Source organism: Pseudonaja textilis, chromosome 1 (assembly GCF_049901715.1).
Source record: "Pseudonaja textilis isolate UNSWEBS1 chromosome 1, rPseTex1.2, whole genome shotgun sequence".
Taxonomy (NCBI): domain Eukaryota; kingdom Metazoa; phylum Chordata; class Lepidosauria; order Squamata; family Elapidae; genus Pseudonaja; species Pseudonaja textilis.
Window position 1 is genome coordinate 186,797,335 of NC_141990.1, and position 253,778 is coordinate 187,051,112.

The 253,778-nt window shown below is 39.6% G+C and overlaps 2 protein-coding genes across 8 annotated transcripts; both read right to left on the minus strand.

Annotated features, from left to right (window-relative positions):
* Positions 1 to 93,161: 93,161 nt before the first annotated feature.
* CDCA7 (cell division cycle associated 7) lies at positions 93,162 to 105,592 on the minus strand. 5 transcript variants are annotated; one of them, XM_087919931.1, is made up of 11 exons: positions 105,432 to 105,544; positions 104,638 to 104,771; positions 102,321 to 102,443; positions 101,787 to 101,897; positions 99,985 to 100,227; positions 99,421 to 99,498; positions 98,416 to 98,604; positions 97,748 to 97,888; positions 96,232 to 96,381; positions 95,229 to 95,365; positions 93,162 to 95,054 (listed from the first exon to the last, which is right to left on the minus strand). In XM_087919931.1, exons 3-11 carry the CDS (start codon positions 102,384 to 102,386, stop codon positions 95,024 to 95,026), a joined length of 1,146 nt encoding a protein of 381 aa, XP_087776057.1. In that variant the 5' UTR covers positions 102,387 to 102,443; positions 104,638 to 104,771; positions 105,432 to 105,544; the 3' UTR covers positions 93,162 to 95,023. The 5 variants fall into 5 exon arrangements, with proteins under 5 accessions (XP_087776057.1, XP_087776056.1, XP_026552828.1 ...); XM_087919930.1 differs by having other exon boundaries at positions 104,670 to 104,771; positions 105,432 to 105,542; XM_026697043.2 differs by lacking the exon at positions 104,638 to 104,771 and having other exon boundaries at positions 105,432 to 105,592.
* A 15,775-nt stretch (positions 105,593 to 121,367) lies between these two features.
* Positions 121,368 to 240,833, minus strand: MAP3K20 (mitogen-activated protein kinase kinase kinase 20). Of its 3 annotated transcripts, none has more exons than XM_026697045.2 (20): positions 240,528 to 240,833; positions 229,344 to 229,535; positions 194,809 to 194,896; positions 188,927 to 189,028; positions 185,887 to 185,952; positions 183,787 to 183,815; positions 183,549 to 183,686; positions 179,416 to 179,502; positions 174,921 to 174,995; positions 168,666 to 168,772; positions 161,859 to 161,994; positions 146,833 to 146,877; positions 144,573 to 144,603; positions 143,312 to 143,451; positions 142,213 to 142,275; positions 140,871 to 140,963; positions 129,782 to 129,898; positions 126,625 to 126,699; positions 125,117 to 125,267; positions 121,368 to 123,071 (listed from the first exon to the last, which is right to left on the minus strand). In XM_026697045.2, the coding sequence occupies exons 2-20, from the start codon at positions 229,500 to 229,502 to the stop codon at positions 122,380 to 122,382; spliced, it is 2,394 nt and encodes a 797-aa protein (XP_026552830.1). In that variant the 5' UTR covers positions 229,503 to 229,535; positions 240,528 to 240,833; the 3' UTR covers positions 121,368 to 122,379. The 3 variants fall into 3 exon arrangements, with proteins under 3 accessions (XP_026552830.1, XP_087776060.1, XP_087776061.1); XM_087919934.1 differs by lacking the exon at positions 240,528 to 240,833 and adding an exon at positions 229,662 to 229,827; XM_087919935.1 differs by lacking the exon at positions 240,528 to 240,833 and adding an exon at positions 229,653 to 229,778.
* Positions 240,834 to 253,778: the final 12,945 nt, after the last annotated feature.

Consider the following 253,778-nt stretch of genomic DNA (forward strand, 5'->3'; position numbering starts at 1 on the left):
TTTGCAATCTCTTGCCCAAGAATTTGTGTAATTTTTTTACAATGTCGTCTACAAACAAAAAGATGTTTTGTCCCTATCAGAAATTTCTATCACTAGCATATTTCTTATCCTTCTCAGGTATGCAGGAGGAAATAATATTTCAGTCCAAATCATATGCAAATTGGGATCCCCAGACCCAATGGAGCATAGCAGGGATTCATGGCCGTCCATCATTAGTTCAATGTGACAAATCAAAATACAAAACATGTGGAGCTACGGTCTGCTTTGTGAATCGAATGCTGTACCAAATGTTAGTTTATGAGTGGCTTAATGCAATGTCTTAGAATAACTTCTCCAACACGACAAGTTGCAAGTTGGTGGCATCAGTGGCGTATTAAACATGAAACAGATTAAGCCTGTGGCTTAGAGCACCATGCACAAAATGGGCACCACAAAATTGAGAAAGAAAGAAAAAAAACCAATGAAGATTTGTAAAAAATCTTATACGTACAAAGGAGGGGGTCACCCAGATTTGTCAGTACTTAGGGCACCCGTGAGCCTTAATCCACCACTGGGTGGCATGCCTGATAATCCTTGACAGGCACACAAAGGTTTGAAACTGGTTAGAGGGCAGGACTGCACACATGGCCCATCCTCTGTGATCATGCCACTTCCCCAGGAGGCCTGCAGAGAACTAGTATTCCTGATTGCTTGATTGGGAGTACAGCTCTCCATTAGACCTCCTGGCTGAATGTGTGGAGGTTGGAAAGAATAGGAGGCAATACTAGTGTGTACATTCCAGCCTCTCCCTGTCTTCAAGCCCTCATTTGAAAGTTCAGGTGAGCAGCTGAAGAAGGCTTATAATTACTATTAGATATACTTACATTCTGATAATGAGGAGACTATTTTTGGAAAGCTCTGGGTTTTTTTTTTTTAAAAAGAAAACCCGGGGGACTGAGCTAGCCATACATCACACAGCCGTTACTGCATCATTCATCATGTTCATTGCTGATTAACCATCAACATTGTACTAACCATTCTACATCAATGTTGTGCCATCTCTGTTTGGAATTTCTGTTCCCTTGCACTGGATGGATAAGAAAGAGATACTATAGAGAAGACAGATGTTGAAGATTGACAAATTGGAAGTGAGAAAGCTAGCAACGGAGAGCAATACAAATGTGATTCACATACCCATTACCCCAATTGCTTTTTGAAAATTTCTGTGGCACTACATTGCACCACCAACATATCCAAAGGAAATTTGTGAGTGCTCTTATTCATATGTACGTATTCTTGCCAATCAGCATGCTTAATCTTGCACCTCCTAAGTGTCCTAGCAGAAATGTTTTCAGTTGGGTTCCTATATTGTATCTTTCAATGAAAGATTTGTGTGAGACAAATTATCTTCACTGCAGCCGAAGGATAAGTAAGGAGAAGTTCCATTCACACAATTCGTAAATGCATAAATGCTTTTGGAAAATAAATCAACAGGTAAAATCTGGTTTATTTTGTATTAGGATCCTATCATGCAAGAGGAGGCTTTGGACCAGTGAAAGCTGATCTGTGGGTGGCATGTAACTCTGAGTTTCTCCAAGACAGCCTTGCTAAAATTGAGTAGCAAATCCCTGATTTCTTGGGGGGTGTATTGTTTTTCATTTTTTACTAACTCACAAAAATAAAAACAGGCATCCCAAAGACTTAGCAGACAAACATTCAGCTTCACCTCTGAAAAATCCACAATAGGAGCCTATCTGCTCTGTGACATCATTATGACACCATCATGCCCACTATTGCCTTTAGCAGTTGGGAACAAAAGATGAAAGAAAATAAAGTTACCTTACTCTTCTTTATGTATATCATGCACCTGCTGAAGTTTTCCTTCCAGCCTATGGCAACTTAGCCACCAGGCCAATACAAAGGACATTCCCAGTGATCCAAACTGTACAAATTGCTCTCTGGCAAACCAAGATAATTAAAACTGCAAAGTATATCTCAATAATGTCTTCCAGCGAGACACATACTATTTGCATAATGTGTGTGTACAATGAAAGGGGTTTGATTTTTTTTTCTTTCCTGAGCTTTGTTAGCAAATTGCTAGATTACCCCAAAGACTTGTTTGAGATCAAAGAACAGGTCTACTGAGAAAGGTCATGTCTAATACCCAGAGATGTTCCACAGGATGTATCAGGAAACAACATTATACATTTGCTAATATTTTTTTATAAACATTTTATTTGGGTTTTCACAAACATAATACAAGTAAAATTTCTTTTTTTGAGAATAGCATGGTCCCGGGTTATCACTTCTCCATACAGACACAAATTCAATTTCATATTCATCTTTGTGTTCTATTCCATATCATATTACTATTTTAACATTTTCTCAATAATTTTTCCCTTCCCTTAGTTTTCTCAATCTTACTTTTAATTATCTCATTCCTTCTTAAATTCAATTATATATATCTTTTTCTAAGTTTCAATATCTTTCTAGTCATTATATTTATACTTTTGTCTGTCCTGTTTCAATTTCATATATTCTTTTCTCATTAAACAAAATTTTTCCCTGTAGTTACTAATTGGAGTATGACACCTTTGTATCTTTTAATTTTTATCCATTCAACACTTACTTAGACTTCAATTTATGCCTTTAAAATTATAACATTCAATATAGCACATAACTTCCAGTCGAATTCTGCTTGATACATTCTTAAAATGCGCACTAAGTTCTTAAAGAGAATATATATATATATAACAATAATAAATAAAATACTTATTCTATTCCAATTCAGCTCTATCATTAATGTTAGTTATAATCTTTGACATCTTTAACATTTCTTTTCAATAGGGAATCATACTTCTAGGAACACTTATAATATTTCCATATTTTTTTCATGTTTCTTTCATATTCCTCTTCATTTAAATTTTTATAACACATTGATAATAATTAAAATGTTCCCCTCCTTTCCTAATTTCATTCTCTTATTCTCAAGTATTTTATCTATCATTTTAATCACTTGTTTCATATTTTCAAAGTTCATTTCTATTTCTAATATAAAAATCCTATTTTATGTACCTTTGCAGAATCCCCCTTTCAGTTAAGTTTTCACCCATTATCTCTGTGTCTTCTAAATAGGCGTATATCCTTAATCCTTGTACATTTTCCCTGTTTCTCTATGTCCTGTTTCTGTCCTTTATTATTTCTTTTCCTTTCCCTCTTCCCCCTCTTTTTCTTCCTTCCCTTTTGACCACTTCTCTTTCTAATTCTGATTCTCTCTTCTGTAATCCTTTCTTCTGTTTCTTCCTAATGTTGTAATTACTTTTCAAACTATTCCAAAAGGTTGTATATTCAAATCTTAAATTTTTCACTCTCTTTCCCTCCCTTTCCTTTCTTTTCCCCACATAGAAATACTTGATCATTGAAGATGGCTTCTTCTTTGTCCCACCCTTCTTGTTCTACAGGCATTTCTTGTTGTTTCTCATAGTTCAGGATCTCCATTTCTAAAAATTGAAATACAAAGCCAAAAGAACCTCTTCCTTCTTGTGCATCTTCTTTCTGTTTTTTAAGTTCCATTCTCAATTCTTCCAAGAGTGATACCATTTTAAAAACTTTTAAATAACCACCCGATTAATTTTAGTCCTTTAGATCCAATAGCCAAAAATCCAAAAATCACCAAGTAATCCAAATCCAAATCCAAATAATACAAAACCATTTCTTCTTGCTTCTTTTTTCCACTTTCTCTTCCTGGGGTTCTCTTATTTTGTTACAAAGTTTCAGTTAAAATGTATCTTTTAGGAATCTTGTTAAAGTTTCACTGTTAATTCCTTTCACTTCCAGGTGGTCTCCTCCATTTTTCCAGATCCCACGCTTTTGTTTTTTTTCCCTTCTTTTAAAAGTTTTTGAGAATCCAGAAATCTTTATTATCCCTTTGACATTTTATTTTCAGCTTAAATACCTGTTAATGTCAAAGTGGATTTTTGCTGGTTTCTTGCTTAAATCTCCTAGTTATCAATATAGGGAAGAAAAGAAAAAAACCCAAAATCCTTTCCTTTCCCTCTCTCATTCGCCGCTTCAAAGTCTTCTTTGGGAACAGTGTTGTTCTTTATAATTCAAATTCCAGGGTACCTTATATTGTTGCTTTTTCAGTTTGACCTGGTCAGCCAAAACTTTCTCTTCTTATCTTCCTCCTGCACATTCTTTTCTGGTCGAGTTCTTCTTTGAGATGACCATTTCTGACCACCACTGCAACCGCCTTTGGGAAAGGAAGTAATGGCCAGCTGGGGAGGAGAGATGCGACTCTCCTTGACCCTGCTGGCAGTCTCCTCCCTCTTCACTACCTCTACAGGGTGGCCTATCCCCAAAACCAGCTGGCTCAGGGCACTCCAGTGGCGACCACAGATTGAAACTGCGCACAACTGCAGATTTCAGCATGACACCGAAGAAGCTCAAACCAGAAGCCCATACATTTGCTAATATTAATGGGAACCTTGGGAAATTCTTTTTCGGATGACTGTCCGGCTGGCTGTGAGTATAAATCTTTGACCTGAAAGATTCTTCCATTCAGGCACAGCCTTGGGATTGCCAACTTCCTGCAGATTCCTTCAAATCCACTCCTCCCAACCTGGAGGATTAGACCATCAACTGGACAGAAAAGAGTGTTAAGGACATTAGTTAAGGGAATCCACTTGAACCCCCATACAAGCGTTTTTCTCTTGCACACTAGGAAGTTCAGGCCTAAATTTGGGGTCCGAAGGAAAATTGAATGACTGAAAAATGATAATGGATTTGTAAATGTAATTATTATAAACTTGGGTAAAGCTCCAAATAGGTTGGAATGACAAGACTTAAGGCCTGAGGTTTCTGGGGATTATAGTCCAACACTTCTTTTAGTAATAAAGAAATATATAAGATACTTTTTATATCCTGAATGGGTCATCCACAGGAAGAGTCCAAAAAGTCAAGATGGCAGACGCATCTGGGTGATCAAAGCCTCACTCTCATTTTTGCCTAGATGGGATGCACATAAAAAGAGGCAGGGCTTTCATAGGAAAGACGCAATCATTATCTTGACTTTTTTTTTTACCATCGTCTTGTGGATATGCTTGATCTTGAATTTAAGGAAGTCTTCAATAGGAGGTCCAGAAAAAGCATCTCAGACAAAGTATTAACTTTGTCACTGAGATTGCTTTGGTCACAGCAAATGTAGGGTTTGAAGGGAAGACTTTTGCAGAAACTGGGAGTTTCCTTTACAGAGGTTTCTTCAGCCAAAACTCCCAGCAACTATTTGGTGTACCATGTACACTGCCCCATTGGATTTTCAGGGGTAAATGGGTGCAAGAAAAACACTTACAAACCCACTTTCTAGAGTCGTGCATAGACTTTTTGTGGGGGGGACCATTGCACTACTTTGCACTGAGATGATGGTTATGTCAATGGAACTAAAACTCTAACCTTGTTTATGTGCATCCCATGTGTGCAAACATTGAGGAGGGGTGTTGATCTGCCAGCCATTTTAATTTTTTATTTCCTCTGCAGCCACCCCATTTAAGAGACAAAATTTGGATACCAATGCCTTAAAGAGCAAGAGAAAAACATTTCTTCTTTTGCATATAGGATCAGGGGAAGGCATACTGTTAAAAAAAAATATACCTCCAAATATTTGCAGTCTGGTTTGGTGACATTTTTAGCTTCTTATTACACCATTGTACTTATAATCCTATACCATCCAAGAGTTAAAAGCACCCTGGACTGTGCTCAAACCACATGCGGAAGAAAAAATATGTGTACTATAAATGAATGCTAATTTGATTCTTTACAGGTAGTCTTCAATATATGGCAATTTGTTCTACAACCATTGGAAGTTACAATGGTGCTGAAAAAAAAGTGACTTACAACTGGTCCTTGCCCTTACCACCATTGCAGCATCCCAACATTTATATGATTAAAGTTCGTGCACTTGGTAACTGGTATATATTTACAATTGCAGTATCCTGAGTCACATGTTCCCCATTTGAATAGCAGAATAACAGAGTCGGAAGGGACCTTGGAGGTCTTCTAGTCCAACCCCCTGCTTAGGCAGGAAACTCTATATCATTTCAGACAGATGGTTGTCCAGTTTCTTCTTAAAAGCCTCCAGTGATGAAGCACCCATGATTTCTGAAGGCCAGCTTTTCTATTGGTTAATTATCCTCACTGTTAGGAAGTTTCTCCTTAATTCTCCTTAATGCTTCTCTCCTTGATTAGTTTCCATCCTTTGCTTCTTGTCTTGCCTTCTGGTGCTTTGGATAATAGGTTGACTCCCTCTTCTTTAGGATTAGGGTTAGGGTTATTGGTGGAAGCTGGCTTCAGGTAACCACCATGTGACTTGCTTAACAACTGCAGCAAAAAGGTTTATAAAATTGTGTGCAGCTCACTTAAAGCATTGCTCAGTGTTCTAATCATAAGCTGAGGACTCCCTGGGTTTCATTTGTTCTGAATGTTTCCAGGAAAATTGCACAGATAATTCTGCCTACCGGGTCTCCTTAATATAAACAGAAATGTATTCCAATCTTTCTCTTCATCCACTGTCCCAAATGTTTTGTATGACTATTGTCAGACTCTACTAAAATGGCTAAATGTATTCTCAGTACTTCTTAACCATATGCCTAGTGTCACTTGGATAAATCAAGGTGTGCTTTGGACAAAGAAGCATCTTTTTTAAATTAAAAAAATAATGGTCACACTTCTTTCAGATCATAATTCCATAAACTATGCTTGCCTCCAGATGTGATTTTAAGTACAGCGTAGTTACAAGTAATGATATATTTTTATTTTGGCTTGTATTGACTAAATGAAAGCTGTGACATTAAAATGCGGTTCAACTCCTTGAACGGAGGAATTTCAGTTAGGTGTGGTGCCCTGTTTATGATTAAACATTTTTATCTGTACTCATATGTCAATCTATTAGTGAGCTGTTAATTCTGATGCTGCTGTGATATATTTTATCACCATTAGCACATTTATCACAGGTAGACGTGAAACTTAGACAAAAGGTGTATATTCTCATTAAAGATGAGCACCCTATTTATCTTACTGGAATGTAATTAATGGAAGTTACAATACTTAATTTTTCACTGTTTCTCATGATGCATATTTAGCATTCCTTCTGTACTTTATCAATCTGTTCTTCTATTGCACGGGCATCACCAAAGATGTATGTAAGGGTTGATTCTTTTTTTAAAAAATGCAATTTATTTTCCATTCATAATATCCTTTATCCTTTGTGCAAACATCAGGGTTGTTCTGACTGACAGATAATTGAAATGATTCTACCAGCCTATTACAACCAGAAGATGCCCTCTATATGTAACCTAAAGGAATAACAATTGCAGAATTCTCCATTGGAACATTACATGGGAGTTTTGAGAGCTACAACTCAAGCTCATCTAGATAATACTTTACTAAGAGTAGACTTGATTTTGTATGGTCTCAATCTTAAAGTTTTATTCTGTCTAATTTTTGATGAAATGATGCATATTTTTCCAAAGGGAGATGAGAATATGGACTTTCTGAGATAAATCCTACACACCTAGCATCTGAAAACTCTTCATGGAAGACTTCCATTGACTGAAAGGGTAGATGAAATTTTCAAGACATCCCCTTCCTCTCCAACCTCCAGTAATCTGCTCTGAAGTACTGTGGAAAATGACAACAAGGACTGCAAGAGAAAGAAGGTCTCAACAAAACATACCTTGTTATATAGTTTCATTTCAAGGTCCAAGCCAAAGTTTTGGAGCTAACCAATTACAGCCCTAAGAACAGCAAGGCTACACTGAGACCAAATGAACTACCTCATCCCTCATTCCTTATGCCACTCTTTATTGTTCTCTACAGTATTCTTCATAAGATTCCATCGTGTGAGTATAATTTTTCATAGTCAATAATTGCACTGGTTCTATACTCCTTGTTATTTTTTAAATTATGTTTTCCCTTTTACAGATGGATGGATGGAGATGATAGATAGATAGATAGATAGATAGATAGATAGATAGATAGATAGATAGATAGATAGGTTGGTTGATTGATTTTCTATATATACTAGCTCGATACCTGTGCTTCGCTACATAACTATGTGGTCAGATTTAGTTTTGGGGGAGGAAAATACGGAGGAAAAAATTCTGCCTCTGCCTACCAACATCCATCAGTATTCATCTGGCTAGCATCGTGTCAGTGTGTGAGCTGAAGGCTCTTTGGAACAGTATTTGCTGTGTGAGCAAGAAGGAGACAAGGAGCCTGGGCGTGGCTTGGCTCAACTGTTTTGTACTAAAGCTGCTTGGTGCTGTGAAACTAAAACTGAAACTGAAACTCCTCTGTTTGTATTTTGCATTTGGAACAGATTTATTTTCAGGTGGGGAGCGGGAATAGAACTCCTTAGCATCAGAGCCTGTTAATAATAATATAGGAAATACTGATGCTCCGATGCTCATTTCGAAAAATCCTTTCTTAGTGAGCGCCGAGAAGCCAAGAGAAACCATACATGCCAAATTTCAAGTTTGTAGGCTTTACGGTTGTGGAGATTTTAAGATAATGTGTGAGTGGTATTTTATATATTTCATGTATTTCAGAGGAGGGGAGGGAGGGAGAGAGAGAAGATATGCACATACTTGCAAACATTACTATATCAGTATAATCAACTTTAGGTTTTTTTTCAATTTCAGTTTCAGCTGCACTCAGCTCGAAGGTAGCAACTTCACCATTGATTTAAGCAGAGTTTGTTGAATAAGGCCCAGTGCTGGATTCCTGCAGGCATACCAAACTGTAAACCACAACTGAATTCACATAATATGCCATTCCTGCTGTCAAGCAAGATTCACGTGGACTTTCTTTGATGAGTTTTAATCCCCCAAATTAGGGGTTAGAGTACCGAATCTTAAAAACTAGTATAGGAACCCTCCGGCTCCCTTTATGAAATTTGTTAAATTGGGGTCTTTCTGAAATCTTTTGAGTTTTCCCAAGGTGTTTGTCTGAGCATCAGTGCCTTTGATAAGTCTGTAATGACCTCCCCCAGATTGTTTGCATCTAAAGACGCTTCTTCTTTCTGAGCTCCACCACAATGTCTCACACCAGCCATGAGCCTCCTCAGTTCCTCAGATCAGCAGGGGAGCCTTTCTGAAGATGCCCTGCTGCTAGCAACTGATTCATCTGGCTTGAGAGAGGGAGGGAGGGAGAGGGAGGGGGAGAGGGAAAGAGAGATAAGAGATAGATGATAGATAGATAGATAGATAGATAGATAGATAGATAGATAGATAGATAGATAGATAGATAGATAGATAGATAGATAGATAGATAGATAGATAGAAAGATAGGTAGATGAGAGATAGATAGATAGATAGATAGATAGATAGATAGATAGATAGATAGATAGATAGATAGATAGATAGATAGATAGATAGATAGATAGATAGATAGATAGATAGATAGATAGATAGACAGACAGACAGACAGACAGACAGACAGACAGACAGATATAGATATACAGACAGAGAGAAATGTGAGATAGAGATGGAGATTAGAGAGAGGGAGAGAGGGAGGGAGGGAAGGAGGGAGGGAGAGGGAGGGGGGGTTTCTCTCCCATCTCCCCATCCCTTAAACATATGCCCTCTCTTGCACCAAGTTTTAACTATACTTTCATTTTAATGATGTTTGATTTTTGTGTTCGAAATTGATCAGACTGACGTATTTTACATTTGACCACACCGCAAAATATTTTCTATTTTATTTTGTAAGATGCTTGGAATGTTTATATTAGCAGAAAATCAGGATGTCAATTCAATAACAAGTCACAGCATTGTCCATTATGTTATGTAAACCAGGTCAATGAATGTCGTATTTGACTTACAACAGCTCATATAGTGGCCGTTCGAAGTTACAACGGCACAGAAAAAAGTGACTTTTGACCGTTTTTCACAGTTATGACATTTGCAGCATCCCCGTGGTCACATGATCAACATTAAGTCATTTGGCAGCTGATTCATATTTACAACGGTCACAGTGTTCTGGGATCCCAGGATCCCCTTTTGCGACTTTCTGAGAAGCAAAGTCCATGGAGAAGTCAGATTCACATAACAACCAATTGCTAACTTAACAACTGAAGTGATTCACTCAACAATTGTGGCAAGCAAGGTCATAAAATGAGGCAAAACTCCCTTAACAAACACCTCACTTAGCAACAGAAATTTTGGACTCAATTGTGGTCATAAGTTGAGGATTACCTGTAAATACCTAGATTTTCAAAAAAAAGTTTTGAAATCATTGCTCATCAAAGCTCCAGAATAAACCCAACATCAAAATGAGAAGGGAGGAATAGCAGAGTGTAAGAATAAATGGAGGGATGTGTAAAGTGAATTCTCTATTTTTGGAACAATTATTTTTATCTTTCTAGGAGTGAGGGCGGTAGAGAGGCCAATTTCCTACTGACTTCTAATCATTTGGTAGGAGAGCAACAAAAAACAAACAAACACAGGAATTGTGGAAATCTCCAAAGAATCTTTTCAAACTGTAGAAATAGGCATTAAAAAAAAATACATAAACTTCAGTTAAAGTAAATGTCAAGTGATTCACACAGAGACCAAAAATCCTCACTTTACATAGATAGCTGAATGGGGATTTGGGTTGGGGGTTGTAAGTGAGCCGGAGAAATATATCTTTGGCTTATAAATATCTACTCAGTAACAGCCAACTGGGCAAAAGGCAAATCCCACATCAGGCATCATTAAGAAAGGGATCAAAAATAAACTTGCCTTTGTACAAACCTGTGATGAAGCCAAACTTGGAAGACTGGTTGCTGCAGTCTCAGAAAAGATATATTAGAACTGGAAAGGGTGTAGGAATGAGGCAATTAACATGACTGAGCTGTTCCACTGAGGAAAGATGGGAGGTTTGGGAACTTTTTGTTCAGAAAAGAAGTTGTAAACTCCTCAATATAGACAAGATAGATAGAGATAGATAGAAATTAGAGATATAGAGACACTTTGATGATTGATAGGTAGGTAGGTAAGTAGGTAGACAGACAGATAGATAGATACAGATACATAGACAGTTAGAGATAGATATATAGATAGAGAGAAATGTGAGAGAGATTCAGTATTTTTCAAACTTGGCAACTTTAAGATGTGTGGACTTCAACTTCCAGAATTCCCCAGTCAGCATTCTGGGTATTGAAACCCACACATCTTAAATTAACCAAATTTGAAAAATACTGATTTAAAGGATTTCAGTCTACTAACTTAAAACCAAGGAACTAGGGAGCTCCTAAGATTTGCAAAAACTATATTAAAGAACCGCTTTGGATTTTATTCGGTCTGTCTGGTAATGATACCACAATATTTCTCAGGCCTCTGTCAATCTATTTACTTCTAACTTAGAAGTGCAGTTGTCTTTGCCCTCTCTTCTAATTATTATTGTTTATAAAATGTATTGGTTGTCCATCTTACCATAAGACAACTCTGGGCCAGTGGTGGCATTCTACCGGTTCATGTGCAGTTAAACTCTGTTCATCTTTAGGCTCCAAATACAATGCATAATGCATTGTCTGTTTCAGATATCTTAACACACGTTTAGCAGCTTGCCAGTGCCTTCCAGTCGGCTCAGCATTAAATCTCACTAATCGATTAACACTGTATGCTATATCTGGCCTTGACCAATTACTGAGATAAGATAAACTACCAATCAAGGACTGATAAATGTTCTTATCAAAAATAGGACTTTGAACATCACTGTGACTAAACTCCTGGCTCATTGGTGTTTTAGCCAGCTTACAAAGTTCCATTTTAAAACATTTTAGTAATTGGTTAATTTTATCTGTCTGTGAGATCTTGTATCCTCCCCTAGTTCTATCTATCTTTAAACCAAGATATTGTTTGATTTCGCCTAACTGTTTTATCTTAAATTTCTTTTCTAACAGTGATATTATTTTAATAGCTTCTTGTTCAGTTTTGGTGATTAATGCTATGTCATCAGTAAACAATAGCAACAATAAAATTACACCATTACTTTCTCTTTTAAACAAACATGGATGCCTTCCTGGACTTCCGGTGGCAAGGCAAGAACGAACAGAGGTGCAGAAGCCCTGTGGTTTCAGTTAATCTCTTTTTGCGGTTGGCGCGATCCTTTGAGGGTGCACGAGTCCCGGAGAGATTCGTGCTGGCGTGGGGGAGACTCAGGTTGCAGTGTGGGGAAGGCAAACCCCCTGCAGCAAAGAGGAGCCCTCCAGAGCCCAACAAGCAAGAAACAGCCTCCTATCAATAGCGGCTCCAATCGTCAGGAATCTTCAGGTTCTCTTGCTCCCTCATGGCAGTTTCACACCGCACCCAAAATTACATGCTTTGCAGTTTAAAGTGACACACACTTAAACTTACTATCATAGTTTATATATATTATTTTTACCCAAACTACGTTAGGTAACCTTGTTATTCCTAACAACAACAACAGAAACAAATCTTAAAAGAAATGACTTCCACAACTACTACAGCTCTGAAAACTGGAAGAAAGGTCACCCTGATGTTAACAACTACGTCGGCAACAGCTTCGCCCATGGCACAAAAAACCATAGAAGAAACATTACCAGTGGAGAAACAAGCTAACATCTCGAATTCCAACATCCAATCAATTTTGCTGACTTTACAGGAATCGATGACGAAGCTGCAATAAACAATGATGAAAAACTATAACGAGATGAGAGCAGATATCAATGAACTAAAAAAGGAGATGGGGAAATTAAAAGCAGAAATGAAAGCGGATATCTCCAAAGTAGAGGACAAAGTTGGATTATTACTGCAGGCCTTGGAGAAAAATGAAGCAACAATAAAAGAGGTAGAGAAAAGGATTGAACGAACCAAAAGGAAATTAGAAAGGGTAGATGAAGAATTAAAGAATGTGAATAAAGAAATGGAGGACTCACTGGTCTACCTAAGAGATGGACAAGGCTGCTACATACTTGAGATTCCAAAATGTAGTGGAATCCAAAGAAGAAGACCTGGAACAACTAATGGCGGGAATACTGGCTGGACTATTGGAAAAGGATAAAGATCACATCTTAAGGGAGTTTGATGAAGTTTACAGGATTAGCACTAATTATGCGAGACGCCACAAATGCCCAAGTGAAGTCCATTTACGATTTGCAAGAAGGAGTGTCCGGGATATCATATATAGGATGTCAAGAGATGAAACAATCACGTATAAGGTAAAGAAGTCTTGATTCTCAAACAAATACCAAGAAGAGTAAGAGAACAAAGACAAGACTACAAGTTCTTAGCAGCTTACCTAAATCAGAAAAGAATCATATTTAAATGGCTAATCCCAGAGGGGATGTTAGTTTTTTTGAACGAAAAGAAAATTAAAATAGACTCCATGGAAAAGGCCCAGGAATTTTATGAGTGATTGGTAGGTCCAGAAGACCAGAGCAGTAAGGAGGAACTGGAAACAAACTCCCAGGAAGATCAAGGCTATCATAAGAACAGAGATGGAACTTTAGGAAATCAAGGAAATACTCATCTACATCAGGAGAGAGAAGAAAGTAGGACACGTCTTCAGGCACAAGGAGAGACCTGAGCCATTACAAGACAAAGAGCAAAACAGAATTAATTAAATGGAAGAAGAAAAGAAACTACTATCAATTAATATAAATGGTTTAAACTCGACGATAAAAAGGAAAAGGATAATAGCTAAACTAATCAAACAAAATGCTGATATAATATGCCTACAAGAAACTCATATAAAGAAAACAGATGAAAAATACCTAGAATGTCCAAAATTAGGGAAGCTATTTACCGCACCAGCAGACATGGGGAAAAAGAAAGGGATTGCAGTATATGTTAAAGAGGATTTGAAAGCAGATTTAATATGGTCGGATTCTGAGGGAAGAACTCTGGTTTTGCAGATCTGGATTAATGCCATCCCAATTCTCTTAGTGGTAATCTAGGCCCTGAATGGAGATTAAAAAGAGTCTTTTAAGCATCTTTATGGAAAAATAGTAGGATTGGAAAAAAGAAATATTTGTATGATAGGAGACTTGAATTCTATTGCTAATTATCAAAAAGACCACAGTAATGGGGGGAAGAACTAAGGGGGAAAAAGAGAGCTTCCCAAGATATGTATGAAAATGATGAAGGAGTTAAATTTGATTGATATATGGAGAAGATCACATCCCGAGAAAAAACAATTTACATTCTATTCAAATCCTCATCAAATATGGACACGAATTGATATGGCATGGATGAATGGGGAAATAGCAAATGAGATAAAAGGGATTGAAATTTTACCTAATGAATGGGCAAATCACAATCCAATTCAAATAATATGGAAAGGTAGGGGAAAACCCAAGAAAAGATGGATGTTAAATACTCGATAAGAGAAAAAGAATATACCAACAAACTCAAGGAGGAATTAAATTATTTCTTAAAGGAAAATGATAATGGAGCAACTATGAAACAAAACATTTGGGATAAAATGAAGGCAGTAATAAGAGGTATAACAATCAAGAGGAATAAGGAAAAATACGCCCAGCAAAACAAATTACAACAAAAAATTAAGGAATTAGAAACTCAATTAGAGAGTACCCCAAAGGATTCAAAATTGCAAAATCAGACAATAATAACTAAACATAAACTGAATTTAATTGAACAAGAGAGAATGATTATAAATTTGAATACAACTAGACAAACTTATTTTGAGCATGCTAATAAGCCAGGGATATGGCTATCATATAGATTAAAAAAAGGAAAGAAAAGAGATTGATATACCAGCTAATAGATGGAAAGGGGGATATACAACAGGAGATAGAACAGAAAAAAGAAATTGCCCATAAGTATTTTGAAGAGTTATATAAAAAGGAAGAAGTTAACGAAGATAGAATAAGAAACTATTTAGATGAAGTGAAGGATAAAGCAATTGGGGAAGAAATGGAAAAATTATTCAACAAAGACATTACTTGGTTTGAATTGAAATCAGCAATAGAGAACCAGAAAAACAATAAATCCCTGGGACCAGATGGGATTCCAGGGGAGCTGTACAAGGCAATAGCAGAACAAATAGGACCTCTTATGGTGGAAGTTTTTAATGATGTCTTATTGGCAGCCAGGATGCCGGACTCATGGAGGCGGGCATTGATTTCGCTGATCCCAAAGGAGGATTCGGATCCCCAATATATACATAATTATAGGCCGATTTCACTTTAAATACTGATTACAAAATATTCACTTCTATTATAACAAGTAGACTAAAAAGAATGTTAAATGAGCATATATATGAAGATCAAAATGGATTTCTCCCGACCAGACAAATCAGGAACAACTTAAGAATAGTACTAGATGTCTTAGAATTTTACGAAGCCCACCCCAAAAAACAAATTGCACTTATGTTTTTAGATGCAGAGAAGGCTTTCGATAATTTAAATTGGCAATTTTTAATCCAAAAAATTTATAATATGAATTTAGGCACCAAATTTGAAAATATTATACAACCATTTATGATACACAACAGGCTAATATTATAATAAATGGAGAATATACCCGCCCAATAAAAATAGAAAAAGGAGTCAGACAGGGCTGCCCACTCTCACCCCTGCTCTTCATATTATCATTAGAAGCATTACTAATGCGAATTAGACATAAAAGGATTAAAGGTTAAGAAAGAAGAATATAAGTTGCAAGCGTTTGCGGATGATATAATTTTTTTCATTGAGGAACCAACAGAAAGAGGACAAAAATTGATGAATGAATTAGAACAATTTGGAGCAGTAGCAGGACTTAAAATTAATAGGAAGAAAACAAAATTAATGACTAAAAATTTAATGGAAAAACAGAAAATAGAACTAGAAGAAGTTGTGGGACTACAAGTGATAAAGAAAGTTAAATACTTAGGAATATGGTTGACAGCACATTGTAAGACACTTAAGGAAAATAATTATGATAAATTGATGCAACAGGTAAAGAAGGATTTAGAAACATGGGGCAAGCTGCAACTTTCATTATTAGGCAGGATTGCTGCTATTAAAATGAATATTCTTCCAAAATTCCTATATATATTTCAGACAATCCCAATCAAAGTACACAATTTTTTTTGAAGAACTTAATAAAATAACTGTAAAATTTATCTGGCAAGGGAAAAAACCTAGAATAAATTTAAAGGCAATGCAGGATATGAAGAGCAGGAGAGGGCTGGCACTTCCAAACTGGGAGTTGTATTATAGTGCAGCCTCTTTAGTATGGCTGAAGGAATGGGTAAATTTAACCAATAAGAGAATATTATTCTTAGAAGGCCATGACTTGCAAAGGGGGTGGCATGCTTTTTTATGGGATGTAGGGAAAACTAGCCAGAAATATTTTCACAGTCACCTAATTAGAGACTCATTATTAACTAATTGGAAGAAAATATGGAAAAAACACTATTTAAAAATACCAATTTGGATTTCAACAATGGAGGCGATGATTCACCCAAATAATCTGGATATCACTAAAATGATTAAATATAAGGATCTACTGGATACACAAGGAAATTTGAAATAGGGGCAAGATCTTCAAGAGCGGGGACTAAAAGTTGATCAGTGGGCATATCTTCAAATTCAAAGTCGATATAAACAGGACAAGAAAGAATTTGGAATTAACAATAAACTCCAGCAATTAGATAAAATTTTATTAGGTTCAGGCAAAAAAATAAAAATAATAATTATTTATTAGAAGTAGAATTAAAAGAAGAAATTGTAAAAGGGAACATGATAGACTGGAGTAGGAATATAGGACGTAGCATCACCATAACAGAATGGGAAAAGGTCTGGGATAGAAATAATAAAATTACAAAATCGGTAGCATACAAAGAAAACGCCTATAAAAGGTTTTATAGATGGCACCTTCCTCCTTTGAGATTAGCGAAGATGCACCCCAATATGAGTCTGAACTGCTGGAAATGCAAAAAAAAAAAAAAGAGGGAACTTTTTTCCATATGTGGTGGTCCTGTACAGAAGCTCAAAAATATTGGCAGAAAATTAGAAATTGGCTGGAAGAAATGACAAGAGAACAGATCGAATTCAAACCAGAGTCCTTTCTGTTAGGGATCTTTGATAAACAAATATCAAAAAAAGTGAAATATATAATAATACACATTTTGACAGCGGCCAGATTGGCTTTTGCACAATGTTGGAAGCAGCCTCAGAGGAGATGATCATTCAAAAAATTTCAAATTGTGCAGAAATGGACAAATTAACTTCAGCATTAAAAAATAAAGACACTTCAATATACTACAACAGCTGGAACTGCTGGTACAAATGGATAGACCAAAGATAAACTTCACACTAAAAGGCAAAAGAGGATAGGATAAATCCATAGTAGTGATACACAGATATATGTAAGGATTAGGTGTGTGTATATGGTATAAAATAAGGATAAAAAAGAGGTCTTACAAACTGTTGAAGATGAAAATGTTTTTAATTGTTTTCTATTTTTTTCTTTCTATTTTCTTCTCCCTTTCTTCTTTTTCTCTTTCATTTATGTATGTGTTGTTGGTTTGTTTTAATTGTAAAATCAATAAAATTTATTTTAAAAAAACATGGATCAACCATGCCAGCTACAAAACCTATCTTAGTTAATTCCTTAACTATACACTGGTTCCACTCATATCCTGATTGCTTCAAGCCACAAAGACTCTTTTTCAATCTCCAGCAATCACTTGTATTATCATTTTTGAGACCTAAAGGTTTCTTTAAATATATAGTGTGTTGCAACAGTGCATGCAGATATGCCGTTTCTACATCCAAATGATTTACAATGTATTCCTCCTTAGCTGCCAACACTAAAGCTGCCCTTAATGTAGTAGCCTTCAGACGAGGTGCAAACACCTCATCATAGTCATTTGCTGTCTGATTGAACCCTTGTGCTACTAACCTGGCTTTATGGGTAACAGTCCCATCCACACCTATCTTCAGTTTATAAATCCATTTACATCCTATGGCATGTTTACCTGGTAGTAACTTAACGTTTTCATATACCTCCAACTTTTTTAATGATTCCAGTTCCTTATCCATTGCTTTCTGCCAAGCAGCCTGATCCTTAGTAGGATACATTTTTAGTTTGCTATAGTTACTTGGAACTGTATTCACTTGGCATACAACACTAAGCTGATATTTATCAGGTGGTCGTGTTACTCGGGTTGAACATCTTGGTAATACAGGGCTAATTGGTGGACTCACCTGTTCCACCTGCTCCTGTTCTTCTATCTCTTCCTGTGTCTGTTCTTCTACTTCCTTCTGTGACTGTTCTTCCTCTTTAATGGCTATTCGTGGTTTACTTATTTTATCTTTAGGGACTAATTTGGTGTCAATAATAATATCATTGCTGGATTCCTGTTCCAGTTTATCCCACCCAATGTGCTCAAGAAATTTTGCACTAGCACTACAATAAACATGAACTGTGCCTTGATCCCAAAATCTAAACGATCTATGGTTGGCTTTGTAACCTACAAAAAATAACTTCTTAGCTCTATGTTGCCCTTTCAGTTTTACTTGTGAGGTAATATGCACCCATGCTGGAGCTGTAAATGTGTGTAGGTAATGTAAATTTGGTTTTCTGCCATGCCAACAAGTGAATAGCAATTCTCCAGTTGTTGTGTTAACTACATTGTTTAAAACATGGTTACTACACATTATGGCTTCACCCCACAGTGTTTCAGGCAAACCTGAGTCAGATAGTACAAGCCATGGCTTATAATGTTTGTCCTCTTCATTCTACAAACGAGGTATGTTGTGGTCTGTAAGATGCAGAACGTTTATGCTCAACACCAGCCAATTTCAACATAGTTTGGAATCTTTTGTTAACAAACTCAGTCCTGTTATCAGTAACTAAAGTAATTACTTTACTCCTCATTTTTCTCTCTGCAAACCTTAGCCAGTTAAAGAAATGTTGGAATGTTTCTTTTTTGTTTTTCATAAGATAGCAGAAACCGTATTGTAATGGTCCATAATACTCAAAATATAGCAGGCACCTCCCAAACTAGGTTTCTTAGGACCAATTATGTCAGCAAACACAACCTCTAAAGGTTCTTTGGTCTTAAACCCATTTCGTCTGTTTGCTGGAGTAATCTTGGTCTTCTCTTTGCTACAGGCATTACAGTTTAAATACTTGCTACAGGGTTTCAATTTTACTCCCTCTGACAATTCAACAGTTTGTTTGAACATTTTGAAATTAATGTGCCCCAGATGTCTATGTAGTAAATGTATACATTCATCATGTGGCTTAACATTGTTATAAACTGAGTTAGCCATCTTCAACTGGTCATCATGTATCACATATAAATCATTCTCTAAAGTAGCAGTAACACTTACCCTCTTTCTCTATTATACATTTATATCCCCTAAATGTTACTACATAACCAGGATTAACTAAAGCCCTTACTGATAAAAAATTAAATTTCAGTTTAGGTACATATAACATAGTTAAATGTTCATTTATACAAGAACAATATGCAGTACCTTCACATGAAGCTTTGATCTTCCATCCATTTGCCAATGATACATGTTGCTTACTCGTAGACATCTTTACAAACCTTTTTCTAACTTTAGTAATGCATTGTGATGCTCCACAACCCACAAATCATGGTTTACAGTTGAATTGCTAGACATAGCTAAACTAACATTTTTCTTAGCCTTCTGGTGATTACCAGTATTCTGTTGTTTTCCCTTCTTACAGAATCTAGCTACATGTCCCCTAGCCCCACAAGAAAAACATTTCCTAATGGTATAGGCAGTTGAACACAAATCCTCTTCTTGTGGTTGTTCCTTCCTCAGTTGGTCCCTATCCAGTCATCTTCTTGCTTCTTCTAACAACCTTCCGGTTATGTCAGTCAATGTCAGTTCATCTCTGATCAGGACTTCCAGTGAAATTACATAATCATCATAACTTTCATCCAACGAGGAAAGAATGATGTAAACTTGATGCAGTTCTGAAAAGATCAGTTCCTTTTCATGTAGCTCTTGAAAAGTTCTTTTCATGAAGTTCAAATGAGCTAACATTTCTCCACCTTTCAGAAGACATGCTCTAAACAGTTTACGTGTAAGATGTATGTGTGCACCTACACTGTCACGAACATAAATCCTCTTCAAATTCTCCCAACACCTTGCAGCAGACTCTTCTCCATGAATATGGACTAACTGCTGGTCACTCAGTGTTAGTCCAATTATAGAAAGAGCTTGTTCGTTGTTCTGTTTAAGGTCAGCAAGCTTCTTGGCATCGTCCTCATTTTCTGGATCCCAAGCATTTACATCCAGTGAGTCATGAACTACAGTCCATAACCCTTCTCTATGCAGAAGTAGACTGCACTTCATAGACCAGGAAACATAGTTTGTTCCATCTAGACGGGTTATCAGTGATAGACTTGTTGAAGTGACTTGTGCCATCTTTACCAGGATAGTAACCCACAATCAAACAGTAAACAGCTGTCTGTATACAGTACTGTGTATTCACACTAACTCTCAGTTATCTGAGCCTGGTATGGCCTGGGCCCATAACCAGTGTTGAGGTAATTCCCCATTAGGAAAATGAGCGCATACAGGGATACGTAGTGAGAGTAGGGAAGAATAACACACACAGCACACAGATACACTGTACAGTAAATGTAGGTTTTTTACTTCCAATAAACATTTAAGCACAGTCCAAACAAGCAGTCCAATTCATTCACAGGTAAGGCAGTCAGTTTTCAGTTCAGGGATAATCCAAATATCAAAGTCCAGTATCAAAAACAGTTCAGTAACAGACTTACATCAACGATCAGTAACAATCATTAGGAGGAATGGCAAAACTCTCCAACAGAAGGAAACAGAGACTCACTGAGACTCTCTTCTGAGACCAAACAACCCAAGTTTCTGGCTCCATCTTATGGCCGTTTGAGAAACCACACTCAATTACAGTTTTTGCATTTTCTTAAAGATATAGTATTAAAATGTCTATCCTGGTTTATATATTTCCAACCCAAATTACTGTTAGGTGACTTACATTCCTAACAAATGGCACTGAGAAAAGTGACTTAGGACCATTTTTCACACTTACGACTGTTGCAGCATCCCCACAGTCTTGAGAGGCCAGGCAAGGCGATGTGTGCCTCGATGTGAGTGATATAGAGTTGACCACACCCAGCCAATAACATGACCACCAAGCCACACCCACAAATTAAGCCAGGCCCACAGAACTGGTTGTTTAAAAATTGGAATCCCACCCCTGCTCTTATCCTATCCTTCCCTTCCCTTCTCTTCTCATGTCAAAGTCTTGGATTACCTCTGAGCCTTCAGCTGTTGCTCCCATATTCTATCACCCTTCTTCTCATTTTCTCTCACTTATAGATTCCAGATGGATGATTCTTGGTACTTCTGGATAAAAACACTCTTTAGCTACATCAATGTCCTTCTTCCTCTAATAGAAAAGAGATGGCTGAATTGGTGGAACCATTAGAATGAGGTACAAATAAAAGATATTAACACCTGAATCGGTAAAATTCAGTAAGGAAGAGAGATGGTTTGAATTATAAAAATCTAATGTGGAAATCTCCCAATGGACACAGGGCTTATACAAATAAAAAGGATTCTTCACCTCCTCACTCTCAAAAATCTGACTGACTTTCCACCAACAAATAGCCTTCAGCATCATCTTCTCCAAGTCTCCCCTTCACGTGCACATTTCACCTGCAAGTGGATGAAATTCTGCCATATTAAAAAATTATGTGATGAAATCAGCTGTGTTCTATTTTTAAGAAAACTGCAAACAGAACCAAAATAGTAATTCCTTGCACAAGACAAAGGGGATGAGGTGGAAAAGCTAGAAACTACATGAAGAGGTTCAGGATAATTTATACAGTCTTCGAGCTCATTATTTTTAGCTCTTTTCTTATCACCGTTTTTAGCTCTTAAGTACAAAAAGGGGGCGAATGATGCTCACCCAACCACTTAAAATTTTCTATTTAAAAATTCTCCTTCCTTTCTTCCCGCACACCTGCATTCTTCCTCATCATTTGGAGGGTTCCCTGTAAGGTTTGCGTGGAGTGAGGTGACAAGGATTCTGCTGTGCTAAACAATTGCCATTGGGCTCGAATCTGGGCCTTTAATTAGAAATCAGGGAATGTTTAGTCTGATTTTTTTTTTTTTACCCAATGCTCTTTCGCTTGAAGGACTAGTCAAAATGTTATTGTTGCTTCATGTAGCCTAAATTGCCATTTTATACAGCGATTAGCAGCTAATTTCAGCAACATACTTCTCTGTGTAAGAACCAAACGCATTTTTAAAAAACAATGTTTTTCTATTACAAGACAATCCTATTATCATTTGACATAATGGGCAGCAAATGCAGTTACAGATAACAAATAGCAAATATGAGCTAGGACCTAATTTGGTTGGTAGGGAATAACAAAGTACAACTTGTCTGCTTTTTTTGAAGTTACAAAAATAAAGAATAAAATCACAGGTAAGTGAGTATTTCATTCTGGCTATGATTTCACAATTTAGCTTCACACAAGAGTGTGACTGTGAACTAGCATTATGGAACAATGAACATTCAAGAGTTTTCCTCTTTCTTCCCCCTCTCCTCCCCCTGTTCCAAGACATAGTTTCTTAATATAGATATTGATTTTCTAGAATGTTATCCAATAACTGATCACTCAGCTGTAATGCTAATGATATTTCAAAGAGTTTTACTCACATATGTTTTGGGGTTATTATTTTTCAGTATTACCATTTGTGAGGAACTATATGTGTAAAAAGAAAGAAAAAGTGACAATTTGGGATTATTGTTATTTTCTCAGCATTGGCAGTTTTCATTTAAGTTTGTTTGCTTAGAAATATGGATACAGTTAATATGTGAACACATCAATAAAAATGTAGTCATTCTAGAGATGCAGTCAGGATCATATGCATCTTTTACAGGCCACAACTGATCCCGGATTTAATAAACAATCCTAAAGATATGCAAAAAGTGAAGACAATTCCAGATCATATGAATTCATGTTTCAATGTCTGATTATTAAGAGCACTTTTAGCTCTTTTTCTCCCTTTCCTATTCTCCTCTTTTTTTCCCACCATATTCTTTTTTTGCCTGAGAATTTCAACCAAACTTACTCACTCATCAACTCCTATTGGAAAAGAAGTGAGTAATTAAATGGGCTTGTAGTTAAGCAAACTTAGCACCCGCACTCCCTCCCTACTTGCTGAATCTGCCAAGCCCCATTTTTAATGTATCTTTTTAAATAAATTACATCAAGAGAAAAATTATTTTGACGTTAGAGCTAATAGAAGCAAGACCACCAAAAATGTGGAAACTCTCCCCTTTTTTTTCATCTTTGTCACTAGATGAGTTGAGGTAATGGCCACCCCCCACGTGATTCTGATGCAATAGTCAAAATCAAAATTGCTCTTATGTTTTTTCTAAGCCTTCTACTTTTTGAATCTGTTTTCAATAGATAATCTAAACTGGACTCTTTAGATTACCTGTTCTGCTGACCTTAGGGCTGCAGGAATGTCCATTGTCAGTCCTTCGTTGACTTTGTGCATGGAATGTTAGAAACTCCATCTTGTTATTTGGGGCAGCAAAATACAATGGGAGAAATTCAGTTGTTCAATGTACTTGGAGGCTAGACTTATTCATGGAGGTATGTTTATAAGGACTTCTGCTTTGAGAAGAAGCAGAGGACAAACACAGAGTTTTCACTGTGCCTGCCTGCATGTTTCTTTGTTGCTGAGATTATTAACACAACATCTCAGTTGAATGCCAAGGCACTGAATTAGGCCTAACTTTAGAGGACAGAGGAAATGGCCAGACAGAGGAAACTACCCAGACAATGATTGGATAAGAGCAGCCTTAAGTGGGCTAAGAAAATAACATAAGACAACATCTCAGATAAGCCCCTTCCTAGTTCATATGAAGATAAAGGGAGGGAGGGAGAAGGAGTCTTACAAGTTTTTGTTATCCTACTTATTACAAAAATAAAGTAGCAATAGCAGTAGCCCTTAGGCTTATATACCGCTTCACGGTGCTTTACAGCCCTCTCTAAGCGGTTTACAGAGTCAGCATATTGCCCCCAACAATCCGGGTCCTCATTTTATCAACCTCAGAAGAATCAAAGGCTAAGTCAACCTTGAGCCAGTCAGGATCAAACTCTAGACTGTGGGCAGAGTCAACTTACAATACTGCATTATAACCATTGCGCCACCAGTAGTACATGACATAGATTTCTTAGTCTGCTCTACCCTGTAGGGTTGAAACTATCTTTTAAAATAATCATTCCGGATAATGTTCTTCTCATCATCAAATGCTTTGTCTGAAATTTGGATTTTAGTCCCATTTCTGTTAGTCCAAATGGGAAGTGATTCTGTCTTCCATTGGATACAGGCGGTTTTATAGAGCTAACTACCTATTCATGTATTTAATACATTGAAAACTATTAATGTATATTATATTGAGGATTATCATTTCTATTACTTTTTTAATCACTGATCCAAGAGCAATGCAAGAATACATCATTGCCAGAGCTTGAAATTCCAGAAATAATCCTATTTGAAAGGAAGATAACTTCCCCGCTGTTCCTCTAATGGTATTCTGATAAATAACGAACTGCCTTTTGGCCCAGAAAAAAAAAGACCTTTGAGGCAACATGCAATTTAAAATGTTAAAAGAAGTTAAATTTGACTGTGAAATCCCCAAAACAGTTCACACCAACAAACTGTTTTTGCAGATGGCACAGGAGGGGTTTTGTTCCTGTTTGAGCCTGACCCTTTTCCTTCCTTTGCCAAATTAAAAACTGTGCTTGTGTTTCATCTGTTCTGTTTGCAGACAGCGTGGGTAGAGAGCATTTTACCTATTGTTACCAATAGGCTTATTGTTGTATTATAGCACTGAATGTTACCACTTCAGTTATTGGCTGGTAAGTAAAAGCCCCAGGTAGGTTTAAAGAGAGCAGAAATGACCACCAAGGCAACATTAGCATAAGGGATTTCTATCATTGTGGCTCAGAATCCTATGTGCAACACAAATATATCTTTTGCATAATCACTGGGGGGTGGGGAGAATTCACACACTCTTAATGATGACATAGCAACAGCCAAATCTTTGAAAAGAAGAAGTTTTCATTTATATAACATTTCATTTAAACACTAAAATTTGGTCCAACATAGAATATAGAACAAGTTTTGAAATGAAGCTAATGATTAAGAAGAAATGCAGTGGACATTTAATAAGTGGAAGGAGCTACAAGATAATTAACTGGCATGCATAAAGATTCACGCTTTATACCAAAATTTTAATTTTGCACATAAATGTGCCTGATGTAGGCAGCATTTAATCACCTAGCTGACAGGAGTAACTACTTTCATTTAACCTTGACTGAAGATCATGAATTCTAACAGGTTTAATTGGATACATCATTTAACAGAATGAACAGAGCAAATTTTTCTCAATTCATAGGTTCTGATTGACATGCACCAGCAATAAGGCATTGCACAATTAAAGCTGATCTGTATTCTTGGCCTGGGCACCAATTGCCATAGTGATGTGACACTGTTTGATCATGGTGGCACAGAAACTATACAGAATTTCCCCTTGTTTTGAAAAGGGCAATGCTTTGAGAGAGGGGGGGAGAGAGGGAGAGGGAGGGGGGAGAGGGAGGGAGGCAGGGAGGGAGGGAGAGAGAGAAATTTTGGCATTTAAAAAATTAATCATATTGATATGCACAGGCTGCAAGGAAAGAGGCATGTCTTATTGGTTATTTAGGAAAGGAAGGGGAAAATGTTCTAGTAGGATAACTAATAGAAATCCTGCACTCTATAGTACATACCTGCTTAGAAATATATCCTGTTGTGCTCAATAGACTTTATACCCAATGAAGAGGATTACATTATTCTCTTATTAACGAGGTTTTTTTTTTAAAAAAAACTAAAATGTAGACAATCTGTGGGAGAGATATTGGGAGATAATGGGCCCAATATCTTTCCTACAGATTGCCTACCTTTTCGTGCTTTAGCAATATATATATATATATATATATATATATATATATATATAGGTCTAGGTGTGTTCGGGTCTTTTCCCATGTAAGATTAAGAGTATCTTGGCGATGTCTCGGCGAGGTCTCAAACGGCAGCTCTGATCACACACTTCTTGCACTGGCACAAAGCCAAAAGCCCCAGCCTGAGGATGGTGAGTGGGACCTCACCGAAACGTCGCCAAGATACTCTTAATCTTACACTGGAAAAGACCCGAACACACCTAGACTTACATACCTGTACCCATGAAAATCTACACATGCACACACACACACACACACACACACAAACACACACACATATATATGTTTTCTTAAGTTTTCGTGGGTACTTACATGTATGGCATTCAGCTTTGTTCGGGTATTTTCCCACGTCATTGTAGTTGTGCTTTTAAAGTTGTAGCAACATTTCGGCAGAATCTCAGAGATTCTGAGATTCTGCTGAAACGTTGCTACAACTATAAAAGCACAACTACAATGACGTGGGAAAATACCCGAACAATATATTTATATATATATGCCATGGTATATATAGCAATAGCACTTAGACTTATATACCGCCCCAAAGTGCTTTACATCACTCTCTGGATGAGTTACACAATGTCAGCATATTGCCTCCAACAAACTGGCTCTCCCAACCTCAGAAGGATGGAAGGCTGAGTCAATTTTGAGCCCTGTCAGGATCAAACTCCAGACTGTGGGCACGGTTTGCCTTCAATACTGCACTCTAACCACTGCACCACCAGGCTTCCTCCTATATTTCTGATTGTTTGATTCCACTGTTTGAGGAACTTAGGAGGTGGATGGAATGTTGAATGGTAATAATTGAAACCATATCCTACCCTTGCCTTCAGTGGAATGCCTTCTATTGAACACAGTGAAGCTTGACTTTAGGTTGTCTGGCATAGCATTTCTTCCTCAGTGACAGCATAGATGCCTGGAAAGGCAACTTAGAAGGGCAACTTAGCAAAAGGCTGACCTGACCCCCTGCTTGGGTTCCCCAGCAGTTTATGATTCAAAGGCAAACTTCCACATATAGAACAACCTGAAGTGGTTCATCACTGGAAATTAAGTGAAGTAAAACTTTCACTGAGCTGTCAAAAAGAATGAAGTTAAGCTGTCTTCAAGATGAAGCTCGATGCTCTTCTTTCTATCTCCTCTTTTTTGGGGTGATAATATTTCACTTTAGGAAATCACTTGCATATGTTATTTATCCCCCAGGTAAAGTTCCCAAAACAGCTCTCCCAAAAGCCCCACCTCCGAGGATTTTGTTATTTCTGGCAACCTTCCATGCATCTTTCTTAGTTTCTCTCTCCTTTTTTTACATTAGATTAATTCAGAACTCTTCCTCCCTGACAATATATTTTACATCCTTTTTTAAAATTTTGTTTTTAAAAAATTGTCCATCGACATCATAGCTTTGTGTCAATGTTCCAAAATAGAAAATGTAAAACTGCAACTCAGTCAAAAGATCTTCTAGAACATATCATTACTAGAGCAAAATTGCTGATTCTATTTGTGTGATGCTCTCTGACAGGGACTGACGATATTAACTATATCAAACATGTGTATCCTTGTGCTTATTTAAAAATTATAAAATCAATTACTGTATATTGTTTGTATATTGCTGAGTGCTTTTTCTATGGTTAAAGAAAAAAAATGTACTTTATAAAACTAAAGATCTTCTTTGAAGTACTGTATAGAAAAGTCCCGAAAATCTCAGAGGAGATTCCAAAATCTCCTCCCTGTTTTTTATTTCTGGTCTCAGACAATTCAGAATTGTCTACATGTCTACAAGGAGGAACTCAAAGTAATCTTCTCATGAGAAAAAAAGGACTTTCTCCATTACTGCATATAACTATTGGGTTTGAACCAGTGGAATCCGGTCTGCATTTCCTGTGTGTATTAGACATAATCTTCAAATGCATATTAATCTATGAATAATCAATACAGATAGTGCTTGACAGATGACCAGAGCTGAGACCTGAATTTCCAATTGCTAAGTAAAATGGTTAAGTGAGATGTGCCCAATTTTACAACCTTTGTTGCCATGATTATTAACCAAATCCATTGCCATTATATGTATTGAATCATGCAGTCATTAGCTGAATCTTGACTCTGCTTGTTGGAAGCCAACTGGGAAGATTGCAAATGGAGATCACGTGACCCTGGGATGCTGCAATCATCGTGAATACATGCCAGTTGCCAAGCACCCAAATTTTGATTCATGTGACATGGGAATGCTACAACGGTTGTAAGAGCAAGGAATGGTTTGTAACTCACTTTTGAGTTTCGGTGCCATGGTCACTAAGCAAACAGATGTAAGTTGAGAACTACTTGTGCTGGAAACCTTTGGGTTTGATTTGAATTCGGAAGGTGTTCAATATCAACAAATTTTAAATTAGTCAGCATGGAATTGTTCCTCGTAGTTCTTTATTTTGTGTCATCGGGGACTGCTGGAGTGCCATCGGCAGAGCTGATTTTCTTAGGGCTAGCTTTCTTCTGCTTCATTCAAACCAGGTACACAAGAGGCAGTTGAAAACAAGTATAAATTAGGATGTGAGCCTGTGCTACCCTTTCTGCTTTTAATGGCCCCAGAGTTAACAATATACTTTAGCAAAGCATGGAAGGATTTATTTGGGACTAAGCCAAGATTTCATGTCCCCATTGTGCAAATAAAATACTTGCACATTTGAGTTGGGGTTTTTTTAATAGTGATTTTATTAAAGAGTTTATTGTAAATATTTGCACACTTGTAAGAATAATCATATTTACAGCTTTGGTTTTTCTCCTGGGGGCTTGACTTACTTTCCAATATAATAAGAAAGCACTGACATTTTGTTCCGCATCCCTGGAATGTTTAGACTTGCTTCTTACTGTTTCTGTTTGAAGGAGCTAAGCACAAACCCAGCTGCCTTCCCCATTGCCTTTGAGATGGCTGGAGCTGAGAAAATCCACTACCGGGAAGAAGCAAATTCTACTAACAAGACTATTGAGTGGGCCAACAGATTAGTGAAAGGTCCAGAGGTGAGGTCCTACAGAGCAGGCTAATGAAGCAGTCTGCCTTTGTTAGACACAAGTGATCTGACAATAACAGAGGCACTTAGCAAAGAACCTGATGAGCTGAAAAAAATTGTATCATTATCATTCATTCAGGGTTTTTTTTTCCCCCATAAAGGAAACATGTTTTTGACCTTTACATTTTGCTTTGCTGCTGCTTATATTCAGTGCAAAATTACTTACTAACTAACATTGCCAAGAATATTTGAAAGAAGAACAATGGCAACCCTTTTTGGTGTTGGCATTAATCTTCTTCTTTTTTATGGATCTCGCGGCAACAGTTGAACATTTCATATGGTGATAACCGACTGCAGCTAGATTAGGGGAAGCACAATATGATTCGTGCAAGTAACTTAAGTTGCGTGAACATTCTCTAATTACTTTCTCAAGGATGTGCCATACATATGGTAAGACAAAGGATACATAATGATAGCTTCCAAAAATCCAATAATAAAATAAATTGCTAAAAGAAAGAGTCAGGTGCTGAAATCAAATGTCATCAAATACTCCAGTGTTAAAACCCTGCTCTGAATCCATTTTTAATCTTAAAGAAGAGGCGGGATTATTTAAATCGCTGATATTTGATTTGATCCACCACCACCTAAACCAGGGGTGTCAAACTCAAGGCCCGGCGTTGGATCCAGCCCATGGGATGCTTAGATCTGGCCTGCAAGGCTCCCCTGTAAATAGCAAAAGACGGACCCAAAATGCCTCTGCCATTGAAAATGGCGCTCGGGAAGGCCATGGCCGAGCTCTGTTTGCGCTGACAGAGGTTTGCAGGACGCTGTCGCAGCCAAACATGGAGCTCAGGAGCCTGTTTTTGCTGGCAAAGTACTTGGGCCCCCACAGGTGCTCCCAAGACGAGTGATGTCAAGCTGGCCATGCCCACCCTGGCCCTCCAAGGTCAAACACAACCCTGATGTGGTCCTCAATGAAATAGAGTTTGACACTCTTGACCTAAATGGTACTCTAACTGGCTCAACCCTTGTGCAAAACTCAAATATTGTATACAAAGTCATAGGTGGGCCCACAAAAAACTGTTTACTGCCAAAAGTGCTCTTATAATAAAACTAGCTTCTTATTAAGTAGTAGAAAGCTCGTGCATATGTTTAGGTGGTTTCTCAGCAGGTAGAGTTCGTCCACTTTACATATTTATTTAATTAATTAATTCAATTTGTTGGCCACCCATCTCACCACAAGATAACTCTCGGCAAAGAACAGACACCATCCCATTTTCCAGCATAGCAAAGTTCTGACAGCCCATACAAGAATATTAAACAAATATTCCAAACAAACATGACTCTAAATTGGGGGACTTCCCCCTCAGCCTTCCCATTTCCTTGGTGATTGTTGGATGTCAGGACAATGGAAGAGTTAATGTAAGGATGTAAACTAGATTAATTAGGTAATTAGATAAATTAGAAACTGAAGCAATACATCACTTCCTAATGACCCTCACCTGATGTAAATTTCCCATCACAAGACCCATCACAAGACTCTCACTGATGACTCACACCTGACCCATCATAAGACAACCCCCCCCACTTGATACACCCACACTTTATAAACAGAAGAACACTGACACCATCTGCTGAAGATGTTACCTAGCCTGGTAACAAAACATTCGGAAATCACAAGTTTGGAGAGCTGGCCTTCACTCTCTGTTAACATTTGTAAATTTGTAAGTATTGCTTAAGGATAGATGAGCCAGTCAGGGCACAACAGGCAGTATGATATGGTGGTTAAGAGCCATGGTGGCGCAGTGATTAGAATGCGGTACTGCAGGCTACTTCTGCTGACTGCCGTCTGCCAGCACTGTGTAAAAAGCACTGTGAAGTGGTATATAAGTCTAAATACTATTGCTATTAAGAAATCAGGAGATTGAGTGAGTCCCTCTCTGTCAGCCCTAGGAAGAAGGCAAGGATAAACCAATTCCAAAAAAGCTGACCAAGAAAACTCTAAGAAGTTGTGCAGGCAGTCACCAGGAGTTAAGACTGACTTGAAGCCATAAAAAACCCTCTAAGAATAGAAGCCATAAAGGTAGTCAGGGATGACAGAGAGTGGGTCAAAAAGGTTAAGAGAACTGCCATATAATTGAAGCCCATCTCTTTTGTGCACATCCAATACAAGTAAAAAGTGGGCAGAACTTCAATTACAAAGATTTCCTCCACCCAATGAACAGGTTAGGGAATACTATGTATATTATATGTCCATTATAGTGTTTATTTCTTTTTAAGAAATCAGACATTATATGTAACATTGAATCTTGGGACCCTGAATAATCCATAATTCCATTAGCATCTGATGATCTGAGCACTTCAGTAAAGCACAGATTTAGCAAAGATTCTTACGTTTAAAAAAACCTCCTTGTTTTTCCTTTCTGCCTCAAGAAAGAGAAGAAAAAGAAATCATCTATGTCAACGTTTTTGACTTTCAGTCTGACATGTGATGATGTCTTTCCAAATCCTGAAATGAGAATGATTTTGTTTTTATTAAATTTGCTAACTTCTCTGAGAAAATATTTTAAAAATGGCCCCTCAATCCAGCCTGAGAGAAAGAGGTTCCTGCTCAAGTGAGCCAGTTATTTTCTCCTGTCTCTTCTCGTGTTTTTTATTCAAAAGGAGCTCTGCCAGCTTCCCTCACAGAGAGAACAATTCCTGCTCGATGGAGCGCCTCTCCCATTTCTCTCTCTTTTGTTTTGATCCAGAGGAAAAACAAGAATTTATTTATTTCTATCCCCCACCCCCTTTCTTTTAATCAAAATAAGAAACCGAGCTTGCTCCCCTGCTCATGGACAAGGACAGGTAGCTCTCTTTCTTTCCCTTTTCTAACTGATTCAGAAGCTAAATAACTTCTTGTTAAATTGAAGTATCCCCTTGTCCAGGGGTGGGATTCTACAAGTTCACACCTATTCGCTAGAACCGGTTGTTAACATTCTAAGCAGTTCAGAAGAAATTGTTGTTAGAAGAAATTACTGGCCTAATCCTGTAAGGAAGGCAGGAAGGAAACATTCTGGTGTTGCTTACAGAAACTGCCTCTCAGTTAACCCTTATTACATTCTTGGCAGGACTAAACTTCCTGTCTCAGGTACTTCTCTGGAGTTTTTTTTCCTTCCTTTGCTGGTACTTTGCTTGTGTGGAGTGACCATTCAAAGTTAGAATGGCACTGAAAAAAGTGACTTATGACTCTTTTTCACACTTATGACTGTTGCAGCATCCCCAGAGTCATGAGAGGCCAGGCGAGGAGATGTGTGCCTCGATGTGAGTGATATTGAGTTGGCCATGCCCAGCCAATAACATGACCACCAAGCCATGTCCACCCAGTCAGATGACCACCAAGCCACACCCACCACCTAAGCCACGCCCACAGAACCAGTTGTTAAAATTTTTGAATCCCACCCCTGCCCTTGTCTTCATATTTCTCCAGGGCATTGGGTGCTGGAGTTCCAGATTTCTGTTTTAGTCTCAAGACTGTTCATTATTGAAGTGCTCTTTGTTAATTAGTCATTCATTAACTTCTTGACTTACTTGTTTGGTGTGATGCCCCTTCTTCTTTTTCTTTTTTGCATTAAATTCCTCATAGGTTTAAGATCATTGCTTATGATCTCTGTATTCACCTTCAAATAGTTAACTATTCATGAATACCAGTGATTATTTGATTGCCCTGTGTGCTGTTAACCTCTTCTATTGAACTGTTGCTACTAATTATAATTCCTTGGTTGGAATTGTGATACAGGTGGAACTTAAATAATCTGTACTGTTTGGGTCCAACAGAAGTCATGTTCTGAGTTGGCTGATGCATTAGATCATTCATATTCCCCTCCTCAATGTTTATTTCTAGATAAAAATAGACTCACAGATGAACACTATACAGAAGCCTAATGATGGCAGATGAGATTCTGCCGAAACGTTGCTACAACTTTAAAAGCACAACTACAATGACGTGGGAAAATACCCGAACACATACATACATACATACATGGCATTCAGCTTTGTTCATCTGCCATCATCAGTCTTCTGTATAGTGTTCGTCTGTGAGTCAGACTTTCACAGCCATTTCTGTTTTAAATTTGGTGCTAGCCTATGCTGTGCCAGAATGGTTTTTTCTTCATCCTGATTGGTTGGGAGTCTTGGTCTGTGTTTATTGGTCTTGGAGTTTGCTGTGTTCTGCTTGATTGGTGTTTCTAATATCTTCTGTCTGTTTTGTGGCTTTTTTTGTATCTTGATTGGCTGGCAACATTGTGTTTCCTGTATTGGAGGCTTTTAGTGCGGCTTGGCTCCGAGTAAATGGACGGCTATCATTTATTAGGAAGCTAGGTTTCATTTGGGTGCCTGGCTGGGGTGTGTTTGAGCTGGAGGTATCAGGGGGAGTCTGTTTGTGCCCAGGTGTTTGGCTGGCTTGTGTTGTAGAGATTTTTTTCTTTGAGAGTGCAGGCTTCCAGGTAATTGACAGTCTGGTGGAGTCATCTCTTAGAAGAGATGACTCCACCAGACTGTCAATTATCTCCACACCACAAGCCAGCCAAACACCTGGGCATATATATATAAACTTTTGGTCAAAATTATCAATTTGTATGTTTGTCTGTTCTTGGCTCCTTGGAATGAAATGGACAGGAATATGATTTTCAGCAATTCCTTCATCTCCTTGGTTCTGGAGGGTTGGGGAAATCTCTAGAATACCACTGCAAGATATAGAACAATGCAATAGATGAGTGGGTCACCCACCAGTGAGTTGTGGCCCACCGGTGGGCTGTGAGAAAATTTTGGTGGGTCACAGAGAAATCTCACCCACTAAGCAAGCCCCCAAAGCAATTAATCCAGGCTGCACAGAAACACAAGGCTGCACCACCCACATGGCCCGCTGGAACTATCCCCGCCCACTCACTCCTTACCCAGTAAACTTGCCTGCTAAATTACTATTTTTCCTTGACCAACCATCATCTGTTCTGCTGTTTCAGCAGAACAGCTAGCCGATGGCAGCTAGCCGATGGCAGATAGATAGATCACTGAATGATTCTGTGAGCAACTCAATCTTCCTGCTTTGCCTGATTTTGGGTAAAAGTTGCTCTTTTTTTAATTAAAAATTCAATATTTATATAAATATTTATAATATTTACATACAAGCCATGCCCAGCCAGTCACATGACCACCAAGCCATACCCACAAATTAGGCCATGCCCACAGAACCAGTTAGTGGTCCCTGGGATCTAAAATTATGAGTTTGGGGGTCCCTGAGGTCCAAAAGGTTGGTGAACCCTGCAATAGATGGTAGAAGGAGAGGAACAATTAATTAAAATTGCTTTTTATTTTCTATTTATATGAGCTTACATTGGATTGAAAGTCTTTCTGTTTCAATCATTTGTAATCTAATTGTAAGTAAGTCATCTTTTGTGTTCAATTCGTTGCAATAAAGGAAGTCCATGCTACACAACAACAACTTTAGAATGTAGGGCTGCTTCCAAAAGATATTTTTTTTTTACCACTCTAGTTTATTCACTGAAGTTTATATAGGACCAGGCAACTTTTTTCTTCTTTCATTGTTTTTTTTCCTCTTCAAAAAAAAATTATCTATTTAGAAATATCTGCAATCTTCATGAAACACAACTTAAGGACATCTTGGAACCTCCCACTAGTTCAGAAATATGTCACAAGGACTGTTGTCAGATATAAGCACACCATGTTCTATCTATTTTAAGCTCCATTCCATTAGAGCAGAGGTGTCAAACTGGCGGCCATTGGCCAGATGCATTACATGCAGGCTATGCCCACCCCAGCTCCGCGAATGGGGAAAATGTTGTGAAACATCACGTGACAGCAACATGATGGGGCAAGTTTGACATCTGTGCATTAGAGTCTTTTTAGGCTCAATTTGGAATGTTGGACAGCTGGGTTCTAAAATACTTTAAGGAAAGTTTTTGACATAAAAAATGTTATTTTAAGAGCCTCGGTGGTGCAGTGGTTAGAGTGCAGTACTGCAAGCTACTTTTGCTGCAGCCAGCTGCCTGCAATTTGGCAGTTCGAATCTCACCAGGCTCAAGGTTGACTCAGCCTTCCATCCTTCCCAGGTGGGTAAAATAAGGACCCAGATTGTTGGGGGCCAATAAGCTGACTCTGTAAACTGCTTAGAGAGGGCTGTAAAGCACTAGAAAGCGGTATATAAGTCTAAGTGCTATTGCTATTTTCAAGTTAAATTCATCAAAACAAGAAAAGAATAAAATTGCATCAATGAAGACTATCATTTTGGTACCAGATGTCAATGGAGTAATCTAGAGAGGAGAATCCATTGATTTTGAAAGTGACTATAGGGGACATGAAGGTAAAGGAGTATGGGGTGTTAGGAATAACAAGGTTACCTAACGTAGTTTGGGTAAAATAATATATATAAACTATGATAGTAAGTTTAAGTGTGTGTCACTTTAAACTGCAAAGCATGTAATTTGGGGTGCGGTGTGAAACCGCCATAAGAGGGAGCAAGAGAACCTGAGGATTGCTGGTTTGCTGGATTGATGATTTGCTAACTGCGTGTTCCCTGCCACTGAGTTGAAGGAAGAAAGGAGGTTTGACTTCTTCATATCTCTACTGAGAGGAGATATATTACTGGACTGATATTTGTAAGTTTACTGACCTCTTTTTTGACACTGGACTTTGCAACTGAATAATCCCCGAATGGACTGAACTAGTGAATGATTATATGGACTGTTTGACTATGCTAAAACTCTTACTGGAATAAACTATTTAACTAGCACAGTGTATCTGTTTTACTGAGTGTAAGCTACAAAAAGGTTTATCTCACATATTTTGCCTGACTGCCGTGCACATTCTGCTAGGGTGTATTCCTAACATGGGGTGTTCACAAGAATGTTCACATCCTTCACTTATAGTGAGAATTCACTTTCAGAATTCTCTCCTTGGGAAACTTAATTATTTATTAGAGCTTCTCCTTAATTTAAATTTTGGGTTTTTAAAATTTATTTCATTTATATGCCACCCTTTTCATGGTTCGAGCAGATCCTGGGCTCCAAATACCTTTCCATTTTCATTCCCATTTAAATTATTACTTTTATGTAATTTTTATTTTATTAGTATTTATTATAAATTAATAGACTGATACAGTTTTTTTTTAAAAAAAATCCACTGAATTCTTAAGCGAGGCTCAACAATTCAGAAGGAAAGAATCCAACAATCTGAGGCACCAGCCAAGCTACCTTCCAGCAAGTCTTGTTGTGGATTAACCCCTGTGATCTTTGTGTTTTAATCAATGAAGGTGTCCAGGGTTGAACCAATACTACAATACATTGAACAAAAGAAGGTTCTCTATGGAGAAGTCCTTCTAAGACCAGCTTGGATTTTCCTACTTGGAGCCATTTGAAAAATGACAATAGTATGGACTAGTTTAAGATCTCTGGCTGAGGGGGTCAAAAGTTATAAAATATTATCTTCCACTGAGATATTTTCAGAGATGGACGTTGAAAATTATACCTTAAATTACTGAAGATAAAATTTCCTGTGAATATTTTATTTTTTTAAAAATGCCACTCTAATTAAATAGGAAAGTGATAAGAAAGGGGGGGAAAACCCTGTATAGAAGAGAAATAATTTCTAAGCAGGTGGAAACTGAATTGTAGCAACACAAAAACATTTTATTCTTGCCAACTGTTTGGTATATTTTCAAGTACCAATGCATTTTTACATTTCAACATGGCGGCAGCCTTGTTGTGCTTGAGGGAATCTATTCTTTGATCTAAGCTAATATTCAAGAACACAGATGTGCCAATATCAGGCTTACAGGACAGATGTTGTTTTTTTTCCTGGAACAATGAGAGCTACCAACCAAAACTAGGAACAACAGGAAAAGGGGAAAAGAGACAATTATCTACTGTGCTGCATGAATCATATGCCAGGATATATACAAATCTACATGCAAATTAGCATAGATCAGGATTTCTAACATATTGCTTTAAAATTGCCCGGCAAAACTGAATAAAGATCTGATCAAAAGCATCCAATTAGTGCTCATGTTTTACAGATGAGGGACACTGAAGCTGAGATACAAGCAATTAAGACAAAATGAGCTACTGCAGATAAAGTTTCCTTGCAATTTTATTCACTCTCATTAAAGTATTATTAGTCAGAAATCCTGGGAAATCTACTGTAACTCACATAGAAACCTACCAGTTGATCTCAAATCGCCCCTTGTTCATTCCTGTGATAGAAAATTATCAATTTCACCAGGCTTATTTTTAACAAACAGGATGAAAAACTAGAAAATAAGAATGAATGATGATTTTATAAGCATAAATAGACAGAAGGCATCATGTCCAGACTGTGATTTCTTCAACATTACAACTTCCATATCAGAAGTTGACACTGTATGTTTGGTATTTAGTTTATGTAATCAAATCACAGATTGCTGTAGTTGTTTTACCTATTGGCATCACAGACTCAGAATAATAACCTTGATAAAGAGTAGTTTGCAACAGGGCAGCAATGGACCAGGTAGGACAAGTGATCCTTGGCTTACGATCACAATTGGACCAAATTTATGTTGTTAAACAATATGGTTGTTAATTGAATCACTCAGTCATGAATGAATCCAGCTGCCTTTATTGACTTTATTTGTCAGAAACCAGCTCAGAAGGTTGCAAATGGGGATCACACTGCAACTACTATAAATATATGCTGGTTGCCAAGCACCTGAATTTTAATCACATGCCTGTGGGGATGTTGCAACAATCGTAAATGGGAAGACCAATTAGAACCCACTTTTTTTCAGTATGACTCTAACTTTGAACAGCTGCTAAACAAATAGCTGTAAGTTTAGGACTAACTGTATTACTTAAAGCTTTTCACCAATTTAGCTGTAAACAGTCTAGAACAGTGCTTCCTAATCTTAGATTTAAGATGCATGCACTTTAACTTCTAGAGTTCCCCAGACATCATGGCCTAGAACAAAGGTGTCAAACTGGCAGTCCAAGGGCCGGATGCGTCACACATAGGCCACGCCTACCCTAGCCCCTCCAAGGGAAAAATGTCACGATATGTCACATGACAGCAATGTTACGCAGCAAGTTTGACACCCAAGGCCTAGAAGATCTTGTTTTCCTTTTGAATGTGAAAGAGATTGGGTCTGTAGGAAGGCTCCCCTCCCCAGAATAAAATATTCTTTATTTTTAATATTAAAGAGGCAGAATAGAATATTTCCCCAAAGAAAAGAAGGAGAGACTTCTTCTTAAAGGCAGAAAGCAGCCCCAATCTTCCTGTTATAGGAAAATAGCCTGGAACAGAAGCATGAAGAGGCTGGTCTTTAGGAATGGAGAGTTTGTATCTGTTCTGTATGTACATTTGCATTCTTGTAAACCTGCACTTCTGATTGGCTAAACACACAGCAACCGGATTGGACGAGTGCGCGGCATTGATTGGCCGTTATGAAGCAACCGCGATTGGCCAAGCCGATCACGGGTGATTCGAACGGCTGTCATTGGCTACGGCGCCCGGCTCCAGTTCAATATAAGCCACCGCACACCCAGCCGGCAGCAGATTCAACTCAAATAAAGAGCTTTAAACCAGTCACTGCCTCGCATCTCTTTTTGGGACCGATCGACCGACATAACAGTATCCATTCAGAAAGATTGGGCCACTCTATTCTTAGGCAAAGAACAACCAGAAACTCCACATAAACAACACAATTGTTCTGACCCAGCCTTAGCAGAAACAAGAAACAGACACCTTGTTCTGAAAAACCCCACTTTATTTATCTTCAGTGAATTAATGGCATCACACACCAAAAAGTCCAGGTAATAGTCCTTCAAAGAGTTAAATACAGAAACAGACCTTATCAGTTCTTTGGGATAATTGCCAGGGTGTGAACCCCCAGCAGTAAAGCTGCAAATTAAGTTCTGGCAAGCAGTCTCTGAGGCACGAAACACAATGAACCAAATCTTCAGAAATTCGAACTGTTGTCTCCTACAACCACCACACTCCTTTCCTTCTATTTATTCCCCAACCAGGGAAGGGCCATTCAGCACCACGTGTGCCTTGTTTCCCAAGTTGACTCCTTGTCCACAATTGTTCTCCTCCCCTAACAACTCTGCACATACACGTATCAAGAACAGGCCCCAGCTGTTCTTCCTCTCCACTTATCTCAGCTTCCAAAGGCAGCTGCCTCTCCAGTGGCTGGGAAATGTCAGACACCTCTGGCTCTTTTTCTGCCTCTGACACAGAGCATCCATCAGAGCCTTCCCCAGACTCCAGAACTGGCCCAAGTTCCTCCCAACCTCCTCCTCATCCAAGTCTGCCACCAGCCACAACAACAATAACCAAGAAGCCAAAATGGACAAGATTAGCTCAAACAAACAAAACACCTAGTGTTAAGTTTGGGCAATGAGAGGCTGAACCAGAGCATGGATGCAACAAGTACTTTATTATAACAATAAAGGGCTGACCGTGCTTGCCACGCCTGGAACTGGCTCGCAGCAATCAGCAACTGGTTGGACCCCGCAGCCCGCTTTTATAGCTGGCTGCTGGGAGAACCAACCAATGGGTGGAAGGGAAAGGTCGCCCACGCAAAGGGACTGGACCTGAGTGAGAACTCCTAGAGTCCTCAGGACATAACACCCCTTCCCCCCAGATGCGAACGTGCATAGTCCTTGAGGTAGACCGGGGGCTTGTGTTGGCGCCCAGAACGGCGCAGCTCGGGAACATTGTCTGTCCGTTCAGGATCAGCCTGTGACGGTAGGGCCGGCAGAGTGTCGCCAACGCGCTCTCCGGCTCGGGCATCCCCGGGACTCGCAGGGTTGGTTACTGGGGACGAGCTCCCGTGGACTGGATCGGGCTGGTCAACCCTCTGGGCGCTGTTGTCCGAGTTCGGGCTGTCGGGAACGACTGTAGGTGCGAACTGGTCGTTGGGCACGATGTGGCTGTGAGGCGGATGAGGAGGTTCCCTTTCGTCTGGTGACTCTGGATCCCTGCTGGCAAGGGTGCTGAGGCGCCTCCGCAGTTGGTCTATGTGCCTCCTCCAGACGCGGCCATCCTCCAGCCTGACCCTATACGACCTCGGCCCGGTGATGGCTATGACCTCGCCTGGAATCCATAGTGGGTCCCCAGCGAAGTTCCTCGCGAATACTGGCTCCTGTAACATAAAATGTCTAACCCCCGATGAGGAAGCAAGGGGAGAGTCAGGGCAGTATTGTGGGTGAAGTCTGTCCAATACAGTCCTCAGGCGCCGGCCCATCAGGAGCTCCGCTGGGGACTTATTGGTGACTGAACAGGGGGTTGAGTGCTGGCTCATCAGGAACCGCGAGAGTTTGTGGTGCCAGTCATCCCTGCTGAACCTGGCGAGGGCTTCTTTAGTGGTCCTGACGGCTCTTTCAGCCAACCCATTACTGGCAGGATGGAATGGGGCTGTGAAAATGTGGCGGATACCCAGGTTGGCAGCGAAACGGCTGAACTCGATCGATGCGAACTGTGGGCCATTGTCGGAGACAATGGAGTCGGGTAGTCCGTGCGTTATGAACAGGCGCGTTAACACGTTGGTGATTGCTAGTGTGGTGGTCGTGGATAGCTGTGCTACGTCAATCCATTTGGAATAGGCGTCCACGACCACTAGGAACATCTTCCCATGCAAGGGGCCGGCCAGATCGATATGGATTCTAGACCAAGGGGCACTGGCGCTCTCCCATCTGGTAGGGGTGGCAATGGGGGGAGCAGGACGGGATTCCTGACAGATGTTGCAGGAACTTACCCAATTGACAATGTCCTCGTCGAGACCCGGCCACCACACGTAGCTGCGTGCTAATGCCTTCATTCTCACGATGCCAGGGTGTCCCTCGTGCAACGCCTCCAGGACTCGGGTACGCAGCGAGGTCGGGATGACCACTCGAGTGCCCCATAGTAGACAACCCTGCAAACTGGACAGCTCCTGCATGCGAGTCTTAAAGGGTGTGAATTTGTTTTCAACGTTGCCACCCGCCACCCCTCCTCACCCAGTCGAGCACCTGGGCGAGCGTTTGGTCTGCCTTGGTTTTAGCAGCACTGTCAAGGGCAGTGATGGGCAGGTCCAACTGGGTGATCTCAAAAATAGCGTTGACAGGAGCGGGGTCTTCAGCCGGAGCGGGTAAGGGGGCAGCGACTGAGAGCGTCGGCGTGGGACAGTGTTTTGCCCGGGCAGTGTATAAGTTTGTAGGAGTAGGCTGCTAGGAAGAGTGTCCACCTTGTCATCCTAGGGGAAAGGACCTGAGGGGTCTGTTTGTCCCCAGCCAGTAGGCCCAGGAGGGGCTTGTGGTCCGTAACCAGTTCGAAAAAATGGCCAAAAAGAAATTCGTGAAATTTTTTCACGGCCGCAACAGCTGCTAGGGCTTCCTTGTCGATCTGGCTGTAATTGCGCTCCGTGGCAGAGAGCGTCCTTGAGAAAAAGGCGATGGGAGCCTCGGCGCCATTGGGAAGTCTGTGACTAAGGACCGCCCCAATTCCAAAAGGGGATGCGTCTGCTGCCAGTACTAAAGGAAGGTTAGGGTCGAGTTGGATAAGCACCACCTCCGACGTGAGTAGTGATTTGACAGCGTTAAAAGCCTGGTCTTCTTTGTGCCCCCAGTGCCAAGGTGACTTTTTATCTAGCAATCTGTGTAGGGGTTCGGCTACTGAGGCTTTATGGGGTAAGAAGGATGCGTAAAAGTTCAGCAGCCCCAAGAAAGCTTGTAGCTCAGTTTTGGAGGTTGGAGTGGGGGCCTCGTGGATTGCCCTAACCTTGGACTCCAGGGGGTGAATGCCAGAGGCGTCAATTTTATAACCCAGAAAGTCCACCTGTCTAGTGGCAATGGCACATTTTTCTTTTTTCAACTTGAGACCATGCTGTCTGAACCGCTCTAACACTGCTCGCACTCTCTGGAAGAGTTGGGGTCTGTCCCTGGCCGAGACTAAGATGTCGTCGAAGTAGGGTACTACACCAGGGAGGCCCTGTAAAATCCGCTCCATGAGGGATTGAAAAATACCTGGGGCAACACTAACGCCAAATTGGAGACGCTTGCATCGGAAGGCACCCCTGTGAGTGACGATGGTCTGGAGTTCCGCTGTTTGGTTATCAACAGGGAACTGCTGATATGCTTGAGACATGTCCAATTTAGCAAAAACACTGCCTGGCTCGAATGTGTGCAATAAATGCTGAATGACGGGCACAGGGTAAGCGCTAACTTGTAAATATTTATTGATTGTTGTCTTGTAGTCCGAGCAAATTCTCAGGCTACCGTCTTTTTTGAGGGGTGTGACAATGGGCGTCTCCCACTTGGCGAAATCTGTTGGCTCAATGACCCCTTGTTTTAATAGTTTATCCAATTCAGCGTCTAGTTTTGGCCGAATAGCGAATGGGACTCTACGCGGTTTTAGTCTGATTGGGACTGCCTGGGGGTCAACTGAGAATGAGATGGGGGTTCCATTATAACACCCCAGCTCCTCGCTGAACACATCTGCGTAATCAGCGAATAAGGAGTCAGTGTCTAAGGTTGAGACAGCATGGACTCCTGTTAGCCCTAGGCCGAGGTGGGGAAACCAATCGAGCCCCAATAAGGTGGGTAGATTGCCGTTAACTACCACTAGAGGTAGGTGACCTTTAAAAGTTCTAAAACTGACAAGGAACTTGCCTCTGCCGATCACAGGAATGGTCTTCCCCTGGTAGTCCTTCAGGCCTAACTGGCATCTTTGAAGCCGGGTAGTAGATAGGCTGGGGTGGAGTCTCTTGAGGGTGTTCCACGAAATTATTGAGAGCGCTGACCCTGTGTCAACCTCCATGTGGCACGGTTTACCTTCTAGGGAAACGGAGAGAGAAATTTTACTAACAGTGCGGCAAGTGCGCTTGGCAAGGCGGTGCGTGCGACAGTTTAATACTTGCCTCTGTGGTCCCGAGTGCAAGGGAGGGTGTCTTTGTGCTGCGCTTTGGGGGGCTTGGCAGACTCTCGCGATGTGCCCCCTTTTATGGCAGTTGTTGCAGGTGGCTCCTTTAAACTTGCAGGTGGCCCTCTGATGCGCTCCCCCACAGGCTAGGCACAGGGTGATGTGCTTGGGTGGACCGGTGTTTTCTTGTTTGGCCCCTACCTGCGGCCGTCTGTCGTTGGCGAGGCGGTGGACGTCGTTTTCATCGCTGAGGGTTTCCTCTGCTACCACCTCCTCAGAGTGGACTGGGAGTGATGTCAGCTTGGCACTTGGGCCCTGTATTTCGGTGGCTGAGTTCATTGCCAGCTTGGCTGCCAAGGCCTCCTCGACCGCTTGTGCGAGGTTGAGGTCTTTTTTTGCGAGAAGGCGCCTCTGTAGGTTGAGGTCCTTGACTCCGCAGACTAATTGATCGAGGAGCATGTCCTCCAGGTAGGTTCCAAACCCGCAATGCAGTGCTGCTGTTCTGAGAGCGGCCATATATTGATTGATGGTCTCTTTACTCGATTGCTTCCTCATACGGAAAGTGAACCTTCTGGCGATCTGTGAGGGCCTGGGAGCATAGTGGTTAGTGAGGATCTCAAGCAACTCGGACCACGGAACGTTTTTCAACTCCCTTGGAGCTACGAGCGCTGCGGCGGTATCGTAAACGGTGGTTCCGCAGTAGATTAGGAAATAGGATTTTTTCCGATGCTCTCCCGCATCCGCCAGGCCGACCGCATCGATGTAATGATTGAAGCGGTTCTTATACGATTCCCACTTCTCTTCGTCTGGTTTGAACGCCGGGAATACTGGATTGGAACTCATGGTGCTGGGACCGGCTGAGCTACCTGTGGAAAAAAATCTCTCTGGGACAACGGGCAAGGTTTTAGTGCTCGTGGTATGCAAGTGATTTCAGCTCTGGAGAGGCTTTTTGCTATCCTCTCTCTCTCTCTGGGTTAACCACGTTGGCTGTTAGCCGTTGGTGGTGTCTAGATTCGCGCCAGTGTGGGCGTTAGTGACTTCGCTACAGCGCTGTGCTGTGTCTCTCTTAGGTTTGAAATTCAAATGACAACCGTTTGAATTTCGCGCCTGATACAGAGCGGCTGCGGCTCGCAGCGCTTCACTTTCCCTGTAGCTGGGCTAACAAGCGGCTACAGACGCTTCTAACTTTCGAACCTGACCGCTTTCTCTGGCTGCGGATCAGCGTTCGCTTCTCTTCGCTTGCTGACCGCTTTCTCTGTCGGCGGATCAGCGTTGCTCTTTTGTGTGCTGACCGCTCTCTCTGGCTGCGGATCAGCGTTGCTCTTAATGCCGGCCGATCGCTCTCTCTGGCTGCGGATCGGCGGCTAGTGACTCAGCGGTTGCATGGTGCTACTGGTAGCCATCCCACCTTCGTCGCCAGTGTTAAGTTTGGGCAATGAGAGGCTGAACCAGAGCATGGATGCAACAAGTACTTTATTATAACAATAAAGGGCTGACCGTGCTTGCCACGCCTGGAACTGGCTCGCAGCAATCAGCAACTGGTTGGACCCCGCAGCCCGCTTTTATAGCTGGCTGCTGGGAGAACCAACCAATGGGTGGAAGGGAAAGGTCGCCCACGCAAAGGGACTGGACCTGAGTGAGAACTCCTAGAGTCCTCAGGACATAACACCTAGGATTTGTATTTTTCTTTTGCCTGTAGGGTCAGCCATGACCCCTACATGACTCCATAGGAATCTGGCAACAGTCATTAAAATGTTAAAGGACATATTCTTGCACAGGCACAGGCATCTCAATCACAAAGGCTCAAAGAATGTATAAAGCCCACCTACTCTCAACCCCATTTTGTCAACCACCCCAGAAAGATGTTGCTGTCACTGAAGTTTCTAATTATCAAATAAATGGAGATTTTGCTTTCCTGCAGTCTGCCTCCATTTTACTTTAGCATCTTTCTCCCGGCTTGGAACCAGACCTCATTATTCTTCCAACGACTCGCTGAAACATAAAAATATGATTTACCTTAGCCATAGGCTAAGTTACTGGCTTATTTTAACAAAATGGTTGGCATTAAGGAGATTTTAGGGAAGTGATGTAATTGTAATCCTAATCACCAATGAAATCATCCAAAGTAATAATGATAGGGAAATAAGGCATCTAAGGATATATTTTATGAGTAATTTATATTATTACATCATGCAGTCTGGACATAGCAAGTATTTACTAGCACATAGATTGATGGGATTGAAAATGGGATCTTCACATCTAAGGGCTTATTTAAAAAAAAAAACAGGACTACATGAATTTCAGGGATAAGAGCAATTTCTGTTTTCATTTGTACTAAATGGTATGGAAGCATCAGTGTAAACAAGCCCTTAAGCTTCTATCTGTAAACAATTTCTGTAAACTGTTGTTCTGTCCTACCCTTGAAAAATCCATGCAATCATTGCACAAATTGTCACTAAATTCCTGCTTCTCATATTACAGCTATGAGGGGTGATATATTGTCACAAGGATGAATGACTGAAACCAGTCATTTCTATGTTAACCTTTATTATTTTAAGATTCCTGTTCCAGTGATCAAAGGTCTTGATCCAATCTCTTTGCTGACGGATGATGCAACAATTGCTAAATGGGACAATGAAGGATCGCCTAGTGATAATCACGTCTACACAAAAGACCACTATTCTTGCAAACTGTGAATACTGGCTTCTATTGATTGATCCCTGAGGTTTGGGGTCAAATGGATAAAAAGCTAGCTCAGATTTGAAAAATCATACATTTGAGTCAGAAGAGATAAGCACTCATCAGCAGCTCTAGCTACGAAGAGGCGTAAAAACATATATGCCTAGAGCTAACAGAATAACAGAGTTGGAAATAACCTTGGAGGTCTTCTAACCCACCCCCCTGCTCCAGTAGGAAATCCTGGTCCATTCTGGACAACTGACTATCCAATCTCTTCTTTAAAACCTCCAGTGTTAGAGCACCCACAACTTCTGGGGAAAGCCATTCCATTGACTAATTGTTCTTCCTCTCAGGAAATTTCTCCTTAGTTCCAGGTTGGATCTTTCTCTGATAAAGCTTCCGTCCATTACATCTTTTCCTGCCCTCAGATGCCTTGGAGTTGATGAAGTCACACACACGAGTTTGACTTCTAGTAGTAGTTTGCTTTCTTTCTATTCTAGAAAACCAATTTGATCAAAATAGATACATGTTGGGGATTTCCTGTCCATCCTATATCATTTTCCTACTATGGCTACCTTTCTAAAACTACAATCCTGAATATACTTACTTGAGATAAGCTCATTAAGGTTAGTACTGCTTACTTTTGAGTAGGCATGTATAGAATTGCAATGTTAGGGTTCTGAAAGTATATTGATGTCATCAAGAAGGTGTTGGTGCTAGAGATTCCATTTTAATCCAAAACTTAAGAGCATGGCCGTCAAACTCAATTGTGTCACATGACATATCATGATGTATCACAACTTTTCTGCCTTTGCAAAGCTGGGGTGGATCTGCATGTGATACATCTGGCCCACGGGCCACCAGTTTGACAACCATGACTTAGAGGAATGATTCAAATGAATGCAGAGAAGACCGAGCAAGGTTGCCTGCTGGTTTTATTCCTTAAGTTCTGGTTTTGCAAAGATCAATCTTGTTCTTGGCCCTTTTTCAAACTACAGTAGTTGAAAAGAGGGGAAAAAAGTATTTTAGTTGTAAAAACTTAATCTCAACATTAATTCTGTTTTGAGAGAACTCTCTCATTTCTCCTAAATTGACAAAGATGTTTCCATTTGCCCAAATCTCTGATAGTAACCCAATATTAATGTTTGAAAGAAAAGCACCCTTCAGAATTCTAGGAAAGCTACTGAGGAAAACATAGAGTGAGTAAAGAAAGATTTTTCTTGAATGGGTTCACTAATGATCCACACATCTTAGTAGACCTTGGCACCAAGCCTACTGTGTTCATTACTAAAGAAACAAATTACTGATTCATTTTTTTTTTGATCCAGCTGAGAACAATAAATGGAAACTAATAAAAAGGTTTCTGCTTCTCTAAAAAGAAATATGTTTCCATGGTGTACTTAATTTTTTCTAGACAATGGTGGAATCTCTGTAATCTTCATTCTCAACTGAGAGAGTTCTAAACCTGCTTTATCAAGCTCCTTATAAAAACCTGTGTTTGCAGAGTTTGGGGCAGCGTTGGCTCTATATTCCTTCTTCTACATCATAATCAGGGATTTGGTAGAGGGAGGGTCAGAATGAGCTTCTGCAGCTGATTGTGCATAAATATTTGAAAGCCCTGGGCTGTCAATGTGTGATGTTGTCGTTGAATATAACTTTATTGATTAGGCAGTTGAACATATCAAGAAACAATGGGCAATGACCATAATAACATAGGATAAAATAAGGTAAAATGAAGTAAGATGAGATTAAAATAGAGTAGCAAAAGATAAAGAGTGAGATAAAGTTATGGAATGGAGAAATGTAAGATGAGTTCTAAAATACCAAACAGTATTTGTTTAGATGAATGAATGTGTTCTTTAAAATATATTCTCAGCTGAACAGGTTTTTAATAGTAATTTTATTAAAAATAAAAACTAATGCAAACTAAAATGTAAAAGAAAAAATAGAAAGTGCAGAAAAGAAAAAATAGAAAAAGTAGAGAAGAAATAAATAATATTAAAGCAAAAGAGAGAAATGTATAAAGAAATGACTTCTTTCTTCATCACAACTGATATAAATAATTTTAACTTATCACCATCTCTTAAATTAAAACAAAACTTTTTTCCTCAGATCACATCTCTTATCTATAAACAAATCCTTAAAGCCTTGTCATTTCAGTCCTGATATCAGCAAATGTTCATTGAGGGTTAATAAAAGAGATAAGCATGTCTTTTAATCTTAATCAAATCAATCAATTCAAATAATGTCTTAGAACTTTATTTCTTCTCAATTTTTGTTCCTTCTCACAAAAAGTCTTCAAACTTTAATGCATCCCTTTTGTAAATCCAACATAGAAAAATTATCCAAGTCGCTCTCTTGGTTTGTTATTTGTATATCCTTAATATCCTATAAAGGATATTAAGACCTCAGCTGGTTTATTTTGAATATTTGGGTGGCAACTCTTTTTATATTATTCTTGTTGCCTGTTATTTTTAAGTCCATTTTCAGGTCAGTGTCCATCTTGTCAGATATAATTTCTCCAGGTCTATCTATCAAGGTAGACCCTCTTAAAATTAACCTCTGACTCCATTGTTCAAAAGTATTCTTCAATATGTCCAATATTAAAATGTTTTGCTTCATTACGTAAATCAAACTTAAGTATTTTCTTCTCCTTAAATTGTAATCTTGTTCCTTCTGGTTCCATCTAGTGTCCAACTCTCAAAGTCTCATCCTATCAGTTAATTTTTTTAATGAAAATTCTGAACCAAAGTATTTTCCCACGGGAAGGATTCTTATAATTAATTCTAAAATCTTATTTCAAATCCATCTGGACCCTTAGTCTGTTTGTAACTTTCCAAAATCAAAGTTCGAATCATCCTATGGCTGTTTGTTTCAAGGAATTCTTGAAACTTGTTTTCCAAACTCCTTTTGCTAAGGATTGAACGAAACTCACATCATGGTGATTGCTTGTTAACTGAAAAGCAGTTAACAAGCAATACCCAACAGGAAGCATGTGAACCATTGTCCTTTTTGAAGCCACCAACCACAGTTGAAGCAAGATGGTTATTCCTTTGTCTCCCAGACCTCTAAACCCATTGGTATCTACTTGTGGCCTTTTGCAAGAAACAATGGTCTGGAACATTTGTGGGTGATCTCAAATACTCTTCTTGTTTGAAGAGAAATTTCAAAGAATCAGTTAATTCATCAGCTCTTCATTCCAACACAATTATCTGCTATGCCAACACAATTCTGCTATGCTTTCAGCAGAGTTGTCTTCAATTTGCCTGAAAGTTCCCTGAGCTGAATAGCCCTGATTATAAACTGAGCAATTCTAATGATTATATTTATATTTGTGTTCTAAAGGAAATACAGTCCCAACCTATGTATTCCCTGTTACCAGTAGCTATTGATAACTTTAGCTGAATTTGTTCAATCCCCTTTTAAAAGCTAGCTTATTTGCACTCTAAATCAGTAGTGGGATTCAAATTTGTTTACTACTGGTTCTGTGGGTGTGGCTTGGTGGGCCTGGCATGGGAAGGATACTGTAAAATCTTCAGTCAGAGGTGGTATTTTCTGGTTCAATGAACTACTCAAAATTTCTGCTACCCGCTCTCCAGAACTAGCCAGAACTTGCTGAATACCACCTCTGCTCTAAATCATTTTTATAAAGAGGCACTCAGCACTATACCCACACAATATTCCAGGTGATTTTCCAAACTTCCTGAAATTTTAGAGTATGTGGCAGGTGAGGGCTAACCTCTTCAGCACCGAGTGCCCAAAGAGCACATGTGCAAAATGCAATGCAATGCACGCATGTCCCCTGTGCACGCGCCCCCACCTGGTGCATGCCCTATGCCCCCTGTGCATACATGTGCTTTCCTGCATATGCATGCGTGTCCCCGTGCAAGTGCTCTGCCCACTGCGCATGCATGTGCATCCCCTGTACACAGACCCCTCCCCAAAAGCACCCTGCACTCCATGCATGCATGCCAGAGACCCGAAGACCAGCTGGCTGGCGGGAGGCACGCGTGCACATGTGCAGCAGAGCTGAGCTGGGGCAGTGGCTCGTGTGCCCACAGAGAGGAGAGGGCTCTGCGTGCCACCTCTGGCACATGTGCCATAGGTTCGCCATCATGGGATTAAGATGTACCAAACAACTGACTCTAAGCTTGAAGTATTTATTATCTGTGGAACAGCATTCCAAGCATCAGCCGTGATCAAGTACAATAAAGGGTGAACAGATACAAATAAATGTCTTCATGGGCATTTAAACTTTCTGACAGATCCCTCTATCTTCTTGTATTTAAATGTTTCTCTCTACCTCTTTAAAACTTCATAGATGGGAAATTGCTTGGATTTGGAAATAGGTAGGAAATTGCTTGGATTTGCATTTGGAAATAGTTTCAGTCTTGTTCCTTTTGTGCAGTCTGGGTGACCCCTGCTAAGAATGGATCCTTCTAATCTAAAGGGTTGCCAGATACAGGATTTAAAAACTGGGAGATCTCATTAGATGTGTAGAAAGTTAGCATCCACCCCTCTCCTAGAAGAAGGAAATATTGTAGGAAATATTAAAAAGGCAGGATATTGTATTTCCCTGGATGAGAAAAGGAGAAACGTGTTTTTAAAGACAAAGCAGCTTCCTGCAGCTCCCTGACCACCCCACCTTCAGCACCAGGGTAATGGGATCAGAGCATGCTAGGATTAGCCCTCTACCCATCTCACCACTTGGCACCTGGGAAGATTGCATCACCAAGCTACCCATGCATGGCCCCATGGGAGCCTGACAACCAATCCGCATACATGTCTTGCCACAGGAACAGGAAGCAAGTTCAAAGCCCAGAGAGGCCATAAAACCCAGGGACTCTCAGCATCTTTTCCCTTTTTGCTCAGGAGCTCCAAGGTAGGTGATCCTGTTCAGATAACAGATAGTCAGAGTTGGAAGGGACCTTGTAGGTCATCCAGTCCAACCCTCTGCCCAAGCGGGAGACCTACACCATTTCTGACAAATGGCAGTCCAATCTCTTCTTGAAAGTCTCAACTGATGGCGCTCCCACAACTTCCCAGGGCAAGCTGTTCCATTGGTTGATTGTTCTCACTGTCAGAAAGTTTCTCCTTATTTCCAAGTTAAATCTCTCCTTGTTCAGTTTCCATCCATTATTCCTTGTCTGGCCTACAGGTGCTATAGAAAATAGCTTGTCCCCTTCCTCCCTGTGGCAGCCCCTCAAATATTGGAACACTGCTATCATGTCTTCCTTGGTCCTTCTCTTCACTAAAACTAGCCATGCCCAGTTCCAGCAACCGTTCTTCATATATTTTAGTCTCCAGTCCCCTAATTCTCCTGGTTGCTCTTCTCTGCACTCTTTCTAGAATCTCAACATTTTTTTTTATAATGTGGTGACCAAAACTGGATGCAGTACTCTAGGTGTGGTCTTACTAGGCTTTATAGAGTGGTATTAGTACCTCACTTGATCTCGATTGTATCCCTCTGTTAATGCAACTTAGGATTTCATTAGCTTTTTTGGTGGCAGCTGCGCTCATATTAGCTGGTTGTTCACTAAGACTCCAAGATCCCTCTCACAGTTACTGCTATTGAGCCTGGTTTCACCCAGTCTATATGTGTACTTTTAATTTTTCTTGCCTAAGTGTAGGACTTTTCTCTACATTGAATTTGTATAACAATCGTGGGAACTTTGAAAGGATTGCTAGATACCCTTACCACAGAGACTAAAAAGCATTAAAATCAAATATTTAAAGGCATTCATTTTTCTTTTCATAACTATTGATTGAGAGAATCAAATTGGAAATGATAGTAATTCTGTCTTTCTTAACTCTAAATGCTGGCTATAATTACTGCCAGCGACTTTGAAGGCTTTGGACGTCTCAACCAAAAAGCATCATTTACTTAAATGGAGTTGCCCACAGTTCCAATCATCCTCTTTCCGAGTTGTTTTCACACTGTGTGGCCTTAATTTTCCCCAAAGTCCAAATCTTGTTTTTGAGTTTGCCTGCCTGCTGGGTCCATCTTGTCTCAATGACATCTTCCTATCAGCTGAACTCTTTGTGTTCTGCTTATCGATCTGCTGTTCACCGGAGACTTGGAATGAAAAATGCTGTCTTTAATGCCGTGCTTTCTTGAGACCATTTGATGTTTGGAGATAGGAGATAGGCATTCATGGCCAGTTACGATTTATTATACTTTGGTTGCAATTCTGTGTGTGAATAAATGCTTGACATCTTTACCAAATTCTTGAGGCTTTTCCATGTCTTAATGAAATGGACACCCTAGGTAGCTTTTTCGTCTTCTGTTTCCACACATTGTGCTTTTTGTGTTGTTACTTATTTTAAAATGCTTTTAACCATTTGTAAACCATCCAGAGTCAGTCTGAATAGAGTGTTCTATAAATTTAATAAGTTATCATTATGATTGGTCACACAGTCAGCCAGATGTTTAGACAGGATTCAGCATTTTAATCCATTTATTGTGTCCTTCCCAAGGAGCTGGGATAAGCAGATGTTTGATGGTGTTGGAGGTATCATTGCAAGATGTGAGCTTTTTGAAGTAAAGCTGCCTTTTGCAATTGACTGATGGGGATTTTGTCAATGCCAATAGTGTTCATATGGTGATCCAGATGTTTTAGGATTGCACCCATTCCTATTGGTAGTATCTTTATTTGCTTGATTAATTCCTGCCCATCAAAAGTGACTCCATCTTTGCTTTCTTTTGCCACAGACATTCTGCTTCTATTTCAAGGCAGGGGTGGGATTCAATTTTTTTAACAACCTGGTCTGTGGGTGTGGCTTAGTTGATGGGTGTGGCTTGATGGTCATGTGACTGGGTGGGCGTGGCCAACTCAACATCACTCATGTCAAGGGGCATTTTTCCTCGCCTGGCCTTTCATGACAGAGAGGAGGCTGCAACCATCATAAGTGTGAAAAATGGACATAAGTCACTTTTTCTCAGTGCCGTTGTAACTTTGAATGGTCACTAAATGAACTGTTGTAAGTCAAGGATTACCTGTACAAAAATACAAAAAGCTTCTTCTTTTCTGCAAAAACTTTTCTGCAAAAAGTTTCCCTAAATACCAATCATTAGATTAAAAATACTTGCAAGCCAGAGTTACAAATCAGGCAGGGTGCCAGAGCACCTTGAGGAATGAAAATAGTTAAAATGCAGTGATAACTATCAAGCAGCCAACTCTTGCTCATAAAGTGAAACCCTTTAGCAGAAAGGTCGTTTCAGCTCTCCAGAAAAAGCACACTGAGGAAAAGCAATCCTTAGATCCATTTGCACCACTTAAAGATACCAACTAGTTTCACTCACCTCACAAGATATCCGAAGGAAATCAACCAGATTTATGGAAAGGTCACATGCCCCCCCAGAAAGGCAGTTAAAAAAAAGTGCCAAGCTTGCATAGTACTAAAGCAGTGAGGAAGACCCCCCTCTCCAGATAGAAAAAGAAACCATGCGGCAAGAAAAAATTCAAACACAATACAAATAATTAAATCACAACAGTACTTGTTGCTTGTTGAAGCTGAACAGGGAAAATTATCCCATCAATAAACACAGGATTAAACTTCACCAAGCACAGAATTAACCTTCACCAAAAACCAGTTTTAGACCAAAACTCAGAAAGAGTATGTAAACTCACATTTGAATGTCAATCTTTCTAGCTAGCCAAGAAGCCTTGCTGAATGTCACTCATCTTGGTTCCCTGTCACTTTGCTTTGCTTCATTATTCAATTATTTCTTCAAAGTGCTGATTGTCCAGGGAAGTATTTCCTCCCAACAGCAGTGTAAAAATCTTAAAACAACCCTTCCCCTTTAAGAAAGCCAAGCCCCAAAGCTCTGGAGACAGTAAGTCTAGGCTGTCTGCCAAGAGTGTAATAAGGGTGGAAAAAAAACAAAAGGAGATTGCTTCTAACTACTAGTTCTCCAAACTGCTTAGAAAGTTAACAAGGGGTTCTATAGAACCAGATAGAACTGATAGAATCCCACCCCTGTTTCAAGGTCCTTGTATTTTTTAAAAAACTTTCTATAGTTCTTTCTCTTATGTTCTGCTGCATCCAGGTGCTGCAACATCCACTATCCAGACCCTTTCTGTCTTTCTTATCAACAATTGTTATTATTATATATACAAAAATGTGAAATCACAGTTGTTAGTTCTTCAGCTGATTGATCTTGGCCAGATCATTTGCATCAAGTTTGTCCCACAATGTAAAATGTCCTAACATACCAGCATAGTATATGCATAGATCCAAGCAGTGTGGCCTTTTGTAGATAGAATTCTTTATTGGCCAAGTGTGATTGGACACACAAGGAATTTGTCTTGGTGCAAATGCTCCTAGTGTGCATAAAAGAAAGATACATTTGTCAAGAGTCAAAAATTATGAGGTACAACACTTAATAATAGTCATAGGGTACAATAAGCAATGAAATCATACTAGGAAACAGTCAATAAAAACCACTAGGATACAAGCAACAAGGTTACAGTCATACTGTCATAAATGGGAGGAGATGGGTGAAAGGAAGAATGGGAGGATTAATAGCAATAGTAATACAGTCTTAGTAAATAGTTGGACAGTGTTGAGGGAATTATTTGTTTAGCAGAGTGATGGCATTTGGGAAAAAACTGTCCTTGTGTCTAGTTGTTCTGATGTGCAGTGCTCTATAGCTCTATAGCATTGTTTTGAGGGTAGGAGTTGAAACAGTTTATGTCCAGGATGTGAAGGGTCTGTAAATTGTAATTGTAATTGACAGGTGGAAATTTTGTCAATATTCAGATTTTCTAACTGCCCTCTAAAATTTTAGTGTGTGGCACTCAAACTGCCACTTGGATCACTATTGCTGGTTCATGCCATAATCCGTCAATTTCAATTTTCACATCTTGTCTGTGTGATCTTCTCCAATTCCTTGTCTTCTATACTGCTATCCCCTAATATAGCAGAATACTATAATTAATAATTATATATTAATCCACAATTTATAATTATATAATTATCCACAATTTCTTCTTTTCAACACAGATAAATCTGGTGTGTTATATGCCAAGATTTTATCAGTTTGTTTGTCTTCATAAATCCCACAATCTTTTAACCTACTCATTTTTTACTATTTGTTTTCAATGTATGTGCTCACACATTTTTCATTAATGGCACATGGAAATCTTTTTTTTAAATAAAGTTTATTAAATTTTCACCTTTAAAAAAACCAAATTCTATATACATTTTTGCAGTTATTTGTGACATCAGTTATACCATTCTCCTATACATACAGACATATACATTATTTACAATTACACTTTAAAGCTTCTACTTTTGCATTATATTTTCTTTCTATTTTCTAACCAGACATACCATTTTTCCCAGGCCATATAGAATTCTTTATCTTCCCTCTTCTGCAATTCCATTGTGAATTTGTTCATTTCTGTGCAATCCATTACTTTTTTTATAATCATGTCATCTGTGGGTATACTATCTTATTTCCAAGTTTGAGCATATAGTATCCTAGCCGCTGTTAAGATATGTATCATTAGACATTCATTCTCTTTCATATATTCTCCTTTGGAAATCTTGAAAGAAGTTCCAATGAATCACTTTAGCAATTCCTATGTCATGGTTTATAATTAGTTTGTGTGATCTTCTTGTATGAACTGAGTATATGATCTGCTGTTTCTTTTGCTTCTCTGCACATAGTTCTTATATGTTAAGGCTGCAATCTTTCACATAGTTATCTTGTGTGAAAAGCCCTCTCGTACATAAGGATTTATGAAACTGAGTAGCACAGGGGTGTCAAACTCATGGCCCATGGGCCGGAAGCATCACGTACTGGCCATGCCCACCCCTGGTTTAGCGAAGGGGGCAAAGTTGTGATACATCATGTGATAATGTGTCATCACGAGTTTGACCTTTCTGGAGTAGCATCTGATCTGCTCCAGGTTTATTAGGTTAGTATTTTTTTTTAATTTGGGATCTTAAAATAAGATCTCAAATTCCAGCTCAATGTCCAGATCAGATTTGTCAATCCCCATTGTAAAACTAGAGATCTAAGGCCTGGCCCTAGGTTACTATAATGGAAGTTGATTTAGCAGATCAGATTTTTTTGTGGTTGATATAGGAAGGCCACATCTGAAGCATTTTAACTGATATATTGTGATTGAGTGATATATTGTAGATATTTATGCATTTTTCTACATATATTCCAGTACAGAAGTATTGTCTTTTACTCAGTTTTTAAAAAACAAATAAAAATGCTACTACTTGTTTCATTTGTTTCCCTGAGTTTCAAATCCTCCTTTTCCATCCTAAATGGTGCTGCCACAGAGAACAGGGGGTCAATCTATTCTCCAAAATACCTGACTGTGGAAATAGAAAATCAAGGAGAGAACCAATCTAGAAATAAGGAGAAATTTCCTAACAGTTAGAAGAATTAATCTGTGGAGCAGCTTGCCTTCAGAAGTTGCGAATGCTCCAACACTGGAAGATTTTAAGAAGAGACTAAAGAGTCATTTGTCTGAAATGGTATAAGGCAGTGGTGGCTAACGTTTTTGGGCTCCTGTGCCAAAAATTGCATGCACGTTAGCGCATGCGCACTCACATACCAGCACCTAGAATGCAATGCATGCCCCCCATGCCTCCTGCACATGCGCGCACAATCCCGCCCCCATGCCACCCCCAGCCACCCCTTACCTGTACTGTGCCTCACAGCTGATTTTTCTGCTGGTTTGAGGCTTTTTCGGCCTCCCAGGGGCTTGGAAAAAGCCTCTGCAAGGCTTCTCAGACCAATTAATATGCCCATTTTGTCGTTTCCGGTATTACAGGAAGTGATGAAATCGGCCTATTTGGCCTGAAAAACCTTGCAGAGGCTTTTTCCAAGCCTCTGGGAGGCCGAAAAAGGCCTCAAACTAGCAGAAAAATCAGCTGTGAGGCACGCGCATGCGCAGTGAGGTAAGTTTGCTTGCGGCTCACATGCTGGCACAAATGGCTCTGTGTGCCACTTGTGGCATGCGTACCATAGTTCGCCATCATGGGTACGTCTCCTGCTTGAACAAGGGATTGGATTAGAAGATCTCCAAAGTCCCTTCCAGGGATGGGATCTGATAGGGTTAACTACCAGTTCGATCATTTATGAGGTTCAGTGATTTATGATGTGCTTCCCTGCACGCTGCTGGCACACACCTGTAAATCGTCATCAGCATGCTGCGTGCAGAGAAGCAGCCTTTCAAAAAGACTTTTTTTCCTGATTTTTTATCTGCAGCTGTGCCTCGCAAGGCAGCTGAAGTTGGAAAAATCAGGAAATAAAGGTCAGGTAGGTGCCCAGGTGGGCAGGTGGGCAAAACCATCAGCAGACATAGAACCGGTTCTATGTCTGCTGCTCTTCAGAGCTACCGGTTCTACAGAGGTGGCCAGAACCGGTAGAAACCCACCCCTGGTCCCTTCCAACTCATTTATTCTGTTATCGTGATTTATAGATTTATATAGGGAGACAAGGGTAGTCATTTACCTTCCTCTCAATCTGAATTTGCTCAGACCAAACCCCATCCAAAGATACATTATATAAAAGCGTAAGCTCAAAATCTAAATGTTTGGTTCACATTTAATGAGACAGATAGAAGATTGTGTCCCTAATATACCTGATATTTAACTAATTCTTATCTGGTGTTAAATAGTCAGTAAAAAGAACAAAGGTAGCACTTTAAACCTTTCTACATTCTTGCTACCTGTGTGTTGCTTAATTATTAAACCCTAAAACAAGGGCTATAATGAAGTCTTGGGAGAATTGCAAGTTTTAAAGTTCAGTGATGCATACTTCCTATATTAATGGCGCCTGAATTATAGGTTTGCAACCTTACCATTTTCACTTCAGTCTGAACTCACAAAGCAGCGAAATTATTTTAAAACTGAGTTGAAAATGCTTGAAGGTGAATTACTGAAACGCCTTTCAGCTGCCACGAATTACCTCCTTGGGAATATTCTTTAGGCTGAGTGGATAGAAACAAGAAAACACAGGCATAAAAAAAAGTTAAATTATCAATATGAAAAACATAGGCCTCCAGCAAAAGAAAAAAAAACATATTTTTTCTTTTTCATTAAATCTATTATTCATTGGTTGATTAATGAATATAAATGTTGGTGTTATCCATTAGGATTTAATAAAAATATATACTTTTGCCAAATTGTGCTGTTATGTAGAGGAAAATCATATTTGCCCTATATAATACACAAGTTGGTTTTGATCATGTCCAAATAAATATGCTTTAGTTAGATTTTTTTTTAATGTACATGCAGTTTTGATCTTGAACCACAGTTGAACTCAAAATGTCTATTTGCTAGGTGAGACAATTGTTGAATGAATGTTGCCCTATCTTATGGCCCTTTTTGTCACAGTTGTTAAATGAATCATTGTAATTTCTAAGTTAGTAGCACAGTTATTAAGTTAATCTAGCTTCCTCATTGAGTTTACTTGTCAGAAAGTCACAAAATGTGATCACATGACCTTAGGACAATGAAATTATCATAAATATGAACCAGTTGCCAGGCATCTGAATTTTGATCATGTGACCATGGGGATGCTTGTGACATTTGTAAGTGTGAAAAACGGTCATAAGTTACTTTTTTCAGTGCCATTCTAACTTCAGACAGTCACTCCATGAAGTGTTGTAAGTCAAGGACTACTTGTATTTAGAAAGTAACAGCTTTAAAATTAGGGTAATTCAAGATGAGCGGGCGAGTTGCTATTCTTTTCAGATGCCATCTTTGTATTTTTTAAAATATTTATCTTTTTCCCTTTTTTTTCAAACTACTTCCACAAAAATTGCATGTTTCCTATTCTAAGATCATAACTTTGGTGTCCAACCCAAAATGGGGGAAGAACTATATAGCTTAAGTTATCTTGATAATGTGGAGAGAAATAATATGGTGCAAACTGAAGCACTGCGAAAAAGCAACACTGCATTGCTATTTTTGCAAATCATTTATGGGATTCTTGTCCATTGGTGAAAATTCCTCTGAGTAGTTCTACAGTATTGCTCAGAAAAATTACTAGCATCTTGAAAAAAATTGATAATCCCTGTTAATTACGTTTCGTATTATATATCAACAGTACATCTCTTACCATATATGAACATGAAATATCAACAATGCTTATTTTTCAGTGAATATAAGCAACAGTGAGTTAGCTCTAGAAACAGAATGCCCTGCATATGTCATTTTCATTTATCAGGGTCAATACATTTTAGAATATAAATCAATTAACCTTCATTCTTACAATGTATTATCTTCCATTTGCAGCTTACAGGATCTGGCAAAAGTTAAATGATTTTGCTGAGGAACCCAACCGAATAATTATCCAAGCAAAGTAAATAGCACAGCTCTAATCGTGGACTTGCTTGGTCAAGAGATGTTGTTGTCCCTAAATGTTTGTCCCGTTTATTTGCAGAGCCTGCTTGTTTTGCACTGCGCTCACTGGGAGGGACGAAGAGCAGAGCTGTCAGTGCATGATACGATGAAGAGTTCTCTTTTCAAGCCAGTCTGTCACAGACCCAGATGCTGATTTGACCTGACAAGGAATGACAGGCCCAAGGTCAGCCAGATGGCTTCTGTGCCCAAAAGACATCTAGAATCTGGGTCTCGCCACTCCATTCTACTACTCTATACTGGCTCTTTATACATGAAGGAGACAAGTATAAGACCATCCTGGATATTGTTATGTATTTTGTTATGTAAACCAGTGTTTTGCATGAGTTTGGGATTGGCTGTAGACCTGGAAGACTGTGGTTTCCTCAGTTTCTTTCCAACTCTGTTCTGGATTATTGAAAACCACAACAAAATATGTCTTTTTTTTTCCTGTGTTGCTCTATTGCTGCAGCCCTTGTGTACAGCCCAGGTTCCCATTGCCAGGAATTTTTGCATCACCCTGAAGCCAGGTGTTTTCCTTTTTTTCTCCCCTTCTCCTTTCCACCCCAACCAGCACTCGGTTCATTGCTTAAAACTGATCTCCTTTCACTTCAGCTTGTTTTTTTCTTCTTCCAGATATTTCATTACCAAAATAGAATATAGATGGAGATAGAGAGATAGAGATAAGAGAGTCGGATGTGTGTATATATGAGGTGGGGAGACAGAGAGGAAGAGGAAGAGAGAGGAGGGAGACAGAGAGAGTCAAAGAAACAGAGAGAGACAGAGAGAATCAGACAGACAGAGACAGAGACAGAGAAAGGGAGAAAGAGAGGGAGACAGCGACACAGACAGAGAGAGGGAGACACAGAGAGCGGGAGACAGAGAGAAAGAGGGGGGGGAGACAGAGAGAGACAGAGAGTCAGACAGAGACAGAGAGAGAACAGAGAGAGAACATAATAGTATAGTTTTCCAGTTACAACCATTCATTTAGTGACTGTTCAAAATTACAATAGCACTGAAAAAAGTGACTTATGATCGATTTTACTAACTACCATTGCAACATCCCAATGATCATGTGTTCAATATTTGGACTCTTGGCAACTGGCATGTATGGTTGCATTGTCCCAGGGTTATGTGATCATCATTTATAACCCAGTTGGTTTCTGACAAACAAAGTAAATGGAGGGAAAGCCAGATTCACTTAATTATCTCATGATTCACCTAACAACTGAAATGATTCACTTAACAACTGGGGCAAAAAAAAGCTCATAAAATAGGGCACAACTCACTTAACCATCTTGCTTAGCCATGGAAATGTTGGGTTCAGTTGTGGTCATAAGTCGAGAACTACTATACTTATATTATTGGACACTTGCACTCAACATTTGCAATGTGATTATCATGTTTCTAGGTTCACCTTTAAGGGCGGAAGCTGATTGGGTGTTAGGACTTTCCAGGAATTCTCATCTATGATCATAAGAGACATAGGAAATATTAGTATTCCAATTGATTGATTGATTGATTGATTTGATGAGATGTGGGTCGATCTGGAAATGTATGTTGATGTTTAAAATGTGTTGTAAATTGTAGATGGAATGAATCTACAATCTACTGAGGTCTTCTCATCTACCAGACCTACTAATCCTATCAAGTCACAGTTGCTCTCTGTTCATTCGTCATCTTTTCAACCCCATCAAATCATCTGAGGAAACTGCACTTTAAAAAAATGAAATTAGAAATTACTAATGTGGGCACAGGGGGAGGTAAAATGACAATAAGATTAATAAAATTAAATATATAAATATCTCAGGAAAGAAGACAGCCTCATCAAGCTTTTTGATAGACACCTACCTTCATTGGTTTAGAGAAATGAAATGGAGAGGCACAAAATTCAGATCAAGCCAGAACCGGTATAGCTGTTGCAGTTGCACTAGAGCTTAATTCTAAAAGTAGATTTAGCTTGTTGTAAATACATTATTCTGATAGTCTCCCATGCTAAAGAGAGAGAGAGAGAGAGTTTGGAAGTATTTCCATTCCATTTTAGTTAACTATGTAGTACTGTTATCTGACTTGGGGATTCTGATTTAAAGCTAACTTGGTTTTGACTAACTTAATTTAAAAGTTAATTACGAGTATTTCCAAATTATAGCAAATTTCTATTTTTTATAGCATTTAAAGTATGTCACACTTTACATACAGTATACAGAAGAAATGTAAATTAGCTAATGCAATAACAGTTTGGGTCTCCGTTCAATGGACCTTGTATGCCACAGACATTTTATTTTGGATTTCACCCCAAACAATGGACAAAACCCATTGTTTCTAAAGCAGCCTGGACAATTGATGTAATTTACATCATTGCATAATTATGTAATTGGGTGAATAAGATAAATTGACACAAATGACATTAACATGTCAATTATGTAATTAGGCAAATGACACAAATTACATCACTTACGTACATTCAGATTTAACAGACACCCACCCCCGTTTCTCCCAAATGGCCCATTAAATCAAGGTTTTAGTGTATTATCATCATCGTTAGTATTACTTTATATTCCCCGACAATTGAGCTGGAGCGGTGGTAGCGTTCTGCAGTCACAATGGCCCATGAAAAGTAGTTCATTTTGGTAGATTGTGGCCACATATATCCAGCTACAGCTCACCATTCAAAGGCTTACCAAATCAGGTAAAAGCAGGATAACTACCGCTGATGAGTGCACGGTAAGTCCTCGACTTACCACAGTTCATTTAGTGGCCATTCAAAGTTGCAACAGCACTGAAAAAAGTGACTTATGACCATTTTTCAATGTTACGACCTTTGCAGCATCCCCATGGTCATGTGATCAAAATTCGGAGGGCTCAAATTTATGACCGTTGCTGTGTCCGGAGGTCATATGATCCCCTGTTGCAACCTCTTGACAAGCAAAGTCAATGAGGTAGCCAGATTCACTTAACAACCAGGTTGGTAACTTATCAATGGCAGTGATTCACTTAACAATTGTGGCAAGGAAGATCGCAAAACTCACTTAACAAATGTCTCGCTTAACAACCCAAAGTTTAGGCTCAATTGTAGTCGTGAGATGAGGACTATGTTGGAAGTTTGGCAAATGAAGTTAGACAGTTTTAAATCTCTCAAATCTCAAGTTCAGCACGCTGAAACAAATATGGGCAGGCTCTCAGAAAGAGAGAGAAAGATAATATTTATAATGTTATCTATCTTGCTAATATAAAGTATGTGGCTGTGCATGTTGTTAGAAGTGGGAAAGCACTACTTAAAAAAGGAAAAATGAAGCTGCAGGCTCGGGATGAGATCAATGTGACATGGTGAGGCTTTGTTCTAGAACAAGGGTATCAAACTCACGTCGTCATGGTGGCGTCACATGACTTATCGTGACTTTTTCCCCTTTGCTAAACTGGGCATGGGCATAGCCAGCACATGACGCATCTGGCCCATGGGCCAGAAATTTGACAGCCCTGTCCTAGAAGAACGTTTACTGGATGATATTTGGCTGCAGAAGGAGAGACATGAGAACAAGTCCATAAAGAGATGTAAGGCACTCAAGAGCACAACCTTCCAGGTGCTTGTGCACAACTCATCACAGCAAACTCCACGCAACTTGCCACAGTCAACTTGCCGTGGTCAACTTGCCGTGGTCAACTAGTCACAGAACAACTCACCATCGGATAAGAGTGACACTAATATCAAAGAAATGGTGGAACAGAACCGTTAAAGAAAGGATGCAAAGGGAGGGACAAAACGAAATGTGAATGACAGAAATTAAAATATTTTTTTAATTATTTTAAATAATGAAATTGAATTGTTGAATTGTCCTGTGGCAAATAGGCCATAGCAAGTTGGCTGCAGTGGGTTGTTCTATTCCATGCTTCACTCCCCTGCTCTGTGAGATGTCTTTAGTCCTCATTATGGTAATTAGATGGATATCTGGATGGATGGATGGACAGACGGATGGATGGATCATCTTGTTTGTCTCTTTAAGATGATTCTGGATCCAAAGAATCTTTTCATAGCAGATTAAAACTGGAAAAAGAATTATTTGAAAATTTTTACTCTGTTCAGATATTCAGTGTTTGCCAGGGGTGGATTCAAATTTCTTAACGACCAGTTCTGTGGGCATGGCCTAATTTGTGGGTGTGGCTTGGTGGTCATGTGACTGGCTGGGCATGGTTTGTATGTAAATATTGTGAATATTTATGTAAATATTGATTTTTTAAATAAAAAAGAGAAACTTTTACCCAAAATCAGGCAAAGCAGGCAGGCAGATTGAGTTGCTCACAGAATCACAGATTCACTTAGAGATCTATCTATCTGCAATCTGCTACCTGAGTCTGCACTGAAAAATAGAGGCTTCAGTCCTAAGGAAGGTTCAGCTCTGCTTTTAGATTAGCTAGAAAGCAAAAAAAATCAATGATTTCCTGCTTTCTAGCTAATCTAAATGTCCTGGCACAGCAGAACAACTGATGGGAGGGGGAGGAAAAATAGCAGACAAGTTTGATGGCGTGCATAACAGGTAAGGAGTGGGTGGGCGGGGAAGGGAGGGACCAGCCAGTGGCACAATTTGCTGGTTCTCCGAACTGGGTAGAATCATAACAACTAGTTCTATAGAACCGGTCCGACCAGGTAGAATCCCACCCCTGGTGTTTGCTGCTCATAAAAAATGTATACTTGGTACTTCTCGTTCTTTTTCAATCCTTCTCTCCCTCTGCCTTCAAATGTTCCTTCTAAGCACATGGAAGCACATGTTAAAAAATGGCATTTCCCATGCTCATGCTAAATGGAGATGAAACAAAAACATCAATGATGCTGAATTTCTAGAGAGAAAGGGGGAAAAAAATCATAAATCCTTGCAAAACATTCCTGTGATGTTTCTTTAAATGAGATCTAAATAGCTTGGTTCCAAACTTTTAAGGGCACCAGGTTAGAACCCAGCAGTCTATGAATTCTAGTCCCACTTTAGAAATAAAAGCTGGCTTGGTAACCTTGAGCCAGTCACTGTTGCTCAGTCCAGCAATCCCTCATAGGGTTGTTGTGAGGAAAATCGGAGGAGGAAATAGTATTATGGAAGTTCACCACCTTGAGTTATTTATAAAAAATAACAAAAGCAGAATAAAATAAATAAATTAAAAATTAAAGCACTCAATCAAAATTTGAAGCGTGGGCTTCCTCCCATATAGATAGCATAGATCCATCTATGATTTATATTGTTATCCTGATATAGTAGAATAGTGTAAACTTGGGTCTCTGTATAAAGATAGTCATTAACCAGATTTTTTTTTCATATATATATATTTGTAAAGCGTATATTTCTTATCAGCTACATTTGTTCCAACCGACACTGAGATCAGTGTCTATTGATACTTGTATGTTGCTTTCCCCTTTTCTTTTGCTGAAGGACTTCTGGGCCTGTGATTCTTGAAACTATAGAGATATATCTTCCCTTTGCTCACCCCGGAGAAAGGTCTGGGCACCAGTTTATCATCTCAAAGATCCGCTGCTTCTGCTTTTTACTCGCTTTCTCTTTGACTCTGGCAAATTCCACTCTCTGAATAAGATTTAGATACTGAGATTTCTATTTATACAAATATCTACGTTGCTAAATTAGGTCTAACCTGCAATCTCCTTCGTTTCAGTAGATCTATTTTAAGGACGACGGTATTCAGAGCTAATGATTGACCCTGTTTAGGTTGGCGATAGAGGAGAAAAAGCAAAATGTTTTCATCACTGCATTTTCTGTGTTTCCCAGCAAAGATGAAACTCTTGGGCTGCAATTTGGCTGTCTGAACAGCAATCCTGCTTTCCCTTTCTGAACAACTCTACCATGGAGCCAACTGATACTGTTTATTTAACAGTTGTCGCATGGCAAATAAACAAACAGGAAAATACAAATAAAGCTTTCGTTACAAATATTGGGTAGGTTCGCCGCTACCCACACTTTAGGCCCAGCCTGTATTTGATAGTTGTATTTGCTGCAGTGTAAAAACTTGTGTATCTGACAGGGGGATATAGAACAGCTTTTAGCTGCAAGAGTTTGGGGTGCGTTGCTGTAAGGCAGGGGTTTCAAATTGGATTTCTTCGAGAGCCAGATCAGCATTGTGGTTCTCCTCCATGGGCCAGCCAGGGGGAGGAGGATGGATGCCTCCTGCAGCACCCTGCTGCCAAAAAATGCACAGGCAGGCCTCACATGCCCCATTTTGGCTGCCAGAGGCACCATGGGCCAGCCCTTTGCTATTTCCAGGCCAGCCCCATGGGCCAGATTTAGGCACCCTGCAGGCCTTGAGTCTGACACCCCTGCTCTCAAAGGAGTCATCCAGCAGGAGGAGGACAGTTTGGGCAGCTTTGTCTTAGTTTTTGTGGTTTTTACATCATAGAGGTGGCCAGCCGGGTATAATTGTTTGGAATGTGATGTCTTTCACTGACTAGAGCAGTAAAACTATCTGCTGATTCTGATCCAGCAAAGAGCACATGATTGGCCAAGTGACAATTTGCAGCAAGGTAGCCAATCAATCAGATTGTGTTTTATTGCAAAGCCCTGGCTCCTTTTTGTCACAATTCCCTGGGTTTGGGTTTGTTTGTTTTTTTGACCCTTCACCGTGGGGTTTCCTTATAGTAGTCATGCAAATAGCTACCTACACTACAGAGCACATGAGGAATGCTCTCTCTTTAGCTTTACAGAGTTTTTTTTTTCTTCTCTAAATGGTTTAGAGCCTCTTCAGGTCCCATTTCAGGAAGAGATGGAATAGAGCTATTGATGGCTGGCTAGGATACCTTTGTGAGAAACTTTGAGGGCAAAATGGGTCAAATTTGTTTTGATTAAGATGCCACCATATTGGCAGTTCAATCTGTGACAATGTCTGAGCCTGTAGATTCAACTCCAGCAGTCATTTCATCAAGGAGTTGATATGAACGTTGAGCAAAACAGGACACGGATACTGTACCTCCTTGCCACACACAGCTGTCATTGGATTCCACACATGATTGACACAATTCCATCTAACTCTAAAACTGATTTACAAAATAAAAAGGCAAAGTTTCCTCTAAGAACAGCAAACATGTGTCACTGGTAAAGTTTTTAAGTGTATTCCCTAGCAGGGCTTAAGAAATTGAATCGAAGGCTGTTCTAAAATCAACCAAAGCTAAGCACGGTTGTGAGTTGGTGCTGTTGTGCATAGCCATCTGAAAAATGCTTTAGAGTCAAGTATCAATTTGTTGTGGATCATCCTTCCTTAAACCTCCTGTACACCATTTAAGATGTTTCCTGTCCCATCCCATTGTAATTGATTAAATACAGGCTATCAAGTCATTATTGGCCCCCAGGGGCTACACAGATTTCCTCCATGACAATCTGTCCCTTACTTGGCCCTTCAGCTCTTTCAACATTCCACTCACTGAATGTCTGTGGAGATTCTCAGTCATCCAGATCGTGGTTTTCCCAAGTACCTTCGGGATTCCACTCACTGCTACTATAACTGGGTAATGCACAGTTTGCACTGTTAAATTGCCATACGTCATTCTAGATGTGGTGTTCTATATGCAGAATATATAAATAAATGCTTTTTCCCCCAGTAGGGTCTATTTTTACACTTAGCCTAGGTTCATTTTTTAATATAATCTTTATTTATTTGACCTTTTAGTACACAGATGGAGTTCCTTTATATTTGTTTAGAGCTGTGGTGGCACAGTGGTTAGAATGCAGTATTGCAAGCAAACTCTGCCCTCAGCTAGCAGTTCGATTCTGAATGGCTCAAGGTTGACTCAGCCTTCCATCCTTCCAAGATCGGTACAATGAGGACCCAGATTTTGGGGGGCAATATGCTGATTTTGTAAATGCTTAGAGACAGTTGTGAAGCATTATGAAGTGGTATATAAGTCTAAATGCTATTGCTATTAGATTTATGTCTTACTTACTTAAGAACAAGGTAGTATATGCATGCCAATCTCTTTTCCTTTTTCCTCCAACAATCACCTCGTGAGGGAGGTTGGGTTGAGCCCCAAGTGAACTTCTGTGACTAAGAATCTGGGGCTCCCCAGTGCCATGTCACATCTTGATCATTTTCCCCCAGACAATATCACTTGAAATTGATTTGATAGTTTGTGGGTACTTCTTCCTGTCTCCAAGCCCTCAGAAAGAGTTTGAAACCGCTCTGTGTTTTTTTCACCAAAGCTGACTTTGAAATGCTAAGAAAAATGGTCTTTCTCGAGCTCTGCAGACCTACAGAGTTGTGCTCGTAAGCAGACTCCAGAGAAGTTTCCTTTATTCTATAAATCATTTACTATTTCTGCCAAACTGTCAGGTGGAAAAGACCAGGTCCACACACGAAGGTCCAATTAAACTGATTTATTGCTGTAGCTTAGGCACAAGAATCTTTTCAACTAACAGACAGCACCTGCTTAGAGTTAGTTAATGACCAGCAGCATTCAAAGGCAGTTGGGCTTACTTTGCTTGCGGTTATCTAGGGATTCTAGGCTGATCCCTCTTTTCACCCCACCCCCAGTTTCTGCCACACCTTTTCCCATATCAGCAGAGACAACAGCAAAAATTCAGAAGGCCACAGGGATCATCTGAAGGTGGCCCAAGTGCCCATCTGTGGGAGTACCCATAGTTTTACATAATTTGTCCCAATTCCTCAGCTTAGGCTTACCCTTGGATATTTGGACCTTCTGTTCCGTAAAAACAGATATTAAAAGATGCCACATGACATGTGAGATAACTAAATCAGGAGATTGTGGTCAGGAACTATAGTGGTCCAGTGGTTAGAATGGAGTGTTGCAGGAGTTCAATTCTCACTGGCTCAAGGTTGGCTCAGCCTTCCATCTTTCCAAGGTTGGTAAAATGAGGACCCAGATTGTTGGGGGCAGTGTACTAACTCCGTAAACCACTTAGAGGAGGCTGTAAAAGCACTGTGAAGTGCTGCTGCTATATAAGTCTAAGTGCTGTTGTTGCTATTACTAATAGCCAAAGGATTCCGTGGTGAGCAGAGCTGTTCTTTTCATAATATCCTTTGTTTCTCAGGAAATAATCCTGAGCTTTTCTGCATACGAAAAGCTACACTCACCGTATAAACTTTGCTCTTGTAAAAATGCTCGATAACAATTTAAAAAATGAAGTTAAGAAGATGGCTGTGTTGAAATTGGCACGTCAGTCTGCACTGCCTAGTGGTAAGCAAGGGGCTGAGCCCTCTGACATTAGGAGTTGAAGTTTTCTTTGGAAATGCTACATGACAAAAATACATACAATTTATTATCTATGGAACACAAGTGGGCAACTCCAGCCAATTTTAGTGTGTCTGTGTTGTGGCTAAAATGTATGCATTGTATCATGCTTCTGTAATGAAAAGATGTTTCAGAGTGGAAAGAAGTGTTGGTAAGAAATTGTGCGGTCTGAGGAATGAAAGGAAGAGTAGGGGTCAATACAGAAGAGTCTTACGCCTAAGGTTATTTAACCATGTAGTAGGACTGTATTATTACTGTTATGCTTCTCATCTTTCCTATTACTACTACTATTGGTATCTTGTAGCTATCACTTGTTGGTTCTATCTTATGATTTATGATTGTATCTTATGATTTATCATTTTGTTGCTTATATGTATACTGAGAGCTTATGCACTGGAATCAAATTCCTTGTGTCTCCAAGCACACTTGGCCAACAAAGAATATTCTATATTCTATTCTTTTTAAGCTGGAAAGGAAATCTATTGGCAACTGTTCAGAGGTGGTATTCAGCAGGTTCTGACCAGTTCTGGAGAGCCAGTAGTGGAAATTTTGAGTAGTTTGGAGAACCGGCAAATCCCACCTCTGGCTGGAGATTTTACAGCACCCTTCCCCTGCCACACCCACCGAGCCACGCCCACAGAACCGGTAGTAAAAAAAATTGAATCCCACCACTGCGAACTGTTCTCTTAAAGGGCAACTCAGCCAAACCTAGGTAAATACTATCAAGCCATCTATTTCAAGTTGACTTCACCTTCACGGACTTCCTCTATACACAGCTGGGAAATTCTTAGTTTTTAATATTGTCTACAGTATATGTTACATATGGTGCTCTTGCTTCCATGATCTTCCTCAGCAAATGAGAGGTGACACTGGGTTGGTTTCATTTCTACTCCATAGTCCCTACTTCTTTAGGTTTGGGTCATCTGCTTCGGAAAGCCTATTTGGCTTTTTTCACTCATTCAGGGAAACATCCCAACATATTTTTGGACAAAAGCTGTCGCTATGATGTGGTAGGGATAGCAGGATCCAAAGAAACCCAATAGGTTTTATAGCAAGTAAGCCTCAATCATTTTATTACAGCGATTTCATGCTGGTCATAACAGTTTAATGTGTGCCATGCACAGATGATGCCTTCTCTCGTGGGGACTTCCAAAAAAAAAGAGAGAGAGAGAGATGGAGGCACATTTCTTCAACTCCAGTTCTGTAGCCCTGTGTGCAATTTTACTTTACTACTACTGCTTTTCAGAGTTCACTGAAATCCTTGCTGAAACACTTGCACTCTGGTATATTAATTTATTATCTTTAAAAAAAAACCTCCTTCAGCAAACCGAAGAAAGTATTGTGACTCTTTATGATCAGATGAATAGATAGCCACAGCTATCATTATGTGATACATTGTGCTAAACAGATTTGTGTGTGTGTGTTTTCCTTCTCCCCTTCAAATACCATGCAACATCAAACAGCTTCCTTTGACCCATAGCAATAAAATATTTCAGATCAATAGCTCACTAGGATGCCTTATTTTTCTCTCCGGTCTAGAATCGGTATTCATTGTTTTGCCAAGGGGCTTATCATGTTAACGACATTACTGAAGAACCACATTGAGGGTAATACTAGGTTTTGTGAATGTTTCTACCCTGAACATGCTATTAAAATAGCCACTGAGTCACCAACAGGGATGCTGGCTAATATCTCTACCGCAATGGATAATTTTGCTGCAATGGGTAATTTTGACCAGGCAAGTAAACAATTGCTTGGAAAGATCAGCTATAAGATGATTACAAATGTTGTTCTAGCATTAAATAATATCATTTTATCTGAGCAACTATTATTAAATGGGCTGACAAGAACTGGAATGCTTCATTCATAATGTTGCCAACTGAGGTCAGACAAATAACCATTGCAAAATTCTTGTATGTTTAAATGTATGCATAGTTTCACTGTGGTGAAAATAGAGATGGGTTGTGATATACAATTAATTGTTCTCATTGGCCTGAGGTAAGTTCACTGTTTTTGGAAAACGAGGCTTTGTAAAGGGAATAGGGAGGGTCAGGATTGTTTGCAAAATACAGGAATACATATGACCAGACTTCTTTTCAATAAGGCAAAACCTGGCACTGCTTTGAATTAGAATAGAAGAATGCTTTGAATTAGCAGCAAAAAATCTTGTTCATAGTATCAAATCATAAAAACAGTGTGAAAATGAAAATCTTCACGTGATCGACATTCTAGGCTCCCGGTTTTTGAGAAAATCATTTAAAGAAACTTCCCTTTCCTCCAGCATTTAAAGATATATGAGGCAACAATGTTACACATAGTTATCACCGCTTCAACAGCTTTTAATTCAGAACGTTCACTTGGAAGAACCGACTAAACTTTTTGCTATGATTTTAGCAATTGCTGTTTTTATTGGCATTGCATTATTATTAATAATAATAGCAATGAAAGAGTTACTGGTGGAAAGCGAATGTTTGGATGTGCTTCGTCCTCTCTTGCTTAAAGCTCACTTTAAAAGCGTTGCTGTCTGTATGAAGAATGTGACAGAGAGAATGCCAGACAATAGATGATGTATAGATGACAAGTATACCATCCTTGTGTTCTACCTAAGTTCTCCCTTGACTTTTGATTGTAAAAATACGTTGACTAAATGTTAACCGAGGACTGGTCTCAGAAGATGAAATGTGGGTGGGTAGGATTTTCTTTCATTAGAATATCTAAGATCAGTATATTTAGGAATAGGAATTTCAGGCTGTTTTTCACTCAGCTTTTTCTGTGCCTGTGTGGCTGAATGATGGGGAAAACAGGACTTCTGGATCGGGAAGCATCTGTGCAGAATTGGGGGCTTTACCATGGCAATCTCTATTCTTTAGAGTTACCTGGGATCGAGGTCACAGGTAAGTTGGCATGCTGTAACTATTTCTATGCCTGTCTATGCCGCTTGTAGCAAATGTGCTTTCATTGTCTTTTTCCTATAATGGGACCAAGTTCTTCCTATGTCATAGGATCATTTTTAAAACCAGTTAGCACCGCGACTCAGAGGTGATTTTGTACAGCATAGGCAGAACCTACCCATGCTAGCAGTATTGTTCTGAATGCTATGGCAGAGGGAAACATATCTCACACTTCAGTAAAGAATGGGACCATTCTATTCAGTTTTGTTATATGCCCATAAATGTATGTAAAATATCCTAGGAATTGGGAGGGGACTTGTTTTTGTTTTAATACATTTGGGGATTTCCGATACCTGGGAAGATCTTTGGTCCCTTATCTGCTGAGATTAGGAACGGTAGTCCTTTTGCAGATGATTAGGACAGGAGATTTTGCAATGCTCCCTTGAAAATATTACTGTACAGTATATATCCAATCCAGTCAGCTATTAAATAAGCTTCACCAAGTTTATGGTGTGTTCCCTGAGTTAGAGCTCCCCCTACTGGAAGCCTTTGTTATTGGTGTCGAAGCATCCCTTAAATTTATGATGGATGGCGAACGTGCGAAGATGATTGTGTGTGCAAAGTGAAAATAGCTGGCATTTACATTAGCATAGAAATAAAATAATTCTGTAATACTGTTTGCTTTCATATTAATATGTGACAAATAGCATGACTTTCACACATGCTGCTTCCTTCTGGAGTAGCTTTGCATGTGGGACCATGTCTTTGATGGATTATCAATGGGTAAAAACTTTATATCCCCCTCCTGAGACAACCCCCACACACTGCTCCCAGGACAGTACAAGAAGCTGATACACCTATTCTATCCCTATTGTTTGAATACCTACCTGCAAACGATAGGCTAATAGTTTGGGAGTGAATGCAGAAACACATTATTTCATTATGCCGAAGCAGGATATATGAAGCGATACTATCATTATTAATTATCATCTCAACTGATCATATGAATTAGTTCTTAGCTTGAAACTCCAAATCAAAAGATCGGTGCTCTAAAGCTCAAAAAGAAAATCAATTAGTTCGCTAGAAGTTCTTAGAATCAAGTCTGCCTTCAAATTAGCAGCCTCATTTTTATCCACGGTGGCTTCAAATAACAGGAGGTTTGTAGAACGACCCTTGTTCCCTTACACTGAATTACCGAGAATTGGTAAAAATTGGAGTCCTGAGGAATCAGTGCCTTTCCTCCATTCCTTCCCTCCTGGACATGGAAAAGAGAAGGGATATTTTTATTTTATTATATAACATGTTTTACTTTTTGTAAACAAAATGTTCTGGGATCATTTTATTAATTTGATGAAATGTCACTAGGGTGGCCATCTTACTACAATAATATATCAAAAGACCCTCTGTATGTGGGAGGGAGGGAGAGAGGGGGAGGAAGAGAGAGATTCATGGACTTACTCCAGAATTCATGTACCTACTTCACTGTTAGCAATATTGTGCAGGACTGCTCAGTGTGGTATTCAATCAGTATGTGCCTTTTTTTTATTTGTCAATTGCTTACAAGATAATAGGTATAAGTAAAAACATAGTTATGAATACATGGAATACATATAAGAAAAATAAATATATATATATATAAAAGAAACAATAGGACAGGGATGGTAGGTATGTTGGTGTACTTATGCACGCCCCCTACAGACCTCTTAGGAACGGGGTGAGGTCAATAGTAGACAGTCTAAGGTTAAAGTTTTTGGGGGTTTGGGGAGAAAACCACAGAGTCAGGTAGAGTATTCCAGACATTGACCACTCTGTTGCTGAAGTCGTATTTCCTGCAATCAAGTTTGGTGCGATTAACCTTGAGTTTGTATCTATTGTTTGCTCTTGTGTTGTTATAGTTGAAGCTGAAGTATTCATTGACTGGTAGGACGTTACAGTGTATGATTTTATGTGCTATACTTAGATCGGACTGAAGGCAGCATAGTTCTAAGTTTTCTAGGTCTAGAATTTCGAGTCTGGTGGCATAAGGTATTCTGCAACGAGTAGAGGAATGGAGAACTCTTCTTGTGAAATATTTCTGGACTTTCTCAACTGTGTTAATATCAGACACGTAATGTGGGTTCCAGACTGATGAGCTGTATTCGAGTATTGGTCTAGCAAATGTTTTGTATGCTCTAGTTAGTAGTGTAATATTACCAGAGAAAAAGCTACGTAAGATTAGGTTAACAACTCTTAACGCCTTTTTGGCTATGTAGTTACAGTGGGCTCTAGCACTTAGGTCATTTGAGATGAGTACTCCAAGATCCTTGACAGAGTTTGGATCGTCAACAAGGTCTTGACTATTCAGCCTGTATTTCATTTTCTGATATATATTTTTTTGCCAATATGTAGGACAGAGCATTTATTTGTTGAGATTTGAAATTGCCATTTGTTTGACCATTCTGATACATAGTCAAGTGGGAGGGAGGGAGGAAGGGGGAGGGAGAGAGAGAGAGAGAGAGAGAGAAAGAGAGAGAGAGATTCATGGACTTACTCCAGAATTCATGTACCTACTTTACTTTTAGCAATATTGTGCAGGGCTGCTCAGTGTGGTATTCAAATGCCTTTTCTAACCTTCTTTAGTGGACCAAGCCCCATTAGATCAGCTGGCTCTTACTGCTTATTTCATGATGCTATAAAGTATTTATTGCTCATTCATAGCCTGCATCAGAGTCAATATATTATTCAGGCAAGGAATAACCTTACCATGCCAAAAATGTGAAATTGTTTCATAAAAACAATTACACTTCTAGAGCAATCCAGTGACCTATTTGCTTATATTTACCTAACAATTTGCCAGCCCATAGTCAGAAGTTATTTGAATCTTCACAACTGCCCACAACCTACAAAACCCCATAATCAAATATGGTCAAATTCTGGTTTGAGAATTTGAAAATTAGACCAGATTTGACCAGGTGGAAATACCTCTGGATTTCATGCTGCGGTTCATTTTTACAACGTTCATATCAGGTTGTGATTCTTTCTCATATACAATTAATATCCAGCATTTTCTTGAATGTACTTTTTGGCATGCCATTTTGCTCATCGTATGTGGCTTTTTTTTTATTTTTACAAGCACTTTGAATTCTTTTCTTGAGTTGCCAACTGCTTTGCAAATCTCAAGCAGACTTGCCTATCATCATATGTATATACATTCAGGAAAGTTCACATTAAAATGCAAAAGGATTGCATTTCTCCTTTAAGCCCAGATTTGACTTTAGTGATGCATGAATGTGGTTCTGACCTTGTGGTTGCTACTTGTTAAAAACGAGGGCATGGAGAGGAATGACTTGGCGGCAGGGGAGAGGTTCCCTCAGTATCTGCCTGCTCTAATTTTCTCTAGTGGACCAAACCCCACGAGGCTCACCTTGGTCTTTTGCTTATTAAGCCTCTCCCCTATCCAAATCAGTGCTCTTTGCAACTTTTGAGAGAACAATGAGGAAATAGAAGGGGGACACATAATATTGCATATATAGGAACCAGGATTCCTGGTTAGTGCTCTCTATAATATTTGCTTCCTAGCTTAACTGGTCCATGGATTGATAGGTAGGAGCCATTCTTCCTTCAGATCAATATTAATACTGATAATGTATGAATTGTTCTTTGTAAAGCTGTAACACACCAGTTGTATGCTTCTTTGTAGTCTCTGAGACAGCATCTTTGTCTTTCAGATATGCCCCAAACCTGCACAAGATGTTATATTAATAAGTTTTGTCTCTTCTTTTGTTATCTGTGGTCCATAATAATCCTTCAGTTCTAGCCAAAGGCTCTTCATTGTTGGTTTGCTGCCACAAGAGTGAGACCCAAGTTTACTTAAGAAAGGCAGCTGGTCTATTGTGGTAGACTTTGGTAAACGTTCAATTTAAACTGGCCTGACTTGAACATTATTAGTAGTGGCATATTCTAAAATGGAAGGAGACCTGATTCTTACTGATTTGTTTTTAGAGCATTACAAACCTGAGGATAAAAATCATGGAAATACCTCTGTATTAAGCCAGACTACTCACTGTAGTGCAAGCAAGTTTCTTTATCTTCCATTGTGTATCTAGTCATCGAATGGCTTCAGTTATGTGGTCAACGCTGGGACTGGGTCCCCTAACGGGACCTATAACCTACATTCCTTAAGGTTTTATGCAAATCACATTCCCAGGCAGTTGGTGGGATTCACAAAATTTTACTACCAGTTCTGTGGGCATGGCTTGGTGGGCATGGCAGAGGAAGGTTACTGCAAAATCCCCATTCCCTCCCCACCCCACTAACCTGCTTTCCAGCTCCGTTCTCCTGTGCAGGGCAACAAAGGAAGACCCAGCCAATCAGCTGGGAGTCAGGAGGCAGAGAGTAGATAGGGGCAGGGCCAGTCAGAGGTGGTATTTGCTGGTTCTCCAAACTACTCAAAATTTCTGCTACCGGTTCTCCAGAACTGGCCAGAACCTACTGAATATCACCTCTGCTCCGAGGGCTGCTTAAAAAAAAAGTGAGCTCTAAAGAGGCTTTCATTTCATGCCCTCTAGAAGTCCATGGGCCTGGATGAAGATATGGGCAGGGCCAGGACTAAAACTAAATCTGATTTAATTTAATGGAATCTAATGGATTTTAATGCAGCTCAGTTCTCCCAAAGCGGGTAACAGCTTTTGCCTCCTGGCCAATTAACAATTCCCATTCAGCGGCCTCTTTTAGAATAGCTCCAGGGGCCACATTCAAGGTTTGGAGGAAGACTATGGAGCCTCACACTTGTGCGTTCCTGATCTGGAGCTTGAGACGGGGCAGTCTGAATCCTTCTTCCAGTGTTACCGTGATTTTCATGGCAGTTGTGCCCTTCCCTGTCCCATGAATGCTGCTCCAACCAGCAACACAGCTCTGTTGTTTCCATCCTCAACAACTGGTACCGGGAACTGCTCCCTTCATGCATATACTATGTGGGTGACAGGCTTGTCTAATTAGTATGCCTGCGGTTAAGCAGCCAACATTAGTTTCATCCCACATAAAGCTGAAACTGCCTCATTTTCTGGCTTTTAGGTAGATTCCGTTTGAAACACTGAATCATAAAACAAAGGTTAGAGAAAATAGTATTTAGCTTTCAGCAGCGAGCCCCCCATTATTTTATGGTTCCAGCATTTAACCACGGCTATTATTATGATTACTGCTGTTGTTATTATTGTTATTATTAGCCTGATTGTTGTGTTGTTTTGGCAGGTTGATCGGTGTTTTAGAATTGTTGGAACTCAGCGGTAATTTAACATCATACTGCACCACTTCAAAATGATCAAAGAGCTTTGTGAACATCAATACTCTCTCGCATGCCTCCCTTTCAACCCGAATTGGGGCGAAATATTTGCTTAGCAGATTCTGAAATGCAGCTGAAGTACAACTCGCAAAGCTACAGCGGTGCATTTAATAAATGCCATGCCATTCTGGAAAACACCCTGTTTGGCTTTCAGCAAGCTGTTTCAAATGAGAATCATGATTATGAAACGGCAGCTGAGTTTTATTTTATCTGACCGTATTTGATTGTTAAAGAGGCAATGCCTGTATTTTGGTAATAGCGTAAAGGAAGACATCTTGCCTGTTTTATTTTAAAATCCCTACATCAATTGCTTCACTTTCATTTCAATAAAAGATGGCATTTTTCTGAGATGCTACTGTAAATGGCTTCATTTAACAAAATTGCCACATGGAATAATAACGTTATGCCAGAGAGCAGCACTTTGTAATTTGAGAGAAATAACATTTTCTTTCTTTTCTTTTTTTTAATCCATTTCTTTACCCATAAATGAAAATTACCTTTCTGTTATTTGCTAACAGAAGAATAATCTGTGCTTCAACACATTGGAATCAAGAAAAGGAATTGCAAAATATAAAAGAGCTAATTAAAATAATGAGCAAACGAGATCATTTATAGATATAAAATGTTTTTAAAAGTCTTGTCATTCCTTCAAAGGGTTCCATAAACAGGGCAATTTGATTTATATCTATGGCAACCCTGGATTCTTGATAGCTGAGAGTCATAATATTGGAGATTTCCAATTGGCAGATCTTTTTAAAAATTTTTGATGGGATACTTGTTCCTCTCCTTGGGGTTCTTTCAAACCTGGATTCTCAAAGGGATCAAGAATAAATTAAGGAAATATTCCCTTCCCAAAGCTGGTGCAATGGAAAAGCTGAATCCCTGATAGTGATTTCTATTTCTTCTGTACAGTATCTCAGCTGTAGTCCCAAGAATCTATTAATAGGGTTATGATAGGAAAAGGGTGAGTTTTAAAGAATGACTCATCAGACTCTCCTTTTAAGAAATATATCAGGACAAGTGTGGGGGGAATAGGTATGGTAAACATCATTATTCATAGCCTTGTCATAAAATTAGATTTTAATTAGGGTTTTGTTGACAGGGACACCTCCTCCTTAGAATAATAAGTCATCAGCCTAGAACATGCAAGTCTATGGAGTTGTGGGTGCTCCATCACTGGAGGTTTTTAAGAAGAGACTGGACAGCCATTTGTCTGGAATTGTATAGGGTCATGATGGCGAACCTCTGGCATGAGAGCCATTTGTACTGGCACACGAGCTGCAGGCAAACTTACCTCATTGGACATGCGCGTGCCTCACAGCTGATTTTCGGCCTGTTTGAGGCCTTTTCTGGCCTCCCATAGGCTTGAGGAAGGCGTCTGCAGGCTTTGCAGGCCGAAAACTAGCCCCGTTTCATCACTTCCTGTTTTTCCTAAAATACTGGAAGTGACGAAACAGGGCTAGTTTTCGGCCTCCAAAGCCTGCAGAAGCCTTCCTCAAGCCTTTGGGAGGCTGAAAAAGGCCTCAAACTGGACGAAAATCAGCTGTGAGGTGCAGTGCAGATAAGAGGGGTGCATGGGTAGGTGGGTGGGTATTACACACGCATGAGTAGGGGTCGTGGTAGTGTGTGCATTGCCTTCTGGTTGCTGGCACGCAAATGCGAGCATGCAAGTGCACGCACAATTTTTGTCACAGGAGCCCAAAAAGGTTAGCCACCACTGGTATAGGGTCTCCTGCTTGGGCAGAGGGTGGACTAGAAGACCTCCAAGGCCCCTTCCAACTATGTTATTCTGTTCAAACTCATTGCGAGCTCCTTCTCCCTTCTGTTTTGTGACTCTCATCTCCCCAGATTGCTATAAAGAGGAGCCTGACACTGAAGTGAGAATAACCCTGAATCATCCCCTGTTCTGCCTCTCTTTATGAAATGCCAGTTTCATCTTACAGCTTGCCTGCTCTATAATTATCTAAAATGGAGTTATCAATGTATTTTAGGAATTATTATTTATTGTTCTATATGATTGGGACATCATTTTTTAAAAAGATCTAGGAGAAAAAAAAAGAAGAAGGGTATTTTGCTCAAAATGAGGAGATGATCTTTCAACCCCGCAGATCACGTAACTAGGAAGCAATCTATCAGTGATATCAACATCCTTTTGAGTTATTTTTGGTTGGTACAAAAATAAGATAAATAGTTTCACAAGCTATTCATAGAGTTCCACAATTTGAAATCATAACTATTCACTGAATTGGAACTCCATGCTGAGGGCAGAGAGGAGACGTGAATAACAGGCCTATGTTTTCAGTGAAAGCTTTCCTTCCCAACCCTTGTAAACTTTGCCTCCATCATAAAAGGTTCTTAGGTTCATCTCCGATACATGGTTGAATATCTTTGTTGATTGATTGATTCAATAACATTTGTTTGCTCTCTCACATTTCAGTTCTATGATCAGCTTAGAATAAATGATATTCATTCAGAAAGTAATGACTGCAGAACTACCAGTGTTTTTGTACAGGAATGGTTCTTCTTCGGAGGCCCAGAAATCTAACCTAATGGCAAACTATAAACAATTCTTCTTTGAGTTTGAACTTAAGTCCCAGATACTTCATGGACATGACTAGAGTGTTTTCTTCAAAGTAGTACATTTGTCTTCACCTTCTTCTGGATTTGTTCTCCAGTTTTACTGGGCTAGCCTGCAGCTCTGGGATTTTCTTTGAATTGCCTGTTCAAGAATTAACCAAATGCAACACGAATTAGTAGCTTTTTGAGACCTGCCAAGGTTGGGTAGCTGCTGCCCTCAACTGGGCTTATTTATAGTGCTGTGTTTTGCAAAATGTGAAACTAAGCTTAATCTTGTTTGCTTTAACACTGATGTGGGTTACTATGGTTACTGCTTTACAGTTTCAGAATTGTAATATGGTCTGTCCTTGATGATCCCAGGGGTATGTATATATGGGAATGCCCCACAATGAAATGAACAGGTGCTCACTGAAGTACATGGAAGAAACTTGGCATGAAACTAAAGGGAGAGACACACATAGAATACCAGCTAAAAATACAACTCAGAAGATTGAAAATACCTCACATAAGTTTCAATCAACTCCTCTGGGAGATCTGGACATGTTCTCTCTCTAACAAAGATTATAGCAATAGCACTTCGACTTATATACCGCCTCACAGTGCCTTATAGCCCTCTCTAAGCAGTTTACAGTCAGTATATTTCCCTCAACAATCTGGGTCCTCATCTTACCAACCTTGGAAGGAGGGAAGGCTGAGTCAACTTTGAGCCAGTCAAGATCAAACTCCTGGCAGTGGAACGCAGAGTTAGCCTGCAATACTGCATTCTAACCACTGCACCACCATGGCTCTTCCATTACAGAATGAAATGCAATATTTCACTGAAGGATCTTCCTTCACACAGTGGGACTATCCTGCTCCTCTCCGCTTCCACAGTCCAACATTCCATAATTGGAATTAGAATTTAAGTCCAGACTTTTTTTTTTAAATTTAGTCCATTCTGTCATATATGGAACGTCTGCTCTTCCATGAATGCCTGAAGATGGAAAGTATGGAACAGGTCCTGGAGAATTGGCATTGATACAAATTGCTATATAGTTAGTCCTCGACTTATAGCAGTTCAGTTAACATTTAAAGACACAACACTGAAAAAAGTGACTTATGACCATTTTTCACACTTATGACCATTGCAGCATCCCCATGGTCACGTGATTTTACCTTTGGATGCTTGACGAGTGATTCACATGTATGATGGGGTCACGTGATCCCCTTTTGTGACCTTCTTACAAGCAAAGTCACTGGGGAAACCAGATTCACTTAACAACCTTGTTACTAATTTAACAACTGCAGTGATTCACTTAACAAATGTGGCAAGGAAGATCGTGAAATGGGACAAAAAGTACGTAACAAAAGTCTCTCTTAGCAACATAAATTTTGGGCTCCATTGTGGTTGTTAGTCGAGGACTACCTGTATTGTATCACTTCTATTTCTCTGAACTGAAGAGGAAATGGAATATTTTCTAGATAGTGTGCAGTGGTGGTATGCTACCGGTTCGAACCGGTTTGCCTGAACCAGTAATAAAATAAGCCTCCCGTGATCAGCTGAGATGAGGGGGGAAAAGCCTCTGACAATCAGCTGAGAGGAGAAAGAAGAGAAAAGCGCAGGATCGGCCCTCGCCACCCGCCCCTGCGCTGTTCTCTTCTTGGCACTGCAAGCCTCCGCTGGTGTGGGGAAAACTGCGCACGCGATCACCAAACCGGTAGTGGAACAGGTAGGGTCCCATTGCTGATAGTGTGGCTTGTTTCACCTGATCAAGCGGGATGTCTTCCACAAGATTTCTTTTTGAAACTTTGTTATCTGATACCTGTGTTTGAAAAACTGGAAACAGATGGGAAATGGTTCCTTATTTCTCTTCAGTCAGCTCAATATGTGAATACTTAAAATACCATCTTTTCTTTTAAACAAGAATACATGTTGGGAATGTAAGTGAATGAATGTACTAAAATGTGAGAAAAGAAATTTGATCTAAATCTTAAAGTCAGGATATATTGCATCTTTAATTGTGGAAAATCCTGAGAGAAATGGATATTTATGGGTGGAATTTAGGACAGAATCAAAGCTAAGAATAGGAAGAAAGCCACTAAGTTACTAACGACTAACTTAAATCACTGCTTCCTTAATTTCATTGCCTTCTTAAGTGGGGCTAAGTCTTGGTCTCTCCTACACAGTCAAAACCCATACTTCTTTCTATTTCTGGTAGCATCCTTTTCATCTTAATGTCTCTCTGCGGTGATAAATAGTTGTATTCTGCTACAATAGAGTTTAACATTATGAGTAAAAGAAACAACTGTCACTGCATTCCATTGAAAAGAAAACAATATGGTATTCATTCCGATGGGGATTTGAAACTCCCTTCCTCCAAGACTTTTCCAAGTTTGTACAGTTTTGCTGAGGAACTAACAGCAAATATTTGGTAACGTCTTGTGTTTCTCAACCCCAATTCCTTGACACCCACACAATTCACTACAATTTGCAATACCTTTCAATCCTTGCAAACTATCGGTTATTATTTCTATACATGCGTTGTCTCTTATTCTTTGAACTTTTCACACCTCTCTCTCTCTCCTTCTTTCTTTTTAGGATCTCATCACCTTTATCCTACAATTAACCTCAGCCCATTCACTATTCCTTTGTAGATTTGTTTTGCAACTTGATGGTTATTTATTCTCTCTGGAGGACCAAACCACTTCAACTGGCTTCTTTTGTGCTAGCTACTTGCCTTTGTATTCACTGAGGGCCCATTCATTCCTGACCCTCTCTCTCTTTTTGTTTCATGGGACACACTTCTCAAGTACTCCATGCCCATTGCTTTCAATTTATTTTATCTTTCTCTGGACATCCCCAGCTCTCAGATTATAAAGCAAAGTGAGCAGAAGCATGCTCTTGTACACAGCTATTTTCACTTAGCTTAACAAACACAAAGTCTTCACAATATACCACCTAGTAGCCACTATCTTTCTACCAGCACTTGCACCTCTTCTCTCTTTGTTTAGTCAACGAAGATGCACCTATTCGTCTACATGGTCTACATTATTCATTGTTTGCTATAGTTTCCATCTAAACATAGTACAGTTTATCTATTATTTGTCTTAAATTATTATAGCAGCCAACACCATAGCACTACCTGCATACAAAAGGACAAACCATGCCTTTTGTTATGCAATAAGACCCTAGTAAGTCATCTCTGGTATCGCCTCCACTTGGACACCCTTTCACAAGACCATGAAGACCTGGTTTTGCTAATGGGCTGGGGAACCCAGAGTGGGATGAAGCCCATCAAGTGGCTTGTCTGATTGCTTGCTGTTGCCAGGAAGGTATGGGGCTATTGCTTTTACTCTTTTATATGCTTTTTTTTTTTGGTAAGCCACTTAGAATCACTGAAAGTGAATGGGTGGCTATATAAATTATATATATGAATGAACAAGCAAATGAATGAACGAACGAACCAACAAACAAATGAACGAATGAATGAATCTGTCTCTGTTTTCTGGCCTCAAGAAATGCTTCTTCCCTTTTTGTAACACTTTCTGAATATTTCCCTCAAGGCCATCTCTATGACTTTCTACAGAGTTCTACCAGACATCTTCCCAAGCACACTTAATAAATCGATTCCCTGTTGCTTTTGCATTCGCACTTACTACTTTCCTAGCAAAATCAGCATTTTTCCAGTCACCAGGAATAGATGCGATCTTCATACAGTGCAAAAACAAAGGATGAATAGAAACAAGCCTTCACACTCAAATCTGGAAGCCAAGTAATCCTTTACCTAGGGCAGGGAGGAAATCAAAATGCAAGATGATTTGAACACTGTTTCAAGGGCTTGTTCTTGAACCATAGCAGTTTTCATTGTTGGATTATGACTTCTGGCTTCCTTCAATAAACATTATTTAACTACAATTCTTGCATTATCTAAATGGCTCATTCCTTTTCTCTGGAACGAAACCCAATGATTCTGCTACTCTGCTGGAAACTCCTTGTTTATCTAACTTCACTAGCTCCCTTTAAAAAAAAAAAAAAAAAGCAGCCATCGTATTCGACTTCTTCAATTTCTTCCCCTTTTAAAGTTAACCCTTCTGTCTGCTGTTTAATTCTTAATTCTTTCAACTATCTTTTTTCTCTTCTTGCACAGTAAGCAGTATCTCAAGGAAGATTCTCAGTCATCCAGGTGGACTTGTCTGAAAGTTGAGCCACAGCAACTGCACTTCTTTTCCTTTTTTGTTCAAAATGTTACACTGTTTATCCAAGCGGCTTCTTCAGTCTGAGCAAGTTGTTTAGGGGGACCCCATGTATGTCTAGGGTGGTTTCATGTCTTGCCTAATCCAAATAGGCTTGTTGGGTGAGTAGGCAGAGAAGAGTGGTAGCTCCTAATTCTTTTCTCCTAGGTGAGTCATTGGCCTCCCTGGTGAACCAGTGACGTGGTCTTGATTTTCCTGAGGACTGAGGCAAGAGCAGCATAAAAAAATGGGGGATAGAGGCCTCACCTCTATTGAGGGAAGGATTTTCCAGATAAATGGATTCCTTCACTCCTGTCTCAAACCGACTACCTCTCCTGTCCAAAATGTGAACAGCGTTGTCCTCAAAAGAGTGTCCTTTTTCTTTTAAATGATGGTTTACTGCTGATTTTGGTCCTGAGGTTTTGCTTCTCCTGTGCTGGGCCCTCCTCTTGTGTAAAGGTTGCTGGGTTTCTCCAGTGTAGAGCTCTGAACACTCCTCATTGCACTGGGCTGCGTATGCTTCATTACTCTTCTTGTCTTTTGGCTCTGATCTTAGGGTAGATAAGCCTCCATCTCAGTCATATTGGTGGGTTCGAAGAACACAGGTATGTGATATTTTCCAAATATCAGTTTTAGCTTCTCTGTTGCTCTGGCCATGTAAGGAATGACCAGATATTGGCTCTGAGTCTCATATCTATCTGCCATCCTTTGGGTTGGATCCAGATGCTGATTTAATAAGGCCTGTGGCAGAGGTGGTATTCAGCAGGTTCTGACCAGTTCTGGAGAACCAGTAGCGGAAATTTTGAGCAGCAAGTACCACCTCTGACTGGAGATTTTACAGTAACCTTCCCCTGCCACACCCACCAAGCCACGCCCACAGAACCAGTAGTAAAAAAAATTGAATCCCACTACTGGCCTGTGGGGTATCCAAATTGGTCCTTTATATCCAGTACAAAAGTGGTTTGCCATTGTCATCTTTTGGGATGATATTTTCAGCTTCTCCATCTAGCTTACAATGCTGAGATTTTTTGATAGTCTCTCATCCAAATACTAATCAGCTTTTGTTGATACCAATCAAGGTCAGCTCAATATGCATTATGAGTAACTTTAATAATTGACAAAGTCTACTGGGGATTTGCAAATGGCCAAAGCAGCTCAAGTTAATAGGCTTGTTTGCTCACTCAATTATTCACAGTTATACTTAGGAAATATTATGTTGATTATTTGGCCTTCTGAATATTTTATTACATAATTACAGAGTAGGACTCTCTTTAGATCTGACAGTAGTTTAAGAAATAGGGAGGAAATTTAAATTGGTGATCCTGCTTGCCTGATCATTTTACCCTTATTAATAATAGCATCACCATGTTTTTAAGAGCCAACATGTTCTTTATACAAATACCTTGTGCATTTTTACTATAGGAACAAAGGACATCCCATCATTTGTCAACACGACAATCTTTTAATGAGACATTAGCAGTGCATTAATATTTTGCATTGTTGCGATGAGTTGACAATCTCTGTTAGGATGGCACAACTGTAGACAGCTCTTCTTTAAAAAATATAAATTTCCTGACAGTTAGATGGAACTGACTTGTCCATAGCATAATCTTTTCTCAAAGATAAGTCCTATATCCAAAGATCAGTTCATCTTCTTCCTTCATCATCAAAAGCAAAAGATAGAGAGAAGAATTATAAACTCTTCAAAAACCAGCCTTTGTCCAGTAAATACAGTTCATTGAAATAAGGTAGAGTTTCATAATTCCTGACATTCATAACATGCTAAAAAAAAATTGAGTTCTACTTCACTGATACACCATAAATATATTCTAAGATCCTTATTAGAATTGGATCCATACTATAATTTGTGGAAGCCGAATTCTGTTCGTGAGACACTTTCCATGGAGGAAGAGAATTATTGTTAAGCCTTCTTCATCACTGTCCTAATTCCTCTAGTGGAACAGATTTGGTGGGAATAGGATCCAGTGAGGACTCATCACTGGGAATCAGTAGGAATCAGAGGATCTGACTGTTGGAGGATCAATTTTTCAGTTGCAGAGAAGAAAAAGAGAAAGTCTTTAATGGAACCCAGGGGTCCTTCCCCTGATTACCTCAAATTACATTTCTCCTTCCTTCCGAAATAGATAGCATGGAGGTTGGCAATGATTATGTATTCCCTATAACTGAAGCAACAGGCCAATTGTAACAGGGTGTCATTGAAAGGAATTATTGCACATTTCTCAGATGCATCTGTAAAGTGCTGTGGGAACAGAAGGCTGGCCTAGATGGACCAGTCTCTTAATCCTGTGGCTTCTTTCCTCTTGTCCCTGACTTTTAATGGTTACATAGTTCTCTGTCTGCACCTGCATAGCAAGTGGGAGGAAAGCTTTATTTTCATCAGGAATACTATAATGTAGCTATTGAGTAGCACGGTGGCTTAGAGGTGAAGATACTTGCCTCCTGCTTGGAAGGTTGAGAGTTCAATCCTAGGCAGTGGCAGATGTTTCTAGCAGGCGCAAATATCTGCTCCGAACTCCACATAAGCATCAGGAAGGGCTTCTGGCCAATCAATGCTCAGCTCAGTTTCCCCGATTCCACCTTGAAACACAGGATTAAAGGGGTCCTAAAAAGAAAGAAAAAATGTATCTATTGTACCTCATCTTCTCTTTCTCCTGAAATTCCATGCTAAAGCTCTGCCTTCAGACAGGTCTTCTATATATTCACTTGCTCAGTTAAAAAAACAACCAAGCATTATTCTTCCTTTAATTATTTAATATCATCTACCCTCCATTAGCACCTCAGTTTTTTCAAAGGGATCTAGACAATTTGGGTGGTGTCGCTAAGGAAAATCTTATTCTGAGCTTCGGAATAAGACTAGCAAATATATAAGGAAGAACAGACAGATTTTACTTTAACACAAGTCCCCCTTGGTTTAGTAATAAACGCTTGGTTGACTAAAGGCTTGGTTTAGTAATAAATGCACTTTCCAATGACCCAAGAAAGCTATATGTTTAGTTAAAATGTCACATCTGCACCAGGTTCTGCCCACAGTCACAGGACTAGCAGTGATAATGAAAGGAAGCCAAAGGTGCAATAGGCAATTGGTTAGCATTTGAGACCAGTGTTTATTAGAGAGTCTGGATTTCCATAAACAAGGCAGGAAATCGCAGGAACTTATTTTTGTATTTTATCTGCTTCCAATATTGCTTGTTATCACTCCAGGCACCTTAGGGACTGCTCAGGAGTGTCTGCTTTAACTAGATAGCTGTCTCCTGCTCTGAGATGAGGCTCTGTTGCCTCTGAATGCATCATGGGACAGGACAGTTCTCCCCTCAGGATTCCCACTAGGAAATCTCCTTTTCTGGAAAAAAAAAAAGGAGATTCACTTAGGCAGCATCTTTTACAAAAGGAAAACAAATCCATGGTGTTTTCCTTAACCACAATACACAAAGCTCTCACAGGCTGAATCTGCTGCAATCCTATTTTACTCTTTTGTGTATTATATATTCCTTAATTTGGTGCCTGTGTGATATATATATATCACACATATATATATTCGTAGATTTGCACGGGTACAGGTATGCAGGTCTTGGCGTGTTCGGGTCTTTTCCCGTGTAAGATTGAGAGTATCTTGGCAACGTTTCGACGAGGTCCCACTCGCCATTTTCAGGCTGGTGCTTTCGGCTTTGAAGATGGCGAATGAACACAATACAGACGAACACTATACAGAAGCCTGATGATGGCAGATGAGATTCTGCTGAAACGTTGCTACAACTTTTATGTGGTTGCCCCCATGAGTTTGTTTTCCTGAGATATTCTACCTAAATCAGCTAATAGCTCCTCCTATGTTGATAGGATACACTTTTGGGCTCTAATCAAGGCTGAAGCAAAATGCTTTGTTAAAATGGTTAAAAACATTTGAAAACAAGAAATACAAAAACACAAAAAAAACCCACAAAACAAAGGATCATAAATGGCAGAGGGAAAAAAATCTCAGATAGGAACAAGGGACAGGAAGGAAGGGCGTTGGCCATCCTACCGATGATCTAGGCCAGGGGTCTCCAATCATGGCAACTTTACGCCTGGAGGACTTCAACTCCCAGAGTTCCACAACCAGCTAGCTGAGGAATTCTGGGAGTTGAAGTCTGCCAGGGTTAAAGTTGCCAAGGTTGGAGAGCCCAGATCTAGGCAAAGAGCCAGGCATTCAGAGCCTTTTGAAATACCTACATGAGGGAACCTTTTGAAATCTGGGCTGGGATGTCCAAGTTAAACAGGAAATGTATAAACGAGGAAGAGAAAAAAATGTAATCAAATGTGTTTTAACCAAACTGTTTTTTTTTAAAGAAATTCCAGGGAGCAGATAACCTTAAATAGGTATGCTCAAGGCTTATTTTAGAAGCTAGCTAGCATTCGTTCACTGCAGCTCAACTAAATGCAGCTCAGCAACGGTCCCTGCTCCCAAAGCAGGAGAAAGGAGGGGACCCTTCCCTGATCAAAGCAGCTCTCCTCTGTCATTTAGTGGTACAGCTGCTTTTCCACCACCACCCCTTCTGCCTGCAAGGAACAGATTTTCAGAAATCCAATGCAGGTTTGCCAGAAGATTGGATCCTCTGCTGAAAGAGGATATTGTGCTTCAAAACAAAAGCAAAGCTGTCTTTCTTGGGCTTTCAACTACAGCTTTCTGCAATCCACTATTGTTCTGCCGAGCAGGATTTTTATATTAGGAGAGACCATATCAGGGGTGGGATTCTCACCGGTTCGGTGAGAGTGCGTTTTGCCGGACCGAACCAGTAGCATCCCCACCCCTGGACCAGATTATGGAGGAATGTTTTAGAAAAAGACCCATAGAAGGGTGCCATTTGTACAACATGCTAAAACAATCCCTGAGTATCAGTCTATGCTTACTTAGGCTCAAATTACTAAAAGGGTTTCTTGACAGGAAATGCTGATAAAGAAACTTACTATACCTGCAGGAATCTTACATAGCCTTTTTTTGTAATAAAACATGGTTGAACAAGAACCAGGCAGTTGAAGACTTTTGACTGTAGAATGCATCTTCCTTTGTTTAAAACGAAGATCTCTAATTGTAAACTAAACCCTTTGTGGCAGCACCATGTCAGAGCATCATGACAAAATTGAGCATAGTGATTTTTTAAAATTGCCATTAGCGTAGATAACCAGGTCCTCTAGCAAGCTGAACAGCACCTGTTTGTCTTTATGAAAGTCCTGCATGAAACAATTTAAATCAGGGGTCGCCAAACTCATAATTTTAAATCCCCCCAAATCCCCCCAAAAAGTCTGCAGGAAAATTCCCCACCCCATTTCCCTACCGATCGATCATTCTTTATTTGGGATCACAGGATACCGTCTCCAGCTCTGTTCTCAGCGGGAGAGAGAGAGAGAGAAAGAGACTTTTGGCTTCGTGCAAGGAAAGCAGAAGCAGCAGTTTTTCTTTCTCTCTCCCAAACTCTGCCAGAAATGAGTCTTTGTGAGACTTGTCATGCCAGCACAGTCTCTTGGAGCAGGATGCCTTGCGGGGTCCCAAAGATTCGTTTCTGACAGAGTTTGGGGGAGAGAAAGACTTTTGCTGTTTTCCTTGCATTCAGCCAAAAGCAGAAGCGAAAAGAAGCAGCCCAGTGGCCAGGCCAGGCGCGTGGGGCAAGTTCCCCGCTCCATCCTTTCCCCGCTCCCCTCACTACATGTTGTTTGCAATGCAAGAGACACAAGCCTTGTGTTCATGCAGGGCATGTGGGTGGCACAGCCTTGTATGTAGCCTGGATTAATTGCTTTGGGGGGTGCTTTGGGGGCGATATTTCTCTGCAAACCACCAACGTTTTCTTCTGGACCAGCAGTGGACCCAGCCCACTGGTTGGCGACCACTGACTTAAATGGTCCAAGTTTCAGCTATTACTTTTATGTTGTTATATTGGTTGTTCATGTTTGTGATGTACAGTTCTACACTACAGAGTACTTGAGGTGGTGATTTGGGGTAGAAAGGCAGTCAATAAGTACTGTATTGTATGGGATGGAGGGAAGGTATGTATACTCATTAACAGATTTTACTAATGACCTCTTGAGATAAGAGGCTAATTCATGGATAGATTGAGCCACTTAAAAATCACCACATTCCTCTCCCATTTCTCTTTTCTCCCACTTTGATCCTCTGCAGACTCCTAGGTAACATGCTAAATCATGGGTTGTCAAACTCACGGCGTCATGTTGCCGTCATGTGACATTTTACTTTTTTCCCCATTGTGGAGCTGGGGGTGGGCATGGCCTATGCGCGATGCATCCAGCCTGTGGGCCACCAGTTTGATACCCCTGTGCTAAATGCAAAGGCAGGATGTAGAGATGATGTCAGTCAAGCCATTCACAGATGCAAGAGTACTATTTCTTGGCACTCTGTAGACCACCACAACTAAGAGCCATGGTGGCACAGTGGTTAGAATGCAGTATTGCAGGCTAATTCTGGTGACTGCAGCAGTTTGATTCTCACCAGTTCAAGGTTGACTCAGCCTTTCATCCTTCAGAGGTTCGTCAAATGAAGACCCAGATTGTTGGGGGCAATATGCTGTAAACTGCTTAGAGGACTGTAAGGCAGTGTGAAGCGGTATATACGTCTAAGTGCTATGGCTATCAGCTATGAGCCCAAAAGCTGCTTCTTGGATGGAATTCTTTCCTGGGGGGGAAAACAGCTACTGAACTATTGATGGATGCATCTCGACTGATTTTAGAAAACCCTTCTCTTTTTAATCATGCCAAATGGCGATTTGATCATCCCTTGGCAATATTTTGATTTACAGACAGCAGCTAAGTGCACCCTCAAAAATGCCACCAAGGTCCACGCCCCTTGACTCCAAACAGCTTACTTTGGCCGTGCCCAAATGTTTTCCATGCAACTGTGCCCACTTGGCCAGAAAAGGTGAACAGGTATGAATGAGAAAGCATCCAGCAAGTTTGCATTTTGAGAAATTTGGGCTGCAGCACCAGTTGTATTCCCATGGCAGTCTTTTTGTGAATGAACAAACCGCCCATACCTTTAGCAAACACCTTGCAAGAATGAGGAAATCCAATCACGTTTAGCTTTTCAATGCATTCATCAGTCCCAAATGAACATGCATTTTATTCTTGTTTTAAGGGCTTCTCATATTTTATGTACATTTTACAAACATTAGAATTTGAAGTTTTTGTAATCCAAAATGCCAGCATTTTCACCCAGGTGGAGTTGGCTTCTTCCCTGGGTACAGCTCCACAGACTGGAGAAACAGAGTCACCAGCTCCACAGGTGCAACAGACTGGCAAAGGAGATTTTAAGTTCTGCCTCCATGTTAGTTTGTTCATTTCTGACAAGTCTTCTGGATGGAGTAGGGAAGTACTGAGCTGGCTACTACATGTGCTAGTCTCACACAGCATGCACTCATCACATCGATGCCCATCCGCCAGAAAAATAAAGCATGCAATTACAACCACAGCACACATTAAAAGAAATAAGTTGAAAAGCACTGTAAACGAATTGGCCGGCAGGCTTTCTAATCATAGGACTTCAACATTGTTTTGCAATGAATCATGTAGGGGTCTTTTCCATTGTAGGGGATCTTGAGACCATAGATAAAAGTGCTAGCACTTGAATTCTTTCTTTTCAACACAATCCTATTTCTCTGATCAATTTAAGAAGTATACAGTACAGTTAACCAGGGAAATAGGATTGTTAGAAGCAGGGCCACTGCAACGCAGTGCAGAAACAGGGCAGGGGTTATCAGTTTCAAATTCAAAAGCCGTGCAATGCAGTTATACAGAGACTACACGGAAAAGAAGAGATGCAGTATTCTGAATATTGAACAATTGTCTTGGGAGGGTGTTAAGTGGAATTCTGCACAAGGACACGCTGGATGCCAGCAAGCCGTCCTCCTTTTACGCCTGCCTTTCCTTGCCGGGGACATGCATACTCCGTTTGATTTTAAAATTACAATTTGCACAGCCTGATAACATAAAAGGCTGGTGCATAGCTATGACTTCAACAAGGAGTATCTTATCTTTTTTTTTTATTTTTTGCTTTATTGAGGCTTTCTCCCCAAAATCTATCCCAATCATTAACAGATATAAGCAATATTTACCTCCGGTATTTTCACCTAAGTTCTACCAATTCCAACCACCATCCCAATCCTTCTTTCAGCCTTCCCATTTTGCATCTACACTTCTGCGTCTTCTCCAGGACTGCCATGAAGTTGATTTCTACACTCAAGAGCAAATCCTCCCCAAGAGCTGTTTGGATATCAGGCTTTTTCAACAGCCAGTCCTTCCTCACAGGTAGGAAGCACATCACAACTCATTAGTAATTTACTGCTACAGTAATTTTTATAATTACTGCCAGGAGGCTTCATTAAATTTGATCTAATGAATAAATATTGTATTTTCAGTGTGATTACCAGCACAGCTTAAGCTGTGTGCCATAAACAATTATTTTCTTCCATACACAGTGCCAGCTACTACTGATTTTTTTTTAAATTTCAGGGTTTAATGTCGGGTGTCAAGGGTTACAGGGCCATCTATATCTCTTGATATAAAGATAAAAGATAGCAAATGGGGTGGGGGGAGATAAAACCATAGGTGCAATGTATATTTAATACAACACGGGGAAAATACAATAAATTTTGATGTTGCTTATATAGGCAGGGATCTAAAAAGCTACTTTAATTCAACCTGAGGATTTGAGCAGGCAGATCAGCAAATTTAATTCCCTTCTCCATTTCAGCAGTGCAGTATTATGCCCCCTCCCTGCCCCCCAAAATGCCGTTATTTTATAATAAAGGCAGTTTCCTATATACCATTGGTTTGGATTGAAAGCCGCTCATGAAAAATAAGGTACAAATGATTAATTACATATGCTCCTAGGAAATGGGGTAAAGTTGTGGATATAGATCTTTCTGGTTTAAAGCAAGACTCATTCACAACGGCTGGGCGTTTGCTTTGTGATGCAAAATAGTACAGCCTTCACACACACTGGCGGATTTCCTGGCATCTCTAATCAGTATCAGTTTTCAATTTAGGGATTATCCCAAGTGCAGGATATAAAACGTAGCTCATTCAACAGAACCTGCTTTCAAAAGTGAAGATCCAACTAGGTTCTTCAGTTCAGAATAGGAGAACTAAGGTTCACTTTAACTAAAAAAAATAAAAAATCTTGTCTATGAGAGACAAAGGTACCTAGCAAAACTTTCCATTCTAATCTGGATTTTCCTCCTCCCTGGTATAAAATCTTGTCCATGCCAGTTAGCTCCACTGCTAGGCATGACATACATGCTGTTGCTCGGAAAAACTTATATGACTTTTAATAATCTGTTTTAATCTGAAGACTGCTGAGTTTTGGCTACCACAGACTAACACCACCTTTGCCAATCTAATGCAGCTATCTGCATATGCCATCTAGATACATCAGATCAGGGGTGTCAAGCGTGCAGCCCACAGGCTGAATGCATCCCATGCTGGTCCCCGCCCGATTTAGTGAAGGGGTGGAATCCCGATAGGTCACGTGATGCTGCCCCCAACAACGCGAGTTTGACACCCCTGCATTAGATTAACTGTGGCCATACTCTGGATGGTGAAGATTGTCTGTAGAACAAGACAAAGATCAGAGCTTGGATTATTAAAGGCAACTTTGCTGCTTAAAAAAGGATGAGGAAAGGGAGGGAGAGAATATTTACTTTAAATTTATTTCTCTGCTACAATTGTGTTTTTTCCCCTTGCTGTTAATATCTTGATACGATCACAAATAAATATGGAAAATCCAAATATGCACTTCAAGCAGTTTTCATACAGGATCAGAGGCATGCATGTTTTATCCTATACCCAAAATGTCAGTGCTGACTGGGACTTTGGCACACACAGAAGCACAAGAAACATGGCCTTTTCAGCCCACTGCTAAGCAAACTTTAATATCAAAATTACATTTCATACATAAAAAGTATCAGGTTACAGTATTGTTCGAACTACTCTAGGGAAAATACTTGAGTAGAGTTACTGTCTTTTGCTGTATTTAAACGAATGTAGAAAATAATAGCCACATGTGTCCAACCATTAACACCTGTTCACAAAATACAGAAAAACAGAACCACGATTTTAGAGGCAAAGCAAAACAGCCAATGATTCCCCCCTTCCCCCCGAAGTATGCACTATGAAAATTAAATCTAAACTTTTTGTGAGAGAGATGATATTCTTAATTCCATTTAGATTTTATATTGTATTGAACTGCTTACAAATGGTAACGAGTATGAGTAAAAGTGATTCCTTCTTAAAGGGTCTCTGCAACTCAAGAGATCTGTTCACTTTCCCTCTTGCAGTTTATTCAACACTGATGAATTTTATAGCCAATGCATTTTGGATGCGTAGCCTTTTATCCAGTTAGCACAGCATTTAAGCAGATACACTACCAGTTAATAAATGAAAGCCACAACCCTCCACCTGTTTTTGATGGACAAGGTCCATGCCCTATTAACCAACACAGTTTGAGATATCACCAATTAGGATCCTATCTACATTACAACCCATGAAACTGTATTGTTCACAGTCACTTCTTTAGACAAGCACAGAGTTTATCAAATTACCGCCTGAAAACCTAGCATTTACAATCCAATATGCAGATCACGCAAGATTGGCTCCAGCATAAACTATAATGGAAGAGTTGTTAATCTCTATATACAACACACAATTTTTGAGAAAATATAAGGCATGATGCTTTTGTATTAGGCGAGTAATATTATTCGGTCAATAACACAATTTAGAATTACTTGAACCCATCTGCAAACATCTAGATTAACGGCAAAGAGACAATTTGCTTTAACAACTTACTTCCAGCTAATTATTTTTGGATTTTTGCAATCCTAATGAAACTGCCTTCCCAAACTCTAATGGTTCCTTTTAAATATCCCTTATCAAGATCTCAGGGACAATAAGCTTTAGGATCAAATGATTTATTAATTTTTCAAAAGTCTGAATTTTCTCAAATCCCTTTTAGTCAAGCTTTCATTGTAAGTACTATTTTAAACACAACAAAACATGGTCCTAAGCATGACTGATCAAGTACACTTCACACTTATTGATCGAAACCATTTCAATTACTATCAAAATTTTGAACCTAAGTATTGAGTTCTTTATCATTGCTTCTTTCAAAAAAAAAAGTTATCAAGAATTTAAGTTGCTTTGTAATTAGATAATTACGGCTGCTATTTACAGTAGCTTTAAAAGCTAGCATTTGATTCATTACTGAATCTACTATACACGATAACTGCAAATGTAGATACAATGAATGCCCCCCCAAAGACTTTCTTTCCAACAAAGGGAAAACAAAAATTGGACTCAGCTAACATTAACAATAGTGATGATGTGACAGCGGCAGTTCCAACATGAACATAAACTCAGAGTTGCATGGGGAAAGTACCTATGCAAACGGACACCAGAAAATCTCACGTGGTAAGATTCAGGAGAATTTATGGCAAGTACTGCTTTTGGTTGGTTATAGCTTTTGTATGAAGCCGCTGCTACCCAATGGGTTGAATGAGACCTCTGCTAATTAAGATCCAGTAGCATTCATCATGAAACAGGACTAAGAAAGCTTTGATTTAACGGCATGACAAACCACTATCCTGCAACTTTGAGCTTCAGTCAAAAGTCACAATTTTTGTTCCCCTTTTTAAAAGATGCCAACCATTAATAAAAATGAATTCTCAAATCAGGCAAATCTTAGCATATGCGCTGAAGATTGTTCTGGAATTGCTTCAGAAGTTCACTCTTGCATTTCAAGTTCTTGTTTCAGACTGTAAGGGGTGAAAAAAACAAAAACAAAGTGAAACTAAGGCAATCAACAAGTAACTTAATATTGTTCTAAACATGAAATGCCTCTTTGAACCTGGATCTTTATGAAGGCATGCATGCCTTCTTGCCAGTAATTTGTATCTACTTCCCGATTCATGAAAAAAAATGAAATTTACCTTTTCAAGTAAGCATGGACATTATCATATCCATGATATTTGGCTAAGTAAACCAAGACACCAGTAGCACATCTTCCTTCCCGCTGCCGGCAGAAGCTACAATTGCAGATCCCACGGCAAGGTGGGCAGTACCAGTTCTAAAGGAAAAAAAGGGAGAGTAAAAATGAACTATAGGTAGATTCAACTTAGTTCTTGTTGCCTATGATCCATCTAGAATACCCTGACAACATCATGGTTCAGCTAGAACAGGGATGTCAAACTCACAGTCCACGGGTCAAATGTTTAACGTGCTGGACACGCCCACCTCCAGTTTAGCAAAGGGTAAAAAGTCCCAATACCTCACGTGATGACTTGAGTTTGACAGCCCTGAACTAGAACATCATAAACATATTACACATTTTAAATAGGAAATTGAAAAAATACAGGTACACTTCATTTACCAAATGCCTCATGCAGTTAACCATTCAAAGTTATGACAGTGCTGAACAAAATTATCAAGATGTGCATTTATGATCTTTCTCATGTTTGCTTTTATAGTCAGTTGTACATGTTGTGCCCTATACCAGGGATGTAAAACTCACATGGTCAGGCGTGGGCAGCGCATGACGCATCCAGGCCATGAGTTTGACATCCCTGCCCTATACCATTCCTCCCCTTCATAAACCAGGGAGATTGGGAAAAGAATACAGAGTAAGCAGGCACACAAGGAAGAAAACCCACTGAAAGGAATCGGCTAGTGCCAGTGCCTAATGTGCCCACTTACTCTCTTGTAATCCCTTCCTCTCCAATTTAGTTCGATTCTTGCGGAATTATCCCAGTACCAGGATGAGGGAGAACGGGGAAAAAGAAAAACCTAATGGTCATTTGATTTTCCATTTAGCCTGCATCATTTATTAACAGAATTGTGAATCCCAATTATGATCACTAAATGAGGACTAGCTGTACATTTACTTTTTTATGACGTTAGCATGCATTCAAGCAAACATGAAAACAAAATAATTACTGGATCCAGCAAGGCAGCCCTGACTTCTTCTCCGTAACGATTACGAAGACAAGGCCCACAGAATTGGCCACGTACTCCAAGACACTCTGGGTTCCTGCAATTTGTCTTAGTATCTGTCGTTTTCTGACGACACTGGTGACAGGTAGAACCCTGTTAAAGAAAGCAGCAAAGGTAAAGGATACCAGGTTGATTGTTGCTTTGAAAAAAACATCGCACTCTTGTCTCATCTTAGTGTCATCACGTGGACCCAGTGGTTTCGTTTACACATGCTATAAATTATAGTGCATATGTTCACACATTTTTATTGTTTTTAACTTTTTTTTTACCCTACTTTTATTTTTACAAATAACTCAAGGCGGCGAACAATACTTTTAATACTCTTTCCTCTGATTTTCCTGACAACAATCCTGTAAAATGAGTTGGGCTGAGAGAAAAGGACAGACCCAGTCACCAGCTGGCTTTCATGCCTGAGGTGGGATCAAAACTCAGTCTGTTGATTTCTAGCCTGGTAACTTAACCACTAGACCAAACTGGTTCTCTATACATTGCACTAACCAGAGGTCTGCAAACCTGGCAACTTTTAAGACTTGTGACTTTCAGCTCCCAGAATTCTGGGAGTTGAAGTCCACAAGTCTTAAAGTTGCCAAGTTTGGGGACCCCTGCACTAAGCCAAAGCAAAGCAACGTTCTTATGGCTTAGAATTATGGCCACTGAATATCTGTCTGATTAATAAAAAAAAAAACAGATTTTATGTATTCAAAGCTTATCTAAATGCCAATTGCTTCAGTCCTTTATTTTGTAAATTAATCAAATGTAAATAGCAGCAAGCCAAAAGATCCCATTATATCTGAGCTTGGTAAACTGATATTATTTTTACAATTTATCAATGAAGCCCCAACATGTGAACCTCCATTTTAAGAGATGTGTTGCATTTACAGCTCTCACCAATATGTACAGGTAATGGTAGCAAATGAAAAGCATTAGACTTTACTACTTTACTCCCATCTTTTTTTCCTCTTGGAAAGTTACTTTACTGCTTAAACAGGACTTTTTTATTTTCATAACAACAATCTCGAGAAATAGGTTGAACTGAGATTGTTATTGACCTGAAGTTATCCAGTGAACTCCCTGATCAAATGGGAACTTGAAGTTGAATCTCCCCAATCCAGATCTTCAACTATATTTGTCATGTATCGAATATTTCAGTGAAGTCTACAGAAAGTGAGAAAGATCCTCCTCTTTGGCTAGGTATTCTACCTGCTCGGTTTGATTTCCTAACTGCAAAGAATCAACTTAAGAAACTTCCTGGTGTTGCAGTTTCTGCAATTATGCAGTAGGAGGTAGAACAAAGAATCAAAGATCCCCTTGGCTCTAACACAGGAAATACAAGCCTCAGAGTTTAGGATCAGGCTCTAATGAAGAGGAGACAATCAAAGCAACAATGATGCACTCACTACCTGTAACATAATTTGGACAAAGCAAACCAAAGGGCTGAATGCAGAACATGTGAACTTACCGTTGCACGGTTGTAGACTTTCTCTTTCACAGTTTCACAAATATTATCCAACTCTTCCTCGGTTATTTCTTCCACTGGACGGATGATATGGGGAAGGGTCATAGCACTAGTGCGCTTCCTTCTGGGGGTGTCCCTTTCATCCTGAAGAAAACAGTATTGTTGGGTTAAGTCAAGCCATTGAAGAGCTCCGTAAAGCACTGTAATATTTATGCAGAGATGTCCCTGAATTTCTTAACCAAAGTCTTGGATCACATTACTGCATGACAGTGGCTTGTTGGTCTTAGCTCAATAAATGTATAATTTCGCCTTCATTTCCAATTCTGAAGATGCTTTTTTCCCCCTGAAATACGATTTAAGGGTTTTCATTTCAATCAGGACAAAGCCAGATTTCTGGCCAAGGGCTGCGCTCAGCCGTATATTTTTGAAGGGATCTAAAAAGATATGGCCGGAAACAATGGCAAATCTTGCTACTGAACTGTCTTGGCAATCAAGCCAAGATGGGCCATATATCCACAGTTGTGCACCATATGAAAGATGAAAAGAACCCATTGGCCTAGCTTAATTTATGACTAGTTATGGTTGTTTTATATGAAAACCTTTATCTAAACCACCTAGGCTATTTAAGGATCAATTTACTTGGTTTTCCGAAATAAATATCACCAACATACCTCAGAAAAATCATCAGACATTTTCCTTCTCACTAACACGTAGGGATCCTCCTCCTCTTCCTCCATAGACATGGAATTTGGAGGGCCTTCAATTAGGGATCTGGACCTTGTGTGAGGTCTAGAACGTCTTTCTGGATTCCTCCTGGGAGCACTTCTGGGAACTGATTTCCTTGGACTACGCTGGGCTTTCTTGGATGAGGATAAAGATAACATGGCCATGTCAGACAAGGTATGTGACCTTAAATCATTTATAAGCTACAGCACCTTTTCTCAAATTTAGCGATTTACTCCTCTCCAAATTTAAACCATAGTAAACTTACTCTCAGATAAAGGTTCATAGAATGGTCACCTGCAGCTCTAATGAATCAAGCCGCTCAAATATAATCTAGCCAAATTAACAGAAAGGAAGTACAGTGTAAAACTGTTTTCATCTACTCAATACCCTTTTGATACATCTACTTCTAGAATTCTGCAATTGTATTTATTGGTCATTCATTTACACACTATAAAAGGTTAAAACTTCTTTTGGATGGCCCAGTGAGACAGACCATTGAAATACTAAATCATAGTACAACTTTGCAGGAAATGAAAAATGTGATAGAATTGTTGCTGCTCTGATTGTGCTGGCATGTTTTTCTCATAAAATGTAGGTTAGCTGTCAAGCATCCACCAGCACCTGGTTTAAGTATAGTTTGCTCATCGTGGACTTGATTAAGCAAGATCCAGATCAGAACTCTGAGCAGTACATGTGTTTATTTTAAAAAAACTTCTGGTGTGTTAGTTTTAGGTTTAAAAACCTGGAATGTCTAACTGAGCACTGAAATTTTATAGATGGGCAATTCAAAAAATAGTTACAAGTGGCAATTATTTTATGATATAATGAGGAAATGGACTTTAATTTATTTGCTCTAAGTTCATCAATAAACAGGCTTGAAAACTAGTAATAATACTTGTTGGATAATTATGAAGTAAACCGGTAAGTTAAATAAAGTACATGTGATTTACCAGAGTAGGAGTTGCGAGTGGGCCTCTTTTAGTAAAAATTCCAGACACACTTTTTAATTCTTCCATTAGCTTTGCTAGCTGTAATGAAGAACAGGAAATAAGTAGTGAAATCCCAGACAGAACCTTTATTAAAGAAACTGTATAGACATTTATTCAAAAACACAACACAAAGACTGATCAAATTACTTAAGAGGAATAAAAAAACCTATAGTGATCAAAACCTTTGAATATGGAGACAAGTACATAGTAATGAACAGGTCATTTATTCTTGATCTATTGGATCTACTTTTCCAGTTGTTTCAGAATTTTTCACAAAGTATTCTAGAATTCCTTATTCAAATGGCAAAGATGGACAATATTGAAGGAATGAGATTAAAAATGCCTGCATAATTATATTTTTGAATACTGTTTAAGCTGCCTGAGGTTGATAATCATTAAGTAGCATTAAAATGTTTAATGAAGCAGCATCACGAAGTTGAATGTTTTTACAATGAAACACAAGCCACCAAATTAATTCACCATTCAGAAAAAAAACAGATTTTGAGGACTTTCTTTTATGTTTACCATGGCTTTGTTCTCCTTTATATTTAAAGCTCTTCTCTCCAAGAATTTGGGTCCACTTTCTTCATCAGATTCTGCCTCGGAGTCCAATTTACAGGAAGGCTGTGAAGCTGGAACTGTATTACTCTTTCCCCTCTTAGACCTTCGTGGTGGGAACTTCAGAGCAACTTTAAGGGGAGCAGCACTTTTCTTAGGCCATTTACGTGAACATTTCTCTGCTTCTTCTTCAGAATCTGTCCCCAGTTTCTATTTTAAAGAAATCCAAATAATAAAAAAACGTAGTAAGCTGTTTGTATAGTTAGACTGACAATTTCAACATTTCATGGACCTATACCAGGATCAAAGAGTGGAAAACCAGTGGCTCACTCAACATTCTTAAACTACAACTCTTTATCACTGCTCTTGCTAACCAGAACTGCTGAAAGCTATAGCGTAACATCTAGGGCAACAGATTCTATATCAATCATTTAGAGCAGGGCTGTCAAGCTCGCGGCCCACGGGCCAGATGCTTCAAATGCTGGCCTTGCCCATGCCCGGTTTAGCGAAGGGGAAGAAAGTCACACATCACTTGACGCCACGAGTTTGACACGCAATTTAGAGCCACCATAGAGCACAGATATTATAGGTTATCTTAATTAAACCACTTCCTCTTCCTTTTATATTCAGTTGTTGACCTTTGCTCTTGACTTGGAAGAATTAAGAGAAAAATTACACTGAAAGATACTGCTATAATGTCGTATTATGTGCCGTTACCCTGGCCCTGTTGGAACACTTAACTACCTGCACATCAAACAGCACTATTTTTCTAAAACAATACTGAAAGAAGCTTCCCGCTTTATATGGGGGCTAAATACATCAAGCAGAAGCTTCTTACAAGGTCTCCACCAAGTTGCCAGGCCCCACTGTTCAAAGCTTTGACATGCCCAAGAAAATCATTAGGAAGTGTCCTCACAGTTCTACTAAATATACCGGTGTCTGTTAAGTTCTTATCTAAAAAAATGGAGAAGGAAAAGCCTATAAACAATGAAAAGAGGGGAAACAAGGAAAAAATGACACCTGAAGGATACCAGGTAGACCAAAGAATACTTATAGAAACCATTCACATCTGGCCCTAGTCACTGAAGGACATTTAAGTACTTGTCTGCCTTTCAGCTTTTCAAATCAGAAGTTATTATTCCAGGCATAGATCCTGGGAAGGGCAAAGTGAGGGTAAGTTAATCTTAGAAGAGCTTTTCTTTATGGGTATTTTTAGAAGACATTAGAAACTGGGCCTTCATCCTCCCATCTCACTTTTTCAGCTTTCTTCTGTTAAAAGTCAGCAAGTCACCTCTTTGCTCACATTTGGAGAGCTTATTAAAATATGTATTTTCCCTAAGGTAATAATTACTTCAGAAAATATATGCTACCCATCATGTTATTCTACCATTTTATTTTTAATGAGTTTTCTTTTGTAGCTTTGTTTTACAAAGCACTTTTTCAATGGAAAAGATATAGCGATAAGTTTATATTATTGGAACTTCATTTGCCAGCTTACACATGGGTAAAAGAGCTACTTCGTCACTGTCAAAAATATTATCCCTTTCTGGTCACATAATTTACCACAATATTGAAAAGAAGCTCTAATCTTACAAAGGAAGACCAAGATTCAGTCCTCATGTGCAAGATAGCTGATAATTTTGAGTTCCCTTGCTGGCTTCTCAATCAAAACAACTATTTTTCAGTCTATGGAAGTTGAAGGAACTTGGCTTATTTCGGTGTGCAAAATAAGGACAATAATAATTAGGAACTTTAAATGCCCAACTCACCAGCACATCTTGAATCTCACTTTCTGAAAAGCCACAGAAAGATTCTTCATCTGAATCCTCGTAAAATATTTTAGCCATTTCTTCTGCAACTTCTGGCTTGAAAGTTGCTTTCTTAAAGAGAATAAGTACACTATGTTTCTTTCTCTCTCTCTCTCTCTCTTTTTTTTAATGAGAAGCTATTTTCCATAAACTGTTCTGAGAGCAAATCACATTGTACAAGTGCACTACAAGAGAATAGCTTTTGTAACAAAGAAAAATGGTTCAGGAGGTTTACAAATGGTTTCAGAGCTTTTATAGCAAATCATCAGGCATGTTAGGTTAGGCGACATTTCAAAAGGATAGAGTAAGTGGCTAATCTACCTCCAACAATTACTACCTAGGAGCACAAGGGAAGAAGTGAAATGAAATTAGAGTTCATACTATATATTCATATAACTGCTGTACAGAAATGTAAGCAAAGCATTTTAATCACAAATGGGGTATTTCTGAACACCACACATTCAGTTTCTGTTTATTCTTGCACTTTTTACTTACCGTGTTTGCAAAATTATCAGAGCCAAAACTGTCACAGCTATCATCAGAGGATGAAGACGTTTCCATAGGGATTAGCCTAGTATTACGGAATGCTCTGGATTTTCTCTTCCCTGAAAGGTTGCCCTGTAAAATGGACAATTACAACTCAATTAATTACTATGTGTTATGTAGGCTGGCCTAATAAAGCTAATCTAATCTAGTTTGGCTACAGACTAGACTGAAGTACACATTTAAAAAAAAAGACTTCTATCATATTTTGTGCCACTATGGTAAAACAAGCACAATCTATTAAGCTGGAGAAATTTTTACTAATGACATTATACATATTTTGGAAGCAATACAACTCTTGAGACATTTACTGCACATTTATGGGACTTAAACTCATCTACAACATATAGTAAGGAAATATAGTTAAAATTTAAGATTCTTTTATCCCATACATTTACAATTAAGACAGCATAGCAAAATTGTTGGTCCTATTTTGGCTATGGCCAACTCATATGATCGTTTTAGCAAAAGGCAGCCAGGCATTCTTCATCAGCTCAATTCAACCATTCTTGTGGGTACATTACAACAAGCATAAATAATTCAGATTTAGCCATGATCTCCCAAAAGCAAGATCCAGATTGGGATTCCATAATCGTATATCGAACGTGTTGACTCTTGTTGTGTTTAGGTTGACAAACTAAAGGTTTATCTGTCAAGAAGTAAAATGCCATTAAGATGAACTAAAAGATGCCCTCATTATGTAGGTAGACTACAGATATGTCAAACTCTTTCTGCAAAATAATCATATAAATCTTCTGCCCCAAATCGGCAGAATCCACAAACACATACTTAACAAGTTAACAATAATGCCAAAAAAGTAATGTGGCAACCAAATTATGGTACAATCCTGTCACCATAGCACACCTCCCTGAAAGTCTGTCTCATTGTCTGAGGCCTGCGATTAAGTAAGCTGACAATTACTTACAGGGTAACCAGATTTTAAAAAGTGCCAATGTATCAGATTAAGCCAACCGAGTGCCACTAAATCATGTTTCATGGCTGTCTTTGAACCAGCGACTCAGGCTAGCCCACCTCACAAGGTTGATTTGAGAATAAAATCACTTGGGAGGTCACTATTTACACAGCCCTGAGAACATGGAAGGGAAAACAAAGCTGTTGTTTTTCAAGCTCAAATGGGCTAAGAAAAAAGCCAATCTAAAAAGGTTTAAAAGACATTTTTAATTCAAAACCAGCTAAGGAGCTCTATTAAGGGTTTATCCGAGTCAATATTCAACTGACCTATCTTTCATGTAAAAAAGGCAAGTGTCATTAAGAGGTGTAACCTCAATTTGTGATTACAGTACTGTACAGTAAATCGTACAGTAAATCGGCAGCCTTCACTGGAGACAGACTAAAAATTACTTATTTCTCCATACTGAACCTCAGGTCTAGGGCATTTCTGCTTCTTTCTTGTCTTTTTTTTTATTTTATCTACTTCTGTCAAAGTTATGTCCCCCCCAAACATAAACCTGGGATTAAAGAAGGACAAGAATCTTAAAAACAACTTTTTCAAGGCCTTCCTGAAAGGAGTATTCCACATTTGAACACCAGCCAACCATTGGTCTGATTATTTATCGGACCAATGATTTATTTCTATGCCAGCTTTCATCCAGGAGCTGGTAAACCCTCCAGGTCCCTTCTTACAGAGGAAACAGGAGTGTCTACCATGCGCGCCGCGATCCCTTCTGAAAAGGACGGACTTCCGTTTCCTCCACCCTCTTTTCGCGGCATGCTCAAAAAGGAAACGAGCAGAGAAGGTGGGGTTCTTCGGGTTTCTGACCCCCCCCCACTCCCACCCCAAAGTTGTATCCCCAAAAATGAAAACTTAGCTCGACCGCTAAGCCACAAGAGATAGGCGGGGATGCATGGGGGGGGGGGAAGGTAAATTGCAAATAAACTTTTGAAGAGATCGATATGTGCGGGAGAAGCAAGAATTTATTTCCCCCACCTCGCCGGCTTCTTTCTTCCCCTCCCCAGCCGAGAGAAATGCCCGAAGAGACAAAAGTTTATTTGCAATAAAGTTTATTTGACTTGGGGGTTGCTGTTATGTTTTTTTTTCTCCCGCCCCCCTCCCCCACCCCCACCCCCAATAGAGGAGCAAGTTTTGGGAGGGAAAATACTTTGGGGGTGGCCTGGCGGTGAAACAAAGGATTACTGCCTGGTGGTGGTGCACGCCGATCTCGGGAACAAAAAAGAAAGAGAGAGAGAGGCGGGAAAAAGGTGTGTAAATCACCCTGAGCTGAGCCTGCCCTGACTCTCTACCACCTACAGTATATAAAAAGTAAAAGCTCGCCGCTTTACTCCCGAGTTCCAGATTCTCAGAAAGGAATGGTGGAAAGTCATGGCTTGAACGAAGCGTTACTTTTGGCCAAGTTCCTCGTCGGCTTCAGCAGCACCCTCGCCCTTAAGAGAAAAAGAAGAAAAAAAACCCTACTTACAGGGTAAAAACCTGCCGCGTGGCTGGGCTGGGGGGTGGGGGAGGGAGCCCAAGTTTTTTTTTTTTTGTTTAACCGAGCAGCCGTTTCCAAAGCCGGCGGACTCTTCAGCCTTTAAACCCGAACAACTTCGTCTCGTAACTTAAGGCTTGGCGAGCCATGTGCCCGCTTTAAAACGGCTAGCTCGCTCGCTCGGAAGGGCGCTTGGGCCACGCTATGAAAACACGCGGAGTAAACAAAAAAATAAAAATAAAAGAGAGACTGCGGGGCGGCAATTCTTCAACCCATTTTGCCAATAGACTGGCGGAAGCCCGAGGAACGCTAAAAGCCAAACAAACGTATTGCAAAGCTTATTATTTTTACTTCCTCTTTCCTCCTCCCCTCTCCCCGTTCCAAATCCGTTCCCGTTCCAACATCTGCGAGGCTTTTTTTTTTTTTTCCCTCGCCAGCCCATAATAACTCTTCACCTCGGGTCTTTGTAAACTTTGTAAAAGTAGTTAGCTGCACCGCCCAACTTCCCCAGCAACCCAATCCCGAGAGCTGCCCAGCACTTACTCCAGGGTTTAAAAAAAAAAAAAAAGGTAAACGTCTACACAGGACAGTCCTACGCTGCGACCAAGGCGCTCACCTGCAAGCCGAAAGGGTCCATACTAACTGCAGATTTGCCACGCGTGGAGCTCCCGAAGCTTCTCCCGGGTCCAACCACAAGACTCAGACTCGCGCCAAAGCTACTTACAATTCGCCGGAGGCGGGGATTAGATACGGGCGCTTTTTTTTTTTCCCGCGAAAAGTGCTGTGTGGTCCTGGAAGGTACGAGCCTCGCTTTTCGCAGACGTTGCTTTTCGTTCACGCTGCTCGGTCGCCTGACACGCGGTTTTCGAATAGTCGTGAAGGTGGGTGTGTAGCAAAAAGTAGAAAAGATTGTGAAAGCTGGCCGGGTTTTCTTTTTCTTTTCAAGTTTAGCATAGGCGTCTATCGTTCTTCAAGGACCTATATATGTGGCGCGAAATAGTAATGAAGTATTTGCATAGGAGGAGGGAGACTTAGGAAAGAGAGTTGGGGGCACATCACGTCCTGACTTGCCTTGGAAGGAAGTGGTGTACTTAAGATACGTTGCTTTTGTACCGAGTGGAAACAAGTTAAAGTTCGCCCCAAAACACATGCCAAGTATCCTTTGCACGATTACAAAACGTGAAAGCAATTCTTGGACTATTATATGGGAATGTTTTCTTTTAATGAACTAACAGTCTTCATTCTCTTCCAGAAAGAGCTGATTACACTTCAATTAACTTTCCGCATCATAATGAAATGAGCAAATGCATGTGAATTTTTTTCTCTCTGCTAAAATGAGTTTGGGCTAAATATAATGTAGTTTTCCAAAGAAAAGCAACCAAGAGTGCCCCAAAAGCCTTTATGAGAGACTTTTGTGTGTGCCACCTTCAGTAATGTCAAACCAGATACTGTACTGCTCAGTTTAGAAAATACAGCATAAAGAGTACAGCGATGCTTTCAGTGATGTTTTTGTGCTGAAATATATTCAGAGTGATAAAACCGATTTAAATGTAGTTCAAAATTGCTGCGGAGCAGATTGATGTATGTGTTCCGTGTTCCCTATATATAATGTTTCCTAGGACCAAACTCCACGCGTGTGGCCCCCAGATAATTGGTAACATGAACCAAGAATAATCTGGAAAATAGAGTATTTACAGAGGCCAAAACACAGTATAAGGGGTGTGTAAACTGTAGGTTATTATTCCTTGTGAGCATGCAGCAGACTGGTGTAAAAGAATCTCAATTTTAAATAAGCCCTTAATTACATACTTACCTGCACCATTGGCTTCTCACAGTGCACACAAAAGCAAACAATCTGTTCTCTGGAGACTAGACCACACTTGAGTCTCTTAAATCAGCTTTAGTTCACCAATGCTTTTCAACCAGCAGAGAAAGGGATTCCCCCATTTGCGAACACATACAAGCAGCTATGCCTTTAGATTTTCCAGACAATTTCTCTTCCAGGAATCCCATCAAAATTGTTTGCAGAAGTATACAACCAAGTACAAATAATTGCTGGAACTGACAATGAACTTGGTTTATCTCTTATCAAAATGGAATTAAAATACATCAAGGGTATGTCCTACAGAGCCATAAAAAGAAAGACGGGGGCCAGACCAGATACGAACTGCATACAGGTTCCTTTCTACTAAACTGGTACCCAGAGGGACTTCACTGACCACCTGGGCCTGTGCAAAAGAGATGTCTGTGTGATCTGCTCTTTTTCTCCTGATGCTGATAATAATTTTAATCTGGGCTAAAGCAAAAGTAGCCATGGTAAATAACGTCTTGTTGATTTTTGTAATTATTAATTCTTAGTTGACCTTGTAGATTTTGTCCAAGATGATCGATCTCACCTTTTCAGGTTTTCTAACAGGGCACTCATTGCTGCTGTAATTTGTTCGTTCACACCTCGTTTTCAGTCAGGAAAAAAAAACAAGACTCAAAATACTTTATATCCTTTACTTGTATCCATTTGTTCTATCAATTTGTATTTTACCAATAGTCAGCTTAAAATATACCAAGTTGTCATCTTTTTTCACCTGTGTAGGAATGCATTAAAAAAAATCCTGCACTTAAACAAAACAAAAACCCACAGTTGTATAAATGAACAGTTTTCTTTGAGGAAAAAAGTTAACAGATTTCCTATCTATCCAATAGAGATCAAAGAAGAAGTTCATCTTTAAACAATTTCAATGCTACTAGATCACTCAAGTTAAGATAATCTGCTACTTCAAAACAGCAGCCATCATAAAAAGGTTTCAAGGGGAAAATGAATGCTTAATTTATTAACTATATACGTGACTATATATGTGACCATCAAAGATGTTGTTATATAAACAGAGTATATACTGAGAAATAGCAGTAGAGAAACAGGCTGTGGAATAGATCATGGACTACATGATTAGGTTGTGCACTACTGGGCTGAAAAATCTGATCACTCAACAGCAACAAAAAAGAAAGATGACTTTCATTCAGTTATTGTAGTTCTCGAATTCTAAGCATATTGGGTTGACCATAACCGTAACATGCCTGAAAGGCATATCATGGAAAAAAATATTAGCATATTATACCAAACATTTAGTTAAAGTTCATCAGCTCTGTTGACATTGGCATAAACCTTTAAATAAATACAGAAATAATATGAATCTCACAATTGCCCTACAAAAGGTTAATGATTTTCTTATGCAACCCACTGAACTATAAATATGTATGGTGATTTGGGCATTTTAGTGGAGTTAACAGAAGTAATCTCTCCCCCTGTCATTCTGTTTTCACAGTTACAGCTTTGATTTAAAAAAATAAAGTAAAATCCCACAAAATCCAATTATGTGGCTGAATTTGGGCAGCACAACCATGAGTGGCTGGGAGTTTCAAATATTGTCTCTTGCCCTAAATTCATGGCTAGATTTATACATCTTTCTAAGCTAAACAAGTCACATTATGGCTTAGTGGTAGAGAATGAATCAGGCAGTGACAATGAATAAAGGCGAACACAGATTCTCACCTCCTGGCTATTGTTAATATCTGTGGACAAAGTAATAACCTTCCATTAAATGGAGGAAATGGAAGGTACAGGCTTCATAAACCAAGAGCATATATACTAGCACACTGCTAGTGAAGACCACTAGGTTCCAGTAATGTTGCTGGGACTGGCCCAGGCTCTTTTCTTGGGTGGCATTTTGGGGGCATCCAGTTAAGCTAGAAGTGATAAGGCCTGTTGCAAGCCAGGAACTTATTTCACAAGCTGCTAATGTGCTGACATTTTAGCTCCACCTCCAGGGTTGACTAGTGAACAGAGAAACCAAAGCTTACAGCAACTAAACAAATAACAAAAACATGCTATGAAATCTTGGTGCAAATAATGTTCAATTTAGAATTAGTATTTAGAATTTCATGAAGCTTTATAGTTTCAGGTTTAATTTTAAAAATATACAGTAGGTGGTGCCTTGATTATACATACATTCAAGGAACTGAAAGCTCTACCCAGAACATTTTTACAAGTTGAAACATGATATAATTTTATTTCCAACTTTTTAAATTCAGTTTTTAGACAGTGACAATTTGATTAGTTTCTCCAAAAATCAGTGGCTTATCTTCAATTACCAGTTTAAAAATATTAACAGAGAAATACTGTACACAAAGGCATTCATTCCTAACAATGATACACAAGCATGATGTCATGCCCGTCGGAGTCAGAATCTGAGGAGGAAGATGAACAGCTGACAGGGAGTGGGAGTATGGCTCCATTGGCTGTGGAAGAAACTGGGGAAGGGCAACATCCGGTTGAGCAGAGCAGGCAAGTGGTAGAACAAGGGAGATGGAGTTCAGAGGAAGACCCAGACCCACTCCCTCTTCATCCTAGGACACACAGGGAGGAACGGAGAAGAGAGCAATGTGGGTTGTGTGGCTTACGGGGGAGGAAAGGGCCCTGATTCCCTTCATTAGCCACAGCTGGGAATGAGAGTTTAAAAGAAATGCATGCTGAGTATGGCAGCTGCTGTGAGCAAACGTGAGTTTATCTTGTGTTCACTTTGCTTATCTGTGTTCCTGGCGTCTTCCCAGGAAGTTATTGCTGTTCCTTCATGTCTGGAATTCTTGCTCCTGTCTCCTGTTGGACTAATTACCTCATTTTGCCTTGATTGAACTTATAGTTACAGTTTTTGTTGACCACGTTTTGGGCTTGATTCTCTGCAGCCAAAGGCTGTTCCTGGGAGAGTTTTTCTCCAGCCAGAAGGTAACCAAGACATTGGGGCAAAGTTGGAGCTAATAAAGGGACTTCTACTGATTATCTGACTGTGTTGCCTTTGTGCCATACCCCGAGTCATCACACATGACATCACAATGCATGCTTCACCTTCTTGTAACAGCATTTCAAAGCCTCAAGCACATACAGTAAGTGGGGGAGTTTGCATTATAACAATGTGACTTGCTCCTCCCAAATCCCAACTTCTATGGAAATATTTGAATATCTGCAAAGGTGCACTGGAAAGAGAAATGGCAAGGAAAGTCAATCTGAGTCTGATAGGATTAGACAAAGAAAGAAACTGGGTTTGACCCTGATCATGTCTAAAAGTTGAGAGAGGGATAGAAAAGGATGCAATTTTCATTTTGTTTGTAAGCTTTATTTTCTCGATTACGATGCTTCACTTGAGCCCAGAGGCTGGGAAGTGAGAAATGACAAGCTTTGTGTAGTGTATTCATGTACATACTTCTAATACCACATTTCTATTGGTTAGTCCACATAGCTTAACGATTGGTTAATAAGGACAGTTTTGGATTGGCCGCCTAAGCGGCGGGAAGTTTAAATAAATGCCATTGGTTGCGAGCTGCGAGCAGCCGCTATAAAAAGGGCTGCCACGGCTCGATTTCAGTTGAAATTACTGGTTGCTAATAAAGAGCTGAATTCAACTCCGGTCTTCGAGTCTGCTTTGTCCTGGCGATAGAACACTGGCGACGAAGGTGGGATCAGAGGAACAAAGACTGTAAGCACGTGGCAAGGACAGCCGAAAGACCAACGAGATGGCTGTTAGTGTTTGGGGATAAACCCCCAAGCAGAGTATGCAGCAGCAGTCAAGCCAGGCAGGCAAATGAGAGAGAGAGTGGGCCCAAGAGTATACACACACTGGAGACAAAAACACTGTTTGTGGTTTTAAAATAGTTATTTAATTCACACAGAGATTAAGAAGTGTCATTCAGTCCATTTATCATTATCCAGTATATCCATCCAGTTATCAAGTCCATTAACAGTAAATACAATGTCTTTAACTGCTTGTAAATCTTCTCCTCCCGATACCTTTCTCTCAAAGACAACGCTGAATCCACAGCTCACCAAGGTTATAGTCCTTGTGTTCAGTTGAAATGGTATCTGGCACAGTAGCCTCCAAAAGTAAGCAGATAGACGTTCCAGCAGGCAGCAGACCAGGAACAGAACCAGGTGCATCCAGAAGCCAGGTCTATTACGTTTCCCTTCCTACCTATATTACTGCCTGCAACCGCACCCACAATGACATTGCAGTTTCTTGTGCTTAAAGCTACAAAACACTTTAACCTAGGTTTACATATTTATTCAACCCAAACCTGGTTGGTGTATCCATATACCCAACAATGGCCGGCAACAATTCGCCACCCACACTGTTCAACCCAGCTGAAGAAGACTGGGAATCATAGTGACAGGTTCCTGATGTTTTTAGAAAGCAACGAACTGCAAGGAATCACTGACCAGAGGAAGAGAGCTGTATTCCTGATGCATTGCGGCCCAACAGTTTTTAAAATGGCAAAGGCATTAGCAAGACCTAATGATGTTAAACAGATGGCATGGCCAGACCTGAATCGAATGCTGAGAAACCATTATGCACCAGTAGTGTCCAATCTAATTAGAAGACATGAATTCTACAAGCGCGACCAACAAGAAGGCGAAAGTATTGGAGACTTCGTAGCAGTGCTGAGGGACATTGTGGGGGGGCATGCGAGTTCCTCAACATGGATGAAGCCATGAGGGATTGCATAGTCCTTGGATTGAGAGACGCTACCCTACAGAGCAAACTGCTAAACCGACCCAACATCACCGCAAATGAGGCCATCGCTGAAGCAACTGCAGCCGAAGCAGCAAAGAAGTCTGCGGCAAGAATGAAGCAAATGAATACAACCAACAGCCCCAGCCAGAATAGAGAAAAGAAAACAGGGAGCCCAGAAACATACTACCACAACCTCTCACCATGAAGATATTGAACCATCAACTGACTCCAAAGAAGACAAGGAGATAAACAGACTCCATGCAGAAAGGAACAGGAGAGAGAGAGACGAGGGAGAAAACCTGAATTTCAGTGTGCAGGATGTGGGGGAAATCACCCACGTTCTGAGTGTCATTTTTTGGATGCCATCTGCAGGCATTGTGAAAAACGGGGGCACATTGCAAGGGTCTGCCAAAACAAAAAGAGCTATAGTCCAAAAAGACGAGGCAGTACACCGCCCCCAGAACTAAGGAGAAGCCAACTGGAAGTCGCTGGAGCCGAGAACATAGGAGTCAACGGCTCAACGGAAAGGAAGAGACACATCAGACAATCACTATTGGGACGGCCAGAACAATAAACACTTAAGAAGGTTCGAATCAATGTCCTGATAGAAGGGGTGCCCTGTGAGATGGAAGTAGACTCCGGTTCGTACTTATCAATGGTATCATGGAATACGATAAAAAATTTGATACCAGACATACAACGAAAAGAACTCGATGTGCAAAGCCTGATCATCAAAGACTACCAGGGTAACAAGATAGCAGTGGTAGGATTGGGACATTTCAAGGTAAAGTTTAAAAAGCACACCGAAATTCTTCCATTGACCATCGTTGACCAAGATCGCCCCAGCCTGCTTGGTTTAGAATGGTTCGAACCTCTAGGAATCGAAGTGACAGGAATCAACAGCGTCGCCATGACGGACTGGGAAAAAGACCTGATGGAGGAGTTCCATGACATATTCGACGGGACTTTAGGCAAGTACCGTGGGACCCCTATATCATTTAGCCTAAACCTGAACGTAGCCCCTTTCAGGCTTAAAGCCAGACGCATACCGTTTGCATTAAGGCCAAAAATTGATGAGCAACTGAACAAGCTCATTGCACAAGGGGTGTTAGAGCCAACTGACCATGAGAGATGGGAAACCCCAATTGTGACCCCCATAAATCCAGATGGGTCTATGCGCATCTGTGGTGACTATAAGGCCACCCTGAACCATGCATTGCAACAGAGCACATATCCCGTCCCAGTAGTCCAACACCTGCTGCACTCATTAGGGAGAGGAAGGATCTTTGCCAAGCTCGATCTCGCACAGGCATATCAACAGTTACCAGTTGATTCCAAGATGGCAGAGGCATAAACTATCGTAACACATAGAGGAGCCTTTAAATGCAACAGATTACAATTCGGTGTCAGCATGGCCCCCCGCGTTTTCCAGAGCCTGATGGAACGCCTCCTCCAAGGATTAAAAGGGGTGGTTCCCTACTTCGATGATGTACTAATATCAGCCAAAAATAAAAAACAACTAAAAGACCGATTAAGGGCAGTCTTGTTAAAATTTAGAGAAGCAGGACTAAAAGTTAAAAAAGAAAAATGCCAATTTGCCACAAACCAGGTCGAGTTCCTAGGATACCTTATTGATGAAGCAGGAATCCACCCCACCCAAAAAAAAAAAAAAAATACGAGCAATAAAAGAAGCTCCCAGACCCCAAAACAAAACGGATTTGCAGGCATTTTGGGGACTCATTATTTTTTATCATGTCTTTCTGCCGCAGAAGGCAACAATAGCGGAACCACTGCATAGACTCCTCGATAAAAAAAGCTATCTGGAAATGGGGCCACCAAGAAGAAACTGCATTCCAAAGAATCAAGGACTTAATCACATCTAAATCTGTATTGAACCAATACAGTGACACACTTGCCCTGACTGTCACCTGTGATGCTTCACCTTTTGGCGTAGGCGCAATACTTAGCCACACACTACCAGACGGCAGAGAAGCACCGATCGCCTTTTATTCCAAAATGTCCAAGACCGAAAGGAACTACAACCAACTGGACAGGGAAGCCTTGGCCGCCATCTCAGGGGTAAAACGCTTCCACGAATACCTATACGGTAGGACATTTTCCTTAATTACTGACCACAAACCACTGCTAGGAATCCTGGCCGGAGACCAGGGCCACCCCCAACATCCTGTCTCCAAGAATGACAAGATGGTCGGAATTTCTTGCAGCCTACAATTACAAGCTCATTTATCGACCAGGAAAAGCCATACCCCACGCAGATGCATTAAGCTGTTCACCACTACCAGGTTATGACGACGACCCAGCTCCCACCACGCATACCCTGCAAATTGAAATGGTTCCGAATTGGCCCATCACCTCATCGGATATCACAAGAGAAACAGCAAAAGATACACTCATGGCCCGAATACTGAACTGGGTAGGATGGGGCTGGCCGGAAAACGAAAAAACTGAGACTTTTAAACCTTTTAAAAACTGACAAACTTGTCAATTGAGAAAGGATGCATATTGTGGGGAGATCAGGTGGTTGTTCCAAAAAAATTACAAGAAGACGTGCTAAGCATGTTACATGAAGGACACCCGGGGATGGTAAAGATGAAGTCCCTGGCCAGAAGCTATGTCTGGTGGCCAGGAATAGATAAAGACATTGAAACCTGGGTCAAAACATGTAACAAATGCCAGTCATCCAGACCCACTCTCCCTTTGGCACTGGTCCTTGACTGGGAGAGACCCAGAGGCCCCTGGTCAAGGATCCACATAGACTTTGCTGGACCCACAAGGAGATATACTTATCTAATCACTGTGGATGCCTACTCCAACTGGTTAGAAGTCAGCATCATGAGTTCAACAACAATGGAAGGCATCACCAAACAACTAAAGAAACTCTTCGCCACCCACGATCTACCAGATGTAGTAGTATCGGACAATGGGCCACCGTTTACAGCTTTGGCTTTTGAACAATTCCTCGCAGAACAAGGAATAAGACATGCTCTGACAGCGCCAGCTCATCCAGCGGTGAACGGAAGGGCGGAACACATGGTTCGTTACACAAAAGAAGCATTAGAAAAACTTGAAGGAAACGACATGCAAGAAAAAATCAACACCATGCTCACCATCCAACATATAACACCATGCACAGCAACAAACAAGAGCCCAGCTGAACTGTTAATGGGAAGAAAGTTGCGCTCCTATTTGGACAGACTACACCCCACTTACAACCCTGAAAAACCACCAGACTCTTCCAATAAGTACCGCTCCTTTTTGCCAGGTGACCTGATGTATGCAAAAAATCTTACCGGAGAACCATTGTGATTACCGGCAACAATCACACAAATCACAGGTCCCCGATCATACCAACTAGTAACAACTGATGGCAGATCGTGGAAAAGACACATCGATCAATTACGGTCACGACACTCAAACGCAACACCGACACTTCCCGAAATATGGAACAAACACTTCCACAAACACCACCAGAAAATAATAAAAAAACAAACAGAGGGTGAGGGGGGGGGGGGACCTTTAAATAATAAAGGAAATGAAAACCCTCCAGTTACAAACCACCAACCAGAAGCTGAAAACCCAGGAAAAAATAAAAACTACTTACAATTAGACGATTTTGAAAAAAGAGAGCTGAAGGAGAACCAGGAAAGAAGCAGCCAAGCTGACTCTACCTGCCCGCACACAATGCAGAGGAACAATGGAGATAGTCCAGTCAACCCAACAAGGCACGGCGGGAGCAGCATGGCTGAGGCACCCTTCCAGGAGGTTCCAAAGAGAAGAGCGGAAAGGACAGCAGGTCTGTCCAAACCGGTGGAGGCCAACACAGAGACTGAACTGCACAGGTCAACAAGAACTCACAAAAGCCCCGCCTACTTGCACGACTACATCACGTAATGTTGGAGCAAACCAAGAGGGGAGGGGTGTAGTGTATTCATGTACATACTTCTAATACTGCATTTCTATTGGTTAGTCCACATGGTTTAACGATTGGTTAATAATGACAGTTTCGGATTGGCCACCTAAGCGGCGGGAAGTTTAAATAAATGCCATAGGTTGCGAGCCGTGAGCAGCCGCTATAAAAAGGGCTGCCACGGCTCGACTTCAGTTGAAGTTACTGGTTGCTAATAAAGAGCTGAATTCAACTCTGGTCTTCGAGTCTGCTTTGTCCTGGCATTAGAACACTTTGTGTAAAAGAGATTTTTGGAAAATGAAAATAAAATAATATTGTAATTCAACCCCTTTCCGGCTTTCGGGGGGGGGGAGGATGGTTTCGTGCGAGCAGCAGACACGTGCTCTCTCGCACGCATAGAGCTCCATTTGCATTAGCAGTGGGCCCACTCGCCCACTGCTTGTGCAAATGAAGCCTTTGTGTGCACACTCGCACACTTGCCCACTGCTTCAGGCAGCCTGGTTCTGAATAGCTCACGACCCGGTAGTGGCCCACGGGTTGGGGACTTCTGGCCTAAAAGAGATGATTGTATGGCTCTGTGGTTATCAAACCACCTACAGTTAATTACTACTTGATTAGTTTACTTCTTTGGGCCTCTCTCTCCTTGCCTACATCATGTTCCTTGGAGAATTCAGCTGATTTTCTCTGGCTTAATTGGCATAGCTCAAGTCATAAAGTTTTGCCATTTCTCACTTCCCAGCCTCTGGGCTCAAGTGGACTACACTGCTCAAAAAAATAAAGGGAACACTTAAATAACACAATGTAACTCCAAGTCAATCACAATTCTGTGAAATCAAACTGTCCACTTAGGTAGCAACACTGATTGACAATCAATTTCACATGCTGCTGTGCAAATGGAATAGCATACAGGTGTAAAGCATAGGCAGTTAGCAAGACAACCCCAATAAAGGAGTGGTTCTGCAGGTGGTGACCACAGACCACTTCTCAGTTCCTATGCTTTCTGGCTGATGGTTTGGTCACTTTTGAATGCTGGCGGTGCTTTCACACTAGTGGTAGCATGAGATGGAGTCTGCAACCCACACAAGTGGCTTTGGTAGTGCAGCTCATCCAGGATGGCACATCAATGCAAGCTGTGGCAAGAAGGTTTGCTGTGTCTGTCAGTGTAGTGTCCAGAGCATGGAGGCACTACCAGGAGACAGGCCAGTACATCAGGAGATGTGGAGGAGGCCATAGGAGGGCAACAACCCAGCATCAAGACCGCTACCTCCGCCTTTGTGCAAGGAGGGACAAGAGGAGCACTGCCAGAGCCCTGCAAAATGACCTCCAGCGGGCCACAAATGTGCATGTGGCTGCTCAAATGGTCAAGAAACAAACTCCATGAGGGTGGTATGAGGGCCCGATGTCCACAGGTGGGGGTTGTGCTTACAGCCCAACACCGTGCAGGACATTTACCATTTGCCAGAGAACACCAAGATTGGCAAATTCACCACTGACGCCCTGTGCTCTTCACAGATAATGCAGGTTCACACTGAGCACATGTGACAGACGTAACAGGATCTGGAGATGCCATGGAGAACATTCTGCTGCCTGCAACATCCCCCAGCATGACCAGTTTGGCAGTGGGTCAGTAATGGTGCGGGGTGGCATTTCTTTAGGGGGCCGCACAGCCCTCCATGTGCTCGCCAGAGGTAGCCTGACTGCCATTAAGTATCGAGATGAGATCCTCAGACCCCTTGTGAGACCATATGCTGGTGCGGTTGGCCCTGGGTTCCTCCTAATGCAAGACAATGCTAGACCTCATGTGGCTGGAGTATGTCAGCAGTTCCTGCAAGACAAAGGCATTAATGCTATGGACTGGCCTGCCCATTCCCCAGACCTGGATCCAATTGAGCACATCTGGGACATCAAGTCTCGCTCCATCCACCAATGCCACGTTGCACCACAGACTGTCCAGGAGTTGGGGGATGCTTTAGTCCAGGTGTGGGAGATCCCTCAGGAGACCATCCGCCACCTCATCAGGAGCATGCCCAGGCATTGTAGGGAGGTCATACAGGCACGTGGAGGCCACACACACTACTGAGCCTCATTTTGATTTGTTTTAAGGACATTACATCAAAGTTGGATCAGCCTGTAGTGTTTTTTTCCACTTTAATTTTGAATTTAACTCCAAATCCAGACCTCCATGGGTTGCTAAATTTGATTTCCATTGATAATTTTTGTGTGATTTTGTTGTCAACACATTCAACTATGTAATGAACGAAGTATTTAATAAGAATATTTCATTCATTCAGATCTAGGATGTCTTATTTTTGTGTTCCCTTTATTTTTTTGAGCAGTGTATATAATCGAGAAAATAAATCTTTCAAACCAAATGGAATTTGCGCTCTTTTCTAGTCCCCGCCTCTCAACTTTTAGACGTGATCAGGGTCAAACCCAGTTTCTCTATTTGTCCAATCCAATCACATTGACTTTCCTTGCCCTGGACAAAGAAATCCCCTCTCAACCAAAGCATAGAAAGTCTCCCCACCAGACCTCAGGTCGAGGCAGCCTTCTTAAGGAACTGCACCCGAATAAATAGTTGCAAAACCCTAACCTTCCTTCTTCCACCAGCTGATGTCCTCAAGATTCCTTTTCCTTTACAATGGATATTTCCCAGCTCTGTTGACCCTCCTGAAAGGGCTGTTCGGTCTAACATCAGAACTCACCCCAGCTACAAAGACAAGGACCTGCCTAGCTTCCCCAAACTGGACAGTCAATCAGATCCCTGAGATTTCCTACTTTGTAGGCGTCAACTTCTATAAAAATCTTTGTTCTTCCATTGTTCCATTGGGTCTCTCTTTCTCATAAAGCAGGTACCCAAGAATCATTGCAAGAGATATGATTCTCCTCAGTGTTGTGCTCTTTCTTCAGGCTGAATCCACAACACCATTACTCTTTCTCTCCCGCTCAGGCATAAAAGTGTATCACTGCAAATTACAACTATGGTTGTAGCTGTTGGAAGAAGTGCCTGGCTACTAAACTACAGAGTCTTGTCATTCTTAAGAGTTTTCAGTGGCAAGTTGTATGCAGGAAAAATTAAGTCTTAAATAACCAAGACATTACTCCCTCATATTCACTCTCCAAGTGTGAGAGGGTTTTTCTAACAATGCCCACCACATAACTTTATTTCTATAACATCACTTATCAGTGTCTCGTAACAAATTGATTTGAATTGTTTCTTGGATTTTTATAGATCATCAAGAAATGAAAAAGAAGACATTATATTTCATAGAAAATTAAATCAGATTTCAAAAAAGATCATTCTTGTAAAATGCTCCTATGATTTCCCCCTCTCATAAAACTAAATACACATTTACTTATCTAAAAATAATTACTTCAAAGGCCACAATTTAATAAATAAATAAATCCCTGTAGCTTCTTAAATCTAAATTCAGTATTCCTTAGGAGTGAATTTATAGAACACAGAGATGAGGAGATATAATTTCATCCTCTGCAGCCTCTGTGGAGTTAGAAAGAATAATTGTTCTAAGAAGAGGAACCTGTAGAGGTCATTGTTTTGAGTGATTTCTCACAGGAGAAAATGGAAGAACAGGGTCTTTCTGAGCAACTTCACCTCATTAAATCAGTTCAGTAAGTTGCCAGATAATGGTCATTGGATGGAGGTTTTGATCTCTTCCCCAAGCAGGCTACCTGATCACACGCCTGATGATCACCAAATGTGGTCAGGTATATTGGAGGAAGTTACTGGGGATGAAAATTCACGCCACCACTCTCTTGTGGGGAAGGAGAAAGTGGATTTATTGACATAATAGTCTGCATATAAATTAGCTTGGCTGTGCTACAAGGCATCAATTCCCAGGCAGTGAGAAGTTGCCATTTTAGGCTATAACAGTAAAAAAGAACAACAAAAAAAAGGTTTTCTTAAAATACAAAGGTGCAAACAATGCTATCACATTAACCCAGCAAAGAAGATGGATTATAGATATCAGGAATTCTAATCTTTTTGCTGTGGATTAAATGAAACCACAACTATTTATGTTTGGTATGACATTTAAACTCGCTTGATCTTTAGTTATAAAATGTTGCAGTGCTTAAGGTAACAGCTAGCCAGGGGCAGAGCTGATCATTTTGGCAGTGCAGTGATGGAGGGATTTCACATTTATGCTAAGCTAGACATGTTCTTTCTGCCCCTTTATCCATATTTAGATTCTTGAGTGAAAGCAGCCAAGTAAGCATGCCTGTTCACTAATTAAGATGCTGCAAACATCCGCCCACTTAACCCACTGCAGCATACATTAATTTCACTGTTCGTCTTTCTTTTAGTATTGATTGCAGCCTAGATGTTGTGTAGGTGAGGAGAAGGCTGCAAATGAGGGTTGCCAAAATCTTACCTTATTCTCATCTCATCCCTTGACACAAATACACCTACTAGGAACTGCCTCTCTCTTTGTGGTGGCCAACGGCTTGAGTCGAGCACCACCATATTGCTGGAAGTAGCGAGTGTAGTAAAATTGAAGAACAGGAATTTGAGCTTAACCCACAGGGAGTAAAATGTGTTCTTTGTGTGCCCTGAAGGCCTGGGATTGGTTTGGACATTTTGATAATCAACCTTTGTGAGTTTATACATTCTGAAGGTAGCTGCCCCAACACATAAACACAACAACTCTCATATGCTCAGCTATATTTCAATTATTTATAATTGTTTCTCTCTTTTCTTTCAACCCTAAATTTGCTTTTTCATTAGTTCAGAGCTTCATGAATTCAAAGACAACAAACAGAACTTGCAAGGGCTGAGAATCACTTAGGTGAGATGGGCAGAGTAGAAATGTGATAAATAATAAGTGGGGTTAGCGTATCCATCTTGACTCTTCTTGTTCTTTTTGCAGGTTTCAGTACTATTAGTCATGGTATCCTTCAGGGGACATGGCCTTGCAGGTTCTACTCCCTTCCTCTCAGTACTGACAGTTCCAGTCAGTATTAATGGGTTGGGGAGAGGTCAAGTCCATGTCCCCTTTTTGCAGGGTTCTTCAGGGTTTGATGTTCTCCCCACATTTCTTTAACATTTACATGAAGATTCGGGAAGAGGCCATTCAGAGATACAGGGTGAAGTAACATCAGAAGGCTGGTGATACCCAATTGTATACCTTTGGTCTTGGGCTGCCCAAGTAATGCTGTGAATATTCTGTCTTTGTAGCTAGAGGCTTTGGGTGACTGGATGGGGAAGAACAGGTTTCAAATCTAACCAGGTTTTTAGGGCCTGGATCTAAAAAGATTTTTCCATCTTTAGTTCTGGATAGAATTGCACTGTCAAACATCAGTGCACAGTTTTGGGGTCTTCCTGATCTCACAGCTCCTCTTTAAGGAACCAAGTGGCAGCCATAGCCAGGAGAGCTTTTATACAGTGTTGATTAGATTGTCCCCAATCCTGCTAGCCTTTCATAAAACCCTTAAGACACAGCTTTTCTCTCAAGTGGGGGGTTGGGAGGGGGTTGAGCCTGTTAGTTGAATGTCTTTGTTATTGACTGCTTTGCGTTTGATGGACATTCTTCTTTTGCTTTGTATAATATATTTATCCTCATTGTATTGATATTTTTATTGTGTTAGCTGCATAGAGTTGCCTATGTGAGAGGGAACGGCCATATACATCTAGTAAATGAATACATCCATAAAGCTCTCCTCCAATAATTTGCTGAACAAACAGGGAGCACCTGCACTACTACCCCTAGGAAACCACTCTTCTTCCTAGAAATAGGAGAGACCTGAGTCAATCAAAGAAATAGCTCCTTGAATGAGAAATGACCTCTAGTTTTACAGCTGGCTGACATGGTCTACTTTGCTACTGTTGAAAATCTGCTAGTAAATGAAGAAGTGGAAAAGATATGTTAAATAAGATACACTTATTCCTTATTTCCTCAGCTAAATATCAAATTACTTTTGAACAAAACTTTAAAAAACCTTTTCCTTTCCTTATAATTCAAAAGGGAAGGTTAAGTTAGGAGTTAGGTTTTATTTATCTAAATAGAATCTAATACAATATCATGTTTTCTGAAAATTACAATTGGAGAAATTTTAAATATCACCTAATTTTTTATTTCAAAGAAAATCCCACTGGAATTTGCTTTTTTGCAGGTATGTCCAAGAAAAACAAATATTCAATTTCATTGGAATTGCAAAATGCTGCACACAAGTAAGTATATTATATTTCCTTTTATTACTTAAAGACAACACATGGAGTATAGTTAAATACCATGAATAAGATCTTTACCTTATGTTAATAAATAGTTGTACCAAAAATAATTAGGCCTTTTTTCTTATATTATTTTGCTTCTTTGTAAAAGCTGTTACACTTTTCCCTAACCATGAGAATAATTCCAATGGAAGTGGATCGGAGCTTATCACTAAATGGAGGACTGATGTAGTAGCTTGAAGGGGCTGCTACAAAATCAAACCAAGAGAAAATAATTCATTAGACAACCTTAGGTGCTCAAAATATGGAAAGGATAATTTTTGCTGTCATTTTTCATTCATAGGTTTAAGCAGCACTTTTTTTGTCCCTATATCAATATTGGATCAGAGTAACGGAAATAACAAAGTACAGTGAACTAGAATATCATGCTAGTGGAAATACTAGACTTAAGTTAAAAAGTACCCAATTAAAAGTAGGCACACTAAAAAAACAGAACCTTTTGCGCCTGATTAGCTTTTTGGTGGAGTCTCAGACACCCGATGTGTGGGCAGGGTCCTGAATCCTACTTGGCCCCTAAAATAACTTGCTTCAAGCCTAGGAACACTATCCAGCTGCTGTCAGATGCTTTGGCAGTGTCGTTTCACAGGAAAGGGAGAATTGACATCTTGTGCTTTGATTCAAGGAGAGGACTATATCAGGCTTATAATGCGCTAAAAAAGCCTCTAAGAGAACCCAAGGCTGTGCTAATGTCATTCCTCCCAGGCGATTTCTCTTGCAGGCCCCCATTCTCACATTCATCATCAGTTGTTTTAAGAACAATTTCAAACCTTCTCTGTGGAAAAAAAATGAGTGTTCTGTGCAATAAAAAATAAAACCTATTTCTGAAAAAACATCAATGGGATTTTCTCGGAAGTGTTCCAGTTCCTTTCACTTTCTCTTTGTTTGGTTTGCCAACAGTATGTCGGTAGGATTTCTTTGAATAATTGACTTTCACCCATCCACCTTCGCTGACTTTGCTTTCTTCCTCTTCTTCTTCTGTTTCAGTTTTCAAGGGCATCCCTGGTATTGATTTGTGCTGCTGCGGATAATGAGGGTGTTTTCTCTCATGTGTCCTTGGCAGATGTTGATATTGATTAAAGGTTGACTGGGAAGATCTAGAATATTTCCCAGCATTTTTCAGTGTCCCTGGAGCAGCTGGGTTTCTGACCAAACGCTTTCCAGCTGCCACCCCTCCAGGAGAGACGCTGCTATGATAGTTATTTCTGTTTCTGGTTTTGGAGCTGCCCCTTTCCGATGGACTGTCCGAAGTCGAAGTCGCACTGGAGCTGCTGCTTCCCTTGGAATTCAGATGTAAAGATGATAAATAGGTTGTTGGCGATGAGCTTCTGGACTGAATGAGCGGGGTAATATGATAGGTAGTGGGCACTGAAGTCCGCCTCACAGCAGCCGCATACGTGTCTTGATTGTGAAGGTAGGGTAAAAAATGGGTTAAGTTGTTGGGACTGTGGGGACGGGAATGTTGGAGAGAAGGGCTGCTTGTCACACGGTGCATTTTCAGTGCATTCATCCACTGGCAGTCAATACCTGGAATAAAACAAAAGGCACCGTCAACTTGAATCCCAAGTAGACACAAGAGATCTGCTAGGATCCTGGTATTACCCCTTCGATAGCTCTAGCTACCGGAGTCATTAATTTGCTCCGGGAACCATAATGGATTGACTCTTCCTTGCAATCTCCAACGGAGTGAAGCAGTTAAAGGCACCAAGGCTAGAAATGGAGAGATGGTGAGTTCCAGTCCCACTTTAGGCCTGAAGCCAGCTGGATGACTTTGAGCCAGTCACTCTCCCCCTGAACTAAGAAGAAGGCAGAGGCAAACCACTTCCAAAAATCTTGCCAAGTACATTTTCAGGGACTTGTCCGGGCAATTGCCCAGAGTCAAGACTGACTGGAAGGCACGCACACACATAAAAAGTATATGAACTCCCTATCTGAAAGTGCATCTTCAGGTGTAACGTTCCTACCGTTGAACTCTCTTCTTCAGATGGTGTTATGATGATTTTAATTGCAGAGATTTGCAATGTAACTTTAACCACCTCACTGATTAGAGAGATTTTCTGTTAACTACACATACTCCCAACACAACCCTCCACCCCCCCAAGCAAACAGCACATCACAGATCTTTAGAGCTGACATCTTTCATCAGTATCCTTTGGTTCAAAACTGATGATACAGGTGCAATTCAGAAGTACTCCAAGTGGGACACAAGTCATTACAACTTTAATTGCCTCTTTAAAACTTACTGAAAATAATAAGACATAATTAACAGAATGTCTCTTTCTGTATAAATGAGAGCCAGAACTGTTAAGATGTTATAAACAAGAAGGCTATGATTTCTGGGCCGCTGTTAGGCATGAAAGCTGTCTGGGTGACTTTGGGCCAGTCCTTCTCTCTCAACCCATCTCACAGGGTTGCTGTTGTGGGGAAGATAGGATGAGGAAGGAATATTAGGTATGTCTCCTTGAGTTTTAAAAAATGAAAGTGACAAATAAACATAATAAATATTAAATGCCCTCTGCAAAAGCAAGGAGTTTTTTCTCTCTCCTGATGAACTGCAGACCCTTTGAATGAGCGATAGGTGGAGCTTAAGATAAAAAGGTTTAAAAAGCACTGCATTAGACTCCGAACATTTGGGTACTACAAATATATTAGTTGTATTGGTTATTCTTACTTCAAACAATAAGAAGTACAGCAGATTGGAAGATGAAGGGGTTTTTTGGCGCAAAACAAAATGCAACTTCAGGAAATTTTATAAAAATATACCATAATCCAATTTAAGATCATGACTAAACTATGGATGGTTAAAGACAAAAGAGAGACAGAGTTTGAGGTGTAGGTGTGAATGTACAGCAGTATCCTTAGCCAGGGATTGTAAAAGACCAACGTGCAAATTCTGTTTTGTTCAAGGCCTGTTCCCCTCTATGTGCAGCATAACAAGATGCTCATTCCAAAAGCTTGGCCTGGTCCAAGGGTGTGGGAGGAGGAGTACACAGGAATTTTAAGAGATAAAATGGGTTTTTTTAATTATCTACACCGGGGGTGTCCAACCTTGGCAACTTTAAGACTTGTGGACTTCAATTCCCAGAATTCCTCAGCCAGCAAGTCTTAAAGTTGCCAAGGTTGGACACCCCTGATCTACACCCTGTTGGTTCCTTAAAAAAATTCCCATCTCCTAACAACGAAACAAAGAGACCCCAAATTTTACTTCCACACAGTTTGAGAGTACAAAATGGAGGGTGATTTCAGGCCAGTCTTTTAGGTTCAGAAATGTAGCTTTCTGATTGAAAGCAGTGTTCAACATTAGAGTGAAGTCTTAGATTTTCCTTAGACCTCCCAGTCCCCCACCTAGCGGCCAATGGGGTTACTTTACCGATCATAGTTTCTCAACCTCAGCAACTTTAAGAAGTGTGGACTTCAACTGCCAGAATTTCCCTGGGATTGAGAAACGCTGCTTTAGAGAGACCCTTTCCCTCTTAGCAAGCCTGGCTTTAGGGGACGTGCCTGGTTTTTGAAAAGGTTTTGTTTCCCCGACATAAATGCTCTTTCTCCAAACGGTGTCTCAGTTGACTTACTGGAATTGGATCTGCTCCGAGGGTTGCCTTCCACGTTTGGGAGAGATGTCTGTATTTTCAGCTGTACTGATTTCACTTCATCCTGCAGTTTCACCTGGCTCCATTGCAGTTGCTGGATGTGTTTGGTAGATTTGGGAGTGTGGACATCAGCCTATCCAAAGGGAGAAAAACAAGCTCTTCTTCAGAACAAGAACAGGCCCAATTGGTCCAGATTTTCAATGTCTGATTCTGAAACAGGTAGTACAGGTAGCCCTCAACTTACGGCCACAGTTGAGCCCAAAATTTCTTAAGTGAGACATTTGTTAAGTGAGTTCCACCCCATTTTACGACCTTTATTGCCACAGTTGTTAAGTGAATCACTGCAGGTGATAAGCTAGCAAGATGGTTCTTAAGTGAATCTAGCTTCCCCATTTATTTTATTTGTCAAAAGGTCTCAAAAGGTGATCACGTGACCTTGGAACAAAGCAACGGTCATAAGTATGAACTAGTTGCCAAGCATCTGGATTTTCATCACATGATCATGGGGATGCACAAAGGTCATAAATGTGAAAAATGGCCATAAGTCACTTTTTTTCAGTGCCGTTGTAACTTTGAATGGTCACTAAATGAACTGTTGTAAGTCGAGGACTATCTGTAATATCAACCCCCATCTAGAAAAATGTTGGCTTCTTTATACAAGGAACCCAATACCACATTATTATTTTTTCTTTGTGCCCTCCCACCTCAGCAGTAATAGACATTCTTTTAACTATTGGGTTTTAATAGAACCATTTAGTAGTTATGCTGCTTCAAATCAATAATGTTTTCTCCAGCAAGAGGAAGAAGTCACTCAGGATTTCTGGTTGCTGGGGTCTGCTTGTGGCAACGTCCCTTTAAACTTGCTGCCAGCCTCTAAATCCTGTGTGGAGGCTGCAGTCTGAAAGAGAGTGGCTCTTCTTCACTTCTGAGGCACACAAGGCCAGAATTTCCCTGTCAGCCTCTCTCACTGCTTGAGTCCTTGTGGCAGACAGAGCTGAGATTTCAATTATTAACCTCAGTGTGAAGTATCCCATTGGTCTTTATGAAACACATTTTTTTTGTGTGAATATTCAAAACCCTACTCATACAAAGACTAATTCCCTCCCTGTTATATGTTGCTTAATTGGTTCAATTTTTAATTTTACATTTTCCTTCTTGCCCCTTCCCTTCTCCTGTTGTATCTCTAGTCTGCTAATTAGCGATGTGTCAAAAAGATAAGAAAGGTGACCCTTTCAGCAAATGTTTCCTACCCCAACTGTTACTCAAAGGAAAAAAGAGAAAAGAAACTTTTTAAACTTACCTGATCAAGTTTTCCCAGTGAGCAGTCTGAACGCAATTTACAGCATTCAGATTTATAGGAAATTGGTCATTTAAAAGTAATTACAGACCTTTACAAAAGTGAGCCCTAAAATTTTAAAATGGAGGTTCCTCGTTGTGCAATCACGCTGGCAGAATGAGTGACTTGCTTTTATTCTTCTTCAAACACTAACCTCGTAAGTCACCGTGCACTCGACAGTCTGATCTTTTCCTATCCCCACAATCCACTTCTCCATCACAAACGGAGGCTGCAAGGAAAAAAAACACAACATTTATAGGTATCCTTTGCCTTGCTCCTCTCATTTTGGAGGGACTGTTGTTTTATTTACCCAAGGACGTTTACATATCTGACCTCTGTTAAAACATATACATTTTAAAAATATACATTTAACAAGTGGAAAATTTCTACAAAGGTTATGATCTAATTTACCATCGCTGTTGGGCTGTAATTTCCACATATAAAAGAAATGGGCTCTAATTTTCTGTTTGAATCTAAATTTGGCCAAGCAGAATCCCCTCCCAATTTTTCACTCTAAAGGGTTATGAATATTTAGGAGAGAAATTCTACAAATTAGCAGAGCTTTACAAGCTTCAAAAATGTTTTGGAAGAGATGGTTCCCAAACATGCCAGAGAACAAGCATATCATCTCTTTAAAGCAGCCATATTTTTTTTTAAAAAAAGAGGAATCAACTCTGGCCACATCCTACAGAAATCCAAAGAAAGATGTAACTGCTTTAAAGGGATATTGTGCTCCTATGCTATGAAACACCTCTTGCATCTCATTTTTGAATCATTAGGATGTGTCAGATACCCCTGCTTTGGTGTTAGATCATACATCTCTTTCTCAGATTCCTGCCCCCTTAGTATCACTCTAGTGAGCCAGAAAAATACCTCTGGAGAGGATCAGAGCTGGGATGGGGAGTTTTTTTTTAACTCTAGAGGAATGGCTAGCCTTAAAAATACCTTGTTTGAAGTCAAATGGTGCCCAGACTTGAAGCAAGCCATCTATGGGGTTAGAACTTGAAGTCAATAGGAACACCCCACTCCCAATCCCCTTTCTCTGCATAACTGGGAGAGAGCAAGCTCTAAAGAGAATTTTGAATTGATGGCTTAGTTGTTCATCCCTAATCCTGGAGACACTTTTGATAAATACATATCCCTCCCTGTTTCCCTGAAAATAAGCCCTAGCATGTTTTTATGCATGTGCCTAATATAAGCCTACCCCTAAAATAAGCCCTGTTGAAGTGCCTGTGCAGCTGGCCAGCTGGCCATTTCATCTAGTTGCTTGTAATGCCACCAACATGAGGTGAGGTGGGTTGGAGATGCCCCATGTGTCCCGCACCAGCTTACCTCAGGGCCTCCGCAGCCAGGCCATCCATCCTGACAACTGCCTTGTGGCCGCAGCACCAGCATGTGGCTTGGCCTCCTGCTCCATTACGGCCGAGAGCAAGCAGAAGTGGGCTGGCGGCCACACAGGATCCTGCTAGATGGGGCTGCAGCGAGGCAGGTGTCAGGGCGTGGGTGGCCTGGCTGTGGGGGCCCTGAGAAGAGCTGGCGCAGGACATGTGGGGCAGCTCCACCCCTACTTAGCTAGCTTCATCAAATTAGTTACATCGTGTGTGCGTTTGTATATTTGGCCCTTGTAATTTGTACACTTTTTTCTGGGTCAATTTTTATTAGATATTTTAATTGTTATAACTTACAGAAAATAACTGATAGAATGTTTCTGAAGCCATAGTTTCCTTGAGGAACTACGATTTTAATCTGAGGGACATTTAGCATTAGCATGCTTTGACTTTATTTTTAAAAGCTATATTTTTTTATAATTTTATTCATTTCAAAATTATGGCTGTGTCTGACTTTATTACAGCTGAATGATTTTAATTTTTAAAAATAAAGAAATTGTCCCATCAGGTCACAAATGAAGAATTAGCTTCTTCTTCTAAATTCTACCCTCCAGCTCCACAGGCTTGGCAGACATCTACCTCTGTGGCCACCAGCTTCCAGAACATTCCTGCAGTGATACAATTCAGCTGCTTCCCTTTTAGAGATCACCTTGGTTAGCAACCATTCCCAAGTATGACAGTAATTCTTTTTCTGACCAGTGAGTGCATTTATGACCAAATTTCTTGTACCTGACAACAAGTTTCTCAGTGTGAAACTGATTAAAGTCTAGTCAGGCAGCAGCAGCAGCTGGCCAGAGGGTTCTAATGAACTGATTAAGGTCACAGAGCTAAGCTTGTGTTTAGCACTTTTTAGGGATATGCAGCGCTGCAGAGAAAAGCAACTTAGGAAAAGATCGCTTATTTGAGCAATTTCTCAACTCTGTGAGGGAGCAACAAAAGGAGAAAAATTGGCTGGATGCCAGACAATCTGAAAGATAACTTTATAAGATGGCAGCAACCAGTGATTTTTCACAGCATCTGTCTATCTGTCTGTCTGTCTCTCTCTCTCTTAGACATGTATTCACTTAATTACCATTTCATTTAACGACCAAGTTGTTGGAACAGAATGCGGTTGCTAAGCAAGGAGAGAATGTTAGGAACTGTTGGGATCACACAGCAGAATGAAATCCAGTCTGTGCAAATTAATCTAATTCAGCGGTCCTCAACCTTTGTGGCTTGGTGGCCTGGCTGGGGGAGGGAAGATGGGAATTGGGCCATGCACACATGCAGCCCTGGCACGAGCGGCATGATGGCCTGCACATGCGCAATTACCTGCAAGCCCACACAAGATGCACATGAGCATTCCAGCCAGCTCCTTGCATGGCCCAATGCCAAATAGGCCACAGTTCGGTGGTGGGCCATGGCACAGAGGTTGGGGACCCCTGAACTAATTCACACCAGGAGCATCTATCACTGATCTCATATTCATGCCGCTCCAAGTCAGTTTCTGTGGTTTGCAATAAGATTTTTGTCCAAGGACAAGACACTGAATGTTACATAGCTCTACAGGCTGGTCCAGGTGACCAATATTTTAAAACATTAAAATGTATTAATGCATCAATCTCAGATTTGAGATTGAAATTGATTGATCAAAACATTGTATTTTTGGTGTATTGGACTCCCTGAAGAATGTACTTTAAAGCAGGGGTCCCCAACCCTTGGTCCGTGGACTGGCACCAGCAACAAGACCATGTAAACAAGTGAAGCCCCATCCATGCGATGCAGGCAGCATGCAAATCCATGCCCCCTGTAGTCCGTCGAACAACCCCACACCACAGAACCTGTCCCAGAAAGTCCAGTTGCCTCTTGAAAAAGCACCTTTGGGACAACCATGACCTGGATGACTAAGAATCTACATAAACATTACCATAATTACAAACTTACCTTTGCCATTTTTAGAATCTCGGCATTAGGTAAATTAGTGTTAAATGTCACGTCTTTTATATAAGTTATTGCAATTTCATCCCCATCTACTTCCATATACATTTTCCATTTGCAATCCTAGTTTCGGAAAGAAAACGCAAAATATTAAATTGCAATGGGTTCTGCTATGAACAGAAAGCTGCTTCTCCTGTCTCCCCAACCATCACTCCCATATTAGTAATTATATACGTTTTTATGAATAAGTATATTCATAGAGTTGAACTTCGATGATGTTGAAACAATTAAAAAGCAGCCTGAAAAGCAAAAGTTATTTGAGTTTCTGTCACATGAGAAGAAGCAATTTACTTTGCTAGTTTGGTGTAGTTTTAAGCTGAACCACAGTTGGCTGGTCTCTGGAGTATCACAAGTGGCTACAACACCATTTCCCAAGTGTGTTTCTCTTCCACCGAAAAGGTACAAAACCCAAAATGCCATCAGGTCTGGGGGTCCCAGGGGACTTGTGACATTCCAAGATAACATCCACTCTCTTCTTTTTAATATTTTAATAAAGGTTATTTTTTGTTACTTGTTCTGTGCTGCCTATAGTCACTTTTTTTGTGAGGTAGAAGGCTACACAAATTTGATGTATAAATAAGAGAGGGATGGAATTTGGACTCTCTTGTTATAACCTGGTGCTGTGGGGCAGGAAGAAAAATGGAAGAAGCAAGACTCCGAAAAATAAGTTTTAAGCACCAAATTAAAATCCTTATACTGGAAATGAGCTTCCCTAGAGAGCAAGAACAATCCATGTCTGGGCATTTCTGAAATAATCAGTGTTCAGTTACTTTTTTACATACATATATACTACTATCACTTTTAGGGTAAGTCATGTTATACAAAGTGCCCCCCCAAGAAGAAGAAGAAGAAGAAGAAGAAGAAGAAGAGAAGAAGAAGAAGAAGAAGAAGAAGAAGAAGAAGAAGAAGAAGAAGAAGAAGAAGAAGAAGAAGAAGAAGAAGAAGAAGAAGAAGAAGAAGAAGAAGAAGAAGAAGAAGAAGAAGAAGAAGAAGAAGAAGAAGAAGAAGAAGTGGCAAGCCAAAGAAATTAAGGTTTAATATAAGACTGGAAAATGAAATATTGAGAGGTAGTCCTCATCATATGGGCACAATTGGGATCAAAAATCTAGTAATAAATTGTTGTGGTTCTAAGTTGAGACATTCATCTGACCGTTTTTCTATTTTTTTAGATTTTTCATGGATTTTAACCAGATCATCATAGTTAAGAAAATGCCATGGTCATTAAGCAATGCTATTCTTTCAAATGGGAGTTTTTTGAGAATTTATTTCTTCTTTGCTCCCACACTTTGAAAGTGCTCCCATTCCCACTGCATTCAAGATACCGTTACATTTCCTCTCTCATCCATTTCCAAATAAGTCTGTGACCAGAGATATGATGTTATACTGTACATAACCATTTCTGGTTTGTTTTGACACATTCTTTCTCCGCTATCATTTGCATCCTGCTCACCGTTTTTCTACCAGCGTATGCATCTCTTAAATCTTCTCACCCATTTTCCCATCTTTAGTAATGTACCCTCAAGGTGCACAAAACAGGTACTTGCTTTAGCCGTTTTCTGCCACTTATATATGACTTAAAATTATTCACTTTATTTTCAGTCTCAAACACTATCTTTGATGTATTAAATTTCAGATGTATATTCCTTCTTGCATCGTACAATCTAGCTAATATTTGTTAGTGATTTCTGTTTTTAAATCCCTGACTTCCCTTGTCTCTTTGCCTTTTGGTTGCCCTATACCACAGCACTCCTTGCTAGTAGCGTGGCAGCGACAGTACTGGGCCTGAGAAAGAGGCCTGGGGCCTTCAGTAGTCTCAGCCAGTTGCTACCATCTTCAGGCCTCTACTTTGCCCTCATGTTGCCACTGCCACCAAAGAATAATGCCTCAAGCAAGCCCCAAGCCACAGCCGGCCACCCCAGTGCCACAATTGAAAGCCCCATCCGTTTCCATCACTCTTCTTTCTGCCGATTCTGCTGTCCCCAATTGACCTTCGCCAACTTCCTCCCCCTGCTGATGAGGTGTGTGCCTGACCTTGCCTCTATGCAGGCAGCTGCTGGCTATGCCAGACCTTCCCAAGGCCATTTGGGCCATTCTTCAGATTACTCATGGCATTTTTGCAACGCTTTAGAAAAGCTTTGAGGCCTTCCCAAAAGCATTGGGAGAATAGCGTGGTTGTCAGTGTAACCAGCTTGCCCAGTACCCAAGTGGCTGTAACTTTAGGGACTGGGCACAGGTATCATTTGTACTGTGCCACTATAACTTCATACGGTTGCTGAATGGGTTACCTGTAATCCCAATTTGTAGTTCAGCTAATTTGGATGTAATTCCCCTGAGCTTCTAGAGAGGACATTCCGTGTGCAAGTCAACTACTCTGTTACCACAGATTCACAGGTTTTTTTTGTTCACAACTGAACTAGGCTAATTATGTAAAATTTCACAAACACATACATACAGCCTCCGCCCCCCCCCCCTGCCCCCCATTTTATGTTCCAGCCTCTCTTCTGTATTGCATCTTAACATGGATTGCTACAGTCAGGATAATTAATCAGGCATTGCTGCAGAGCTGCCTGGAAAAAAAAATCCCAACCCGAGGGATTTGGTACTCCATTTCCCTCAAAAGAAAGCTCTTAGACCCCAGTTAGCAATGCCCCATTACCTCTTATGGAGTCAGTCCAAGGACAACTATTCCAGGGATACGAAATGAAAATATCCTGCCAGTATAAAGCAGGGCTTTTCAGTGTTGATGGCTTGATATATTGCCGAATAGGATCAACATTATAATACCTGTATTAGATTTAACTATATGCATTTTATCCTTGCTGCCTATTTTTAACTTATGAATACAGAAACATTTCTCTGTTCATTCTCTTCGTGTATAAAAAAAGAAAGGCTATGGCTGTCTGACACAGTGGTATAATCTTAAAAGGTGGCCTATAGAATACAGTGGGGGAGGGGAAGCACGTTTTAAATGGTAAATGTAACTTTACTCTCCACATCTATGAGCAGGTGATGGATGGTCTACCAACAGTACAGCTGACGTTTTGTTGTGGGATTAAATGGCATCACCACGACAATCTTCTTAGCATAGGAAGAAAGGAAATCTTTTCCTGGAATGACTGAAGATAAGTTAAAATATGGGGGGGGGGGGGGAATGGACATTTAACAGAATTCTTTGAATATGCGACAAGAGAAAATGGCAAGTCCTCACAAGTCAAAGCAAAGCAATGGACTGTGTAGAGGTATTGCAGTGCAATCTCAAAAGCCAAGTCTTCTGATTTCACTCCCAAAGTTACTCCCATTTAAGTATGTATAAGGTTGGATTTCAGTGTGTTTTCTTGCTTTTCTCATTTTGCTGGTCCGTAAGACCAATTCTAATAGGCCAAAAGAGATCAATTCCAAATACTCATTTCTGCATATTGCCAGAGGTCTAAAGAATGCAAATACATTATGGTAAATATGGATAAATCCAGTTATTATTATTTTTTTAATCCAGCAAAAAATAGCTTCTGGCGGTTGAAACATAATGATCACATAGGAAACACTGCTACTCTATATAAATGGAAAGTAGATTATAAAGGTTCCATGTCCCTAATTTATTTATTTTTATTTATTTGTTTCCTTGTATCCTGCCTTTATTATTTTTACAAATAACTCAAGGAGGTGAAACATAAGTTTGCATATCTCTTCCTCTCTCTCCCTCTCCTCCTCCCTCTCTCTCCGCTCCCCCCATTGTTTTTTTTAAAATTTGGATTAACAAAAATAACTACAAATAATATTTCATTACTGCAATATTGATAACTAAATTGCATTTCAGGGAGTTCCAGTCTTCCATAATTCACTGAACTGGTGACTCTGGTTATTATGGTCATTGATGTCAATCATGTCCTATTAATTTTATATTTAGGAATTTACTATAAATTGTATTTCAGGAATTTAGTATAAGTAGAACTGTACATGTTGTACAAATATTGGGAAGAAGTGCCTTGGATCTTACATGAACATGGACCTCTCTGCTGAGAATCAACTCATTTGAGAGGTACTTAAAGCAGTGGCATCTAGTTATTGGGCTCACTCAGAAGAAGACAAAGCTGTTTTAATGAATAGCTCATGCATGATTGGAAGTACTTCTGAATCATTTTGGAGGGGTATGCCGCTCTAATTGTAATCGCCAATCCTCATCCTGCGATTTAATGTTCTGAAGAGCAGCTCATAGCACTGGGGGTAAGAATGATGCTCTTTAAAATACAAAAGAACTGGATACATCCTATAGAAGTGAGACAAGTGCACTCCCACTGAAAAGCAAAACAAAGCTTTGAATCACATGGGGTGAATCCAGTCGTTCTGCAGATTTTGCAAGTGGCTATTGGAGGATGGTGCAAGAAGGAAACAAAACTCCAAGACAAGGCCAACCTGATCTTTAAGCAGAGTGAGATGCCCAACTCCAGCAGCAAATTGTGGAGGCAAGAAAGGCCAGCAAATTATTAGTTATTTGGATTATTATCTTCATCACTGCAATCTTCTTATTTTCATTGCCAGAGGAAGAAACTTTTCTGAGAGAGAAAGGTTTTCGAAATGACTACCCAACCATGAGTATGGTGACCTTTGAGTGGAATCCATGGATTTTCCATGGTTCCTCAGGTGGTTGTGGGTAGCCACTGTATTAATTTTGCCTCTGTCAAATAGGGACAACCCATTTTTTAAAAGCAGCTGGTTTTTTTTTAACAAGTTGGCCACCCGCAACATTGTCCAGATGCTGAACTCTACTATGAACATAGTCGAGGTTCACAGAGCTCTGCTATAGTTTGTGCTACAATACATTTATAACTTGAAAGAGGAATGAGTTCTTTCAGAAGCTATTATTTAGAAGGCATGATAGTACAATTCAGGTGTATATTATGGTAAACTAAAAAAAATACATGGGGCGAGGGGAGGAATTGAACTGTTGGCAAACAGGCATTGCAAAATACAACCTCAGAGGCATATGGCCTTAAACAAGGAGGCCTGGTGATGTTGGTGTAAGAGTAGCAGCACATTAATAATTTGGACCCCCAGTTGTTCCTTGCATTCTTTCTGATGAGCTATCTCAGTTGCCGAAGCCTGCTGTTTTAAAGGCGATAAGAACAGGACCATCTATAGTCTTAGCACCTGGGTTATTTATCATTAAAGCGAACGCTGCTATACTACATTTTATATGCCAGATTTTAAAAAAGGGAGAACACAAGTATGGTTAATTTGCTTCTCTTCTTTATATATAATGTCATGACCCACCACCGCTTTGTCCCACGAGAGGGGGGTGTGTGTAGAAGGAGGGAGAGAGAAGAGAGAAGAGATTAAAAAAAAAACCCTCACAACTCAAAAAGAAATCTCTAAGAAACTCTCCCTCAAAATTCCATTAATAACCTCTCAGTGCCTGTTTAGGTTGCAGGGTCTGGCACTAAGAATGTTTTAATCTCTTTCAGCAAAACAATGTCTCATAATGATGTACAGGACGCTTGCCGTCCTGATGAAGAATCATACATAATTCAGCACCTTTCACTTGGCACCACTGCGATATCCTCATTAGCCGTGGCTCACGGTGGCTGTCAGATGGTGTCCATGCGAACGCAGGCATTATATTGTCTTTTGAGATGTGCAGCTGCTTCCATGACACTGCCAGTACATAAAAACATGACGCCAGTTTGTTTTATTTAGTGCTAAACCTTCCAGTTTGTAAAAACAAGGCTGACACAGAGCCTGACACGAGGCAGGGAAAATAATTAGCTCTCATTTTCTCAGGCTCCTATTTCCTTCTCCCTGCTGTGCTCCCTTTCCACTAAACCACCACATGTCAGTCGAAATGGGAGGCAATTAGTGGGCTCATTTCAGTCCCCACAACTGTGCTGAAAAGAAAGTATTTATGATGGCACAATGAGCAGCTGAAAGATTAAATAACATTTGCCTTTTGAAAAGAAAATGACTTCTAGCTAAATGGGCAATTTTTGATTATTCTCAAACAAGCTTAGAGTAGTTTGGCTTTTTAAAAAAATACAAGAAAGGAAAATGAGTCATTTTTAGGTGAAAGAATCAAATAAAACTTGACACAGTAATGCAAATAACTGATGTTTTATTGCAAAATATGTAAATGTGTTATAGCCTTAACAATGGCCTCTGTCTTGGGTTGAGGGAGACTGCTGCCAAGTATTCACCAATACAGAAAAAGGTTTCTAAACAGCAGGTTGTTGTTATTATTATTGATTCCCATTTTTAATAGTACTAGGGAAAAGATTTTCATTAAAAGTAATAAACAAATAGAGTGAAGCCTCAGTATATTTAAGTTGTGGGGTTTCTGTACTAGAGGGACTCTCACCAGATGTGGGAAAACATCCCAAATCTAATGCAATTTTGGCTGAGAATGGCAGAATTAAGTCCTTGAATGTAATTAAACGGGCTGTATTTTTTTTAAATAAAAGAAAAATGCTTTGCTTGCTGTTCTCTTTATTTTGAGTATTGTAAGGTGGAATGTGTGCATTATAACGACTTCTTTAGGTGCTAGGAATAGCTGTGTGTCTCAAGCCCCTTTAAAACAGCAGGTTTCAGTGGGTTAGATGGAGAAATTCTACGAAGGAAATTTATTGTTTAAAGAGCCATGATTTTCGGGATTTTCCATCACTTAAGTGACTGCAAGAAGATAGATTTAAAAATCTCTTAATGCTTGCAGGGATGCAGCTTCTGTGAAGAACAGCAAAAGTTAGAAGGTTAGGATGATGCTATACTATAAAGATGCCATACTATAAATGCCATACTATAAAGATGTTATCATGACGGGCTTACAATTTGAGTGCCTAACTTAAGATGATCGTGTAGAAAATCCCATTTTATTATTCTAAAATAAAGGATTTAAAAGATGCACTTTTCAAGTTGCCAAAGTTTTGTCTTTATTCGGTTCAAAAACTTTGTAGACATCTCTATAAATTCATCATGTAGCATGTTCTAACTACTATTTATTTTTTTAAAAAATCTTATTTATCTTCATTATTATTTCTCTTAGACTTCCTCCTAAAACTATCTAATGGTAACAACTTAAAAATAATATAGTTTCAACTATTCGCTGAAGAATAGGATGATCTATGCTCTTCTGAGGCTATTCTTTTTCCTTTGTAAAGTTGTCATGGTAGACATTTTTGTAATGTTCCTCTATGAGTGGTTCTTCTACATTGGAGTAGATTTTATAGTTAGAATGGCTTCAGTGGGATCCAGCCTTCTCCATTATTCTCAAGAGATTTCCGGCAGAGCTGCTGGAAGGTCATTCAACAGAATTTTTCGCTGATTCCTCCTCCTTTCTCTGTCATGAAAAGTTTCTCTGGCTGAACAGGAAATACTGTTGATCAAGGGAAGCAACCGTAAAGTTGCAGGGATTTGGAAGAACATAACAAATTATTGCCCCAAGCCCGACCCCTATCCACTCCAAGCAGACAGGCTCCTTTGAAACAATTCCCCCTACAAATGAAAAGATTCTGGAGAACAAAACTGGACTCCTTTCTCAGAATTCCCAATAATTGGCTGAAATGAACAATCATTGCTCTTTCAGTAGATTCAATGAATAGATAGATAGATAGATAGATAGATATGTGTGTATATATATGTATGTATGTATGTATGTGTGTGTATATGTATGTATGTATGTATGTATGTATATATATGTGTGTGTGTGTGTGTGCGTGTGCGTTTTCTTAAGTTTTTGCGGGTATTTATATGTATGGTATTCAGCTTTGTTCCCACGTCATTATAGTTGTGCTTTTAAAGTTGTAGACGAACAGACGAACACTATACAGAAGCCTGATGATGGCAGATGAGATTCTGCCGAAACATTGCTACAACTTTAAAAGCACAACTATAATGACGTGGGAAAATACCCAAACAAAGCTGAATACCATACATGCATGCATACATACATACATACATGCATATATATATACACACTGTATATAACACAGACACAGACACACACAGACACATATGTTTGCTCTAGCTAAATGTGTTTAGTTCTCAATCTGAATGTTCTTATTTTATTGGGAATTGGACTAAAGTTACTAGTAGAGGTGTTTTCCCAAAATGTTTTCCAATCAGGGTTTGAGACAGTTTTGAATAAACAGGAACTTGAATAATGTTTAAGCTAGCACCATTCTACATCATTATTTTCTGTCATGTAGAAGATGGCCTAATTGTATAGGAAGGAAGCTGAAACATAATTTCATTTCTCTCTGCCCCCACTCCCACCCTCTCTCTCTCCCTCCCTCTCTCCATAAATCTAGGAACTGAAGCAATAAATCAAGCAATAAACTGTTCAGAACCTAGGTCCAAAGTTATCTGATTATTTTCTATTGCTTGTACAGCAGAATCCAGGAATGAGCCTATGATCCCTTGCAGAATTGAAGGGAAGCCGGGGGAATAAATCCAGTAACAATTTGTTGGATTTATTTTGTGCATCTCTCTCTCCAAAGCAGTATAAAATGAGCCTAACAATCATACAAGTAAAATATAATCTACAGGATCATAATTAAATAGAGTAATTAAAATCTATCATAAAAGGTAGAACTGTGCAATTCTACAAAATCAGCTCCAAAATGATTCTTTTTAGACAATGTAAAAACATAACAACACTTTAAACATTGCATGTGACACTTTACAGAAGCCATGTCTTTTCCCAGAATCTATATGATGCTGGAAAAAGATGCAATCACTTTAAAAAGTTGCAAACAGTTGCTGTGTTTCTGCTCCCGCGTACTTTTCTTTAGAACTAAATCTTCAGTCCTGCAGAGTCTTTCAAACAGATTGGTCTCAAGCAGGCTTAGTTACTGTCTGTGGTTCATCATTTATTTATTCATTGATTTATAGATTTATATTCACCCTCCTGTACTTTCCTGAATTCAAGGCCAACAGCTTAATCACTACACCAAATTTGCTTTCATTCCTTGAATTTTGCATAGAAATACAAGTAGCTATCAGTAGAAATGCACTAAAAAGGAAGTCGCATATACCAGTTTCATAAAACCTGCTTTGTTTGTTAAAGTGGATGAACCAAGCTTTCCTGAAACAAGTTAGTCTGACATAAAACCTATTAAGGGATTTATCCAGAGATGGTATTCAGCAGGTTCTGATCAGTTCTGGAGAACTGGTAGCAGAAATTTTGAGTAGTTTGGAGAACCGGCAAATACCGCCTCTGACTGGCCCCACCCCCATCTATTTTCTGCCTCCCGAGTCCCAGCTGATTGGCTGGGTCTTCCTTTGTTGCCCTGCACAGGACAACAGAGCTGGAAAGCAGGTTAGTGGGGCGGGGAGGGAATGGAGATTTTGCAGTATCCTTCCCCCAGGAGTGGGGTGGAAATGGGGATTTTATAGTATCTTTCCCCTGCCATGCCCACTAAGCCACACCCACCAAGCCACGCCCACAGAACCCGTATTAAAAAAATTTGAATCCCACTACTAGATTTATCACCATGGCCAAATCTGATATACTCAGGAATGGAGAGAGCTTGCATGGTACTCTTCCTTTGTAGACATTCTTCTTATCACCACTAAAACTTAAATATTCAGATTTAAGGCTTACTCCAGGAATAATCCAAACAGCAAATCTGAGCCTTCAAAATTAACTCAAGTTAGAGTTTTGCTTTAGCTTAAAGTGCCTGTCCATGTAAAATTTTAATCACAGATTGGCATATATTGAACGTATCCCAGGTTTCCTGGTGCAAATGTCTCGGCTGAGGTTGATCTGTCTTGATAGATTTGATCTTAATTTGCTCATCACCAGACAATCAGAAATAGTAAAATTGGCATGATCAGACTTGATTATTCTAGTAGTCATGTAACCAAACACATCATTTCAAGCTCTATGAGCAAACATTCCAAAATACATTCTTGCAGTTCAGAATTCCAGAACAGGCAGTTCTAATTAACAACCACAATTGGGGCCAACAGTTGTCGTTACTAAGCAAGGCAATTGCTAAGTGAAGTCATGGCTGCCTTCTTTTTCTTTACTGACCTATAAAGATAATAAATGCCAGGATTTATCACCGAGGTGCTTTTTCATCACTGTTGCAACTGTGCGTGGTTGCTAAACAAGATAGTTGCTAAACAAGGTTTTATCTGTAAACAGGTTTACTTGTAATGCTAAAGTTGTATTATAAAGATTAACTGATCATGTAAGCAAGGTGAAAAATAATAAATGAATAATCTCCTATTTTAAGCCCTGTAATCATATTACTTCTTCCTCTCTCTCTCTCTCTCTCTCTCTCTCCCTCCCTCCCTCTCTCTCTGTGTCTAGGTACATATATAAGGTGAAATCTCTTAAGCATGACAAAAGAGAGCTCCTTATAGATTTCATGGCAGTTGTGTACAATATATGTTGCATCTTTTGGGGATCAAATATCCCAAATATATATCTTTGGGATGTGGACTCATATTATGGCATGTGGGCATTATGCTGTAGTTTCAGAAATCACAATATCTAAGAACCCTGATTAGTATCACAATGTGAAAACAAAATTATTTTTCTTACATAGTCATTAAATATTGTCGGTAATAGAGAATTACAATTTAATATTAGCTTACATATATAATATTAGCTTTAAAATCAAAATCTTAACCATAATTTGAAATTATTTTAACATTAAATGACAGTTCTTCACTTTAGAAATAACAACTATTTCCGATTTTTTTAAAGTCACAGAAACAATAGAATAAAGTTATCTCAGTTCTTAAATTGGTTTCCTAACATCATTTCAAATTTCAACTTATTGAAATCTATGAAATTAGGCAAGTCCTGCACACTGAGGATTTTTGTTTTTGTACCCAAGTGCCTACACTGTGCACAGGAAAATCTCTGGGTGAGCGTGACAGAACAAGTTTTGTACCTTGCTGCATTGTGATTACAATTTTACTATGAAATGAACAGAGAGAGAAGTTGTGTTGCAACGAAGAAGTATCTTGTGAAGATTTTAAGGACAGGTTAATTCTGCTTCAGAAGGAAATAAACAAAATGAAATCGTCATTTATTTACCTGAGGACCCTTTCCAGGTTTTAAATGGTAGCCAAAAACAAGCTCCAGATTCAGCACTTTCACCTCACTGGCCTCATTTTCACTGGCAGAATCCTGCCACAAGAAAGAACAATTAGTCATTCTGGTTGGCCTCAAACGTCTGTGGTTGTTTTAAATTCAAGACAGTGCTGTCATTTCAGTTGAATATTTCATCATTTTGCACTGTGGCTCAATTTTAATCCTGAGCGTAAGAAACAGTGTTGTGTTATTCAGGCTTTAAAAGCAAGCCTGTAAATCTCTAAGGGAGGTGTCGGATAACTCCCTATGCAGCAGGGCCAAATGTGATCAGGAATCCCAACAGGAAAATTCAGAATTGTACACCTGGCGACAATCTCATGCATTAAATCTTGATCTCCCCCTTTTTTCGTAGGGAATTTTATGTATGTCTCCCATGAAAAGTCTTTTAAAAAGTTGAGAAGTAATCCAAAACCTTGTGTGCTGCATCTGCACCCATATCAGGGCTAGCAATTGAATCAAATTGTCAAAACCTGGAACTATAAGCTAGCAGTGTAAGAATCCCTCACCTGATTCAAGCAATTCCTCCCTAAAGTCAGTATGTCATAATTCATAAAGTACTGCAATTGACTCCAAACTTCCAGTCATATCGCAAGGGAGAAGGAAATCTGTTGCGTGATTTTGCTTTTCTGTCATGCAACCATAGTGAGTCATCAAAAGGCTATATTAATTCACAATACTGGGTTTGGTGTTGGTTTTTTTTTTTAAAAAAGAACTGCTTATTCAACAAGGCAAATTACATGGCTCACAATGAATGCTAAACTGGAATGGATGGATTCACACTGCATTCAGCCAGAATCAAATTGACCGTATTATGGCTTAGTGTTATAAAAGAACCTCGTAAACATCTGGGAGAATTGTAGGTGATTAGAGAGCCATGCAGAATTCTGGGCATGAATGCTGATTGTTTAATTGGTAAATGATACAGTGTTGCTAAAAGTTACTATATGAAAATGTAATAATAAATTTATGTAATATTAGGTCCCAGTCTAGATCAATGGGCCTGGCACTCTCTGACCCAGCTGGATCAATACTGCCTACTTTTCTGTCAGGAATTGATATTTTCTTTCCAATAAAACAAGAGCATAGAATGATTTAGAGTTCTCCAATAGCTATAACCAAAGGCAGACTCTTCTCAAGATAGTTAAACCTGGGCATGCTTTTACATTTGGATGACAGTATTAGCAAATATTAGTATACATTTTCCCAATGTGTTTCCTGTTTAATCAAAATAGAATACTTTATTTGGCCAGGTGTGATTATACACACAAGGAAACCCCATACTTACCTTAATCAGGGGTGGAAAATGAAACATATTGAAGAAATCCTGACATAGCTTCTCAATGGCAGTCTAAGAAGGAAAGAACATAGAACGTTAAATACAGGACATAGTTGCATACAATTTCTCATGTAGAGCTCTCATAAAATATTCAACTTTGGTGGGAGGGAGGCAACAAAGCACTTTCTGGACAGTCTTTTCCTAGACCAGAGCACCATTTTGTTCTGTCGCTCAGCAATCTTTACTTGTTGGTGTTGGAGAGCAGATACATGATCAGCCTTAAGTGGTGGGTGAAGTTTTGCAATGGTGACTGAAATGAAGACTAGCTGTCAGAGTGGTACAGACTAGCTATCAGAGCCACGCATCCAAACCTGGTTGAGTCTTTTTTAAGGTGCAGATATCTTAGAAATGGCCAGACTAGGTCAGAATGGTACAGATTCTGAGTGAAAGCAGTTTTAGAGGCAGACAATAACACGGCAAATCTCCTGGTTAAATAAGATGGATGATGCTGAAGAAAGGCATTATCTATTAAGCTATGGTCTTGCTGCATGGTGTCTACATAAATTTAATAGAAGCAGTTTTATAATACTGCCCAAAGTGATTGGTGTTTGAACTCTGATTCATCAACACTTTGCTTCCCCTCAGATTTTAAAACGTGGTCAAGATTACAGTTTGCACACACAAATACTTTTTTTGCATGTATTTGCATTTCTTTCCTTATCTGTGAGAACCATTTTTTTTATTCCTCCTGTTTTTTTTTTTTTACAAGAGTAAAGAACTCCAACTATTTCCCATTCTCCCTCATCCTCACTACCTATTCATATGCTCAACACATCAAAGTTCATAACCAGAAGTTTGTGACAAGAAGTTGCACTCGTTTGTGCAAAACAATACAAGAAAAAAATTATGGATATATTTATTAATGGTCATAAATGCACGCTTGAAATCTCAGCATCTCATGAAATAATATGTTCTGCATACAGTCATTTTTATTTTAATAAATCTGGAATTATATTTGCCATAGATTGTCAGCTTTAGAATTTAATACTAGAAATAAGCTGTTCTTTTTCACAGCTTGATGATCACCCCAAGTTTGCCATTTAGGTACCTTCAAATGAATGATGTGTCCTTTGGAAACAATTCCCATGTCCTTCAAATCATCTTCTTCCAGAAGTAGTAAACGTTTTCCTGTGATGTGATGCTCTTGAAACAAGCTAGCATACATACTCATATCACCAGATGTATCACCTTAAGATCATAAGACATTGTTCAGAAATCTGGACATAGAAGGATCAAATTTTGTGAACTGCATTTCTTTTTCAAGAGGCTACTAGCACTGAGGCTACTACCACTGATGATATTACCTAACTGGGGTAATGAAACAAGTGCAAGCCCAGAGAGCACCAAAGACCTCTGATTTACAAATATTTGTAAGCTATAAATATTCTTCTTTATTGGCTTTGGGTCTTGCTGTACCCTAAAGAAGATTCCGTCCTCTGTGGGCAAGTGATTTAGATTTCCAACATGACAACCGCAACAGGCAAGCCTTGTTCTGTACCAGCCTTCAGTAATCTTTCAAATTAAAAATAAAATGATGAACACCAATCATTTAGAAAACTAGTGTGAAATTTTATTCTTGCTTTAATTTGTTGCCCCCTGCTATGCCAATGTGCTGCTTCAACAAAATCCCACTAAATCAGGGTGTCAAACTCAATTTCACTGAGGGCCGAATCAGGGCTGTGGTTGACCTCAGGTGGCCAGCCAGGCTTGGCTGACTGGTTGGGCATGGCCAGCTTGACTCCACTCTCCAAGTTGCTGGCATGTTTCCTCTTCGCATTGGGTAGACCGGGCCAAAGCAATATGGGACGGCCCCTTACATTCTCCTGGATGGCCCCATGGGCTGGATCCCGCCACATTGCAGGCTGGCTGTGGCCCATGTGTGGCCTCGTATTTGATACTCCTGGATTAAATGAATAATGTTTTCCTTCTAGAGTTAGAAGCAGAATTCATTTTGCACATAATTTCCAGTGGAACCCTTGCATCTCTAAAACTTTACGCTGAAAATATTAACTGAAACTTTTATTGGCTTCCTCTATTACATGCAGTCAACTCAAGGCGGATGTAAATTGAGTAATATCTCTCAGAGAAAGATTTCTTAGTATTCTCTTATTCTGGTTGAGGGATTTGTTCTCTTCATTTTACTGAGAAAGTTAGCTAAGTTCCTTTGAATCTTAAGGCAACTTAAGACAATTCAAAGGGTTTTTATATCCTTTTCTTAGTTGTATTAGAGCTTTTAACCTTGCTTAGTCTATCACCACAATACATTTATTCATTCAGCTTTTGTGAGCTAGACATATGTAGAGCCTTACCTTTTCTAACGAGCTGTTGCATCCAAAAATACTGTGAAGAAAGGACATTGATTTTATGATCTGAGGCATGAAAAGCTTTGTATGGAACATCTAATCAGAAAACATGTTGAGAGGAAAAAACGCGGTCCTGAAAGCTGTTTAAATGAATAGGGATTGTGTAAAAAAACACAATAACATACTTTAATCTTACATCTGAGATTAAAAATTTGCAACCAGGGCCAAACCCAGCTCCTCTCATCGGTTGCCAATTCAAAGGAAGATGTAGACTGATGGTGACTAAAGCAGAAAGATGAATTGGCAATCTAACATGAGACATGGATCAGATCTTGCCCTTGAGTCCACATTCTGTCTCCAAAATGATCCTTGAGTAAAGGTAGTTGTTGGCCAGGGCATGGTAAGAACTACCGCTTACACTCTCCATAGAATATCTCCATTTTAATATGCTTGAGGTTTGAAGCCCTCATTACCATTTATTTAATAAAAAAAAATCAAGAAAATTTCTAGGCATTATAATGTAAGAAATTACTAAATGTATATTTCTTCTTTGAAATATATATGTATGCTTTGCACAATCATTTGTAATTTAAGAGTCATGTTTCCTGTGCAAAGATATCTCACTGTTGTTTCTGAAGCATATGTCTAAACTTGCATTAAGATATAAATGGTAGGCCGGAAGGCCAAACAGTCCCACCATGTAGGACCATAAATATCGGTATAAGAAAACCTAAAAGGCTAATTTTTATATTATTATCGGTGCATATATATTACTAAGATCCTTAATTAGATTGCAAAGGCTATTTTAGATGAATGCAATCTGCTGTGCATGAGGCTGCCCTGACTTAGAAGCTTCAGCCAACACCAAATGCCGCAGCCTATACGCTGATGGGGAAGAACCACTTTACTAGAGTAACACCATTTCTACTGGAGTTGCAATGGCCGCCTGTATCCTTCCAGATCTAATCCAAGGTGCTGGTTATAGCCTATTTCACGGTTTGGACCTTTGTTAACTTCAGGACTATCTGTTCTAGCTAAACTCTTCCCATCTACTATATTCCAGGTGGGAGGCCAGGCTGCAGATCATCCCCCTTCAGAATATAACGTGGACATGACAGCCCTTAAATGGAGTCCCACCACTCTGGAATACCCTGTCCCTATGTTCAGGTTGGCTCCTTCAATTGTCATTATGGGAATGGATTACAGTGGTGCCATTGCAAAGAATTTCGAGGCAGGGCATGCCACCTGACCCGAAGGGGTCTGATTGTCCAGAGTTGAAGTGATATTTATTATAAGTTTTTAATTTGTACTTTGCAGGGTCCTTGGTGCTCTCCACCCTCGGTTATTTTATTGCAGATGTTTCATTACTAAATTAGGTAACCTCATTAATGCTAACAGGGAGTGGAATTTACTCTTATTTTATATGCTAGTGGCTTGCCCTGTCAATGTTGGTGGGACTGGTCTTGATGGTTCCTTGATTGGACTATTTACTATTAGACTGTTTTTCTGAGTTGGTAACAGCTGAGAGTAAACAACCAACCAATCAAAGAACCTACAAGACCAGTCCCGTCTAACACTGATGATGTTACCTAGCGTGGTAATGTAACATCTGCAAAAACACAACCAAGCTCAGAGAACACCAAGGTCCCCACAGTTCAACCCTGAGCTACAGATACTCTATCAGAATGTGTATTTTATTCTAAAGATTGTAAGCCATCTAGAGTCAACTGATGTCATATAAGTTTTATATAATAAGCAATATCAATTAAATTAGATAGGATTTTGCATCGGACTTTTCCAACATCTCTTTTCCAGTGATGCTAATGAAAACACTTTTTCTAGGCCACCTTCTTTTCTTCTAAGACTCCCTTTACACTGTTTCTCCCTGCCAGTATTCTGAACTTCCATGTATCTAGTAGATTTGGACATCTATCATTGTGAACTTGATGGAGGACATTTAAAGAAAAATAAGTCCACAGTCCATTTCTCATTGCTCATCTTAAGATTAAATGGCAAGAAAGAAGATGCCACAGACAAATATTGCACAAAACAGAACTAAAGTTTTAGTCCAAGAATGGGGAGATTGTGGTCACACATGGTTAGACTATAGCTTCTGTTACTCATAGCCAATACTTTCGATAAGAAATAAATGGACTTGTAGTATTAGGGAAGTGACAGATTTCCCATCATGGCTTAGGCCTTTGCTTAAGGAAAGACATCTTAGCTAAATGAAAAAATATTTATTTAATTAATAAAAATTGCTTACCACATCTTCTTCAGTCCATGCACCGATATCAAATGACGGCAGCAACTGTGTAAGAAATATGCATTTAAAAGTGCAATTTCTTTTTTCTTTTTCTCTATTTCTTCATCTTCTGTTAGTATATGGGTTTTTTTTTAGCAGGTTCTTTGAAAATTTTGAAGATTGAACTGATATGTTACCAATACAAAGATGACATGTCCCCTTTTCTGAAACAAAATCCTTCCCCATTCAGCTAAGTTATTTATATTCTAATCTAATTCATTTTGGGTGACTTATGATATTAACAAGGCCACGGTTTTGTTTTGTTGTTGTTTTTTACATTTATTTGCCAGATCAGAATTTGAATGGATGCTACTCTGTGTGTACAAGAACCTCAAAGTAGAGTAAACCAAATTATCGTAAGTTAGCTTTTAATTAATATGTCAAGTTCTAATTTGAACTTTAAACTTAGACAAACTCTAATTTAGGTTTGCAAACTTAGTATTGAGGAGGCTGTTTGAGATTTGCTTTTCAATTTTATGTGAGTTATGTAAATTGTAATGAATGGTTAGTTGATTGCCTCTTAAATATCCCTGCAATGATGGAGAATGTCATTCAAAAGAAATGAACACTTAAGACTTGAAACTCAGTTCTGAAAACTACTGAACACTAGTGATATGATGGGGAACAGAAAGAAGGTGTCACTGAGTTGTTAATTTGTTTTTATTTATTAAATGTCTACATTGCCCATCTAACCTAAGTTTAAGCCAGGGCAGTTTTACAATAACGAATTATTAGATAAGCTGAGACTGAATCAATAGGGAAATATGGAGTAAGATCAGGGGTGGGATTCAAAAATTTTAAAAACCAGTTATGTGGGTGTGGCTTAGGTGGTGGGTGTGGCTTGGTGGTCATGTGACTGGGTAAACATGGCTTGGTGGTCATGTTATTGGCTGGGCGTGGTCAACTCTATATCACTCACATCGAGGCACGCATCTCCTCGCCTGGCCTCTCATGACCGTGGGGATGCTGCAACAGTCGTAAGTGTGAAAAACGGTCATAAGTCACTTTTTTCAGTACCATTGTAACTTTGAATGGTCACTCCACACAAGCAAAGTATCAGCAAAGGAGGGGAAAAAACTCCAGAGAAGTTCCTGAGACAGGAAGTCTAGGCTTGCCAAGAATGTAATAAGGGTTAATGGAGAGGCAGTTTCTGTGAGCAACACCAGAATGTTTCCTTCCTGCCTTCCTTACAGGATTAGGCCAGTAATTTCTTCTAACAACCGGTTCTCCGAACTGCTTAGAATGTTAACAACCGGTTCTAGAGAATAGGTGTGAACTGGTAGAATCCCAGCCCTGAGTAAGATCACCAGTAACTGTGTAAGATTATGAAAAAAACATTGGCTTTTACTGACTGGTTGTGAACTAATCCATGGTAAATGTTATACAGGTTGTCCTCAACTTACAACAGTTCATTTAGTGACCATTCAAAGTTACAACAGCACTGAAAAAAAGTGACTTATGACCATTTTTCACAGCTACCACCTTTGCAGCATTCCCATGGTCATGTGATCAAAATTCAGATACTTGGCAACTAGTTCATACTTATGACCATTGCAATGTCCCAAGGTCATGTGATCACCTTTTATAACCTTCTGACAAGCGAAGTTAATGGGGAAGCCAAATTCACTTAACAACCAGGAGGGTAATTAACAACTGTCGCAAGAAAAGTTATAAAAAGGGGCAAAACTCACTTAACAAATTCTCACTTAACAATAGAAATGTTGGGCTCAGTTGTGGTTGTAAGTTGAGGACTACCTGCCAAGCCATTATATTTCTGTTTGGTATACAAATTTCCCCATAGACTTATGCATTCCAGAGTGACTTCATTTGATAGGAAACCAGCACCACCTCAGGGTGTAGGGGAAACAGTCTGCCAAAGTACAGAAACAAACTTGAGAGGGGATGGACTAAACTCAAATTAGTTAATTAATATTTAATATCTTCATCAGAATGAAGAAAAGCAGGAACTATGGGATGGCAATACAACAGGCTATCCTGAAAGAAGCCATGAATTACTACTGCTTATTAGCTAGAGTAAAATGGACTTAATATTAACGTAGTGATTTCTTCATTGTTAGTGGATCTGGTATTTAGAAGTATAATCAGTAAAGTATACAAATACTTGGGGAAAAGGTATCATGATTCATTCAAAATTATCAAAAATCTTTTTCATTGTCAAGTTAGAATCAAGTGGTGACTTAAACAGCTCCAGTATCTTAACCACTATATCATATGGCCTGTACATCATGGAAAATTCCTTGGAGAATATACAGTATATACATTTTTAAGTTCCAAGTTGAAGTTTAAACTTTGTTAAAGTTTCAAGAATATCTTGCCTACAAATTCTCTTCACTCAAAACAATCACTTTAAAAAGGAGGTGGGGTCTCCAAAGTCTTCTGTAGGCTGACATGGCCTCTATATTATAGCCTTCCTCAACCTCTCCTGTGTGTAAAAAAATGTACAACATGTTTAGAAGATATGCTGTCTTCCAGGCTATATCCCTGAAATGTAGCAGATGATTGCCTGTAACAAGCAGTAGGTCCAAATTATGATTTGTATGCCTTTCCATCTCAATTATGCACAGTAGTTGATTGATTTGAGACTAGATGAGCAATGTATCATGGTTACAAAAATACGTTGCCTGCCCTATATCTATTCCTTATAAATTAAATGGTGTAACTTCAGAGTATTCAGAGATAAGAAACCTATAGCGCTGTATTTGTTGCAGAACTACAATTCCCAGCATCCTTCACTATTGGCTGTACTGGGTGAAACAGTCAAGAATTATTTTCAGTATAGATAGACCTTAAGATCATAATTGGGACCAGAATTGTAATCAAAAGTTGTTATGGTCATAAGTCAAGGGACCATATGAACAGACTTGATTTTATCTCCCTTTTTATGGCAGTCATAAATCAAAACACTGTGACATTAAGAAAATCATGTGGTTGTTAAGCAAGTCGCATGGTAATTAAGTGAAGTTCATTGTAACTTTGAACGGCCATAAATGAATTACTCATAAAACCATAGTATCTCTCCATGATGCATTTATATTGTTTTAGCTTTTTCAGCTTTTTGTGCCATGCATATGTCTGTATTGGAATTGGAATTGTTTCTAAATTGTTTTAATGTAGGAATGATTATGACATCCTTCTTATGCATGAATTAACACTGAAGGGAAATAACTGTAATAAGGGACATTTGTGATGCATTTGGTGACAAAGCTCAGATTAAAAGTTGGTGTAGATATATCATTAGGCACCCCATATAAACATCATGTTTTTAATCAGGACTGCAGGATTTTTTGTGTATATATATATATATATATATATATATATATATTTTAGTGTCATCACGTTTATTGTAAAGTCAAAAATGGAAACAAAGAGAAGCAAAGAAAAACAGCTCACAACAAATTAGGATTTATGACACCAAATTGTAAAAAAAAAAAAAAAAAAGCTGATTACATTTTGGTGTCCTGTGAATAATTAAAAATGCAAACCATTAAATGAATGAAGCACGACATCACATAATTAAATACCATAATGAAAAAAGTAAATACTACAACAACAAAAAAATCTTGCCATGCAGAAATGGAACATTTCACATTCCATACAAATTTTATATTCTGTTCACACACTGTAGTAGTTTTGGCACAGAGTTATCACAGCACAGCAGAAAACAAGTCTCAACTTTTCTAAACTTGGTTGAAATACTTTCCATTTACATTTTCGTACAAATTTGGAATACAAATAACATTATCTCCTTATTAATCAATATAAAACATTTCAAAAGTGTAAAAAGCAAAAATACACCCCACCCCCCAAAAATGGCAATATGCTTGATCAGATTTCAACAGAGAGATTTTACAATTTTCTGAAATAACATGTAAGTGCTTAGGATAGTTTGCCTCTGTAATGTTTCTGGAAGTATCCTTTTTCTATCAAGTAAGCTTTAGGCAGGCTTTTCAATAAAAATAGATTAGATTCAAGTTTTGAAAAGAAAATAAGGATTTTTTTTACTAGTTTCTAAAAATAGACCAGATAATTAGGACTAGGAAGTTATTACTACTTCTTATGCTATTTTCTTAAAACAAAAATGGGAAAAAATGCAATGATTTCAGGGGAATTACCAAACCAAATGTTGCTCAAGTAACAGATTTATTAAACTGTACAGAAGAAGATACTGTAATGCTAAAATAGTAAATTTCACTGTCCTTATTAATCCATTATTCCACTGATATGTCACAACTTAATACACCAGGGGAGAAAATTTGTATAACCTTAGGTTATCAATGGATATTACATAGGGTGAAAAAGACATTGTATTCTATTATTAATTTATATGACACTATTTATCTTTCTTTTTAGGGAAAAAAATCTAACAAAGAGGGAAAAATAGAATAGCTCCAAAGAGACTTCTGAATGCATTATGCCAAAGTAGATTATACTCTATTTCAGTGGTTCTCAACCTTTTCTTCATCACAGACACTCTTTAAAAACCTTTTGTGGCCACAGACTTAACTCAAGATTTAAATCGTAACATTTCTTCAAGCCTTCACTGTGATGACACTGTGCCCACCCCCCAGGGGGGTCCATGGACCATAGGTTGAGAACCACTGGTCTACCTGGATTCATCCTTGGTCTTCTGCACAATCCATATTTTGATTTGGTGGAAAGGAGGAGAACACAGGACCAAGTAGCAACTTTTCATGTGAGATAGGCTCCTCTCTTCAGCAGGTAGCCTTTACTGTGTACTCAGTACTCATATCAGGTTCAGATTTCACTTCAAATGTATGACAGAGTTTCCATACAGTTCCTCTCCAGATGTAGTATGGCTTTAGCTTCAGAAATTCACACTGGCTAGGTTGCTTTGGAATGGCGAAGGTAATAATGCCAATACATCTGGAGTGAGGGAAATTTTATTGTATGATTTCAGATCCAGTAGGTTTTTAATAGTTGTCCAAAACTTACTAAGTTACATTTAACTATTTTAAAGCATAACTGCCATGCTTTCTCATACAACAATAAACTATTATACTGTATACAGTAGATTAGGACTTTCAGTGTTATCAAAATAATACTGCTTGTATACCCAAACTTAGAAATGTTAAGAGCTGATTGCAATATGCAGTAGCACAATTGCACTCTGTAACACAGCATCCAAAATGAAGATTTAGTAATGTCCTAATAGTTAATCCAGAATATTCAGCACTACAGTAAAATTTGGGAAGTTAAATGAGTTGTAAATATGTGTGAAGGAGCTATTTTCAAAGCCTGTTTCTACAAGCAATCAGTATCTTCCCAGATCTGTGTGTCTGTAGCCAAATCCACATAGAAAACTATCATTCAAGATAATTTACAAGGGAAACTTGTTCGCTAAAAAGTAAGCTTCCTGAGATTGGCTTTACCATCAGTTATATCTCTACAGAATTGCAATTTAAGACTATAATCCTTCGGAATATCCTAAAGTAGGGATGTCAAATTTAAGGCCCAGGGGCTGGATCCGGCCCATGGGGTACTTAGATCTGGTCTGCGAGGCTGCCCTGGAAACAACAAAGGACTAGCCCACTCTCCTGAGCTCTGTTTTCACTGGCAAAGGGTTGCAGGAAGCCGTGGCAACTGAAAATGGAGCTATGGAGCCCGTTTTCTCCAGCAGAGAGTTCGGGCTACCACAGGTAACTCCAACAGCCCGAGGTCTCCACCCCAGCCCGAGGTCGAACACAACCCTGATGTGGCCCTCAATGAAATTGAGTTTGACACTCCTGTCCTAGAGGCTATAGAATTAATCAAACTATCATTTTTAGGATATAATGATTTGAATTTGATATGTCTTCCAAGTCAGTGTAGAAACTTTTAGCAGCTTTTCTTCTAAGAACTCCACCATAGAAAGTGGAGAAAGCAGACTAGGCAAGGGGCGCACTGGAAGGGTTCGAGAATCAACACAACGGATTCCCTTTCAATTATTTCAGAATGATAAAACATGTAAAATAAAAAGAAGTAACTCCAGGGAAGAAAAAAAAGCGTGCACAAAATAAGGAAGTCCTTTATCATTTTATAGATTCCTAAATTCCTTAAAAATGAACATTCTTACAAATATGTTGCCTGATTAAGTGGAAAGTCATATTCCATCAAAAGTTTTGTTTAAATTAACCAAAGCACTCAGCAATGTGTTGTAGCCCTAACCAGGATTCTAGGTTGATTCTATAAAATTTTGTTTGAAATATAATCATACTTTGAGGAAATCTGAATTTTATGTTTGCTTTGACACAAGAAGTTGGTGGATTTAAATATCATTGCATTGTGTTCTTTTTTTTTCATTTTACTGAGATTTTTATCAACAGGAAAGAGACAGAAATGAGAATAAATAAGCAACAGTATGGAAAATATATATTTATCACACAAGAGCAATCCAGCTATTCAAGAAAGCTTTGTTTGGATTAGATTTTTTAAAACTTATTTTACAATAATGCTAAGGACATGTTACTTGTCTGGCAGGAAATCTATATTAGAATCGGTAAAACCGATTCGGTTCTCTCACCTTGCCCAAATAGGTGAGTTGTACTGCCAGATAAAGTGAGCATCTGAAAATGTTTGTTTCCTATAAATCTTAATATACATATGTTTGTCTATTTGTGCTTTCTAGTCAGTGTTGATTTCTGGTGACCATCTGGACAAGTCCCGGCAGTTTTCTTGGCAAGGTTTTTCAGAAGTGATTTGTCCTTGCCTCCTTTCTAGGGCTGAGGGAAAGTGACTGACCCAAGGTCACTCACCCAGTTTTGTGACCAAGATGGGACTAGAACTCATAATATTCTGGTTTCTAGCCTGATGCCTTAACCACTATACCAAACTGACTCTAGAATACAGCCCACTGCTATATATATGAATCTTTGGAATTACAGCTATAAAACATGCAAGGAAACCCTGAATGGAATTATAATTTTATCTGTTAACCTGCTCAAGAGACCCAGAGGAGGAAGAAATAATGATAGATGTATACTTAAAAGAAAACTCCAGCAGTTTCAGAATTAGTGTTGAGCCATAACTATGTCAACAATAGGTCAACATAAACAAAAAAAAACTTAAATAAACAAACAACCCAAACTTGTTTAATTTTAAAACTGAAAGCAAAAAAAAAAGAAAGAAACCACATGGAGGGTATAAACATAAGGAACATGATTTTTCACAAGTAAGAAAACAAAATGGTTCTGTGCAACAAAATGGTGCTCTGTTCTTGCTCAGAAATGAAAAACATAGGATATTTTTTCTCAATGTTCTTCTTTCTCTCCCTTTTGTAACAGATGCCAGACTAGAGTCCTCACAGCTTTCCTTTCCTGCTAATCACTGTCATCCTCAAAATCGATCTCCTCATCGGTATCATCATCCTCATCATCCTCATCAGATAAGTCGAATTCATGGAACCCCAGCGCCAAGTTGACTTTCTTCCCTTTTCTCATAGAGGTGGTTTTGGAAGAATTCTTTTTGGCTTTCATATTGATCTGCATTCCAGAATGCAGGGTGGATCCTGCTTCATTCATAGAGAAGACATCCCCAAAACCTTGCATCATCAAGGCCTTCAGACTCTGGTTCATGCCAGCTACCTCCCCATTACTCGTGGTGGTAATCTGACATGACATCTCTGCACTGTTTGATTCCTCTGTTTTAGATTCAAAGTAAGATGCCTCAGACATTCTGGCAGCAAAAGGGAAGCAAAACTAATGAAAAAGGAAAGGAAGGACAGAAGGGGAGGGGAAAGGAAAATTAGAAACCAATTAAAATCCCAGCAAAAGACACCACCAGATTAGTTAGCAGTAAACAGAAAGTAAAATGATTAGTGAATTTTAATACAAAATGCCAAGTCAGCATTTATTTTTTTAAGGACTTGGTTATTGTAACTCCATAAAAATATCAGAAACCTAAGCCATATATAAGGCATCATAAGATATAAATTTTGTGCATCATTAGAAGAGTGGGGGTTTTGTTCTTTTTGGTAGTACAATCTAGTCTGAGAATAATTTTAACAAAATAAAAGGGAAAACAATCAAAACATATTTTGTTTTCAAAATTAATGTGTGTGTGTGTGATTAAATATTTCAGAGTCTCACACGGGGAAGAAATATTCCCGACTGATAAAAAGTTTGCCTCTGCAAAACTTTATATGGCTTATGTCTGCTTTATGTGCCCATTTTTATTGGAATCAAAAGTTACCAATGGTTGACAATCAAATTAATTCTGGAGAAATAAATAAAATTCTGACTCCTCAGAATCAAGAAACAATCCATACCTTTTTTACTGGAAAATAACAATTAATATATACAAGATTTCAGCTATGATGTTTTATGATAGCTCCTTAATACAAAAATAAATTCCCATTATTTCCTATAGGATACCATTCATGCCATAAGCTATGATGGACACAAGAGTCTCCATCTCCTGGACAGTGGCTGCCAAGGATATGTAGAAGAGGCTTATTGCCACACTAATATTTTTTTAAAATAAAGCAGTCTGTACGTTACAGCTGTGTGACATAAATCCGTCCCCAGATGCAAAAATTCCAGAAGACAAGATAAATACTTATACTGAGAGAATCCTAAGGAACTCACAAAAGCTTCATACTCTCAAAGGGGATGGCATTCAATTAACCCTTTTTGCTGATGGACCCCTTCTGTCAGGGAATGGTTTTATATTCCTAAACTCTCTGCTACCTTCTTATGCTTGCTTGTTCAAGAGTTTTGGGGATCTGCCTGGAGATAAGGGAGGGGGGAGACTTCCCATCTATGCAAACAGAAGTCTACAGTATATGCATTCTACTGTATGGCTATGCATAAAGGAAAACGGGCAAGTTGTGATCTAACCAAGCAGAGGCATTTGTGAGGCTAAAAAATGTATTATGTCATATTTTATTTCTTTCCACTTCATTGGCAATTGCTGGACATTTCTTTTGTCTATACAAACTATTAGCTACTGCCTGAATGAGACTTTTGGCTGTCCCCTTGACAACCTAGTTCCTGGGAAAAAAGTGAAAGATTCTGCATTAATGCACAGATACTGCACCCACCAGCTGTGTTTTTGCAACAACTAATAGGACAGATATTACATGGCCATTCTGATAGAGCTTTCTGGCTTTTTAAGGTTCCTGATAATGTATTTGATGTGAAGCTTAAAATTGCAGCCATTCCCAGTGATTGGGTTAAGCTGTTTTTTTCTTCATATAATTTATTTCTTCTCAGCCTAATCATACAAAGAAATGCATGTTCAAACTCAGGCCAGAACAATGCTTAAATATACTTTGTAGTTTTGAAGGCTAGCATGACAGAGCTGTAAGAAGCTGAGGTAGAATCACAGGATGCAAAACTCAAAACGCCAGCCGTAGTGGTCTTGAGTTAATCACTCTGGCTCAGTATTATGTATTAATTTGTTGCAAAAAACAATTGGTGAAGTGGAGAATCAATGTTCCAATCCATGTGGAGTAAGGAAAAGATTAAGTGAGCTATACAAACAGGACATACCTCTGAATTAATAAAAGGCCTCTACTGGAAGAATACTTTGAATGTTTGGCCTTGCCATTTGTCACACAGAACTTCTTTTAGATGAATAAAATAATAATAATCTGCTTTAGCTTTAGCTCAATGCCTGATTCTTTTACAGCAGGGGTGGGGAGTTGTGGCCCCTTTATGACTTGTGGACTTCAACTCCCAGAATTCAGCATTTTCCACACCTCGGCTTTACAGACACATCCATTTACTAAGGAAATATAAAAATGCTTGCCACTGCCTTTTCTTGGGATATTTTTTCAACCATCCCCATCTAGCCTATGAAAGTATATAAACTATTTTAAAATATAGAAGGATTTTTTTTAGAAAAGTCCAAAATGAGACAAAGTTCATATGTTGGGTCTTTTGTCTAGAGCAGTGGTCACCAACCCTCAGACGGGACAGGCCATAGGCATGCCAGAAACAGGGCCACGCAAACAAGTGAAGCCCCATCCATGGGATGCAAGCAACACTTGAAAGCATGGCCCCCACTGGTCCACAGAAAAACCTCTCTGCATAGAACCAGTCCCTGGTGCCCAAACGGTTGGGGGACACTGATCTATAGACTCCAAAAGCAGCCAAGACCACCTCGAAAACCTACTATAGATGTTGCCCTTCTGATTCTCCTGCAACCACATACTGAAAGTTTGACACAGGCTTTGCTGTGGTTCCCAAAAGAGATGAGATCAAGAAGCAAAGCTCAATGGAGGGCAAACTATGGTTTGTTTATACCGTATGGAAAACGGACAGCTTAGTATATGATGGAGCTTTGAGACACTTGGAAAGCTAAGCACACTAAACCCAAAATAATCCCACTGTACTGATTTTTAGTATAAAAGTTGAATGAATGAAGATTAGAATCCTAATCCTAGTTGATTTTTACAAAGAGCAGCAGAAAAATTGCCTTACGCTGCAGCAGATGTGGCTTGAGCCCTGCAACTGGCCATTTGTTTGAAGCACCTTCTTATTCCATTCAAGTTTATTATCACTTGTCTTTACAGCTCCAAATTGCATATTTTTTGGGGGGGGGGGAATCTGTGTGTATTTGCATCAGTGCATTAAAAAAAATTACCCCAAATAAATAATAAGGCTGCTTCATACTGATGGCTTGCTACACTGAACACTCTTGAGTTACATTACAAGTAGCCAGTATTTGGATGTGTAAATCAGGACTGAGAGGGATGAGTTTCCATAATATATCCACAAAACTGCTCAATTTGTCCTCCTTTCAATTCCATGTCAATGTCACCACAATGTTTGACAATGACAGAGCAGGTGCTGAGCAGCTGCTGCTTAGTCCCTAAACTTGAAAACTCTCTGCTTAGCATGTGTCTCCATCTGCTTCCAATTCCTGACATAAGTTCTATACGCTAATTCTTGCATATTAATTAAGCTTTTCTTTTTTAAAAATAAATAAAAATGAGAATTTCTTCCCCAAACTGACAATGAGCTGAGCTTCTCGGCTTAAAAAAATTGAATCACTTTTGCAGTAAAGGATGTCCCTGTGGAAGGACTGTAAATAGTTCCTGTTCTTACTGGAACAGTGAAGAAAAAAACCTCACAAAGCTTGCCTTTTTACTTGTCTGCATTTTTACTGTCTCATGTTAAATCCGAACTATTAGAAACAGCAGCCTTGACATGAACAAAGAATTTTACTTTAAAAAGAAAAAGAAAAAACAACAACAGGCAAATGGCTTAATCTTGCCTTTAAGCTACTCCCTACTTTTCTCCAAAAATTCTTGCAGCGACAGGGCCAAGCGTAGTTATTCAGCAATAAAGGAACTGTACTTCAGTATTTATTCACCTATGCCCCATCTGAAGTGAATTTTCAAAAGCAGTAATCCCAGATTAAAATTCTGCCTTGGAGGCAAAAAAAAATTATTTTTTTTTTGATGCAACAGGATTACATTTCAGTTATGTAAACCCTTAGCTGCCTCAAGACTATTGAGGGCAGAGAAGAGAACTTCCTTGCCCTGCCTGTGGCAAGTTGTTATTTGTATGTCAAGGCAATCCTTCACTCTGCTGAGCTTGGAGCTTGTCTTGAGCTGAAAATAGCAGCTTCTGAAAGGGCATCTCTTGTCAGGAGCTAGCAAGGGGGAATGAAGAGTCAAGCAGCTATCTACATAACAAAATGGGCACATTAACTAGACTGAAGGAGCTAGCCTCTTGCCTGTTTTGACCTTGATTGTAGCATAACTCTCTGCTATAAAGCTGGACCATGCTTCAAAATAACTGCAATATCACAAGCCATACTATCACCATGTCTTTTGGTTAATTTCTCTAGCAATGGGGTTTAGTTTAGATAAAATTCCTGAGGGAAAAATCATTTCAAACCAATGACGTGAAGCAAGCCCAAACAATAGGGCTGTACTGTGGTTTTTATTTTTATAAAACACCCCATTCTTGTTTTTCAACTGAAGAACAGAGTTCGATTTTTTTTGTTATCCATCTTGGACCATAGATGGTTTTTCTCTGACTTGTACAACTCACTGCACAAATCTGTAGCTTTCAATCTTTATCCAAGCTCTGTTTCTTAATCAAGGGACAGCAAGATCTCTTTGACAGGATGTTAAAACTGGGTGCTAATCTAAGGTGATTCAGTGTACCTAATCCTACTGCTGGCCTTTTATTAGTCATGCCACTTTACATGTGAGAAGTATATTTTTAAAAGCTGCAAAGATGAGCTTCCAGTCATGTAACCCTTTGCCTGCAATCTAGGAAGGTACTGTCTTTATGAGAGCTATTGCCTCAGTGTGTAACTATGTGGCCAATATCCCATTTTTGCTCCTTCAAACCTTCTGAAGAGGCCAAAGGCTCTGATTTACAAATGCTAATGACTCCCACAGGTCAACTCTTTTTTTTTTTTGAACAACAGAAGCATTTTAAAGACGGGCCAGCAATATAATATCCTTTTCAAATGTCCTTTATGGAACCAAATCATGAGCCTTTATTCACTGCGATTTGAATACTCCGGAAAAAGAAGAAAAATATGCATATCAGTTCAGCTCTTTCTTCCTCTTTCATCCAGATATGTATTTGCTCCTGCTTCCATCCTCTCAAATACAGGCCACTGCTTGACAAGACTCACAAAACATCTGCAATTTGTTTTTATATGTAGATGAATTCTGAAGTTAATTTCTTAAGAAGCAAAGGAAAGGGGGAGGGAAAGGTGGTTTGGAAGCGGCAAGGCTTTTCATTATTCAAAAATCTGACAGAAGCCCTTTCAGCTATAGGTCCCGGCGCTTGAAAGTACTTCACTTTCAATTTCATTTTAGCCTTCCCTTTTCATTTGCTTGCCGTGGAAGGGTTGTATTAATATCCTATAGAAAAGAAGTTTACGGTGAGCACAATAGACTTGAGCACAACACTTTCCCTCTGCAAAGCCAGCCAGTAAAAAGTCGCAGCAAAAAAGCAATAGTGCAGGATAAAAATCCCTTAGCCTCACTCAGGGAAAAGATCAGCTCATTACGGCTATGTTTCATGCTGTGAACCACATAGGTGATGGCCTATATCTTAGCTACTCAATCTTTGCAGACATTAAAGGAAGCCTACGAGCTATCTAGAAAGAACACCTTGCTTCTAGGAAACACTCATGCTTCACCATTATAGCCTACTCCATGTTCACAGCTGGAATACACATGCAGTGTCATTCATACGGATGCCATTAAGCTGTGCCTCAGAAAGAAGGTGCAGGAAGAGTGAACAGGCCAAAATCCCAGCTTAGATTAAATGGTAAGTATAGTGCACTCTGCAGAGTGAAGCACAGAAGGACAACACTCTGCAACATCTGCAGGTTTGATAAATATTGCAAATGAATGCTGGATCAAGAGGCAGTGGTGGATGAAGACTATTAGCTCATCAGTTTGGGCAGAAGTAAAATGCAACATACAGTAATTAAATAATGCAAATAGAAGCTTGGCTGTTTGCTACCAACAGATGTCATAAGATGTTAAAGTAATCGTGTTCTGCTTGAAAGCTACTTTTATATATATATATATCTGTTTTTATGCAGCCATTACTTGGGCATATATATCATTTCACTGCATATGAAATTAAGCAATGATGACTCCTTTAGGAAGCAAGATTCAGATTTAGATAGAAAATGTTACTCATGTTTTTCCCTTTATACAGGAAAACAGTCATTTAGACATGAATGCAAATGGTTCCCAGTGCAATTTCTATGTCTCTCCCACCTGATTCTATCTAAAATCACTATTTTTATGGAATGCATTATATTAATGGGAAGAAAAATCTGAACCTCCTTCCTGTGCTGCACTAATTTATACAGACATGCTCTAATCTCAATATATCTTACAGCAACAAGACTTGTCATTTACATAACAGAATCCAATGCCTGAAACATATCAATTTGCTTCTGAAAATGCGCAATCCATAAAGCAGCCTGAAGGCACATTTTGTTAAAGCAAAGCAGATCACAGTCTGTTCAGTTTCTTACGTGGAGATCCCAGATTCTCCCCCAATCAGATGCTCTGTACTTCTCAAAGGAAAAGTGGGACATGAGTAGAATAACTATTTTTTTAAAAAAACATCCCAACTGACCCAAGTTCTAAATATTATGAGTTTCACAATACAGTGATTCAGAATGAAGCTACAGGGTTAAGAGATCTGATATGCCTTCATAACAGAGGTATCAATGTAGATGAAATGGATGAGATCATGCTATTTCTTTCTATGGGATTGCAGGGGATTTTTCTGCCTTTTAACTTTGGCAAGAGTTCAAATTGTATTTTGATATTTTGGGACATTAAATTGGATCTAAGACCTGGTACCTCTTTGATTAAGCCATTTGAATTTTGTAGATTTCATCTGTGATTCATTTAAGTCTTTCCAGTTGGTTAGCCAAGAGATAAACAATTATGCTAAAATGATATCAATATGTGTAGCAATCCAGATTCAAAAGGGAAAATATCTTTGGAGTTATGTGGGCATTCATGTTGCCCTTTCCTGTGAATAGTTTCCTTTGTGAATAGTTCCACATAATTTTAAATATGGATCTCTGTGTAGCCCTAATATATATATATATATATGGCTAGCTGTAAGACAAGACCCAGAGAATAATGGCATTTACTGTAGATTGCAATCCAACAACATTTTATTTGAGAATAAGCTCCAGATTATTGCATTTAAATTTATCACATGCCAGATTAATTTAGATGGATGATACCTTATCTTCAAAACAAATTTAAGAATAGTTTAATTGGACTTTAATAAAGTCTTATAATAAAGCAGCTAAAGTTGCTTTATTTCTTGAAGTCTTCACCTAATCAGTTTCAAAAAACATGTCTAACAAAACATGGCCACTTGCAGTTCAAAGCAGGTAAATATGAGAGTTCTGCCATAGGAGTGCAAGTGTAGCTTAAGACATTTCTTAGATTCAAGTTTTTGTTGGATTTTCAGATTCCATTTTTAAACAAAAACTATAATAGTACTTACTGGTGTGTTGGATTGTTCAGTTAGCTTCTGCTCCCACATTCTCAAGCGTTTTTCCCTTTCCTTTAGTTCCTGTTCCTTAAAGCTCAGATCACGTTCCAATCTCTTCAGCCTCTCTAAGGTGGCCTCGATTTCACATCTAAATAGAGAGAAATTTGTTAAATTGTGCCTTCCCTTGGCAGGAACTAATAGTTCACAGATATTTTCCATATGAATGTTAATAAAATGTGTAAGAGTGAAAAGTATAGTGCTGTTTCAAGTAGGACATTTAATCAGCAGAGTAGAGATTTGTTTGAACCCTAAACCAAAAGAAGAGGCCCTCTTTTAGAAACCTGATGCAAGTTGAGGCTTGGAAGGCTTCATGTTTGCTTCCTGAACCCTTTACTACCTCAATCATCCAGCTCGGACACCTTTTCAAGCCCCCTTTTCCACTCACTATCAACCAGCCTTCGACTCAACAAAGAAGGGGAAAGGGAAAGGGTCAAATATAAATGTTTCTGAAAGTAAACCAAGAGGCTTCTTCAAACATTCAAGTCCTTGAATTTGTCATTGGTTCTCTTCATATTTTAGTATGAAACAATGAGATTGAGTCAACATACAAGTACAATTAAGTGTGCAATTTGAAAATAATATCTGGAAATGCCCCAGTATGATTAGGACATCTTCATCGGGTCATAAAGTGTCACAGACCATGTCCTTAGAAAGACTTTTTGTTGGAAAAGGAGGGGAAATTCTACTTTAAAACTGAAACAGAAAAATATGATTTAAGATACTTTCCTACAGGCTTGGACCAAGGCTGTTTCTTTATTATGCAATTTATTTACAAATTTTTATACCTCATGTAGACATGCCCTTTAAAAATAATTAATGAGGCATCTCTGGGTTTGTCAGCAGGATGTGAAGGTGAGCTGAAAGTGAATTCTAGTCTTTTCTACTGCTTTGAAATACACAGGTGAAACTCGAAAAATTAGAATATCGTGCAAAAATTCATTTATTTCAATAATGCAACTTAAAAGGTGAAACTAATATATGAGATAGACTCATTACATGCAAAGCAAGCTAGTTCAAGCTGTGATTTGTCGTAATTGTGATGATTATGGCTTACAGCTCATGAAAACCCCAAATCCACAATCTCAGAAAATTAGAATATTACATGCAATCAATAAAACAAGGATTGTATATAGAACAATATCAGACCTCTGAAAAGTATAAGCATGCATGTGTACTCAGTACTTGGTTTGGGCCCCTTTATCAGGAATTACTGCCTCAGTGTGACGTGGCGTGGAAGCTATCAGCCTGTGGCACTGCTGAGGTGTTATGGAAGAACAGGATGCTTCAGTAGCAGCCTTCAGCTTTCTGCATTGTTCGGTCTCATGTCTCTCATCTTTCTCTTGGCAATGCCCCATAGATTCTCTATGGGGTTCAGGTCAGGCAAGTTTGCTGGCCAATCAAGCACAGTAATCCCACGGTCACTGAACCAGGTTTTGGTGCTTTTGGCAGTGTGGGCAGGTGCCAAGTCCTGCTGGAAAATGAAGTCAGCATCCCCATAAAGTTTGTCTGCGGAAGGAAGCATGAAGTGCTCCAAATCTCCTGGTAGAGGGCTGTGTTGACCCTGGACTTAATGAAGCACAGTGGACCAACACCAGCAGATGACATGGCTCCCCAAATCAACACAGACTGTGGAAACTTCACACTGGACTTCAAGCATCTTGTAGTGTGTGCCTCTTCATTCTTCCTCCAGACTCTGGGTCCTTGGTTTCCAAATGAGATGCAAAAGTTGCTCTCATCAGAAAAGAGGACTTTGGACCACTGAGCAACAGACCAGTTCTGTTTTTCTTTAGTCCAGGTAAGATGCTCCTGACGTTGTTTGTTGTTCAGGAGCGGCTTGACAAGAGGAATACGATATTTGAAGCCCATGTCCAAGATCCGTCTGTGTGTGGTGGCTCTTGATGCACTGACCCCAGCCTCAGTCCACTCCTTGGGAAAATCCCCAACACTTTTGAATGGCTTTTCCTGACAATCCTTTCCAGGCTGCGGTCATCCCTGCTGCTTGTGCACTTTTTTCTTCCACACTTTTCCCTTCCACATAACTTTCTATTAATGTGCTTTGATACAGCACTTTGGGAACATCCAACTTCTTTTGCAATTACCTTTTGAGGCTTTCCCTCCTTATGGAGGGTGTCAGTGATGGTTTTCTGCACAACTGTCAGGTCAGCAGTCTTTCCCATGATTGTGACTCCTACCGAACCTGACTGAGAGACCATTTAAAGGCTCAGGAACCCTTTGCAGGTGTTATGGCTTCATTAGCTGATTAGAGTGGGACACTTTGAGCCTAGAATATTGAATCTTTTCACAATATTCTAATTTTCTGAGATTGTGGATTTGTGGTTTTCATGAGCTGTAAGCCATAACCATCACAATTATGCCAAATCACAGCTTGAACTATCTTGCTTTGCATGTAATGAGTCTATCTCATATATTAGTTTCACCTTTTAAGTTGCATTAGTGAAATCAATGAACTTTTGTACGATATTCTAATTTTTCAAGTTTCACCTGTACTTTCCAATGATTCCCACTCACACAACATTTTATGCCTCTACATAAAATCAACAGCATATCTGAGGAAAATGTTTCATCCCTGGCTCTTTTCCTATTGGGCTACTTTTTTCTTTTTTTCATTAGGAGAAGGACTCTCGCACTCTTGAAGTCTGAAGTGTGATGAACCATTTTCCAAGCTTGGGAATATATCCATCTCAGTCCCACTGTATTTTGCTGCAAGAGTGGCAAAGCTTTTACAGGCCTATGATGTATAAGCTGACTTAAATTACTTTAGGTAGCAGATCATAGAACATAGAATAATACAGTTGGAAGGGATCTTGGAAGTCTGCTAGTCAAGCCTGGATTAATAATTCATAGATCTATTAATAGTATTAATTTATTAATAATATCTATTAATAGCTCTATTAAACCTAGTCACTTAGTAAGACAGCATCCTTAAAATTATACAGGGTTTCATTGGTATATTAAACCTAGTTTAATAGATCAGCTATTACCGGTTCAATTTTAAAGAAACAGCATTCCTACTGTATTTGAAATAATAGTAATTAACACTTTAATTATCCATAACATGTCCACAAATCGAAGAAAAGTGTACGCGTGATGATCAAGGTAACTTTGAAGTTGAACTGTGGAAGGAGATTTACAGCATAGTTGTACATAGGTATATACAGAAGTCAGCCCCAAACATACTGATTCATCATCAGTACAAGTAAACCTGACTGATCACAGTGATTATTTTTTAAGGTTGCTCAGAGCTGTTTTTGATTGGGTGACCTTAAAACTAAATACATAAATAAATGTAGACTTGCACTTAAAAATTGTTTTATTAAGAGGAATAAACTTGAAGGTACAAAAAAAATTCTATTTGGGGAATCATTGATTTCCTCTAAAATATGAAGGCTGGATTGCAAGCTTCATATTATATTATTTCTATTATTCAGATTTACTGTTTGGTAGCTAAACCCTTTTGCTAGGTTTTCCTTAAATTAACCAAAATGGTTTCCATTCCTGATTTGAAGCAGGGTTTTCCTCTCACTTAAAACTCTTCAGGGTTCAAGGCACCAGGATTTTTTTTGCTGTGCTTGCTATTGTCTGATTAGGCAAGAAAGCACTTAGTAGAGAAAGGTTAGATTCTCAAAAATGCTGCATTCTTTTAAAAATATATAATAAAAGTGTAATTAAACAGAATGCTTCTATACATTGCTCAATTAATATATCTAATTGTACAAATATATTAATTTACATTGAGCACTGGTGATCATGTATGTTCCATTTATTTTAGTACTCCTACAAATTAACATTGCCTGCTGTCTTAGTGTTACATGAGATAAAAATTTAAATGAAGTGCAATAATAGCTTCATTAATAATTTCAGAGAAATTATTTTAAATTGAATTAGCATATTCAAAATAGATAGTAACTAATTGTGCCCTTCTGCAAACAGAAGGAGCCAGCTGGTTTAAAACAGCAGCATGCAACCCTGGCAACTTTAAAACCTGTGGACTTCAACTCCCAGAATTCCTCAGCCAGTCATGCTGAGATGAGTGGAGGGAATTTCACCAATTATCCCTGTGCTACATTTTATGAAGGCTTCCCACAATTACTGGAGCCATTTTGGTAAAATTGTCAACCAAAAAATAAACTAGGAGAAAATCTTAGTTTCCTAAATATACTAAATGTATTGTATCTGTGGTCAATACTGTTTTTAACAATGTCCATTAAAGTAACTTTGGCCTTGGTTTTTAATGTGTTATTTCCAAGATTAGGAAGCTCATGATAATGTACTAGTTTTTGATAGCTGAATTATTTTATGAAACAGGATAGGCAGTCCAAACATAAGTAATAGAACATGGCAGCATTCCTGTTTTGTACAAGTTTTATTTTATGTCTCCTCCTCTATCTTATTTTCACCTAAGTTTCTAAATACAATAAGACTTAATTCTCTCTAGAACAGAGATGCACAATTTGAGACCCTGGGGTACATATATCCTCCAGAAATATTTGGGTGTGACTTCTAGAGACCTCAAAAATTGTTACCAAGACTATACTTTTAAAAATATAATTATATACTTGCATTGACAGCTTTATATTGTATTGCTCCCTCATAAATCTAAACAATCACCCTTTTTTAAAAACAAAAGGCAGCCCTAGCTACTTTAAGTTCTTAATAACATTAGCAACCATTTCCCACTTTAAGGTAAAAGTAAAGGTTCCCCTCTCACATACGTGCTAGTCGTTTCCAGTTCTAGGGGGTGGTGCTCATCTCTGTTACAAAGCTGAAGAGCCAGTCCTGTCCAAAGACATCTCTGTGGTCATGTGGCCGGCATGACCAAACGCCAACGGCACAGAACTCTTGCTACCTTCCCACCAAGGTGGTCCCTATTTTTCTACTTGAATTTTTACATGCTTTCAAACTGCTAGGTTGGCAGAAGCTGGGACAAGTAACGGAAGCTCACTCTGTTACGCAGTGCTAGGGATTCGAACCGCCAAACTGCCGACCTTTCTGATTGACAAGCTCAGCATCTTACTGTGTCCCTTTACCGTTTCTCAGTTTAGCCACCTGTAAAAAGCCATACAGGTTGCCTGGCTTCAATTGGAAAACCTAAACATATCTGGAAATTCTTAATCCTAAATACACTTTGTAGAAAATAAGTGGGACTTGCTCTCCAGTACACATATTTAATATCCTATGGGAAGGATTTGTCACGAAGAATTATAAGAAGCTTGAAGCTTTAACTCTGGTGCAATTTGCAGTTTGCATCAGTAGATGGCACAATACATCCTGGTCTGTGTTAGTGTGGATTATTGCCACACTGCTGAGTCAGTGCAAGAAGAATGTCAGTTCTAAAACAAGCTATTTATACTTGCATCATGTGACTTGGCTCAAACCTCCCATCTGTGCTCACATTTTCCATCCCTGCAGTAAAATTCTCTTGCTTATCAGTTCACCACCATTTCTCCCCTTAAATTTTAGGATGTCTTGTATTGGCAAATCCTTATTCATCCTGGGATTTTAAATATTGTTTGCATGCTCAGATCTCTCTAATCTTTCTTGCATGGCTATCTTTGCCAGTCTCCAAAGGAGGCAGGCATATAACCATCAAGTAGACTACTAAATTGTGCTCTGCATTACCTGGAGAATGGCCAAGGTTCCTTAATTTAGACTACAGCAAGATTCGTTGTATTATCCTCTTCTTGTACAGATCCCTTCTCATCTGCCTTCACAGCAATCTAAGCAGAGCTGTTTTAAATGTATCAATATATTCTACTTTTATATTTATGCATACATCTGATTGGAATGGTTTAAAGATTGGACATATAACTATTTCTCTGGAATAAGTCCAGCTGAATACCACAGGATTTATGTCTGAAAAAAAAAACATGCTCAAGTCTGCCCAGTAAAGAAAGACTTTTAGCACAGAAGGTACCACAAATGAAGGATATTAATAGTGGATGGAAGACTCACCTAGATCAATGGAAACAACAAAGTCAAGACTAATTTAAGTACAAATGATTAAAATTGGATCCCACCCAATCTCTTTCAATTTAGTAATTACTTGAGCACATAATCTTATAGCTGTGTAACCTGGGAAAGAACAAGAGCAAGAGATACCAAAAACAGATAGCCAGGATACATGCCGCTTCATAAATCCAGACTAGACAATTCTCTGGAGAATTTTTCAAGGATCAGTGAAAAACAGAAGAGAGCCTTGCAATAACATATGTATGAAAATGACCAAATAATGACTGCAAATTTTTGAGATGGCAAATATTACGTCTGCTTACTCCATACTGATTATCCTGCTTTTCTGGCTCTGGGTGGCTAAATAAATTATTTAGTCACAAGACAAGAACATTTTCTATTTTGCAACTAAGTTCTGGTCCCTTGATTCATAGCTGCTTGTTATTCCTTACTTTCATTCTTAGCACTTACAAATTTAATTTGGAGGGCTGATTTGGCCATTTTGCTTTACATCTGATTTAAACTCATTGCTTTCTAAATATACCAGATACAATTTGCAAACTTGTTTCTGATCATCATTATGCAGAAAAAGCACCAACATGGAACAAATAGTGGGAAACACAAATTTCCACACCTGGCAGTGAAACAATGATGGCTGTCAGTGGGGGTTGCACAATTTTGAAAATTCAAACACTGGATGTCTAATTTTGGCAGTGTATTTTTCTGGGAAAATACTTCATTTCTCCCCACAGGAAATGTCATTATTGGTGGGAATTAGGGAGGACTCACCGCCATTCTGCCTTGTTATGCAGGAATGAATTGCATTGGTCTGGAAGGTTGCTATCATTTGACATGGAGTCCAAAATCGAAATGATTTGCTTGAAAGAGGGTCTCTTCTGAAGACACACAAAGCAATACGTACATTATTACACGCATACATTATGTAAACCTACATTTTAATACTACACCATTTGCAGAATTAATAACATTTTCCAATGAAAGTGGCAAGTCTAAAACTGCAATGGAACTCATACTGGGATGCTGACTAGATAATTATTAGGTAAACAACACAGAGCTGTAAATTATTATAGCTATAAATGCAGAACTTGCTGCTTTTAAATTTCAATACAAAAATATCCTAAAATTGTAATATAACAAGACGCTGACCTGAATGGACCAGATTACTCATGTAAAATAATACAATAAAAGAGTTACAGTATCCTTAATCTACTTCCATTGTCTCCTCTAGGATCTCCTGCACTTTGCATAATTGCATGGTAGGAAATTGTACTCTGTTCTCATTTATGACACCCTTTTCCCTATTCCCCATATCAACCAGTGTGATCTTTCCCTGTCCAGGAATTCCATTGTATGGGTGTGGAGCATCTTCTTGGACAAAGACTACTTGACTACTGTCTGTTCTATTATCACTATTCCACAAGAGCTATAAATTGGATCTGTAGCCCTCAATGAAAATTAGACAACCCTGTTATGGGAAACAAGGCTCCTGAATCAAGGTTGACCAGAGAAGCCCATAATTTAAAAAGAAACATTTAGTTTTATGAGCTGTATTTCCTATCCCATAACAGTGATTATGTACATATTTTTATTAACTTGCCTCCCTGGCATTCACAGATTGGTATTTATGTCCATTCCAAGAATCGGTATTGGCTTCGTGCTCAGTTCCAAATGCTAGTAGTTCTAATCTATCTATAGGTAGTTGACTTTAGGAGTTGCTTTCCCCAATGGTCTTTGTGCTGACTTTGCAGCTGTTGCTATCTGAGGATATTTATAAGGAAGCCTGAATGACTTGACCAATCCTTGACACTGCTAGTTTCCATATTGTTAATTGCAAAGGTCCCCCTTTTATTGGAGGCCCACATAATGTAGTTATTACTTGGTTATCATTCCATGTTTTTCCAGTGATTATCCTTCTAATAAAATAAAGTTGAGTTGAGTAGAGTAGAACAGAACGGATGAGAACTTAGCATTCCTTTAAACATACACTAATCAACATACATTAAAATGAAATTTTGTTGCATTCAGCTCTCAAAAGATAACCATTATGCCTATACCCACATAGCCACATATATGACACAGAGAAACATCACAGTCTACTTTGGATGTATACGTGTACATGGCAAGAAAAATGAATCTTGTGAATTTACCAGACAGATGGCATAAGTAACGAAGCGTTACAAAATCCAGTACTCCTGCTAGAAATACTTCGAAACCTCCTCCCAGAGGGGAGCAACAGAAACAGACCATGAAGTGGGTGTGTGGGGTCTCTAACAATGCTTTGAGTTCTAAGCACATAGCGTTTATAAGCAGTATTCTGGATAACAGGAAGTGGGCTTCCTACGTATCATCTTCTCAGCTGTCCTTACCACTCTCTGTATCCTGCTCTTTTTCTTGACCCAGGAAATCTATTAAGCAAAAAAATGCCAGCACAATCTTTCTGAAGCTATGTTTCTCAACCTGGGCAAAATGAATGGACTTCAACTCCCAGAATTCTCCAGGCACCATGCTGGACTGGGAAATTCTGGGGCTTGAATTCCACCCATCTAGGCACCAAGATTGAGAAACACTGCTCTGGAGTATGACCAGAAAACCACAGAATGCATCATAGGATGTCCTATAGCAGGGCTTTCCAAACTTTTCCCTTCGTTACCCAAAATTGCTTATCAGAAAGTCTTTTTCACCCAGTCTAAGACAAAACACTTTATGTCAATTTAAATGTTCCTATTATGATTGGGTATTGATACCGAAAGAAAGAACACTTTTACCAAATTTGAGGCAATTTACTCAGGTTTGAGAAGGACTGCCTTAGGGAATGAAAATGGAAGGTTGAAGGTGATGATAATTTCTGTGTGGCTAGCACATTTTTCATTCTTACCCTTTGATTTTAACCTTAGTACCTTAATCTTTTGAATACACATTCAATAGATAAGATCTCCTCCTGAATCACTGAAATGATATTACAAGCAACTCAATTTCTTCCATTATTAGTTGCCTACTGGAATGCAACCTCCTCCATCAATGTTCAGCCATTGAATTTAATGCTTTTTTGCTGTCGTGTTTATTTTCTGGTAGATTTTTAGTAGCATAACTCTGAACTGTACAAAATGAAAGAGTATATAGGGCTCAGCTTTCTTTTTACTATCAACTCAAAACACCAGATACCTTATTTTGAGAGGGAGAGGAAACCAATTTTTCAGCTATATTAAGGTACATTACTGGAGGCATCAGAAAAGACTCAAGCCTCTCCCTGAAACCACAATAGCCATAAACTCCTAAAATCTCCTTGAATCCATAGCTCTTTTAAATTACAGTTTTCTTAAAATCAAGTTCACTTTGATGTTGGAGTCAGCAGGTAAATAAAAGAACCATCCTGCAAAATAAATTAAGAAACTCATTCCCCACAGCAAGAAGAGGTTCAGAAGTGAGTACACTCTATTCAATGCGTAGCAGCATCCCAATCTATTCTATTCCCACTTTGTGAAGTGGAAGATAGGTTAATTCTACTTTTCTGTTAAAATAAGCAAAATATACTAGTGTTTTCACATTTTACTTACAATTTTTCTGTATTTTTATTAGAAATTGCTGTTATTTTGTGTGTGTGCGCGTGTGTGCATGTATGTGTGTTTGTTTTACATATTTTTAAACCTGCAACATAAATTGCAAAGCTAAATGGCTACTGGTGAAGGCATTGTGTGGTGGAAAGAAACTAAAATACAAAGCAATTCATTAAAGCAGCTAATAATGGTAATTCAAATTTTGGGAACAAGGAGGAGAAAGAGTAATGCTTTCTCTGACTGCACAGCTACATCCAATTCAGGAAGATGGATAGAGCTTCACAGAATTTATACCCAAAAAAGTAAATTATAATTCCATCTGCATCCTATAATGGAAAAACAACTATTACATGCTAGTAGGAATTTTCCATGTGGAGAAGTTAATGAAATATTCTTGTAATTTTCATTTGGGGTAACTTTTACCAGAAATTATTATTTTGGCAATTTTTCATATAAAGTCCCTAGATGTAATGCTTCAATTTTGAACAAAGTGGCTTTGGATTCTGGCTTTGGACTTAATATTGGTTTAAAATATTAGAAATTCTAGAAATTAGAATATTAGAAATTAGATATTTTATAAACTGATCGTTATTTCGTATTGCGCCTTTTATGATGGCATATGATCTGATGTGTAAGTTACCAACTGTTCTGATTATGTTTAGCAGGAAGAGTGTCATATTAAAACATAAAAGTACCTATTAGTTGTGCAAATCATTTGTCTCCTGAAAATAAAAAAATAACTTTCATCAGATTTCTGAGCTTGTTTTGCCTTAATGCAATTTTGATTCACTGCAGTCATTCACACAAGTAAGTGGAGGTCTATATGCCTGTTCTGTTAGTAATTATTTCTCAGCTTTTCTAATACAGAGGCCAGAATAAAAATCTTGGATCAACTTGGAAAAGTGAAACTCTTTTTACTTTTAAAAAAAGTCATTAAAGGAAAATATTTATAAAGAAGATTGAAACCTGCAATTAAAAAAGAAAGAGAGGAAGATAATTTTCCTAAGTTTGAGTCTAACCCACTTAAATGATAAAGTCTGGGAAGATTTAGCAAGTCCTACCTATTTCATACAGCATCATGACATTTTGAACATGACATAAATGCCCATGTTTTATTTCTGTAATGTGAGATTTTTGGTCTACTCTACACTAAGCACAACATATTAGTCTATACAGACATTTTCCAAAAGTTTGTGAATTTTCCAATTATAGTTTGACAGTAAAATGTAACTTTACATCAACTCCTCTAAAAAGCTGGGATAATCTGGTGTAATCGTAAGAATTGCATAACAATGCTAATATATGAATTTTCTATACTTTTTCACTAGGATTTTGAAATATGGGAAGTCAAGTCAACCTGAAGTCCAGTGACAAAACAGAGGAAGATGGGGCTATGCACAGCCCAAGCCAATCAGAATGAACTCAGACAAAGCAGTCATAATTTCCCCACATTCTCTTCTGAATTTAAAGCTTCTTTTGTTACAGTGCAAAAAGTGGGATAATTGTTGAAAACTGAAAAAGTCTTAGCAAAATGCTTCTCAAGAGTGCATTGCCTCTGCTAGTCTGTTTGACAGACCCCAGAGAAGGTTAAGACAAAAGGTGGAAACCAAAACGTGGATACATAATAAAGGGATGAGGCACACTCTCTCTGCATCACGCCTGTAATTATACCATTTCTGCTAAAATTACAGATGCGGCAATTAAAACGTGCATTTTAATTTGGGTGCACAAAAACAATTAGGAACAATGCTGAGGTGTCTCTCCCAGGCAGATCCAAGTGATTTTCACATTATAAAAGAGAGACAATTTCTTTATTTCAAATGTCAAACAACATTATATATAACGTGTGTGTGTGTGTGTGTGTGTGTGTGTGTGTGTGTGTGTGTAAAACAAAAAAGAGACAAGTGTTCTTCTCTGAAAGAACTGCCTATTAAGTGAAGGTATTTCTTTTTCTGTTTTTCTGTTCGTCTTCTCATTTTGGTCCATCTGCATTGGATTATAACCCAGCTACTTTTAAAACTAAACAGTTGCTATTCTGTTCATTTGATGACAGGTTCACATACAATATTTTACCCAAACCTTTGCAGTAGGACCTAAAAGTTAGCTACCTGGATTTTGCCAGTCAAGTTGCACGGGAGAAGACAGATTGGGGAAGACTACTTTAGTGTATAATGCTTTTAGGAATCGTAGAAGCTTAATCTAGATGCAGACACACACACCGAAGAGTGTGTTTCTTCATTCTGCCACCATATCTTTCTTCCAATCAGACATGGGTAAGGGCTGGATGTAGCAGGAGTGTAAAAGTTCAGGACAGCAGCTGCATTTGGCAGGGATCAAAATTTGAGACCTTTGGGACAGGCTGAGGATGGGAGTTGTATAAATTTAATAAATTATTATTATTCTTTCATAGTATCTAAAGAACTGTCAAAATTTTCTCCACAAAAATGTCATTGCCCAGCCCAGTTTTGGATGTAAAGTTTGACACCACTCAAATTTATACACACACCTGAACTAAACCATCACAGTAATAGATGCAAGAATTACTAAAATGAAATTTATCCCATTGGTGTTAATTATACTCTTGGTTATCCCAACTTCAAACTTGCCAAATAATAATAATGTGCTTTACCACTCATAAATACTGAATGATGTAAAGTTTTTTTTTAATGTAAAAAACAAACATCCAACTCTCAGTTTTCCTTGGCCTATCACTGACTCTGCTAAGGGTGCTGGACTCTGTTGTACACATGCTAATCCAGGAAGAAACACAAGTTATTGCCTACTAATTTCCGAGATTGCAAAAAGACCTAATTTTATATCCTTTCTTTTTTATCTGTACTTATATTATATATAGTGATCTCCAAGGCAACAGGGGATTGTCAAGAGTAATGAACATTAATTTTCATTAATGTTGGACAAGTGTTATGTTAATTCACTGAATTGTACAAAATATTTAGAAATGAAGCAGTCCTTAAGCTGATGTGATAAATAAATATAATCCAAATAATTTTGTAACAAAATATAAATTATTTTGAAGAAGTTCTAGTCATTCAAGTCAGGATATTAACTGACAACTGATTATTACATTCTTTGACTTGCTTCCTTTCATAAATAATTCTGTATCAGAAAAGCTAAAGGTCTCGAAGTGTCCAATGTTCAGCATCAACCTATTTCCTGACAGTACAATTAAAACAGTAAACAATAATAGCAATAGCATTTAGACTTAAATACCGCTTCACAATGCTTTATAGTCCTCTCTAAGCAGTTTATGGAGTCAGCATATTGCCCCCAACAATCTGAGTCCTCATTTTATCAATGAAAGGCTGAGTCAACCTTGAATCAGGATCGAACTGTTGGCAGTGAACAGTGAATTAGCCTGCAGTACTGCATTCTAACCACTGCACCACCAAGACTCTTGATAAACTTAATGATAAAATTAATATAATGGTATATCCATCTAAAGAAATACCTTTGGATCTGCTTCCCAACATTGGAGCATCAATTCTGCAAAACTTCCAGGACAGCTGCTTGGAATGGTCAGTCTCTGAGATAAAAGAAAGAAAGTAGTGAATAAAATTCAGGGATGTCAAACTGGCGGCCCATGAGCTGGATGCATCACATGCAGGCCATGCCCAGACCAGCTCCGCAAATGGGAAAAACATCACGAAACATAATGTGGTGAGTTTGACACCCGTGATCCTATGGTTATATTATGGGGAAAAACCTTCCTAAATCTATTATCATTGTAGGGAAAACAATACTGTATAACATTTTTGGAGTGAAAGGTTTTTAGAACTATATTCCTGTAATGTCTACAAGTCTTTTAAAATTATATTATATTTCTCTTGCTTTCCTACCCAGTATAGCTTTCTATATATACTCAATATAGCATGAAGTATGTATAGCTATTTTCCCAAGGTTTTAAAGAATCTAAGTTTCTGAATCACTCCTGAAATATTCTTGTTTACTTTGATTCATAAAATTCATTAAATCCCTATTTCTTTTGTTGGAGCACATTAAATACTCATACATACGTCTTAATTGGTTATTTTCTACAGTGCTTTGAAAACGAATGAGATGGTGTGCTTTGGACTATACAGTACAAGCCAAAGTGTGCCTCTGCTATTCAAAAAAACACCCTACAGATTTTCATGCCTCCACATACACCTGAAAAAAAGATGCAGATGCTTTGAGAGTACAATGAGTCAGCTCCTTAAAGTAGCAGCATCTTTAAATGGCTTCTGCAAAGACTGAAAACAGCAGCCCGCTTTAATGAAGAATAGTAAGATGCCATGTTCACATAAGTTCCAAAGAGCTTCTCTGAATCATTTTCAAAGAATGCATAGCCCTATTCATTATTTAAAACAAGTGTTAAATGATGTTAAGAGGTCTTGTGATCTACATCCTACTTAAAATAATCATTCAAATTTAAATATGTATAGTAATTATCATGTCAAGTTAACCATAAAGCATTCTAGCATTTTAATGATGAATTAATGTCATAAAAATCCAGTTTATACTGGCCAACAGAATATAAGATTAGGAAAGACTATGATGAAAAAAAAAAGGCAAGTACTAACCAAAAAATGGATGATAAATAACAAAATAACAGAATCTGTTTATTGGAGAAAAATCCCCAACTCCCTATCAGAATCCTAAACCGCCTGCTGTAAAAAAAGTATTTATAAGTGACATATTTTATCATTCATACTTCAAAAATATTTGGAAAAACTTCTAATATTTTGAAGATGCTAGACATCTTATTAAAAGTAAACATTTAAATCTAAAATATTTAACAGTACTTATCTATTTACTCGATTTCTATTGGAGTAAGGAGAAATGCAACTTGTTATTTAAAACTAAACCTTAACAGGAATATATTAGTGTGTTAATTACAGTTTTCTGATAACAAGAATATCTGCATATTTGTTACTATGCTATTGATAATAAAGGAAATGCCACAATAAAAAGAATAATGGTATTGCTCCTGCTGATAGAAAAAGATAACTGTTAATATCCTCATCTATAGCAAGACAGGAAAAATTACAGCTAATTCTGTGGATTAACTGATATAATTATAAAAAGCAGTTATATCTGAGTTTCTCACAACTCTGCTTAGTGGTTAAAATGACGCTTTTCAAATAGGCACATAGAGTAAGTTAAATAAAATACATCACTATATGAGTATATATACTAGGACTTGCAAAACCTTATAGCTGTTGTGCTCCGAACAGGTGTTAGTTTAAAAAACAAAACCAAGATGATTTGCTAAGATAATGAAAAACAGGAAAGAAGAAATGTAAACAGTAGTCATGTAATCTGATTAGAAATCCTTAAATCATGAATATTATGAATGCAAAGAACATACATATCAGAAGTTAAATCTTTTGGCATAAACAAAGTAGCATTGACACTTGATATTCAAGTAGGTCATTTCCCTAAAAATATACCTGACAATCTAGCCATGGCATTTGTCTCTCACCCTCATAGTTCCAGGGATGGAAAATGAGTTATTAAACTCATTGCTTACATATATCTTGCTGGAATAGAACGTTATTCATCGGCTAGACCCTCAGGACAGTCATATTCTAATAAAAGTAGCATGTCTTAATAATGTGATATTAATTTTATTTGACATTAAATAAAATCTCCTTTAACAGAATTTATACCTCTAATAAAGAACATGAGATTATCAAGGAAACAATAATAAAAAGATATAAGCGTGGTATGGGAGATGTAATTCTCTACTCAGGAATAACTCTTACCCAGTACTATACCGTGCAACTTAAATATGAGTAGCACCTGCAAACTTAAATATGAGTAGCACCTGCAAAATAAGTCTCTCAATGATCTAGTATAATTTAAATGGACACATACTGAATCTAAACTATTTGTTCAAATCTCTGACTATGAATTTCATCTGGACTTTATGTCTTTGACAGAACAGAGGTCTCTATAGACAGTCTTACGTATCTTTCAGATTCTTCTGCACTTTTTTGGAATAAGGGTTTACTTCCATTGTCTTTAAGTATCTTATGGGTTACATCTGCACTAAGTTTCCAAAGAATAGAACTCTCCCAAGGACTAAATATGAGATTCATTGTTTTTCCTTACAGTGTAAATTCAATGCAATTATTATAAGGTGGTGGAGTCAATGTGTCATGTTATAAGTCATGTTTTAGGCCCATTAAAATCTGTGGGACAAGTTAATTATACTGAATTTAGGTCCCATTGATTTCAATGGGGGACTAAAGCATGACTAACTTACTTAGAATTGAACACATATTTTGCAGAGTGACAATTCACTGGGAGGCTAGTGCCTCAGACATTCAACCACTTTATTAGGGATTATTTTAAGGTCACAAAGAATATATACTGTATATATTTCAGGTTTTTGCAAGAGGAAAAACTGGAATCTTTTTTTAAAAAGCATATACAATATAATAACTTTTTGCTATGATACTATTTCTATATTTACTGTATTATTCTACTGAACCTATGAGCACTTCAATTGTAGTCACTACTATTCCTCTTAATGTTTTTGACTTTTTCAAAAAATTGATGACCAACTAATATGCTTAATTTGGATTGGATTGTACCCAGTTTAAGGAAACTAACATGAAGTGGCAGAACTGACCTAGTATTTATACATTTGTTACATACCAAAATCGTGTATCCAACTATAAGATCAGAGCATTGATCCAGATGGAGATGTTCCTTACTTAATGCTTGTCTGCTGGATGGGATGAGGCTATTTTGATGAAATCAAATAAAACTTTCCTCATGTTTAAAAAATAAAAATGATACATGCTACATCTTATTATTTCAAGATTAAATTTGTAAGAATCAGATATAAATTTAGAATGAGTGACAGAACACCCAAACTAAATTGGTTATTCCACTTTGATTGACAGTTATCACAGGCCTTCTATACTTCAGAAAGAATATTTAAAAGTGAGAATGTCATGTTTTTCATTAATTCCTTCCTGTTTTTTTAAACATGATAATTAAATCTATTATATGTAAAGGTTTTAACAATATTTTAGGGAGCCAGCAATAAAACAAAGAAACCAAGAAGTCATATTACAGAAATTGCCTAAGTTATTTTATAATGGTACCCAACCTTCCAGCCAACTTAGACAGATGAGGAATCCTAAATGTTGTCTGCATGCAATAAAGCCGCCACGGCTACATTTCTTCTTTAAAACGAAACTTCCTGTTCTTTGATACTAAAGAGACCATGTGTTCAAATATGCACTCCCATGTTCAACTATCTAAAAGCCTCAATTTGTAGCCAGAAGAAAAGCAACACTGGGGACACGTACAAAGGGTGTTTACGCCACTGAAGTCCTTTTGAAGTGGAAAGACACGGCATGAGGAGGCTTGCAACTATGGCATAGCCTTACCAGTTCCAGTGAGGAGCTCATCTTCAATGGACTGAGGAACGTGGGTGGCAAAACTGTAATTTTCTTCTTTTTAAACTATTTTTATCTTCTTTTATTTTTGAAATCCTCATCTAAGTGGCAGTTTCTTGTATTATAGTGACTCCTGCTGGGAGAGTTAAGTTGAAGTAGCTGAAGGTCTCTTACAGATAGATCAACTCCCGGCCAGTATAAAGATGTCCTAAATGCAGGAGATGGAGTTAAACTGTTCTCCTACCTTGGACGCAATGGCTTCTTTCATCCCTAAGAACAAACCCACAGGTTTTACAATTGAGACTGAGAAGCTAGTACAGTACTTGTATAATTTTTGATCTACAGCATCACGACGTGAAGCTGCAACAATTAGATGTAAAGGGTCCATTCATGAGGAATAACATCACTTTGACCCTTTGTGTTAGCTCCTACTGCTAATCTTTCCATACGCGTGAACTTACTTTCAATTTGAGGAAGATGAAAAAGTCTTTTGCAAAACCCAACACTGTTTTCTGATCTATGTACCTGAATGTAGAAACGTAGTCTTACCTCGTTTTTTTCCACTACAAGCCAAGCTACTTGTAATCCTTCCAAGCCTTTAAAGGGGACTTCCCTTGTTAGCATCTCCCAGAGAACCTGGAATGGAAAGAAAAAGAAAAAGGATTTTTTATTACTGTATTTTTTATTTTAAATATGTTATTAAACCTTGATGCACTGTGATCTGTATCCAATTACTAGGCAATCATAGCCCATTAGCAGAAACCTGGATATATGTTTGTGCTTAAGAGAGTTATGCCAAGTCAACATTGAATATTTCTTATTTTTAATAATGAACCCTTATTTAACAAATACTGAGAGAGAACCAGGGACTAGATTTTGTGAGTATCTTCTTGTACCTCCAATGTTTGATGGTTGAGATAGTCAAAGAAATAAGATTTCTTGTTTTCAACTAGAAATACTAGAAAATGTTTCTGGAATGTACTCTGACTTGTACTTTAAACTAGAGACCTTGGGTTTGTTTTTTCTGGAGGTAAGTTTAACATTTAAAAAATACTTACTATAGCAAACAGATTTGTAAGCAACAAAATAACTTCCATCTTCCAAATATTTCAGAATACCAACTTTATAGAAATATTTTATAAATTATATTTCATACTTAGCCAAATAACAGCCATATAAATTTACTTTACAGTACAGTGTGGTATGACCTCAGCTAATTTTATTTGGTTGATATTTCACCATTATAACAAAAGATAACACAACTGGTTATCTCAAAGAGAGCAATAATCTCTTTTTTCCAGGCAAGTAGTCATATTTACAAAAGTAATTGCCTCTCTTGACTACACAAGGTAGACATATTTCTGTTGATCTGTGTTGGAAAATGTATTATTTAGCTAAAGTAAATATTTATATTTTTATTTGATATTTATATTGATTTCCTATTGATATTTTTAACAAAATAATGACCTGGCTACGAATTCCAGAGATCAATATTCTCCACTAAGCATTTAAAATTCCTAACTTGTGGTTTAGTTGGGTCAATTACCTTTTTAAAAAGATAATTAATAACGTATTGCCAGATATTGTTGTCCATTTATATGATGGGGGGAACCCTTGATGTTGAGGCAGGTTTTCCATCACAGGAGGTACCACAGCATCTTAGGAGTTAAATAGACCTCATTAAGTCATAAAACTTCACACAACAATTCTTTAAAACAGGATACAGTAGTCCCTGTCTCCATTGTTATGTCCTCAACATAATATTTTTAAGTAATAAACTTTTATAAACTTTTATAAAGTTTATTACTTAAAAACATTATGCTGAGAACATAACAATGGAGACAGGAACTACTGTATCATACTTTAAAGAATTGTTGTGTAAAGTAAAAGGAAACAGAAAAATTCTTCTGTATTGTGATTATCTGGCCAGGCCGAGAAAGGACATTTCTCTTCATCAGTTTAATCCATTTTCTTCTGTCACACACATACAAAAATGTCCAGATTGACCAAGTGAGTTTACGTGTAACTATTATTTATCTCTTAGGTTTAGAGATATATCCCACCTTGATTTTATACAGGTAACTCACAGCTACCTATTTTGCTGTTATGGGATGGAGAGAGCAGTTTTATGGTTATACAAATAATAATATGGGAATGTAATTGTAGTAGGACCATTATATCATTTCTGAAAGGGACAGCTATGATAGATCAAATAATGAAAACTATAGGTATCAAGTTATAAACTTGCTTCAACTTCAGCCACAGTAAAAAGTCATTTTTAAAAATCTCTATATGGTTCACAAGAATATGTTTCTCAGAATTTTTATTCAGCACAGCTGGAATGTCCCAAACCTTACTGTCACTCTCAATCACAGCTGCTAACTATAATTCATTAAGAAATATAGAAATTTTGTACAACTAAACAATAAACAACAAACCTAACACTTGGGTTTAAAAGAAGTGCGCCCCAAGATGTTTTCATCCCAAGAGACATATGTACATTATTACTCAGTGTCATGATACATTTTCATTTGCTTTTATTTCCAAACTTGAAGCCTGCTATGTTAAACATATGCTGTATACATTATATTTATTTATTAAATGTATTGGTCGCCCAACTCCAATGTATTCTGGAAGATATATATGTTGGTGGAAATTTTACTGGGCTTACATTTGAACTGTATAATTCTCAGATCAGGTAAAAGATCATGTTACCTTCCTCCTCCTATAAAGTTCCATGTCTAGGACATGTCTAAAACAGTAAATTAGATGGTATTAAACATTATTTGGGGAGGCAAACAGATATTTATAATTAGATAGATTATAAATCTTAAATCTGAATTCAGTTTTGGGTCATTTTCATATAACAAAAGATTCTGACTAAAAGCATGTTTACTTTTTAAAACTTGATTTATTTCGGGAGACTGTGGCTTACTTCAACATAAAGGGATATGGAACTTGAGACATTCTATTCCAGCTTCATGAAATAATTTGTAAAGGCCGGAAAATTATAAATGGGTACAACAATCACCTTTCCTCATGTTCTTATGACTTCTTCATAAAAGACAAGTTCAACTTGACCAAGAAAGCCTGGACTTTTAGGTGGACATCATATTGCAGTGTAAAAATGCTTCATTGTACATTGTAAGAAATGTAATAGTTTAATGAATACAATCTATTTTGGCAGAAAAAAATAATAAATAAAAGAAATGCTACGGATTCTGCCAACAGAACAGTATTTCTCAACATCTTCGTGGCTTACATTTGAAAAAGATTCTGCTCTTTGTTATCACAATTTCAGCTGTGTTTCAAATGATGAAAAACAGATGTCTGTGCAGCACAAAAGCCATTTGTTAGCGCTCTAGATTGTATTACTTGACCATTCAAAACTTTTATTTATGGATGAGATTGTTTTAAATCAAAAAGTGCCACATTTTTCATGGATTCATTATCTCTGGAACACATTGTTAGTCTGCTTGATTAGAAGTTGAAAGCCTACAGGATAAAAGAAATCTTGATAGAAATCAACAGTGAGGAGAATCAATACTAATGCACTTAAGTTTACTTGAACAGATTTCTAGGGTAGAATTTAAAATGTGCAGAAGTAAAAACACACGCCTGACAGGGCTTTCTCCTCCTAAATTCCCTCTGAATCTACCCTCCCCTTCTAAAAATTGTGCTTTAGAATAAACAGATTTTGAGATCGCACAAAGGACTGGGAATTCGCTCTTTTTTGTCCCATTGAGAGTAACAAGGGAATGATTTAATTAGATTATTATTTATCTATAAACATTTAACTCTGAGCCAAACTGCAATTATTTCCAAATTTCATTCTCTCCCTAAATGTTTCAAACTCTTTTCACTATTTAAGATGCAGAACACCAAGCTGGGGGAAAAAAGATATTATAGGCTTTGAAATTGTGTGTATGTGCCTGAAACATACAACTGTTACTCAACTCCTTTATTTTAATCCTGGTGTGTCCAACCTGAGGCATATGTGTCATTGGACAGCTAGTAATGCCACCCAAAAGAATTTAAACATTTAACATTATTTATACATAGAAATACATTAACTATACTATAAATTTTACATATGGACCAAGACAATTCCTCTTCACTCAATGCAGTCCAGGCAAGTCTAAAGGTTGGACATGCCTGCATTAACCAGTGATCACCATTTTATCCATAAGCCAATTTCTGAACTACTTTCTTTTACTGAAGTTAACTTTTCCCCCAAAAAATTGCAAGCTGCAATTCTAGATATGCTTGTCTGGCAGTGAACCCATTAAACGTCCTTTAGTTTTCTTCTGAATAGATTTACAGGTTTGACTGACTATAAGTAGGCAACAATTAGTTCTCCTTGAAATCAGAAAAACTCAAGTTCTTCTTAACTGCTTTTAACACTGATTTTTAATTAATTGATTAACTAGTTAATATAAATTTCATGAGCAATTGTAAAAATGTTTTTAAAGAAACAAGGTACCACAAATTAGAGAATGATGAAATCCAAAAAAATTATGTGTGGGTGGGTGATACATAAAACCCAATGAGTACCTCAGAAATAGAACTTGGCTTTGGTGCTTTCATATGTGTATGGACCATGAACATGAATTATATCCAGTTGTTTAAAGACCGATTTATATAAGCTATTCAGAAGCGTGGACAGAAATATGTTTACTCACCACACCATATGAATATGTATCACATGTTTCTGATACTGGGAGACTCTGTATTACTTCTGGAGCCATCCAAGGAAAAGTGCCAACCAGAGACATGTGTGTTGTATGGGAATGAAATCTTGAAGCCCCAAAATCACAAATCTGGGAGAGAAAATAGTGTTTAAAAAAAGAAAAAAGAAACACAGCATGCCCAATTCAGCATAACAAATATTTTTTTATAAAAAGATTGAAATATTCCTACCTTCAATACTCCATCACCAGCTATAACAACTGAAATTTTTTTTAAAAAAGAGAAAAGTATATTAATACTATGAAGAAACCATAGGCATTTCTTTAGAAAAAAAACCTCCATATATTATAGGTTTATAGATACAGGCAGGACCAATTAAATTCTCTGGCTGACATGAATCAAAAACCAGATGGCTTTGTTATTGACTTGATTCTCTCCATGCAGAATCATGGCAGATAAATCACCAATAATGTCAAGTTAATGAGTTGCAGCAATGGAGCTGAAAAATGTATTATTAACAATTACTGAGAAATAATTAATAATTAAAGTCACGATTTATAATTCAGTCACATATATCTTTAAAATATGCAATAAAGAATATCAGAGACAATTGTAAAATTTCCCAATCTTTTGAAACGAAACAAAAGGAAAAAAAAATACTAAAGGAAGTTCCCTTATCAGTGAGAATGGAGGCATATAAATGTAATAAATAAATCAATATGAAAATAAAGGGGTTTAGAAACAACTGAAATTTATGTAATAGTTATTTTTAGCACATTTAGCCAGTATAAAGATAATATAATATATGACATACAGTATACGGTATATGGTGTGTGTGTGTGTGTGTGTGTGTGTGTGTATTCGTGCCAGATGGCATGAAGCCGAAAGCACCAGCCTGAGGATGGCGAGTGGGACCTCGCCGAAACGTCACCAAGATACTCTTAATCTTACACGGGAAAAGACCTGAACACACCTTGACCTACATACCTGTACCCATGAAAATCTATGAATAGGTATTCAGCTTTGTTTGGGTATTTTCCCACGTCATTATAGTTGTGCTTTTAAAGTTGTAGCAATGTTTCGGCAGAATCTCATCTGCCATCATCAGGCTTCTGTATTGTGTTCGTCAGAAGCCTAATGATGGCAGATGAGATTCTGCCAAAACGCTGCTACAACTTTAAAAGCACAACTATAATGACGTGGGAAAATACTCCGAACAAAGCTGAATACATACATTATAAGTACCAGAAAACTAAAACAAATAAAAAACAAATATATATATATATATATATATTATATATACACACACACACATATATATATATATATATATATGAGATATTATTTCCTGATTTCCCAATAGAAGTATATTTGGTATATAGTAGGAATGTCAAACTCATGTCATCATGGCAGTGTCACGTGATGTATCGGGAGTTTCCCCCCTTGCCTAAACCAGATGTGGGCGTGGCCAGCGCATAACACATCCGGCCTCTGGGCCAGGAGTTTGACAGGCCTGGTGCATATTAACAAAAATATGATTTCTTCAGGCAATAATTTTGAATTTCATTAAATACTGCTTTAAAACATTTTAAATGTTTCCAGAAAGTGAAACTAAAATGTGCCAATGGCTAAGGAACTCTTTTTTTCCTACTTAGATTAAGCAGACAGGTCAAACATGACCCTGAAAAGAGAAGAAACATTGCAAATTGTATTCTAGATTCTGCCTATCACCACCACATCAAACAGATACTGAAATTCTTTCACTACTTAAGCTATTTTTTTATTTTGTACACTTCTAAATTTAGGCCGATTTCTTTCATTATTATCCATTTTATATGCCATTTAAAAAGTAAAACTACTAGAAAATATTTCAGAATTCTTTTTAATTTTTCTAATAGGGAAGGGGAAAAGAAGAAAGACATAATTTTTATCTGAGCTTTCTCTAATCGCAAGGTTATAAGAGGAATAGCTGAACTCAATCAGAAATAATCAAGCAATTGGAATATCATCCTGCATGCAAAATCTCAAATGAGTAGGAGTTTTTAATTTAAAAAAAAATGAGAATACTGAAATGAAAATATCAGATTTAACTCTCAATCAGCAATATTCAACGCATACTAATTTGATACAGCGGCTACTGTAACCCCCTGTACCGTGGCCTTGATACTGTAGGCAGGACATGTTCTTTAAAATCCAGTGCAGCACTTTTATATTACTATATTACACCTATCAAAATGACTTGTGCACTGAATTCTGCTCTTTTCGGTACCAACTCTAAAACGTTATGTTTGCAGGAAAAATAAACAAAGTTGTAAATTTATGCTGAGTTACCATTCCGTGACTTCAGATCTCTATGGATTACTTTGACTGGAGCCTCCATATGCAAATAATGCATTCCTAAAAGTAGGAAAACGAAAAAATAAAGAGTTTATAAAATTATTTTGCTACATTGGGACCAGCAAACATTAGTTGACATCTGTGGGTATAAGCATATCCTGTGCTTTTTATTGAGTATTGAAAAGTACTCAGCACTTTTTGTCAATGGCCAGGCTGCTGAAGTGCTCAAGTGTGGTTCTCACTGCATATATCACCAGGTTGACTTCCCACTGTGTGCTGCAGTTTCTGTATCTGAATCAGGAGTGGGATTCTACCAGTTCGCACCTATTCGCTAGAACTGGTTGTTAACATTCTAAGCAGTACGGAGAACCGGTTGTTAGAAAAAATTACTGGCCTACTCCTGTAAGGAAGGCAGGAAGGAAACGTTCTGGTGTTGCTTACAGAAACTGCCTCTCCGTTAACCCTTATTACATTCTTGGCAGGACTAGACTTCCTGTCTCTGGAACTTCTCTGGAGTTTTTTCCCCCTCCTTTGCTGGTACTTTGCTTGTATGGAGTGACCATTCAAAGTTACAATGGCACTGAAAAAAGTAACTTATGACCATTTTTCACACGATTGTTGCAGCATCCCCACAGTCATGAGAGGCCAGGCGAGGAGATGCGTGCCTCAATGTGAGTGATATTGAGTTGGCCACACTCAGCCAATATCATGACCACCAAGCCACGCCCACCACCTAAGCCAGGCCCACAGAATCGGTTGTTAAAAATTTTGAATCCCACCCCTGATCTGAATGTACATTATTAGAAATGTTAAACTTCCTAGGCATATCATTGTGTGTGTGTTTATGTGTGAGTAAGAGAGACAGAAAGAGAAAGAGAGAGACAGAGACACAGACAGAGAGAGACAGAGAGAATGGAGTTTTCAATGAGCTGGTAGCCAGCATACATCCTCATACGATTACTATTGTACCTAAACTATGAGATGGATGGCAAATAAATTTGATGAACACATAGATAAATACATACATATTCCTCTATGCTGAGAACAATCTGCCTTTGAGAAATATTCACCTGACCTCTAGAATGAGCACCCCAAGAGATATGATTGTCTCCCTCTCTGATGGCATTCTGGAGGACCTTAAGGACCTGGCCAGTCTCCCAGGTTTTAACTAGGGCAATTGGACCCACTTGTAAGGTGTATGCATGTTCCTGTTGGCTACAATTACCATCTTGTTCATCTTTTAAAATTGGGATTATATATTGTTATTTGGCTGTATGCTGTTTACCACCCATAGCTGAACTGAGTTGGGCAGTGTCCAAGTCAAGTAAATCACCATCCTCATTACCATCATCATCTACACACCACAAAGTATAACTAACTTATAATGCAAACTCAATACAAACTATAAAAATGTGAACACTGGAAAAGTATTTCTTTTTTCTGTCTGCATGAAAAAAAACAAACCCACATGGGTTTTAAACACATAGGCAAAACTTGACATAGGAAAAATTGATTTTTTTTAAATTGGGAGAAAGATTGCTAAAGTTATGTATCTGGAATTAAGATCTAATAACTAATCTGACTCTAAGTATAAATACTTTAACTGAATTGTTATTTGTATTTCATACGTTTTGACTAGAAGTATGATCAAGCTTCTTGATATACAAGATATATACCTTGTTCATCAGTATAAGTATTTCTTGTGTCTGTAGTGGGATTAAAACATTCACTTGCCTTCTACATATGAGGCATTTTTTAAGATACATATACATAACTGAAATACTCCAGTAACACCGAAAACTTCTAAAAATTGAATCCTTTGGACTCATAAGTCCAAGTGTTGTTTTAAGTTTCCACAAACTCATAAAAAGCATTTACTTGAAATGCATTCTCACCAGTATGGATGCAAATTATTTTTATTAGAATTCCCAATCTCAATATTTCCTTTTTTGCACGCACAACATTTCTACCCTAGACTTTCTTAAGCAAGTCTGTGTGCATACTCATACACACCTAGAAAGCATTACAGTGAGGAAGCCTGTTGTTAAGAGATCATTGAACCCAAGAATGCCACGACTAGAGAAAATCATACAGGGACATACATACAGATATGGATTTAAAAAGCAGCTTCAGGGAAATAGTAGCTAGAGAAACGTGTCTGCAGGGGGGGAATTTTCTTTGCATGACATCATCCACATCTAAATACTAAGCAACTTCTTTGAAATCAGTATCAAAATGTCAGGAAATCCTTTTCCACTTGGATATGAATTGTATGGTCAATTCTTACACCAAAACAAAGTAGAAAATCTGCATACATTTCATATACTTTCTATCTGCATAATTTTGACACTGACTTTTAAAACAACAGAGATATGAAAACTCATGTTTATTTATTTATTCTCTAAATAAGGCAATCACTATTAAACAGAATAATCTTATATATACAATTATAGGTATGTTATTAGTTCGTGAAATAGACACACACTGGAATGTTTGATCTGTTCTAAACAGAAATAACAATGTTTCTCCTACTTTAGTTGCCCCCTGCTCCTACTGCCTCTTATTCTCACAAAATAAACTAATACAGATGCCAAGTATTCCCAAATTCTCTCTAAACTTACATTCTTGAAGAAAGCTTATGGTATCTAGGAGATTCTCAGTCATCCAGGTCATGGTTGTCCTAAAGGTGGTTTCTTTCAAAAAGCAACTGGACTTTCTTGTCTTGCTTGAAAACATTTCACTTCTCACCCAAGAAGCTTCTTCATGTTCACTGAACTGAAATGAAACATCTTCAAGCAAGACAAGAAATTCCAGTTGCCTTTTGAAAGAAAGCACCTTTGGAAAGCTATTTAGTAAGTCAAATATATTTTGAAAGATTTCATAGGATGGATAATTAAGTAACTATCTTTAGGCACTATGAGTAATTCAGATTAATGATTAAGAATAGATATTAACTCAATAGGAAATGGAACTAGCGCGGAGCTCTAATCTTTTATGAATTATTGCCCTTGCTCTGTCAGTGAATTTCACTTACCTTTAGCTATGTCCATTGCCCAGGTCATTATATGATCCATATCCATTTCTTCACTTCTGTTGCTATTAATATAGTCATACAACGACCCAGCAGAAGCATATTCTGTTACAAAAGAGCAAAAATACACTTAAATTGGCACATAAATGGATGCACAATGATTAGCCATCTTTGATTTTAAAAATTAGCAAATTTGATATTACCTACAATATCAAGTTGCAATAACAATTAGTCTGAACAATGTATCATCCAAATACATTAACTTTAAGAAAGTACAATATAATTGATGAATGAAAGTTTGTGAGGATTGTTTTGGGTTTTTGAGTAAATATTAACTTTTTGTGTGTCACTTTCATCTGTCATCTTGTAGAAAGGATTTGTCACTGACAACTTCTGGATTGTTGTTGTTTTCTTTCCAGGCTAACCTAAGAGAAAATGACAGGCTCAAAGTCATCCGGCTGGCTTCAGTGTCTAAAGGAAGTCTAGAAACCTGGATCTATCCACTTCTAGCCCAGCATCTTAACTATTACACCATTCTGGTTCTCGAATATTAGGCAAATTATTTTAATACAGAGATAATAAATATGAGAATAAAACATACAAAAATAAGATTTTTTTATTCTGATGGGATTGATATAAAGAATTTTAAGATAATATATTTAAATAAACACATAAATGAAATAACATTTAAATATATATTAAATAAACACATTGATACAAATACCTCATTAAACAGCAAATGAACTAGCCAGCAAAAATTAAGAGGCTGTATAATCTCTTCCTAACATTATGAAATGGATATAAAGATGACTACACATATTTCTCATGGGTTACAAAATGCAAATAATCAGTCTTAACATTCTGGGTCAGATTGTGTGTACCATGAAAATAATTCCAATCCCATTAAATGTAAAGAAATTCATAAATAAATTTGATGAAACTAATCTAAATCATAATTATGCAGCCTATGCATGTTATTAAAAGACAGGTGGCATCAGGGATGGGATCCAAACGGTATAACTCCCAGTTCTGCTGTTCTGTGTTGCACACGCACGAGACGCACGAGTCGCACGAGTGCAATTTACGACCTGCTGAGCTGCCCGGACAGCTAAGCAGCACTGCGTGCAAGTGCACAGCAGTTGGAAAAGCCCTTGTTTCCTGCTTTTTCAACCGCAGCTGTGTTGCGCAAAGCAGCTGCGGTTGAAAACGCAGGAAATAAAGGTCAGGTAAGAGCCCTGGCAGGCAGGCGGGCCAAAACAGCAGCAAACACAGATCCGGTTCTATGGATGCTCTCTATTTGCTGTTCTTCAGAGCAACCGGTTCTACAGAAGTGGACAGAACCAGTAGAATCCCACCCCTGGGTGGCATGTATCATACACAGAGACACTATTCTTGATAACTTTGGGAAAAACAATCAGAGATTACCTCATCCTCATCATCCTCATTTGCACGCATGTACAGTTTGGACTAGTGGGTAAGGCACCAGGATAGAAAAGGGGAGACTGAGTTCAAGCCCTGCCTTTGGCATGAAAGCCAGCTGAGTGAACAAAATGATATTAGCAAAAATATCTTATATTAACCTATACATTATTTATTATTCTATAATCTACTATTTATTGATTGCTTATTATATCCTATGACTATCATTAAGTGTCGTACCTTATGATTCTCGACTCTTGACGAATGTATCTTTTCTTTTATGTATACTGAGAGTATTTACACCAAGACAAATTCCTTGTGTGTTCAATCACACTTGGTCAATAAAGAATTCTATTCCATTCTATTCTACAACTAAAATGGATTGAAATGAACAAACACAAGACAAAAACTTTCCAGTGTGACAAAAGGATGGCGTGAAGCAAATCCCTGAACATTAACCTATATTAACTACAGTTAAGTTCATTTCATTTTATGAAAGTGTACTTTCATTTACACTTTTATCCAAAACTCAACCATTTGGCCTGCGGGGGAGGGGGCAGGAATCCTTAGTTAAAAGAAATTTGCATCTGCTTTAAATTTACTGACCTTAGCAAATCCTTCAGGTTATCAAATAAGTGGGAGGCCTTGGAAATATTATGTTTCTTCAAGATAGACAGGCAGCCTTTAAGTCAATGTTGGCTCTAAGTGTAACTGCCTTAGCAAAATTTTCAAAGTGGTTTACCATAATCTTTTCCCCAGGTCTGAGAGAGGCAAGGTCCCCACAAGCTTAATTCATGCCAAAGGCAGGACTAGAACTCCCACTCTCCTGGTTTCTAGCATGGTGCCTTAGCTACTACACTGAAATGGTTCTTACGCTAAATACAGAAATTCTATCCAGGCAAACATTTAGAATACAACAATAAGCACATTTAAATATGTGAAATATATTCATATTAATGTCTCAACACAGAGAGATACATGATCTGAAACAGAATCTTATATAGAATATACTGTATATGTTGCGTTGTTGTGGCCAAGCAATACCAATCACTGGTACTTTCTAATCAGAGAAGTCTAGCAGAATCAAGAATGGGAGGATGCATGACAGAAGAAGAAAAAGAAGACTTAAATATTTTTGCTTCCTACCAACATTGCTATTTAATCAAAAACAGAGTTTCTAACTGCTTCATCAAGGCTAAAGTATATGGAGGTTGGAAGAGCTCAGGTTTTTTAGTGGTTCCCACAATGGGAAAGGTGATAGATCCTGCCAGGCTCAAGTCAATTTGTAAGTCTAGTCAGTTGACAGAAGAAGTGAGACTGAAGTATGTTTTCAGTTCATGAGAATAGCTCACTTGGCCATATCTTTAATAGGCAGGGGTGGGATTCAAATTTTCTAACAAGGTGAGATGGTCCTTATTCTTTGCTCGATTTGATTTCCGGGTGACCTATGTTCCAAGTGGAGGGAATCATTGTGCTGACGCCCTATCTCGGAAGCCCGAGTATACCCGAAGGGAGGATAAAATCTTGCCCTGGACAGTGATTCCGTTGGAGTGGTTTGAGACCACCGAGGAACCTGTGGACCTTCGAGTGAGGATTCAGGAGGCGCAGCGGCAGGACCCATTTGTGACAGCTCAACATCGAAAATTGGATGAGAATTGGATGAGACAAGAGACTCCTTGGGCGTATATTGGGGACCTGTTGTGGTTCCGTGATCGCATTTATGTGCCTGGAGGTCTTCTTTATGGCCTTATCCTACGTCAATGTCATGATAGTCCGGCGGCAGGACCCTTTGGGGTGTTCAAAACACTGTACCTCATCTCTAGGACATTTTGGTGGCCAAGACTTAAACATGATGTATTGGGATATGTGGCATCCTGTGGGATCTGTCGCCAAGCCAAGTATGCTCCTGGTGCACCCCCTGGTCTATTGCAGCCCTTGCCCATGCCAGAACGACCATGGGGGGCAGTTTCATTGGATTTCATCATTGAGTTACCACCATCGAATGGTGCCACAACCATTTTGGTGGTGGTGGATATGTTGACTAAAATGGCCCACTTTATTCCATGAGCGGGTCTTCCATTAGCCAAGATAACGGCTCAACTGTTTTATCTCCCATGTTTTCTGGTTGCATGGGTTACCAGACCACATGGTATCAGATTGTGGGGTACAATTTACGGCACGCTTCTGGCAGACCCTATTCGCGAAACTGCAGATTTAGGCATGTCGTCTGCTCATCACCCCGAAACTGGTGGGGGGACAGAGAGAGTGAATGCTATTTTGGAGCGGTACCTCCGCTGTTTCAGCAATATTCAACAAGACAATTGGGTGGAGGTGCTGCCAGTGGCAGAGTTCGCTTATAACAATGCTCAACATGCATCCACCCATGTGTCCCCTTTCTTTGCTAACTATGGGTTTCATCCATAGTTTCCCTTTAGCCCCGTCTGATTCCCCAGTTCCGGCAGTGGATACGTTTTTGTAGGAGTTAAAAGCCGTGCACCACATGGTCCGCGATCAACTAGAGAAAGCCAAGGAAGACTATAAACGGTTTGCAGACCGACATCGTCACGATGTTCGACCTTTAGCGGTCGGCGATCGGGTTTGGCTCTCTACTCGATATTTACCAGTGACGCGACCATTGAAAAGCTTGATCACCATTACTTGGGACCTTTTCTGGTCGAGGCGGTGATCAATCCTGTGGCTTATCATCTCTCCCTGTCACAGACCATGCATATCCATCCTGTTTTTCATCATTCTCTGTTAGTCCCTGTCTCGCCCAACAGTCCGCATAGACCGACTACATCACAGCCAGCCCCAGTAGCCCCTCTGGGAGAGGAGGAATACGAAGTGGATAGCATCCGAGATTCACGCCAGTTGCGGAGCCTATTTCGGTATTTGGTGGCATGGAAAGGTTATGGACCAGAGGACTTCACCTGGGTCGATGCCACTGATGTTCATGCTCCTTGTTTAGTCTAGGACTTTCCCACTCAGTTCCCTCAATGTCCTTGTCCGCCTGGTCCGGGGGAGGGGGCCCTGCAGAGGGGAATAGTGTCGTGCCCCTGGTGGAGTCTGACTCTGAGGAAGAGGAGGAACAGCCAACAGGGAGTGGGAGTGTGGCTCCAGAGGTGGTGGAGGACGCTGGGGAAGGGCAGAGGCCGGCTGAGCAGTCAGAGGAGGATCCAGGCCCATCCCCTATTCATCCTAGGTCACACATGGAGAAGAGGATCAGGGAAAAGCTAGGTCTACTCAAGAGGAGATTACCATGATCCTCCTCTGGCTTGCAGGTGGGAGCTATGTATATAAGTTTGCAACTGCGCAGTTAGAATTGCTGAAGTCAATTAGTGTTCACCTTGAAAGAGGCTTATCTTTGCTGGTGTTCTTCCCATGGACTTTTCTCGGTTATTTTCCTGGAGTTTATAGTTAGTTCTCTTGGCTTGCTTCAGAACTCTCATCAATGTGGTTTATTTTGGTTTTCTGTTTGCCTCATTATTTACTTTTGTGACTTTAAACTGTTCCTAATAAAACAGTGAAGTTAAGTTGAAGGCTTTACCGGACTTTAATATATGTTTTGGTTTTCGGTTATTTTGAGAGACTACGGGTCATCACACCTGGCCTCTTAGAACTGTGGGGATGCTGCAACAATCGTAAGTGTGAAAAATGGTCATAAGTTACTTTTTTCAGTGCCATTGTAACTTTGAATGGTCACTCCATACAAGCAAAGTACCAGCAAAGGAGGGAGGAAAAACTCCAGAGAAGTTCCAGAGACAGGAAGTCTAGTCCTGCCAAGAATGTAATAAGGGTTAACAGAGAGGTAGTTTCTGTAAGCAACACCAGAATGTTTCCTTCCTGACTTCATTACAGGATTAGGCCAGTAATTTCTTCTAACAACCAGTTCTCCAAACTGCTTAGAATATTAACAACCGGTTCTAGAAATAGGTGCGAACTGGTAGAATCCCACCCCTGCTAATAGGCCTAGATTTTTGTAACATTGGCTCAAGATTTTTACCCTCCCTGAAAAAGAGTCGGGATTATATCCATCTTGGCTCTGTAAGTATGCCTCATAGCCAATTGAAAACTGTTTTTCTGTTTGTAAAATATAATGGCAAAATTACTATTTCTTATATCACTCTTATTTTGTCCCATCTTGACAGAAGACTACATAGGCACAATCTACATATTGTTAGCTGTCCATTTGCAAAAATGCCTGTACCGTTTAACCAAAGCAAATATCATTCCTGCAATGTGCCAGTTTTGGTTTCATAGAAAACACTACAGGCATTACAATTGAAAAATATTTGCAGGAGTAAAGGAATACTTTTTTCCAAATTATATTAACATAGCACTCAACTTGAAAAGAAAGGAAGGTTATTAAAAAACAACAACACAAGTATGCAGCCAAGTACTGAAAAAATCCAGAGCTTCAAAAACATTACCCACTTATCACAAAAGCAGGAGGATCTGTAGTTTACCTGTAACTATGCCATAGTTTGGGGGTTCAATAACGGCACCATAAAACTGAATGATATTTCTGTGGCTCAACACGCTGAGTATTTCTGCCTGTTCAAAATGCAACAAAAACACCAGATGTGAATACAAAATGACATAATTCTATAATTAACACAAAACCTCTGAATCATTATCTGTATCAATAGTTGTGCTCAAGGTAGCTAGCAAGAACAGAAATTCAGAAATCACCATTAAACCTACAGATTATACAGACTAACATTTGTCTAATTAAAGCAATTAAAGCATCTTTAAAAACAAATATACAAAAAAAGAACTGATGGCTTAGAAACAAATGTTAAGACAGGGAAACAAATAACATCTAACAATTCATCAAAACTCACCTTGACAGACAAACCGGTTTAGAGCTTCCTTATCAAAACCCTGCTAAAATAAACATGTTTATATTCGCTGATACAATGATAATTATTATTATTTAGAAAGTACACAACATTCCTTGGCACTTTGAAAAAGCAGCCACTAAAAAGTTGTTTCCAGTAGTGGTAGGATCACTGCTGAAAGAGCCATTCATGAAGATCTAAAAGTTTGGAAAGATGAATAGAATAGAATAGAATAGAATAGAATAGAATAGAATAGAATAGAATAGAATTCTTTATTGGCCAAGTGTGACTGGACACACAAGGAATTTGTCTTGGTGCAAATGCTCTCAGTGTACATAAAAGAAAAGATACCTTCATCAAGAGTCAAGAATTATAAGGTACAACACTTAATAATAGTCATCGGGTACAATAAGCAGTCAAATCATACTAGGAAACAGTCAATATAAATCATAAGGATTTATATGGGAGAATGAGATTTTTTTTTTATATAGCCTAGTTTGAAATCCTATACAAGTTTAAAGAAACACACTACATTAACTTGTTTAAAATGGAGGACATGTGCTATCTGAAGCTTTTCCTGTGGCATCCTGGATTATCTGAAGTTTCTGAACATACTTCCAAGACTGGCCAAGTGTAAGATATTAATCAAAAGTTGGAATGGAGACCTGGGTAATAAATGTCCTGAACGAGATTCACATCTATCTTTAACCAGAGAAACCTGGGTTCCTCCTAAGGCATCACCATATATAGTAAAGATAAAGGTTTCCCCCGTCCAGCTGTGTCTGACTCTAGGGTATGATGCTCATCTTGTTTCTTGGCCAAGGGAGCCAGCATTGTTCAAAGACATTTTACGTTGTCATGTGGCCAGCATGACAATACGCCAAAGGCGCACGGAATGCTGTTATCTTCCCACCAAAGTGATATCTATTAATCTAGTTGCATTTGCATTCTTTTGAACTGCTAAGTGGGCAGAACTGGGGCAGGAATGGAGTTCACCCTGTCATAAGATGCTCAGGTCTCAAACCCAGACTGTCAGCTTTATAGCTGACAAGCTCAGCATATGAGCAGCAATCTAATAACAGCAGAAGGGGATTCCCATATAAGCCACAAATTTCCGAGAGGAATGCTAGGATATAAATCTAAAAAATAATTAGGTAATAAATAATGAAGACATGTAGATATATGATTAGGTACGATATATTCAAATGTGCTCCTGGCTACCAAAAAAATGTTGACAAGACAGCCAGTTGAAGAAAGTGGAGGCTTGCTTACAAAACAGCTTTTATGCTGACATGTTCAGGCAAAGAAATCAGACAGATAAATGCAATGATAAACACAATGCTTCTAGCTTGGGTAACACTTTTTTTTAGTGATCACAACCACTGAAAATGAAGGTACAGCACACTACAAGTTCACCAATCTGTACTATTTGCTCAAGATAAGATAAAAGGTAGAAACCTCTGCTTGTTAGAGATTGTCTTCAATCTTTCAAAGGTATCTGTGATAAGAGTCACCTTTGAGAAAGAACAGCAATGTCACAAATCAGTGGCTTTTTAATTTAGTAGTTCTAGAACAACTGCACCCAAAATTTAGAAATTGTTAACAAAGGTATAGGCTCCATTTTATCAATTAAACATCAGAGATGAGGTTGGCCCCAACCCTGTTGGTCTTCTGGAATGCCCTCAAAACTTGATTTTGTCATCAAGGCCTGGAGATCCCATGGAAGTGTAGAGCCCATTAAATGACTGGTATAATTTTGATTGCATTCTTCTGTCTTTTGTAATTATGGTTGAAGAAACAAAGAATGGATTCCTCATTCATCCCAGAACAGTTAAACAGAAAGCCTGGAATCGTAGCCAAATAAGAAAATAAGGCTTATCACAGTTTTAGGTTTCTAAGATATTCTCTGTTTTTCTTCCAATGGATGTCCTCACATGTCTTTTTAAAAAGGAAAAACAACAACAACCAGAAAGTTCATTCACAGAACAGTTAGTATCTCTACACTTGACCTATTTCCCATGAATATAATGACAGATAACTCTCTCACCCTTATGTTAATCATAAACATAATTTCCATCACTGGTTACAATCAAACAAGGATAGGCTATTTTACATAACTACTTTGCTACCTCATGTTTTGCTATCTCTTTCTGGTTCTCTAAGACAGTGGCCCCCAACCTTTTTTGTGCCACGGCCCGGTACCGGCATCACAAAATGATCCGCGGCCCGGTACCGGCATCAGCATGCATGACAAGGCAAGGCGAGGTGAGTGACCGGCCAGCCAGCCATCCCCCGCTTCTCCCCGCCACCTTCAACTCCTCTTTTGTACCTTTGTCGATGGGCTTCGGGACGGCTTCAGGACAGTCGCTCAGCTCGCCTTGCCTTGGGTGCTGAAAGAATCCTCGCGCCTTAGTTTCATTCAAAGCCGCCCCCCCCCTTCGATAAAACTAAGGCGCGAGGATTCCTTCAGGACCCAAATGCCGCTTTCCAACCGGAAAAGCTCACTCGGAAGCACTTTCTCATCGAAACAAGATGGCGGCGCCCAGCAAACCGGCAGCCCGGTAGAAAATGTTCCATGGACCAGTACCGGTCCGGGGCCCGGTGGTTGGGGACCCCTGCTCTAAGACAAAGAAATATTTATCTTTGTTGCTCATTATCATTGTCAATAAAGCTGGAGGAATCCATTGTAGATGGAATGGCTTTAATGTGAAGTAAAGCCTGAGAACAGGAGGGAAAAAGGAAGAGTGATATGCTTAGGGAGAGTTTTACAGGAAATGGCTAATCCTAGAATGATTTGGAGAAAACTTTGTTTGTTAAATTGTTAGAAATATTTAGCTAAGAGTCCAAAGGTCACTGTGCCTGTCGCAAGTAAACTAATTTTCGAGTAGGCTCCAAAAAAGAAAACTGAATGAGTCAGGAGCCGAGTATATTGGAATGTCAAGTTTTTATTTATGTATTCATTTTTAAGAAATTGATTCATTGATAAAAACATTCGTTACTACTTCAAAATCTTACCTTGATGCAAATCCCTTTTTCTATCAAACACAGCAGGTTATGAATGACACAAGTTCCCTCCAAAGGCAAAAGAACAGTTTGTTCTAATCCCATTTCAAGAACATTCAAAGAAAATATTTAATTTAAATCCCAAATCCATAGCTGAATAAAAATTTCACTGGGACTAATCACCAAACAAAAGCTTAACTGGTTGGCCCCAATAAATATATGACCAGTTATGGATTTTTCTTATTTCTCATTTTTAATGTTTGCTTATCTATTTGTCACAACACATTTTCTTCAGGCTGAGATTAATTCTCAAGATCATATCTAGAAAATAAATTCCATTTGCTATCAGATCAACTAATTCACACCATATTTAAGAAATCAGCTAAATTTCCCAGCATGAGATATTATTTCATGAGACAAAATTACAGGGTTAGATGTGTTTAACTACTGTAGCATTCTGCATTGCAGAACATCACTAAATGATTACTAATATTTATCACTATTTCATAAGAGTCCATTAGTGTTATCATGGCAAGAATATTTACCATGTCTTATTATAGGAATAATAAAAGCCACATTAATCAAGTGCTCCATTACCAAAGTAATAACCCAACCTCCCACAAGAGGAGCTGTGTAAGAACATAACTCAGACAAGCACAAATACATTGTACCAACCCAGAACATTAAAAAAAGGAAACAGACTGCCTACACAACAGCTGCCAACAAAATGGATACCCTCTCAACTTTATCAAAAAGTGCCTGACCGTTCAATGCACTACAGCACAGCCAACACAAACTATAAAAACGATAGTGCTGTCATGCATCAGAAACATCGCAAAAATAACCAACAGACTGTTGCAACCACATGATATTACTATGCCATGCAAACCAACTAAAAATCTCCAAAATATCCTAAGAAGGAAAAACAGTAGCTATCTACAACATACAGTGTAAGGATGGTAACAGCTACTATGTAGGACCATCAAGCAGAACACTAGCAAGAGTACATCCATGAACACAGTAGGAAGGCACAATGAAAACACCTCAATCTCACAGCACATGGACAGACTTAACCATAGTTTAAACTGGGCAACTGTGAGCATCCTAGACCAAGCTAAATCCAAAAACACTAGAGTATTCATGGCAATCTGGCATTCAGACACATTAGCCACCAATAGACATGTAGAGATAAACCACACTTATATACCATTCGAAAGAGACAATAAAAAAATTAAGAAGGAAACAAAAAAAACAGAACACATCCTCTTCAGTAGCCTATCCCCAGAGAAGCAGGGATTAATAGCAAACAAACAACCAAGGAGAAAACAATATTCTAATCAAAAAACTACCAAGGAGACACATAATCAAGTTGACAATCAATCAATCAGAAAACAATAGCCTTCAAGGATTAGCAAGGAGAAAACCACACTTCACTAACACTAGCAGGGCAAGCTATTGTATACAGTATGAACAGGTCGCAAACCCCACACCCATCAGCACCAAAGAACTTACCTAATCGGGTAATGAACCATCGGCAAACAACCAAGCTCAGAGAGCACCAAGGGCTCCTCAGTATTATAGGAAGAGCAATATTGTTTAGAAACGACTGCCGGCAGATTAAAGAAAAATCACCCAAGTGTTCTACGGTATTTTAAAGTTCTACTAAAGTAGAATCCCAGGAAAGTTGTCACACAACAGCTGTTCTCCTGCAATGTTTTACAAAAAGCACTTCTTCCTTTAGTTTTAATTGCATAATACAGATCAACTAGACACACGCTAACAAAGGAACATGTAATTTCCATACAGTAATTGTTAGTTTATGTCCAACATCCTAGCACCCAGTCATCCACCACCACCCTTTTGTATCTAAAAAGATGTTTCCTTCAAGACATGCTTCAGGGTGACTTAATGGACAAATCCCTGTTGTTTTCTGACAACAGTTAATGAAAGGGCTTGCTCATTCCTTCTTCCATGATGTTTTCATATTCCCAGACTAACTACAGCCCTAGTATTTTCAGATGGTCTCCTACTCAAGTATCAAGCAGGCCCATCCCATGTTAGTTCAGAGGTGTCAACCAGATTAGCTATCTGATGAAGCAAAGTGGTTTTGCAAAATGATTTTGCAGACATGACCACAGAACTTCTTTAGCAGTAATTTGAAAGTAATTTGACAATGTTTAAGGATTTTTGTTTTTTGTTTTAAATCCCAATCTAATCTACAACCATGGAATCTATTACTTGTTCTTTAAAAAAACACACAGACCACTAATACCATCTGGGGGGAGGGGGGTTTAATATACAGATTTTCTCTGTATTGTATATAGCCAAGATACACAGTGGGATCTTGCATCGGTATGAAATGTATTTATTTATTTATTTTTATTTTTTTTATTTATCAATTGCTTACAAGATAATAGGTATAAGTAAAAACATAGTTATGAATACATGGATACATATAAGAAAAATAAAAAATATATAAAAGAAACAATAGGACAGGGACGGTAGGCACATTGGTGAGCTTATACATGCCCCCTACAGACCTCTTAGGAAAAGGGTCAATAGTAGACAGTCTAAAGTTTTTGGGGTTTGGGGAAGAAACCACAGAGTCAGGTAGAGTATTCCAGACATTGACTACTCTGTTGCTGAAGTCGTATTTCCTACAATCAAGTTTGGTGCAATTAACCTTGAGTTTGTATCTATTGTTTGCTCTAGTGTTGTTATGGTTGAAGCTGAAGTATTCACTGACAGGTAGGACATTGCAATGTATGATATATATACTATACTTAGATCAGACCGAAGGCAGCGTAGTTCTAGCTTTTCTAGGTCTAGAATTTCGAGTCTGGTGGCATAAGGTATTCTGCAATGAGTAGAGAAGTGGAGAACTCTTCTTGTGAAAAATTTCTGGACTTACTCAACTGTGTTAATATCAGATAAGTAATGTGGGTTCCAGACTGATGAGCTGTATTCGAGTATTGGTCTAGCAAATGTTTTGTATACTCTAGTTATTTGTGTAATATTACCAGAGAAGAAGCTACGTAAGATTAGGTTAACAACACTTAATGCCTTTTTGGCTATGTAGTTACAGTGGCCTCTAGCACTTAGGTTATTTGAGATGAGTACTCCAAGATCCTTGACAGAGTTTGGATCATCAACAAGGTCTTGACTATTCAGCCTGTATTTTATTTTCTGATGGTTTTTTTGCCAATATGTAAGACAGAGCATTTATTTGTTGAGATTTGAAGTTGCCATTTGATTGACCATTCTGATACATACATAGTCAAGGTCTTTTTGAAGGGTAGCAGTATTGTCTGTGGTGTTGAATAGCTTTACATCATCAGTGAAGAGAACGCAGTTGCTCTTGATATGATCACAGAGGTCATTTATGTAGAGTATGAAGAGAGTTGGTCCTAGAACACTGCCTTGGGGGACACCACTGTTGACAGGTACAGAATTTGATAGGACACTCCCAATTTTGATCATTTGTTATCTGTTTGACAGGAATGCTTCTATCCAGTTATGCAGGTGTCCAGAGATACCGTAAGATTTTAGTTTTAGGAGTAGTTTGTTGTGTACCACTGAATCGAAGGCTTTATAGAAGTCTATGTAGATTGCAATTATTGCTTTGCCCTGATCAAGTTGTGTAATCCATATGTTTTTGTAGTGTAAGAGTTGCAGATCACATGATAGTTTTTTCCTAAAACCAAATTGTTTATTAGACAATTACTCAGAAGGATTACAAAAAGGGAATTGATATGTTGAAAATGGGCGTTGGTCTTACCTGACACGCCATTTCTAGTCGAGCTGCGAGGATCATCCAGAGAGTGGGAGGTGCTCCAGTCTGCGTCTGTGTAGGCTGAGCTTAATTACTGAGGAACGCTCCGCCCTCTGTCACGTGGTCCCTTGTAGCGTTCCCCAGTTTATGCGAAGTCGAGAGAGGAGGAAAGTCGTCTAACCCTCATCTGACTAGACTTAAGGTATCATTGGCTGAAACAAGGTTCCCCAGACGGAAAAAAAAAGGGTGGGGCTGGATGATCCTCGCAGCTCGACTAGAAATGGCGTGTCAGGTAAGACCAACGCCCATTCTCCTCGAGCTGCTCGGATCATCCAGAGAGTGGGACATACCGAAGCTTGGCTGTCCTACGGGAGGGAATCCGTCTGGGGTGGAAGCTCCCCTGGGTCCTCGATGACCCACTGGAGGACTCGTCTACCAAACGAGGCCTCCGCTGACGCAAAGATGTCAATCTTATAGTGCCTAATGAAAGGGGAGGGGGAAGCCCAGGTGGCGGCCCGACAAATGTCTGAGATTGGAGCCTGGGTAGCCCAGGCCGCAGAGGTGGCCGCACTTCTGGTGGAATGTGCAGTGACCCTGCTGGGAACTGGCAAGGCCTGAGACGAATAAGCCTTGGCGATGGTGGCTCTGATCCATCGCCCGATGGTGGAAGGGGACACCTTGTGGCCTAAGGACTTGGGCTGGAAGGAGAGAAATAAGGACTCGGACCTTCTAAAGGGTTGCGTGCGGTTAATGTATACGCGGAGGGCCCGCCTCACATCTAGGGTGTGCCATCGTTTCTCCCTTTCCTGCGAAGGATTGGGACAAAAGTTCGGGAGTGTAAGCTCCTGAGCCCTGTGGAAGGCTGAATTGACCTTGGGCAAGAAGGTCGGGTCGGGGCGTAGGACCACCCGATCGGAATGGAAGATACAAAGGTCCTTTCTCACCGAAAGGGCAGCGATCTCTGAAATTCGGCGAGCTGAGGTAATTGCCACCAGGAACACTACCTTAAAGGTCAAAGTTTGGAGAGAGGATTCTCTAATAGGCTCGAAGGGAGGTTTGGTTAGGGCCACCAGGACCTTAAGGTCCCAAGTGGGGTACCGGTGCACGACAGGGGGATGGAGGTTAATAGCTCCCCTGAGGAAGGCCCTGATACGGGGATGGTGAGAGAGGGGACCCAGATTGTCGCCGGAGACGACGGTCAAGAGGGCCGCTACCTGGCGTCTCAAGGTATTAGGTGAGAGACCCTTTTTGAGCCCATCCTGGAGAAAATTCAAAATCTGGGCCACCGAAGGCAAGAGCGGGTTGACCATGGAGGCATGGCACCACCTGCAGAAGCTGACCCAGGTAGCATTGTATATCCGATTGGTTGAAGGCCGTCTGGCGGCCAGGATCGTGTTAATGACCTGGTCAGATAAATTCTCCTTCCTCAACTTTTCCCGCTCAACCTCCACACGGTTAGTTGGAGCCACTGGGGCTCCGGATGTTGAATGGGCCCCTGAGACAGGGAGATCCTGTCCGGAGGGATTCTCCACGGGGGAGACACTGAAAGGTTGTGGAGGTCCACAAACCACGGCCGCCTGGGCCAATAGGGGGCCACTAAAATCAGATCTGCCTTCTCCTGGATCAGTTTCTGAATGACTCTGGGAAGTAAAGCTAACGGGGGGGAAGGTGTACAGGAGTCCCAGGGGCCACGGACAGCGAAGTGCGTCATGATTCTCGGCCCCGGGGGAAGGGAATCTGGAGAAGAACCGAGGGAGCTGGGTGTTGCGGGGGGATGCAAAGAGATCCACTGACGGGAGACCGAAGATCATGGTCGCCTCCCTGAAAAGGGATGGGTGAATACGCCACTCGGACTGGTCCACTGTGGCCCTGCTTAACCAGTCCGCTCGGGTATTTGAGGCCCCCGAAATGTGTTCTGCTTTGATCGAGAGGAGGTGACGCTCTGCCCAACGGCAGAGTCTTTCGGCCTCTCTCATCAACCGGATAGACTGGGTCCCGCCTTGCCTGTTGACATGGGCCTTGGCGGTAACGTTGTCCGTGAGAATAAGGACGTGCCGCCCACGTACCTGAGGCAGGAAATGGTGCAGGGCCAGGTGGATGGCGTGGAGCTCCAGCCAGTTTATGCTGCAGGCCCGCTCTGCTTGGGAACATTTGCCCTGCGTTGTAAGGGACCGGATGTGAGCTCCCCAGCCGCTCAGGCTGGCATCTGTGGTGATGATGAGGTGCTGGGGATCTTTGAAGAGATGACCCCTGTTGATGGCGGGGTTGGTCCACCAGAGGAGAGATGAGAGGACCTTTGGAGGTACCTTGATGGAGGATTTTGAGTTGCTTCTGCCGGACCTTTGAAACGGGAGCAGGAGCCACTGCAGGGACCTAGTATGAAGACGGGCCCAAGGAATAATAGATATGCATGAAACCATTTTTCCCAGTAATTTAGACAATTCTAATAGAGAAGCCCTCTTTGATCGTCGAATAACCTGAATTGAATTTCAAATACTCTGGAGCCTTTCTGGGGAAAGGAACACTTTTTCCTGCACCGTGTCAATGATGGCCCCCAAGTGGGCAATTCAGGTAGAAGGGACCAGTTGGCTCTTTTTTTGGTTGACCAGAAAACCATGGGCCTGGAGAGCAGAGAGGGTAGTCTTGGTGTCCAGTTCTGCTTGGGATTGGGAATGGGACAGGATGAGGATATCATCCAGATAGCAGTGGAGACGGACCGAGTAGTCCCTTAAGCGAGCTGCCAGGGCCGCGAGGATCTTAGTGAAAACTCTGGGAGCGGAAGCTAACCCAAAGGGAAGGGCCACATACTGGAAATGATGGTGATTGTAACAGAATCTAAGGAATTTGAAGTGGGAAGGCCGAATTGGGATGTGGAGGTATGCCTCAGAGAGGTCTATAGAAGATAGCCAATCTCCTTGCCTGGTGCCCTGCAAAATGGATTGAAGGGTGTGCATTTTGAATTTGCAGAGGGTTAGGAAGCGGTTGAGTCGTTTGAGGTCCAGGATAGCCCTCCATCCCCCCGAGGACTTGGGAACCACGAAGAGGTGGGAATAGAAACCCTGGCCCCGCTGAGAGGGAGGAACTGGCTGGATGGCCTGGATGGAGAGTAAGTGGTGGATGGCAGAATCCATTAATTTGCGTTTGGAGGGGTCCCTAGAGGGAGGAGATGACATGAAGAACTTGGGAGGTTGAGAGTTGAACTTCAGAGCAAGCCCAAACCTAATGGAGTCCCTGACCCATTTGTCGGAAGTGGTAGAATCCCACAGGTCGGCGAAATGTCTCAGCCGACCACCAATGGTGGGAAAGAGACAGGATCTATTTGGAGTGCCGGAAGGGTCTCCCCCCGGAACCCCTGAAGGGACGCTTAAATCCTCCGCCTCTCCTATTTCGATCGCTCGAGTCGGAACGATCCTGGGGATATGATGCTCTATACGAGGGAGGCCTCGGGTACCTGGGGGGGAAGGGGGACTGGTAGAAGGACTGGGAGGACCCTCTTCGAAAGGGCTGAGGGGTTCGGGAGTCAGGCCTCCGAAAAAGAGGAGGAAGGAATTTCTTCTTTCCCCTAGTTTCGGCCAAGAGGGGGTCCAGGGCCGGCCCAAAAAGCTTCTCCCCCTTAATGGGGGCGGAGGCCAGCTTGACCTTGTTCTTCACGTCCGCCTGCCATGGTTTGAGCCAGAGCAGGCGGCGGGCAGTGACCTGAGACGCTAACGCCCAGGAGGCGAATTTAACCGAATGGTACGTGGCGTCAGCTGAGAACTCTGCCGCCGCTGTGATTTTGGCTATGTCCTGAAGCGCCCGTATATTGGATGGAGGGATGTGTGACTTCAGTTGACGGAGCCACCGGATGGAGAATCTGGTAAAGAAGGAGGCTGCGGTGGCCGATCTAATTGCCCAGGCGTCGGCTAGGTGAGCCCGACGCAAGGCCAATTCAGACCTCCTATCCTCGGGTTTGAGGGCCTCCAGGGGGTCACTTGGGGAGGAGGAAGAGGCGAGACCAATAATGGGCTCGTCCACCTCCGGGGTATTGAGGAGGGAACAGAAACTCAGTTCGAGGTTAAACAACCTCTTATCCTGTGTGGATGGGGCCGGAGGAGCCCCCGTAAAGCCCAGTTGGTTAGAAACCAGATCGTGGAAAATGGGAGGGGCGGGAATCACATCCTCGGCCACCATGGGCTGCTTGAACATTGCGTCCTCCGGTTCCTCCCCAGAGGAGAGGGGGGCAGGGGGAGTTGAGTGGCCAGGCCCGAGGTGTTCTTGGCCTTGAACAAGATGGACTTGAACATGTGGGGCTTGAATAACCCCACAAAGGAAAGCTGATCGGGGGTAAGGCCCTCGTCCTCCGACAACTCTGCTTCCATCGGGTCTAAATCCGAAAAGGGTTCCCCATGGAAGGTGGATCCCCATTCAAGGTCCTCCTCCTCCTCCCTGTATTGGTCTAAAATTTCCATTCCCTCCTCCGGTTCCCTTTCTGGAAGAGGGCTGGCCCCCCGGGAGGGTACCTGACCAGGAGTGGGGTCCAGGGTGGGCATGGACCTAGTTGGCACTGGCTCCTGTGCGGGAGCCGTCTGAGGAAGGCTTGGTCCGGCCATCTGCTGCATGCCTTGAGCTATCCCCTGTCGAACAGCCTGCTCCATCCAAGTTCTCATGTACTCAGGCATCTCGATCGTGGCCTTAGAAGTCTCCTGGGAGGTTTCCTTAGCCTGTCTGCGCACATGATGGGACTTAGATTTTGCCTTCAAAGAATGGCGGGAGTTAGGGTTATCATCTGCCATGGTGAGACAACAGAAGTATCAATATGAATATATATATATATATGTGTGTGTGTGTGTGTGTGTGTGTGTGTACAGGTGGTTGGCACGCCTAGGATACGACCTGGGTAAGGCCGGGTATCCAGAAACTGGCCCGCACCCCCTTTTGGAATTTGCAATGAATAATCTGAAAAATATGACCAAAAAGGAAAAATTTTTTAAAACTGCCACAGATATAGACTTTTAATGCACAAATATATCCCATCAGGATAAGGATCCAGGAAAAAACACACTGCAGGGGCAGTGATGGGAGGTTAAGTCTCTCTAAGCAAATCTGAGAGAGAATAAATGCCAGTTGGATGAGATTGGATCACCAATGTAAAGAAATATGAAAATATTCTGTATTAGGGACTGAATAACAACCTGGCAGTTGGTAAAAGGAAGAAGAAGCCAATCAGCCAAATCAACGCCAGCAATACAAGGCCTCAGGCAGCTTGCCCCCCCTCAGGGAGGGAGTGGCTGCTTTTCTACTTCCCCGCCCTGAGTTCTGCTGCGGGAGCCAACACTTACACCAACAAGTAATAAAAGAAGTACAGTTTTTTTCCCTTTTGAGGGGAGAGGGAGATAGAGAGATCAGCCCTACTAGGCCTGGGAGCCTAAGGCTAGGGCCAGCAGATCGTCGCAGCAATAGGAGGCCTGCAAAATGGCGCCCGGCCACGAGGCGGAGCCCAAAATGGCGGCCGCCTGGAAATCGAAAGCAAAAAACGAAGCGGGCCGCTCAGGGCGGGTGCGTCCTGCAAGCCACGAGGGCGAGGACGCTGAAATCGCCTCTGTCTGGGCAATTGGCGTTAGTGGGGGGAAAACCAGAATAAAAGGCTCTGGACCTCTAGAAACGCACAAGGACGGCAAGGCAGGAACGGAAAGAAAATAAATGGCAGGGGGGGGTAGCGCTGAGCGCTGCTAAGCCGCCCGCTCAGCCCCCTGGGGGCGAAAATGCACACCCCTAAGTCTCAAGACACCCACAGATGCGCAGAGGCTAAGGAAATAATAAACTGAAATCAAACCTGTAATTGAAATATTATCCTGCTTGAATCAGCCAAAGAGTGGAAAGCACAATCAAAACACACAGCCTAACTCTGCGAAGGCTGAGCATAAAACTGGGGAACGCTACAAGGGACCACGTGACAGAGGGCGGAGCGTTCCTCAGTAATTAAGCTCAGCCTACACAGACACAGACTGGAGCACCTCCCACTCTCTGGATGATCCGAGCAGCTCGAGGGAGAAATCAATGTTTGATTATGCAACTGATTCAGCTTACTACAGCATTTGCATGATCTGTGGAAAACGGATTGTGCAATGATTTAGAACCATTCTACATACCTTGGCCTGAGATTTATATTTCTGGTAGAGACTTATAGATCCTGTGGTATGTGGGTTTTAGCTGTAGTTTTGGTTAGGATCCTCTCTATTAGTAAAATACTAAAATAGTACAATTTATCTTAATCCTGTGAATGTAGCTTCCTCTCATTCTTTGACACAATGCAATGTATTCATGACCTTAATACATGGTCATGTGCAAAATAATTGCAGGCTTCATTAGCAAGGGAGAGAACAATTCATTATTACAACATTTTTATATCTGATATTTTTATTTTATTGAAATACTTGTAGCAATATAATAATGGGAAAATATAATTACTAAATACATATTTAGTGTAATGCAATATTAACAATCAAGTATAATTTATGTAAAACATGAGAAAATGCAAAGTTTGTATCACAGACAAAGACTCAGAATTATTATTATTATTATTTTTTGTTATCAAACAGCAACTATCAAGAAACATGGCTGCAAATCAGGTGAGGATTTACCTGTCAAATATTTTACAATAATTATTTTTGGCAATCCATGCATAAAGGGTCAATCAATCATTCCTGACAATGATAAACTCTCACTAGCAAGGAATTTTAAGAAGCATGGGGAGCTCAAGTAGTGGGGGTTTAAATTGTATTAAAACTGCTCAAAATATTCTAAGGTAAATTAAGATCTGTTTGTAGTTACATACTACGGTTTATGATCACAGGGCTCGTTGGAGAGAATACTATCAGACTTATGAGATTAATGTTACCTTACAATAAAGTAGAACTAGCTGATCTGGTTGCATTTTCTGTCCGGTCTACCTCATAAAGCTAGCATGAATCATGCAAGTCTCAAATTGGTTCTCCCTTTTCCTTTACAGCCAAAAAACTTTGGGAAGGTCTCTGCTGAGCCTCTTGCCCTAGCCACATTTCTGCTTTGGGCTAAGCCTCCTTTTGGTTGACTGTTCCCTTGATTGTATCCCTTTGCCCTGTCTCTCATGGTCATTCCCACAAACAATCACATGCATATCCATTACTTCTAAAACTTACAGATATCAAATCCAGCAGCAACCATCAGGAAGAGAAGATGAGAGAAGAGGTAGAAGTGTTTTCCCTACTTTCCGTTTGGCACAGAATTCAACTGAATATATATTTATTATCTTAAATTAATCCGAGTAAAGGGTCATATTTTACAGATAGCTATATAAATACATAACACATTCTGTTCTATACCTTGCATACATTTCTGATAACATGTTCAGATATATCAACACCATTGTGTGTATCTTTAGACTGACTTAATCCATGTGAAAAATTAAACTGCAACATGAGAAATACAACAGAATATCACATACTATTTCTATTTCCATATAGCTGCATAAATCCTCTATGATGTCATTGCACAGAAAACGATGTCAAACTTGAAGAATGAAATCCTCTCCATGATCATTGGGAAAGCCTACTGAATCCAATGAGCTTCATATTCAGGTAAATGGAAAGAGGTTTGCAGAATAAATAATATTCCTACAGTCTCATGTTAATATTGTTTTAAGAAGAAAAAACATTTTTACTGACCATTCTTACAGAAGCTTTAAAAAAATGTAGCTGACAATGTGATCAGCTAGTGTGAAATTTGAAAAAATGGATAGAATAGAAATGGAGGAAATAAAAAAGTAAGGATACAACAAATACATCAGTTTTAATCAGGATGGTAGTTTTTATTATTTTATTTTAGAATATGACTGTTTTGATCATTTGGTGTTCTTTCCCAAAGTATTTTTCATGCACAGAAAAAAGAATGTCTATGAATAAATAAAAAAGAACCAATAAATTAGTAGTGTGTTCATGAAAAGAATCTCAACATTTTCAAATAAGTAAATCGCCGTGTTCAAATCTACAATGTATAGTTTATCACAGGTCGTTGGTTTTTTTTTTTTACCCTGGGCTAAAAAGTAAGATTTCATTTTTCTCCTTCTCTGAAGTGCTGTAGAAATAACAAATGTTATTTCACAGAATTCCCTATTATCAAATCAAGCCAAAAGGAGGGAAATTTTACTGAAAAGCTGACAAAGAGCTTAAGCCCCTCTCTCCACAGCTCGTTTCAAAGAGGTATTTGGAAATAAAGCAAAGTGCTGAAATGTTTAAAAGGCATGAGACAGAAATCTATCATCTAAATCTGATTGTGGTCCAAATCTAACCAACTGTTAAGCCGAACATTAAGAATGTAGGTACACTTCTGCCTAATAAAATTGAATCAAACACTTTGCATCCAAGTCTCCATGTGAGCTTTTATGCAAACTTCTAAAGTGCAAAGAATCCTGGGGAGGAAAAGCTATTCTGAGAGCTTTCACATAGTTCATATAATTAGGGAAACCACTTCCTTTCATTGTAAGTGTTCAAAACAGCTGAATTTCTTCTGTCGAAAGAACTGTGATTTGGGTCACCTTTTACTTCCTCTTTCAAGTTTTCCAGGATAAGAAGTAAGTGGCTGTGGAGCACATCAGTGAGCAAAAAAAATATATATCAGTTTTTGTTTTAAAGATTGAACTTGGGCTATTCAAAAGATCACTCGTTTTTTTCCCCATCCTTTGGCTCCTTCCTTTACCCTTTTGCACTACAAGTGAACGTAGTTCAAAATGCCAATTTAAGGGCAAAAAAACCTAGTTTACGATTCATAAAGAACAATTGTGTTTTTGCTTTGTACTTTTGGGGATGAATGTATAATTGGAAAGGGGCAGAAACGGCAATGCGGTGCCCTCTCTACCCTGACATCTTTTAGCAGTTCTAAACATTGAGCTAAAAAAGAAGAAGAAAAAATCCAGATCTGTAAAAGATGATACAGAATAATATTAGCCTTGCCTTTGAGAATAGCTATCAGTAACTCTCTCTCTCTCTCCCTCCTCCCTCTTTTTTTTTTAAAAAAGTGGGGGGGGTTAATTAATGAGGGAGAGTCATTGTATTTAAAAATGACTGTTAAAGCTGTGATCCAATGAAGTGCCATTTGTTCCAAAAGACTTTTTCCCTCCAACCAGCCACTCTCATTTGCAGAGCAGATCCTGTTTCCATAGCATCTCTCTTACAATTAAAAATAAAAATGATCGCACGGACCATCCACGTAATGCGTAAAACAATTTAAGCTCTCAGGCATCTTTCCTCCCCTCCTTGGCTATCATCCAAGGTAAACTCACTATACTTCAGCCTTCCCCAGCCCATCACCTCTCCCAAGTGTGTTGGGACTGCACTGCACACTCTTGCCATGCTGGAGGGAATTAAAACAGATTTAAAAAAAAAACAGATAATCAGAGTTGGAAGGGACCTTGTAGGTCATCTAGTCCAACCCCCGCCTAAGCGGGAGACCCTACACCATTTCTGACAAATGGCAGTCCAATCTTTTCTTGAAAGTCTCAAGTGATGGCACTCCCACATTCTCCTCCATGCTGCATCAAGAGCCCAGGATGGGTTGACTCCTTCCTATAACGTCATAGCTGAGTCTGTACTAAGATATAAAAGCCAGCCCCCGGGAAAGACCCCAGCTTTTGACTCAGCTCCTTTCAGTCAGTAGCTGTGTCTCTGAAAGCTTCTGTTAGATAACACTCAGCAGTTCTCAGCAGTTCTCTTTGGTACTTTTTCCTCGCTTCAAGCGGCTCCCTGGGATCTGGACAGCTGCGCTTCCAGGAGAGCAGGGCTCTCTCTCCTGCAACTTTGGGAGCAGCATTACCAGAGCTCTGTACAGGCAAGCTGGGCAGCGTCTGTGGACCTCCCCTAAACCTGCAGGTTTGAGCGATCGTAAAAAATGATCGGCAAACCGATAAGAGCGCAAGCCAGCTGATCATGTGGCCAGTGTCTGCATTTTCCTTTGCTGACTTCGCTCGGGGCTCTTTATGGCCTAAGGAGCGATTCTTCGATTTTGGAGCCTGTTTCCCCTAGTCAGCAGCCATCTTGGATTGAAGCCTTCCACCACGAGGTGAGCGGCCATTTTGTAAGCCTGGGGGCCATTTTATACCCTAAAGGGCTTCATAAAAAATTATAAACAGTTTCTTTCTAATGCAAGAGCCTTTATTTTACAAATGGAGCAAGATAAGGCTCAGGCAGAGCTTCCCCCCCACCCCAGTGAAACAGTCTCTTAAGCCCAATAAGAGAAAAAGATGTAGGCAATGCACCCAATCAGTCCAGAGGGAGGTGGCTGTTAAAATCAAAGCTAAGGCTCTAGCCCCTAAGAAGGCAACTCAGGCTGAGTTGAGGGCAGAGAAGCGCAGACATGCAGCTCTAGAGAGGCAATTCAACAGAACTATTCAACAGAAGGGAGTGCAACTACAGCATGTTTCAGGTGATACTCGTGGGCCCCAACCAAGCCCTCCCAAGGGAGGAGAAGTTATCTATGAGCCTTTCCATCCTCCATCCTGGTCTCCTGAGGTTCTTGCGGTACAATCAGATCGTCAGGATCTCAACAGATCTGTGCCTTATTTCCAACAGGCTTCTGAGCCCTATGCTCCTCCCTCTCCCTCCAGGCCTTGAACCTCTCCTCAATCTAGGCCTGAAGCTACCTTCACTCCCAGAGCAGCAGGCCTTTGGCCTTCTGCCTCTACCTTTGAGCATAGACCAGGGGATATCCCAGATGTTGTCTCATTGGCCATTAGGCAGGGATTGGCTGAAGGCTTCAAGCAAATTCTTCAACCTCTGGAAAAGGTTCAGGCCCTTCTCCCTTCTCAATCTATAAGTTCCTTGCCTCATCACCCTGATTTACACAGGCCCCAGGACCTCAGGTCCATTCTTCTCTACCAGAATGGGAGGAGGTTGATGAGGAGGGAAGGCCTTCACCATCTGAACACAGTTACTCCTCTCATTCAGTGTGTGAAGAGGGCGAGATTTATGACCAAAATCTTCCAAAGGAAGAGGATTCTCACCCAGAGCAGACATCCTCTGCATTGGTCTTCAAACCTACTCTCTTCAGGCCATTACTCAGCAAGGCTTTGGTCACTGCCAAGCTGTCACCAGAGGAAGTGGCTCCCGAGCCACAAGGAAATCCCTCTAGCCAAGGGGATTCGCTCTTCTCCAAGCCTGTAGTGTATGCAGAGGTTTTGCCTTCTCCCATGGTCAAGGAACAGTGCGCTTCCCCTTCGGCAGGTCCTCACTCATCTTCTTTGGATAAGCATTTCTACAATGTCGGCGCAGCTCTGGACAATGCCCTGGCAGTGCCTTCTGTTTACATTCCAGTTCTGGCCTTGTTCTCATCTTCTGGCACTCCCACGGAGCCAGAAAATATCCTGAAACCAGATGATAAATGTTCCAGACAGACCCTCAAGCGCAATCACCAGGCCACTGCATGGGCTGTTCGGGCTTCAACAGCAGCATCCTTTTTCATGAGGGCATCCATACAGTGGCTGCGCCAACTCAGAATAGATTGCCTGCTTCTGACCTTCGGTCTCACCAAGACCTTAATAAGATTATCACAGCGGTGCAATTCACTGCAGATGCCACTCTCAATTCCACCAAATTTGCATCCAAGGCCATGGCATCTTCTGTAGCAGCAAGAAGATTTTTATGGCTCTGAAACTGGCAGGCGGAGTCACGCCGAAAATGGAAGCTGGCTTCAGTTCCATTCGTAGAAGATAAGCTTTTTGGCGATGCTCTGGAACCTTATCTTATCGAAACCAGAGATAAACGTAAAATTATCTCTTCCTCTGGGAAGAAAGCCGACTATTGCCCTGCTCCTTATCGCCCTCCTGCCTTCCGAGCGGAGACCTCATCTTGCTTCCCCCGCTCTCAGAGGCCGTACTCCCAACACCAAGACCAACGGGCGGAAACATCTGGCAGGCAACAACCTTCTACTGGTAAACGGCCCTTTTGGGGGGGAGGGGGTCGTTCGTTCCGTCGCTCTAAGTAATCCCTCATTCTCCCCACCCATCGGAGGTCGCCTAGCCTTCTTTGCCTCCAAAGAAGGATGCCTGGGTGCTCAGCACTATTAGGTCAGGGTTACAATTGGACTTTCTAACGCCACCCCCAGAAAAAATTTTGAGCTGTCCTGTCTCTCGGGACATTTCAAGGCAAGCCCTCATGAATCAGGCCATTCAGCACCTTCTTGAAATCAGGGCTATTCAACCTGTTCCCCCCTCTCAACGGGGACGTGGGCTTTACTCTCGCCTTTTCATCGTTCCCAAAGCCTCGGGACGGTGGCGAACCATCCTTGATCTAAAATTTCTCAACCAATTTGTAAAATACAGGCGATTTAAAATGCAGACTGCGTTCTATTTTAGAGAGCGTTCAGGAGGGCGACCTCCTCTCTTCCATTGATCTCACTGAGGCTTACCTCCACATCCCCATTGGGCCTCATCATCGCCAGTTTCTCCATTTCTGTTATCAGAATACCCATTACCAGTATCAAGCACTTCCCTTCAGCCTCTCATCAGCTCCAAGGGTCTTCACAAAAGTTCTGGCAGCATTGATGGCATCTCTGCATTCTGTTCCAGTGAGGATCCAATGCTACTTGGACAACATTTTGATTCTGTCCTCTTCCATCCATGCGGCTCATCAGGATCTGCAAATTACCCTGTCATATCTCCAGAGCCACAGATTTTCCATCAACACCAAAAAGAAACAACTCTCTCTCACAACCAAATTGCAACACTTGGGAGCAGTCGGTGATATGTCGTGTTGGGTTTTCCTGTCCCCAGCTCATGGAAAGAGCCTTGCAGAGGTCATCAGCCAGACCCAGCAACATCAAACTGTCCCCCTGTTGCTGCTGTCCAAACTTCTGGGAAAGATGGTCTCCTGTATTGGCATTGTCCTGTGGGCTCGGCTCCACTCCTGACCCCTCCAATGGTTCCTGCTTCCCTATCAATGAGCAGGAACCAGCCACTCATCCATCAGGGTCCCGCTCCCACCGCAAATCCAGAGATCTCTCAATTGGTGGTGTTCCCTGTCAATCTGGAGGGGACTCCTGTTAAGGGACCCAGACAGGCTAGTGATAACCACCAATGCCAGCCTCCTGGGCTGGGGTTCCCATATGCAGGGCCAGATAGCTCAGGGTGTTTGATCCAGGTCAGAGCAGACCCTTCCCATAAATTGGCTAGAGCTCAGAGCCATTTTTTGGCTCTCAAGCATTTCAGGCACTCAATGACTGGCTCTCATGTTCTAGTCCTTACGGACAACATGGCCGCAAAGGCTCATGTCAACCGGCAAGGGGGGACGAGGTCCAAAGCCCTCATGAGAGAGGCTCTACGGTTGGGGTTATGGGCAGAGAAACACCTGTTGTCGATCTCGGCGGACCACATCTCTGGGGTCAACAACTCCCAGGCCGACTGGCTCAGCAGGAGCCTAGTCGACCAAGCAGAATGGTCCATTCCTCCATCTCTATTCAGGGAGCTTTCCCTCAGATTCAGAACACCGGAGGTGGATCTGTTCTCCACTCCTCAAAACGCCAAAGTCACCAGATTCTTCACCAGGTTTCCTTGCCAGGGAGCGGAGGGAACCAATGCTCTTCGGTGCAGATGGCCCAAGGGTCTCCTTTATGCCTTTCCCCTGCTTCCCATCATTCCGGCAGTAATTCGGAAGATGTTGGAGGAATGAGCGGAGCTCCTCCTCCTGGCACCCTATTGGCAAAGGAGGCCCTGGTTTGCGGACCTGGTCAACCTATCTGTGGCTTCTCCTAATTTAACCTCCCTTCACCAGGGGCTCCTGCTCCACCCAGAGCCCCAGTGGTTCAAGCTGACCATGTGGCACTTGAGCGGCAGCAGTTAGAGGAGGCTGATCTTCCAGAAAGGGTCATCCTCACTATCCTGGCGTCTCACAAATCTTCTACAAGGCGCATCTATGATGCCACCCGGAAGACTTTTTCCCGATGGTGCCTCAGGGAGGGTCTTTCTCCTGCTTCAGCCCAGTTGGCAGAAGTTCTTAGCTTCCTTCAGCGTGGGCTGGAGAAAGGTTTGACCCCCAACACCTTATGCAGGCAGGTTGCGGCCCTCTCCTCAGTTCTTTCATGGGGTTCGCTTCCTTCCTTATCCCATCAGCCTTCAGTCAGGAGGTTTATGAAAGGGGCTTCCAACCTCCACCCACCGGTGGTTCAGAGGTATCCTTCCTGGGACCTTCATTTGGTCCTTAATGCCCTTACAAAGCCCCCCTTTGAACCCCTTAGAACAGTGTCTCTCCATTTCCTGACCCTGAAGGTAGTGTTCCTTGTTTCCATCACTTCTGCCAGAAAGGTTTCCGAGCTTGCTGCTCTTTCCATCAGAGAGGACCTTTGTTCCTTTCATGATGATAGGGTTGTTCTCCATCTGGACCCCTCATTTATTCTGAAGGTTAACACCTGGTTTCACAGGTCCCAGGACACTGTGTTGCCTGACTTCTGTCCTCTCCCGCACCATGACTTAGAGCTGCAGTGGCACACGCTAGACGTAAGAAGGGCTCTTAGAATATACATTAAGCGCACTTCCTCCTTCAGGAACTCAGAAGCCATGTTTGTTTCCTTTCCCCTTCTCACTTGGGGCGCAAGGCTTCTTCTCCTACTATTAGCAGGTGGGTCTGGTCTTGCATTGAGCAGGCCTACAAAGCTGCAGCCCTTCTGGTTCCCCGAGGTCTGACAGCGCACTCTATCAGAAGTGCGGCCACTTCTGCTGCCTGGGCAACCCAAGCATCCTTGGAGGAGATCTATCATGCGGCCACGTGGACATCCCCATCTCCTTTCGTCAGACACTACCGTCTGGATGCCTTTGCCTCAGCGACTGCAGCCTTCAGCAGACGGGTGCTTCAACAAGTGGTTCCACAGTCGGTGTGATGAGCCGGACGAGGACCTGCCCGTGGACATGCATGGTATGTCCCATCCTGGGCTCTCGATGCAGCATGGAGGAGAATGGGCGTTGGTACAAGTTACTGTGAACGCCCTTTCTATCTATGCTGCAAGAGAGCCCAGCCCCTCCCTTGATTCGTCCGGAGAGGGTAAGATGTATTACTATATTCATTTTGTGCTTTCAGAGACACCTTTCAGTCTGTCAAATATCTTCACCAAAGCTGTGGTCTCTCCCAGGGGCTGGCTTTTATATCTTAGTACAGACTCAGCTAAATGACATCATAGGAAGGAGTCAACCCATCCTGGGCTCTCTTGCAGCATAGATAGAAAGAGCGTTCACGGTACCTTCTACCAACGCCCAACTTCCGAGGACAAGCTGTTCCATTGGTTGATTGTTCTCACTGTCAGAAAGTTTCTCCTTATTTCCAGGTTAAATCTCTCCTTGTTCAACTATGGTGACACCAGGTAAAGCAATGACAAAAATTGGATGTGTACATTTAAATAATTTAGATTACATTGTCAATCACAGTAATAAAAAAGTAACAATTTAATATCATATGCTATTTGACGTAGCAAATGTAGTTATTCATGCCTGAGTATTTTGTTCATACACTGCTGAACCTAATTCAAGATGGTAGCACAATCTGGTACCATAGTTCATACTCTGTTGCTATACAATGCACTATACAAAAATCACATTTGATTTTTTTTAATGAAAATGCATGTGCTGTATGAAAATAAATGGGCTTTACTAATTCCTGAGGCAGTCTTATGCTTCTCACTTGCCTGTCCATTGCTCTTCCTTTCTTTGATGTTGAATGTGCACTATTGTATTAACATACACATTTGTCATAATTATTTAGCAATATGTTTTGCTGAAACTAAAATCTTGCTGCTCCAGAATCCATCTCAAGTTGAGTTCCACTGCCCTCTTTGGAATAATTGTAACTGGAGTGTAATTAATTAACCTACATTTTTAATTAATCTTGAATTAATCTAAATTGTTAAAGAAGTGTATGATACCACATCTTACAATACTAGACAACACAGTATCAACAGTAGAGACCTTCAAATTTCTAGGTTCTACTATATCACATGACCTAAAAAGGACACCTAACATCATAAACATCATCAAAAAAGCACAACAAAGAATGTTCTTTCTGCACCAACTCAGAAAGCTTAAACTGCCTAAGGAGCTGCTGATACAGTTCTACAGAGGAACGACTGAGTCTGTCATCTGTACCTCTATAACTGTCTGGTTTGGTTCTGCAACCTAACAAGACAGACATAGACTCCAGAGGATAATTAGGACTGCAGAAAAAACAATTACTACCCACCTGCGTTCAACTGAGGAGCTGTATACTGCAGGAGTCAAAAAGAGGGCTGTGAAAATATTTACAGACCCCTCACATCCCAGACATAAACTGTTTCAACTCCTTCACTCAAAACGACGCTATAGAGCACTGCACACCAGAACAACTAGACACAAGGACAGTTTTCCCCCGAAAGCCATCACTCTGCTAAACAAATAATTCCCTCAACACTGTTCAACTATTTATAAAGTATACACTACTATTACTGTTAATCTTCTCATCACTCCTTATCACCCATCCCCTCCCACTTGTGATTGTAGGACTGTAACTTTGTCGCTTATATCCTTACGATTTATATTGACTGTTTCCTAGCATGATTTGATTGTTGATTGTATCCCTATGACTATCATTAAGTGTTGTACATTATGATTTTTGATTCTTAATAAATGTACCTTTTCTTTATGTATACTGAGAGTATTTATTTATCAAGATAAATTCCTTGTGTGTCCAATCACACTTGGCCAATAAACTATTCTGTTCTGTTCTGTTCTATTCTATTCTATTCTATTCAGAACAGCAACTATGAAGGAATGACAGAAAAGAAACCATAGAAAGTAGAATAAACTGAAAAGTTGGCAGAGAATCTGCCTCCATCAGTGTAATTACCCTACCCAAGTTTTATAGCATCTCTTCAAAAACAGTAGCATCATATTTACACTAACCTACACTAACATATGGCTATTCCTCCATTACATCATTCCTTCTTTAATTTATTCTACATCAATTTTACGAAAACTTTCAAAAAGAAAAGATAAAAACTGTAACAAACTAATGTAGAGTAAGAGAAAAAAGGAAAAGAAATAAGTCAAACAGAAAACATAAAGTACAAGAAAAGAAAAGTTAAAGAAAAATAAATACAAACAGAAAAGAGAGGGGAAAAAGATATGAAAAAGTGGTTTCCAATATTCTTCACAGAAGTTATAAACAAAACATATTTTCACCTGTTTCTCTAAAGCAGGGGTCCCCAAACTTGGCAACTTTAAAATTTGTGGACTTCAACTCCCAGAATTCTCCAGCCAGCGTAGGGAGTTGAAGCCCACAAGTCTTAAAAGTTACCAAGTTTGGGGACCTCTGCTCTAAAGGGACATTCTTCTTACTATAATCTATCCTATGTAATAATCAAAGCTATGACACAAGTTCTTTTTTTTTCATCTTTATGCAAAATGTCCATAAGAAGTTTCCAGTTACCAATCAGTGTACATACTGTTTTTTCCCCCTGACAATACAGGTAGTCCTTGACTTACGACCACAATTGAGCCCCCAAATTTATGTTGTTAAGTGAGTTTTGCCTCATTTTATGACTTTTCTCGTCACAGTTTTTAAGTGAATCAATGCAGTTCTTAAATTAGTTACATGATTGTTAACTGAATCTGGTTTCCCTATTTGACTTTGCTTGTCAGAAGGTTGCAAAAGGAGATCACATGACTCCGGGACACTGCAGCCATCATAAATGTGAGACAGCTGTCAGGCATCAGACTGTAAATCACGTGACCATGGGGATGCTGCAATGGTGATAAATGTGAAAAGTGGTTATAAGTCATTTTTTCGGTGCTGCTTTAACTTTAAGCGGTCACTAAATGAACTATTGTTAAGTCGAGGACTAGCTGCATTTGTTATTTTATCTATCAAACATTCCTCCACAGTGGTATCATCAAATATTTCCATCTCTCTCTATATTATAATCTCACTTCAGTAATCCTATACAGAACTGCATTAAATCATTGCTAAACATTCATGTTCCTGTGAAGCAATTCCTGCTATTGTATATTTATACAAGAGTGACCGAAGCGGTAGCCTTTTTCTGTATCTGTTCACTGCCCAGTTAACATAAACAGGTGCTCAATGTTTCCTTACAACTGTTTATGCTGCCCTCTTAAAAAGGAAACTTTCTTCAGACACAGCTTACATGGTAGAAAGGGTAAGCACAGAGGAACTTCGTGAGGTCGCAACTGCATTTATTATTCCATTTAATTTTTTTCCCTACACATTTTGCTCAAGATAGCAAATATTTTGTCTAGTTCCTAGCTTTTATCAGCACAGAATGATCACTTTCTAAACATTCACAAAGAATGGCCATTAGAATATCCTTTAATTTATTGATTTTTTAACGATCTTGTAGGCCACATTAGCTGCCTACAAGCTATCCAGGGCTGCATTTGGCCTGCAGGCCACAGGCAGGACATGCCAGGTCTAAGATTTTGGTAAGAAGATAAACAGAACTGGCTATAATAGAAATAATCCAGTAAATTGATAATCAGACTTGTTCCCTAATGCAAAGCAAGCACCCAGTCATATATACAGCAGTTGAGGAATGGAGCTAAATATCCTTACACACACACTGCACGTTGTTGTGTGCCTTCAAATCCGTACTGACTCCTGGTAACTGCTAGGACTAATCCTTACAAAATTTGGAGACAAGATTTCAGAAGTGGTTTACTATTTCCTTCTTTTGAACAACCAGCTGGTTTTGTGTCTAAAGTGAGATAGAAATCATAATTCCTAACCGGGTGCCTTAACTACTATGCCATACTGGCTCTTTACATACTGCATGCACTGCATTCAAAGATATGTGTGTGTGTGTGTGTGTGTACATATGTATGTATGTAGGTAGGTATGTATATATCTATGTATATGTGTGTATACACATACATTACATACACACAAACACACAACACAATGCTCAGATAATACCATGTTTGACATGTTTCATCTTTAGAGGAATCCCAATGGGGTTTCAAGTAGCCACAACAAACTTATAAATTAGCCACAGCCATATGACTTACTTTGAGCTTATTTTGTGTTTATTTTACTAGAATCTTTTTTCCTGTCTCTTCGCCTTGGTTAAATATATAAAAATTAGAATCATAGGCCTGGAAAAGACCTTGGAAGTCTTCTAGTCCAGTGGTGTCAAACTCAAATTTAATTGAGAGCCACATCAGGGTTATATTTGACCTCAGGGGGCCGGGGATGGGCATGGCCAGCTCAACACCACTGGTCAGGGCTCCGTTTTCAACCGCAACAGCCTCCTGCAGCAAAACTCTTCCAGCAAAAACGGAGTTCCACAAGTTTTGTGTTTGCTGTCAGAGGCCTGCAGGAGGCCGTTGAGACCGAAAAAAAATCCTGGGAGGGCCACATGCAACCCTGCCAAGCTCCACTTTCATTGGGAGAGGCACCATGGGCTGGTTCTTTGTTGTTTCCAGGGTGGCCCCATTGGCCAGTTCTAAGCACCCCGCGGGCTGGATCTACCCTGTGGCCCTTGAGTTGGACACCCCTGTTCTAGTCCAACCCCCTGCCCAAGGCAGGAGACCTTATTGTATCCTAGACAAATGGTTGTCCAATCTTTTCTTGAAAACCTCCAGCAATGGAGCACCCACAACTCTGGGAGGCAAGCTGTTCCATTGATTAATTGTTCTCGCTCTACTACATGTTCCAGCAAGTTTCGTGTATAGTCTAAAACAGGGGTGTCAAACTCAAGGCCCGCGGGCCAAATCTGGCCCACGGGGTGCTTAGATATGGCCCATGGGACTGCCCTGGAAACAGTGAAGGAACAGCCCATGGTGCCTCTGCCAGCAAAAATGGAGTCTGGGGAGGGCTGCAGGAGGCTGTCACGGTCAAAAATGGGGCACGGGGGACTGCGTGCAGCCTACCTGAGCTTCATTTTTAGTGACAGAGGATTGCAAGAGGCTGTTGCAGCCACAAATGGAGCTCGTGAGGGCTGCAAGCGGCCCTCTCAAGCTCTGTTTTCGCTGCTAGAGGGTTGCAGGAAGCCATACAGCTGAAAACAGAGCTCGGGGGCCCACTTTCCCTGGAGAGCGCTCAGGCCACCACAGGTGCCTCCGACACGAGTGACCTCAAGCTGGCCATGCCCACCGTGGCCCCCTGAGATCAAACACAACCCTAATGAGGCCCTCAATGGAATCAAATTTGACACCACTGGTCTAAAACATTCTGTCATATAAATAAGTAATAGGGAACACTACATTCTTTTATGAGCACATCAGACAAAGACATACAAAAACATATTAATTGGGTTATCTGCTGACGTAAAATTCCAGCCTATGTAAAATATTTTAATGTGATTTACAGACTTTGTCCATGAAAAGGGTGAACAGAATTTTTAGAATTACTTTTTGGTGCTAGCTAATATTCTAAAGTGCCTTGGTGAAGAAGCAGAGGGCAATTAAGTGTGATTTTTAAATCAGAGTACTATCAATTGCTCTAGCCTCCAGTAACTTTGGGAGGAAGGGTTTGTGGGGAAAACTTCAGCAACTTCAACCATTTACTCACATAGCTATATTCCTCAGCCTTAGATGTTGTAAACAGACATTTTGTGACTACGTCAATTTATCTGGCAGCTTATTGTCTTTTTGGAAAGGACAAAGTCAGCTGGTGGGCTAGGGAATTGTGTATATTTGGTATAATTTCTGTTCTCCCCCAAATGACTATTAAACTGCATATCACTCAGTCCCATAAATCTTCGCTGGCTAACACAGATTGCTCCATTCATGCTAATGGTTATAAGCACTTATTTCTCAGCCACTTAAATCCTAAAATCCTCTGGGGCTTAGCCAAACCTGATTGCTCTTTGACCCACCAAGACTTCAGAAGTTTCTACTTATACCAGAACCTCTACTATTGTGAAGTGTTCTCCAGGAATCAAGCTAAGTTACAAACTCTTTTTATCTTCTCGGGTTTTTTAATATTTCTTACTAAGCTATCCATTATTTCAAGACCTTATGTTTCTATGTAACCAGCATCCACCTTTGAAACTGTAGGATCTTCATCTAATTTTTTCTATTGTGTTATGAGACAAATTTTTCCAGCTTATACTTATTTTAAAACATATACTTCTTTTGGACTGGAAGAACACAACTTGAATTATATGAATTAGAGGAATTAGGAGATTTGGTTTCTGGATCTGAATGATTGTCAGCCCAATAAGGTAGACAAGACTAAGAAATCAAAGCTATACAGTCCCAAAGGTGTTAATTCAAAAGCCAACTGGGCTTTCTGGTTTTTCTTTGAAGATGTTTAGCTTCTCATCCAAGAAGCTTCTTCAGCTCTATAGCTCTATAAAGCTATATAGGTTGCAAGATTTAATTTGCTTCCTCCTCCCTCATGTTATCTTCTGGGAACAGTGGAAGGGCTTGTCCAAGATATTTGGTCACATTAATTTCTTGGTCCTATTATCTGACTGCTGTTCTCCTCCTGTCTTATTTCCTTTAGAGGTAGTCTTTAGCTTATGACTGATTATTTAGCAACTGTTCAAAGTTAAAAGTTACCTGAAAAGGAGGACTTATAACCATAGATCTGAAGTTCCAATGGGAAAGCCCCAGCCTGAATTCATGTGTCCAGATTTCAAGCACTGAATTATCGCTGCATTTATGGCCACTTGCAATGTCAAGTGACATTATTTATAACGGTTTTGCAGAAAACCAGCAGTTATTTCTAGTTTTCAGAAAAATCTTGCCGATAGCAAACAATGGGTTCATACTTACAACCACTACATTGGCTTTAACAACTGCCACAAAAAACATCATAAAATTGGGCTGGTCATCTAACTTACTTGTTTTACAACCATTATGATTCACAACCATAATGGAAAAGGTTCTATTCTGGTTGTAACTCAAGGACTACCTGTACAGTGATGGACAAGGATCGCAAACATATATTTCACTGAAATATGGGAAAACATGATCAAGATGAATTAAAACTACTGTCTATATACAGTACCAAAACCTAGAATATAGAAAATAAAGATGATTAAAATGACTTTTCAAAATAAAAAAGCAAATATTAAAAGGTATTATGGAGACTTGGTGGAATGACACCCAAAAATGGAATGTAGCAGATTTGTTCAAAAGAAACAGAAACAATAAAAAGAGGAAATATAATTGTGAATGAATTAACTTCACTGTGCTTAAAAAACGTGGATTAAAATGAATGGAAGGATGCAGGAACAATGCTATTGTTGATATTTACTTACTTCAATAAAACTATGGAGAAAATGCTTCCAAAAACAAATTGCAAATCTTTGATCAAGACATGATATAGTATTGGTGAGGACTTCAATTATCTCAGCATTTGTTGGGAGAGAAACACTGCCAAGCATTGTGCTTCCGGGAAATTCCTCAGTTGCCTTTCCAGTAACTTTCAGTGAGTGGAAAAGAGTATAAGAGAATGAGATATTCTTGATCTGACACAACCCAACAGAGAAGACATAAACAAGAAAATAGAAATAGGAGGAGCACTTGGGGACCCATTGGCCCAATGCCCAACTCTATCTTTACTGCATTTTTACTCATTCTGCATTTTTGCTCATACATTTCATCCTTTATTCATTCAGTTATCATTAGTACTTGCCATCACTCTGCACAAAAATATCTCTTGGCAAGGGTGTTAAACTCCTGTCATCACATTGTCACATGACATATCGTGACTTTTTCCCCTTCTAAACCCGGTGTGGGTGCAGCCAGAGTGTTATGCACGGGCCACAAGTTTGACACCTCTGTCTCAGGTTATCTAATTAAAAGTTAACTCAGATATTTCTCACCATAAGATCTGCTCTCCCTCTCCAAAAACCTTACATGTCTACTGTGCCCCCAAATCTACACCAAATAGTCCCACGACAAACCACAATTAGTGTACCCACAAGATTAGAAGTCATCATCTGCAGCAATGCCCATATGGATTCTACATAGGAGAAATGGAACAAACTCTGCACAGAATGGACACAAGACTGACATCACCAATCAAGCAAGACTGAAATAATATCGAAGTATTTTAACCTTTCAGAACACTTCGAAGTTACTGTTTTAGCTGGACTTTAACAGCACCATTAAGTAAGCAGTTGTTGAACTGTCATACATCATGGTTTCAGGCAATCTCAGAAGGTCTCAGGTTCTCAACAAATACAATGGGTTTTTCACATATTAAAATCATTAACCAGCAAGGTGCTTGTAACATGTGTCACATATAGCCTGTTTCTACACAACCAACCTCTCTTCCCTGATCTTTCCTCCACACTTTTTTCTTCTTGCCTTTTCTTGCCCCCATCTCCCCTCCTACATCAGTCTAGTCACTCTGTGTATGTGATGAAGTTAGCTGCAACTCACAAAAGCTTATACCTTTTAATCAGTTAGTTGGAAAAAATACTGCCAGATTCTTGGGTTTTTTTTTTGCACCATAGACTGAATACCTAAGTTGTAATTTCTTGTTGCAAATCTACTGTATAAACAGAATAAACTGCTAGTGTGAATCTCTTGGCAATGTGCTATAAATTAAATTAAACATGCCAGAGACACATAATTCTAACACTTCCAAGAACCCAAACAATATATACAACTACCCTACTCTCAGATTACAAAACTGTTCAATTTATCTAAAATATGAAATGTTTCTATTACCACATGAAATTCCCATGGTCCATATAAATCTTATATTTGCTAGTACAAACAACAACAAGCAAAGCATTTTGATTAAATTTTTCCAAGAATGAAACAGGCTCCAAACTGACTGGCAAAAGTATATTTATGGAAACGAATTGCAATGGCATCTCAATGATTTTAAAATAAAAATGTACAACCAATCATAAATGAAATTATTAACCTTCAACTAATAATGGAATTATATTAAGGCTGAATTTCACAAGTAATTTGAGGATATTCAGGTCTGCGAGGGACACAGAGATTTGTAATCTGATTTTAAATTAAAATAGGAACACTAAGAATTTCCTTGGGTTGGTCTTGACACCTAATGGGCTTATGCATGTACATTTCTTATCAGCAACATAGACATAGTTTGTTACTACTACTTTTTTTCGGCTTCCCTGTCTAATTTTCAATCCTCAGATTTCCTGGTGGTCTTCTATCCAAATAGTACTCTGATCAGCTTTATTGAGATTAGCAGAAAAGGGCTAGGTGAAGCCCCTTAATTTATGAATTAGGGAGGAAAAGACATGACAAGAACTGCTTACTTTAGGCAATGAAAATTATAGTTCTATTTCACTTAGAGATATTTTTAGAAACAACAAAGTGAAAATTAGTTGTCTTTGTGCTAGGCTGCATGATTCCTTCAACTGAATGAGGGACCACCTTAAAGCAGATTTTGGAAGGAGAGGAGAAAGCAAAGTAAAAAGAAGCCATAATGTGCAAGCAGATGTCTACTTGCATAACACACAATAAAGCAGGGGTCTCCAAACCCCGGGCAGCAGCCTGTTCGAAACCGGGCTGCGGGAGAAAGCTCCACTCCACTCATGTGAGTGGTGAACAAACACGCACGTGCATGCAAAGCTTCACTCACACGAGAGGAGGGTGTCTGTGCTGGTGCACAAAGCTGCATCCCCCACGAGTGCAAGTGCCTGCTGCTCGCACAAGTGGAGTTTCCTGCACATATGCAAGCACCCTCTGCTTCTGCCTGAAGCACCATTGGCATGAGTGGAGGGCACGCACCACTTGCACAAATGGAGCGGTGTGCGTCTGCCACTCACACAGCCCCGCCCCATATCAGGCTGGGATGCCAGGCTGGAAAGGTTGGGAACTCCTGCAATTGAGCACAGAAATTGTGGTTTAATTCAGGAATGTCAAGTGAGTGGCATTGCAGCCTGGAGGTAGAACTCTCTCACTCTCAATCAGGAGGCTGTGAGTTTGATTGTAGATAGTAGGAGATATTTCTCTCTCTGGCCGCAAAGAGAAAATATCTGCTATGAACTCTGCATAGGCGTCAGGAAGAGCATCCGGCCAGTAAATGCTCAGCTCTGTTTAATTGCCCCAACTCTGCCCTGATGCAAGGGATTAAAAGAAAAAAAAATCTGGAATATCACATATGGTCCTTTAATTCTTTGGGGTGCAGTTCTATTCTACTCAGTTAGTAAGCTCCACTGAACTCATTTAAACCTACTCTAGAATAAATCTCTATAGAAGAATATAGAATTTTTGACAGTAGACAATTGAATTGGATTTACTAATACTGCTTTGAATTTTACTGTACTATTTTTATTCTTAATCTTTGGAATTTGCATTAATTATTTAAGCTGTCTTGAATGCCATAAAGATAGAAAGTCAGGAGACATGTTAATCATGAATAAATAATAAAAACAAAATATCAAGCAAAGGGGTCTTTTGATCCTGAGAAATACAAATAATCATAATAATAACAATTATTATGATTATTACTATAATAACTATTTTATCCTATATTACAACAATTGTTTCATAAAAACTGAAATAGATTGCTGATATAAATTTTAAAGGAATTTTCTTCAGCATACAGTCCACATTTCAAATACTTGTTCTCAGTTTCAAACATATCAATTTTTTCAATAAAGAAATAAATTACAAATAAAGAAGAAATAAAGAAGAAATAAAGAAAATGAGTTTTGCACTGGCTGTTATACATGTGGCAAAATAGATATTAAGACTACTTAAAATTTGATTTTGTTGTATTTTCTCTGATTTACTGTGTTTACCACTTTGTTTTTTCCTTAAATTCTCCAAGACAACCAAGGGAATGTTGACTTAATGAGAACATTTAATAAGAATGTTGTAATTTGATTTGCAACAGGCAGTGCTCAATTTACAAACACGATCAAGCCCCAAATCTCTGTTGCTAAGCAAGACAATTGTTAACTAAGTTTTACCCCCTTTTACAACCTTTTTGCCACAGTTGTGACAAATCACAGCAGTTGTTAAGTGAATCATGTGGTCATTAAATGAACCTGGCGTCCCCCTTTCATTTTGCTTGTTGGAAGTTGGCTGGGAAGATCACAAATGGGGATCACATGACCCTGGAACAGTGCAACTGTCGTAAGAACTTGCCAGTTGCCAAGCACCTAAATTTTAGTCACACGACCATGGGGAAGTTACAACAGTTGTGAAAACAATGCAAAAACAGTCCAAAGTAACTTTTTCCAGTGCTGTTGTAACTACGAACTAAATAAATGCTTTACTCTCTTCGAACTAATCGATTTGGTTTATCATATTGAATTGGAGCCTACTACTCTGGCTAATCATTGGAAATGTGGATTTAATACTGTCCATAACATAAAAATATTTTCTGTCAAGACTACTATTACTATCAGTAGAGCCTCAGTGGCGCAATGGTTAGAGTGCAGTACCGTAAGGTACTTCTGCTGCAGCCAGCTGCCTGCAATTTGGCAAATCCCACCAGGCTCAAGGTTGACTCAGCCTTCCATGCTTCTGAGGTGGGTAAAATGAGGACCCAGATTGTTGGGGGAAATATGCTGACTCTGTAAACCACTTAGAGGGGGCTGTAAAGCACTACAAAGCGGTATATAAGTCTAAGTGCTCTTGCTATTGCTATTTCCCTGCCATGAAATAAAAGATTGAGATGTTAAAAGTTCACATTCTTCCTATTAAAGCCACTTTCTTCATAGTGTGGAAGTATTCTCTCTGCATCAGGAACCGGCCCTACATATATTATTGCTAAGGAGGAACTTTGATATCCCTTTCCACACACATGCACAGAGCCCCATCGCCACCCTATCCAAGTCAAGAAATATTCACTACTACAATTTCCTCCTCTTTCAAGACAGTCAAATTCAGGATTGTTAACGGCATTGCCTTGCTTTAGAATGGAAGGACAGATTTTTCCTGAGAAATGCCTATTAGTATTACAACACATTTCCAAAAATACAAGTCTGACTGGAATACAATGTTGCACACCAACATTGTCCCAATAGAAAGCATGTGATTCCCACGAAAACCAACATGACAAGTAACTTGATATCTGAGTACCAAAATCCAATTATGGAGCAGTACCTATTTTAGCAAAAGGATAGAGCATCTTATTTACATGGCACAACCTGCTTAAAAATCAGGAAGCGAAAATGATTTGATTCTACTCCACTCATAAACATATTGTTTTTTATATTTACAGTTTAATACATTCTATGTTAACTTTATTTGATTAATTCTATCCTAAAGTTGGGCTATCCAACTTTAAAATGGTTTTCTGGTTTTTGTTAATAGTAGAGTTTCCCAGTATTATATTCTTGAGAATTGAAGGAGAAAACACATGCACAGAACTCAGAAACAGCGAAAACGAAGAGCTGGGGCTATAACTTCCAGTTCAAAGCATAAATATATAAATGCTCAGGGCCTTACCTCTTTTTCTATTTTAAGAAGCTTCTTCACAGCCACCTCCTTGTCCTGAGATACCCATCGGGCTCGATATACACTCCCAAAACTTCCGCCGCCACAGTTTTCAAAGAACTGCAGATCATCGAATTTAATTTGCACAAATGAAGCACCGAGAGACAACATCTCATAATGACAATATATATACCACCAAAAGATCTGTAAGGAAAAAAACATCTATTAGACTTCTGATGTCACGAGTCACTGAATTCTTAACTTTCCTTTATACCACAATGAAAATAAGTTCTTATTGACACAAAAAGCTGTGACACTGACATTGCATACCTTCAGTACAAAGTCCCCAAACTATTTTTTTTTTGTAGAGGAGCAACTAGAATATACAGCACATTTCCTCCTATGTTCAGATCCTACAGCACTACCGGAAAAGGTTCTTGTATGTGTGCCGGCACATATTGAAAGACAGACCAATTCCCTTACAGTGACATACGCTGTCAAAGGGAAAGGATATTTGCAGCTTGCCTAGGAGCTTTGGAATCTAGGCTATGCCATGAATCTTTGTTGAATCACTTGAATATACACAACCTAAGTCCCTGACGAATCTAGCACAACACTCATCTTTCCAGAACAAGTACCCTGGCTGCAAATCTTTGCTAAAGAATAAATGCTTGATTTGGAGTTTTAAGTGTAACTGACCAAAATACATTTTTTCCTTCCTTCATGGCTTATTTGTAGTTACAGAAAAAGGAAGCAATTATATTCTCTCTTCCCCTCCCTCCCTCTCCCTTTCCCTCCTTTTGTGTACCCCTACATGAATACTGTGTCAGAGTTTAGTTTGGTTTATACTTAAACTGGATCATAGTGTCTTGTTCATCAATGGGACATAAAAATATTCATTCAAATCACAAATTACAAGATCAGCTTTTATTTATGTATATTTTTAATAATTCTGACATAGTTTGGGACTGCATCACTGAACAAATGTGATCCTTCCTCAAAATAAGATCTTAAAAACCCATTCACAACAAGCATTACACTAATGTAGATAATAAAGTACCTTAGATCATTTTCTAAATGTATTTCTGTACAGTTGTGGACAGAACTGAGTGCTGTTCTCAAGCAGGATGAAGATGGTTAAAATAAATAATGCAAAAGTTTAGAGAACTAAATGGCACACCTGGCTCAGTCCTGATAACCACATACCTGCCTTCTTAAATCTGGAGGACAAAAAACCCGTTGTAGAAACTATATGAGATGGTGATTGGGAATTCTAAATATAGAATTGGTAACTCAAAGAAATGCACCAAGCCAGCTTTGATTTTTTTCTTTTGTCCCATCCAAAGCCTACTGTTCTGTCAGGTATTCATACGTTATTTGTAGCTTCTATGAAATGCATGGCATACTTGAGGTATACCTTTCTGGGTGTTTGGTTTTCTGCCTTCCATGGCTTTTTTTTTAAATTAAGGTTTGTTGATGATTGCTTTACATTGCTTTGGAATTTTTATAAATGGTGCAATATAAATGGCATTTACCCATAAGTAAATACATAAATACTATATCCCTTGTGCTACTACTGTCTTAATAGAGGCTATGATGTTAGAAAACAATGTATCTTGTTCAAGTAGCAAAACACATTGATAAGATTGTTCTGATAAATTCTCTTTAATTATTTGTTGCCTGAGCCCACCCAATTCATTTGCAAGCATGTCCTATGAAATCCCTCAACAGCACTTTTGGGAAACCACCAAAACCTGTGCTAGAAGAAAGAGGCAAGTGCAGATAGCCAAATGAAGTTCTATACACCTTTGTTTTTCCTTATCTAACATATTAATGCAGAACTGCTCTACCCCCAAAAAAGAAAGGGGGGGAGGGAGGGAGGGGAGGGAAGAAGGGAGGAATGCAGAACTAACTACCCCCCAAAAAGAAAGGGAGGGAGGGAAGGGAGGAAGAGACAGAGATGATTACATATTCATTCACAAAATGAAAAGTAATATCATTTGTAAGGCTCTGGAACACATTATGTTGCACTTATTCATACACTTGGCTCATTTTGCCATATGAATATTTAAGACAGTATAATTTGTGGGGGGGAGGCCCTCAGGATCCAACCAGAAAAAATCCAGCACGCAAAAGAGATTCTTGTAAACAAAATTTGTCTTTATTTGTGGCATAATTCAAGGGATAGTAAAGTCATAGTTTCTCTTTCAGATCTAAAGATTAATCATTAAACCACATTTCACTTAAATAGAGAAACACCGTCTCCTCCTAGAATTTTATTTTGAAGAAGCTTGGCATGCAGTAAAGGAGTTACTTTGTGATTTATTCCCTTCTATCCTCCAATGATTAATCTGTTTCATGTAAAGCAGCACTATTGCTACTGTATTAGTGTGTGCCTAATATATACTGTATCTAAATTTTTACAGGTAATTGTTTCTTACTAACCCCTCCCCACAGTTAATTTAAGGCTTTAATTATGCTCAGTTGTCAATCTTGCACAACCAGCAAAACAATAATCTTCTTAGGTCTTCTTGGGATCCTTCCTCATTGGGTAGACCATTAAAACATGATCATCCTTCATTTTTGGTGATCCTCCCATCACCTCAAGAGTTCTTCAGAGTTCTTCAAACTACCTAAATTCAGAGTATTTCTTTTAATGACTGCCAAAAATAAGGGAGCAGAGTAAAAAATCATGGGAACTGAGACTGGCATCCTCCAGCTTCTTTTACAGGTAGTCCTCGACTTACAAACACAATTGGGCCCAAAATTTATATGTTAATAAGTAAGGCATTTGTTAAGTGAGTTTTGCCCCCATTTTATGACTTTTCTGGCCACATTTGTTAAGTGAATCATTGCAGTTAAGTGAATCTGACTTCCCCATTGACTTTGCTTGTCAAAAGGTCGTAAAAGGTGATCACATAACTCCGGGACATTGCAACCATCTTAAATATGAACCAGTTGCCAAGCAAGCACCTGAATTTTGATCCCATGACCATAGGGATGCTGCAACGGTCATAAGTGTAAAAACTGATAATAAGCAGAAACATACAGTAAACGATTTAAGACATAATTTACCCAAATCTGCAAGCATCCTGGAGGGTGGTCAGACAATTTATAACCCAACACATTTGAAATGAAACTGCTAAGGGCTGTTTCAATACGGCAACATTGCATTAGTGGTAACAATCTACAAAAGGCTTCATCCTAAAATATTGTAACTGCATTAGGATCCACTGGCCAATCTTTCCAAGATCCAGAATATAAATGTTATATGTAAATGCTTAGGTAGATAGGTAGGTAGGTAGGTAGGTAGGTAGGTATGGATGATAGACAGACAGACAGATGGACAGATGGTAAATAGATGTATAGCCAGGTAGACAGTAGACAGTAGACAGGTAGACAGACAGATACGGTATTTGATAGATACGGTAGATGACAGACAGACATAGAGTTTGATACATAATATATATGCACATCTACTTATATATTGAATGTTACATATCCCCTGTAAATATTACACAAGTTTAACCTTTGTGGTTCTAAACTATGTAACCAAAGAAAGGTATTATCAAGAAAGATCAAACTAAAAGTTCTGCTTTACCTTTGCAAGCCAAGAATTTCTCTCATCCTTTCCTAAGAACTGAATGTTTAAGTTTTATTAGATATAAACTGCTGTTTTAAGAAAGAAGAAATTCCTCAACCCCCTGGTCATATCATTTACAGAAACACCATCAGGAGCTCCTGCTACTATTGTAGGAAAGCAGTGAGGAAGGTTAGGGTGATTGGCTTTGTTGTATGCAAGCATATTAGTAACACATGATGTACATGTGAAGGAATCATTTGGTCATTATCCATCAAACAGGGACAATTCTAAAGTAACATTCACCTTATGAAAAGGAAGTATTTTGTTTTCATAAGGTGAAAGTTACTTTAGAAATGGCTCTGTAGGATGGACTGAACTTTGTTTTTGATCTAAATAAGTTAATGTGCCTTGAGAGTTTACCAAAAGAAAGAAAAACCCAACAACAACAAAGAAGTGACTTATATTCTATAGATTTCTTGAGGTTGGAAAGGGAGTTCTTCACTGGCTGGCAATTATTTTTTACAGCTTCAAAAGTGTCATCTTCAACACCAATGAGAACAAAATCTAAGAGACACTTTGTTGTGTTTTGTGTTTCTGTCTATTTTGGTTTGTGCTTTGGATATCTACCTTTTTAACAACAGTGTGTTCAGTTCAATATAGTTAAATAGATACTTGCTGAGTTCCTGTTATTTGGCAGCTTGCCTTTTTGCTCATCATTAGCAACAGTCTTTGCTTGTTCCAAAGTGAATGTTAAGACAACTTAGGAAAAAGAAACAGCATTTTGCACATGACTGTCAGATGTGCTAGACACCTATGGGGTTCCTTTTCTTCCTCCTGTAGAAAAACTACAGTTTAACTCCTGGGTCCATAGAGTTTAGAAACTTAGCATTTCCAGACAAAGAAATAACTGGTTTATGGATGGTTTTTAACTGCCTTCAGGCAGGGTGGGCTGCTGGGGGTTCTGGAGAGCCCCTAGCTAAGATTCTGTGCAGTTTGGAGAACCCTCAAATCCCAATCCTGGCTGGCCTCGCCCACCCACCCCACCCCTGCCCCGTAGTCCCCATGTGGCCCATTTTGGATGCAGGTAAGTGCAGGTCGTGCGCGGAGGCTCGGGGAGGGCAAAAACGGGCCTCCCGGAAGTTCAGGAAGGCCAGAAATGGGCCTATTTCTGGCTTCCAGAGAGCCTCCAGAGCCGGGGAGGCCATTTTCACCCTCCTGGAGGCTCAAAAAAAGCCTCTGGAGCAATGGGAGGGCAAAAATGCCTCCCCACTGTGGTGCAGGAGGACGACAAGGCCACGCCCATCCAGCAACCAGGCAAAGAACCCTTTGCTAAGATTTTTGAAGCCTACCCCTGCCTTCGGGTGGTCCTTTGTTCCTTATAAATTAAGAGCTTTATAAAAACTTTGCTCCCCTTTTCCTTTTCATGAAACAAAAAGGAAGCAAAAGGATAACAAGTATTTTTATTGATTGATTTGCATGGATGAGCCTGGATTAGATTAAATCCTTCTGAAAGCAAGAATTGTCATTAGATAAGCTATTTAGGAAAGCTAATAATAAGGGAACTGGTTTTCTCTTCACTTTAAGTCTATGTGCATGCTACAAATAGCTTAAAGTTTGCTCATAAGAAAGGATTGGTTTGTTTGATTAGGAAGGAACAATACTTTTTATAAAAGACTGGAAATCCTTTATGGACTTTTTGCTGAAAATGGGTAAAAACAAAATATTGCTATCCGCATTTATCAATTAATATGGGTGGGAAATGGACAGAAAGGAACCATGTTTTGTGATTTTGAAGGGAGAAATGCTTTCAAGTATGTCTATAACAGCTATAAAGAACATTGGGAATATCTTGTTTTCTTTCTTTCTCTATGCTCTTTATCATTTTCACCACCTTTTTAAAGCCTTTTTTTCTCACAGTTAGGGTTTATTTTTTAACTTTGTAAAAAAATATTCAACAAAAATATTTTTTAAAAAGACTGTTAGCTAATTTTGAAGACTTTAATTAATTAAAAACATATGCTCATAAACCAAAAAATATTGAGTGCTTATTTGCAAAGCTGGGCTTCTAACCTGAAGATATACCGGTATGCCTTTTTTTCTCCCAATACAAGTTATGGATTAGAGGCATGAATTCAAGAATCCCCCATACATTGATCTTAATTCCTACCCAAAGGCATTACATTTCTTCCCAATCCCCTTCTTTTAATACTTTTGTTCTAAAAAACGCAGGGTTTACTCCAAGGCTGATAAAAATCATTCTCCTATGAACAATAATTTTTTCTTGCTTTTTAATTTTTAATTTTTTTATGTGGTTGTGTTTAGTTTAATAAACTGGAATCATAACAGACAGCATACAAATGGATGTACATAAAGACCTATCACATGCTGTCATTTTTTTTAATGGACATATTGATTCCAACATGTTTCAAGAAAACTAGATTGATGCTTTTAAAAATGGCTTCATGTGTAAAACTCAATGTCAGTTTTAAATACTAATAATTCCAGCACTGATTGTTTAATGAAGGATTCCAGCAAATCAACCCTGCTCTTTTTCTAAGAAAAGAAGGGTGAGAAATCAATCAATCATAAATTAATGGCCATCACTGAGAAGTTCAGCCTGTTCCTCTTCCAATTTAAATTGTCCTAAGCACTCACATTTTTGTTATGTCTGCTCAAACCTTAGGCTGTACAGAATTTGCCACTTGTCAAATAATATCAGTAATATTAATCATTCAAAATTTAATATTTCCAGATTCAGTATGAAACAAACTGAGCCTTAATTCCTCCTATTATGAAAAGCTTGTTCTTAAGAGTTTTTATTGCTTAAAATAGATAAAAATATTTAGCCTAAAAAGAGCAAAGCATGTTTCCAAAAATTGCACAAGCCATACAGGACAGCAAACCCTTACACCTATAACATAATATTATTTGCAACTTTTAGCCACTAAATTTGCAACATATCCTAGAGCTAAATCATTCTTCACTATCTCTTTCGACTTGGAATTTAAAATAAATAAAAATAAAAAGGAAGAGATGAAATAGCTTTCAGCACTTTTATGCAAAGGCAGCAGGCCAATGTATTGCCAATAAAGTAAGCACTACATTTGTACTAGCTTAAAACACAGCAGAATGTGCCAAGTTTCCTTATTTGGGAAAAAATATACTTCTATGGCTTTCGAGGAATTTGACCAACCATTTTTAGAGTGACAACTATGCATACATATTGCACTTGGTTTCTGAATCATCCTCTTTCAAATAACTTGAAAACAAATAAATTAATAATGCAAGTATTACATAAGAAAAGGATATACAGCATATTATCACTTGGCCCTTTATTGTGTGGTTTCAGCATAAGAAAACGTAATTTGCAAATGTAGTAATGACATAGTTCTTGTTGTTATTGTAATAGTAGTGACAATAACACTGAAAACATCAGATAGATGTAGGCATTAGGATTGTAGTAGCACCAAATTTTCTCCCCCCACTTTTTTTCTCCAGTCTCTGGAGAGTAGTTGCTGAACAATAGAAAGAATCACGTAAAGTTTTCCCTTCCCTAAGTCTATGCCAGAAAGCTCCAATTTTCTTCACAGAGGTGCTCAGGATAAGAATTAGCAGCTCCAACCCTTAACAGAGAGAAATGTGGAGAATAAATTTTCCTTTCGATTTCCCAACTTACTGCAAATCCGGAATCTAAAACCAACCCACTATAGTCACCTAAGACACCTTATCATGCTGAGTCCTAATCAACAGAAATTATCTCTTCAACTAGAAACTGGTTGGGGAATGTCTTGCTTTATGAAGAACTAAATTTCACAGAACAGGATTTCAGCCATGAAAACTGGTTTTGCGATAAATGATCCACCTCTGACTCACAGGGAATATTCTCTGTTTTGAAATTCAGGCATCTTTCATACCTAGCTGTTGAATTAACTTTAAAAAGCTCCTGGGCCCGAGAGCTTCCAGAGAAGGAAGAAAGATAAATCTTTTAGCACAGCATATAGATTCAGGAGTTCTCTCTTCTAGTAGTCTCTTGTCTTGATGATCTGCAACATCGAGAAGGCACAAACAAGCACTGTACTGTAGTCACTTTGTCTTTTTTTCTACACAAGGTGAACGTAATTGCTATCATGCTTTTGTGGTTATGCCCAGCATGCAATTCCTCCATGGAGAGGAATCTGGCTTTAGGAAGGAGAAACCGCTATTTCAAACCTAGTTCTGAAGTGATGTGTTGCAATCTCTACTCTGCATTTTATTTAGAGGCAGGGCCAGAGCATGGATAGGACCACTAACTTTTGGAGAAAATTGAATTTTCATGTTGAAGATCCCTTTGATACATTCTGGAAGCCGAATATGCAACAACAACAACAACAAAATACTGCAGAAGCTTGCTCCCCAAAGGCTGATGGGAACATGATATACCCAGGCAAAAGAAATTCTAGTTAAGAAGAGGCTTATACACAAGGATATTCAGGAAGAGGGAAGAAGCTCCGCAGGTACAGTAGCTGGATATAATCTCATAAATCCCTGGATCTCTCATCAGTTTATTCTTCCAAAGTACTGCAACATGTCCAGCCTTGCTGGACAGTCTCCCTAAAGCAATGCTCAAAAGTAGTTTTAAGGGCACTCTGTTAATACAGGTAGTCCTCAACTTACAACAGTTCATTTAATTACTGTTCGAAGTTACAATGGTACTGAAAAAAGTAACATATGACTGTTTTTCACATTTATGACTGTTGCAGCATCCCCATGGTCACATGATCAAAATTCAGCCACTTGGCAACTGGCTCATATTTATGACGATTGCAGTGTACCAGACCCATGGGATCCTCTTTTGCCAAGCAAAGCTTGTTCTGACAAGCAAAGTGAAGGGAGAAGCCAAAATCACTTTAACAACCAGGTTATCAACTCATCAACTGCAATGATTCACTTAACAACTGAGGCAAGGAAGTTCATAAAATGGGGCAAAACTCACTTAATAAATGTCTCATTTAAGCAACAGAAATGTTGGGCTCAATTGTGGTCATAAGCCGAGGACTACATGCATGGAGCAATCGGACCATATTTTTCCACACTCTGCCTCTTGAAGGAAAATCTGTTAAGCCTATGATAACCTCCTTAATACCAACGTTTCTAGATCTGCCATATGATTTTTATGCAATCGCTTGACAAGAGCAAAAGTCTGCTTGGAAGCCTGCCAGGACTGGCCTTGTATGGAGGAGGAGAAAGTGCAGGAAGGAAGAGGAAATGAGAGGTCTTCCCTTTTGTCATTGCATATTACTGCATTATACAGGACTGCTACGTAATAAAGAAGTTAATCCCCCAAAGCTGTTGATATAACACTGTTATAACTAACGCTGCCACGTGCAGAAGTCTCCTTTCTTTGGTTCAAGTTATTTGTGTACAAGACAAACTGCTGGTAGTTTGTATCAGGGGAATTAGCGGAAGACCAGAGAATCTCCAGCAGTCTTAGAATAACCTCTATATGGCCATGCATAGAAGTTGTTATCAGAATACTAGACTTTGACCATAAAAATTGTAGAAAGTTCACCATGTGATGTTAAGGAATTCACTTTTTCTCTCCCTAATCTACTTCATTGGCTAGGCATTAGGAAAGAACAGTTACGGCATTTTGGCTTCCCTCCTTCAATGAAAGGAAAAGTAGAAAAGCACTAAAACAGAAAATTAACACATGCAGAATCATCATCCAACTGCACTATTTAAAGCTCCCTTATGCTTGGTTGCACTCTTAAGAATTGCTTAAAAAGTAAAGTCTTGTTCCACTCAAGTTTGATTTGGGATGACTTTAGGAACGTGGACATAAAGTTTTCCTGACAGCAATATGGAAATCACGAGTTATTTACTGTCTTTTTCAGGGATTTTTTTCCAGTCTAGTCTACCACTCTACCTCCAACCCAAGTACTAAAAAGGCTCATCTTGTTTAACTTCTGCATGAACACCCAACCCCAATATGAATGTTGAAGAAAGGTGTGCATTTCAGGATAACTGTATGTTCTATCCTATAACTCAAAAATAAAGAACAGACACATAGGCCCTATATTTGTCTTTATCCCCATTAAAACTATATTGTCCTCTAAAAATATTACCCATAATTAAAACGTTTGTGCTTTTTGATGAACCACTGCAAAGTACAATTACATTGATTATGCATTTTGATAGCTCACAATGACCCCATTTGGTTTGGGCCTTATTGCAACCTTTATACATGAGCTCTAAAAATAGACAAATAGATAAATTCCTAGCCAATAGGACCATGCCAGGAAATGTCATCTATCCTATACGGAGACATCCATCATTGCAGAAGGCTGATATAAATTGCGATCCAGAAACAAGGCTTTTAAAGTCACGCTGGCACTAATAGCCCAGGTTCCCTGCATTTAAGGACAGCAGCAGCAACAGCAGCAAGCAGCTCTTTTAATTTTCCACACCAGAGCATGGTTCTCTTGGTTGGAATGTCTGCATTTGAACCTTCCCACTTTCTAGGGCAGTGTCACTAGTTCTGGTCCCACAGCTTTAAACTCAGCCAACCTTACTCCTGAGTAAGCACACCAACCACCTGACTGCCAGATTGACAACTACTCACACACACCCTTATTCTAAAGACATTCCAAAAGGTTGCATTAAAGACCACATGACATCGTTTTATAACATTAAGGGGGGGGGGTGAGAGAAAAGCATTGTTTTTTTTTCTCCTTCGAACTGAAACCAAAAGTTTTGTTAGCTTAGTTTTTGTTGTTGTTGTTGTTGTTGTTGTTGTTGTTGTTTTAAACTTGGCTGCATTTCTCGGAGGCGGGGGAAGAGGGGAGTGATAAAACAGTAGCACTTCAAAGGACTTTCAGTGAAACTCGGTCGGGAGGATAGGAAATGCCTAAACCACAGGATATGACAGATGCACTTAATCACCCCGAGGTTCACTACAAGGATGAGGTTCCTCAAGTTTACTCCATGCCCACATTTTGCACAAACATATCGCCAGCGCATTATGGCTGACTGTTATAATATTTTAGGGGAAGAGAGCGAGGGAGGCACGGAAGGTGGTCGAGCGAGGGAGGCACGATGCAGCCAAAAAAAAAAAAAAAAGCAATTGCGTCGAAAGCAAGAGAGAAAACGATTCTTTCGACGCCGAACAACAACAACAACAACAACAAAAATACAACTTATATCAAAGGGCAACGAGCAAAAGGCAACGTCCCATTTCAAGGGGGTGGGGTGGGGAAAGCGCTCCACACAAGCGGCTCTCCTTTCCCCACATTCGCCGAAGCTCTCAAAACCGCTCGCGGCGTTGCGCAAAGTGCTTTCTCTCGCGCAAAATAAAAATAAAAATAAAAGTTTAACTTGTCCCGCCAGCCTTAGCGAGTCTCCGGCCATTTATCGCTCGACCGAGTCAAAGGAAGGGTCGAATACGCCATCTCTACGCTCGCCTCTCCCACCCCTCAAATCCGACCATAATAAGGGCGCGCGTGCCCGCCATGCCGGGAGACCCGGGGTTCTCTCAGGTCTCCTCATCACGTCGTTCCCCACCCTCCCGCCAAGAGTACCCGGCTAATCTCCACCCCTCTCAAAGCGCGCCCTCCGCTTTCCCCAGCCAGCCTTACCTTCCTATGGGGACACCCAATTGGCGCCCGCCGACCGAGAAGCACCCCCCTCCCCCCGCTCCTCCGCTGGTGCCCTCAAGTCCTCTCTCTCTCTCTCTCTCCAGCGAGCTTGCCCAGGTGCGCTTTGGAGAAGCGAGGCTTTTTGCTCGCTGGCTGGCGGGGTCTCTGGCCGCCTCGTTTCCGGTGAATGTCAAAAAGGAGCCAAGCCAGCAACCTCTCGGTGCCGCCGGAGCTGGGAAGAAGAGCACCACCCCGCGCACAGCCCAGCCGGGAACGGAGGAAACAAGTCCCGACCCGCCCACTTGGCCGGCTGTCAGGCTGTTGTGGGATATCCCCGAGGGCGCCCCGGCTCTTTGCCTCAAATGTGTGACTCAGGGCCAATCACAGCAATCAAAACTACATAAAAACAAGCAAAATAGAAGATTTTTTTTAAAAGAAAAAAAATCATCGAACAGTACAATATTTTTTGTTAGTTTAGTTAATAAACTTAACATTTTGACCGGAAAAAAGTTGATGTATTGTGTCATGGTGCTTTTATTTTTTCCTTGCAAGACGCTGTATTTTATTTTATTTTTCCTTGCATGAGGACACTGTATTTTCCATTAGGAAATCTCAATGGTTTCAAACAATATCGCTGCAGACTCACCTAAGCGTAGGCATTTTTAAAATGGATGCTTCTGGATTCAACCTTTCAACATATGAAGGGAAGTTAAGGAAGAGGGATGGGTTGAATTGCCTTGTCCTTTTATTCCTGTTAACTGACTCTTGGAAGTCATGTTCAGATGCAGGAACTCACTGAATGATTTTGGGTCAGTCACTCCCACTCACTCTAGCCTTTCTTCCAGGCCTGCTCTGATAGGAGATAGCAATAACAATAGCGCTTCCCAGTGCTTTACAGCCTTCTCTAAGCGGTTTACAGTGTCAGCATAAGCTCATTTTACTGAGCTGGGAAGGAAGAAATGCTGAGTCAACCTTGAGCTGGTGAGAATTGAACGGCAGGCAGCTGGCAGGCAGCAGAAGTAGCTTGCAGTACTTCATTCTAACCACTGCGCCACCATGCTCATTTGATAGGAATGGATGTTGATGCACCTGGAGAAAAGACAGGTTTTACATCTAACAAATGAATACCATAAGTAACTATTTATCTAATCTTTTTAGAAGCATTAACATTGGCCATTTTTAGTTGGAAGAAAATGCATCCTCAGAAGCACAATCAGGAATGCTGTCTAGGTCCAGCCTGGGATACCCAGAGAATTTCCTCTGCAGGCCATCTTCTCTGGATGCCTTCTGCTCCAAGAGGCAAAAAGGCAGCAGCTGCTGCTGCTTCTATCTTCTCCCATATATAATCATTATGTAGGTTGGGGTGTAGCCCACAAAACCTGAATCACAACCTGGCAGAACTTCCCAGAAGTTATAAACAATCTCTTCTTTTTTTTCCAAATTTAATCCTTACCAAAGTAAACTCATTGTTTTACTGGACGTTCATCCTAAAGATGAGACACTGTGTGCTAATTGATGCATCCTGTCTGCCAGTTGCAAGCTGACCTACCTGAACAGGCATGTCTTGCTTCAGAGGTACACATTCACACATTCAAATTCCTGCAATGCCTTGTATGTGGGTCAATCTCATACTTCTCTAGAAACTGGACCAGTTAATGACAAAAACCTTATTAACTGGGACTGTGTTTTATGAACAGACTTTATTATTGATTCCAAGGCTTTTGCTAGAATGGTGGTTTGATCTTCAGGGTTCTTCATGGCTAGAGCATATAAAGAGTTGAACTCTCAAAATTGTACCTTATTCTCTCTTCATGAGACTCCATGAAAATGTTTGGCATCTACAAACAGATGTATGGTGTGCATTTTAAGACATTTTTAATGTGGAGGAAAATACTTTTAGCTAAGCTTTAATAGATAGTCAAGCAAGTGTTTAGTACTTGGAAAGGAGATTACCAGAAATCTCAGGGTTGCAGACTAGACTGGAGAATGGCAGAAACATTCCTCTTTAAAACCATTTCAATTTCTCCATATTTGGGGGAATTTCAATTTTTTTTTAACATTGTAGTAAAATTGTTCTTTTGGTTTTTTTTAGATTTGGAGAGCAACGGTAGTTATCTTTTCCAGCAAAAATCTCATTCCAATAAATCTCAAGAAACAGGACTACATAACAGAAATACCTTGTTGTTTGCAACTTCTTGGTTTGTCCTTGATGGAGTTGGCCATGCTCTTTTAAAGCAAATTTGTCTAATGCCAGTGCCCTTCAATTATGTGGGGCCCAGTTATCACAGTTCTCAGTCGTGGTCATTTTAGCTGGGGAATTTTTGGAGATGAAGGTCAAACGCAATCAGGTGTGGGATCCTTCTGCGGCTTGAGGGATACCACTGAGGACTCATGCTTGGTTTTTGAGAAGGTAAAAAACCACATCCTTATGTTGAGAGAACATGGTAAGATAAGTTAGTATAGCATTCAGAGACTTTCCATTATAGATGTATGTCCCCAATCCCCACCCCACTGTTGGCCCTTTTCAGTGTACAACATAATTCCGAGGTCACCACTTTTACATGCAAATATGACAGTAATTATATATTCATTTTTACATTCAACGTTCTGTCTTGTCCATTTTTAACTTAATTCTGTTATTACTTCTCCATTTCAACTTTTACATAAGAAAAGAAACAAACACATTAATTGTTTTAATTATTCATTCTAAGCATCTTCTCAATTCATTTCAATTTATTTCAAATATATTTCTTAAACATTAACATTTCTTTTAAGCGTGGCCTTTTCTAAAATACTCTTTTCTCATTTTACCTCTCAACTTTTATATAAGAAAAGGAACAGGAAAGTTAATGCTATTCATTAATATTACTCTCATTCTAAACATCGTCTCGATTCATTTCAATTTGTTTCAAATGCATTTCTTAAGTCTTAACGTTTCTTTTAAATGTTGCCTTTTCCAAACTACTCTTTTCTCATTCAAATCACTAATAGTTTCCATATCTTCATACTTATTCCCTTTTAATTCTTTTTTATCTTGTCAAATTTGCAATTCCATCGCATATTCTTTTCATAAAGTCTAGATTAATACAAGTTTTTCACATAAAACAAAACATAAATTTCCCATCCCCTTTTACTAGTTTGGGGGTGTCACCTCAGCGGTTTAAGTATGCCTTAATTCCTGCATCTGTAATTCCCAATTAAACATCTATTTTACTTAGTTATAGTAATAATCAATCCCTAGAAAAATAAACTACTTTACATTGCACTTTTCAGTCAGATTCCGCAATGTATTTTCTCCCTTTACTTCCATAAAATTTTATTTATGGTATCAAAAAAGAAAAAAAGAAAAAAGAAAGAAACAATTAATCCATTTTGCTTGGTCACTGATATTAATCTCATTTTTAAACCTCCTCACAATTCATTTCAATCATTTCAATATGTATAATAAACATTAACCTTTCTTGTAACAATAAAAATAAGAAAATGCATTCATCTTCTAAAAAGATATCAGTGCCCCTCCCTCCTCTCAATAGACTATATTCTATAATTTGTAATTGCAAAGTACATTATTATTACCCCTCATATCAATGTGGAATCCCCTTTCTTAATTCATTAACCATTGTCCCGATGTATTCTAGGTAAAGAAAATTTTTCCTTTATTTTACAATTCCCATATTTCTTTCTTTCCTGTTCCTGTTCCTCATTACCTCTCTTCCCTTTTGTTTTTCCAAATCTTTTCTCCATCTGATTTATATCCCTCTCTCTATATATATTTTCCTTCCCCCTTTTACTTTTCTGCTGTTTCTTTCTGTCTTTCCGATTTTTATAAATATTCCCCATTTTAGTTACTTTTTTAAATCTCCCATTTTTAACCCCCCTTCTTTTTCCTCTTCTTTGTGGTGTTCTTTGTGTTGATTGTCTATTTAAGATGGCTTCTTCTTGAACTAACTCCTCCTTCTCTGAGGTTTCTTCTTCGTATTCTTCAATCGCCATTTCCATAGCTTTTAACTCAGAGGCAAGTGATTCACCTCTTGCATGTAGTAGTTCTTTCAAATTTTTAAGTTCCATTTTTAGATCTTATAGTCATTAAAAATCCACCAATCACCAATATTTTTCTTTTTTCTTCTTCAAACTTTCTGGATTAACAACTATTCCTGAATTGGGTTTATAGCAAAATCACCAATCAGTCCAACAATCCATATTTTTTCTTTTGTTCTAATTAAATTTTCACTTTTTAGGGTACTTGTTATATTGTTTCAATATTTCCTTTTCATTGTATCAGATCCAATTCATAGAGAAATAGGAACTTTCCCTTTTTCAGCTTAATTTTTTGTCCACCAGATGGCACTCTCCATTATACAATGTCCTCGCTCTCCCCCCCACGCCCATTTTATTGTTCGGGGCTTCAATTTAAATCTTCAATTTAAATATTTCCGCCTTCTTTTTGAAAACTCCTAAGTCCAGCTTTAAATTGTGCCTGTTTGTTAGCAATGTATTTTAATTCAATTTGTTTGGATATCTTGTTCCGGCTTCTTCCAATCCTGGTTCGAAGCCCTGCTCAGCTGCCAAAGATATTTTCACTTCTTTTCCTTTCTCTTGAAAAATCCGCTGCTTTCTTATTCTTTCATAAAAAAATTTAAAATACCATCCTGGGGTACCTTTAAATTAATTGTTGCTCGGTTCTTATGTTGTCCACCTCTTTCTTCTCTCCTGCACAAATCTTAGTCCAGCTAAGTCGTCCTCTTCAGGGTGGCCATTTTAGACCACCGTTCAGTCGTCTTCAGGGGAAAAAATTTCCTAGCCCAGGGAGGGGGGGATGCGGCTCCCCTCGACCTGGCTGGCGCTTCCCCTTACTCCGCCACCCCTCCAAGGCAGCGTTTCAGCAGTTTCAGCCCCTAATCACAGTGATTGGGGCTCTCCAATGAGAGAGCAGGGACCAAAGCTGCAGACAGTTGCAGTCCCCGGTCCGTCAATGAGAAGGGCTTAACCCGGAAATCACCTACTGCTGGATATTTTTGAATGGTGCTAATTTTAGTTTGTGCTGTAGCCCTTTGACTCACTTGTGCATGTCACATAGTATGCATATTCCTGCAGATGGGAGATGCTATGTGATTATCGATGACTAATTTTATCTCATCCCTCTATCTGAATTATTCAAATTACTTGGAGAGATATCTAAATAGAACATTCTTCTAACTAACTGTCTCTGTTTCAATGTTCCTTTAAAATACAATTGTCTTTCCAACATCTTGTAACTGGACAGAATTCCTGAATCAGATCCACCCAGTAGTATCCTACAAACATCAAACTGTAACATCGTTGTCATCTGCTGCCAACCATGATGATGAAGAAATGGCAACACATATAGGGACATTGCAACACAATCCCCCACCTTTTGGGCCTGTGACCCACTGAAAGATGACATTGTTTATATCACAGACTATGAATCACAGGAATTGAAACCATATCAGGAGACGGTGATACAAGTTCATTGTTTGCGTGTAAGCCTCATGTTGTATCACAACTGGATGATTTTAGAAAAATTAACAAAGCTGGACAGACTCTCATGGCATTCAGACATATATCAAGAATAATTAGTTCACAGGGCACTTTCAGTTTGTTGTGCTCTAAATTATGATACAATAATTAGGAGTAACATTTCTTGACTTATCCTGAGGTTTGTAAACCCTCAGTAACAAAAGGATCGCCAACTCCCAACATCAAGGGCCCCATCGGATATTATGATGCTTGATCCCACTTACAGTATACTCTTGTGTCTCTTTCCTATGGCTGTGTCCTTAATAATTTCTACCATTTGTCAGATGAAAAATTAGCTCAGCAATGTGGATGCTTGAAGGCAAAATCCAGTTTTAATTAGTTTCAGTTGAGATTTGCAGTTTGTTTTGTTTGGATGTCTGAAATCAAATCAGCCAGACTTTGGAATCAATTTGGAGGAAATATTGCTGCACATATGTACAAAAATCATCGCACCTGTTTTGGAGGCAAGCAATGATATAGCAATTTTTAAATGGACTTGCCAATTTGATTGGGGAAACCTGATTCCAGTCTAGATGCAATGGAACTCTCTTCAAATGGAATCTCTGAATTAAATCTTTGCACACACCCCATTCAACAGTAACTTCTAGGAAAATCCAGTGGCCTACAAACAAGGTATTTTGGGCATCACGTCAGGTTCTAAGAGCTTCAGGATCGCCCTTGTGTGTATTTTCCAGGTGACAAAACCTAGAGTTTTCTGTAGAAGCTTTATCTGTTCTACAGGAAGGCCAGTTAGCAGAGAAAGATTATTGCTTGTCCTATCAGTGCTTCTCATTTGTTATCTCATCTGCCAGAGATACAATTAGATTAGGATAATTAAATTAAATCAGGACAATCTAGTGAGATGTCCAAGAAAATAAGTGTACATAATTATCCTTAAGCATGACCCAAAACTTACTTTTATTTTTCCCCCCATCACAATTAGGGGTTTCTAGCCTATCTATATTCCCTTGAGACCTAATGATTCATATTCTTGTTGGAAGGAAAGCTTACTTGCTACTGTATGTTCAGAGTGTGAGAACAATATACTTTTAAGCTTTCGGTGTAAAGACAAGAATAAGTAAGATCAATAATCATCAATATTCACATATATCTGCAGACCTGAACATAAATATTTTAAGATGCCGTATTTAGTTTTTACTGACCAGGTCATATTAAAGTTAAACCATTTTATTGTTTACTATTTCTGCTACAGCGTGAAAGTTTGTGTCTACTTTATTCAGATGATACTTACTCCTACAGTCAGTGTTCTCGAACATTTTCCAAATCTTATATGTAAAGCATTCATTATAATTTTTATATTAAATTTTGTAGTGCAATAATCCCTATTTAAATTTCAGCGCACTCTTTCTGTGAAGTAAAGTGGCTTTTAACACTGCTTAATTTTAAATTTATTCTACATGGGTTTTTTTAAAAAACAAAAAATGGCTAGTAATTCTTATGTCTATTTCCTGACCTAGCTCACTTTAATAACGGGTTTCCTGCCTACTGCAGAAACTAGGAAAAACAGCTTGTTGACTAGCACAAACAGGTCAATTCTATTACCCAGTGCTCTTTGGGTGTTCACAAAGCTGATAGATAGGACAATGCAGTCAGCTGACAATCTTTTTATGCTTGGCTATTGGGCAAAAAGAGTTCGCAATGTTTAGGTTGAAGTTTCTGTCCTGATTTCTAGAGTATTACGAATGCTCAAGAGAGTCAAGATACCCTAGAACGGGGGTCTCAAACTCAATTTACCTGGGGGCCGCTGGAGGCAGAGGCTGGGTGAGGCTGGGCCACATAAGGAATTCCACAAAAAACATTAAAAAAATATCCTCAAATGTTATAATTTCATATCACGGGGCGGGGCACAGGATATCGTCCTGCAGGCTGCAATTAGCCCGTGGGCTGCAAGAATGAGACCTCTGCCCTAGAACAATATTGAGGGATTTGGACTAGTACGAGAAGGGTTTGGGAATGGGAAGGCTGGTTTTAGATAACATTATTAAATGTTAGATTTTAGATCCTGTGTTGGCATAATTAATACCTCATAATTATATACAAAATAATGTATGTATTCAAGTCAACATTGACTTCTGGCAGCTGTGTGGACTAGCGGTTTTCTTAGCAATATTTTATTTTATTTTTTTATTTGATTTGCCATTCGCTTTACAAGACAGCCTGGTTGAAAAGTACAGACCAATCTCACTGTGTTGTGTCACATGCAAAGTCATGGAATCAATCATGAACCAATTCATCACTCTCCACTTAGAGTCAAACTACCTACTCTCCAAAAAGCAACTTGGTTTCAGGAAAACATTGTCCTGCAATCTACAGCTCCTACACTGCAAAAAACATATGGACTACTCTACTTGACCAGGGTAAAGCAATAGACATAATTTACATAGACTTCTGCAAAGCCTTTGATTCAGTGGTCCATGACAAACTACTTTTAAAACTAAACTCTTACGGCATTTCCAGATCCCTTCATAAGTGGATTACTGCATTCCTGTCAAACAGGAAACAAATAGTAAAAATAGGGAGCGCTATATCAAACCCTACTCCAGTTAACAGTGGTGTCCCCCAAGGCAGCATTCTAGAACCCACACTCTTTATATTCTATATAAACGATCTTTGTGGTTTGCCATTGCTTTCTTCCTAGGGCTGAGAGACAGCCTAGCAAGGCAAGATTATCAGTAATGTTATTTTAGATAACATTACTAAATGTGGAGATTTTAGATCTTGTGTTGGCATAATTAATACCTCATAATTTTTATATATGTGTGTGTGTCTATATATATCTATCTATCTATCTATCTATCTATCTATCTATCTATCTATCTATCTATCTATCTATCTATCTATCTATCTATCTATCTATCTATCTATCTATCTATCTATCTATCTATCTACACACACACACACACACACACACACACACACACACTGTGATTTGAGTCAGCATTGACTTCTGGCAGCTACGTGGACTAGCAGTTTTCTTGGGAAGATGTCAGAAGGGGTTTGCCATTGCCGTCTTCCTAGGGCTGAGAGACAGTGATTGGCCCAATGTCACCTGGTTGGCCTAAGGCAGGACAAGAACTCATAGTCTCCTGGGTTCTAGCCTGCTTCTTTTAACCATTGCACCAAAGTGGCTCTCAACTGGAGATTTACCATGTTTCTCCAACAATATGGCCTCCCCCAATAGGAAGTCCCAGCATGCTTTATAGGCATAAAATCAAATTAAGCCCCTCCCCCCAAATTAAGGCCTATATTAAACATGCAAAATGGGGGGAATGATGGGGGGGGCTGGCCGTTAGGAAGTACTTTTGTTGCATACCCAGATATGGTGCTGCCTGCGTTGGCCTCAGTGTTGGTGGGGCACTTCGTATAGGGAGGCCTTCTGCCACCGTTGCTTTCCCTTCTCCCTGTGCTGCCACAGCGTTTAAAGCAACGCCACGGCAATTGGTGCAGCCATGTGTGGCCAGCCAGGCTCCTCCCTGCAACTGGAGCCTGGCGAAGACACTCAGTTTCAGGCGCTCCTGTCACCGTCTTCCCTTTGCCTTCGAAGGCAAAGCCAATTCTTTTAAAAATGACGCCCCACTACTGGTATGACAAAGACTCCCCTGCCCAAGAGGGCAGCCCAACCCCACATGGGGAGGTGATTCTCCCGGGGCTGCAGCGCAGGATTGGCCCACCCCGGGAGAAGCGCCTAGCCGCCATCCCTGCCTGGCGCAGGGCAGAGCGCAAAGAGCTTTGCCTGGGGTGCCCAGAGCAGCTGATGGGCGGGCCCTCCTGCCCAGTGGCAGAGCTCTCACCAAGGCAGCGAGTGCCTGCCCACCGGACCTTCTGCTCATCCCGCCAGGGCCGCGCCAGAGCTGTGTGGACTGGGCAGAGCTGGGAAAGTGAGCCTCGTGTGCACGCCCGCCTGCCAACCGAAAGAGCCAGGCCGACCTGAGCTTGGCTTCCTTCCCAAGTCCCTCCAGCCCAAACCCAAAGGGGCCACCGGGAGAGGCTGCCTGAGGCAGTGATAGTGCCCACCCATCCGCGGACAGGTAGGCGAGGCGATGGCAGCGCTGCTTCCCTGGCCGGTCGTCCGGCGGAGAGAGTTGGAAGCTGCCCATCCTTTCCACCCCTCGTCCATCCCGTCCCCATCCCCACGCATCTCCAAACGCGCCAGCAGCTCCAAACACTGCAGCGGCATGTGCATCAGGCAGAGGCACTCACTCGGTGGGGCTCAGCTCAGAGGACGATGCGGCACAGGCCGTCACCTTGCCTCCCTGTCCACGGATGGGTGGGCACTACCACTGCCTTGGTGAAAGTGGAGGGTCCAACAGGGAGACGCTCGCTGCCTTGGTGAGAGCTCCGCCACCGGGCAGGAGGGCCCGCCTGTCAGCTACAGTGGGTGCCCCAGGCGAAGCTCTTCATGCTCTGCCCGGTGCCAGGCAGGGATGGCGGCTGGGCGCTTCTCCCAAGAACACCTGAAGCCGAGTGTCTCCGCTGGGCTCCGGTTGCAGGGAGGAGCCCTGGCTGGTCGTGCATGGCTGCTCCAAACTCCACGGCATTGCTCTAAACACCACGGCAGCAAGAGAGAAGGGAAAGCAATGGTGGCAGAAGGTTTCCTGATATGAAGTGCCCCACCAACGCTGAGGTCAACATCCAAGCCATTGCCCGCCGCCTGCCCTAGGATACAAGTGGGGGGAATTAAGTCACCCCCGAAAAGATGGCCTAGCCATTTTTTTTGGGGGGAGGTCAAAAAAAAAAAATAAGGCCTGGCCTTATTTTGTGAGAAACACGGTAGCAATGATGTGTTCAGTTAAGATAGAGTTCTTTAGATGGGAACATATGTTACTTGTATACTTTGGAATCCAGTAAGCCAGATGTGAATCTAGGAGCCCTTTCCCACTTACTTCCATTCCTGAGTTAATCCCTAGATGTATGCCCTTATGTCTTCTGCTATGGATTCAGAAGTGTCTTCAGAGGCATCTCATTATCTGGGAAAAAGAGACAGAGAGAAAAGAATGAGGCTAAATCCCCTCCCTCCGAGATAATATTGCTGAAGGAAAAAGGAGAGTGTTAAAATGCTCCGAAGATCAGGGTTAGAAGGTGCCCATGCTGTGTGGATCCTATCTAGCTATGAATGCATGGGAAGGTTATTCTTACATGGAAATGTAGCTACACGGGCATACACTAAGGCAGGATTTCCATAGAAGGAGTTCTCTACATGTTTTCAGTTCATTTGAGCTCCAGAATTTGAAATCTGTACCTGGAAATGTTTACCCTCAAAGTTGAATCTCGGTGCTGATGAAGTTTCTGATATATATTTTTTTAAATAACACTTTTTAAATCTGGCTTATTATTTCTTTTGATGGCCAATACGATGACCTTTGGTGACCTTTGCTGCCGATGCCTGTCGAACCTTAATGCTGATCACAGTACAGACCATGGTGGTTATTTGAAAAGGCAGGGTGTAATGCATTTCAGATTAACAGCAGAAGAAAAGCTATTCAAAGAGCCAGAGGTTCACTTTACTATACCACACTCTATGCTGCTTTTCTTATTATCAGTAGGGGAAAAAAAATGAAATGAGAAAAGCACATCTTTTAATTTCCTCCCACTATTACCTCTTGATTTGCATTCCAGTCTCCCAGAAGAAATAAGTCTGAATTCAGAAGAAGGCTATTTAAGCTGCATGGTGTTTAAAAATTGCTGGAAGAGGTTAAGGTACCGTATATTATGCAGTTGACCTTACTAAGAAGCTACGTTTACAATTTAGGCTTATAATTTTCTCCAGTTACTTTTTGTTAAAATATTTCTCTCTTTCTTTATTTCTTCTTTTATTTTTTTCATAGCAAAACTCATTATCTGCTCTAGGTACCCCTGCAGGTTAAATGCTTTGATTTTGCTTAACTTGTTTGGCTAGATTTTTAAATGGCATTAAAAATTATATTAAAAGTTATTTGACTTGCACAGAATTGTTCTGGCCTTTCCCCTTCCAGTCAAGGGAATTATTTTGTTTTGTCTTTTTATCTATTTTTATTTCAAGAAGCGAGTTGCAAAGCAAATCCTGTTATATTGAAATGTGGTGTTTTTTCCCTCCAGGGTTCCTTAAAAAAATTTTTTATCTCCGGGTCTCAACTAAAAATCTTATAAACTTCTTATAACAATCAAAGATGAGCCATTCCACTTGAGGTTGGAACTTTCTTTGAGAAAACAGCATGACAACAGATATGACCAAGACAAATTTTACAGCAATTGGTGTTTTTTTTAAAGTATGTGTAGATTGATAAGGAAGAAAATGAGTTCTTCTTGTACATCAGTTGGCAGTTTTCTCTCTTCATCAATTACTATTGAGCTACTATTTTGTGGCATCAGTTTAAAAAAATGATTTATGGTGTCTTAAACTTTTAGGAACTGATCTCCAGAAACCCCACTGATCCAACTCCCTTTACTGAATAACCAAATAAACAAATAGGCAGAAAAACAGCTTCTATCCCAGGGCAGTAGCTCTGTTGAATTCTACAGTATAGTGCAGTGTTGGTGCGGTGTCGGGGGTTTTCAATTCAATGTGTGGAATGTGAAGGATGTGTGTTTGTGTTTATTTTCATGGTCATGATGTGCACTGAAGATGGCGTTTGATTTCATTGTACAAGGCGCAATGACAGTAAACTAAACTAAACTAAACCAGTATGCAGATTCCATGAAACATTTAAATAGGTTCCTCTATTTTGCTGATCTATATGGAAAGCACCTGGTAAAAACTGGCTCTATGACTCAACACATTAAAGCAACTTTTTAGAATGTTCTTTTGGCAAATGAGCTGCAGCCCTCATTATCATCTGGAAAAGCTTGTTTGGGTTGTGATGGAGAGTGTTGCATTCCAAACTTTACCTGAAGAAGGAATGGAATCTCCAAATGTGTATTTCCTTTGGCAATGCGGTTGGATTGGAATTGATTTTTTTTTTAACTGAAAATTTCAAAGGGATTCACAAACCTTTAAGCGTCACTGTAATTCTGTACTGATGGATGAGTTTTGGTTATTGGATGTGCTTGGGCTATCATGCCAAGGCTGAATTGTGGGATCAGAACTTATAGTAAGAAAGTCTGATTGGCTAGTTCAGGAAAGAAGCAATGCTTCTCTATTCAAAAGGTGCTTTTTAAAGAGGCAACTGGACTGTCTGGTTTTGATTTGAAGATATTTTTCTTCCTGCGAAACATTTTCAAAGAAAAACCAGTCCAGTTGCCTCTTGAAAAAGCACCTTTGGGATAGAGAAGTATTATGGAGGCAGTATCTCCATAGACAATACTTCTCTATATTCCTGCCCTTTAGCAATTCTTTATTCTAGTTAAATATGGTGGCCCTGTAATGCCCTACAAGCATTTTTCGATAGTTTGAACCCACCTTAATTGATTTTGAGGTCTTTCAGAAATGCTGTACAACAATAGGGTAGGGTAAGTCTTGGCTCTCCTAAATGTCATAGCGACATTCAATACCATTTCCTATTGCAAGGAGCAAAAAATGTAGCACAGAGCCTACTGCAATCATTTTGGTAAAATGAAACAAAATTCAGCTTCCAGTCCTGCCCACTTTTGAAGGGTGACACTTGACATGCCAATGTCAGTCACTGCTTTCAACCTAATGAACATTCAAACCCTGTTCCTTGATGAGCAATCCAGACTGAAAACTGGGGCAAAATTTATATCAGGGTTATATTATAT

Coding starts and splice junctions, on each gene's coding strand:
- CDCA7 (XM_087919930.1), bottom strand. CDS start 104,711: ATGACTTTCCACCATTCCTTTCTGAGAATCTGGAACTCGGGA. Junction 100,228..101,786: donor GTGAGATTCAAGATGTGCTG/GTGAGTTGGGCA, acceptor TCTTTAAAATAG/AAACTGGGGACAGATTCTGA. Junction 98,605..99,420: donor CACTCGCAACTCCTACTCTG/GTAAATCACATG, acceptor TCCTCATCCAAG/AAAGCCCAGCGTAGTCCAAG.
- MAP3K20 (XM_026697045.2), bottom strand. CDS start 229,502: ATGTTGTCTCTCGGTGCTTCATTTGTGCAAATTAAATTCGATGATCTG. Junction 161,995..168,665: donor CATAACAAGGCAGAATGGCG/GTGAGTCCTCCC, acceptor CTCTCTATTTAG/ATGTGAAATCGAGGCCACCT. Junction 144,604..146,832: donor CATGGACTGAAGAAGATGTG/GTAAGCAATTTT, acceptor CTTTCTTCACAG/TATTTTTGGATGCAACAGCT.